Source organism: Stigmatopora nigra, chromosome 13 (genome assembly GCF_051989575.1).
Source record: "Stigmatopora nigra isolate UIUO_SnigA chromosome 13, RoL_Snig_1.1, whole genome shotgun sequence".
NCBI classification, from domain to species: domain Eukaryota; kingdom Metazoa; phylum Chordata; class Actinopteri; order Syngnathiformes; family Syngnathidae; genus Stigmatopora; species Stigmatopora nigra.
Genome location: NC_135520.1, coordinates 4,341,104 through 4,572,213, shown reverse-complemented (window position 1 = coordinate 4,572,213; position 231,110 = coordinate 4,341,104). Strand labels below are relative to the sequence as shown.

The 231,110-nt window shown below is 40.2% G+C and overlaps 11 protein-coding genes and 4 long non-coding RNA genes across 24 annotated transcripts; 8 read left to right on the top strand and 7 right to left on the bottom strand.

Moving 5' to 3' along the window:
* Positions 1-10,594: 10,594 nt before the first annotated feature.
* On the bottom strand, positions 10,595-65,456 carry kif26ab (kinesin family member 26Ab). Of its 6 annotated transcripts, none has more exons than XM_077731476.1 (16): positions 65,287-65,456; positions 63,771-63,989; positions 41,881-42,357; positions 38,417-38,604; positions 23,171-23,354; positions 21,532-21,747; positions 20,461-20,554; positions 20,049-20,311; positions 19,150-19,333; positions 18,631-18,790; positions 18,206-18,368; positions 14,187-17,421; positions 13,492-13,676; positions 12,827-12,850; positions 12,574-12,724; positions 10,595-12,490 (listed from the first exon to the last, which is right to left on the bottom strand). In XM_077731476.1, the coding sequence occupies exons 1-16, from the start codon at positions 65,419-65,421 to the stop codon at positions 12,309-12,311; spliced, it is 6,060 nt and encodes a 2,019-aa protein (XP_077587602.1). In that variant the 5' UTR covers positions 65,422-65,456; the 3' UTR covers positions 10,595-12,308. The 6 variants fall into 6 exon arrangements, with proteins under 6 accessions (XP_077587602.1, XP_077587604.1, XP_077587603.1 ...); XM_077731478.1 differs by lacking the exon at positions 65,287-65,456 and adding an exon at positions 64,119-64,265; XM_077731477.1 differs by lacking the exon at positions 12,827-12,850.
* A 4,041-nt stretch (positions 65,457-69,497) lies between these two features.
* On the bottom strand, positions 69,498-82,435 carry aspg (asparaginase homolog (S. cerevisiae)). 2 transcript variants are annotated; one of them, XM_077730826.1, is made up of 19 exons: positions 82,298-82,435; positions 82,024-82,172; positions 81,617-81,936; positions 79,881-80,007; positions 77,260-77,371; positions 76,842-76,967; positions 76,677-76,760; positions 76,125-76,251; positions 75,928-76,040; positions 74,374-74,559; positions 74,182-74,295; positions 73,970-74,089; positions 73,146-73,241; positions 72,837-73,000; positions 71,929-72,015; positions 71,497-71,596; positions 71,355-71,420; positions 71,224-71,268; positions 69,498-70,454 (listed from the first exon to the last, which is right to left on the bottom strand). In XM_077730826.1, exons 3-19 carry the CDS (start codon positions 81,864-81,866, stop codon positions 70,410-70,412), a joined length of 1,962 nt encoding a protein of 653 aa, XP_077586952.1. In that variant the 5' UTR covers positions 81,867-81,936; positions 82,024-82,172; positions 82,298-82,435; the 3' UTR covers positions 69,498-70,409. The 2 variants fall into 2 exon arrangements, with proteins under 2 accessions (XP_077586952.1, XP_077586953.1); XM_077730827.1 differs by lacking the exon at positions 71,224-71,268 and having other exon boundaries at positions 82,298-82,433.
* An 812-nt stretch (positions 82,436-83,247) lies between these two features.
* Positions 83,248-85,723, top strand: arf6b (ADP-ribosylation factor 6b). Its single transcript, XM_077730828.1, has 3 exons — positions 83,248-83,447; positions 83,656-83,899; positions 83,972-85,723. Exon 3 carries the CDS (start codon positions 84,262-84,264, stop codon positions 84,787-84,789), a length of 528 nt encoding a protein of 175 aa, XP_077586954.1. The 5' UTR covers positions 83,248-83,447; positions 83,656-83,899; positions 83,972-84,261; the 3' UTR covers positions 84,790-85,723.
* A 5,587-nt stretch (positions 85,724-91,310) lies between these two features.
* On the bottom strand, positions 91,311-92,714 carry vcpkmt (valosin containing protein lysine (K) methyltransferase). The gene is made up of 5 exons (XM_077731173.1): positions 92,414-92,714; positions 92,202-92,312; positions 91,982-92,054; positions 91,788-91,907; positions 91,311-91,684 (listed from the first exon to the last, which is right to left on the bottom strand). Exons 1-5 carry the CDS (start codon positions 92,668-92,670, stop codon positions 91,580-91,582), a joined length of 666 nt encoding a protein of 221 aa, XP_077587299.1. The 5' UTR covers positions 92,671-92,714; the 3' UTR covers positions 91,311-91,579.
* Positions 92,715-92,728: 14 nt separating this feature from the next.
* msh4 (mutS homolog 4) lies at positions 92,729-98,585 on the top strand. The gene is made up of 20 exons (XM_077731172.1): positions 92,729-93,272; positions 93,435-93,587; positions 93,662-93,828; positions 93,913-94,023; positions 94,113-94,228; positions 94,307-94,480; positions 94,565-94,737; positions 94,822-94,889; positions 95,050-95,124; positions 95,209-95,273; positions 95,337-95,506; positions 95,815-95,951; positions 96,155-96,258; positions 96,691-96,815; positions 97,042-97,242; positions 97,329-97,447; positions 97,517-97,645; positions 97,735-97,909; positions 97,988-98,076; positions 98,220-98,585. The coding sequence occupies exons 1-20, from the start codon at positions 93,065-93,067 to the stop codon at positions 98,406-98,408; spliced, it is 2,748 nt and encodes a 915-aa protein (XP_077587298.1). The 5' UTR covers positions 92,729-93,064; the 3' UTR covers positions 98,409-98,585.
* Positions 98,586-99,201: 616 nt separating this feature from the next.
* On the top strand, positions 99,202-112,677 carry ktn1 (kinectin 1). The gene is made up of 36 exons (XM_077731306.1): positions 99,202-99,433; positions 101,458-102,140; positions 102,354-102,509; positions 102,594-102,713; positions 103,046-103,176; positions 103,275-103,379; positions 103,469-103,600; positions 103,732-103,838; positions 103,935-104,079; positions 104,508-104,604; positions 104,692-104,876; positions 105,079-105,168; positions 105,263-105,300; positions 105,397-105,487; positions 105,566-105,634; positions 105,715-105,752; positions 105,922-106,012; positions 106,121-106,189; positions 106,413-106,450; positions 106,611-106,701; positions 106,860-106,972; positions 107,059-107,134; positions 107,202-107,242; positions 107,330-107,420; positions 108,033-108,119; positions 108,765-108,854; positions 108,925-109,011; positions 109,089-109,178; positions 109,252-109,344; positions 109,581-109,649; positions 109,728-109,811; positions 110,144-110,227; positions 111,168-111,251; positions 111,331-111,426; positions 111,762-111,866; positions 111,957-112,677. Exons 2-36 carry the CDS (start codon positions 101,459-101,461, stop codon positions 111,984-111,986), a joined length of 3,795 nt encoding a protein of 1,264 aa, XP_077587432.1. The 5' UTR covers positions 99,202-99,433; position 101,458; the 3' UTR covers positions 111,987-112,677.
* Positions 112,678-115,132: 2,455 nt separating this feature from the next.
* Positions 115,133-124,706, top strand: peli2 (pellino E3 ubiquitin protein ligase family member 2). Its single transcript, XM_077731342.1, has 6 exons — positions 115,133-115,466; positions 118,643-118,772; positions 121,695-121,796; positions 122,044-122,241; positions 122,426-122,614; positions 122,779-124,706. The coding sequence occupies exons 1-6, from the start codon at positions 115,390-115,392 to the stop codon at positions 123,355-123,357; spliced, it is 1,275 nt and encodes a 424-aa protein (XP_077587468.1). The 5' UTR covers positions 115,133-115,389; the 3' UTR covers positions 123,358-124,706.
* Positions 124,707-132,216: 7,510 nt separating this feature from the next.
* tmem260 (transmembrane protein 260) lies at positions 132,217-154,534 on the top strand. The gene is made up of 16 exons (XM_077731353.1): positions 132,217-132,521; positions 135,462-135,493; positions 136,947-137,098; positions 144,833-145,010; positions 145,092-145,205; positions 145,282-145,461; positions 145,532-145,572; positions 146,647-146,733; positions 147,246-147,354; positions 147,455-147,627; positions 148,480-148,651; positions 148,966-149,105; positions 151,608-151,784; positions 152,756-152,809; positions 153,036-153,120; positions 153,261-154,534. Exons 1-16 carry the CDS (start codon positions 132,413-132,415, stop codon positions 153,519-153,521), a joined length of 2,064 nt encoding a protein of 687 aa, XP_077587479.1. The 5' UTR covers positions 132,217-132,412; the 3' UTR covers positions 153,522-154,534.
* A 97-nt stretch (positions 154,535-154,631) lies between these two features.
* LOC144206388 (uncharacterized) lies at positions 154,632-169,670 on the bottom strand. Its single transcript, XR_013328348.1, has 3 exons — positions 169,532-169,670; positions 156,220-156,326; positions 154,632-155,016 (listed from the first exon to the last, which is right to left on the bottom strand). It is a non-coding gene; the product is annotated as an uncharacterized LOC144206388 (long non-coding RNA).
* Positions 155,129-165,092, top strand: LOC144206389 (uncharacterized). Its single transcript, XR_013328349.1, has 3 exons — positions 155,129-157,250; positions 161,080-161,253; positions 164,768-165,092. It is a non-coding gene; the product is annotated as an uncharacterized LOC144206389 (long non-coding RNA).
* A 1,543-nt stretch (positions 169,671-171,213) lies between the features above and the next one.
* On the bottom strand, positions 171,214-176,554 carry LOC144206604 (homeobox protein OTX2). 2 transcript variants are annotated; one of them, XM_077731667.1, is made up of 4 exons: positions 176,202-176,554; positions 174,662-174,869; positions 174,208-174,359; positions 171,214-173,355 (listed from the first exon to the last, which is right to left on the bottom strand). In XM_077731667.1, the coding sequence occupies exons 2-4, from the start codon at positions 174,756-174,758 to the stop codon at positions 172,690-172,692; spliced, it is 915 nt and encodes a 304-aa protein (XP_077587793.1). In that variant the 5' UTR covers positions 174,759-174,869; positions 176,202-176,554; the 3' UTR covers positions 171,214-172,689. The 2 variants fall into 2 exon arrangements, with proteins under 2 accessions (XP_077587793.1, XP_077587792.1); XM_077731666.1 differs by lacking the exon at positions 176,202-176,554 and adding an exon at positions 175,072-175,364.
* A 101-nt stretch (positions 176,555-176,655) lies between these two features.
* LOC144206187 (uncharacterized) lies at positions 176,656-180,536 on the top strand. The gene is made up of 3 exons (XR_013328314.1): positions 176,656-177,119; positions 177,337-177,463; positions 180,071-180,536. It is a non-coding gene; the product is annotated as an uncharacterized LOC144206187 (long non-coding RNA).
* Positions 178,888-212,979, bottom strand: LOC144206188 (uncharacterized). Its single transcript, XR_013328315.1, has 6 exons — positions 212,706-212,979; positions 206,384-206,421; positions 200,877-201,008; positions 194,303-194,410; positions 184,820-184,854; positions 178,888-179,209 (listed from the first exon to the last, which is right to left on the bottom strand). It is a non-coding gene; the product is annotated as an uncharacterized LOC144206188 (long non-coding RNA).
* A 6,326-nt stretch (positions 212,980-219,305) lies between these two features.
* On the bottom strand, positions 219,306-227,086 carry exoc5 (exocyst complex component 5). 2 transcript variants are annotated; one of them, XR_013328312.1, is made up of 19 exons: positions 226,875-227,086; positions 226,549-226,643; positions 225,574-225,721; positions 225,248-225,442; positions 224,006-224,070; positions 223,496-223,524; positions 223,301-223,410; positions 223,145-223,189; positions 222,922-223,062; positions 222,766-222,848; positions 222,479-222,688; positions 222,237-222,384; positions 222,045-222,153; positions 221,732-221,852; positions 221,203-221,289; positions 221,018-221,126; positions 220,717-220,932; positions 219,657-220,389; positions 219,306-219,564 (listed from the first exon to the last, which is right to left on the bottom strand). XR_013328312.1 is itself a non-coding variant. In XM_077730985.1 (18 exons), exons 1-18 carry the CDS (start codon positions 226,899-226,901, stop codon positions 220,201-220,203), a joined length of 2,127 nt encoding a protein of 708 aa, XP_077587111.1. In that variant the 5' UTR covers positions 226,902-227,086; the 3' UTR covers positions 219,306-220,200. The 2 variants fall into 2 exon arrangements, 1 of the variants encoding a protein (XP_077587111.1); XM_077730985.1 differs by having other exon boundaries at positions 219,306-220,389.
* ap5m1 (adaptor related protein complex 5 subunit mu 1) lies at positions 226,598-230,364 on the top strand. 2 transcript variants are annotated; one of them, XR_013328313.1, is made up of 9 exons: positions 226,598-227,364; positions 227,459-228,116; positions 228,274-228,501; positions 228,583-228,722; positions 228,892-228,977; positions 229,048-229,160; positions 229,239-229,335; positions 229,598-229,735; positions 229,850-230,364. XR_013328313.1 is itself a non-coding variant. In XM_077730986.1 (8 exons), the coding sequence occupies exons 1-8, from the start codon at positions 227,297-227,299 to the stop codon at positions 229,672-229,674; spliced, it is 1,467 nt and encodes a 488-aa protein (XP_077587112.1). In that variant the 5' UTR covers positions 226,598-227,296; the 3' UTR covers positions 229,675-229,829. The 2 variants fall into 2 exon arrangements, 1 of the variants encoding a protein (XP_077587112.1); XM_077730986.1 differs by lacking the exon at positions 229,850-230,364 and having other exon boundaries at positions 229,598-229,829.
* The last annotated feature ends 746 nt before the right edge of the window (positions 230,365-231,110 follow it).

Genomic DNA, 231,110 nt, shown 5'->3' with positions numbered 1-231,110 from the left:
CTAACATTTTTTCCCTTTGCAAGTCAGGAAGCTTCACAATTCAACAAATTCTGACATGTTATTATCCAACATAATAATTTGCCTGCAAAACATGTAGATGATGTTTAATAATTAAATTTGGCCGAGCTGAACTTTGATTTAATTTAATTGATCAGGGCAAGCCAGAAGGAGAGAAAACTGATGGTCCACAATGTTTGGATTTGCTTCAAGACATTCAAGAGAATCAGTGCATGCTAAGGATTTATCGAACACATTACAGCAGCAGGCATTACCAATCGTCTTCCACCAGCATGACTAATACCATCACAAAACAAAAAACCCTGTTTGTGTTTGGCCAATTACTGCTCAGACACAGTGATGAACAGGGTAAACACTACTCATTCTCCATCATGTGCGGAGCACACACAGCACCAATTCAAGCAAGTCCTTCCTCTGCCATCCAAGCCCCATAAGCAAATAAAACATGTTCTATCTGGTTCTTTTTAAGGTGTGACCACAGATTGCAGGTCAAAAAGGAATTTTCGGAAAATATGTTACACTATATGACTCTCGCCCAGGATTTTTGTAAAAATTTAAAACATGGTGTGGCAGCCTGGTGGACGAGTGGGTAGTGTGTGAGTCTCAGTGATCAAGGGTCGACGGTTCAATTGCAGGTTGCTCGACCATTGTGTAGAGTTTGCATGTTCTCCCTGGGCTTGCATGGGCTTTCTTCGGGTACTCCGGTTTCTTCCCACATCTATAAAACATGTAGATCAGAAAATGAATGAATGAATTAAAGATGGATATGAAGCAGGATAGACAATTCATGACATTTAAGGTATACATGCCAGGTGTTTCCATCTTTATATACAATCGCTTTATTCCCAAAATGCAATGCACAACGAAAAATAAATATATGGGTACGGAAAAAACAGTATGATGACCGAGAGTGTCGGTAAAAGCAAGGAAAGCAACAGGGAGTGGTACGGCACAAAAAGAAGGGGGAATAGTATTGTGTAAATTGGTTGAGGCTGCCTCCTCTTTGCCAGATTAACTCCAGAGGGCAAGGACGCAAAGAGAGTAGGAGAGTGTGTGTGGGGGTCTGGCTGCAGTTCTTTCATCAAAGGACTTTTTTTTCCTCTTTTCTTTCCTTTCTCTGTGTGCTAACCACAGCAGTCAATCCATTCCATAATTGTGCGATTGAAAGTAAAAAGAACTATCATGTGCTGTGTGTCCGAATCAGAATTCTTTTTATTGACCTCCTTTTTATTGATTGAAATGTGTAAAAAAAAAAAAAATACACCAGGGATTTTTGTCTGACAGGTCAGTCCACATTTGTTTTTCTCCTTATATTTTCAGCACTGACCTTAGAACAGTTGGAAAATTGAAAGACATCGAACCGGAATACCAATGAATTATATGCATGACAGTCTTTTGCTATTATTCTAATGCAAGTCTCTGGGTCTTGGGTTTGGCTAAGAGTTTTCCAGGGCCGGTGGGCAAAATGTTTTAATCTTTGGTACCTACCCTGAGGGCATGAGTCCAACCCTCAATCCAGAGACATCGGTCTTTTGACATTCTCTTGCTTGCCATTGTCACGCTGTCACATCCCTCATGGCCGACTTCTGTCTCCTTCTCTCCCCTGAGTGAGTATAATTACATTAAGGAGTCAATCCAAGCTCTTCCAGTAGCAGACCTCCAACCCAGTGTATGTTTTGGTATCAGCACATCCATAATCCTGTCCTCAAGGCAAGAAAAAAAACTATAGCCAAGAGAACAGGGATTAAAAAGCAGAAGTTGGCTTGAATGCTTCGATCAATTATTGTCTTTTTCTTAACATTGAATTTAATACTCAACGTTCAATATTCCATCTGTTAATATTGTCAAATTAAATTTTAATTATTTTAGATTTTAAATTGTATAGGTAGATATTCCCTTGAATAAATGTAAATGGAAAATACTCTCAATATTAAAGTCCTTCTCAATGTTAAGAGGTTAAAGTTCACTGTTGTGATGTGATTTGGGAATATATCATTCCTCTTGGTAATTGCTTTAACACCCAAACTGCACTTGTAATTGCATCACTTTAATATCCGTATTCGGCAACTGTTAATTTGGTTAGATGTGGTGGCACATTGCTCCGTGTACTCTAAATTCAGTTATAGGCTTTCATTTATAGCAAATTCACCGAAATTCTGTAGCTTGGATGATTTTCCCTAAGGAAATCTGATCAGTTATAAAACATAAGAAACAAAAAAAGAAAGAAAGCCAAAGTCAATATTTTCTTATATTTAAAACAGAGCCACGTAAAGTTTTGAGTAAACCAGTAAAATTGCAGCTTTGTTGCATTTTCACTTTTTTTAGGATATGGTTATCAATAGATTATTCATCAATCATCAATGATGAAATATATTTTCAAATGGTTCATTAGATTAAGAAAAAGCAAGTTTTCCAACAGCTATCCTGAAATATCTCTTCAGATACGTTTATAGTTATCCATTTGTTTTATTTGGGATTTTTTTATTGGAGGGGCGGTCTATTCAACTATAAATTTTGCAGCGCAGCTCTCCAGACAAAAGTGACACATTTGTGTTGGAAGTGAAGGCATTGTGCTGCCCCCAGAATGCACTGCGGACCCCCTGCAAAGAAGCTCATCTGAAGCAGTTCTGAAGAAGAGAGGAGATGCCTGCCCACCGCATCGAGGCCTGGCTCCTCCATATTCATGCGTCGATTTCAGGGAAGCTGTGCTCAGACACTAAAGAAATATAAAAGGGAAAAAGTTAACACTCAGCATCTCTTTTTGAGGGACACAGCAGATATTTTTTTCCAATTTTTCGCAGTAACATCATATTGCATACTTTTTTCTCTTCAGTGTTCCTAATTTCAAATTGTGTTATATGACAGTCAGATAATTTGATCGATTATTGAATCTTTTTATTTTTAGTGAGTTTCTATGCAACCTAATAGTGTAGTAGTTTACTCGCCTGACTTGATGTGCAGGCTAGCGTGGGATCTATTCCCATTTGGTGGTGGTTTGATTGCTTGTCTGTCACTCTGTGTGCCCTACGGCTAACTGGCGACCAGTCTAGGGTGGAGTAAGCGTTTGACAAATGTAAACTATAGCAATGGAATGTTGTTAAACCCACAAGGTTACGAAAATGATGAAGGCAAAGATTAAACATCTAAAATGGCAATGGAGTTGAAAAGGTTTGAATAATCCTTAACATTTTAAAAGTGATGTGAGTGAAGTGAATGATTACCATAATGTTACAAATGCCCTAGCCTTGTGTGTCAATGCTTAATTGAACTGGCAATTTTAATGTGCGGCCAGCTGATGCTGCATTGCAAGTTGACCGTGGCCAAACTCATTTCCCTTTAGCAGAGATCTCGCTTAAATAGAAGCGTTTACGACTCAGTGCTATCATGTTCAATATGTGGCTTGAGAATACACAGGATGTTCACGTGTATCATAAAAGCCAAGCCGTAAAGATTCCCATTCAACAACATTACAGATGGTCTTTTGGAGGAAACAATGCACATGTGTATTTCAATACTATTTAACAGCTCCGCAATTAAAAAACAAAAAAAGATCCTGGAAAAAAAGTTTTTTTTTATCATTTCACAACAAGTGCAACTATGAGCCAGTGCCTCTATATCAAAACCATATTTGCCAGTAAGTACGTACATAATAATTGTCATGTGCCTCATTCTGAGTTATGACCGACTGCATTAAAGACAGACTATGCAACAAATCAACAATGTAGGATGTGTATGTCAAGTAGTATTTGTCTTCTTGACTTGTGCCAGTTGTTATCGTGTTACTTTCTTTATCAGAACATTTGGAGGTTTTATGGTGATGTGATTTATACTGGCTTGTGGCACGTTAATGATGCCAGGGAGCATTGCCTGCAATCCATATTCATGAACAACTGTGTTTGTGGAGCCGTGGTGATGGAGGGAAGTGGGGGTGGGTAGGCTGCGTGTCCGCCAAAAGTCTCCCGAGTGCAAAGTCTGGATAGTGGAGCTGCTGAGGCCTTGGGTTCAAATGCCTGCAGGCATGGGCCCACCTGTTCATCTATGCTTGTCACATTCCCAGAGAGAAAATCAACATGATACAAACAAGATTTATTTTCATTTTTTTTAGAATGCAAATGGAAAATAAAAATGTTATCGTTATCATCGCCAGTAGTTGCAAGTACGCATAGCCAAAAGAACATTGTCGTGGGTACAGCATAAAGAAAATGTTACATTTGTGTGTGTCACTAACGTATTGCTGGTTAATGTAATCAAGCATAAAATTAGAAAGATATGAAAGTGGATGTTGTCAGACAGTACATTTTGTCTTCTTGTTGGAAGAGTGAGATGGTGATGATAAGCTGTTCAGAGCGGAGGTTGAAGAGGCAAGGCCATTGGCATTCTGCTTTTCAACACAGTGATGGATCGGAACATTACTCCAGAAAAAGGAGACATGGCATTGAGCTCTCAAAGGAGGATTACTTTTTTGAGAGTCAAGGTTGAGTGTGGAGTGCGGTATAAAAGTTCATGCATGGTATTTTTTCTATCCTCATAGGCAGAAGAGTTGAGGCATGGCAGCTGATGATAATAGAGGAGTTATTCTTGGCAAGTTGTAACTTCAAGTAGTCATTCACTGATCCCAAGTCAAAATCTGACATTTTGCACAAGCAATGTTTAAAGAGGCAGATTCCACCATGAAATGTGTTGGCCTCAAGGGGGATACTATTTCCGGTAGAATGGCGAGTCTCCTCTTATGTCAGTGTCTCGGTCTTCTCTTGCTAGACGTGTCTCACTTAGAGACAATGTCGAATTTGTCAGTCTGCAAAAGCTTTCCAGCATCAGATATGCGTCCGAATTGTCCTTAAAAATCTTTTTTTTATTGAAGAGGCACTAATGCAAGCAGGATTGTAAGGGTGTGTAGTTTCAAATTGGCATGCCAGCGACCCTCACCCATGCATTGTCTACCTCCATATTGGGGGATTCCAAAATCATCTTGTGTCTGCCCCTGTCCCCTATCCCCTGTTGCCAGAGGGCTTGGAGAAGAAGAGACAAAGGTGTTGGACGGATTCCAGCTCCGCACACTTCGACAACCTGAAGCTTATTTCAATGCCAGGGACAAGAAATGCGGCTACATTCCACTAATGAGTACTGTCCTTTTAAGCTTGCCAGAGCTTTTCTTTCAGGAGCCTTCTACCTATAGCCTGTACTTCAAAAAGGGTTTCTGAATGTTTTTAGGGCACATCAACTTTCCCGCAGACAGAATCAAATTACTACATAGACTTTTTCAAACAAAATTTGTTCCTGCTTAAAACTGGTGTCACTGGTGTAAAGGGAACTCTGTGATAATTATTCATATTAGTTCCCAAAATGACTACTCTCTATTCTGCTTCTAGTCTAGTTAATTGATTTTTTATTGGGTTTTTTTCAACCTGCCCAGGGGATTAAAGATGGAAATTAGCCTTTGGGCAATAATCTTAGATATTTCCATGTATATTGTCATTAATATGTATTGTGTCTTCATTATATAAATCAAACTCAAATTTTCCATCACACATTTCTGACTCACTGATAAAAATGTACATGTTTGACTAAAAACAGCAGTTAAAATGAGTCTAAAAATTAACAGCGTCATTACAAGTTGGCATATTCAAGTACTGAAACAGCACACCATTTAAATTCATCATTCATTTCAGTCTATAGAGAAGGGAGCCACCTTTCACGTCCTATTAGCAATCGTGATCTAATCAATGAGTTGTGGCTTAAAAGAGCTGACAGCTAATTACGAGGGCAGCTCACCGTGTGCCATTCAGGTGGTGGACCGGAATCAAAAGAGGACAAAGAAATATCTCCTTCCTAATGCTTGTTCTTACCACAATGAAGGCTGAACAGGCATGGATTGCACGGACACTGTCAGGCAGGGCCTAATTTGTTCCCAAACCAATAAATAAATGATCTTCATCTGTGTTGCCATGGCATAAGATACACTTAAACACAATGAACCTTACCTTGGGGAAATTGCCGAGAAGAATAATCTTGCCTCTGCTATTTTGAACGCTAATTTGTTGCTGCTTTCGGGGGCAAGGGGGTGTCATCAAGGACGTGTGTTTCTCTATATCCTCAAAGGTGTCGCCATTTAATTTGATTTCTAAAATTAGAAAGCCAAAGGTAAATGAATGTATTTTCCAGTATGGTGGTGGAGGGAGTCCACAAATATTGAGATTATTTTTGTTTCCTCTTATTTGAAATTACAACTAAGCAAACTAGAACTACACCAGTAATGAAAAGTGTGCTTTCCATCTTTTCTGTATGGGGCTCCATAGAGCAATATTGTCATGAAAGGAAATAATTACTAGCGACTTCCTGTTGTATCTGTACCATCACATATATTTATGCCTTTTCTTTATTGCTTTCTAAATTGCATTCTGCATATGCAGAAAAACAACAAATTACGTTCAAAGACATAATCAAATATGTCATTTCGTATTCAATATTAGCTTTTGGACTGCATGCCTTAAAAATGGATTTGCTATTGGGAAGCTGCATCGAATGTCATCATAAAATACAAATGTTTTAGTACTTTTGTCAGCAGAAATGAGGCATAAAACCAACAGGAGTAAAAATGATAAAGGTCATAGCAAATTCACAGGAAAAAAAATCCTCCCCCCTTTCAGGCTTAGAAATTGAGAGGCTGATGGTACCTGCCTATGCCAACCAATTCAACTTGTCAAACAGCAAGACACAAGCTTGCTGCCAGAAGAGCCACCATCAAGTAACTGTTGCCACAGCACAAAGCTGCAAGCCTACATTTGATTAGACGGTTATCCGAATTTGACTGGCACCAGCGTGGCGGGCAAGGCAAAGGAGGGAACGAAACATTGTGTAATTAACCTCTGTGCTTGTATGTATTCCACTTAAGTCATGCCTAACACTGACAGCTTCCTGCCAGCAGCTTGCACCAATCAAGTACCAAGCTAGGAGATAGGGAGAATACAAGCATTAGATTTGCTCTGTCAGCACTGCAGTGTGCATGAAATGCTCTGATGAGACAATGCACTGCATATCTCACTGTGCTCTAACAATGAAGAGGCGCTTTCAATGCTGCAGTGGATGACTGAAATCATGAATACAAAAGCAAGACATTTCATGCCAAAATGTGAGAAAGAGAAATGACTTTGGCAGAGCAAACCAATCTATGAGGGTTTATCCAAAACAAGTGGTTTGAAAACAGAAAATAAAAAACTTCACAGATATTTGATGTGTGCAGATACAGAAATTCCCTGTAGTAAGCACAATTCTGATTTTGTATTCCGTTATTTGTGCTATAGAAGCACAATGAAGCTCACCGAACTGCTAAATATACATATACGCAAGGTAAATGAGCTACTAGTCAGTGAACCCTAACACAAACATAACTCAAGTGTATAATCTTAAAGGCATATATTAAATCGGATGTTGTTAGTTTGACTGACCCATGACCTAAACTTCCTGGTGTCCTTGAGTAAAGTATATCTGGGACCATTCAAGTACCACCCCAACAACAGATGGCTTCTACTATAACTACTGGGGGTCAGTAAAGAATTTGCCTAGTGGCCAGTGAAACGTAAATATTCAGCGGGGGCTGATAAAGAAAACCTCTTCAGACAAAACTCATTAAAAAGGTCTTCTCCCTGATGCATGACCATCTGTTGGAATTGCTTTCCTGTTCATTTTCACTACTCAATTAATAGTTAAATCTCATCAACTACCCCCCCCCCCCCAAACCGGCAACATATTTGGGAGTTATAAGATTTTCACAGAAAGACATCTCCTGAGTGCAATTTGCTAATCTTTAAAAAAAAAAGAAAAGAACAGAACAGACGAGAAGTCTCATTAACCCGACTGCAGCTTATTCTAACCTAGTCTAACCTAATATAATCAAGGACTTTGTGCAATTATGCTAAACCTTTAAAAATCAAAATATTCATAAATTGTGTACATAATTACTTTGAATCCATTCCAACTGCCCTTTATGGGCTTGACAGCGATGTGCATCTGCCTTCCACAATGTCACGCACACAAACAAGGTCGTACTCATCACTCTTAGACAAGGTCAGTGAATCGTGTACTGACTGCAATCATAAACAACTTGTGTGCTTGATTTGCACATTGAAGTGAAGTCTCAAATTTACAGTACATGAACAATAATGAATCAATTGAAGGTCTACAGTCAAAACGCCATCCCTCTTATTATTAAACGCACATCAGAAAGGTTAAAAAGTATTCAGTGCTGATCACAGATTCAGATCTCATGCATACTAAATACACGATACATTAAATCCTCACCGATCACCGCCTTCTTAAAAGGCTGTTTCATTTACTTTATGGATTGCTTTGGACTGATTGATGGCCTGTGACATTATGCAGGCCTAGTGGCATGTTGTCTGCACTTGCATTGCCACCCAGCCTGAATGTACATAACATATTATGCTCTGTGGCTTGAGGAGTTTTGGAGGTTTTCCGTGCGGGTGCAAAATCCGACTCACATGCAATCTGCTTTAGGGGTTAAGGGCGTCAATAGTTACGACCTCCCTGAAGCATAACCACATCGCACATCTTTTGCCTGGCCGTTGATAATTTAGGGACTTTACTCCACGCCAGCTTGCTTTAATTACTGAGCATAAGTGGCAGCATTTGGTCAGGTTTATGGGTCTTCTTCAAAGAGCAAGCTTGCTTCACAGAGACCAATCTGTGGGACTGCAAAGCTGTAAATCCCAAGCTGAGCAACCAGCACCACTAACAATGCCCGAGGCTGATGCGGGGAGGAAAACAGGACTGAGATGGTTCATAAAGGTTATTTTTCCTTTCATGTACCTGGAACAGCAATGAATATAGTGCCTGTTTGAAGTTTATGTATGAAGCCGAATTACAAACCACAAACGATCAAACCAAAAGGAGAGAAAAAATGAGATTTCCTCACTATTACAGTAACATTAAACTTTGCACTACTGTTTTTAAACATATATTATTTTCCCTTTTATTGTTTTAATCGTTTAATAAGAAAAGTTAATGTTACTGTCACAATAGCTGAGCTACTACCAAATGTCTCATGATATGAATTTTTTCCCGAAAGAAATGTGTGTATTTCTGTCATTGCGAGTACTATATTGTCAATTTTAAACATAAAAATTGATTTGTCTTCTGAAAATAAGGCCATACTTTGAAAATTTCTGCCGCATATTAAATAAGTTTTAAAAGCAATGTATTATCTTGTGTATTAAGCTTATCCTTTTGTTTTTTGTCAGTATGACACTCATAACCCTTTCATATATATCAAATTATGCACAATAATAAGAAGGCCAAAAACTAAGGAAAGTATGATTTTCATCTTTGAGTAAAATCTTGCAAGTCAAATTGAAACGTTCTATCTGTGAAGGGACATAGGAAACTCAATTATACTACATTGAACCCAGTTTGGAAGAAGGATGTTTGGACCTTTGAAGTATAATAATAGTGAAAGCAAAGACATAAGGTGCTAGCTGCGGAGGAGCAATGAAATGGCCAGAAAATTGAACCAGATTGCTGAAGAATGAAAAAAATCAGGCGCCCAGGGTCAAAACTAGGTTGAGCTAAAGGAGCTTTTAAATTGGGAAGGAACTCCTGACTTTTGGGTGAACTCATTTCTGTTCCTAAACAACAGCAAGCCCTGTGCAAATGATTCAAGCCCTAAGGCGAAGCAGGCAAGACTACAAAGTCTGCAACAGCCCCTCGTAACTGTTTGCACTGATACAACAACTTCCCCAAGAGCAGAACTATGCCGTCATAGTTAACATGTTTATCAGAGTGGCTGTTAGGCCTCTCTGATCTGAAAATGGCATTTAAAAAGAATGAAACTCAGTTATGAGACATATTTGAAAGATTTAGGTGGAAGCAGATTGATTGTCTGCCACATTGTTGTGATCAGAGCATTTGTTATGTTGAGGCATGATATGTTCCAGTCACATCTCAAGTGAAATATAACTGACAATTCTTCTGTTTGTCACTCTGTGGTTTAAAAATGTTATGTTGCCGCTTGTTCATGCATGTGGTGGAACACCAGGATACTTTGTAGTGTGTAATGTAAAATAAAAGGGAGTGGCCTGCATACACAATACATGTAAATGACAGGAAAAATTAAATATCACTCTCGGCTATGGGCTTTTCTAGCATTCCCATGTTGAACTCCCTGTCATTTTAATCTTAAAAGTTTATCCAAAGGAAATGTGTGAATTTGATAATGTTATCCAGATCGATTTAGGCGAAACTTGAAAGCAAGGCCATGTCTATTCTATATGCAGGTAGTTAAAATTCATCCTATGATGGGAGTGGAAGCTACCCATAGTTTAAGTTTTGGTGCTTCTTCAATTTAAGCAGGAAAGCCTGGCTAGCCACATTCTTTGTCTGTGTTGACGCTATTGTATATGACACACATTAATGAGAATGATCACTTCTGATATTTATATTAAAGAAATTATCTGTGAATGTTGGAAAAGGAATGCAGACCCAAACAACAGGAAAAAGGTTAACCCCTCCCACCAAAAGAAAGAAAACCTAACAAACAAAAAAACAACAACTGAAACTGAAATAATCAGTAAGAAGTATTTTATTCACAGATACTGTAAAAGTAAAACACAAGCTGCCATATCATACACATTTATACACAGGGTTTGAAAATCCTATACAAAAACAAAGATATTCGAAAATATGGGTTTTGATATGAAATATGACCTTACATAAAATAATTTCTTGAAAAAAGGTCTTGGTTTGGTACTACAGGTATTTCGTTCATAAGCCTAAACCCACGTTGGTGAAATGTGAAGTTATTGTAAAAAAGTTGAATGATAAAAATGGAGTAAAAATCATTGTTTAAAAAAATGATTAAAAAATCTCATGCAGCATCTTCAGAGAGGGCCTGAGAGAGAAATTCAGTTTTAAATAAAGCAAACAAATTCCTATTGTCATAGCTATAAAATAAAAACGCACAAAAATACAAAAAAAGTTGCTTACCACAATAATCTTCTGATATCCCCAAAATGGCATACAAATTGCTAAATTATATCAGCACCTGTTGTTTGTATCTGCTGCATAATTTAATGCAAAACCAAAATGTCAAAGCTGAAAGATTTCATACAATATTTTAAACTTTCCTCAATAAAAAGAAACATGAAATGAAATAGTCCAATACTGAAAGTCAGCATGTGCGACTACGCGTACACTTGGTCACGATAGTCAGAAAATCGTTTCAGTAAAAAGTGGAATGCATCGAGCTAAGGCTCATCTATGACAAGTGAATGGCAAAATATAAACAAGGTACATTTGTGCTTTCTCCTCTGTTCCTCTCTCATTTTGTTTTGTTTTTACATTGTATAGATAGATCCCCATTTGCTGTCAGCGTAACTATTCATCATGCTTTTCTTATTTTAGGCTTGTATAGAAAACCATAACATGAGCACATGTGGAGGCACCAAAGAGAACACTAACATTATCCATCCATTACACTGGCTCTCTGATTGATATGTTTTGGCTTAACATCTTGTTTTGGGCACCCATGAATACTGCTCTACCTTAGTGCATCCACTGAGACTCATTGTGATCAAGGCAACTGGAGGGACAAAAGAAGGGGAAAAAAACATTCACTCCACCTTGCAGTATTCTACAGACAAGATGGCAGGTGATGGCAAATGTATCGTTCATGAAAAATGCAGTCCAGTTTGAAGAGCTAGAAAACTACAAAAGGGAACATAAGGCTCAAGAGGCTGAATGATGAAAATGCTGACTGAGGTTTAAAACAATACAAAAGGCAAAGTCCGGGAGCGCAATAACATTAGCTTATTGCTTTTTCTTTTCCCTCCCACTTAAATTCTACCTTTTGAATGAGATTTTTTTTCACACATCACGTAATCATAAATACACTTTACAATGTAATATAAAATATTTGTTCAGGTTTTTGCTTGTTTTGAGCAAAGCGGGCACCAAATGAAAATCAATGACATGAAACAATTTTTAATAAAGGCACTTCCTGGTGTTCACTTACTCTTGGGTAAGAGTATGTGATGGCCACTGCTATGCATTTGTGCTCACGTTTCGTTTATTCACCTTCAAACACGTCCTGGACAACGAGGCACTGTAGCAAAGTGGTTACGATTTTTTTTTGTGTCGTTTTGTTTTCGTACAAAAACATGCCCTCTTGTAATCTAGGCATTCTTCTTTGCAGTAGTATCCTTGTAGTTGCTGCTACATTTCCCCAATTGTTTAACTTATCCACTTACTCATTTCACCACATCGACTTCCATCTTTCCTCAGACTTCAACTTCCCGCGGTTCGTCAAGAACGGAGCCCGCTTGCGTGCTAATGTCGAAACAGGTCACCATCATGACACGAGACTTGCACAAGTTCACACAAAACTCCAGCTCTTCTGTGACCCTTTCCAAGACATCTAGGTACTCTGGTGACTCCTTATCCAAACTTGGGTCCAAGTCAACTTTTCACAACAACAAAAAAAAGGTAATTAAAGAGATTCAGGGAAAAAAAAACAGTGACCATTGGGGGGAAAAAAACACTTACATTCTCCTGTCCATTTTCTAGGATCCATCATCAGTCGGCCCTTAGTTTCCTCTAACTCCTCCATCAAGACATCATGCTTTACTTTCAATTCTCTTACTTGTTGTTGCCTTCTCTCCAAAATCTTCAACTTATTGTTAAAATACAACAGCCCCTGAGAAAGTATGATTTGTTTTAAAACCAATATTCATGTAAAGTGCAATTAAATGGATGTGTATATTTTATGTTTTTTATACAGCCAAACATTTTTTCTCACCTTGTCAACGTCATGAAACGATTGCTGAAAATGATGACAAAAAGGAGTTACACTGTTGAACATGATTGCTGCTAATACATTTTACTGAAGTGAGGTAATAATTTTTTACTATTGAAATGTGTCCACTAATTAAAAGACCATCAAACGTGAGAAGATAACACATCTCTGAATGGCTGTGCTAAACCTATGGGAGCAGTCAATGAACCACAGAAGAGGAGCTATAAAAGGCAATCAGCAATGAGTGGTGAGCTGATCAAGCCTCATCTTCATTGTACATTCATTCGCCATTCCCCACAACTTCATTATCCCCATGAAGAGTCCACATATCATTCAAAGCCTGTTATTAATTGCCTCCAGAACTCTTGAGATTCCAGAGGTGTCAAAATTCTGAGGTTGTAGGGATCTGCACTGACATTGCTCCAAGGGGGATTTTCAACTCAGCTGACTGAAGGTCAAACATCTGATATATGATATTCTTGTCTCTGCCTTTTAAAAGAAAGTGGGAAGAAAAGAGCCACGACATTCCCAACACTTTTTGTAGCTGCAGAATACTACTAACGTTTAACAAGTGAGCGTCATTTGATTCATACCCTATATGAGCAATAGCATTTCACCACATCGACTCAATGACATGTTGAACATGTTGGGAATAACTCGGCACACACCTCATCAGTTTGTTCCAGTCGTCCTCTGTGAAGGCGTTCCACATCGTCGATCTCGTAGACCTTGATTTCAAAAGGCTCTTTCAGTGTTGGGGGCAAGTCAACCCATTGGCCTGCTGTGCCAACTTTCTTCCCCAAAGATGCTGATTCAGGCAAGGGAGCTGGAATTAGGCGTCTTCTCTGGAAACCTACAAACGCATGGGTCAATGGGTTAGTCTGTAAACAAATCAAAATAATGCCAAAGTTGGTCTAGCAATGGTTGTTGCATAGGTGTTTAATAAATTACTACGTTGCAGGTTCACAGAGAGAAAATTATTAATGGACTATGTTTAAGAGCTTTTGAGGCTCCAGATACTTATGATCGTATGCAGCCGTCTAAAAAAGAAAGGCTCATGTTCAATTCATCAAACAGTTTGAATCATCTTTTCTGAAAGATTCATCACTGGGTTTCCATATATAGATGAATAATTTATGTGTCTGAATCAGAAGGAAAGAAAATACAATGAAATACCAATTTGCAACTGAGTAAGAAAGGATAATGGAAAGGATGGGATAAAGGGCTTTTTTGGATAATGGAGCATGAGAGCATGAACGCTCGGCTACATACAGAGTTACGTATAGTACCGTCAAACTCCATGTGGGAAGTTTACTGTTAGTTTTTTCAGTAAAACGTGCTATTCATTGAATTAGTTTCTCACCAGTTGCTCTCTTTTTAGGATATTTGGAGGTCCTTAGTCGGCCTGAAGATGATATTCCGCTCTCACTCATTGAGTCATGTGCAGAGGAAGCACTCCCCGTGGCTTCACTGTCACGGATCATACTCTCATATCCGCTACTGCCACCACTGTGGTAGAAGAGAGCTGTGCGACCCATGGCTGGAGGCAATTCCCCACTCAAGACACTACTATTGTCACTTCCATGACCACTGCTGTAGCGCTGGGGCCGTCTGGGAGCAGTAATTTTGCTGTATGGGGAGGGTATCATAGCTATTGATGATTTGTCATCACCAACATTCACGCCACTGTCGTTGCCACTGTCCGAGTCCGCGGAAACTGACACATGCTTGCCCGATATGCCACTTGTTGCCAGTTCGCTCACACGGCTGTTGGCGGCTCGTACTGCCTGCTTTGTACCCATGATAGTGCCTCTCCCGGTTTTACTACTGACAGCAGCAGCAGTAGTCCGGGGACCTGGCATTCTGCCTGATGGAGGAAGGTTGGCATTGGTGCTTCTAGTCACAGCACTAGCCAACGATTTAGTGGAGGAACTTAGGCCTTTGGAATTGTTGGCGGACAGTGAGCGGGCTTTACTGCTATTGAGAGCTCCTAATGCACGAGGGTTTCCTGCCGATTTCCCCTGTCCCAATTTACTCATAGTTCCACCACATGGCGATGACGGGCAGGTAGCAATAGGGGAACTTGATGAATTAGGAATACCAAATCTAGGAATAGATTTTCCACCCTTGCTACTGCTGCTCCCTAGACTTGCTCCACTATTTTCCCGACTCAGCATGGGTCGTGGGCTGGACAGCGGCAAGCTATCCGACCTTTCCAATGACATCTGGCTGCCATAGTGATGTCCAACTTCAGCTCTCGCCCCCCTGGCCTTCAAACTTGATGTAACTTTGACATTGCTATGGTCAACTCTCAGGCTGGAGGATTTGGAACTAATGGAGTCTAATCTGCGGCGAACCTCATGTTCATCTTCAGATACCGCTACTCTTGCTCCAGAGTTCCTTCCGGCTTCCCCGTATGCTAACTTTAAGGCACTTTGGGGTAGAAGGATCTTGGTCTTTTGATCAAGACTGGACTTTCTTACTGGTGGAAGAGGAGGTGATATACAACCAGGTCTAGGTAGATTGCTTGCTTTCTGTGAGTTAGCCTTGTTGCTTTTCCCTAGAGAGGAGAATTTAAGGCCTGTTGTTGGTGCAACATCTTGTGTCCCCTTGTATTCTGTAGAAGAATGGATGACGGGCACTGTTCCTAAGGTGGTGGCACCTCTTCTTAACTGAGGCATTCGGCTGGGAGGATCCGATTTTTTACAGGCAGTCTTTTCACACCCATCAACCACCCTTTGGGAAGAGGTAGCCCCATGTAGCTTGGAAGGCCTAGGTACACTGTTACAGTTGTTGGATACTTTGCTAGAGGAGATTCCACTTTGAGGTGTTCTAACAAACCTACTGGTCGTGACCATCGCTTGCGCTTGTGAAAGGTCTGTGCGCTGCCATGGATTCTCTTGTTTCGTCTCTTGCCTCGGTATATCTCTGCTGTTGCTGCTATTGCTACTACTGGGGATGGATGAGGTAGGTTTCACCTTCCGAGGAAGACTAGAATGAACCAGGGAAGGACACTGTGAAAGCGTGGAGCTAAGTGAATGAGCCTTAGTTATTTTAGAAGGTAATCTCAAGGATGCTTTGGTTGAATCTGGAGATGGTGGGCACTTTGTCAAGGACAGTTTACTTGAAGCAGTACTGTCACTGTCCTGTTCAGAAAAGCTAAATCCACTGTCGTTCAGTGAATTCTTGGTATCTCTTGTCGATGTCACGCTATGAACCATTTCAAGAGAATCAAAATGAAAGGTGGATTCTGGTCCAATGTCCTTTTCTGGTGGCAGAAATACATCAGAAGATTGAGTTCCTTCGCTCTCCAAGGTGCTGACACTAACTTCACTAAGCCAAGAGCTGACAGAAGAACCTCTACTATGTACACACTCCACTGTTCCTTCTTGTAACTGTGTGACCAATTCAATGTTTAGACCTCTCTCTAAAGATGAGGTATAGGCATCAAATTCATCATTGATGCTGCTGATGATGCTGACAGGTCTGGAGCCAGAGGCAATGGCTTGCAAAGAACAGTCACTGTTAAAGCTGACAATGCTGGATGGCCGGCCCTTATCAATTATACTACCTATAGACAGCTCCTCTACTACAGTGAACACCAGTTCGTCTTCTCCGTTCAGCTCCACAGGTTGCTGCAAGGTGACAGTAGCTCTCAAAATGTCCCGATCAAAACACCTTTCCTGTAAGGTGGAGCTCACCCGGCAAACCTCCATTGGAGCCCGGAGCATTGGGGATGTACAAGGATCCTTCCTTTTCACAGCCTGGTGGCTCATGCCTACCGGGGGCATCCTAGTGTTAGATCGTTGTGCCTTTTCTGAAGTTTCCTTGCGAGAAGCTTTCTTGTTGAAGTATATCTTCTCCCTTACAACCGGCTCAGGATGAGTTGCTGCCGCAATTTGTAATTTATCAGAATCAACAGTGTTTTCTGGAACCAAAATCCTTTCACCATCAGCACTGGTTCTGCATACATTTGGAACACATTTTAGTTGTTCAATTTCTGGTATGCCTTGCTTTTCTGAAATGTCTACTTCAGATTTATGGCCGGGACTGGAAAAAGGTTGTACAGCAACAGCTTTAGCAGATTGTTTGGGTGAAATGCCATCCTTGTTACAAGTCAGACTTGCAACAGTCTTTGGTGAAACAGAGCTTTCGCTCTCCTTAGGTTTGTCCAGCTTGGGGTTTGCTTGGTTTTGCTTGCCCTCGCCAACAAATGCTGTAGGTTCTTCACTACCATCAATACATTCCAGCCGCTCTTGAAGCTCAGCAAATGTGTTGCATTTAAAGAATTGATCTCTGTCAAAAGGACCCTCTTTTGTTGTCCTCTTCTTGTTTAAGGAAGGGATGATGGGAACAAAGGAAGGTGGGCCTTCATTGTCACTGAGCTCTCTGTCTGAGATTGCAGTTCCGCCAGGGCCCACATAAATGACTGTATCGCATGACTGTTCACTACTGGAGGAGTAGTCTGGGTCACTGAGCAGAGAGGGTAGATCTGGATCCAAGGCTACAGTACGAGGATGGAAAGGTCTGAGGTGAGGTGGTCGACGAATCCTCCCTTCTTCACAAGAACTTTCCCCTCCAGAGGAACTGGATGCATACTGGAAGGGAAAGAAAATTATAATTAAAGGATGGGTGGAATACTGTGTCCAGGTACTACTTAAAATACCTGCTGATTCTCTGGAAAGACTTGACAACTACTGTATATGAATTCCTAAAATTTAATCAATCTCTAACCACGATTAAGGTAAAATTAACTCCTGTGAAAATATCAATCAATGTTTATCGCAAGGTTAAAAGTGCACATCAATAGTCACACATAAATTAACGTCACTAAAATGAATTGCCTCGTGTGAATTACATTGTAATCATGCCGAGAACCGTAAAGGAATAAATATATGCTGTCATTGCGCCTAATTATCTGGAGCATATATTTCCATAATACAAAGGAATGCATCACACAATGCCGTAGGCAGTGGTATTGATTACACGATTATGTGTTGCAGGGTAGAGAAAAAAATACATCCGGAGTTGGTCCACTGATAATCTTTCATTGGGGAGACATTTACACATTCATTTGTGTAATAGGTTCAGAATTACAGGTGGAAGGCCCATTTTTAAAAAATGGAGTTAGGGCACATAGGGAACATGGACAATAAAATGTCACTTGCATTATACAGAATGACAGCAACACTCAATGTTTAATAATATTTCTCTATGATAATTAGTCATCAGACAACAGGAATAGTGAATTGTTGAATAATGTGAATGGCTTGCAAAATCATATTTCAAAAGTGCAATATTACTACATGGAATCTCATTACAAGCATCAGTTCATTGCTGCCACTATTAATATTTAACATGGAAATGAAGTGATCTTAGTACCTTTGATTTCTTTTTCCTCATACGGTGAACGCGCGATGCTAGTTGGATCGTGTTGAGTGAGTCGGCGTAGTTAGCCGGCGAATCGGAGATGTGGGCAATCATGGTGGTTCGACAGTTGATGTTGCCAAGGGACTCTTGCAGCAACATAGTCAGTTTGCTGTCTCTGCAGGGTGCACATTGTTATTAGCAAATAATACTGCAATGAATTGTAATGATTACAAAGTTATCTGACATCAAATTTGAATTATTACCAGGACATGTTTGTTTTTTACATTGTAAAGTGACATATTACTTGATTTTAAAGTGGTGGTTGGCATAATGAATAAAAGCTCAATATTAAATCCAAGCGTAATGGAAGAAGAAAACACTTGCCTGGTGTATATACAGAATGACTATTTCATGGCAGTGTAATTGAGTATTCTCACCTGTAAGGTACGTGTTTTGCTCCATTTGCCAAAGCCATGATGACGTTTCCCAATGCATTCAGAGAAAGACAAGCACCACCTCCAACTTCTCGACTTTTACTAAGAATCTTTTCACAGCTCCCCAGGTCAATGAGGTGCAGCCTGCTACGTCCACCTGACACTGAAAGCAGGTAAACAACAGAGAGCCGAAAGAGTAAGTAAAGCACATGCTTTATACATGTACACAAACTTACTTACACACCATATTCCAGATTGGACCGGTCGACTATCATTGTGTAGGAGTTTAGTTATGACATCCATTTAAAAAGTCTAACTTAAACAAGGGGCCTTTACATCCATTAATGGAATGTGGGAGGAAACCGGAGTAGTCCAGGGCAAACATTCAAACTCAACATCATGACCCTGAGGACCCGGATCTATGAGGCCGACGCGCTAACCATTTGGCCAATGGACTGCTGTGTTTAAATTTAATAAGGTAAAAAAAGGAAACACAGAATAGCTACAATAAATGGCACTAACTTCCTCCCTTTGCACTCTTCTCCATGCGGTACTGGTAGACGTGCAACGTGAACAGCATGTGGGAGTTGCGGCGCTCCTCCTTCTCTGCATTGGGCTGGCTGGTGCTGCGGGCCGATATGGCAGCATCCAGGAAGAAAGCCGCCTTATCAGCTGTTGGGGCATGAAGCTCGCTCTGATTCTGAAGCTGTAAGGGGGTTGGGTGGGTATGGGTGTTTCATAAAAGAAACTACAGTGAGCAAAAGAAGCCACATGATGCTTGACAATAGGAACAGGACAGGAGCAAAGAAGGGAGTTGGTTAATTGGACACAGACACACATTTTGCCCATTAGATTGGGTTTCAGGGGAAATTAAAATGGCAGATATGTGCACCGGGACAGGAAGATTAGCAGAGGTAATGATGCAGCAGGAAGCAGAGGTAAGCCCTTCACCGTGGATGGGATGATGATAATGAAGTTGGATGAGAAGGAGAAAGAAAGGAAATATGAAAGGAAACTCCATGTGGCTGCTAAGCGGAAGGAGAGTCGTCTTTGAAGTAAGGGCACACACACATCCACCCTCACATCTGACAGCAACACCTGTGAGTGGCTCTTCAAACCCACACCATCCCCCAATAATACTTCCATTGTGCTTGGAAGGGTAGTGCTCACACACACACATGTAACAGAGGCTGGTTGATGCTGACAAGAGTCAATGCAATGTTAGTTTGAAAGGCATCATTAAGGCACTGATGGCATTGGTGGAAATCTACAGCGAAAGGAATAGTACATGCCAGCAAGGAGAGAAATAATTTGATAAGCCAAATATTATTGGAGGGAGACTATAAAAACAGAGCATTGTCAATATTTGCCCAAGAAGAAGCGACACACTAAAGAGAAACACATGTTGGAATGCTTCTTACTTGTGTGCCACAAATAGGATCCTCTCTGAGATGAATGCCTGGGGATGGGCCTTCCTGCTGGCTCCCTGTTGAAACTTCAGACAGCAGGTCCTTCAGCTCCTCTTCTTTCCCAAAGATTTCTACCGCAGACACCCGCACGGAAAAGCGTGCACCCGTCTTCTCCTTGCGTTCATTGATGAGCTTGAATAGCCAGGAGATGGCACAAGGTACAACACCTATAGTCTGAGTGGAGATGTCTTTGCCAATCATAGTGTACGTCTTGCCTGTAAAAAGAAAAAAAGAAAATCAATGCCTTGCGATTAACTAGTTATCACAGAGGTCAGAAAACTGCATAAGGACTTGAAATTCATTAGAGGAGTTGAGGTTAAAATCAGTTTAGTGTATGTAATTTCTTGTAGGTGGTAAGTCTTACCAAGCTTTGCTTGTCCAAAGCAGAAGATGCACCCATCTGCACCATTCGCTACGGACTGAACGACCTCTGCAACTGTACCTGAGCACACTTCTGCCTGTTGAAAAACATCCACCGTTCAAATCAAATTACAGTCACAAATAAGACAGCAATACACCCGCAGTCAAGGGTTTTGAGGCTTTTCTGTGTCCAAAAACTTTCAAACAAGGGTCCACATCAACAGGTAGCCTTTGAAATTATCATTTTTGCCTCAGATAAGTCATGGGAACGCATTCAGAACGTTTCATTCCCTGGTTTATGAATGCATGCTTCAACATGTAGTTCATTTTTGCAATCCGTTTCACTATAGCCCCTTTGGGGAAGTGCGTGTGCAGCAGACCCCCCTTCCCATTCATCATACAGCAAACGAGGCCTCTAACAGCACAGCAGCTTGCTGATCCAGTTAGCCACCAGCAGTGCGGTCCCAGCGGCACCATCTAGAATGTTGGCTCCAGCTCTGCAGTGAAAACGTTTTAGGCTTAAACTATCAGCAGCTTACTTATGCAAACACTTTCAGCAAGTAGAGGAAATGATGGAGCACCTCTTTCCATTACAGAGATGATGCGTATCTTGACCGATGGCGAAAAAAAATCCTCTCTTATTTGCACTTGCGTTTATTAAAAGTTCCCTTCAACATGGGGAACTTTCGGAGCGGTAATTGCTTGACAACTGGAGTCGTTTTAACCGCAGCCTGTGTAAAACAGGCCGACCACATAGTAAACATGTATCTGACCTTTCGTCTTTCATGTCAGCGTGCATGCTTTCCGGGGGATAAGATTCAATATACATAGCAGCGAGGTTAGGTATAACCGGAGTGGCTTCAAACCATTCCCAAAGAGGGCTTAAAACACCCAGCTGTTAGTTCCACACTGGTAAGAGTGCCCTCTGACCCAAGAGCAGCATTTTTCCATGAGCCTGTGGCCACTCCCTGTCAGCATTAAGACATTCCTTTATCCTTGAGAGAGTAACGCCCCACACGACACCTTCGTAAACACTTCGGACATGCTCACAATAACATACACAGTGTGTACTTACTTGTGAGGCATCCTGGGTAAAAACAGCATCAAAGGCAAATATCTTTGGCACAGCAACAGTGGCGGAGCGTCTGTGTGCTGAACTTGAGTGCGGCGGGCTGGATGCAGGATCGTAGAGGGTTACCTGCTTTTTTCTGCCGTCCACTTTCAGGAAAGACTGAGACTCTGATGAGTCTGTCGTCTCCAAGGATGGGCAAATGCGCATCATCACTTTGACCTGGAGCCAAGACAGAAAGGAAAATCAAATGTGACAAAAGGGCAGATTAAATTATAAAATCAATAAATCATGAAAAAAATGACTACACAAACAGATGTAGGAAATTATATTAAAATTACTGGCTGCATTTGGCCATTCTGTTTGTCGCTGAGACAAAAAAAATAGATTACAATGCATTTAATTGCAGGCGTTCTGAAAATAGCTCAGCCTACAAAAAGAAAGCCTACCACATTGCACATTAACATCAAGACATCTGTATCACAGTTGATGGACAAGGAAGGTTTCCATGGAAACACTCAATCCAACAATGGCTGGCAAACCCAGCAGGTCAAGTAAATGCCTAATGGTGTCAGTGCAAGGCGGCAAGGTGTGCATTGAAAGTCAAGGCATGGAGTGGTGCAGATGGATGTGTGCGAAGCAAGTGCCATGCGGGAGGATTAACGCCCCAGTGGTGTGTTTTTCTGGACGGGGAAAAGCTCACCACCAAGAATAATCCCCCTTCTACCACCTACTCAATGTTCCTACTTTCTCACCTCCCTCCCTCTGCTTCCATCTGTGACTGTAAAGTGGAAAGCAGGTTCCATACAAGAATTTCAGGGTTCACATTAGCACATGCCATAGGTCACCATTATGCCTGACAATATGCTACAGTATCATGAGGTACATTGTACACCTAATCACCATGGTTACTGATGGGCAGCGTATGCGAGTTTAGTATACCATACAGGGATTCTACATCTATCATGCAAAATTGAAGCGTGTACTATTTTGTGTTAGTAGATGTCTTTCTTCTCATCTATGCAAAACCTTGCTAATCACTTCCGTCTAAATACTAATTCAGATCACCACTCAAATGTATTGGTACAAAGATTTAAAATTGTATGAGAATTGTTCAATAGTGTAAATGTAAAGCAAAGTCATTCTTGTTTTTTATGATTCCGAATAATAAAATAATAGTTCATTAATAATTGATTGAAATTACGAAAAAAAAGTAAAAAATTACACAATCTAATATGACTTATCTTCCTCTGCAGACTTAGTGTGTCTCATTGGGAAACTTATAATAAATGGCCCGACTGTTGGGATACCTGGCACAAAGTTCTTCCTATCGAGGTGGGACCAAATCTTGTTCAGGGACTTCTGTTTTATAAATACAGGATGCTCGCTCAGACAAACAATAGCCAATAAAACACAAAGGAAGAATGATGTGTTCACACAGCTTTTTTTTTTAATGACCGGTGCGCTAACCACTCGGTCGCCGGGCCGTCGCATTTTATTTTTATTCACCAAAATTCTAACTGCTTAATTAGAAGTGTTATTTTTATGCTCATCTGTGATCTGTTGTAAAATACCGTTTGAGTTTTGAAGTGAGACCTGGATGTTCTTGATTGAAATGATTCACGTAGTGTTGCTGGCATCTCACCTTTCCTATCCCTGGGTTCTCTTTCACTTTGGAAACGGCACGGAGGAGACATGGTGGGGCAGGAGGGGGTGACGCCTGCAGGACGCCGCTAAAGTTGGTGGGGTAGATGGAGGGCTCTTGTGGATGGAACAGCGAAGGTTGCTGCTTCTTTCGTTTGGAGGACAGGTTAAGTTTCTGAGCAGCCCTGTAAGGAAAAAAGAACAAGTAGGCAACAATACTCAAATGAGATTATTGATGAAATATTTTCTGCTATATGAGATAAGACATATTGTGTAACAATCAGAAAGCCAACAAGTCCTTCTCGTTTACCCCCGGGAACAAATTCACCATTACTGAGAAATATGATGCAGTCATGCGTCTTTTTTTTAGAGCCTATTCTTATACTTTCCCTATCCCAAAGGACTATTGACATAGCTGTGAAGAGCATTGAATTGATCTGGATCAAACAAACAAAGATGACTGTCACAGTCATGGAACAATAGCAATTGCCTTTGGGACAATTCCAACACAGAGTATCATCCCTTCTTATAATTCAAAGCCAACATGAGGTGTTGCTATTTTCCTACATTCCAAAGAAGGTACAGTTTGGTGAGAAAAATATTGGCTGGCTTGTCTCCAAAAATGAATGAACATGCTGAAATGTTGTTTTAAAAAGATTCCATTTATTAGAGGGTGGTGGGGGGGGACTAAATTAGCTGACACTGTGTGGAAAATGTAATGCTGCTTGTTAAATCATGGAAATAACTATCAAACTATCATTATCACTGACCACACTGAGCAATGATTACAAACAGATCTGTCAATCAAAATATCACTTACAAAGCAAAACATTTTAAAATTCTGATCTTTTTACTTGATTTTGAAACTGAAATTGACTTGATTTGGCCCCATTTCCGATAAACTTCGATCTAAGTTCTGATCAGCGATATCTCTACTGAAAACTATATCTGTCATAACTGCTATTTTGAAAATTGTTGTTATGTAAGTCAGATTTTGGAAAGTCTTCAAATTGTCTAGCATACAGAGAGAGTCAGACAAAGGCAATTGAGTTTTCCAGTCCAGCTACTTTATACAGTGCATGGTCGGTAGGGAATATAGCCAAATATAGGCATGCTATCTTAATATTAACTAATAGCCGATTTGGATATGCAAGGTCAAAGAGAGTGCAGTTCTTCCCCTATTTCACTGAAACTGTGCTGGAGTTGTTGGGATGCCACAAGAGTGCCACAACACAATTGCCTATTAACACAAGCAAGGAACACCCATTAGGCTTTCTCAGGGTTCCACTGGGCAGGAGTGGTCCTCTGCCAAAAGACCCCGCCCAACCCTGTGTCCTAGAGTGAAAACGAACAGCACCTCCCCTCCCTTTCAACACTCCTTCATCCTTTGCCACTCCACTGTACTGCAGCGACAACCCTTGAACACAATCAGGGAACATGCTGTCGGTTGATGGAATAATTATTGCTTCCAAAAGGACTACAAGAGAAGGTTTTCCCCAGGGGGTTTCTGATGTGTGATGTGATGGAAAAAATACAGGAGATGAATGTAAGGCGAAATAGAAGACAGGTTGAAACTACAATAGAGCACATTGCTGCAATCCACGTGTATGTGGACTTAGAGGGACTGTATGTCTAGCACATTCAATCAAGATAAATGCAGCCCATTTGGCAGTCATGCATCAGCAAAAGCATGATATCCATCTTTTAAAAAAACAATAGGAAATTATTTAGTTGATTCATAACTATTTCCCTGGGGTTATTTTTTACATTCAAAGGCAAGCAAACCTTAATTTTTTATTTATACTACACATCAAAACTGCACACGTTATTATGAGCAAAGATAGATTTAAAAAATTATGTTATTTAACTATCTTTTTTATCAAAACAAGAAAGCACAGAAATAGGAAATAAATGGCTCGCTACGTTTTCTGTTTTTACCGCTCCACTCATCCATCGTTTTTGGCCATGATCAGTCAATGGAAAATAAACTGTGAGGACACCCTCAGGCAACATGCCCACCTTTTCACTACCAACATTGTGGCAATGAAACTGATTCATGCAATTTAGAGGAAAAAAATGATCAAAGCAAGTAAGGATTAAGTATCAGATTGACATGCACTCACAACAACTGCAAATAGCATAAAGTTAGAGAGAATACTGTTATGTATACTTACAGCTCTTTCCAATCCATTATCTAACGTGTGCTCATAGTCAGCAAACCAACAACTGAGAGAGTTCGACTTTGCAGTCCATGTCTGTCTTGTCAGCGTTCTCCATTACTTGAGCCTTTGATATGTCGCCACAGTCTTGCAAGAATGAAGCAATGTGAGGCACCGGGCTCAAATTTTCCCCGATCGCAATCATAGATGGTCCAACTGATTTCACAGAAGAAAGACGATGCCCAGAGAGAGGAGGAGTGGGGAACCTTGTAACTGAATTCGGGGTATTGCAGGACAGGAAGGGCAAACAGGAAGAGTACACAATATGTGTGGGGGGTGGGGGGGCTTCAGGTAGTCCGGAGAGATTTTTGTAAGTAGGATTTGAGGGGGTCAGGACGAGACTGAGCAGCCCCTCATTTCACGCACCAAGGAAGCACTTCTAGGGCTTTCCATCCCTGTGCTCCCCAAAAAGTTCAGCCTCCATCCAAAGATTCCAAAATCCAGCAACTGTTTCCATACAGTTCTACTCTTCGCCCCTTCAATCAATCCACTCTGCATTCACACCAGTGGCTGGATGCTTAATCCCCTGTGGTAGTGTGGCTGCTGATTCTGAAGACCACGTCCTTCCCAGACCCTGCTGCTCACATGCAGGAATCGGCATGCCTGACTGGGCTGAAAGATTTCCTCTAGTAGGCTGAGAAAGAGGAGAATTCCTAGTCTTCCTCTTGCTCCTTGTAATACCAGAGAAATTCTGGCAGCTGCCCTGCTATGTGTGTGTGTGTCGCTCTCACTCTCTGGTTTGCTCTCTCTCCCTCACTCTCCCCAGCCCATCCCCTTTTCCCTTCAACAGCCAGACAGAGTGTCAGCTTGCTCGATTGCTGGCTGCTTGCGGCGCAATTTGGGAGTACTGTTTTTTCTCGACATGCACATTCGCACGCACACGCACCCACATACACACATGCACAGAGGCTCCTCTAACCCCAACATGCGCACCCACATGGACTGCACCCCACTGCACATCAGATGAATACTTAATGCACACAGGAGCCCTCTCTTCTTTTAGGGTCCCACACTTCAAACAGATTCAGTTAGCATGCCTACAGTACATGCATGAACTAAGTATGTTGGTGTGGCTGGTCATTACATTAGAAACATTTTTTTCTCACATCTTGAAAGGTGTAATCAGCCAGGTGTTGTTCATCATTAGTTATACTGTGAATAAATACAGTCAAATACTTAAATAACCACAGCATGATAGATAACCAGGATGAGTAATGTTGTGACAAAACGAGAGCGAGGTGGCAAAGACATTGAACAAATGATATCATTGAGGGGCAGATTGATGTAGGGCTGTGAGAATGAGTGCAGTCAGTCAACGGTCAAGGGTAGAAAAAGAAGAATGAAAGCCTGCGCGTGGGCGAGCATCAGGGTGAGAGCGTCCTGTATTCCCTGGGCTGCCAATTTAGCTTGGAACTCTCTGGGATGCCAACCAAACAGTCTTGTTGGAGAGCGCCCGACAGAGTGGCTATGAGTGCTGCCAGATGAAAGAACATTGAACACAAGTATACACTTTCTCTCTCTGTCTCTTTCTCTCCCTCTCTTTCTCTCTCTTTCTGTCCCTCATTCTGTCTATCTGGTGTCTCACCCCTTCTGACACAGTGCCCCTTTTATGAACTTGGATGGATTGACTATGGGAGTATAGAAGGCAAATAAAATCCTGACCCTTGCCTACCTATTTGCCAAGTACAGAATTGTAATGAAGCAATTTGAAATATCACATAACCTTTACTTTCCTCCAAGCCGCCACAGTCTGTATTGCAGCATGTCCAACTTAATTTGCCTCCGGGGCTTATTGTAGAGTTCAGGAGTTGTCCCTCAAGCTTTGCCACATGCCTCCAGTTCCACTGTATCTTATCGGATCCTAATTAGGCACGTGCTGGCACAGATTTTTGACTTCTGATCTTAATGTCTTCATGATATATTGATTTATTGTTAGAGAATTGAAAATACTGACAAAAATATATGGTAAATGAAAATAATGCAGCCAGTAAGTATATCCTAAAACAACCTGTAATGCTGTAAACTTTCTCTCCCAACCAGGTCATAAAAATCATTTCAAGAATAAATGAATACATTCCAAATAGTTCAACTACAAAAGTTTTAATACAACTAAGTTTTCCAAGAGAAAAACACTGAATGATTTCAACTATGTGAACAAATCAGGTACTCTAAAAATACCTCTATTGGATAGGAAATACAGCAGTCCTGATTACCAAGCATCCAAATGAAAGACAATACTAATGTGAACACTGGTCACACTGACAGGCTAACCATTCATTATTAGACTAATGCTTCTCTCTCATGAGGTTTGACATGTTATATGTCAAGATGACGTCATAATTGGAAGTGGTCACAGTTGAAATTGCACTGATAGCGTTTCGTATACATCACTGTCTCCCACTGAACAGAGCTCGGGGACAGATAATGATTGCTGCATATCGAAAAGAAAGACGGATGAAAATAAAAAGAAACTGATTGTTTAAGGAATGGCAACAGGAGAGTAGCCAGAAAGAAAGGCGTAAAGAAAACAAGCAGAGTGGTAGTGTTTGGCCTGCCCTCTTTCAATTCCGCCCTTTTGCCTGCTCTCATTAATGGCACCAGGCTTTCATTTCAGCCATTGTCAAATCAACAAGAGAAATTCCTCAGCCCCTGAGAATCATTAGCTGCTTGCACCTATTACCTTGTTTGTGCAATGTTGTCTGTGTTGCCCTTGAAACTCCCTCACACATTTGTTCAGCATTTCCTGTAACTAGTTACTGTGTTGCCTATGTGTCAATTCAGTGATTCTCTTTTTCCCCCCTATGCAGGGATCAGGTCAGTAAAAAGGATGTCAGACTGTGCACAACACGTGCTCACAGTACAGCTGATTAGCTGTACGGCATGGTTCTTTATGAATAGGAAAAGTAATGTTGAGCTTCAGCCAGTCTCACATCTCAGTAATAATGAGTTGCAACACAGTGATTCAGACTTCCTCACATCTGGCGAGACAGTCAATTTGTCCTGGATTTATTAAAGGGAGGTTCTACTGCATCACAAAAACATGTCAGCTCGCGAAGATGCCAAAATGCCAACCAAGCAGATGCTCTAGATTGATTGTGGAGGGTGCATGCTTGTCTTTTAGGTGAGGTGCTGTGTTTTGGAAAATCAATAAGAGGAAACCTCCCCTGAGCTAAAATCACTACACACTGTCTTATTGATGGCCTGCCCTTGACATGATCAAACAACCTTTTGGCCAAAAGACATGCAGGGGAAAAATAAAAATGTAGAGAAAAATGATGGAGTGCTCAAACAAAGCACGGCATTCAAACAATGCAGATCAAATGGGCACTTTTCCAAATATGTGAAAATCTGCATGTCTTTGCTGGCCTATAAACGGCCATTATACCACATCGGCCAGTAAAAACCCACTTGGAATAATTGGGGTTAATCACACAGGGTGGTTATGGCTATGAACAATTATATATGCAGTCACATGAAAAATAGAAGAGTTATACACACCGAGAATTTGGAAATAAAGCAAGGAAAGGAATGGCTTTGCGTTGGCCAATAAAAAATACCATGATGCGCATTGGGAAATAAAGAGACTATAAAGAAAACACAGTTTTTGTATGATATGCATAAATGTATGATGCTCCTAATGAGACCACCTGTACACGTGTATTTTATTTTCATTTCCTTCCTTCCTTAATTCAATAAAAACAACATCTAAGACCTTAATAACATTAAAAAAAACAGCAATTCATACTTGGAATGTTAAAAAAATGTATCAAAAATCCATAATTTCACTTTCACAAGCCGCATGAAAAGGAACCACAAGTGTCCATTCACTTTGAAATAATGGCAGACTGAGACATGCTCAAATGGAGGAGAATTAACATTCCTATCTATTGCTCAGTGAATCTCATCTCTCCCTAAACTTGGAAGTGTTGAACTGTCTGCTTGTGTTATTCCACTTTGTGCAAAGTCTGTCATCCGTCCACTTTAAGTTTTAAACGGAGAAAGACAAAGGTTTAGTAGAAACAGATAAATGAACGCCTGTGAAAGTAGACAGTGAGGGATGGTATTTCCAGTTACCTAGTCAATATCATGCAGTATCGTACCAAACATGTTGAACCAAGGCCTTTGAAATGTCCTCTTTGTTTCCACAAGACTTTCATCACGTCATTTGTTTTTGTCTGGCCTTGGACACCAAATACCAGATGGGGTCTTATTTGTAGCTTAATTAGTACCCATTAATATTATCTTATATTCTTTTTGAACATTAATAAGAAATAGGGTTCATCTAAGAGCCAGCAATAAGCAGACTTATGCTGCTGTTCTAACTACCTATTAATAATAATGTTTCCGTTGACAGTTGTTGCTATTGATAGGTCATTGACTAGCTCTTTGTTTTGTTTTTACTGTCGACACGTGTTGATCATGCAAGAAAAGATTATATTTGTTGATGATATAAGACGGGAGAAAATGCTAGATAGAAATGTGCATGACATCAAACTGATGAATATAAGAGATTATGATGAGTGAAGATGAAAAACAGTTTAAACACAGAGTTCCATTTACAATAGAATGAAGAATAAAAGCCACAAGAAAGTGCAGCTCAGTCATCAGTGAGACTCCATTAAAAAACTAAATAATTTGATGCTGGAGAAGGAAATAATGGCCAATGTGCCTTTGACACAGCCACCTTAGAATCGTTTTCCCTTCAAAAATCATATTCACCAGTTGGCTAAGAAAAAAATGGAACAGTTGGTGCAAAAACTCATTAATATTCAGGTAAACCTGGTTTGGTGTAAAATCATATTAAAATAAGTGTTATCGGACAGTTAAACGCCAACTTACATTCACATAGACATAGGACATCGCTGTTGCATTGAGATTTCAATAACTAGGTGACAACAAAATGACACTTAATTGCTAAAACTGTCCAAAGGAGTCAATTGTTTCCAAGGAGAATTAATTGGGGTCTACATGGATGCACAACCCCCCTTCCTGTAACTTTGTGGCTTTTTGGGTGTTTCCTGTTCTACTCGTAAAGTCTCTTGCATCCACATCAAGCCACAATGCTTTCTTGACCTCTAAACAATCTTAATGAGGGCTTAACACTATTAAATGAGGGGCATTTTGTGGCAAACGTCGGGGCTATAGTTCCATTTACACGTAATGTTATTGTTTTCACTAATATAGTAGCCTTAAAGAGGGTGAACATTAGGTCTTGGAAAGTAGACAAAGAAAAGGCAACTAATTCTGTAGGACCCAATTGTCAGTCAATGAGATAAAGGCGCCAATACAAAGCTCTAAAGTCTAGACGAAAGAATTGGGAATACCTGCAATGAGGGTCAACGATAAATTCTTAACTTTCTGACCTCTCTTTTGTGTGCAAGCCACTACGGTTTAGCTCTGTGAGCTATATGTTCAGTGCTCGGTCGGCTATTATGTCAAACCCGATTCAACATGCAAGGGCCGGGGGACCTCGGCACAAAAATTCACTTTTCATCTGTTGGTTGACAGATGATAATGAAGACATATACTCTATGGTTTGCTCAGACTGCAGTTTATCCCACCCACCACCTCACCTTCACCCCCAGCCACTGAGGCACTGCTGACAAAGATTAACAGCTCCTTTCATCCTTTCCTCTGCATTTACACCCTGCGCCTCCGCATTCTACACCAAGCATTTTGGCTGTGCCGATCTTTGCCACTGTAGGGAATCATCTGGAATGACTTTACACACTCAGTGCATTTGTTGAACTCGGGTTCAACTGCCATTCCCACCCACACCTTTCCTTAAAAAACGTCAGGATGTGTTGCAAACGTCAACAATGAGCGATTAATATTTACGGTCAAGGAAATGTGGGCGTCACACTGAGGGCTATAAAATAAAAACACAAAAAGGTAATATTTTGGATATGATATGCTTGCCTGTATACAATGTATAACTTGTAAATCTGCTACTCATGTAAAGTGTCCGAATGAGACATGATAATTGTGGACAAGGCAGCTTCTGCACCACTTTGTTTTTTTATTAATCACTTGTAGCCAAGGAGAGACACCCAGTGGTTATTTATTTCAATGTCCACTTAAATGCTATTACAACAAAGTGGCCTCTAGGCTTCTAAAATCATTTCAGTGATTAATAACTGTGACCCAAGGGCAACAAGGCAGTGAGGAAAGGGGAGCATTTACATGTGCTCATTCATCTTTCATGTTTACATGACATGATATGCAACTTTTCTAATAGATTTAGCAGGTGTTCTGCTATTAGGAAACATGCGGACAGATAGTGTGCCAAAGTTGCAGGTTTGGAAAGGTGAAAAGAAGCAAGAGGATCAGAGCAGATGAAAATAAAAAATGGAATATTTAACTATTGACAAAGAGTGACACTACAAGCGCATTATTCAAGTCAGGAAGTTGATCTTGTATCACACTCACACAGTAACATGGGCCATGCACCATAATATGGAAGGGGATAATGGGATTTTTTGCATCTGCAGTCAGTTCTCACACAGTGGGTCGTGAACAGATTACAAAAAAAAATCCTTGCCATCCAAAGCAATATATTCAGAAAAGGAGAGAGGCTTTTGCCACGGTCTGGGTTTTGTTTAGTGTGTTTGGATTTCTTATAATTCTTGGTTGTTCCCAAATTGTGTTTTGTCATTTTGTTTTGATCATATTCTGTTTGTCATGTCCTTGTAATTACCAATTAATGTTGCTTGCTCATCTCCATCAAATTATCAGTAAATACTGCAAGGATACAAGCTTTACTGCAAAATTTTAGTTTGATATTACAAAAGAGAGCTGGATGAAGCGACAGGGTAGAGGGAAGTCTGGGCTGAGATGAGATGAGATTACAAAAATCTAATCTAACTTTATGCATTTTCAAAAGTACTGTTACAATCAAACTTTGTTTTCTTAAAAGGTATATATATCCACAAATATTTCTTTCGTTATTGAACTTTAGAAAGATCGAGGTATGCTCCTCAAACATAAATTTAAAAATCTGTGTTGATGATGATAATACTGAAGAGATTCTCTTTAGAAGCTTTAGTTGATGAGTTGAGTGCTGAGAGGCCTACCCTGACAAAGGTTTTATCCTCAATGGTAATCTAAACTGGGACTTTGCCATTGATAAGCATGCGTCTTCCTGAGAGAAGCATTTATGGAAATCAATCTACAAGCTCTGATTAGGCAGCTATTAGTAATTCATAGCGAACAGGAGGCTGTGATGACCTGCATACTGAGCAATGAGGTGTGAAGTCTGTCATGAGACATGGTTGTTTCTGTGAGTGTACCATATTAAAGCCTGGGAGTACTCCAGAGATCAGAGGCCAATGGGATGTATTTTGCATGTGTACATAATGGGTCAGACAATTCCACAGATGTATGTCTATCTACTTTCATCAGCTAAAGCAATTTGAACAACCTTATCTTGAAACACTAACGGTATGATAACTGTGAATTTGCATAGCACCTGTTACTAACAATAAAAAGACTTTACAGGGGATGGTAAACCGAAACCCTCAGAGGTGCGAGATCTGATATCCATTCAAAGTAACAACTGATGATATCTACAGTATACATAAACAAATATAAATACAACAGGCTTCAGTAGATTCAATGCTTCAACGGCCGAGTTTTTGTGAAACTGTATTAGGGCACATTCATTATCTCATGGATATTTTTCCAACTGAGTTTTTTTAATGCCTTCATGGATTGGAAATGGAGTGGTCAGAGTGGTTTGACCTTTTCTTCCCACATATGGGGCCACACTTGTTGCATTTTTTTATTAACCCAACAAATATTTGGAGACAAACTCAGCTCTATTACACGATGAGTACAAAAGTCCTCTCATCACTATGTGTGAGGGGGGAAAAAACTATCAGCAGTGCCATGCTTCTTTCGCTTTCCCCTCAGGGTTTGGTCTACATGGACCGGGGTTGAGCACATAGCCTCACGTCAGCACTTCAGCTCTTTTGTTTGTCAGACATCCACCCTCTGCAGGCTATGTGAGCAGGCCAGACAGACTTACTGACTCAGAGGTTTATCTAGTGCAACAAGGGAGAGGGTCTTCATGCAAGTCGCACCAAGCTCTCCACTTTTTGTTCTCACGTTCAGGTTGATGATGACAGCCAGCAGTGATGCCCGTCTAGCTGTCACAATTGCTGCAGGGCATAACACTACCAAACAAAGTTTCCAAAGGAATGACAGTCTAACAGAAACCACATGCACCAACATACAATCTAAATCTGAATTACCTATGCCAAAACTAGTCTGTTCTCCCACGACTTTTGGGCAAGAAATGGGAAGAGCTGCATTTAGATTTTAAGCAATATATGGGTAGTTAGTTTGAGGAGTCGTCATTGAGACAAGGCGAAAGTGAATGGATTCCTTCGTATTTAGTGGAGCAGCTGCTTCATAGCCTTCATCGGTGCCACAATATCAGAATGTAGCAATCAGTGTTTTATCCGATGGTAAATAAAGATAAATACAACAGAGCAAACAACCATGTCAAATTCCACCCACGCCATACTTCTGATTGCACCATTTGCTGCCCCAGGCATGTGTGTTTGCCTTCAACAAATTGATGTGAATCATTTCTCATTCGTCAGGTGGTCTGGAAGTAACTGGGTTAACATCACAGTACCAATTCAAGAGAGCCAGCATTTCAGCAGTGTGTTTTCTGCTATGCTATACATTCTGCTCACACTCGTGCCCCACCGGAGGAATCCATCTTATGGTGGCTTGACAAGACAACCATTACCCTCTACCCTCCAGGGAGCAGCCAGTCCAGCCCTAACTACGCAAAACTGCAAAGTAGAGCGAGAGGAACACGGCTGATAAAAAAATACTACTTTTAAAAAGGACAAAAGTATAGTGTGTGGAAACAAGAATCTAGGGTTAATTGGACTACAAAAATAACAAACATAACACAGCTAAGAAAATGGAATGTTCTGTGACCACAACTTACTACATGAAGCCCAGAGGGCTAAATGAAATATTCTATATTACAGTTGCTTATTTCCATTTCCGGGTGCTTACAATCAAGCCCAGCCTAGCTGTCAGGTTATTCTTCCCATGTGCATACACACTCACTCGCTGGTCATTTGTGCTCCACATTATCAGCCCCATCTAGGTTTCAGGAGTCATGATCCCTACTGCCAATCACAGGGAACCCAACCGAACAACACGTTCCACATTTATACATTTTCTTTACATGCAATACATCCAGAAGACTACCACCATGAGATAAATCAAGGAGGATTTGCAGTTGTTAAGAAGCTGACACGAATGTAATTTCAACTCACTTTAATTATCCCTATTGTCTCCAAGGCCCAACCGCCCATCTTACAAAACAAAGTCTCGGCAGCGTTTAAAAAAAAAAAAAAACACACAATTGTTAAGTCGTAATCTAGCGTTACAAACATTTATGAAGGGGTTGGGGACGCTTGCATTTTTGGGATCTCTCAGGATCTTTACCCAGTCAGCACATTGGGGTTTCCACCTATAGACTAACACACACATGGGCCAAATACCCCAATCATGGGCTCCTGAACTCCCAAAGGACAACATGGGAATGCAGACCAGAAAAAAGTGATCTTAAAATCAGATGTAGTGAACACTAGGAATGACCTCATTCTCACTTCCCGGCTCTTCTTTACAGTCTAAAGATGTCTATGACTAAGTAGATGATATGAGCAGAAAAAAATGTTGGATAAGAAAACTAGTACGTCTACAGAATATCATTTGGTAATATATGATGATGATTTAAAACACATTTTAATTTAAGGCAAGAAAATTTCTATTATTTCTCTATTTTTTATACAGAAGTTCAGTCAATGAAAAGATGCTGATTCCTTCATCTGACTAAATTACAGTCTACTTCTCAAATGTCCTGATTTCCACAGGAAAATCAGTCATATTTCATTACTAAAAGCCAACTATGTGTTTCTATGGTTACTCAGACCAGCTCAGAGGGACGCTGCGCAAACACAAAAGCACAAATGTGAATGTGCACAAGAATGACGGCTGAATGCCCCGCTACCACAATCACGGGAAGATTCCATCGGTACAATCACAGTCATTAGCAAACAACACTCACCTGGTCAACAGCTGCAGGGCGGGGACAATAAAACCACTTCCTCCTGACACTCCCACAAGGTCACATTCCAGCAAACAGATGTCCCAGCCATGCCCCTGCAACATTGATGCCACCTCTGCAGTCTGCACAGCCTGCAAGATTTCCATATTGATCCTCTAAATTCACATTGGTTGTGATAAACCCACAGTTGAACATTAAGTGAAATATAGTAATTTGGTAGAAGGGAGACGATGACCAGTCAGGTCAGAAAGCACTAGAAAAAGCTGCATCGAAGTTGACGTATACTGGAAGTAAATGAATGCGATTACAAAGCCATTCGGAGCAACAAATAAAATATTCTCTCAGACCAGTGAGAGAAATTAGGCGTTGAAGAAAAGGAGCTGAAATTGCCGTGTATTAGTGTATGAAACGTGCTATTTAAAATAGGGCCCCTCCATCACATATTTTCGATGGATGGATGGGTCTGTAATGGTTTCCACATGATAAAATTGACTGATTCATTGGTGCGCTGTATAGCATCTCACATTAAAAGATTATTAGTGTAAAATCACCAAGAGTCCACATCAACTGCCCGCTAACTAAAGCAGACTATGCCTACGGGAGTTGTCTTGAGTAAAAACATGGAGACTTTACAAAATATATTGAAAACTGAGCAGTCCGCTCCTCCCTGTGTCCCTCCCGCAGAGAAATATCATGGGGCTTATGGTTAATAAACACACCTTTACAATCAGCAGGTGTTAATGGAACGGGAATATGGGAATAGAAGCAAGAGTTATCTTCACAGTCTCACTCCTGCTGTGAATTCCACCTGGTTTCATTACACCACGTTGTGTCAATATACTAATCATATGCTCTGTCACAAGGCAATCAGAGCTTCCCGTGCTAGTCATAGCAATACAAGGCTCTAAATTCATTAGCCCCACAATCCACCTAAACACACATGCACACACACACAAACCTACAATGATATGCATAACAGCCAGTCAGTGTTTGACCCTTGACCCCTCCCGTCTCCATGCAACTGTAGAGTCAGTTTAATTGGTCATTACTGACCCTGTGTTTTCTTGGCTTTTAAGCTTCTTTACAAAATTATTAGGGAATGGATGGACCTTGAAAGAAAGACTTGATTTCTAACAAATATAATTCAGCCAACAAAAGCATAGTGAGGAAAGGAGGGCAGAAATTGTGATAGTTGAGGTTGATGTTTATCACATTCGAAGTAAAGAATTATATTTTTCTTTTGAGGAGGTGAACTTGTATTTACAAAGAAAACACCAACAATGTTGATAGTTGCATTTCTCTAGAGTACAGAAGCAAGAACAGCCCAACAGGAGCTAATTGTATTCTGATTAAAAATTCATTGCTAATGAAATGTTGTAGGTGAATGTCAAACAAATGTCCAAGGAGCTGGCAACCATTTGGTTATTCATCTCCACCATCCCAGAGCAGAGGATTTGCACACAAATTCCACTAATTGTATCCTTCCAGAACAAAAAGGAATACTAATTAGATGTGGGTTTTCAATCAAGTCTCAAACCTTAAAGACAGTAATTTCTTTGTGTTCTTTTTTTTACTTCATCATCATGAACAAGACTATTTTTAATCAATTTTTATGAGGAGGTGGAGATAATGATTACAACAATATTTTGGCAGCTGGAGACAGCTGCAGTTGTTCAGGAAGCTTCAAATCAGCCACAATGCATCTCCAACACCCTTCTCTTTATGCATGGAATGTTGTTCACAGCATCATAACACCTCTTTGGGCCAAGTTAAACACCAGATTCCTGCCAAGCAGACTATCTTTGACATCAAATGAAAGGTGGAACCTTCCAATGTACTTCCATCTCCACCTCCTCTAACCCACCAGGACCTGCTGCAGCGGAAAAAACAGATTCACCTCACCCCCTTTTTTTCCCTGTGCTTATTCCAAACTGTCTGGCCAGAACTTGCTCTTGATTATAATCTTTCTGCTGTATGATCCAAAGAAAACATGACAAATTATAAATCAGTGTCAGCAATCATGCCTGTGTGATATCTCACTTTTGCCTAGCCCTTTGCTCAAACCGAAAAAAAGGGATATTCACTGCAAGTTGGTGTATCTGGAATTCCCCTGCAAATTAAAGGCCTTGGATAATCTCTTCTGAATTCTGCTGGAGAAAAAAACTAATCCCCCTAGCTGATGTCCCGCAGGCTTTTTGTCACAGTGCCTTCAGTGTATCCCTTTGGTTCTTGTGGTGTAAAACTTCAATACTCCCCATGCATGTTTCTCAGTAGGATTCGCTTCTATCAACAGTCATTTTGAGTAAAGCAAAACTCACAGGAGAAAAACAAGGAATGAATGTTTTAGACCAATCTGCTGAGGCATTGTATCAGTAACAACATTGCTTCACTGGAAGCAGGAGATATTCACCAGAATAGTTTTAACAAAAGATTAGTTTATTAGTATCACTACACAGCCTGACTTAGCAGCCAAAGATCCAAAAACAATAGGAAGCTAGCAAATCTTTGGAAGTTTTTGCTGTGAAAGAAAAAATTAAAAAATAAAGCAGCGGAAATTAAAGATGAAATACCTCCAGACAATGCACAGCTTAGCCTAAACCCCTTCATGAGACTCTCTCATTTCAAATTATGTAATTTTGCTTCTATTCGTGGGCACTGATGCCTGTAGACTGAAAATTCAATTTTTAATTGTGTGGAAGAGCAGGTTTCAATGCATGCTGTCATTCAACCATGGCCAAGACATTTCCATGGAAGCAGTGCCCCCACACCTCTTCAAGGACGCAGAGTCTGTGAATTTTCACTTCCTCCCACAGCACCTAAGATTTGCATCTATGCGTGTCCTCAATGCACATTTTCATCAAACAACAGACTGATCTAGTCTGTCAACATAAGAATATTAGCAAGCATTTGGCAGCCTGGAGGAGGTGCTCACCTGATGAAGAAAGAAGCTGCAGCGGAGGAGGATGTGGTAGAGTTGGTGATAGGGGTAGGGAGGCTCGTTGGCATGGAGCCTCTCGGGCGACTGTGTGTCAAGGTGCTGCTCTTGGTACTGCTGCTGGTCATGAGCGTAGCTGTGGAAGTTGTGACATCTTTGTCGGCGTCCCCCATCAAGCTCTGGGCCTGTTGGCACACTGACATTGAGCAAAGACCACAATCTGCACCTCCTTCCACTCCATTTATTGCCCCCTCTGCTCAGCTCTGCTACAGATGGACAGACAGATGCTGCAGCCAGTGTTGCTTAGCTGGAGTCAGCAGCCTTGACTGCTGAAGAGTGAACAGCAGAAGCGGTGGCACTCATTGATTCCAGCCTCCATATTTAAGTGGTTGTGACCAGTAAGTCTACTGTAATTAGTAATGACCCATGTTATATTTCCAGTTATGGTTGACAGCACATTTAATTAACTTGACTCAGCTCTACCTGGTATTGCACTCAGCAGGAATGATTGAAAATTTTAGAAAATTGCCAAATAAGCTGTGTCCCAGTGATGATGTTGAATTTGTTTGACTGGTTTAAATGTGATATGCTGTATGCATGCTGTCCACCTATTGTTTATCTTCAATGTTTTTCATGAATTGTGTGGCTGTAAACTGTCTGAAACTGTTAGCTTCCAGCTGTGATATTTTTGCTGAGACCCTGACAAGTGAAGGCCATATATCAGAATGTGAAGACAATTTTATTCATATGTATATTCACAAGTGACTTGGCTGCTCCCCTGCAAAGTGCTGCCGCTGCTGCTTTTACAAGCATATGGTATGATGTGAAAGCTTAGCTGAATGACCAATTTGGATTCAAAGTGAGGACCAGAAGTGACTGTTCACTGTGGGTTTTTCATTTCACATTCCTTCCTTTGGAACTTGTTAGCAGTGTGCTTTTGGAGGTTGAGTTTTGATATCTTGTGGCTTTGTCATGGACTTGAAGTTGATTATCAAGCTGACAAATGTAAACTTGAGACTACATAAAGAAGGTTTGTGAGCCGTCTACAGCTTATCAAAACCATGCTGGTTAGAATGTGGACATGTGCCAGGGAATAGGCCCATTACACTTTGGCATGAAAAGTTAAAGCACTTCACATTCATCTGTGCAGGAAGCGGACCTGTATGGCTCATCAAATCGTTCACAGATTGCCCCTTTTAGATATCAGTTTTAAAAATCATCAGGCCAAAATTCCATAAGCACTCAGGGACAGCTGGTTACAAGTGGAGTGCATCAGAATATTCCCTGTGGTCTTGAGAATGAGGACTTAAGCCCCTCAGCCAAGCTGCTCACTGCAGCCTTGGACCCTGAATGGCTCCTGATTCCTAGTGAAAATTCCAATCTATCCCCCCGTCAGGTAATTAGGCTGTGTCAGTGAAGCTTTTCGAACAGTCGGTAATGAGCTGGGTTTTCACCCTTTAACCCGTGTCCAATGTCACTTCTTTTGAGTTTTGCCAATGAATAGCAAGGACATTGCCCTAGGAGGGAGACAAATTTGGGGGGGGATTTGATATAATGGAAAAGGAAAGGCGTACCAAAGAGTGGCCAGAAGTAAGCGAAAAGCCAAAGACTTCTGGGGAGAAAAGTGTAAAGTAAGCAGGGCTGGCTCGTGTCCTTTCAGAATGCGCCAGTAGTCTTCTATGACCTTAGATCTCGCTGGTTAGCAGACGATCAGTGGCCAAGTGAAAGAGGTCCACTTAATCTGGACCGTCACGCTCCGTTGATTTCTGTGGCTAATGGAAACGAATGGAGTGCAGGTGAGACTCCGAAATACCGATGAGAAAAGTGGGGGAAAGGGGGAAAGCAGAACAGGCCTCCTATTCTCGAGTGACAGAAAATCATTCAGCGAAAAACAAAAAGGGTGAATGTAAAAATATTTCTTCAGTCATTATACATGGAAAAAAATCATTTTGAATCAATTATCTGTAGTTTGTGGTTCACTGGCAGGTAATCCAATATTTACTTTAATAGTAGTAGAAGCAGTCATAACTACTCTTAGAATTACAGATAGATTGCAGGGACACCGAGCAACCAGTAGGCCAACGACAGAATGAGCAAATAATCCTTTCTTGCTTCAGTGGTAAGGCCGGAATCATTAAAGGACTTATATTTATGAATCATTTTATCTATTTGTTAAAATTTGACGCCATTTTTGTTAGACTTTATATCAGATTTAATAGAATTTGATCTTGTTAGCTTGAAAATAACAATGCTGGATATGAATTGAAAGGAGCCCACTTCTTAGGAATCTGACAATTTAATGGGCACCCAGATAGTTTCAATTCCCAGGATCCCAGGATAAGAATTATTCCAAATATAAGAGGGCTCTTTCCCAAAAGGGAACGGCAACAGATCCAAGGAGCACTAAAAATGGGCTCAGTGTGGGACTGCTCTGGCCTCCCATGGCTCCCACACAAGGATTTCTTTGCACACACAGATAGACTATACTTCGTCGTCTGGACAACACTGCATGCTCTCCTCACCAAAGGAGCCAAATGGGAACTGTGAATTGAAGCTTTTGCCTTCAGGCAGAGTGGACCACGAGAACTGCTGTGGCTTTTTGTCATTCTGAAAGATCTGGTTTTAATGAACGCCAGACACTAGAGCAAAGAACAGCTATTTCTTCACTGTGTTCCAGTCGATACTTGAAAACCTTGTATCAAATCACTAGCTATGAGAAGCACATGATGGTGTAAAATGCAACATACATTTCCCACTTATTATTTGACACTACCTTTTAATTCATGTTAAAGAGATTAATAAAAGTTATTGTTTATGTTATTATCTGATTAAATAGTATACCGAGAGTGACTGAAACGTATTGGAAAGACACAATGAGTCACAACAGTTTGAACATTAAAAATAAACAGAGCAACTACCACCATAGTTAAGCAATACATTTTGTAGTGCAGCACAAGGGCCCCCTTGATACAAGAGAGCAAACCTCCCGACGTTGAATACACATCGGGAACTTAATCAGCATAATGGGAAAATTATGATAACACTGAGGGAAGCATTTAAAATGGCCTAAGGCTAAGCCATGAGACTAGCCTTGTAATAACTTTTGACTTGAAATTACGGAGATACTTTATTAAGTATTGTTTACACATCTCCACCCCCCCCCCGGACTTATTTGTGGTCCCATGAGGGAAAGACCCCTGTTAACTCAGTAGTTGATCTTTCTTTTTTTAACGTGAAAAATTGCTGAATTATTCCCATAATGATGCTTCACACTCTTCATGATGAGCTTATGGCCCAAAGCGCACAGGAACTCTTAAGTAGTAAGACATCATTAAGAGGTAATGATGTTAATGTTTTCGCCCACTCATCAATTAAAGCTTGCCTTATTATCACGCTACTTTCAGATGAAAGATCATGGTAGAATCAAAGGTGAGTGTTGTGTAATGAAAAAAATTACATACCGGTTTAAGATGGGGGAGAAGGTTGTTTACTCTGGAAATGCTCCAAACGCCTTCGAGGTATTGCTGTGTCTGGATGGTGACGGCGCTTAAAGATCCAGTGTGCTGCCCACCTGCCACTGTCACCTGGACACTGGTCTTGGAACTCGATGGAATTGGGGGGCTCTGGGACCAGCATAGTCCCCGAGGCTGCTCCCCAATGGGCAGGATTGATTGAGAGGCAGCTTGGCCCTTCGACAAATGCTTTGGATGGATGTTAGAGGGTGAACCAGAAAATTTGGAGGGGCGTGGTAAAAAGGAAGAGGCAGGCAAGGCAGGCATGTCGGGGGCGAGGGTGAGTGCAGGAGCATGGATTGTCTGCAGAGCCTCTTGCTTCAGCTGGTGGAGAGGCGTGAAGCACACCTGGCAGCAAGTGACAGCATTTTCGTTACTCCCAAATGTGTGGAGCTGCTCAAAGAGAAAGGCTGCATAGCCTGTGTCCTGTCAAATGAAGAAAACACAAAATAGCTGTAATTCCTTCAACAACATTTTCATGCATGAACATGTTGTTCATGTTGTCTGGGAATGTTAGTGGTTTGCTTGCATTCCATTACAATGTTTACCATGTTTGTTCGGAGTGGATTGTTTAGTCTGTATACAAGCAGAATGTTGATCAGGCATGGGCTCATTTCATTGTGCATTCTGGGGTGCCACTGAAGGCAAAAATATTCCAAACCATAAAAAAAACTACAAAATAAGAAGCAAGTGAATTAGTAGGAACTCCTGGAGAGGAATCTCATTAAAAGTGAGGTATCTTTATGTATTATGTTTGAAAGTTTGAGTGGCCCATCTTTCTGCAGAGTCCAGTCAAGTTGTGTCCTTTTATTTCAGCAGCAAAAGGGTTCCCTAGGGTGTTACACTCTGCATGGGAGGAATGCTGATGGAAAACAACAGCTGAACTAAATCTGGCACCTAAAGCTATATAATTTACATATGATAAGTGTCTCTGCATGAAAACAAATGAGAAGCCAGCAAATGTCAAAATAAGCACCTCCTGAAGCAACTATTCAAATTCTATGAGGAACGAGAACATACGTTTTAATACAAAGAGGCACAAATACTACAGCAGGCACGCACATAGACACTCACACTCAGTCTCTTAAGAGGCATAAAGGGCCACCGGACTCTGACCCAGTGGAGTCATGGCCTAAGACAGAAGAAGCCCACAGCACAAACATAAATGTTTATGAGGCCTTTGCTCTGTAGACCCTCAGAGGTGATGAGGAGTGAGGGGGAAACAATAATCCAGTGCCCTAATGCAATGACAGTTAATACATCTAAACCAGTAGACACCTAATACATAGGACCCAAAAGGCACAATAATGTGATTCACAAAATCCACCTGTTTTCGGTCACTCTCGGATAATCAATTCAATCAACTCAACGTACAGGCTATGTTCACAGCAGTGTTATTACTTTCACTATTTCATTTACAGTTTTGTTGTTCAAAATATGGCCTCTGGCTTGTTGAGGCTTCACAAAATATGCTCTTTAATTGGAAGGCGAAAGGTACAATAGGTACAATAAATTATATCTAACAAGTTGAGTGTGACCGTCCAGCGGACAAGATGAAAGTGTAGTATAATAGTAGTAGATTTGCACAGGAGAAACAAGGGGCATTACTGTTAATGCTAAAAGCTCGAGCAACACTAAAATACTAATGGTAGTTTCTGTTATTTGATTGTCAACAGATAAATACAGAGTTAATTCATCTGCTTGAATGGGTCTTGGAAAATTCAGTACTGGGAAATTTGGGACTAAAGAATACAAAGAAACACCACTTGACACACCCTCGCTGAATTATTAAACCTATCTTGGCTTACAATACCCGTCCAAATCTCCACTGGCGCAAAAACACATTTCGGTTGTGTTACACCGGAGTGCACGAGTCCACAAAAATGTTTCACAAAAGTTGGATCAGGTGAAGATACTCTCTTATATGTATATGCATTTTTTGAAAAAAGAAAAAACATCAGGACGATCTTTCCTTTCACTACTGAACATTACTTCCCAGGCAGGAAATTGAAGGTATGTCAAAACAGGTTACCTCTGTCCATCCATTCACACTCACCCTTTACCCTTCAGCAAACCCCTTACCCACCTCAGGGCACCAGTAGATGGAGCAAATCAATCCCCAGGCGCCCCGCATGCATTGTTAAGTGTTGATTTAGGAGCGCTAATAAAAAACACACAAAGCTAAGCCCATCTGCCATTCAGTGAAGGTTTTTTTTTGGGAAGGTTAGTGAGCGGGCTTCTCCTCTTTAAATGTCTGCAAGCTTTATGCTTAGCCGATTGCACAGAGGGTCATGGCCACAATGATGTGAGAATGATAAAACTGAAGGACACACTGTCTATGTGCATAACTATTACAGTCGATGAGGTACACAGTTTTTGCACATGAGGCTATAAAAAATGTGGTGGAAGCTCCACCGCAAAGCTGTCATCTATGAGATGTGTGTGTACAGCATGTACTGTCCGGTGTAAGTGGGTATAAAACACCGTTGGAGAGGAACGACCCACAACACACCAACAATATCCAAGCGTTCACTGCATTCCTGTTGGTGAGGAGAAAGGTCTCTAGTCAGGCTCAGTAGCACGGGTGTGGATACGAGGACAGATCAAGGAAATGCAGAGGAAGTAGGTAGGCCAGGGTTGTGGCTCTTTGCCAGGAGGCTTGTGGGTGGTTCTGTCGGTTTACCGCCTGTCAGCGCTGATCTTTATTAAACTCTAGGGACAAATGTAGTCTGATGCCGTGGCCTTATTATGGAAAAGAGGTTGGTTGAGCACTATGGGCCTGAGGCAGACCTTCCTATGTGAAATAAGGCCTGCATATCCCTTGGAGACTGAAGTTTGTGACTCTATATGATGAAAACCAGGACAATGCATCTAACTGGATGTGTCAATGCAGGGTTGATGGAGTGTCATTATACACATATCATTCCCTGTGGCTGATGGGAACAAGCGTAGCCCTTTGCAAATGATTTGATAATTCGGGCATACACCTTTTTCTAAAATCATTTATGACCAGCAATGTCTACAGCTTTTATAAAAGCAGAAAAACAAAATTCCTTTAAAATGTAGTGTTAAATGTTGGACTGGTGTGGTGTCGATTTAAATCACCAAAAGGTCAAGGCGATTTTGAATGCACGAGTTCCCTCGCTCAATAAAAGGCACGCTTCATTGAGGATAAAACCACTGTGTGAGAAAATGTTACAGCCATCAGTGCCCTCAGTGGGAGGAAATGAGATGAAAACCATTGTGAATCCATAATAACAAAAAAGTAACTAAAACATCACACCCTGCGGATATTTGTGCAGCCTTGCCCTGTGGGTGATTCATTTTGTGAGTACATTAAACACTTAAGAACGAATAAGTCCCCAACTTATTTGGCTTCTTTTTAAAACTAGTCTGATTCATTAAAACTCCAGCAAAGTACATTGAAACGGAGTCTAGTTTTAGTTATTTAAAAAAAATATTTCACATTTTATTGTTTAGTCCATTACATTTGATTTAAAACAAATATATTATGACCAAGACTGTCCTCATCAAAATTGATATTCACACCACTAATATGCAATACGAAATGGCTATATTTGTACCGCCAATGCCTGAATGAACAAATGAAAAATCAAGACCACACATTGCTCCGATCTCTGTTTTGGTCTTGTATGGCTGCCTAAAAGGTCAAGACTTAACCATCTTTGTTTACACGGCCAAAGACTTTGTTGACCCTTACCACACACAGTCCATAATACTCAAAAGGAAGTGATCCCAAATAACCTTGCATGAGCTGACGAGCTCAGTCTAGCTCCTTGGTTGATGGGGATTCCCACAGGTAGCTGGGCTCCCACTGGCAGCCAAGTCCCACCTGCTGGCCTTGCCCCAGGTGGGTGCAGAGCATTAGGGCAGATTACAACCCCAGGATAAAAGAAACATATCCAGCAGTGTAATCCCTCTCTACTCCCACCCCTTTGCCCTACGTCAACTCTAACCCCCTCTTAGACCTTCTCTCTCCAAAACACATGACTCTGTTCGGATCCCCTCAAGAAAATCACTGGTCTGGAAGCCCTGCAAGCACTGACTCTGATTAGATATCAGGTAAAGCTTTTAGTGGCACAGCAATTCTGCAGGATACACACCATTAAGTTTAACCACTGCCTGCTTGGAGGCATGCAACACAATGACTCAGGATGTCACACCAGTGTGCTACTCTGCCAAATGCAGCAACGCCTTCAATGGAACACAAAGCTGGACGGCTCTGCAAATCACTTCAAACACATGTTGACGTCTAAGTTATAACTTTAGAAGATTACACAATCATGTAATTAATCCTTTCTGGGTCATTGGTCACTACAGAGGATAGCGATTCAAGTAAATGAAATTTAAATGAATGAAAACAGAAATACACATTGTTTACGGCCACAGTCTCAGATGGTATTTAACCCATTGCCTGTCACGAATAGCAATGGAAGTCCAATTCGTTTAAATCGATAAGAATAGCTGTGGAGGTATTTCTTGCTCTCCTGTCGTCAGAATATGTCCATCACATATACCGATGAGATTTCATCTTAGCAGCAACATTAATCTTATACATACGGCTGTATTCATTCTTGATGGAAATAACTGCAGAAAAATGTCTGTATAACTTTCAAAAACAACTTAAAAAGTCACTCAAACAGAATCACCTCAACATAAAACAGACAGCTTACCACTTACAGCATAAACAGAAGATTACAGCAACCAAACCTTTATGAGACATGACAGGGAATCAGGTTGTTTGAAGAAGAGCACAAGATGTCTGCGTGAGTATTCCCTTAAATGAGCAGCCGCATCTGAGCGCTTCAGGCATCTGTTGCCTGATGAGGAGCTTACGGAGACAGATGTCAGACTGTCTCCCCTGCGTGATTTAGACCTCTCCAACCTTTGACCATCAAGGAACTGCTGATTTAAAATCTAAATTGGCCATACCCTTTGTTGACATTTTCAACAAATGACACAACCACCTGTCTACAATATCACAGGGGCACAATTTTTATGGACAAAATAATGGCCTTGTTCTGAAGTATCTGGAGTAATGAGGCCTTTTAGGAGCATGCATCAAATATAAGCCTCTCACTTGTGTTGGTAAACAATGATCGAGTTAGACTGCGACTATCAAGAATAATATGTCCATGTGGCTAGCACATCCATCAGCACAGCGGTACTTGGAGCTGCCCTTACAGTAAAACTGTTGTTACATAAAAATTTGACAGGACAAAGCTTTAGTGCATGTGAGTTTGTTGTCTCCCCGTGTGACTGTCTTTCGACGCCATCCATCACTCGAGGCTTTCGCCACTTGGCCAGTTAATTACGCTTTCCTGTTCACTCACGCACATAAAGAAAACAAGCCCCTTCCACACTGTTTGGACAGACTTCCATTCTCCCTCACTCCCCCTTGTCGACCTCTCACGCTGCCCTCGGCAGGGCTAAAGCAGGATTTACTGTCTCTTTCATCGACTTTATAAAGGGTAATGGTACTGGGAGGACTCGCCACTTCAATGACATCTGCTTAAGCGTGCAACTTAGTGATAAAGAACGAAATACCCCAACAAAAACAGACGGTTTTGCAATAGTAAAAAAGAAGGAAAACATTTCAATTGACTATGTCGTTCTCACACATTTGATTGTGTTCATGTCTTTTTCGGCAAAAAAACAAGCGCCTCTAATTGGAATGACTGCTTTTTTGCCTCTGAAGCCTCTCACTCTAAGTTATTTGGAGCGGTGGAAACCAATCAAAATGTGAAAGTAATGAAAGATTCAACAGGCAAGCTGTAGAGAGACAATGGGTGCTGCTGTAAAATTCAGGTGAAAGTGGGGACAGGCGGGAAGAAAGGAGGTCTGGAGAGGTGGGGGGCAATGCTCAAAAGCCTGCATTATCTTACAACTGGGGTTAATTATCTTTCTCGCGTTAATAATCAAATACACCTCATTTTCCATGCATTTGGAAAGTCTTTTGAGGCAGCTTTGAAAGAAAACATTCTGTGTTTTAAACCAATGCCCGGAGGTTGTTGAAAGGCCTATTTGAATTCAAGAGCCCTCTTTTAAACACTTACCGCAAAGTACAGAAACCAGACTCAAGACATTATTCCAAGCCAGTGCTTGAAACAACCCTCCAGTGACGACAGCCACCTGCCTCTTCTCTATCTTAACTGTCAAACAAGAGAGCTAGAGAGGGAGAGAAAATTTGTTTTGAAGGGGGGCTGTTCTGACTCGGAGAGCGAACACTCCCACTTTTCTACATCGTATTTAGAGAGAAAACAAACTGCTACTAACGCAATGAATCCCAGGTGAAGCTTACAGAGGCCAAACAGAGGAGTGACATGCAAAGCCAACCCACACATAAAGAACGTGTGCATGTGATTAATCAGTTCAGGATGATGCAAGGAGATTGACTCATGTTCATCCATTCATTTTCAACATAGCTTATCCCTGTCAGGTTTAAGGAACTTACTTTTGCTAGAGTATTTATTCATTCATTCCTATTTTTTTTTTACACTGCTTAACCTTGACAGGGTCGCGAGGTGCTAGAGGGAATCCCAGCAGATCTCAGGCGGAAAGCAAATTACACCCTAAACTGGTTGCCAGTCAGTCATAGGGCACACACAGAGACAGACAACCATTTGCATCCACAAACACACCACCACTGAGTGAGAATCAATCCCATACTCCCTGCAGCGAAGTCAGCCAAATGAACCACTACACCATATGGTGGCTCTCAAAGATTTATTGAAGTATTTTTAGACAGCAAGAAAGTATTAACAATCTGTCTGTTTTAGATAATTTTAGATTTAAAGCTGCTCAAAAACGTATGCAAATACACAATGCAGACCAGATCTGAAGTACAGAATTCCAACAAAGTCCCTACCATTCTAGTGGAAGCGCACCATATTTAGCCATGTAGGACAGTGATCTTTTTTTTGGTGTTGTTTTCAAACATGAGTTCACATGTTTCCTCCTAAAAATGGAAGAATATTTTATTCAAGTGTATTGAGAAGGAAGATATGCAAAACAGATTGGATAGGTGCCCTCAAAAACCAGAGTTGGTGACCCGTGATTGCCAGTATTTAACACATTGGCTGACATTTTGACTTGGAGACCTTGCTTCGATTCTCACATTATGTCTTGAATTAGCACCAAGAGTGTCTATGCCAGAAAATTTAATTAAGCCAAGAAGTTAAGAATAAACACACATTTCTGAAGTCCTTTGGTTCAAATCCATGTCAGTCCACCTGTGGGGAGTTTGCATGCTCTTCCCGGCCTGTGTGGGTTTTCTCTGTGTACTCTGATTTCCTCCCACATTCCAAAAACATGCATGTTAGGCTGATTGGACATTAAATTGCCCCTTGGTATGGGTGTGAGTGTGTATGGTTGTCCGTCTCCTTGTGCCCTGCGATCGGCTGATTCACCAATTCAGTGCGTCCCCCGCCTCTGGCCCGAAATCAGCTAGTATAGGCTGCAGCACCCCCTGCGACTCTAGTTAGGATAAAGTGTTTCATATAATGAGTGAGATGAGTGAGTTTAGAATAAAAGAAAAAAGAGGCAAGCAATTTGGTAAATTGAATGACATGATTTTGCAATGCAGACACTAAATAGCTAGGATAGAACAGAAAAAAGGGAGGTGTGTAGTAGGCATCCACTGGGCGTTATCTCATAATGTAAAATGTTTTGTGTCAAAGCTTCCGCCTGTATGGACAATAGAAAAGCACAATTCCGAATGGAAAATTCAATCTGGTGCAACAGACAACTACTGGGGGTAGAGCGACTATAAATTTAAATTGAAAGATGTGTAAATCTGAGATTACTATGTCATTGATTTTTCAGTGGGTGCATTTTTTACTAATAATAGAATCTAGCCTTTTTTCCAAGACTTTCAGCCAGGAGGCTAATCGGAAACTGTTGTCCGTTTATAAAAATGACACACCGGTGAGAATAGAAAAGATAGAAAAGAACACAAAAAGATAAGCGTTAACCAGCTCTTATTTCTTGCTAATTGAGATGTCTAGACACATTCAGTTGAAACTCGGGAGATAAGAAGGTGGGCGGGCAGAACTATGATGATGGAGAATAGTGTGCACTAATCCACTTAGCAAATCTAAATTTAAATTCAGCATCTGGGAAAATGCATGGCTTATCAATCATTTTCCAGATGCACATTTTCTACTTTTGTTTAATAACCAAAACAAAATAGCATTATGCCAACACATTTCTATTATAAATGTTTCACCAACGTTTCCCAATTAGTTATGATTTTTGAAACGCAGCAGATGCTGATAAATTAATACAAATTAACTGATGGAGTTACTGCCAGATGTGTATTTCTTATTTTAATAACATGAAAGAAACAATAATAGAAATGAATGTAATGTAAAGTAAATTGCACTTGGAAAAAGAGCAAAACGCTTAAAATCAACTCATACCAGAGGGTCAACATTTCTAAAGTACAGTAATTGTGAGGTCCTGATTAAGTGACATTTTTTATGAATGAATAATGAGTAACTTATCAAAAAGGGATTACATTTTGTGTACACCTCTGTAGGGTTGTGTATTTAAGAAGTAGCATTGCCTTTAGAAGACATTTGACCTAGCTATACACTCACACTACATTTTGGGTGTGTGCAGACACAAACACATTTTTATGTAAAGCAAGTTTAGAAATGCAGAGGCATGCTTCAGTCCGTGCTTTTTGCCTTATTGTTGAACCGAGAGGTCAAAGGGTAACTAATTGTGCAACTCATGGAGGTCAGCAGCAGATTGGCCTTCTGCCAGAACACTGGAGCACCACGTGAAGGTTTGCCAGGAAATGACAAATGAACAAGCTCCTTGCTGCTGATGACAACTCTATACGGCACACAGCATATCTTAAGTGTTTGTCCTGAAGTTGACATTTACATGTTTGAGATTTTTTTGTTTCACCTTGCCCTCGTATTGCTTTTAATAGTCCTGTGCATGCAGACACTGTTGCGAAAGCACAAACAATCTGGTCAATGGAACAATAGCATTCTTGTGAGAGCATATTTTTACAGACTTCATTAAAAAAAGTATTTCTTGGAGTTCCACCGCTCTAAAATTAACAGAGTAAATCTTGGCTCAAGGCAGAATAGGGGATGGTAATCATTTTTAACCAGTCAATAATTAGCCATCTCCCTAATGAGCTATTTGTGGAGCCTGTGCTTTTTCATCTAACCACATCACAGCTGACTGACATTTGGTCTCTTACCTGCTCTGCAATCAACAGTTCCAGCCTGCATTTGCAAAAAAAATAGCAGACTTCAAGTCTAGAATGTGAAGACAATTGTATAATTATAAAAAGCACATAAAAATATAATTCTGAAAGAGGACGATACGTGTTTTTTGTGTCTAAAGATCTCATAAAGAAAAGAAGTCTCACTTTAATGAAATTCTCATTTCTAAAAGAATTTGCTATACAAAATAAATAGACACCAGGTGGAACATCTCCCTCATTGTGCTGCCAGCAGCTGCTTTAATGTTTAGTGAGATAAAAATGACCTAGACCTTTTTCAACAGTTGTGAAAAGACCATCCTTCATGGTGCTTTTAGAAAGTGCTAAAAATAACACGGTGGTTGTAGGTTACACCCTGAACCTGCTCATTTTTTCCTGACCTGGAGGGTCATTGTCAGGCAGAACCTAAAGTCAAGCCAACAACTCATCAAGAGCAGCACCTTTCTAGCCTCCATTTTCGCTCCTGACTTTTCCTGTTTTGACAGGAAACAGACAATGATAATACCAGCGTACAAACAAGCAGCAATCGCCGGCAATCTGCTGCATATGAAATGTATTTTCTTTAAAAGGCCTGACGTCCAGACACATTGAAAATGACTTAGATGACCGAACAATCTTAATTTAGATCAGGAACAACAAAATTTTAATTTTAAATAATCTAAAATAGACACGTCATTTTAGTTTTTGAAAGTATAGTTGGACTGTAATGAGAAAGAAATGTTTTATTTTATTTGTTTCAATTTTTCATTTTGTCATCAGGTTGAGAAATGGTTAAGCAAAAAAAAAAAGATCTACAATTCAAATAATCTTGTATTACTTTCCCTCATTTTTAACCCATGATGAAAACACTCTTGACACAATACCTACTTAATTCAAATTTTTTTCATTATAGCGTTAAAATAAAATTTAAAATAACAGATCAAGAGACAAACAAAATCTCCTTGGTAGACTAAATTAACTAATACGGACGCAAAGCCACTATGACACACAGGGGACCAGCAATGGACTGTCAAACGATGCCAAGCTCAATGGCTTAATCTTGTGCCAGTCACACACACAGTGACGCACAAAGAACGGCAATAAAAACAGGCCACCAAAGTAACCGACACATGAAAGCTGGTGGCGTCGCCCCAAAAAGCCAAACATGCAGTGAGCGGTGCTGACATGAGCCGAGGAGCAATATCGCTGTCCTGTAGCAAGAGGAAGGGGCCCTGCCTTTGAAGGGCCAAGGGAGGTGGGGATGTTGACAGTCTTCTGTCCGAAGCACTTTTTTTGGAATTTGGCCCTTTTATCTAGGCAGGAAGCACACTGTAGTGAGACACAACAAGGATGGAGGAACAGGGCTATTAGAGATGCTTTGTTGATGGCCAGAGCACCTCAAACGAACAAACCACTTTGATTGGCCCCTCTTGCCCTCCCCTCAATTGCCTTTGTTTATGAGCTAATTAAGCATTGTGTAGGGACTGCGGGAGACTCCAGGCCTCTATCCACTATTGTAGCACCATGACTTTCAATGGTTACGGTAGGACTTTTACAGCACCATTTAATGGTTACCAAGATCTGGCATGGAATCACTGTCCAAATTGACTGTAGCTGGTTGAATGCCTGATTGTGTACGGGGAAATACTGTGGTCCAGAAGGTCAAATCCAGTTCAAACACAGTTTGTAGTGTCCATTTCTGGGGGAGTTCAAGTGTGCCCTTCATTCACCTCACCAATGGACTCACAAAGAGACCAAGACATAAATGCCCAGCGTGGGAGCAGATGAGCTGAGGGCAGCGGATGGTCAAAAGAAGGGGGCGAGGTTTCACTAGACATATGGCAATGACCGTGTGAAAGCAGTGGACACTGTGGAATGCTCACAAAGGAAGGACAATTTCAGACAAAAATGACTCTTTGTTCAATCGTGCATTTTTTTCCTAAACTCATGAGATTCAGGCCACGGCTTGGAGGTTTGTTGTGGGACTTTCCTTGGAGACTGACCCATGGATTCAAAGTCACACTGAAGTGCAACTCGTAAAATACTGCGTGCAAATAAAACTGAACATTCAACGATGTCCACATAATATACTTTTCCACCCTCCTGCTGTCTGAACTTAGAGTGAGAATATCCTTTTGCAACATTTACCTTTTAATCTGTCTTTTAGAGAAACGAGCCAATCAAAATTTGGCAAAATTTGGGTATTTACCAAGGACACATGCACTTTCCTCTGATTCCTGGATGGTTTTCTTGAAGGGACAATTTTCCTGTTGCCAAGACAAGATCCTAGGCATGGCTAGATACTACATTGTGTGAATTGGAGCAGTAAACAACTCACTTCATTTTGATGTTTCCCACTTGAGCATCTGTAATAAACCAGTGCCAAATATCTGAGAGCAAACTTCACTAAGGTAAAGGTTTGTGTTTTCATGCGGAAAATGACTTGGAGCCTTTCCCAAACTAACAGTCTGTCTTGTGGTTCTGATTTCTTTGACTCAAATGTGGGCTACAGACGTCCAATGTGTAGTTGGCATATTCTCCTCTCGCTTGTTGGGGTTTTCTCAGCTTTCCCACATTGCAAATTCAAGCATGGTGGCTTCATGGATGTGTACATTTTCTTCATCTGTCAATGTCAATGGATCCTTGACCATATTCTGATAATTTAAATAGTTAATAAACATGCACAAATCCAGAACGTTTTGCTGGTTCTCACGCTCATTGGACATCTCTCATTTTGGGGCCGGTGCTGTAAAATACAAGTTCCCACAACAAATGCTTTTATAGGCAAGGTTGTGGTAATGGTGTGCCACAAACGCCGAGGATGCAGCAGCAGATTGAGGCTCATAAACAGAGAGGTTTAAGTTTAAGTGCCTGACACACACGAAGGAGATAAAGTGGCCCGAAGCTCTCCGGTAGCGGAGAGTGACATCATAAAATAGAGCTGCTGCAACAAGATGGGAAACATAAAGGATAGATATATAAATGGGAGTCAGTTCATGGAAGGTTTATTGTGCGAGTTTCTGCTGGGAGTGACGACCATCCTAGGGTGGTATCAATTCTAAACTATCGTCAACCGTTTAATGTAAATACAAATATCATCGGTTTATCCACATTCACTCAAACAACCAAAGTGGGTAAAGTTTGCTCTTTTAGACACTCCCACCGAATTTGTTGTATAGATTCAGAACAACCACTAAAAAAATAATAATAAAGCCATACTTAAATGGTTTCTCAAGGTACAGTGCTAAATGCCCAAAATCCAGCTATTTTTTCTAACCCTTTGGTGGAAAATGGTTATGAAAATCTATACCGATGCAGGTGACCTTTTGTCAAATGTGCGTTTGGAGGAATTCCGTTTTTTGTTTGTTTGTTTTTTTACTGTTATTGTGTAGAAAGTACAGCTATGCTATTTCCTCTCAAATGTCAGCATGCAAATTGCAAAGCAATTGAAATCAAATCGCTCAAGTGGTGAAACATGAACAGTGGAGCAAATGTTCTCTCTGCGTTCTATCGAGAAGACACACAAGCTTATGTATATTTCCTTCTCCCAAAGAGGTTCAATATTCTTTGTGTTGATATACCTCCAATTTATTGTGATTTTTAAATGAGATCCATTAAGAAGTATCAATGGTAAACAATTTTAATTACCATTTTGAAACTCTTCTCCCTATATGATTAAAAAATACCTCCCTGGAACCCGACCAGACCTAAATCTCTATAATTCATTATGCCATTTGAAACCTTGTATGAAAGCTAACTCTTCTAGAATATATCTATACAAATAAGTCACTTTAAACAGTGCACACAATTTCTAATGTCAATTTCGACTTGAAGTTCAGACCACAACGGTATCACAGCACAAATGATTCACATTCTCCATTAAGCAGACCCCCATGAGCCCTGTGTGGTGGGATGAGGATATAACATTGACTGCAATAAGCAATCATAAATTGGTAGGCAGTTAAGTTGAGAAAGATAGATGGCATTTGAACCTGAATAGAAAGGATGATGAGTGAAGGCGCTTCGTCTCTTTCTCTTTCCTCTGGTATTTACACGCACGTTCGCACGCCATCAATACATACACTCATCTTTGCTCAGGAGATGGACGCTCAAGCATGAAATGAACATGGAGCGGCATTAACTTTGACTGGCATTTTTACACAGCGGCAAGATTTACAGAGGTCTATTTAGGTAGCTAAATGAACTCCTAAATGAGGAATATACTAATTTAGGTAGAAAATACAATAAACCTACTTAAGACAAAACACCTACTGTACATCATGACTTTAACACAAAGGCGCATTAGCCTTTCCTCAATTAACAGCACATGCTGTTGGAAATAATTAAAAACTGACAGCATTAGGTTGGAGATTAAGTTGAGTTTTGGAGCTCAGTCAACTCGAAGAAGGAGGCCCTTGGAACAGATATGCCAACTCATGCACCCTTAGAATACTGACTGACCAATAAGAGTGTGTTGTTGGCCAGATACATCCTGCTGTCAATATTGGGGGAAAAGTCACTATTGAAAATGTTTTGTTAAAATATCTGTGAGTGAGAAACTGATGAATAAATATATGTTATATATTTCTACACGGAGGGAAAATGCCATTTCTGTGTCTTTCTACTGAAAAAGCTTATTTTTCATTTCAATACAGTTTTTTTTTTTGTTGGCTGGGTAATTCAAGACCAATTTCCACAAACCTTGTATGCAGTATTGTTGAAAAATAGAGAAAAGCAGAGACATGTTTCTGTATATTCATAACTTTGACTTGTGTTTTTTATCCAGCTGAATATTTCTGTCTAGAGGAGTAAAGAGGCGTGGATTCACTTTTCCCCTTGATTGCTTCAACTCAAAATAAATCCTCATTTTGAAGAAATTGATACAATTAGTATTTAGCAATTCTTCATTTTTCCCGACTCATAGGTGTCAAAGTTATTACAAAGTATGAGTAAAGTCTGCCCTATCGTTTCCGTCTAGTCTATATTTATTGATTTAAAAAAATAAACATAAACTAGCTTATTTTCTTCAACTGTCTCCATTATATCCTCTGTGAGAAAATACGAGAGGAGTCCAAACAATGCATGGCAACACTCTGGAGTGATAGACGAGTATGCCATATAAATCTGCCAAAAAACAAAATAAACAGAGCAATTTTAAGGCTACATCCAGCATCGTACCCCCCTGATGGCGTGTTTGCCTTAAGCAAGGGAGCCACACCCTGAAAGCCCAGTTTACAGACTGCATATCCATCTTGGCAGGCAAAGCGAACACTGGTGCTCTCTTTCAACGCTTCACTATAATCCAAGGATTTGTTTGCTACCACGAGGCCTTCTGTCAATGTACTGCGTTTTATGGAGCCAGGAAAAGATTACCTCCAGCACATTGTACGTGAACCTATCGCAGTCCCCAGAAAATTTATCACATCGACTATGTTTCTTCAATTCTCCGAATCAAACTCAATGACAGACTGTCCTCCCTCATTGTGCACGTCTCACTTCACCTTGACTTATGGAGCTGAGCACAAGGAGCTCAATGACGAAAAAAAAAGCAAACAAATCAGCGTTTACGCACCATTGCACTAACACACATAGGGTTCAACCCCGTATCAACAAGTCACTGTGATTAATTCACTTCTAGTTGGACTTCTTGTTGTATTTTTGTACTTTGCTCGCTGACATTTCGGCTTTTGTTATGTTCACACACCGGCACTGTAACGTATCACCTTGTCAGCCCAGTCCGCAGCACCATTGTTTGGTGGCAGTCTGGCTCTTTGTTACGCATGATCCTACACCTAATACCAGCAAACACATGCGTTAATATGCAGGGCAGGCCTTTCTCAAGCACCTTTGCAATGAAAAAGAGGAAGAAGAATACACGTGCTGCCACAGTGTCAGTGTTAGACTCTGTTTAATGTAAAAACACTGTGGTTAAACAAAATACATGCAGATCACTTTGTCTATTTATTTTCATTTCTATCCGAAAAGATATCAAACAAAGTATTATTATTGCTATACACTATGACTATTAATGAGAAAAAAAATCATCTTCTTCCAACAAGCCTTAACTTTAAGGTCATGTCATGGCCCAAATTTCAATGTTATCAGTAGAATTAAAAAAAAAAACTATTAAACGTTTCAGTATGTACAAGAAATGCCTTCATATGGATAATGTTGTGATGTTACTAAAGGAAGTAAACTAAAGTTTGGTTGCATTGAGGCAAGAGGGGGGAAAACACCTGCTCCAGCAGATGGCACCACCCAAAAAATAAATAAATAAAACATATGCACGGTACTTTGTAATGCATACTATTACTGCTGACTAAGGGACTAAAGTAGTACAAAACTGTTGCTTGAGATGTTATGATTTTTCACCACTGGTGTTGTTCTGTGCTCTTATTTATTAGACTTTTCAATTTTAAAAAGATACTTTTTGCTTTGGCAGTGATTTCAAATCTCATACTCCCATGTCACATGGCCTGATGGTTGCTTGGCGCCTTCCCATCTCATTATACAGGTAATGATACAGTTTCTTGTTCCCAAGTGACCCACGTTGATTGAATGGTTGAGTGGATAGCTGTTATTAAGGCTTGACGTGTTTGTCCCAACAAATAAAAGACAAGACATATTTCAAAATGAGATGACAGTTGCAGAGAATATTGTATAAAATAGTTCAGCTAACCTGCACTGAGGTAACATCTGGAGCTTCTGAAGATGGCATATAGCAACATCAGTTAAAAGAATGATAGTGGGAAGTGATGCATTTAAGTGAAGTGTATTTTGTGTTACATTTTGTATGTGTTAGTGAGTGGGCGTGTGCTATGAAGCCTCGTTGAAATGTTTTTTTTTCTGCAGTAGCTTGTGAGCAGTCAGAAGAGCCCTCAACACAAGAAAAAGTGACTTTCATCCAGCTTCAAGTGACTAAAAATATATATATTACCCTCAAACCCCTGAATTTGTGCACATGCTACTTATCGTGGACTCTGCAAAAATAGTTCGAAATAGAATTTTCAGGTGTCAACTTAATTTTTGCTAAGCCGCTTAGAGTGGAAAAAATAGCTGAAGTTACTATAAAACTGTGTGGGTTTCCTTGTCACTTGACACTTTACAATTATACTTTCTAGTTTCCACTTTGTTTCTGCAGTCTGTTTTCTTGCTTTCCTCAGTCTTGAATAAACAGCTACATTGCGGTATTAAGAAATAGAAGTCATTGATTCATTGTTGTTTGTGCTTTTTATTCTTTTTAAGTTTACAACACTTAATATTGAAACCGTCGTGAATGGGAGAGAGACACACAGCCAGAAAACTAAAGAAAAATGTCATTATTTGGGTTGTCACCGCCCATGATTTATACCTTTTGTCAGAAGAACAAGATTAAAAAGGTGCAAATATTTGATGGTCAATCTATTGGTCCTATAAGTAAATTAATGTAGCATTTACCTTGAGGGACATACTGTATGTACATTAACTGTACACCATACTACCATTTAAATTTCAGTTGTATTGTGCAAATCCCAAATCAATGCTGAGTAATGATTATTATTTAATATTTTTCTCTTTAGAACCACACCCAACTGCTTTTCTCATTAAAGAGTGGTCACTCCACCGAACCTTTAATTTCATGCTACTCTTACCACCGTAGTGCACAGTTAGTGAAGCCTACAATTTGACATTTTTCACGCCACATTTCCTAAAGTTTGCTTCCATTACCAGAAAAAAACCTTTAACAAAAAACGTTTATGGAACAAAAAATTAAAAAAACTTGAATAAATATGCAACATACTCAACAAAACAGTATTCAATCATCTCTGACCAATATTCCCAACACTGAATAGCCATGCAAAAGCAGAAATAATTATGATGCACTGAAGCACCACAAAAAAAAGTGGACCACATTACAATGTGTCGGGCAGCTGCACAAAGAGTAAACAAAAGAAGTTGAGTGGAGAGGTAAATTGGTGGTGAGCAGCTGCGAGAGTTCACAAATACAACACCACAGAGTAGTGGAAAGCCATGACTGATGTGTGAGGTCTGTGCACCACTTGACACCACATTATCACTCTGTGCTGCTACGTACAGGCATGCCATAAAACACAATTCTCACAGCGACCATGTATGACGCAAACGGACTCGATTCATCTCTCATCTCCTCACACATGGAGACCCACAAGGGCAGAAGTTGCTAGAGTTTAATGGGATATTGCCTTCATCATTTATTTCAACCTTGCTCAAGTTTTGCCACTAGTGGCATTTCTAGGACTTTCTTTGTCATGTTCCCTTTCTCCTTCAGGCTGCCAGTCACTTGGCCCTATTATTTGCCAAGCTGCCACCAGACCATGAAAATCTAAGACAGAAAAATATGAAACAAAATACCTGATTTTTTCAAAAAGAGACTTATTAATCCCGTACACCCACCTGAGAAGTAGTGCTTGCCTTCATCATTACTCCTTTGTGAATACTCAATACAAAACAACAATGAGATGTCCTTGCTTGATTCTCAGTCATGGGGAAAAAAAAACATAGTTGATTGACAGGTATAGAAATCTGTGTACTGGAATAGAGAGCCTTTTTAGAGGCAATTTAAACTCCTACTTTCAGGGTCAAAAGTAAGATCTCACATATTATCCTAGGTTCATTAGTAGCATTTTCAGATGGCACATGACATAAAACAAAGACAAAAACATAAAAGCTAACATATGTGATTCATTTGTGTTTGAGTAGTTCATTAATTCAACATAGAAAAAGACAAACAGTCTTGTGGTTGAATCACTCCCAATTCATACGGTCTGTCAACAATGACTTTAGGCACAGCATGCATACGTAATGCTGCCCTTTCCAATTATTAGTTGTTTTTGCTTTTCCGCAAGTCAATTTCACAGTAAATTGAGGTTTCTATGTGTCCGCTCCAAATAATTCACATCCAAGACCAATAAGAGTCTTCTAGACTGGTCTCTGTTAATGAATCTATGCTGGTGAACCTTGCAAGATTCAGCACTGCATTTATATTCATGAAGCTGAGTTTATGAGAGGGCGTTAAACTGTGCTGACTCCATCATTGACCTGCAGTGCCTGCAACCAACGTCTTCTGTAGTTAAATCCCTTACGTTGGCACATTTTTACGTGAATGAAATCCCTTGTCATTGTGGAAAATAAACACTTGCGCTGATTGAAGCAATTAAGAGTAAGCTCTTAAATTTGAGGCTATACTATTGAAGGAAATCGGACAATAAAAAGTTAGCACAAGTATCGCAGGTAATTGATAAACTCTTGTAAGAAACTTTACAACTGCCTAAAATTGTACAATGATTACACTGTAAAAGAAAAAAATCAATACAACATAAAAAAAATATATATATTTATACATATATATATGTTTGCCCCCCAAAAATAAATGGCTTGCAGATTGCTAGGCTTTTATTGCCACAAATACCAACTATATCTTACCAGCACAGACAGATTAACCAATCAGGTTTCTGCTGAAAACAGAACGTTACTGCAATCCACTGATTACACCTGTTAGACACTAGATTGTTGAAAATGTGTCACCTTGTTTAGTTGTAATGAAATCCTGCTCCCACAGCGGCTCTTTGTTTAATAGTTTGGAAGCTCCTGCTCTAAATTCTTGGCTTTGAGTGTAAAAGGCTCATTGTCTTTATTTGCCTTGTGTTTAGTAAACACCATGTTCAGGGTAAACGTCACCTCCTCCCCATTAGATATAATAAATAGACTCAGCACATCAGCAACCCCCATAAGAATAAGATGTAAGATTTTAAGATGAACCACTCAGTCGCCATTACTGTATTGGCACCTCTAACCTGAAGTAAGTATGTTCAATCTGATGATGACCCTTTGTTCCGTTTTAAAAGAGGAAGTGACTGCCTCTATCAACCCTTTGACAATACAGGTTGGCCATAGGCAAAGAATTAGTCCATGCTGATTGCCATTGCTACAGGCAACGGCTGCACACGAACCAAATCGCCTTCTGCAATGACTGATACTTTATTGTGTGAGCTGGCTAAGGAAGCATGCACACAAAAACAAGTACCAAAGCAAGCGTTGGCATGTGAGGGTTTTAGTCAGCCAACCACATGGTCCTGTCTGTCAAGTCTGTGATTAATGCAAGGCGCAAATTTTCTACTTTGTAGTTTAGGTTTTATAGTACACGGCCTTCTTTTTTTCTGTATTTCCCGGCCACCATGTCTTGCCACAATAAGCTTAGTCCACAATTATTGAATTGGCTCCACTCTTTTGAAATCAAGCCTGTAAGGTTTAAATTATGCAAATAAAAGCGGATGAATTTCTGTTTGATTAAGTCTGGGGGGGTTTTCTCAAACCATTTCTACGTGTTTTCAATCATTCCTGTTTGCTTGAGTCTTTAAACAAAGATATTGAAAATAAAAAAGGAAAAAGAAAAAGAACTGCTTTTAAATTTAAATAATATTACAGGACTCAGAGGCGCCAATGTTTGTATTAAGTGGGTCACTCCCAAGCAGGTACCCATGAAGTGCTGGTAAATAAATAATTGGGGACACAGGCTTACAACAAAGAAGACATTATATAGTGTGGGTTTCCCTCTGGGTTAAACAGAATTGTTATTGCATTTAGAGAACCCACATCAGAACAGAGCTGTGTTCAAACAAAAAAAGAAAAGAAGGAAAAAAAACAAAAAGGAGTTGTATTCAATCCATGATAACCATATGGTGAAAAAATATATAAAAATTCTACAATGACTCAATTGATACAACACATTAATTTTTGATAAACATTCTTCCCCGAATATAAACTGCACAGCTACTATATTCAAACAATAAGCTACAATTAGGGTGGGGGGAAATTGGGATGTCTGGGCATGCAGACTTCCTCTTCACAATAACAGGTCAGCTAGCGGATGAAGACGGAGGGGGGGAGCAAAACTTAGGGTAAACAGTCTCAGTTCTCCTTTAGCCATGACTACCACATACAAAACATTAGCCAAACTCAGTTCCAAATACCAAGAGGTAGCGCAATTGCACATACAGCAAGATTTGGTCTTCAGTGACCTTATTCCCCACCATGAAGGAAGCAATTTTGAAGCAATCATCCAGAACTCTGTTCCCCCCCCCCCCCCCCCCCCTGTGAGAGCCAACAGGTGAGAAGCCCATTCTCACAAAGACAATGGCTTCATTATGCAGGAGGGATCTTTTAACCGTACTCAATTTAAAGCACCCTGCCATTATTTGTGCCACCCTGGAGTTAAGGTCCAATTTACCTATCAACAAATGCAAAATTGTGATCCTATGGCAGAATGAGCACCCAGTGAAGGCCACAAAGCACTGTTGAAAGGTCCTGCATTAAAGGTGCGGTCAGTTGGGGTGAAAGAAGAGCAGTCAAAGAGAGGGTTGGGGTGTTTTCTTACCTGATACCCAAATATAGATCTAACTCACAGGGCACAGACCACACAGGCAGATGTTTGAAACTGAGACATCAGGTGCCCCCTTTTGTATACCTGCTCCACTATGAGCATTAGCTGCTAAGGGATTTGTAGGGAGAACCTTGAAGAGTTGTAACCCAATCTGACTTTTGAGACTACTTCACTAAAATGGGACAACAAAAGGCAGACCATGCCACGGGGCAAGAACAGCCCGTCACAACAACAGCCTATATTTAACTGTGGTGGGAAATGTGCCATACAGGAACCCTTTCAATGCACCGTGGAGGTCGACTAGGACACAACTTCCTCCCCAGTCTGCAAAGTAAGTGGCTGGGGTTTAGTTCAAGCCACACTTGGTCCCTTGCATACACTCAACAGCAAAATAAAGAGATATGCATTGTTGGGCTAAACAATGGCAGAATTTTAAAGTCTGCAGATCATTCCAATTTGGCACCCAAGTTCATTGTTTTTAAGTTAAGTAAGCAAGGTTTTAAAAATGCATTCAGTTGATTTGAAAAAAAAAAAACACATTTGCAACCAAGTTTCCACTCGACAATGCTGATATTGATATATTACTTTACTTTAATGGGAGAGTTCAAAATGTATACAATGTACTATAACTATAAATCACATTTTTGATGCTACATATTAAAATCCATTTTATTGTGTTTTCAAGAAATCCATCATTGTGAAACAGTTTTACTGCAGCACACTCGCTTCTTCAAACATATTCAACAAGGCTATGTTTGTATATGCTGCTATAAGTAAGCTTAAGCTCTAAAATGGTATCTTACGCCAAAGGGTATGACTTTTGTACATTTTAGTAACATACTACACACAAAAACGTTGATCATATTTAAGTTTTGGATGAAATTTAAGGATATGTTTTTTTAAACTATTGTTTTTTGGAATAACATTAAAAAAAATAGGTATTTGATTTAATTATCAACCAACATGCCCATGCCTAGTCACTCTGCATCTACTCTGCAATCAGCTGACAATAAAAACTCAATTATTCTACTTTGCATTAGTCTAATTCCAAACTATGACCAGCATAATGACTAAAAATCTTTCTGACAATCAAGCAATTGTCAAGAAATAATTGAATGACAAAACATGAATGAAACATTAACATACTACAGCACACTCCAAAATCAAAACATTTAACCAAAGAGTAACAAAACCTACCTTTGATGAGTGTGGATCAGCCAGAGCCAAGGCAAGCTTCCTCAACTCGGACACTTTCTTCTGACAAGAGTGGCAAAAGGTGCCTTTTTCCTCCGTTTCTGCCATGCAAACAGAGCCAGCGCCCTCGGGGGCCGGCCGGCTGCTGCACCGCTCGTCCTCCGCCGAGAGAAGCCTCTTCCTGGGGGTGATCGCAGACTCCCCGGTCGGACATCCTTCCAACTTCAACGCGAAAAAAAAAAGATTGTTTTTTATTAGTTTCACCTGTCATAGCAAATAAAACAATTTAAGCCAGTGTTGACAACGTTTCGAGCAAATTTACGACCAAATTTGACGTTTTTTAACACTTACACTTGCATGCCAATCTTTGTCAGTAGCGAACTGCGCGTCCCTGATTGCATGCATTATAAGGCAATACACTTTTAAGACTTAAAATAAGTAGAGTTAATGTTTATATCTGTCAGTCATATCTGATGCGGAGATGAGTTGATGGTGACCTGTCATCTAGTGATGGGCACTTGTGGGGGAGTGGGGAGGCCACGAGCGTGTTTAGTGGGGCGAGAGAGGAGGGAGCATCATACTGGAATGGGAGGTCTACTGTTGAACAACTATCCGTGAAAGCACAGGGCCCTAAAATAAACATTAAAATGTTGTCGCCTCATTTGTTTTAACCACAGATTAAAATTAGCAGTGCTGATTGTTTTTTTTTTTTCCAATGTGCTCACAGACGTCTCCTCATTCATGGATTGAGACAACTTGTGGATGTAAAACAATAAAAACATGGGGGAAAGGACATGCATTGATTTAGATGTTTCGTATTTCAGTTTGTTAGAAGACAGTGTTATTATTTTGTAGTTATTTTAATGTATATTTTGTTTATTTGTTTGTTAAAGCTATCCTAAGCAAACTTTCCCCACTTGAAGGCTTAAAAAGTATCAGGCGACTGAACGCACCAATTAGACGTGACTCTGGCGCCACCATGTGGCAAATTTTGAGAATGTTTTGCACAGAATCAGTGATGTGAAGGGAACAGGTTAAATATTTCATTAGTAAACTTTGAATTTTTCATAATGTGAATGACGTAATGGACGGTGGCCTCATGAAACATCAAAAAAGACCCTAGTTCTCTTAAATGGCTTTCATAAAGTAGTGATATTTTATTTTATTATAGAATTTCAAACTATTGATTTTAAATAAATGATGGGAATTTTTAAAACACATTTTAGTTCATTTACTTAGTATTTTAAAGTTATCATTAGCTTTTCCATTTGTGTTTAAGTTGGTGTAAAGATGCAATTGCAATGAGTCGTTTCCACTCATTTCTACTCAAAACACTGTTTTCTTTTTCTAATATACTTTGACATCAAGTTTTTTTTTTCTAGAATGACACACTCAGCAAAGAAAATGTTTCTAAAATTATTTATTTAATGCTACAAGTTTGTAATTGTAAAGCCTTGAAGTACCACTTGCTTGGTACATTATTACCTAAATTACAGTCACCAACTCAAAGTATTCTTACCTTCTTTTTCCTCTTTAGTAGATGACTGGTGAATCCAAAGATAATGTCAGAGTCAACGAAGATGGTACCTAAGTCGATGATGCCCGGCTCGGGTTTACCCCCTCCGGCAGAACCCGGTAAATTTGGTGAAGCCATGCGGGGCTTCAAATGTCACCTACAGTTATATCCCACTCTTCTTATAGTATTCCTATAGCCATCTAAAGTCAAAGGTGCATGAGTCCTACCAAAAAGAAGAAAAATACTCCACATGCTATTTTTTAATCCGGGAATCCAGAGATCTCGCACATAATACTCTCTCAGGATTCCATGAAGTCAAGACATACAATCCTTGTGAGCTTCTCTCCATCCACTGGAATACTTCTAGGACATAAGTACCCTCTGCTCCTCTTTGCTCCCTTGCCTTCTCATCACCCTCCCCTTTAACTCTACCCGTCTCTCTCTATTTCTCTCTCTCTCTCTCGCCTTTCTCTCTACTCACTCCCTCGCTACTCACTACATTGAGTGCTCCCAACGCCAAGATGTATAACCATGACATTCCAGGCGATTATCACTAACGACATGTCCCTGTGATATTCCCCATAACATGCACAGCGAGAGCCACAATCTATCAGTATGTTCACAAATGACCTCATCTGGACTTTTTAAACGGTACTATATTTCCATTAATACTCCTACAGGATGCACTGTATTGCCTGCTGCATATATTATACTGATGTATTGCAAGGTGGTATCAATGATTTTACATCATGATGTGTTTAAAATGCAGTGATAAACTAGAGCTGATTGGATTTATGTTGATTTTAATATCCAGTCTTGCAGCTTGCAATCAACCTAATCAGCATTACTACCTTGGAATGTTCGCTTTCAACAATAAAACTTTAGTATGACCTCTGTTCGTTTTGAATATTGCAACTGAAAGTCAATAAGACCTGGTGATTGTGAATCAATATTCATTTTCCAGCCATCAAATTTGCCTGCAACTTATTATTTGCGGACAGTTGGAGCCTTCAAGGCTTTCATTCATTCATTCATTCATTCTCTGTCTGCTTATCCTCAGAGAGGGCAGTGGAAACCCTGAATTTGTTGCCAGCCAATTATTCGTAGCGCACAAGGAGATGCACAACATTTCATGATCACACCCACAATTTAGAGTGTTTAGTTAGACACTCAGGTACTTAATTTGACCATATTAATTAATTTGACATGATTAAAATATTATCCTTGACAGAATATTCTTTATTAGCTATTTTATGTACTCTTGTATAGTTTCCGCTGCAATTACTATGACTATTCAAACTACTACTACTCTTGTCTAAATTAAACTACTCATATTAGTACACTATCAACAAGGTTCCTTGTTCCCAAGATGTTAAAAGATGGCAGGCCGTATATAGTAGCCCAACAAAATCAAATCATAGATGTCTGTGATCTCATGCAATTACTAGGAAACTATGTCATCACATTTGGACCATTGCCTCTGTAGCTAAAAGATGATCATGTGAAGATTTGCATTTTCACTCAACATCAACAAGGGCGGTGAGTAATTGATGTCTTAGGGTGGAATCAATTATTGCCGCAACAACCGGCATGGTTGTGTGTGACAGGCAGGAGTACACACTTGTTTGCGAGGGAGTGGAGGCAAGGCATGTCACTAGGCCGATAATTGCAATCCATAGTAAAGATGATTTACCACGTCCGTCACTCCACTCTCAATGAGGAGGTCTGGGTGGGGTCTTGGCTGATGAAATTCCATGGAGGATATCCCTCGGGACTTGAGCTGCTACATCTGCTGCCTTGTGCACGTACGGGGAAATGGCTCGGGGCATCTCATTAAGGCCTCTCTTATGTCTTCGGCGTGCTTGTGAGACCTGCGACGGTACGTGCACGGACAAGGCTTTGTGAGAACGTTTAGCAAATATTGATAGTTCTGCCACATGGAGGGTATCAAAGAAAAAAAGGAGACATGGAGGATTATGGGCGCTCTGTGCATTCATGAATGATGCATGTAGTCTTCTTTGGTAAAAGGGCATTTGGATTTGGTCGCAAGATTGTCTGATTTAGGTTCCTCAGTAGACGGATCGGAATTTAAAGAACGGAAAACTGCTCTAAGTGTATTTTCATGACTATTATACGGCTTTCAGACAAAAATAATCTTTAACCCTATGATATCTCACCAATTGATATACGTTTTACTCAAGATGACAAGATATCAGGGCATAAAATATTACAAGAACTTAATTATTATTATTTTTTTATTGCTCGGGAAGGGATTCAGAAACATTCATGCAGGTTTTTGCCATGAAGAATAGGGTGATAAGCCAACTAGCGCTGGTGGATAATGATGTTCCCAAAAGATGGTGCTATTTCCCAAATTTGAAGAAGCACTTGTGCACCTGTAGAACTACATCTAAGGTGCGTGTAAGGATTTGATGTAAAAACCTCAATGTTATGAACTGTAGCTCAAAGAAATATTCTAGAATAAATAGAAATTGAAGTTATTATTTAATAATAATAAAAATAAATCCATTTAACATTTATCTGCTTAGGGAAAGGCTCTAACATCCTTGTGACTCTCATACCGATAAGCGTCAAAGATTTATGAATCTCATATGATGCTATTAAATGAACACATTTTACATACTTTTTGACATAAATAAATATTTTTCATAAGGACCAATTGCAAAAAAAGCAACAAAAATAAAGTCATTTTTTTCTGCTTAACCACCATTCCCATTAAATCCATTTGGAACAAGAATTATCCTAAAAACATAATATTTTGCTTAAACTTACCCATACTATAGTCTCACCACTCTTATAGAACAAACAATTTGATGTGATTGATGCCACCTAAAAGAATGAGCATAACTTTTTCATACTATTTGTAATCTAGCCACCATCCACAATGGTTTACCATCATCTTGGGCGTCAGTCACGTTTTATGTGTTTCCACAGCAATGAATGTCCCTTGTCGGCAACTGTCCATATAAGTTGTCTGTTCACCTCCACAGCAGTGACTCAACAGAGACAAATTGTGTTTATGAGTTGCTTTAATCAGGAGCGCTTTAATCACAGCAACAATAAACACAGAAAATACGAGCAGAGCAATAAAGCCAATAACCGCTGGCTGGATGCCAGCAGAGTAAACAGAATGAATCTGGCTGGCTTTTCCTTTTGTATTTAAAAGTCTCCTGTAGTTATTAAATATCTATTCATTTTCAAAGCATAAAGAGGCATAAATAAAGTAGAGCAAATAGCAGGCATAATTTAAAAAAAAAATCATCAAAAAATGAGCCTTGCGAAGAAGTCCATTGTTGCATCTCAGCAGCAAATGTCTGACTGGTCAAGTGGTCCTAAACATTTCACAATTTCTTCAAAGAACTGTTGAACTGTCGAGAACCACTCAATCAGGGAGACCACAGTCATGTTCAAAAACCTGAATTTTCTTGCTGGAAAAAAAAGGTCTTCTTACAAAAATAGATTTTAAAAGAGCAGCAATCCCTTGACTATGACAAGTGGCATTACCTTGTAGAGAGGATGAAGTCCCTCCATGCATTGCTCTTTCTTACCTTTCTGTCACAGCAGCTTACACTGTGTCAACTGAAGTGCCACCGTCTTTATATATGATGATTTGGGGCTTGTTTCAAACAAGTTTCATTCAGGTAGGAATGAGGCCCATGCTGGTCCGACCGGATGAGCTGGGTTTTAAGAAGTAGGCACGACGACATGGCAGCCGCCCATACTGAATAAGTCACAATCAAGATAAGACAAACTAATCTATATATTTAGTTGAATCTTTCTTTTTAGGAAGCGTATAAGGTTACTTAAATGGACACTTTCTGACTTACCCACAAAAAGAAGTACAATCATGGGATTTCTTTCGCTATTTCTTTTTAAGGAATCAGAGAAATGTTAGAAACAATTAAAGAAAATTGTGTTTCGATATGTACTAAGATTATGGAGAATTTTTATAGAAATGCCAATGCTAAAGAAAAAGAAGAGCTGGCAATGATTTTGTAGTGCTATTTTTTCCCTTTCAAGATGTTTTTTTTAAATAAATGTTTAGTGTTTGTTTTTGTATTGGTCCATTAATCCATTAAGAATCAACATGACTATTTATACATTTTAATGTTTAAGGTATGAAACCTTTAACTGATAAACCTTCAAATGAATTATTATAATGAAGTAGTTTAATTATTAAAAACAATTGAAAATGTTGTTCTAAATGTTTTTAATTCTTAAATAAACCAACAATCATACAACTAATCATATACATTAATATATCATCTCTGTCAAAATGGAAATTTAGTTTAACAAAGACCATATACCATTATAAAAATGATATTTGAGGGTGTTTGTAGCAATTATAAGATTGACTTTATACAATTTAATTTATTTCTCTTGCTTTTTCTACAAGGATCACAGACGGCATCACAAAAAAAATCAGCAGCAAAACATGAACATTTTAAAATGGCTAAAAGACATTTTCCCTTTCTCAAACAATTAATTGAATGGCATATTTTCAATGAATTCATTGCTTAAGTATAACACATAAAGGTGAACAAGAAAAAAAACGTTAAACAAGAATAAAATGCATTGCAGAGATCACAGAAACCAGAATGCAACTGAAATTGTTATTTCCGTTTCAGCAAGAGTGCAAGAAAGAGCTATGCCGCTCTTCCAGCTCGACGGTGGGCTGAGAAACAGGCTGGATCAGTCTATAGTCACAGTTTTCTAGCACGTGTTCTTCAAGCAGAACACTCTTGGAAGTATTCAACTACAGAAAATGCTCCCATTGCAAACATGTTCTTTATCAAACAAAAAAATTCAGTATCAAAAAATAAATGTACTTGATTACAATGTTGAAGTCACAGTAATCATACCATATCACACTGCCAGTTTTGACTATAACAGCATTTGGTTCATCCACCACAATCTTATCATGTACAGTCTATACCCTCATATTTCGATTTAAAGCAACAGCAAATATTTGTATGCAATTTGTGCTAACATTCCACTGTGATCACTGTGTTCAAATACACTTGGACGGTAGTCACTGTAATCAATGGTGGCTTCAAAAAAAAGCTTGTGCTTTAGTGTTGAAGGTGTTTGTGGATGGCTGGACCTCACGCTTCTGCAGGTGCGGCAGTGAAGTCGATCACGCCACCGTTCTGTTGCAAGAACAAAGAAAGATGAAATCAACCAAGCAGGAAATGGAAAGGAGATGTTGTACTGTGTGAAGTATCCGTGAGTCTTTACATGAAGCACAAATAATACCAGAAACGCCATTAAAACACAACACAGCAAACTTTCAAATGATCTGGTATACAAAACATGGAAACTGCAACTTAAGTCACTATCTAAAATAGTACTTTGCACATTCAATTAGAGTGAGGTGGTGTGGAAACCGTGCATCTGGGGAAAACATCTGCCCCACTTTTTGAAATCCATGATTCAAACATCAACTATGGCTTTTCTCTATGCAGCTTACATGATTTTGCAGTGCCTGTGTATTAACTCTTCTTCCCACAATCCAATACCATTAAAGACACTAAAATATCCCATGCAGTAAGCATACCAAGATGGTAGAAAATGTAGGAATCAGGTGTCCATCGCCTTTTAACAAAATGTGGGTTAAAATGTGTACTAAAATGACTTTAGTACACCATAAAATGCAACCAATCCATTTTAAAAGCACCCAAGATCATCATATGTCGAATAGCATAAAAGATGTTATTCAGGCATGCATAGATTAATTTTTGAATTTTGAATGTGTGTGTCATGCAGCATTAAGATTGCCAGTTTTTTCTCCTCTGATCAAGTGCTTCTGAAGACCAGAGGTAAATAGCTAACGCTGGTAAATCGGAAAACTCTAATGATCCAAACCCATACTTGATGGTTCTGCTAATCACACAGGTACACAAAGTACATTTAATTTACCTCCTCATCAAATGCCTCATATTCATTACATTCGGAAAATTCTGTCTGAAATCAAGCAGACAGGTGTAATTTGATAAGACAATTATTGGAGAGTAACTAGGAGATTTAATAAGTTTTAAAAAAGGATTTACCTTCATTTTTTTGCTTAGGATCTGCAGTATAAAGTTCATCACTTCTGGTTTCCCGACAGTGGTGGCCTGGACAAAACAAAACAAAAACATACATTTTAAAGAGAATTATTTGAGCAAAATACATAATACTAATTTCACCCACCAAGTCAATTGCTGTCTGCCCATCATAGCCTGGTTTATTCAGATCAGCTCCAGCAAGACTCCATATTTCCAGGCCTTCCAAGTCACCGCTGACTACCAGGCTAAAACATCAACACCAGAACAAGTGTCATTGCGGACATAACCAATATTGTTTTCAAAACATGGCAAAAAATGTAGGTGATAAATGAGTGCTGCCTTGCTCTGCAATGTTTTGGGTTTATTTTATAGGGGAAATCAACAATAATTTTATCATAAGGTAGGGGTTGGTAAAAATATGATATGTCTCCCGAGTCCCAATGCCACCCTGTCAGGGAGCATTCCTCAGGTATATGTCAGTACCGTAAAACAGGTTGGGTTTGTGTTAAATATGTAAAATGTGTTGTTGTGTGCGTGAGTGTGTGTGTGTGTTTGAGTATGAGAGCTAGACAGAAACCTGCACAGTTCTGTTCCTGCCTCCTCCAACTTATCCCGGGAGAAGTGGGCTCCTGTTTTCCTCAGGAGCTTGACAACATCTTTGTGCCTGTGTGAAAGGACATGACCATCCGTGTTATCGTCAAGAAGGCACTAATAAGTAAAGCAGTTCATAAAGAGTTCGTTTTAAGGTCTAAATACTGTAGTGAGAACAGTGTTAATGGTGACATGTAAGAACAGCTTTGTCGCCCGCATCTTCCCTAACCGCCCCTACAGGAATCACCAGAACTGCAACTGCACTGTACAGATAATGAACAACACTTACAAAGAGATTTCATCATTGGACTGTGCCGGCCAATTGTCTGTTCATCATTTCAAACTATGCAGATCTGCAGCCATTATGTTCTTAATGAACTTTAAAACCGACATCAGGCTGCGGGACTGGTTCTGAGGCCATGTTTTCAACTTCACACCTGCCTCTTTAAATGGTCTTGACATTTTAATACTATTTAGACTGAGTATAGACAAAAGAGCTGTCAGATTTAGTATCAGAAAGAGAAGACATGGAATGTAGAAAAGGAAGCCTCTCTTGATAATCAGAGGTAACATGTTGCTGCATGATGTGCCAACCGTTAAAATAGGACAACAGTCATTTGGCACACACACCTCCGATACATAGGTTTTCTCCCCGAGGCCAGTATAAATGAAAAAAAAGGAGTAAAACTAATAAACTAGATAAATATTTGGGGCAATGTCGGCAAATGACAAGGATATTAATAAACAGTCTGGACAGGCCATATAAGACAATTAACCTAAATTACTTGAATCATGTATTAACCTTTGCTACTCCCTTTGCTTCTCAGCTTCCACTCAGAGTATTTGATTGACAATGATAAGAACCATTCAGATGATAGTATGTCTTTTGGATACCTGAAGCGCACAGCATTGCACAGAGGTGTGTCGCCATAGCGATCCTTTGCATAAACCGTAGCGCCAACCGTCAGCAGGTATTGCACCATATTAAGGTTTCCCTCGCAAGCAGCGATGTGCAGAGGGGTCCGTCCATCATAGTCGCTCAGACACAAATTACTCCCCTAAACCATGGCAAGAAAAAAGGACATGGGCAAGTTCACTCAGTGCTTTAAGTTTATCGCCCGGCAATCAATTAACTGAAGAATGTTCAACGGGCAGCGGTGCTCGGTAATGTGAACGTGTGTTGCACATTATGTTATGACTTGCCATTTCTTTTAGGGTTTGTAGAGTCTCGATGTCACCAATCTTCGTGGCTGCACATGCCAGTGAGGGTGTCAGAGCATCACGTACGGCCTCCAGTTCCTATGGACACCATAAATTTGGATATTAAACTTCCTTATGGGGCTTTGTTATTAAATATTTATTTAAAACACTGCATCCTATGGAAAATGGATGTTGGTAAATGACGACAATGTATTCCAAAAGACATCCACAATTTATTTTTGTGTTAGTACAATAAAAGCAAATGAGTATTCAAGTTCTAGTAACTGAATTAACAATTCCCTAGTGTTTTTCTAAATTTCTAATGTTGTATTATTTTTATGTCTTTTTAAAATTCAGTATTGCAAACCCAATTTGCTTGGACTGAAAAAAAATTATCCTTATGTATATTTTAACAAAAGCACTTACTTTGAAGCATAACATACTTTAAACAATTTTAACAATACCAAAGAACGAGGAAGGAGGGTTAATAACATTTTTTTCCCTCCATTTTTGATTGTCACTCGAGTCAATTCTTAAGTAATTATAGCTAATCAAGGCTGTTGTCAGCTTGCCACCCAGTCTCAAGTTAATTGCTTTCCTTGGAGTCCTTTACTTTGAGATATGGTTAACTAAAAAAAAAAATAGACCTTCCTATACTGGAGTCCTGCCAATACTAAAGCTTTTTTTTTCCTCATTGAACGTGATTGGCTGTTTGAAAACTACTGTATCAGTGCTAAAGTAATTAAGTAAAGTAAGTAAAAGCAAGTTATATTATGAATGTATAGAGAACATGAAATGTACAGATTTTGCACTTGGGCATTTCTCACCTCTTTGCAACTAATGCTTAAAGACTTGGCGACAACCTGGATGAATCGACTGTCACTTAGAGTAAACTTGGCTCCGGCCAAGTCAGCAGTCATCTCACCTCGCAGGTTCTGGCTCATCATCTACATGCAAAATACATTAACATATGTATATTTCCTCTTTGGTTGTTATTTTAGTGTTAGTAATGTTGTTGCCTGTTGATGTAGCCACCAACCTTTTTCTTGGCTTCTATTCCTAGATCTCTCTTTGCCAACACATAAGACAGCTTAGAAAGGGCTGCCTCTGGAGTCATGTCACCTCCAGCTACCAAGCCAGCATCTGTTAATACCTAAATTGTGAATTAGTTTTATTTGAGGACCAAGATATGACATAATCCATAACTATTTGATGGTTATTAGAGGTCAACCTTGCCAGTAGCGTACGATGTAGACACTGTCCCCCTAAGACATTGCGTGCAGTTGATGATGATTACACCATAGTCGGTGGCCTTCTTAAACTCCTCTAACAGGTCAGGGCGGTTATCCGGGCCGTTTCCACTGCCATACGTTTCTAGAACCACTCCCTCCATGGGTGGCTGCAGGAATGCCCTCACCTAAACAGAGAAATGAGTGCATTAAAAAAAATGTCATAGACAAATGCAAGGGAAATCTCTTGAATGCAGATTATTCATCTCTAACGGCCTGACACATCCATGGCCCTAAAAGCCCATCTGCTGGAGACCCTGCAAATATTCCAGTCGGTGGGAGGCCATGTGCCACATCATTGGCTATGGCATATGATGAGAAGAGCAGATGATGGCGGTGTCCCCAAGGAGAGAGATTAATCTCAAGGCGTGCGCGAACGTAAAGTCACTTGCCAAGTGCAAGGCGGTTAGCACAAAATATGAGATGAAGGGGTCAGTAAAAGTGGTTACTTTTTGATGCCATAAGCACTTTGACAAGAAATTCTTGGTGCAGATTAGCAATGAAGCTCTAGTAGTGCCGACACGGCGACGCGCACAATAGTCTCGAAACGATGCCTCGTAAAAAAAGCTAAAAGGCTGCGAGAAAGCCTTGATGGTTGCACTGGGCTGGAGGAGCAGATTGAGATAGTAAAGTCGCCCTCCTGGAGGCCTCCGAAACGCAAGCTGCAACTAAACGCTTCACTATCAATGCCAAGCCTTCCTCTTTACTGGGTGATTGGTCATGGCTCATAACACCATCCTATATGTCTCTGGGCTGAGCTCTAAAGAAGTTTACACAAACAGGCAGGAAAGTACCAAGTGGGATAATTGCACAATTAAAGTAAAGTTAACGTAATTTTATTGCAGCTATTGCAAATAAGAGTGGCTAGATAGTTTGACAACTTTGTTCTGTATGAATCAATAATAGTTTATACATGAAGCAATGAGGCAGAATAGGATTTGGCCTTGGTGGGCAGAATATGACATTGGTTCATGTTTCTTCTCAACACAAGACCTGTTAAACTATATTCTCTAGATAAAACTAGTAAATGATCAACAGTTTTATTCCTAGAGGATAAAAAGTAACAAGGTATCCTTTTCAATATCTGTCAGTACATCTGTTTCTGTGTCTTGAGGCTCAGAGGCAAGACTACAGTACTTTTGTGGTGCTTGTGTTCACCCTCTTCCAGCCACATACTTGTTAGTTTTATTATAGATTAAAAATTGTCACTATGGGTACAGGAGAATATAAAAATGGATTAATTTAGAGATTTTTCAGTGTGAGTTTTGAATAATAAGAATAATTGTAGTGTTGCTGGGAATAATGAAGAAAAATAAGCACTACATTCAAATTGCAGATGACTATATCCTGGATTTATACTGTATGCGCTCATATATAAGGGTAACTGTGAGGGAAAATACTAATTAATAAAAATAAATGAAAAATAAACTGTAGATGAATGTAGCAGTTGGTTACCCTTTGTAGACCGCCCATTTAGGATTTACAGGTACACTTACAGTAGCAGCAGTTATTCCTGGGAAGAGCCTCAGCAGGCCGACATTCCTGTTGAGTTCAGTGGAGACTTGAAACTTTACTGTGGTATTTGCCCTCCAAACGGTGTCCCAGTTAACTACAGGAAATAGTGACAGCAAACATACATTTAATCTGATATTTTCTTCATACATGAGACAAGTCCATTGTGCGGTTTACATACTTGCAATATCAACCTCTGCAGTGGCAAGGGGAGCCAAATTAGGGGATGAAAATGCATTAAAACTCCCAGCATCCACTTTAGTCACACGGTTTCCTCTATAGAGCTTGTTGTAGAAATACAAGCACACCTGAAGAGATGCAAGTGATAAATTGTATTCAATACACTACATTGGATTTTGTATGGAAGCACATACCCTTAATGGGATATTAAAAATAGAGAGTATTAGATGAACAAAGGAAGAATATTTTGTCAAGATTATTGGTGGATAAAGAATGGAATTTGTTGCACTTGAACCATGCACTTCAAGATAACAAAGTGAACGATCATCCTGTCTTGGTAATTGTTCTTCAGTATTGCGAAACAAGTCACTAAGAAACATACTCACCAGCCTACACTTAATGAACAATCTTAATAACACTAAAGTATTTTACGCCTCCATGACAAGTGAGCTCATGGGATGATTTCTTATGTATATTTCATCATTTTATATCAGAACATCATGAAAGTTCTACATAAGCAAAATAAAGAAGTCAGTTGTCCCAAAAGGCTGACCTCTGGGATGACAAATTGGCCAGCAATCAACAGTGCCCCCAGCAGGTTGTCTCTGCCATCATTCCTCATCTCATAGATAGGCACCTGAGATGCAAAAATGGGTAAGGAAGGGACCATATTTGTTGTATGTTTATGTGTTCTATGTGTGGGTTTATTTCCTTTTACCTGTGACCCGGTGAGGACGATAGGCTTCCCCAAATGTTCACACATAAAAGACAATGCTGAAGCCGTGTAGGCCATTGTGTCTGTGCCGTGAAGGATCACGAAACCATCATAGCGTTCATAGTTTTTCTGGAAAATAAAATACATTATATATAAAATGAGATAAATACAATTCAGGCAAAAGCAAAACATACAAGTGTTGTTTTTTTTAATAATTAAAGTTATAAGGATTCTTTTTTTTTTCTTTCATTTATTAATTTCCGTACCGCTTATCCGCACAAGTGTTGGAGCCTACCCCAGCCAACTATGCGCAGCAGCCATGGGACACCCTGAATTGGTTGCCAGCCAATCGGAGAGCACCATGAGACGTACAACCAGTCATGCGCATACTCATACCTAGGCACAATTTTGAGGGTATTACCTCAATGTCCTTTCCAATTATCCCCCAGTCATCTGGAGTCATATTAGCAGAGTCCAGCAAAGGACTGTACTCAATAACAGTGTAGATTATCCTCTTCTTGTTTTTGCTTAACCTGAAACAGAAAGTATTTTATTAATGTACACTCATTCTAAGAAAACTGCCGTCCAATAAGAACCCAATGATAAATATTAATGTTAGTCACAACAGTTGCAGTTTACTCCAAACCTCTCAAAACACATGGATGAATAGAAGTTGATTGGTCTTACTGTGAACTTTGTCACACAAAAGGAATTAAGCACTTGTTACATTGTATTCAATATAGTGGCTTTATGAAGCGGTAGAAACTATTTAGTGGAGACCACGCAGCAGGGAACCAAAACTTGAATTAAAGGGTATAAAAAGTAAGACCCTATGATGAGGAAAGATCAGGAAATTAGCCCTTTTTCTTAACCGCAGGGAAAGCTTCACACTGTGAGGCTAGTATGGCATAAAGTAGATGATTGGCTATATTATTCATGGAGTCATTTTGGTTGCCGTGTTGGGGGTGAGGAATGCATATACAGTATGCATATTAATGTAACCTTTAAAAGTGGAATTAAATTCAAGCAGCGGGTGGTCCATACCTGCGATACCATATTCAAGAAAAACATGGCATACTCGTTTTCCTTTGACTCCCTTATTAGGAAAGCAAAGCCTACATAGGCCGGCCGATTATATGTTACATGAAGACTGGATGACTGGGACACCAGGTGGACAAATAGGCAAATAAAGTCTTCTAATTAGCCTCAAATGCATACAACCATTTATCATGAAAATAATTACACTTATGGTATGCTTCATCCATATTCTATATGACCTACAGTGTAACCTGAGATGCAGCCAACTAATGGTAGAATAATAATTCATTCATTTTCTTATGCTCACAAGGGTGGCAAAACAAGGGCGTTTCCAGGCATTTGCACTAGGATTCCCAGCAACACTCCCATTAGATTTACATTTGAGCAAACGGTTAGTGCAAACTCTGCCATCAATTCACACATAAGTTCATGCTCAACAGCTAGTGGCAAATTTACAGGAAATGTGAATAAAGCGTGCCTGTGAATTCATGTTAATGTAGTTTTTACATTAGACAATGTAAGTTAGTCCAAAACGGAGTGCATCTATTCAGAAAAACTGTGGCCAAATTATGTTTGTGAAGGTTTCCTTGGGTTTGATTTTTGAATTTCTTACTATTGTACTTCAATAAAACATGCAATCCCACTGGATTTTACTAAATAAAATGCGTCACTAAAAACTGAATAAAAGAATACATTTTTGTGCATAATATACCATTGATTGAAATTCACTTCATAAAGCAAACTGTGTATGCTTCTGTTGTAGTGGACTACATGGAATCCAGGGAAATCTATTCAAAATTAGGTTTAAAAATCTAGTTTAACATGTAAGCATGATTTAACTTAGTCTGTAGTGTAACTGACTGTTTCCAACTACCCATGCACATTCAATCAGACAAGCATTTTGTGTGGAAATGTACATAGGGTGCAGCCACCCTTCCACTTGCAAGGGCATTGCAGCCATATGCAACAAGATATACAGCACCTGTGGAACTGTGGGTCAGAATGAGGGGTGGGCATCCTGTCAGGGTAACAAAAGTCATGAATAAATCCCATTAAATCAATATCCATCTGGCAAAGGCAAAATAAACATTGCATATGCACATTTGATCGCAGTTCCCCACAGAAAACTTGTGTAAAAATGCTGGCAAGTGGTTTGATGGGCCATGAAAATCTAGAGTTCCTATACTCATCTTCCTGGGGCACTTATATTTTATCAGTGAACAAGTAAACATGATCACAACCCCAATGTCAAACTGTTTCAATACATACTGGAAGTGATATTGAGGGTATAATTTGTTATAATACAACTTTAATCTAGGTCAAGAGAATACTAATAGTTTTAGCAAAGACCTTATGTTACAAAAGATTGATCACAATGGACACTTACAATTAAACAACATTTGATGTTTACTGTAGGCGTCTGTAAAAAGGAACAAGAAGTGGTTAGTAAGTGAATTCATTTCCAATACCATGTATCCATTTTTGTCATAAATGTGCTGCTTTGATTTTTTAAAGGTGGGACTTGTGGCTCAAGTTACTCGTGAATTAAATACCACTGCAAGTGACACCAAGTGAACCCATGTCCAATATTATTTTTAGACATATTTTTCCCAACACATGAGAGCATAAATACACCAGAGAGTATAAAAGCATTATTTCATATGTTGGTTATTATTAGGGGTGTAACAATACATTTATTTTGATTGAAAAACATAACATTTATCATTATTGACATTATATGTTTTTGTTAAAACAAATGTTCTTCTATTCTAATGTCTGAAATATTTGTGTAAAAAAAATTGGGCCAAAAAATATATGAATTGCTTGCGATGAAATGTGTGCATAGTGTACTAATTAGTCAATCAAATGCGATTGAATACACACAAACAAATTGTGGTCTCGTTTTAGGTAAGGATTTGAAGTTATTGACTTTTCTATCATGCAATCCATAGTTTATTTACAATAAAAGTTGTAGTTCTTGGATCAGACGGTGGGTACACTTACGGTAGGACTAAGGTGGAGTCGGATCCATAGTATTCATACATGTTGGTCTGCTGTGCATACATTTCATCATGGAGGATGGGCAATTTTCGCAATATCTGCACAAAAGCGTTTTCTTTTGGTGCAAGAACTGTGGGGTAAAAGTATAAACAAAACTAATTACTGTATGCCATTTCTGAGTAGAGGTCTGGGTCTTTTCTGACATCTGGTTGTGTCATACTGCACTCTAGTGGATCATGTGAAATGAGAACAGGTTTAACGTGATGTTGAAATGAGAACACGGTTAATGTGATGTTGAAATGAGGGACAGCTGATAGGCACATGAGATTAGTTAGTTAGCCCTTTGAATGTCACAAACCACGTGGGTTTAAAACCTTTACAGCAAAACCACATGATAATTCACATGGACTTCAATGGACGATAGAATATCTTCATTCAATCTCTGGATCAAATAAGATAAATGATAACTATAAAGCCTCCAGTGAAAGTGTAAACACTGATAAACAACATTAATCATTGAAACACTGTCTCATAGCTCTCTCAACTTAAAACCATATATCACTTTAAATGGCAAAAATCAAAAACATTTGATCAATTTAACAAAGTATTCTGTTGGAATTGGATTGCATTTTTCATACTGAAATTCTCTTAAATTTCCTGATATAATATAAAGTCCCAACAAACAAAAAATTCTTTACAAAATTAACTTTAGTCAAGCTGACGACTAACTCAACCAAATGTAAACTGTTGTCTTACACAGTAGCCCTTGAGAAAAATAAAAGTTTCTTTGCCAGAGGACCACAGTGTGATATTTGCAAAGAGATTAATCATCTATATTGTCAACATTAAAATATTAATTGAAGCATTGCTGTGTATGTCAACTCTTACATTCATTTAGTGTTTATTGTCTTTATAAACAACTCCTATTTAATTGTATTATACCATCTACTCCTCCAAGTTGTTTGTCATTCAAGTAAATGGATGCAAATTAAAAAATAGTCAACCACAATTAATTACATTCTGTGTGAGCAATAAAGGGAAAAGGTGATGGTTGGAATATGTCAATGAATATAGTACCTGTGATTATATCACATAAGTCCTACGTGGATTTAACAGCAAATATGTGATGCCAAATAATGAATGGCTATTTTGTGTTATTTGAAACTTTGTATTTTGTGATTTCTACACAGCAACAAAGTAATGAAGAAAATTCCCAGTCTAGGAAAGTTCATTCCTTGATTCATTTTCTGAACCGCTTTATCCACACTAGGGTCTGGGGATGCCGGGGGTGCCGGAGCCTATCCCTCCTGACTACCATGCATGTTTTTGGAATAAGGGAGGATACCAGATTACCTGGAGAAACCCCACACAGGGTAGTACATGCAAACTCAACACAGGTGGACCGATCTGGATTTGAACCCAGAACCCCAGAACTGTGAGGCCAACCTATGTAAATTTAATATTGTCTTATTATGACTGTGTGTTTTGCATGTTTATTTCTTTTTTTATTTAGTATATATTTGATTTTATCTTTATTTCTATTTCAAAATGCCAGGAATAAAATATGAAATAGTGATTTATTTAGTGTAATCCAGCAAAAGTCCTTGGATCACTCACTGGACTGTGGGGCAGGACACAACAAAACCGGGCAGCTAAAAGAAGGCTACTAGATGTGCTAACAGCTTGACCTTGACACGTAAACATAGTATTATATCTAGTTATTCGTGACCCATAGCTACCATTGTCCAGGAGAGTCATCCCAATGGTGCCTCCAGTGTTGATGACCAAGACGCTCGCTTCATTCCCGCCCGGTGAGGTGGCCAACTCGGCAGCATCGAGTGACCCGCAACTCGTTAGCTGTCTCCTTCTGCATGGATGAACCTGGGAATTTCGAGGTGAGATCACCTCGTTGGATTCGATCCCGTCTAGTTTATGGTGGGACAGAGCCCGGGCAAGGGGCGATAAAGTGTTCGGAGGGGTATTCGCCATGACAAGTGGCACCAATGCTGTTGATACTGGATTTGAAACCCACGGTGCTTTTCAAACGTCAAAGGAAACCCTAAAGAAGAATCGCAATTGCGGACGCGAAGGTAAACAAACATGCATTTCATTTATGGTAGATAGTAAAGTGGATTAGAATACTCACTGCTTGTAGTTTAGATTTATAGATCTGCCTTATCTCCGCCAGTGCGTTAGTTTATCTGCGTGAGTTCATTTGTGGGGGATTTGCCGTAAGACGTCACTGCTAGGGGGCGTGGTTTCCTTGCGGGCTTTAGTGAGTCACAGGAACGTAACCTGTGGCAAATGTTTGGCAAGTTATGGATAGGAAAGACATTTTTAAGATATACTTGTCAGAATCGAAGTGTACATCCACATATATATGCAAATCAATGATGCATATCTGTAGTGACGATCCCCACTCTTAAAGACATGAATGGATGGACATGGCGTGACGTTATTTGTCATAGCTGAAATGATGTGGCACATATCCAAAATACAAGTTGTGCAAAGAGAAAAACTAAGTTTAAATCCCACACTTGCCCACGCCGAAGACAGGCGAGAAAACCACTACAGGTGGCTAGCAGTATAATACGCTCCGAAAAATTCTGCACCTAATCACTGTTTATCCCTCTTCCAGACTATTATCTTTCATATAACTGGATGCATCAGTTCCTTCATCAGTTTCTTAATGAGGCAATTAACTCGTAATGACAGTGGAAAGCAATTTCCGGAACACATGCAAAGTAAAATGTCAGAGCTTATTATTTGGGAGTTAGTGGTAACTCCTAAAAAGTGTTTAAAATAGTTCTGGTTGAAACAATATGCAAAGCAGGTGCCCATTATACATAGTCGAGTATTAGATTAATTGTGCAGTGATGAATTTAAGCAATGCACTTCTGCAGAGAAACTGGTCATCCCCAGCCTCCTGGTGGTGTGGAGGTTCAGGTAGGGAGTTAATTTTACACAAAATTGGACAATAGAGTTGAATGAAAGGGCCATGGGCCCGATTGTTTTTATAAAGCACTTAATACAACGTGGAATAGTAATATTTTTTAGGCTGATGTAGTTACATCTTTTCACCACAAGATGGTAGTAAAGCTCTTTTAAATGAGTTTTGAGTAGTCACATTGTAATATAAACAAATGGAACGTTTAAGTTTCCTCTGACGCTTTATCTACCACTATCCATGAACTTAAAAAATAAAATGACCAATAACAACAAAGACCTATAGCTTTGATGTCTTGGATCCATTGTCTTTTATTTCAAGTAGGTAGAGTTGTCGTTTTAAGAACCTTTGCGTGTTTTCTTTGATGACATTTTTCTTTCATTACTTTGAAGTGCAAAAGTCATATAGCGGATAAGCCATACTATTGTTGATATTATTCTTTTGTCATTAATAGGGTTAGTCATCTTATTTCGAGTGTTACGCGAGTTCGTGAAGTGGACGGCAGGAAGTGGCAACGAAGGGAGTTCCACACCTTTCCGGTGTATCACCGCCGCGACCAGTTCGGCTTAAAGGAGAAAGGCCACTACCGGGACACTTGATCTAAAGTATCGGAGAGAAAAAAGGTAATAAAAATGCATTGCAGTTTATCGTACAACAGAAATGCTCGCAGTGTTGTATTACGGTGCTTATTTTGGAACAGGATACGCCTGGTTTGTTGGCGCTAACCGTTAGCTCACTCCCCGGCTAGGCTAGTTAGCTTTCTAGCCGTCATTAGCGGACATGGGCTAATTTGGGATGCCTGCCTGACACTCCTCTTTAATCTCTTTCCAGGGGGTGAGACGTGGAGTTTTCCCGGTCGAGCGCTCGTGTTTGCCGAGTCACCTAGGACGCATATGTCGATGACCTCCGTAAACGGGAAGGTGAAGTTTACTGGTGCAAAGCTTTGGTTGGAATAGCCTTGGTTAGCCGCCGAAAGCTGCTTTTCTTACCCGGTAGTGCTGACAAGAGAGCCGGGTGTCAGTCGGACAGTTGGAGCGCCGCAGCACGTCGCCTGAAGGACTTGATCGCAGTTTCGGTGATACCATCTCCCATTTTTGTCCGTCCCAACCTGTTGTGGAAGTATTTCTTTTGATTGATCCACGCTTAGGAGTGTCCATCGTGCAACAGCTGCTGTCAAGTTTGCAGAGGAACGAGGCATGGTGTGAACAGGCCCCGGTCACCCACAGCACTACTCTGATTGTACATGTCCATGCACCACCTCACAGCATTGAAAGTTCCTGCTCAACGACTCATCATGAGAGTTTGTTTCTACCATCGTCAGGAGACATGCTTGCACAAATAGACCTGTAATTATACCCAAGCTCCTATTCGAATAAGCAGAGTGCTGCTGTTAGATTTTCTCTTTACCAGCAAGGTATTTATGCAAAAGAGTTGAAAATGGGGAAGATGCTTTCCAAGATATTTGGGAACAAAGAGATGAGAATATTAATGCTTGGACTCGATGCTGCCGGAAAGACAACAATCCTCTACAAACTGAAACTGGGACAGTCAGTCACCACCATCCCCACGGTGGGCTTTAATGTGGAAACTGTCACCTACAAAAATGTCAAGTTCAACGTGTGGGATGTCGGTGGCCAGGATAAGATTCGCCCCCTGTGGCGACACTACTACACAGGCACCCAAGGGCTCATTTTCGTGGTGGATTGCGCCGACAGAGATCGCATCGACGAGGCGCGGCAAGAACTCCATCGCATCATCAATGACAGGGAGATGAGGGATGCCATCATCTTGATATTTGCCAACAAGCAAGACCTTCCCGACGCCATGAAACCACACGAAATCCAAGAGAAGCTAGGATTGACGCGTATCCGAGATAGGAATTGGTACGTTCAACCCTCATGTGCCACCACAGGTGATGGACTCTATGAGGGCCTGACATGGCTAACTTCCAATTACAAATCTTAATGATTGAGTGCTGACTGTTTTAGGTCAAAACTATAATAAAGTTTCAAAGAACCTCTCCAATGAGTATGGTTAAGTACAAATTTGTTAGCCTCATTTATTTTTTAATACTTGCATCTACCCCATGACTAATTTATCTACAAATTGGATTGCTGGTTTAAAAAGAAATGCTCAACATGTGTAGCAGAATTGTATCACAACATTTTAGGGCTTGCTTCTTGAATATTTTAATCAATTCTACTGTGGAAGCCACAAACAGTTCACCACCTTTGCCTGTTGTTTTTCCTGTTTTATATCATTTTTCTAATGACGCTGAATTTCTCTGCATCTTAGGTTGGGGTTCTTTCAATTTTTTTGCTTATTTTCTGTTAAAGCGGATCTTAACTATTTTAACTTTTGACCCAGTACTATACTCAATAGTACTTGTGAGAAAAGTATTGATTGCTGCAAACGAGAGTGAATTGCCATTGCTGTCCGTCTTGACTCGAGAGAAGAAATATTTCACATTTCATCAGCCATTTCCCTCAATACCCCTATGTGGGCTATATAGTAAACTGATGTGTCATGTCTTAATGCCTAAATGTGTGGAGGATTCAACAACAGGGCCTCTAATATCTCTGAACATGCTTGTTGGGATGTATTTTATAGTTCTGATGGAGGAAAAAGACAGAGTGGCTCATGTCATTCCTTTTAAAGGAATGTCGTTCTGCTCCAAGTACTCTCGATCTGATATTGATTAGTCTCAGTCTTGGGACATGATATGATAGCCTGTATCTGTAGCATGAAGTACAGCAAACCTTCATCAGGGTCCATCTGTCATGTGGTCAAAAATATGGAAAACACCTTGTCTTGCAACTCCTGTTTTTGATCAGAATGGAGTTGAGATCCATGTACAGACCTTGTCATTGTAATGTCTTATTAAAAAAGTGATTTGAAATCTGTTTCTGTAATATTCATTTATAAAATGATGCTTTGCTTCTGTTGAATATTTATTTTTGGAGAGAACAAAATAGGATCCTTTAAATATTCTAAAGTTACTAACTTTCCAACAAAGGGAGACTTCAGAGAGACTAGAAGTTAAACGTTTCTGCCCACGTGCCCTTGCCTGTCAATGGGAGATTGTTCATTACAGGAAGTTAAACTGTTTGCCTCTATAGAGCCTGAACATAACCTCATAATTGTTTGCGTGTGAGTGGGCGTTAGTATATGTTGCATGGCGTATTGTGTATATGGGAAGTTGTCCGTGGGATGAAATCGGTTCAATGAAGTAAAGTTTTGTTTTGGGTCTTGTGCCAAACAAGTTTTAAAACAGTTAATGTATTAAGGACTATTAACTATTTAAAAACAAAGTATACATCTAATAAGGTGGAAGTTTTTTGTGAATTTAAAAAAAAACTTTCCATCTAAAAATTTGTATAGTAATTTTTGCAGTTGCTGTGGTGAATCATGCATTTTGTCATGTGGGGGGGAAACCGGATTTCCCGAGAAAACATGAAAACTTCACACAGGAAGGAAAGAAAGTCATCATGTTGCGAAAAAACATGGCACGATAGTGACATCGCACAGCCCGCCTCATTTAAATGTCAAAACATATGGTAATATTGTTTCCGAAATACCTATTAACATCAATTCTTAAATTAATCTGATTTACATGCTCCTAATGTGACGGTTTTCTCAAAATGCTGAAACTGGATAAACTGGCAATACCAGTTAATAGTCTTTGATTGTTAAAAAGTCAAACAATTTAAGAATAAGCAAGGAATGGTATTTTGAGGCCTGAAAATGATCTGCAGCCTCATACTGTGTTAACATTGTAACTATAACATGGGGTGTAAGTAGTGAGCATTCTTTAGGGGTTTCATTTCCCTCGTCACTGCTGACCTCATTAAATTCTTCCCACTTCTGTTGCAGCCGTTGCTGATTAATCAGTTCCTTCTTCTCATTATGACGACCTTGCATGAATGCATCATATATGAATGAATGCCTTTATTGTCTCTGCACCATTGTATTAGATTGAGTTGCTCTTGGGCTGATGGGTTTACAGAGGCACTGCCCACACTGATTAAGGCAGTATTGCCACTTCCTATATTTCTCCAGCTGCACATTTATTTTTGAAACCTGGAGCTCGCATACTGTTATTTTTGGCTTGATATATAACTGCAGAATTTGTAATGCACAAGCAAAGCAGCAAAGCATATTATTATAGTAGTCCATTTATCTCTCAAATGTCTGGTGGGGAACGCCCACCCTTCCACGATTTTATATAAGCATTGCTTATCCTCAAGGATGGTAAAAGCAGATCTTTAGTTTGGCTAGCAAACCAGTGGATGTCCGAAACTCACGAAAGTAATGAAATGTGGAAGCTTTGAAAGCAGCTGAAAGTTATTTCAGGTGTTTCGCTGTATTTCGTCATTCAATGTCAGTGTTAAAACATTGACATAAGTGTGAGAATGTGCACTTTGAGCATCAGGGTCCAATGCATCCCTTTTGTTTTTTTTCTAAGTAAAGGTCACTTACTATTTTGTATTACAAATTCACCCGAAAATACAATGTTCAATGCTGTTTGTATATTTGACATGACACATCTGTCTTATATTTTATTTAGATGCTGATATGAACATTTTTATACAAACTTTAATTACATTATATAAGACAGCAGTTAGAGTTGTAACAGTAGTATTTTGCACAGTTCATAATCAGTCAAATTCAATTCCTAAACATCACATATTATATTAATGTGAAAATCTGACATATTTCTCATGGTTTAACTGGTTGCTCTCTGAACTGTGTTTATGCAGCTGTAGAACACACACACACACTTACTCAAGGACATCACAGACAAGCATTATCTATTTTGCTTTGAAACATACGCTGAACTATAGTCAGCAGGGTCAAAAAGCATAACTCAAAACCAAGTAAAACCTTTGTTTGTTCAGTGTATTTGGACGTAAGGTTACATACACAGGACAAAGTACAACTAGTGTCTGTCTGTTTAAAGTATCCCATTTTGGTTTTACATACCTTCCTAAAGTATCTCATCACAAGTATTTAAATTTCAAAATAGCATTGGGTGGATCCACTCCATCACACGAAATGTCAAACAAAGAAAGGATTTCTCAAAGTTGGCCAACACGAACTACATTCTGAATGTTTGTCAAATTGGGTTGTAATTACAGAGTTTGTTGCCAAGAATTATCATGCTTCCATAAAAACTCATGGAAGAACTCCACCTTGAATTGCTGGCATCTGATTGCTGGCATCTCAGCCTGCAGAAAGAAAAAAATCTGTCATTCAATCATTCCAACATTCATTCATTTTCTCTACAACTTTGTGAAGGTCGCAATTTGCTGGAAATTCTCCCGGTTAACCATTAACTGGTTGCCAGCCAATCACAGGGCACAGTGAGACAAACAGTTATTTGCACTCACATCCATATCTAGGCCACAATTTTCTTAGCATTCAGTCAGCTTATTATGTATGTTTTTGGAATGTGGAAGGAAACGGGAGTACCCAGAGAAAAATCTACTCTGGCACAGGGGAGAACACGTAATGTCCACACAGGAAGGTGTGGTGGACGTACTTAACTACTTTTCCACTGTCCCGCCTCATTCCAACATTTTGAAAAATACTAATGTTAAAACATAGCTCAAATACTGACAAATATAGTAGGATTTAAAATAATGAGTATGATATCAAAATGGTACACTATATTAAATGTGAATTTCATGTTATTATTCGTAACAGTACAATCACTTGCTTGATACAAGATAAACCCAAAATAAACTTGCATTCCAATCCATACATTTTTAAATATAAAAGAAGTATCTGTCTTGAATTTATCTTGGAACAGAAAAAGGAATATTTGTGCAATATAGTAGTTGTGTAAAATGTCTTGCAAGAGAGATAAAATCATTTACTTTTTTTTTGTTATGAGGAACTAACAAGCACAAGTTCTGGTTGATCAAATTGTGTTGAGAAACAACAATGCAGATGTATTAAAATGAGTGCACACTGTGTGCTCATTTTACTGTGGTGTGTTTGTGTGTACTTATTCAACTGCAGCACAGCTGTCTTTGCAGCACACTCGCCCTCCTTTGTGTCTACTAAGCATGTGCATTTGTCTGTGTGTTTGGGGTATTATCTTTATACTATCAGCCATGCTAGAACCAAGCCATTAGAAATGATTTATGTAAGGCAAGAGAGAACAAATCAAATGGGTTACAGTGAAGCTCTGACTGCATCTATGGGGCATTCACAAGAGCATTCATTTGAGTTGAGTCATCTTTGGCAAGTAAAAAAGAGATGGAAGATCCATGAGGGTGCAGTATTACACATTTACTCAGCCTTTTCTATCTTTAACCGTCCCAGTTAGATATCTATTTTGAAGCGACACCTTAATAGTGAGAGAATGAGTCTTCATTTGGGGGACACTTCATCTCGTGACTCAAAGTGGAAAGATGATGATTATGGGATAATGACACAAAGGCTTTTCTGTACGACTTCACTGTGATGCGGTAAAGTGGTGCTGCTGAGCAAACTGTGTTGAACACTGCCTCACTCATGTTGTCTTTTTTTCTATGCAAAATTAGCATAGAGGAAGGGGTGTGTGTGTGTGTGTGTGAGTGTTTTGTATAAACTACATTTGGAAGTCAACCTGTTTCATTTGGCTGGAGATGGAAATCCTAATAACAAGAACAGACGGTCCTGAAAAAAAAGATCATGCATCAAAGAAAACTCAATTGTATCATAATTGACTGTGCGCATCCCGTGCTTATTTAGTGTAGTTATATCAATAATGGATTTGCAATGGGCTGTTAAGCACCACTTTTATTAAATTGTCAAATTGTCCACAAATGCCACCATCTGTGGACACACTTTGGTCCCATTCTGCTCTATGCTCAGCACATTAAAGCAATGTTTACAGTTGTACGGAGTATATAGTAAACAACTCCTATCATAACTTCATAGTAAGGTGCCTTTATTCCATAGCAGTCCTTGACTAAAACACAGTTTGAATTATTTTAGAAAAAATGATGGAGATGACACCATTGAGATTCTGTATTATAAATAATTTGCATGCTGCGGGAATGCTGCATTTCTCTCTATTTTTCAAGCCCCAGGGAACACCTTGTGTTCTAGAATTTCTTATTATACATCAGAGTTAGATTAATTACCTTACATTTTACACTCACGGAAGAAATTAATTGTCATCAAACTATTAGGGTGGGATCATTGAATTGACCACAACGGCTGTGTCGAAAATAACCTGATTTGACAATAATAAAAAAATAATAATTTCTATTGACACTGCCTGTAATGCACTCACTCATTTCTCGTGAGTCTTTATCGTTTTTTTAATTCTTTTAAATAAGACATGAGACCAATATAATATAAATTTAAATATGTTGTTCTATCGACTATTAAAAAAAACTTGTATCTTTGTATTTATTTTCTTTCTTTATTAAATTTCAATGTTATTTGGAGTTTTATAATGCCACCAAGTGCCATAGTGTTTACATTATGCGTTTAAATTTGCCATCCTTGGCTGTGATTTTGCTGTGTGATGTGAATACATAAAATATGTATATATTTTTAAATGAAACAAATGTAGCAGTTAAATGACCTTGCTTGACCATTGGATTCCGTCTTGAATATTGCATGAGAACAAAGAATGAGAATGAAAAGGCTTTCAAAGAAGCCCCTTGCATGCATGTGGGAGAGTGCACCGCGCCTCATGGTTTTTGCTAGTAAAAGAACCATAATCACTGCCTCTTCTGGGACTTGGGCTGGAAGTCCCCTTGCATTGGGAAAAAATAACTTTTGTTTGTAAGTGGCACGAGAGTTGGCATTCCTAGCACAGACTTCAAGCTTAGATCAACAATATGGAATATACATTTTAGTTAGTACAACAGTTGAGAAATTCACTGATAGTTGCTTGTACTTGATTTTGAAAAATTACTAATTAAAATATAAGAAAAGTTAACCAATTTCTGATTCAAAGTAAAATCTCAACTTTATTGATATAATTCAAATCCAATCCCACATTTATATTTTCCATGGCAGCTATTTCCCCTATGGACAATGCTTTGTATGTACTGTAATTAACCCATTTCTGATTCAAAGTAAAATTTCAATTTTATTGATAATTCAAATCCAATCCCAGATTTAGGTTTATTTTGTGGCAACTATTGCCCCCTAGTGTACAACGCTTTGAGTGTACGTACTGTAAATAATTCAGTTAGTATTCATTTTCACATAAGTAGTAGATTTTTGCCACAAAACAGGCAATTTTATGCATTAATAATTTGCTACTTTGTCCACCACAGCTCTTGGTCCTCCAATCTTTCCTGTTTGCACCTAAAATGTTCTCCCCATAAGGAAATCGATGAAGTACTGCAGCTTCCTTAACCATTCAAAAAATATGTTTGTTACATTCTTTTAAGCCACGTTCAATTGTCTGTATAGGACTGAATTGGAAAAGTGTGGATGGCTGTCACTTATTGATTCATAAATTACATTGCACATTATAGTAAAAATAGTGGTTTATTTTTCCACCTCAGTTTTCCAATAGAAACAATTCATTTACAGGACAAAACACTTTCAAACAAGTGACACTTCTGTGTCTAAGAATCAATACCATACATTACTTAACAACTTTACATACAGTACATGAGTCTCTCATTCAATGTAGAAATTACATTCTAAAAAATATAACCAGCAATAAGTGAAATCCACAAAGTAGTCTTAGCATGATTAAAATATTACAGAAATTCTACATTACAATATTACAAACTCAGACTTTTTTCCTAACAAGCAAAATGTGGATGTCTGGACTACTAAAATCACTGTCTTGTTTGCTTGAAGGGATTTCTTCCCAGTTGAAGCTTTGCTGCAGCAACTAAAGGGCAAAACAATAAAGTGACAATTAGTCATAACCTATTAAGTAGCAAGATATTTTATGTCCATATATAAAATAAATATTTGGAATACATGGCTCTTACCTCAAAAAACTGCTTCTCGACTTTGGGGTTAAAACCCTCTGTGCGTTGCTCATAGCAACAAATGATACAGGTCTCCGGTCCACTGAGTAGCTTCAAGGTCTCAACCAGTGGAGTAATGGACTACAGAGAAATAAATAAAAGCATTTGAATAGAAATATATTTTGATGCTGCAATTCTCAAATCTGTGAAAATACCTGCTCATAATAAATGCAATCTGCCATCAGGATATAGTTTGGAGGTGGAAGGAAACCAGATACATCTTCACCCCTGAGCAAAAAAGACTTTAAATATAAACTTTACTTATACAAATGTCGGAGGAGTGCAGGAGCTCATGCAGGCAAACAAGCAGTAAGCAGGGAGTTGGTTATCAGACAATTTCAATATTGCGTTTTAAATATAGAAAATAGTACAAACCATTTCAGTACCTTGGCAGTAATGGATCCACTGATGAGATTCTGATTGTCGAGAATGTTCACTCTCAGAAGGCTCTGTAGATCCTCCAAGTCTGTTACACTAACATGAGCACTATGAGAATTAAGAGAGTAAAATAGGGGTTAAGAAATAGTTGCTCTAGGGCTAAAGCTCAGACTTAACACAAGGACACTCGTGTAGAAATGTCAACTTACCCCAGGGTTGCTGCCATCAAACCAACAACCCCTGTCCCAGCTCCCAACTCCACCACTCTTCGCCCAGCCCATATATTAACTCCTGAGGACGGATTGTAAAACTGTTTGGTTTCTAAATATTTTGCAAGAACGATGGCCGCGTCCCACACAACACAGCCCACGTCCCCTAAGAAACATTGGCTGACTTTTAAGAGAGAACCGTCATTTTTCTCTATTTCTCTCACAAAATAGGTACTACAATCTCCCTGGGCCGCCATATTGGATGAGCAGTATCGGAAACGGAAATTCGGTTGTCGACGGTACCAAACATGATAATTCATATTATATTTGCCATCATATTATAAGTGTATTTACGGAAGGCGTGAGTAATAACATTATTAATAATAAAAATATTAACAATAATAATAAAAGTAAACACAAGTCAGTTATCATATTTCCCAACTAATGTGAAGTGACCATGTACAGCAGGAGCCAATGAGGGGGCCAGATTGGTATCTACTACAAACCATAGCGACTGCTAGCTTCTCAGCTGACAGCAGCTCTTTCTAAGTGTCATTATTGGTTATTTGTTTTTATATTCAATTAAATATTTAGGCTGTGCCAATAATTTGGGGAAATACTAATATTTGGAGGATTTTATGAAGTTTTGCAATGTTTTGTACCAGTACAGATGATACTTCAAGTGGTGATAATACAGAAAGTGGACATTCCTCTGATGTATCCTCTTCTGATAGAAGCCTTAAAAATACATTTATTTATGATAATCCGGTTTTAAATTTCCATAGTCTATCCTGTCAAAATTCAGATGAAGAAAGTACATACTCCAGCTCTGGCCCCTCACTTCCCCGTACAGTCACAGGTAACATGATTAGAATCAAAATTTAAATTAGAAATTAATTAAAAATGAAATACAGACAGTCTTTGAAAAGTGTGATAAGAGTGTTATATTGTGTTATATAATCTATAGCAGATGTTTGAGATTTGGTATTATCCTTCTACTCATATACTACTCAAAACCTAGGTCAGTTCCCCCAAAGCTTTCAGTTAGGAAGGAACAATTTGCCCCAACTTCTCTCTACCTCAAGCACCTCCTACCAAGGAAGAAACTTGAGGAAGACCCCTGCCTCTGCAAGGGCCTCACACCCTGCACGGACACCATTGACCATTTGTCCTGGTACTGTGCCCCAAAGCAGTATTTTGAGTTGCATTTTGATTCAAATTTTCTCATTCTCATTTGCCTTTTCTTAGCATCGACTGGTTGCCCTTCTTCTACCTCAGCTTCTGCGGCATCTGTTATTGTTGCCCTGGTTGAAGGGCGTGGTTTGGCCAGGGGAGAAATTGGAATGGCCAGTCTTAACCTGAAATTTCCAGAACTTGTACTCTCTCAGTTTGCAGATACTGGATGTTATACTAAGGTGACTGAGATGCATATAAAAGCTGTTAAGGATGTAATGTTTTGTTGTTCTATTCTGAAAATACAAATCTTTAAACTTCTTGAGGTCATAACCAAGGTCCATAACTTGTTGCCAATGGAAATATTGATGCCAGACACTGTTTGTGATAAAGGAAAAGGAACAAAGCTATTCAACCTTATCACAGAGAATTTCCAGGTGCCAATGCAAAAATATACTGTCTGTAGCCTAAAACTGTCAATATTGTATGTACTATTTGGTGTAAGTGTTTTTATTTTGTGTGGCAGGGTGTTACTTTGAATCCAATTCAAAGGAAGTATTTTAATGAGAAGAAAGGACTGGAATACATTCAACAGCTCTGTGCTCCAGAGTTTAGTATTGTTCTGATGGAAGTACAGGCTAAGTATGCATTAAAAAAATAATGTGAAAATTAAATAAACTGTGACAACTATTCTATTATCCACTGTCCCTATCCGTGCAGATATTATTGTCTAGCGACTGCAGCTGCTTTGCTCAAATACTTAGAGTTCATTCAAAACTCTGTGTATGCTGCCAAGTCGCTCAAAGTCAGTTTTAAAGGAAGTGAACAGACGGCTAAGATTGACTGGGTATCTACCCGTAACATGGAGCTTGTGGTCAACAATAGAGACCACAGGTACAGTAAGGGAAAGTCAACTTATTTCAAATGTTCTACCTCTTTTGGTCAGTGTGTTTATGTATTTACTGTGGATGCACACAGATCCGACCATACCCTTTTGGGTGTCCTTAACCACACAAAAACTCCTGGAGGTGCCAGAAGGCTCCGTTCCAATATTCTGGAACCTCTGATGGATGTGGATACCATTAACATGCGGCTGGACACAATTCAAGAGATGTTGCAAAGCGAAGAGTTCTTCTTTGACTTGAAGAATGGTACTGACAAAACCTTTGAAATCAAATTTGATTCCGGTACACACTGAAGAAATGATTTGAACATTTGCCACTGTCTTTTTTCAGCTATTGGCAATTTCCTTGACATTGATCAGCTGCTCTCCGTTCTTGTGCAGGTCCCAAAACAAGACACAGTATGTGAATAAAATTTATTATTTTTTATATGTATACTCATACTATATATACTATACATTTGATTTACCTTTTCATTAAATTAATTTAATTCTTAGATGTGTCCAATACAATTAGAAGTCTTTCAGGACCAATGAAAAAAAAACTTTGCATTTTTTTTAGATACAATTTGCAGAATCCAAAATTACACATGTCATTCAGCTGAAACACATTCTGGATCTGGTGCCACAGTTGAGGGTTGGTGTCTGCTCATATTTAATTCATAATGGCTCCAAAGTATGATTTTTTTTAAAAAGTTAAACAAAAACATTTTGTAAACAGGAAGTGTTGAAGAACTGCAACACAGCTCTTCTTAAAGCATACAGCACTTCACTTGAGGACAATAGGTACATGATGTTGCCATCTGTTTTTGTATTGTTGCTTTTACATTGGTTTTTGTACACCTTTAGATTTGACATGATTTCGAAGCAGATCCTCACTGTGATCAACGATAACACTGCCTACCTGAAGGGGAGCCTGAACATGCGAATGCAGAAGTGCTACGCCGTACGACCAAACATCAACGAGTTGCTTGATATTTCCCGAAGAGCTTATACCGAGATAGTGGATGACATTTCAGGTGGATTTGGTTGTCTGTCTCTGTCCAGTTTAGGGTGTAGAAATGTGCCAAGCTTGAGTCGACATCACTGTCGAGTATTAATTTATCATTGAAAAGAACAGTTATGTTGTAATTTACATATCTGTCTTATCTTTTCAGTTTTGGCATTTTGTGGGGTGTAAGATCTGACATGGTTTCATTTTATTGACCCATAAAAACATTTGGATATACATTTTACCTATCAACATCCTACATTACAGAGTTCATCAGCAGAAAATAATCAACCTTATTCTCGATATAGTTCCTAGTTTAACATTTATGTTTCTCAGCACTAGTAAAACAGATGGCGCAGAAATATGGCTTTCCCATGCGCACAAGTTACAGCACCACTCGAGGTTTCTTCATCCAAATGAAGCTTGGAGGAATATATTTGCCTGATGGGAAACTTCCTTCAGAGTTCATTAAGGTATTACAAATTGAACCGATAATGCGAAATCAAGTTTTATCTTTAATGAGTAATTGTTTTCTTCTGGAATGGAATGACCAAAAAAGTCATGTTTGTTTAAAAGCTCAAGTTTGCTGCCTTTAAAAATCTTATTGCCATAAGGCAAAGTCTATGTGATTTATTGTATGTGCATAATTCTTTTAATTTCACATCTGTCCTCCCAGGTCACCAAATACAAGGACAACTATGGGTTCACCACTGCAGATCTGATGAGAATGAATGACCGGTGTAATGAGGCCCAGAAAGAGATTGTTCACATGTCTTATGTGTGAGTAAAGCATCACACTTGAGTTAAGAACACAGGGTTTTTTTTTCCTATGGTTTTATATATACATATATAGAAGTAAACTGGGGTACCCAAAGAAAACCCATACAGGCATGGAGAGAGCATGCAAATTCCATACAGGAAGGCCAGAGCTCAGAAATGAACCATTCTTCTCAGAATACTTGGGCAGATGTGCTCACCACTTATCAAATGTGCTTTCAGATGAACAAATTTATCTCTAAACAGGTTAAGCTGTACAAAATGAATTCATTAGTCAGTTATTCTCAGTAGGTTGCTCTCAATATTCCACTGGTTTAATTAGATTGGATCCATAGTAGTTGCCCCTGACAACAATCATGCCCAACTGGAGATTTTTCATTGCCTCCAAGATAGCTATGTGAAAAATCACTGCTCTGGACTTGCCTATTTTTTAAGGGTGGTATCTCAACTGCTCAGCACTCTCCGTGAGCACATTCATTGCCTCTACAAACTGTCTGATGTTGTATCGATGCTGGATATGCTGTTGTCGCTGGCAATTTCATGCACCCTTTCGGACTATGGTGAGTGTGATGCACTTCTTGCTTTTGCAATCTGTTGATTTTAAGTCGTATAACAGTCTGCAATTGGTGCATAATATAAATGTGCTGGCACCTGTGTGTAAAATTACATTTTGAACTCACCATTAAATTTGATCATACATGGAATTCCAAATATTAGCTACCAATAAAATTGTCAAACAATAATGTCAATATTCAATGTATAATGTGTTTTTGTGTTTTTTGCCAGTACGTCCAGAGTTTTCAGACACTCTAGTCATCAAACAGGGTCGCCACCCCATCTTAGACAGAATGCCTGGACAGCAGCTCGTGTCCAACAACTGCAACATTTCTGAGGGTAGGAACTTTGTCATCATCACAGGGCCTAACATGAGTGGGAAGTCCACATATCTCAAGCATGTGGCACTGTGTCAAATCATGGCTCAAATAGGTCAGTATAATCTGGGTAACTACATTTCAGGCAACACATGACTGTGATGTGAAGTTTTAGAGCCTTCCCTATTTTTATAAACACAGGATCTTTTGTTCCTGCCGAGTATGCTTCTTTCCGTATAGCAGATCAGATTTTCACCAGAATTGGCATTGACGATGATTTTGAAACTAATTCCTCCACATTCATGTTGGAAATGAAAGAGGTAAAGTAGATTCTATTGACTTTCTTCAAAAAGAAACAACTGTGTAATCAGTCAATTTCATTTCTTAAGGTGTCATACATCATCCAGAATGCCAGTGAGCGCTCTCTCATCATCATTGATGAGCTGGGACGTGGCACCAGTGCCGAAGAAGGCATTGGACTTTGTCACTCAGTTTGTGAGTTTCTCCTCAACCTCAAGGTAAAGCGCAATGACACTCTTTTGTTTAATGATATATATATTTACTTATTTTCATAGATAAAACTCTTTGGTGTTTGTTGTGTTTTTAGGTCTTTACCTTATTTGCTACACATTACCTAGAGCTGTGCCAACTAGAATCTTTATATCCTAATGTGGACAACCAGCATATGCAGGTTAAGCACACATTCACTCGTGATACTGGCCTTGAGAGCATAGTGTATACACACCTACTAAGTCAAGGATTTTCCGAAGAAAGGAACTATGGTAAGCGTCTGTGGAATGATTCTGATTATATATTGATTAGAAGAATCCTAGTAAGACATAGTACTTTTGTTTTATGAGGCCTCAGAGTGGCAGAAATTACCTCACTTCCTTCAAGCATTCTCCAAGAGGCAAAGACAATTGCCTCCAAACTCAGCAAGCAGCTTGTGGTAGGTTTTATTTCAATTTCATCGAAATAGGAACATTTTAGTCCATTATGTCTGTTGTTTAAAAAAAAAAAAAAGAAATCCTGCAATATGTTCTGTTTTAGATGCTGTCAAAATATATATATATTTTTTAAATTGATCTTTAGGTCAAACGTAAAACTGATCCAGAAACGGAGAGGCAGCGTGCATCATACCACTTGGCAACTTGTCTCCTGCGAACTGCAAGAAACTCCAAACTTGATGCGGACAGCCTGCGCATTTATCTGAGGGGACTAAAGAATAAGTATGAAGAAGAGTTGGAAGCCACTCGGCTGCCAACTTCCACAGACACCTAAGAGGGATCCAATCTTAGATGAATGACTATAGTTAAAATGACACAGGCTGGGTTCTATAGTTTGAGAGTTGGAAGGAACCTTTTCTTTGGCTTGTGTTGACCACATGTATGTGAAATCCATTGCTCCAAGTTAAATATTTACTGTTACAACCCTTTCAAAACATTAAAAGAATACTAGTTGTGGAAATTTCACAAATTGTGCCAGTTACTCATGCCATCACCATAAAGATCCAGCAACTCATCTCAAATGTTTTTTATGGAACTTTTGAGTTCTGAATTTGGATAGACATTTTATTTGGCTCAAATATTATGATTTACTTCTATAATATTAATTTCAATGTTTGAATATATTTCTTCTTAGAAATATATATTCAACATATATACAGATAATATAACAGATATTAATATTTTATATAAACCTTTAATAAACTGTCATTGATGGCATTGGACATGAAAATGACATATGTATGTCCTATATTTTGTCCACAACTCCACGTATGTGGATGAGATTTTTATGGGGTACATTTTTGTAATTTTGTAGCGATCGATTGCAGCGATAAACAGCTGCATATTGGGAAAAAAAGATTACACTGACAAGAGTTGAAACTTTGCATTCCCTCACGTAGAAAAAGTCATAGATATTTAGAAGGAGACGTAGATATTGTTCCCCTCTCGCTCTCATTTTAATGCACTATGACAGATGTTATTTGACTTTGACGTACACTGTTGCTACATCATAATGATGACTCCATTCCCCTTTGACTTTGACGTCCGCACGAATGTAAGCCGATCTTGGCCGATCGACCTTGTCGCGTTTGAGCCATGTCGCCGCCCGCTTCGGTGTTTCTTGTGCTGTGAAATACGCGTCCCCCTAAAGAGATCGACCCGCCCAGCGAACGGAAGACAAGTTGTCTGGTAAGCCTAACCGAATCCAGGCGCAGCTTTGGGAAGTCAGGACGAGTCTGTTTGAGTCCACCGACAACAGCGCCGTGTAATTACTAAGAGATCAGTCCATTCAAACAACAGGTACGTTTTGCCCACCTAGTTTGCTTTAGTCAGTATATTTGGTTGCCGGTGAGACGCGTGGGTGGGTTGTGGAGAAGCGAATGTCTTAGGCCTGGGAACGGCCTTAGGACTGAAGCGGCAGAAGGGAGCAGAACACCGGGTCAGAGATTTCAACAGAGGAAGAGGAGGAGACTTGCTCATCGGCCGAGGCAGCCCTGACGCCCACGCCATCGGACCTGTGTTTGAGAATCAGCCCATCTAGGTCTACACCTTTTCGGTCGCTCCGATTGTAAAATATTTTGCTTTGACCCAATAATGAGTGAGCCGGCTATATGCGCGTTGCTAGTTCGTTAGCTTCATCCGCCATGGTGTGATGGGCTTTAAACGCCGCGTTGCTATCGTGAGGGCTTTAAAAAGTGCGAATGCAAAACCGCATTACGCTGTGATAGTCTAATTTGGGGCTTGGTGTAAGGACTTCTTTAAAAAAAACATTGCATTTGAGAAGTTGGGCTGATGAGATTGCATCAGGTCGTATCTAGAACTTGAGCGGCTATAGTTTGTGCTTGCAGGGAACAGCTGCGCTTCACTGTATTATTGCACACACGGACACCATTATTAGCTCTTTCCCACTGTCATGGCACACATGTCAGACGTCAAAACATGACGCGATGTTACATGCGATCGTGTAGAAATAGCTGTAAAAATATTTAGTATTAAAGGTGCAATTCCAAATGAGTCATTCTATAAGGGTACATGGGTCAATATTAGTTGACAAATCACCATGCACCCTTTGGTAGGATCATCAAAATTATTGAATAGTACAATTTATTTGGTTCCTTCAATTTGATCTTCATGTAAATTGATTAGATTGAATAGTTCTTTTTTTACAACTGAAAAATGTGAATCCCTGCATGTGTGTCTAAAAGTGTTACTAACCCACTACTAATTATTTTATGCAAACATCTAAATAAATCACTTTCAAAAAGCTAGACATTTTCACTTATTGAAAAAAAGTCATGAAATATGCATCAACAAGAATAATTGTGCCCAAATAAATATTTATGTTTATTAAATATTGTTCTCCACTAACAACACTGCTCGTAACAGATAGAGTAACACTGCAATACTGTCTTATTGCTGTGTTCATTAATGTGCATTTAAAAAAAATCAATGCACCAATCAATTGCCAGTTTTGATATCCACATGAACCACTTAGCACAACACACTAATCAAAAGCCCCTTTTTTTACATTTGGGACTTTTACACTAGACAACTCAACATTTTCCATAGGCTCAATTAACAAATCAACATTTAAACTATCTCATCCCTTTTAAACTCATCTTTCCGTCGTCAGGAAGTGTTGACACTGAGTTATTCTTAAATGTATTATCAAGGGTAATCGGCTTAATCCAAATCAGTAAAGAGGCACAGTCTGTGACAGACTCCTGTATTTTATTACTACCACAAATCTTGGTTACATTACTTTCATTAGCTTTTGACCAAAAACTTAGATGTAATAATTGCATATTAAATAAGACTGCAATCCGACTTATATTTAACTCCTATTTAAAAAATATATAGATACATCTACATCCATAATGAATTGGCTTTATTTAACACTACAGATGTTATACCTCAAATCTACCCAGAGTGAAAAAAAGTCATGCTAAATGTGCTTAAAGCGGGCAGCTGCAGTCAACGTCATTTGTTGTCACTGAATTGTGAGTCAACAGTAAGTGTGTTTACCTCTTTAAATTCATCCTAATATACAGTAACTCAAGAGTTCCTAAAGTTGAGTTGTTTAGTGGAAGGGACCTACTTTATGTTAACATTTTCTTCACAGTTCACCACCCTTACTGTTCAAATATGCATTGTTAATATTTGTTTTATTACTGATTCCTACATTTGTCCTTGCTTTATCTTAGATGTGAGAATTTTGAATAATTTGGTCACCTTTTAGAAGAACTTAATAAACTTTGTAATGAACAATTTTACAAAAGATCACTTAACTTTTTTAATGCAATTTTCCTTCTTTTTTTGTGCAGAATGGCGCTGGATATCTATGACTTTCAGTACCTGCTCATCCTGGTCCCAGTATTGGGTGTTGCCCTGCTCTTCGTCTTCTTCATGCTCTTTACAAAGGAAACATCTTATGATGAGGTGCTTGCCCGACAGAAACGTGACCTCAAGTTACCACCATCAAAGCCAGACACGCGCAAGAAGAATGAAAAGAAGAAGAGTAAGAAGAAGGAACCCATAAGCCCAGCTCCTGGAGTAGGTGGTGGAGGGGAGTCTGAAGAGGATCAAGCAGATATAGAAGGAGTTGGTGGTGTCCAAAGTTCCACCCCAGAGGTTGTTAAAGAACCAGTTAAGGTGGCTACTCCAGCTCCCGTTCCCCCACCACCGTCTACAAATGTGTCCGTTCCAGCACCGACTGAGGCTTCCACTGGTTTGAGGGAGAGAAAGAAGAAGGAGAAAAAAGCTGCAAAGGCTGCTGCCGCTGCACCAACATCTCCCTCACCTCCACCAGAGGAGCCAGAGGTAAACGGTTCCAAGATTGTGGGACACAAAGCAGAGGCACCAGTAGTTTCCAGCAAACAGCACAGACCACCATCCCCACAGGTTGAAATCCAGGTTCAAGTTACACAGGCAGCTGTTGTCGGTCAGACAGCCCCACTGGCTCAGGCTTCAAAAAAGGAGAAGAAAAAGAAGCAAAAGTTCGAAGCAGGTATGTTGCCACAAAAGCTATTTCAAACTGGAGGAAATACTGTCTTAAATGTGTGAGAATTAAATATTTTGGCCAAAATCAATTAATAGTGTTTTATCCTCAATACATTGATAAACGGAAGTCAGTAATTTTGAGCTGGGTTTCCGTTATGGGTACTTATGCAGTTTGCAGTGCTTTGTTTTAATATGATAAGTAAATTCTGTTTCTTTGCAGTGAATGACCAGCATCAGCCCGAGCTCATTAAAGTAGAGCAGCCACCAGTCAAGAAGGAAGCTCCTCAGATGGCTGAAACCAAAGTTCTCACCAATGCAGCTCCAAGTTCTACTTCCAGTGGGAAGAAAGGGGGCAAGAAACAGAAGAATGAGCCTGGTATTGCTAGTCCATATCCTACATTGAATTTTGCTATAGTTAAGCACTCAGACTAACTTCTAAATTCCATCATCAATGCGTCAGCCAATCAAGTTGATGAATCTCATGTTCTGACGGAGTCGGCAGCATCTACCAACCACCAGACTGCCCACAATAATGATGTTCCTTCTAAAGGAAAGAAAGCAAAGAATGAGACGGACAAAGGTAAAAGGCAAAGAAACTGCTCAACAGAATCCATGCAATGGCTCTAATGCAGTGGTTCTTAACCTTGTTGGACCTAGCGACCTGCACCAGTTTCACATGTGCATTCACCAAATCCTACTTTAGTGCAAAACAAAATGTGACTGTTCAAATTCAAGATATATAAATTTCTCGCAGCACTGATTGGCTAAGCAGGGCGGCATGCCATTGTGAATGGACATGATGAGTCGATGTGTCTTGACCTCAGTGGCAGAGGAACCCCTGAGACCAACTCACTGAACCCAGGTTAAGAACCACTGCTCTAATGTGTATTTTCTCATCTGATGCATTTCCAGAGAACAAAGAAGTGAAGCTGAAGGAACTCCTTGCAGGTTTGTCCTCTATCAGCCTGTCTGAAGCTGAGGCTGTCAGCTTGATTGCTGTCCTCCGAGAAAAGAGCCCAAACGCTGTCAATGCCTGGCATAAAGTGAGAGAATAAACAAGTGCTTGAAGTTAAAAGTATACAAAAATTTAAAGGAGAACTCAATAATAACTTTTCTTTTCATGCTGTCCTCAACAAACCAGTCTGCTGCTAAATCTGATCCGGCTGTTCAGGAACAAGCACGTCTCTTGACCACTCTTCAAGAGGAGGCTTCCATTGCCAAAGATAAAGTCAAACAACTCAGCCAGGTACCATAATCCTCCTCCAAAATCAAAATTTTCTGGCTTTATTGTTGGTTTGACTTTAAATAATTTGCAATCTTGCTACTGTGATTCAGGAGCTTCAGGCTTCAAAGCAGAAGACAGGACGGGTGGAAACCATGTTGCGTGAGCAGTGTTCAGCAATGGAAAAAGAACTGGGGTGCATGCAGGCCAAAGCACAGGGAAACTATCAGGAGCTACAGATCAAGGTAGCATCAAACATTTAAGAAACCTATGATGGGCTGAGAAGTCAGGGATGTCCTGATAGACTTTTTTTGGTGTCTCAATTTGATTTTTTTTCATGATTCTTTGCCGAAATTGATCCGATCCCTGTGTGCAGTTCCAGCAGGTTAGAGAGCAGCTAGAGAGTCAAATCGGTCGACTTCAGCAGGAGAATGGCATCCTGCGAGATGCAGTCAGCACAGCAACCACCCAGATGGAAAGCAAGTGAGTGCTGCACCACAGTAATTCAGCACTTCAATTAGAAAATCACTTATTTAAAAATGTACACATTTCCTCTTCTTGAATTGTATTGTTTGGCAGAAATACTGCTGAAATGAACAAACTTCGTTCTGATTACGCCGCGCTAATGATCGAGTTAGCGGACAACAATTCCAAACTGCAGCAGGAGGAACACCAGAGGAAGTCACTGGAGGTCGGCTACAAGCAGAACGTGTCTCAGCTGGAGGTACAATGAACCACCATCACTTGTTACTCCCCACCCCCATTCTTACTAAAGCACAAAGCCCTTCAGGCTACAATCAAGCCCTGAATTTCTATAGGGGTGTGGCAGTCTTACCAAAAGAATGAGCGGTGGTTGTTGTGGAAGTCCAAGGGTGGAGTCTGAGAACTTGGACATATTTAATGGGTCCAATGTTGTTACAGCATTTTGTCAAATTACTAATGGCAACTTCCTCTTTGAATAAGATTAGCCTTTTGTTTTATCCACTGCAATCAATGCTTGTGTTTCTTTACCCATAGCTAGATCTTGATTGATAATATGTCAAAAGACCTCAGACAATTGTAAGGTTATTGGAATATCAAGTCAGAGCATGATAAAAAAAATTTCCATTCACATTATTGAGCGTTTTTTTGTTTTTCTTTCCCTATACCTAGGCCCAATTGCAAGATGCTAAGCGACGCTGGGAGGAACTGCAAAGCTATCTTCACAGTGTCGATACTGAGCGAGAAAAAATTCAGGCATCTAAGCAAAGTAAGTCAACTCACTCAGATTGTTTACGCTCTAGAAAAGGTATGCATTACATAACCAATTTTTTTACTTCTATGTGGGCGGGTGCAGAGCTCCATAGTCAGCTGCTTACGTTGGAAAGTGAGATGAACAACAAAAATAAAGAACTTCAGACCCTTCACAATAGCCTGACTGAAGCCATGGTCTCCAAGGAGAGATTAGAGCAAAAGGTGATTGAGCTGCTGGAGGTGTCACAGCACAGTATTCCAGACGATTCCATGCAGACTCGTGCTCAGGTGAGGCAAACTTTTGAGCAATGGAAATCAGTTATGTGGAGAAGTAACTTTTTATTGGTTTTGTTGAATTAAAACTTGAAAGTTGTGCTTAAGGTACAGTAAGATTCATCTGTATTGGTGTAGTGTTATGGCCTGCCACAGTGTGAGTTTCACCTATGCAAAGCACAACCACTTTTTAACCATTTTCATAATGTTTTAACAGGAGCTCATGAATGAAAACAAAGGTCTTCAGGCTCAAAAGGAAACTCTCCAAGCACAAAATGAGACACTGCATGCACAGATTTCAACACAGGTATAGGGCAATGAGTCTACTTTAGGTTTCCATTAAATACTGACTCTTAGAGCTGACATTGTAATTAGGCTAATGAGATTTTTTTTTTATGTAGGCCAACCACGTCTCCCACATTGAAGAGCTACAGAAGCTGTGAGATCTTTTCCCTGTCTCTCTTAGTTGTAGTGTTTTTAGTTCAATATTTTTTCTTCAGTGCAGTCTCATTCTTTAATTCGTAATTCTATCCAGACTGGCTGATAAGGAGTTGCAAAGAAAGAGCGTAGAGGATTCCTTGAACGCTGAACGGAATAACGGCGCCAGTAGAGAAACTAACATGCAGGTCTAAAAGCACCAACAAAAATATTTTACTTTCGTCACCAGCCAACCTATGTCTTACTGTTTCATTGATATTCCACAGGCCTTGCACAACGATAACGTCTCCTTAAAGGCAGAAATCCAGAATCTGCAGGCACAGATTTCTGATCAGGTCCGTACTTGGTCATTATATTTGCAAATGGTCCTGTTAATGACACTAATCATGTTCTTTTCGATGTTCAACACATGCAGACTGCTTCCCAGCTAGCTTTGGACCAGATTCAACGGAGGTGTGTACAAATTATTAACTCCCTGTGGGACAACAGTATATTGGCAAATACTATATAAGTTATGGCATGCATCATAGGCTATTGATTATTTTAATGGATATATTTATGACTCACATTTTAAATGAGAGTTTATTACCATGAATTGACATACTTAAAACTCTACTTCCAGTGTCCAAGAAAAAGAGGAGAACTTGAAAACCGTAGAGAACCTACTGGAGAAGGGTTTAATTGAAGTAGCGAACAAGGAGGAAGAACTAAAGGTGACACTTGATACCCCTGTCACAGTGTCACATTTGAACAATATGAACATTCATTTACACTGTTTCAACTGCTGTGGCGTTCTAATTTTTCTGTTTTTTTCCACACAGACAGTGAGACAGGAATATGAGGCTCTAAAGCGAGAATTGGTGGGCCTTCAGGAAAAGCTAGCTCATCAGGTCAGTCTAAATTTGTAGCTGATAAAGATAATGACAGGAATCCAACGTACTTTACTAAAGTGGTGGTGATCAACTGTTATTATTCTTACAAGGATTGAAAGAAAAAGAAAAACAATTCAAGGACAAAGTTTTTTAATTCATGTATGAAAAAAACGTTTTATTTGCTTTGCTTATTTCACCCAGCTTATTCTAAACAGGTAATGCTCACCTTCTTTAATTGTAGATATCATCGGAATCACTTATACAAGAACTGCAAAGCAAGTAAGTTTTTGTGTGTGTCTTAAAAAAAGCATGGTATTTCATAATATTTTTACTTTGCAAAAACCCAGCATACAAAACAGCGCAGAATTTCCTATTTTGACTTATCCATAATATTTACAAGAAAAAAAAGTACAACTGGAGTGTTATTTGTGCTTTTTAGGATCCAATGGAGGGAGTCGGAGCTCAAGTCAATGGAGATCAGTCTGCAATCAACAGAAGACAACTATTCAACCAAGGCAAAGAGTTTTGAGGTGTGATTTTTTTCTTTTTTCTTTATAATTTCCTTAGTAGTATTAAGAAATATTTTGAGAGTTACAATGTCCCTTCAATCCCAGTTGCAATATAAGGGGTTAAAGGAATCACTGTATTCCAAGGTAGAGCGCTTTCTGAAGCCATGTTCATTTCATAGGCTCTCGAGCAGCAATTTACTGCCATGCAGGTCGAAATGGAGCAGTTGAAACAGAATGATCAATCAGAACAGCTCACCAGATTGAGTAGTGAACTCCAAATACTACAAGCTCAGTAAGTACACTTTTCCACATAGTTATCACATTGTAGAGCTCTTCTCAATCAGTAGTCTGTAAACATGATTGACATCTCATCCACAGGCTAACTGTAAAGGACAGTGAGATCCAGCAGCTAAATAGTGAACTGCGTGATAACCTGGAAAAGGCCCACCAACAGGTTAGTGAGTCAAAATATAATTCTGTATGATTAAATATAAGTGTACGAGCTTGTTCTTTCCTTTCAGCAAACTGTTAATGCAGAACCAAGCCCAGAGCTTCTAACAGCGTGAGTTGGGTTTCATGCTGAATCGTACAAATGCAACAGGTTTTTTTTAAGTGTTCATTATTAGATGGAATATATTTTGTCTCACAGGTTGTCTGAGAAGGACAAGCAAGTTGGAGAACTTCAGGGTGAACTCTGTGAGGTGAAGGAATCTCTGGAGCATCACAGAAAAAAGAACAATGTAGGTGTTTATGAAAACTACAACCAGAACTGTGAGAGTAGTCCCTTTTGTGCTTCCCTAAATTTCAGAATTCAACACTGCACACATTCATCACCCCCTCCTGTCAGCCACCCTTGGTGTCCCTTTGCTTCGCTGTTTTTTTTCACCTAAACTGCAGTCTTTTGTTTGTCTTTGCCAGTATAATTGCACGCATCAGTTATGATTGCTTAAGATGCGGATTGCATAACAGGGATCCCTGCATATTTTGCTACTTATGCACACATTGACCAGGACCTCTCCTATGAGCTGATTTAATGCATTCAAATTTTGGCCTATTTGGCTTGAAAAAGCACCCCCTGAGGGCAAACATGTTCAGACAATATATAATTTACTGAACACTTAGGTTGGAAGTACTCCCTAAACCAGCCCCTTACATTCAAATTGGTATAATGACTTATTTTACCTACACAAAGTGTGAGGTTGAGTGTTCTACTGTGGATGGAGCTCAGCTGATATAATAATAGTCACTATTTAAATCAGAAATGATTCCAGAAAGGCCACAGAGTTTGGGGTTCACTGGCTCTTACCCAAGGCTGACTGAATATAGTAATCTTTTGGAACTGACCAAAACAGGCACTCCGGGAGAAAAACTGGAGTGCAATGGAAGCTTTGTCAGCCACCGAGTCCATGCTTCAAGGAAAACTCAGCAAAGCTGTCAAGGTTCGACACCCGATCTCAGTCTACTTCATTCTATAGCTCCAATCTTATTATGCATCCCTCAAATTTGCTTTTCGCCCCTCATGGTTGATCCAATGAGATGTTTTCCACCAGCCATAACGAAGCTGCATGCTCATATAGCTTGCTTTTGTCCTCTCACTTCATATTTGCCCATGAATTACCCATTGATTCTTTGAATTAGTTAATGTTACCTTTTACACCAGCATCCATTGTTGCTTCTGGATAGACACATTTCAATATCATCTAAACCTACAAGCCAACTTTTGGCACAAAGCTCAGGCTAATGGGTGTGCAGAAATAACTGTGATTGTCATCTTTTTGCTTGCTACTATATTTGTCATGTATCATGTACAGCATGCTGTTTGCTTATTCAATGTAATTATTATGGTTTGATTGTGTTATTCATTAATCAATTCTAGTACAGAAATTTTCTTGCAGGAAGTCATGGAAATAGGCAACATAGGCGAAATTATATTGCATTGGTTTATATATGACCCGGAGCCTCAAAGTTGACCATCACTCTAAACATTGCTGCTTATATATGTGAATTACACATTCACAATGAAAATGCTTCTACTCAAAACAATTAATTGGTCTTTTTCTACGTCTTTTTTTTTTATCTTGTAGGAAAACCAGGCAACCTTGGCATTGTCTGAGTCTGAGTGTCGCAATTTTCTGCACAGAGTTATGCCCCATGTGCCTCTGCCCAAAGAACAGGTATAGACATGCAATGGCAGCATTTCAGTCTACTTCTTATTGTATGATAAATTGCTCTTTGGTGTTCTAGAATCATCAGGAGTGGCTCTGCAGGTTTGAGAAAAATGTCAATGAGATTTCAGCGGAACAATCCACCCCTGTATCAGGGAACTCCAAGGTAATGTCCAGCTGAATATTCTTAATGTGCTATTTGTAAAAAAAAACAAGTTTCACTATGTTTTCCCCCCCTGCCAGGAACTGTCTGAGAAGCTGAGAGAAGCCGAAGATGCTCAAAGGATTCTACAGGTTGACTGTGAAACGTACAAGAAAGTTTTGGCGGAAACGGTAAATTAACATTGTAGCCTTTTATTCAAAACAAGGATGCAGGATTCAACTGGTGCACATGCTATGTTCACAGGAGGGCATTTTGCAGCGCCTCCAGAACAGTGTGGAGCAGGAAGAGTCAAGATGGAAAGGGAAAGTGGAGAAATCACAGGTGGAACTAAGAGAGGTGTGTGCTGACTTGATTAGAGAGAGCCCTTCAATTATATGAAAACGTACATGTATGTGAGTTTAGTATATATTGTTGGTTTCAACAGTTTAAAAAGGCCATTTGTCAAATTAATTTTCAAACAAGCCTGTACAGAATAAAAGTGTTGATCATAAATTCTTTGACATCGTCGAAAGGCCCTGAAATATACTAGATTTTAACAGTTTTGTTAGTAATTATTATTTATTTCACATCAGATGAGTGAGAGAGTAACAACTCTGGAACAGGAGATTGAGAGACGAAGTGATGGAATGGAGTTGGAAAATGTGAGTTCTTTTGAAACACCACTTTAGACTTTGTGTTCTTGACGCCGAGCTATTTTCATTGTTTGTCAATTTTTGCAGTTAAGAAGAGAAAAGCAGCACTTGGAGTCGGAGTTGGAGAGGGCTGAGCGCGAGAGTGCCACATATGTGACAGAGGTCCGAGAGGTGAGCAAAAGAGCTGATTCCGGGCTTCAGCAATCGTTTGGTTTTGAAAGGATGAGCAGTGCTTTGGTTTCATGATGAAAGAAGGGCGGGTCATTTTTCCGGGCCTGTTATTTGAACCCTTCCACAAAGTCCTTATGTCTAAGTATTTTTGAACTGTAAGTCCAACCAGACTAAGTTTAGAGACCACCATGTCTGACAGTTTCACACTGAATGTGATCCCTTATGTCCCCATTAGACCACTGTTGTAGATCCTTTTCAGGCAGTCCACATGACACAACTGTCCAGACTGTTTTTAGGTCCCAGTAAACACATCCTCTCAAACTTAATTTCAGCTCAAAGATCTGTTGACTGAATTGCAGACCAGACTTGATGGCTCATATACAGAAGCCAACAGGCAGAATGAGGAGCTGAATTTGGTAAGAGTGATTTGCTCGCCTAGCTAGCAATCCTTTTTAAACCTTGCCCTGTCGCACTTTGGACGGCGGATTCTGTAGGTCCTCATTCAAAAACTCCCTACATTCCTTACGCTCCATGATCCTGTTTATATGAACGGCATCCTGTGTTCCATTAAAGCACTGAGTGATTGGAAAAAAAGGGAAGGCCATGAATGGTGACTGACAATTTTAAAACCTTACTAACCCCTACCTTGCAGAGTAGATGCAGTCAAGGTGTTTCATCTTCTTGTGGTCTGGTGCCTAATAACTAGTTCAGCGTAATTTCTCAAGTATGATCCCTCCTATTTTTACATTATATTCTAGGACATTTAGCTCATGAAAAAGGTGTACAAGTGTTACTGGCTTGGATTTCATAGAAATATTTGACCGTCCTGCTTTCGAGCACAATTGTCACATGCGGAATTTTTTTAAAATTATTAGCAAAAAGTATTTCTTTGAAGAAAAACTACCAAAGGAATGCAAAAATAGATAAAGTACCCATAATCTCATGACGAAGAGGGCATATGAGTAGAGAAAAAAAATAAATGAGTGTATTATACTCAAGAAATTACGGTACCTAATATCCTTTTGCTATTTTTATTGTGGCACTTGAAGCTGCAGACTCTAATTCCATCCTCATTTATCTCATCGACATTGTCCACCATGTCAATACTATGGGTTGCTGAGGGTGTCAGTTCAGCTGAGGCTAACCTATTCTTTTAAACTTGAACGAGCTCATAATTCATGAAAGCAAGTGCTGTAGTTGCTTGTAACAATTGCTTTTTCAGTGAAGGTGACAAGTGCTGTCTGCCTATCTCCTCGTTACTTTGAAATAAGATGGCCTAAGAAAAGTTATATTAAAAAGTACTCCCCTTGTGATTCAGTATAACAAATGTAATTTGTCTCTGTTTATCAATTTCAGCTGAAAACACAACTCACAGATACCCTTTCCAAGCTGGAGACAGAAGAGAACGAGCGACACCAGGTTGCAGATGATCTTTATAAGGTAGGACTCATCAAAATACTGATTTTTATTGCACAGTTTGCCTCTTCATGGTTGTTTTTGTTTTGTTTTTGTAATGCAGGCCCAACAATCACTGGACCTGATCCAAGGGGAGCTCTCCAAGGTAGCAGACAATGCTGATGGCCCAATAGAGAACAGCAGTTTGTCTTCACAGAAAGTGAGTTGGTTGCATACCTGGGAAAGCAAACATTGATGGGTCATGATGGTTTTGTAATGAGAATTATAAATCTAGGATTCACGTAACAGGCAATGTAAATTCATACTGTCGCATTTATCAGACATTGCTTAACTATACTAACATAATTGAATACTCGACCTTGAATAACTACACTGTCATATATGAATATTTGAGTTATGTTTTACATTTTTTGTATTAAGTATTTAGATAAATGTTATTAGGCTTCACATTTTCTGTCTATGACATAATTTAACAGTCCTGATTTAAACTCATTGAAGTTTTGGTTGATTTTATTTTTATTTTTTGTCCAACAGGAAGCACTTGATAGAAATGAAAAGATGACTGCAGGACTTCATCAAACAGTCCAGGAATTGCAGCAGCTGCTACAAGGTGTTAGTCGACAACTCTCCAAGGATGCGGTAAGGCCCCTTTCATTGCCTTTATAGATTTGCATTTACCATGGCACTTAGAGCACATCCAATTTGTATCTGTACATTTTTTTTATGCAGGAGCCTGAGAGAGATGTGTCGAAAGTATAGCACGCAGAAGATACATGCGGTCAATTGGATCGCGTTACAGACATCACTACCATGTCACATCTGCTATCAAACAAGGGAACGGGCAAAGGTTTATTGTTAATAGTACCAAGCACTCCACACTGTCACAACTTTACTTCCACCACATTCCTCTTAAACAGCAGCGTCACATGTTGATTTTCATCAAAATCTCGTTCTGTAGAGCATAATCACAGCAATCTGTACGGTTTCACTTCAGTCATTTTGAATATTGCTTTAGTTAGTTACCTGCCACACATATCAACAGGACACAGCTAAAAGACATGGCCAACTCTACTGAACATTTTTTCAATCTATTTTCTTAAATTAAAAAAAGTATTGTTTTAATGTACTGCGATAAGCCACATTGATCTTTGCGTCTCTCCACTAGCTGTCTATCATTAGATCTTCATGACTACGTAAATGCGCATATGGGAATCGTTACTGAATTGAATGGAAAGTTACTACAAGGGTGTTGTGACGATGCAGAGAACGTTTTAGTGTGGAAAGAGAAGACCAGATCAACAGTGCAGAGGTTTTAATCTACTGTACGGACTCTTAAGAGTGTCCCATATCATCTGTAATCAACACTTACTATATTGTTTCTAAGTTCATAACACTGAAGCGTTTGTTCTTTTGTAACAGGCTGTTAATAAAAGGGATGCTTGATAAATACGCTCAGTGTTCTGGGGCATCTCATTGCATTTCGTTTCGTCTGCCACAAGGGGTCACCGCATTTCCTTTTTGAGAATCCTATGCCTATAAGTATACTTATAATTGATTTTTTTTAGGCTAATGATTGGACAATTGAATTGGCCTCATCCCATTAAGGAAATCACCTGTACCAGCTGACTTCAAGTGGCAGAGGACACTTTGAAGGTAATATAAACCAATCATATGACAATCATAGATGACAGGTTGCGCTTTCTCTCTGAGTAATCAGCACTGGTTGAATCAAGGCCGTTGTGTATAATTTTTATATCAGTCCACACATTACCTTTTGCAGTACTACATTTTATTTAAATTATTTGTGTGACTCAGACTTTCAAAGTCTTCAGTCATCATGCTTCAGAGCAAGGCATTTTAAAGTGGTTGGTACTTCAGTGACTAATGTGAAAGGGTATTTGCAGGTCCTGGTCAGTAAGGTTCACTGAACAAACAAGTGAGTCACTGCAGTATCTGCTTTACATTGTGTTGTTTATGTACAATAGGACAAGGCATAAATCATTGTTCATCTTCAGTAATTCTATCTTTGAGCCATGTCTTTTATTCTTAAGAGTGGGGCATTTTTCCATTTCTCTTCTATACTTCCCTCCCCCCACCCAAAGAATCATTTTGTTGACTTGCCTGGGTGGGTGTACAGGGTGCATGCAGCATTGGATCAGCACATTCCTTACATTCTCAAACACTGTCATGCTGCAGTCAGCTGATTGCTGATCTTTCTTTCGCCTTGATGGAAAACTCTGGAAGTAACTAGCATCGATGGCTCTTCACTGACTATTTAAACAGCCTCTGTGGCCTACCAAATTAGTTGTTTTCATTTGCATGTTCTCACAAAAGTAGTCATGTTTGTGTTAACTGGCTTGAGGTGACACTGACTCAAGGCCTTCCAAAAAAACTGATGCATGGAGCCTTCCAAACACCATGTTAGAATGTCGTCATTGCTCATAATCAATTACGCAATGTGGTTGTTAGTTGTGCTATGTGAGTGAGTGCCTGGAAACATTTGGCCCCTCCTCCTGACAGCTCAGTCAAACTACATCAGTGCAGATTCAGCAAAGCGAGTCCCCTCCCTGCATCTGCTCTCCATCAGTGTGGTATGTGCGAGAGCTTTGATCACCACAGACACACAAGCAATGACTGTATGTGGGAGGCCAAGTAGGCAAGCAAAAAAAGACTCGAGTTCTTTCACAGACAATGCCCAGTGGATGAAAGAAAAGAGCTGCAAATACTCATTATAGCCACAGCTTTGTGGTCACCCTCAAGGCCTATCTTTTAAAAAAGCACATTCATCCTATGAGTTCCTTAAGCAACCTTCTTGCTACCTTGAATGAATAACTGGATCTAACAGGGTGGGATAATGCAATGTCATGCGATTGAACTTTAAACACAAAGAGATGGTGCCATTTGGGAACCCCTGAATCCCACATTGAAACTGAACACCAGTTCAAAGGAGAGGCCATAACTCACAATGAATGATTCTGAAGAAACTCCACCTCCTGCTATGTAGATTCTTGTGAAAACTAGGTGGGCCCATGAAGTTTCGATTAGACATCTAGACAAAAGTGCGACATTTATCAGAAAGGTGTGATAGCTATAAGATATACAAAGGGAAACTGGGTGGTCATTATGATGTGGTGTGGTTATCTTGAATTAATCATCTTAGTGATTGCATGTTTCAGAAGTTCTAGGGGCAAACATATGGGAAATTTCATCCACATCAACATTTCTCTGTCTCTAAACTCTGAAAAGTCATTGCAACAACACAATGCAACACATAATACAAGTTCAAAATCAATGCCTCCAGGCATACATATTTATAGAATATGCCCACCAAATTTTGTTCTGATCTATAAACGAGTAACAGAAGTGCAATTTTAGTGTCCTCTACAAGACAAAGAACCATAATAATTTGAGACTTCCCACCAGGCAATCTAGAAATAAATTACAGGTTGGCAAATTGGAAGGTGATTCTCAAATTCTTTATTTTCACTGATTGTCACTGGAATCAATCAAGAAGAATTAAAATGAAAATAGAAATTATAAAGAATACCGTATACTCTGTTTTTGAAAGGATGACACTTAATTGAAGTGAAAAAAATATATTTTATAAATACTAGACTAATTTGTAAATTAGATCTCCCAAGAATCCCCGGATTGTACTCTTTGTTTACATAACAAACTGGGAGCCACCGACTATGTTAGGGTGTGTGGACGTGCTTGATTTATATAGATATTATCACTTTACTCTATCATTTATTGTAATTTATTAATATGACATGTATTTGAGAACTCCAAAAGCAATTCCCCATTCACGCTTGTGCGAGCAATGCTTATTTTAAAAAAGAGAAAAAAAAGTCGGTGATCTTTTTCGCCCCCCCATGTAAAGTGAAGAACAAGTGAATGGTACATCCCGGCCCAGCTCGGAGTTGTTTTTGTATTCGTTTCAATTGGTGTCCAACCGCCAACTAAGTTAGGCGGAGAAGTTAGAGGCTGTGTTTATTTGATAAAAAGGCGAATCTTTGCCGTTATTTTAACATCTTCATATGGATAAATGATCTGAAATAAGTGCGTTTTTTTTTAGCTTTCCGCAGGTAGAGCTTAGCTGTACTCGCGCTGCTGTTTCTTTCGTGTACAGTCAACGCCACACAGCGAAGCTACCAGCCTCATGTTTTCGTCCAGCCAAGAGGAACACTGTGCCCCAACAAAAGATCCAGTAAAATACGGCGAGCTGGTCGTTCTGGGGTAAGTTTTTATTTTCAATTAAAACAAATTAAACACTTGATTTGATTTCGATCGATGGGCACCGCTATGGGAAGGCTAGATCGACCCCCTGTGAAGAGGAAGTTTCATAAGAGTACTCATGTTTTAGCTAATCCCTACGACTTTCCGATTACCTTATCTTTTAAAATTAGTAAATAAGATGTTATATACACCGAAGACGTCTATGCAAAGTGTAGCCACGCTTCGATCAACGTGTATATTTTACACGTGTAGACGTTTCTAATCGCGTTTATCTTTAAGGTCGTCATCCCTCCGTCTGTTTTATTGGTCTTGGGTTTTGAATGGAGAAATCCCAGGCGTTTTATCTGCGTGCGAGATGGAAACAACACGATATTTTGCCACCACCACCTCGATTAATGCTACGATTTCCACCTCAGAAGTTCGATTCATGAGGTTTTAGGAATTCGGAAGTGCCCCTCCCCCAAACTCTTCAGATCGGAACCGTTTTTTTAAAAACCCTCGGCTTATACTAGTGTTCTGTGTACATTGAAAATTAGAGGTGCACCCCAGGATTTTATGACAAATCGACAATAAATAATTATTTTGGATCATACCGTTTCGTTTTACCATACCAATGTAAATGGATTTGGGTGGTGGTTGTTTAAAAACACAATCATCTATCATTTGTCAGTCATTATTTTTGCAGTAATAACGTTCATTACTGTCAGTTTAACATGATCCAGCTGTACCTTTCTTTTCTAAGTCTTGCCACACATTTTACTTAAGTGTAACATGCATGTATCGTACAAGTTAGGTGGTGTCTTGAATTGAACACTAGGGGCAGAAAATATAAAGATGTCAAATAACATAATTGCATAATGAAATATGTCACGTGACTTTCCATTTTTCTGCTTTACAGTGCACTGTTTTCAGGATTTTGTGCCGAGCATAAGACTGAACGATATCAAAACAATTGTTTTATGCTGTCTGTCTTGTCTGCTGCTCCAATGCTGACTATACAAGAAAACAAAATAATTACAAGTGTGGTGCTTATTAGCTAACAGTGTTTTCCCAACCACTGTACCTTGAGCGATGGTCAGTTGTGCCACAGGAAATTACAAGAAGTCATACATTGTAATATTCCGAGAAAGATCTTTATATTTGGAGATTAAAATTAACATATGATGAGCATTAAATCATAAATTGTACTTGTACTTGTTTGATTGGTATAATGTCATTCTTGAGGTTCATGTGGACAATTTTCTGCACACAAAATAACTTGAACTCAGGCAGGCAGTCGGGGGATTTTACGGTATTTCACCTACAAAAAGAGTTATTGCACAACTCCTCATTTGTTCAGAATCTTGTCTAACATGACATGGGCATCTAAAGCTATGTGTACAAATTTGGTCCATTTGTTTATCTGATAACATTTTTATGAATTTGTCCAGTGATTCTTTTATGTAAGTACAAACAAGTTATTTTTCTATGGCGCTTAAGCTACATGGGATTGAAAATGTTGTATCATCACTTATTTGTATGACCAATGTTTCTTATTTTTTGTGCTCTGGGCTTTTATATGATTTTATACTGCTTCTGAAGCTGATACTACTTCATCTCTGCCACGAGTCTGCCATACAAAGACAAACATTTGACGGCTGTAGAATCACATCATTATTGTGACACCTTTTTCTATCTCATTGATAACCAAATGGGGCAAACAAGCAAGTGGACTAAGTTTAAGAACAGCGATTCCTTCAGTGTTTGGTTAGCATGAGCCCCAAGAAAAGGATTACTTTGCTTCATCTCGTTCCTGCAAGGCCTCGATTGGTGTTGGTCAGCGACAGTGTGTGGGTGGGGGTGCGCCGTGTGGGCGCCCTGAAAATGAAAGGATGGATTGATCAGGGTTAGCATTTGCTTCTTCTCGCCCTCCTCTGTCCATTGTGGCACAGTGACTGGGCCTATTGATTGAGCTTTGTATGTTTCTCCCATTATGCACTACCCAGTCAAGGAAATGTCCAAATAACTGGGGGCATTTCTGGCACATGCCAAGACTAATTGTTGAGATGAAAGAAGAAATTGCATTTTTCAAGAATGATAACATATGACATAATTTGTGAACTACTATTGACATGCAGAAAAATTTGTAAGATGCATGAGCGATGACAGGGGAACAGTGGAACTATTTCGATGTGTTTGGAGTCCAAAACTGGTCTAATGTTTCTCTTTTTTCAAAGTTTCAAGTCAAGTCCCTGTCAAATAGTGATTACTGTGATAACATTGTAATCTGAGTTAAACTTTCCAAACAACAATTGGTGGTTTGCACGTGAACTTACCCTTTGTAGTTAAGGCAGCCTGCATAGTGCAACTCTGTGTGCGTGACGGGCGACATACTAATGTATTCTCTAATCCGTACTGCTAAGTATTGAATAGTAAATCCTTTGTCTGGCAGAGGTTAAAAAAAATAGAAATGGTCTTGATGTAGGCACTGTGGGAAAAGGCAGTATTGAAATACTGTATACTGATCAGTATTGAAATGGAGCTTTAAAGCTTCAAAACAGTGTGTTAGTGTTCTGTTAGGTGAATTTATCCCAAAACATTAACATCAAAGCATTTTGGATATAAATATTTAGAATGAATTTTCTAACAGTACCGGAGCAGTTAAATACCTTATTTTGAATTTAGCTGGCTATAAACTAGAACTGCAAGAAACGCAATAAAAACAAACATGCCTCATTTCAGTAAGGTGGGTCAATGAAAAGCACAAATAGAAGTCCACTGTTTCCTCTATTTACATCATACATACATTATATTGCTGGTTAAATGGTTAAGGTGCACAATAAAGAAAAAATCTACATGCTCCTTGTAACACATTCTGCCTACAAAAAGCAGTGCTTGAAAGGCAACCCTTTTATTCACTGCTTTGGTCAATTAAAACATGCACGCTCTCCTGTTCACAAGAGAAAGAACAGACAACAATACGACAGACGCCTGTTGCTTCGTGATATTGTTCATTACATACATTGATCCTGTAAATGCATGTCTATTAGGTAATTGATTCCCATGCACTCATTAATCCTCTCACAAAATGTGTATATAGACTCTGGACTTCTCAGTGGGTGTTTTTTTTTTTTTTTTTGATGATGCTGATGCTGATAATTTCTCATGACCATATATTCCTTTCCTTCCCTTCACAGGTACAATGGCTCTCTGCCCAATGGGGATCGCGGTAGACGGAAAAGCAGATTTGCGCTCTACAAAAGGACCAAAGCCAATGGTGTTAAGCCGAGTGCCGTGCACATCCTCAACACACCCCAAGACAGCAAGGTAGACAATTAACAGTAGAACAGCACAAATGATCTGCTTGTCTTTTACGTTAGTCTTCCTAAGTAGTCCTAAATCCAGGCACTTGGTGTTTCCCTCAATGAGCTCATTGTTGAATTTGTATCAAACCTTATTGTTTGCACTCTGCAGACCTTGTTTGCATTACCAGTAGAATAACACCCGTGCTTTGTAAAGTCTAACAGTTTACTCATCTTTGCACGTAAGAGACTGCCAGTAACTGCCTGGTCCAGTAAAACACGTCGGCCCCTCCCACATTCCTTTCCTTGGTCTCTCAAGCAATACAGCAAAAAGTGCCAGAAGAGTTGCTTACCTCGGCACCCCCAAAGGCCCATTACTTTTGTTTGTAGCTCAGCTCCCTGGCCAAGGGCCATTGGGCTCATGTTACTCTCACCATGTGGAACTCGACTTTCAATGCTTATAGAGGTTTTATTGCAAGTCTCTAGCTGCTAAGAATCCACCTCTGCGAAACTTCAATAGTCTCTCTAATGTAGTTGCATGTGTAAGTTCTGCCAGTTATTGTAAAATGATAGAATTAAAATAACCAGGTTAAAATGTGTTTTTTCTAATCATTTCAAGTCACTATGTGTAACTGATTATGTTCCTAAATCCTCAAGGATTTAAAAAGACGCACAATATTGGGTGTTTCTAGAGCTCTTTGCAAAGTGCCTTGTTTTTTGAAGGTACTTCCTTAAGAAATAATTGATGCTCTGGTTTAACCAATCCTGTGATTAGTTTAGCATCAAATTTACAAAGGAAAGATTGACACCCCGCCGAACCAGTTGCGTTATGAGTTTGCCGTTAATAGAGCAATTCACCAACGTTCCCTTTAACTCTCTGAAAAGCTGCTTCCCACTCGTATAGTTGTACCAACATTTTTTGACCACATAGGTAAAGGCAGAAACACACTAAAGTAATTTTGGTCACACAAGGCACACTACTGAAGCCGACTCCCGACGGCTATAGACTGTTGTACGTCTCCGAGTTGTTGTGCGCATCCGCTCTGCCACCTTTGCATACTCGGAAGTAATTCATAAGTTGGAGGAGGTGATAATGGACCATTTGGTTGGTTTGACAACTACCAATGAAGAAATAAAAAGAGACGGTAATGAAGGTTCAAGAAAGCAACTGCAAAAATGTAACATGTCTGTGCAAGAGTATAGGTAGAGGGAGGAAAGGAGGGACCTTGAAATAGGTGGAATTTCAGGATTTATGACTTAGACACCTCTGGAAATCCGTAACCGCTTGTTGCATCTATTGGTTTTGAAGAGAACTAGACCTTGGCTTGTCTCTTTCTCTTTTGAGAATGTGAAAGTATAATAGTTGGGCTTTAAAGGACAATCCATTGAGTGAGACCAGTTGATCAGTCTTTGAAACATTTCTCCTATACGATCTAGTTATTACCAATATATAATGTTCATAAATTTTACAATGATTTTAGTAAAATTATAATGTATCCCTGTCTTGTAATTACAAAGTTATGAAATGAATTGTAGATCTTAATGACAAAGTATTGCTCATGGTGTTTAAATAACTAGACTCCATCTTGTGTTCAGTTCCATGGTTATCAGGCACATCTTTTGTGGAAAGATGACAAAAAATATATAAAGACATGCCATTTGTCCATTTTTTTGAATGCTCAACAGGCTGAATCCTCAGAAGATTTCATCTTGCGTGAACTGCATTACAGTTTGACCACATGGGTTGTTCAAACTTTGAAGGCATCGCTCCACTTCACACGCTTTTATAACTGAAAGAACAATGTCTGTGACATGCATTGTCTACTCCTCCCCCTTTTTGCCTCCATGCCACACACGCTGTTAACTGCCAGGCCCAGCCGGTATCAGTTGGATAAACTGAGGAAGGAGTTGTCACAGATGACTGACTCTCGACTCCCCACCGTGCACACTGAGGTCAAAAATAGGCGAACGAAAGAGGAAGTGTGTGTTAAACCAAATTTGAGGGTTAACTCCAACAGAAACGTTTCTTTTAAAGAGTAGGAACAAATTTAGGAAAGTTGGCCTTATTTTGCTTTAAATTTGTGTTAAATGTGACTGTATTCTTCCCAAGGCCAAAACCACGGGATCAGCAACAAGTCAACCTTACACTCTAAATGTTGAGTAGTGAGCTTTTCAAATCGATGTCTGTATAATCCCTAGTTTGGAATTATACGGGAGATTAAGAGGAGAGGGTAAGGAATACTCTAAGAAGTGATTCTTTTTTTTTATAATGATTAAATGATTGTGTCAACCCTCCGTTTATTTTAGAAATATGTATTGCTCTCATATTTTCTCCAATTACAATAATGCCCGTAGTAAAACCGAGCTTTGCTCTTGTGCTTATCTATGTTATCATTTTTCCTCAATTTGTTTATGAGGGAAGCCCACATTTGATGTCTCTTGTCTCTAACCTGAAAGCATCGGCAGCGTTGGCGCTGACCCACTTTCCTCTTCTTTTTCTCTCACACGTGACAAAAGGAGGAGGTTAGTGGTGGGGGTGGGTTTGTTTTGGGGGAGTGGAATTTGCAGATTAGAGAGAGGCATGTGGTAAAGTGTCTGAGGAAGCTGAGCGGATCTAACTTGGGTTGACCCAGTCCGGCGGGTCGCATGCTGATGCTAACTGAGGCCAGTGTACAGTTTATGGTCACTGCCATTGAAGTGTTAACTTGAACAAATTTCTCATTTCCTCTTCCATTTCTTTTAACACATTCCTTTAGATGTCATGAACCGAAATTAACGTTAAGACACATTGTATTAGTGGTGCTATTGTTCTATTAAATCTGCAATTGCATATTGGAGACAATGCAATGATTGCCAGAGGCTTTTGCTCAAGAGATTTCTTTGTGAACATCTCATATTTTGGCACACAACAATGCATTGTTATTTACTTATTTGCTTTACTTTTCAGGCTGTCAACTCCAAAGGCCGACACAGTATTTCTTACACACTCTCCCGCAACCAGACAGTGGTGGTGGAGTACAGCTATGATAAAGACATTGACATGTTTCAGGTAGAATACCTTTCTTTGGAACGTTTTCCATTCTAAGATCATGCATCTTATCTTTAACGGGACAAAATGAGGACTAGGCCTGTGCTTACTACAAAGTTACACTTGTATAATTATTTTGGAGTTGAGTTAAAAGGTTTAAGATTTTCGCACACTTGAAACTACTAAAGGAAATCATATAAAGGTATGATTTTAGATCAGGGATTTGTTGCATTTCTGAATAACGTTTCTCCCCCTCATCCGCAATTAGATTGGCCGTTCCACTGAGAGTCCAATTGACTTTGTGGTGACGGACACTATAGCAGGAGGCCAGGAGGGTGAGGAGACACCTATCACGCAGAGTACCATCTCACGTTTCGCCTGCCGGGTCATATGTGAGCGCAACCCTCCATACACAGCCCGTATCTTTGCAGCTGGGTTCGACTCGTCCAAGAATATCTTCCTCGGGGTAATTGTGACTTTCTGCATGTTTCTTTAAGGGAAATACGTGCAGCTGTTCTTATAGTATGTGCTTACCAATCATTGTGTTTTAGTCAGAATGTTGGGACTATTTTGTAAAATGTGTTCTTTTTTTTAAAGTAAGAGGTCAATATGTCAGTTCTCAACATGATTCGTGCCTCTTTTTCTCCCAGGAAAAAGCCGCAAAGTGGAAGAACCCAGACGGTCACATGGATGGTCTGACAACCAATGGAGTGTTAGTGATGCACCCCAAAGGAGGTTTCACTGAGGAGTCCAAACCTGGCATATGGCGGGAGATTTCTGTGTGTGGGGATGTTTACACCCTGAGAGAGACACGCTCTGCACAGACTCCGGGCAAACTGGTCAGTATACATACATACTAAGCTTACACACAGAATTGGTGACGGTCAAATCTGGCCCTATCTTAGGACTAGATATCGTAATTGATAGTTCTATGGAGGCACAACCTTGAGGAATGCAATCTTAATGAATATCTAATCATTTCCAATTGACTTGTTGTTTTCAGGTGGAGAATGAAAGTAATGTACTCCTGGATGGGTCCCTGGTGGACTTGTGTGGTGCGACCTTGCTGTGGCGCACCGCCGAGGGTCTCTTTCACACTCCCACCCAAAAGCATCTGGAGGCCCTTCGGCAGGAGATCAACGCAGGACGACCTCAGTGTCCTGTGGGTCTAAACACCCTGGCCTTCCCCAGCATGCAACGCAGCCGAGCTGTGTCCTGTCTGGAGGACAAGCAGCCTTGGGTATACTTGGCATGCGGCCACGTGCACGGTCACCACAATTGGGGTCATCGCTCGGAGCAGGAGCCCAACACCCAGCGAGAGTGCCCCATGTGCCGGGTGGTCGGCCCATATGTTCCGCTCTGGCTGGGTTGCGAGCCCGCCTTCTACGTGGACACGGGAGCCCCCACTCATGCCTTTGTGCCGTGCGGACACGTGTGCTCAGAGAAGTCTGTTAAGTACTGGTCGGAAATCCCTCTGCCCCACGGCACCCACGCCTTCCATGCCGCTTGCCCCTTCTGTGCCACCCAGCTCAGCCTTGCTCAAGGCTGCTCCAAGCTCATTTTCCAGGGCCCCGTGGACTGAGCTGAAGGTGGATTTTGCTCCTGGAAAAGAGTGACAACATGCTGTGAAACTGTTGAGATTAGTTTGTTGATGTTCCACATGCTAGACCCTCTGTGGAAAGCTCAGGTGGTAGTATAGTTTGGATTCTAAAGACTTTCTGGATGCTTTGTGAAGACTTGTCCTTCCAGAAACCAAATACTCTTTCACCTCTCCTGCCAAGCAGTCGCTTTAAAGACATGCTCCAGCACTGTTGGGCTACAAGTGATTTACAGTAGCTGGTCAATTTTATGCTTTAGGTAGAGAGAATTTATTGTTTATACACTCTTGAAACTTGATAACGATGGGTAGGTGGAGCTAGATCAGAGAGGTTTAGAAAAGCCAGACAGCGGGACTGTTGGCTTGGAGAACCCGGTGCGTCTATTGCACCTCACGTGTTTCTCATTTGGACCTTAAACCTTTATCGGGATCCCTTAACCCTGTGGAGGTGGCTTTCATTCGCGCCATTACCCACAGTCAGAATTTAGTGCCTCTAATCCAGCAGCGGGAAAGTACTGTAATTCACAGAAAAGAAACAGATATTTAGTTAAAGGTAAGAGAGGTAGTTATGCATACTGGTCAAAAGTGAATGACAGCCCACATTGATCCAGCTGTGCATTTGTATCCAACAGAAAGAGCTATTTTACTACACTGACGCCCTCGCACTGTTTTCTAATGCAAATGTTAATATATTTTCCTGCATAAATATCACGTGCGAGAATGTTTGGAGCGTGTGAATGCGTCCTGGACTCCGTGGGTGTCCTCAGGCTTTATTACGATAATTTAAAAGAAAGCACCCTGCACCATTTCACCCTGAAATCTTCCCTTTTGATCTCTCAGCCCACCAGCCAAATGCTCGACGAGAACCTTCCAGGGCTTGACAATGATTGTACTGGATTACTGCCTCTCGATAGAATAGATAAAACCTGAGACTAAAGCGAGCGTATGCATCAATAATAAGTCCGTCTCAGTCCCACACGTGCACTGTACACCGTCTGCACTGTTGTTGGCTTCATCCTGCGCTGGCTTCAATTCAGCAACTGGAGCGCCAAGAAACCTGGGTATCGCCTCAGCAGTGTGAAGAGATTATACCAAATATAAGGAGGAGCTATTTTCTCTCCACACAGAAGAAGCAAAAGTGTTTCTGTAAACAATCCCTAAACCCAGACCGCTGTTGCAGCGCAATGTTGACAGCTTTGGATTCCAGTGGCATGCACCAGCTCCATAGGGAATAATGATATTATCTCACATGATGCCAAATGTGTTCTTTTGTGTGCACGGATGACTCAAAAAAAAAAAAACTAGCGGATAAAGTGAAACTAAAAAAATTGGGGACAAATCTGTGCGTTCTTTTGTTTTTGTTCGCTTAACAGACTGTCCAGATGTGAAGAATATTGGCAACCGTCTTCATTCTGCCTTTTCCCAAACAATACGGAGTATGCAAACTGAGTTGCTTCCAGTTAGATGCATTCAAGTTGTCTTCCAAAACCATAGATGACTAGGAAGCGGAGCCACCTTGAATTCACCCAAGATGTTCTCTTCTCCCAAGTTAAACTTACTTTTTCAAATTTAAAGCAGCTCAAAAAGGAGCACCATCTTGTCATATTTGACTGAAACGGCGGTATGGGGTCCAGCTCCCCGCCACATAAAAGGCAGTAGCATTCTCAACTGCACTTTGCTTAAGGAAGAGCATGTTCTCCAACAGCTGCCTCAAACATTCCTCCTTGGTAAACATAGGTGGGGCCCTTGGTAAACCCAAGGGCAAGTTCACAACTTTGTCTCCCACAGGAAGTGTTTATGTACACAAGCCATAGGACGCACTGATATACTTCTCCCAATACAAAGACAAATAAAATATATTTTAAAAGTAAACTGCAGCCATGTCATTTTACCCTCACATTTACTCCAATTTAAAGCTTGACATGAATTCTATAGAGGAGTATTTGTTCTACATAGCAACATTGTTACGTACATTTGCATACTTGTTTCATCATCTTTCTCTTGTGTATTTCCTTTAGATCTGCATTGCCAAAATGAATTTCAGCGATAAAAGCCAGCATTTTCTTGAAGTCTGTTTAGTCACATTCCGTTTTATAGCTGTTCTTTTTCATCTCGTATCAAGCGCATCTCTTAATTCACCATGCAGAATGATTGGAAGAGCTGTATTCTTAGGCGTTCCAAATTAAAACCGCAAGGGGGCAATGTTTCCATAGGAATGGAGGACAAGGTCACTATAGTCATACTGTAAAGTGCCTGCAGCAATTAGAACTAACATTTTGGGTGTTTTCATTAACTAATAAGTTATGAGTTCAAATTATAACACCACCCAATTGGCTAAATTATAATGGTGTATAGCCATATCATTTTGCTCTTTGACATTGTACTGATCGACCTCCCTGTTTAAATGTATTGAACATCTATTCCCATCAATGGCAGCTAATGACTTCATGATGAATAGTATTCTTTGAGGTAATTATACATACTTATAGTAAAAAAAAAAAGTCTGGGCACACCAAAACTAAGATGACAGCAGTAGAGCCATTCTAAGCATATCAGGTTTTGGTTTGATTTTGCTCTCGCTTTGTGAAATTATTTTTTTTTCTGTGCGTATGTGGGTTTTCTTAGGGCCACACCATGCAATCTAAATACGTGTCTTAGTTTTGCTGAAGGCTTGAAGTTGCCTATATGTGTACATGTCAGTATTGTTAGACTAAACTATTTCACCTGACTCCAATTCCTTAACTCTGTAGTCTCCAGTCTAACAATGGAGCGTGTTCAGCATCGGAGGAGACAAACCAGGTTTGAGCGAGTATATCCACAGATGATTTATTCCATTCAAATTGATTCATACAGAGCTCCGGGTCTCCCTCCCATAGAATAAGCCCGCTGAGTGTTGATGTCCTAAAGCGGAGGATGGAAAAGACATTGTCCAAACCCGCGTTTGCCCAGTTATAGTCCAACAAAAATGCATATTCATTCGCTGATTAATAATGAGATGTGGGCTGGTCCAGGGCTGCTGTGAGGGGTGGGTTTCTCTGGACTCCACATCTTCCAGCCTTGAATCCACATCATCCAGACCTCTGTCTCCGCTGGTCCTATAAAGTCCCGACCCTCTGCCCTGCTCTTTGTTCCTCTGCCCTTTGAAGTCCTCCATCTGGTCTCTTATCAGTGTGAATCCTACCTTGAAACAAGAATCTCAGGAAGAGCCTTTTGTTAACATTGTAGTCGAGGAGTCTCGGACCCATCCTTCTGTTCATATTGTAATTGAGTTGGGAACCAGTGGCGACTCTAACACAAGACTGCCACAACAAAAGGAATGAGTAAAATGTGATATCAAAATGAAACAGCTATACTAAAAAGAATGAGTAAAATATGATATCAAAATGAAACAGCTATACTAAAAAGAATGAGTAAAATATGTCAGATTCTTCATTATGAATGGTTGTGATTGAGTCTAATCCAAGTACACTCTTTACTGACCCTGGCCAAACACAGCCATGGTTGTCCATATATCCTGCATAATAATGACTGGATGCATGCATGTGTTATAATGACGACATTCTATCATTGATCATGTGACTACATCTACCCTCTATAATAAGGGAATATGTCAAGGGATTTAAATGCACACCATGTAACTTCTGATGAGAAATGGAGCAGTGGGATGCCTGGTTTTCTAATTAAAGCTCCTGTCGTAAGAGGAGTTCATAAGTCTTCATTGCACCCCAGCCAGTTTCTTTTTTATTTTTTTTTAAATGACAGTTAGAAGGTGACAGAATGCTAATTTCCATCTCTCTGTCGGTGGCTTCCCTGCCTTAAGCAGGTCACTGTTATGCAAATATAAACTGAATTGATGCAACATTTCCTTCTTGATGACAGAAGCAAGGTTCACATGCTTTGGTGATGCTGCTTTAGATGAAAAGCACAAGCCGCGTCACCTTCACAATCCCAATTAACCTCTCAGGCTGCTTTACTTTTTTACCTCTCTTAATTTGCATCAGTTCTATCACGGTAATTCACAAAAGAGAGTACTCAGGTTTCAGGCCGTCAACCTCTTGAACCCTATCCTGAGGCATTGAAGTATGAGAGGGGGAAGTGAATGAGACATGTACAATGATCACAGTTTTTAAAAAGGGGGTGGCGGGGGTCCTTTCAAAGAGGAATGACATCATTAAATGCATTAGAACCACCCAATTTATTTATCAGCTTTTCACACGCGCTTTTACGAGGTCAATAAGTCACTCTAGTAACGACTAACAGGGCAAAACATGTTAAATATATTGCTAGAACTAAATTATAAATCGCATGATTGGAAAAACAACTTAATTTTGATTCTTATTTTGCAACATCATGTGTAAACTTGTCATGGTAGTTTCAATCTCCTATATAACACTTTTTCTCCATGTACAGTAATTCCCCCAAATGGTCAAAATTCCAAAATGACCCCCCCTTTTAGGAAAAAAAAAACCCCACTTAAGAGTTAAATGCTGATTTTTCCACACATGACATTTCTCTTCAAAGCATGTTCTACTCTGAATTACGGCAGAGGCCTAAGGCAGTTACAGCTGATTTGTGATTCTTAAAGTGCAAAGTGGGCACCCACTAGTGGTATATGCATGTTAATGATGCCTTGAGATGAGAGTTTACATTTGTTTCCTGATCACAATCATAAATCAAATCTTAAATCGTCCATTCCCATTGAATAAAACAAGTATAACATTAATTCATTGCAGCCACTCCAAATAAAAACAAGACCTTTTTGAATGTGTTTTGGCTTCAGCATGAAAATAGTAATTTTTTGTTCTATTTGGTTTGACAATAGCCAAAAAATAAATTAAAAAAAATAAACTACAACTGTACAACAACAATATTTAACTTTTATAACCAAACCATTTAAACTAAGCCAGTTGAGGGCCGTAATGAGAACAAGCTGTACAGAAAAGGAATAGATGAACAGTTTCAATGATGAAAAAAATCTTTTAACAAAGTGGAAAACAAAGTTAAACAATTGTGTGACATAATCACATTTAAAATATTCAGTGTGTGTGTTTTTTTTTGCATCTTGCATCATAAAGTGCAACAGGTGGCTGTGTGGCAATGTACCAAGCTAAAAACATCTGCTCTTCCCTGGAAATTTGATGGCTGTGATATTTACCTCAATTACCCAGCATGCAGCGGCAGCTGATTGTATGTTAATCTGAAAATAAGAGATAGCGCTCTTTGCCTCCTGCACATAGCGAGCACATGACATGGCGTGAACCAGCATTTGTCTTTGCTTTTAATAGAGTAAACTTAGTCCGACTCTATTATCTGTAGCCAAATTAGACTGATGACACATGTTGTATTATTAAATTCTGCCTTAAACTACTTTAACGCCCTCAGTTGATACATATTTTGCTCCACACTATTAGTGCCACTTATTGAAACAAGCATTTTCTTTGTTTTTTCTTTGTTATGGTTTTTTTTTCCTTCCATGCGTTTGGAAAACATTTTTTTTTGCCATTTGAGTTGATTGCAAAGTACTTCAGCTCATGCAATCATTAAATGCCATTGAATTGGCTTGATTGTGAAATGTGCTTCTAGATCTCGTAATCTGTCGCCAGAAAAGTATTCAATGAAGGTCAAGGACAATTGACAAAGAACCAAATGAGTCGCACAATTAAGCTTCTGGTGCCTGACACTTATAAAAGATACCATGTCTGGTCAGTATTAGAGATATTTTGTCATGGTTTAATGAGATGTTTCATACTTTTTTGTGCAATTCTTTGGCCAACTATGTGAAGATATCCATCATTTACATAAGATACAAGCTCTCTGATGATGTAGTGTTTCACTCGCCTGACTTTATTGCGGGCAGTTGCAGGCTTGATTCTCACAGTATCGGATTGGAAGTATTTGCATGTTTTTAGTACCTCTGTGCTTTTTGGCTGCTGTAAAATCAAAACATTTACCATTTGCATTCTGAAGCTAAAGAGTAAACCAAAAAACTGAGAGTTCCCGGAACTCTTGTGAGGATATGCGGTACAAAAAAAAAAAAATACAATGAGTACAATAACAATAATGATTAGAACAAACAAGTTAGAAATATTGTACAAGTTGTGTGGTGACTTATCCGAACACATTACATTAATTCAGTGTGTCTCAATGATTTTCTATTGCGCCTGCAAAATAATTAAATGTTTCACACTCACACACACTGTTAGTCACCCACTAAAATGATTGCAGATAATAATAATTGGGTGATTTTATTTTAACACCATGTATCAGTAGCCAGCTGGTTCTTCCAAGTAATGTCACAAATACTATGTTCAATATGAGGGTGTGTCCTCTGTTGGGAAACGAGATACTAGATGATTTCTCTGAGGTTCCTGTTGCTTGACAAAATTGAATCCTTTCATTTTAATTGCTCTCTAGTAGGTGTGCCGCTCGGGGCCATGAGAGCAATAGCGCTCTATGTTGTCCTTCTTTGGACCATTATGTTCTATTGTGCAAGGTGTCGATTATAGCTGGCTTTATCCTCATCATCTATCTAGCTCTGTATCATTTAGGTAGCCGCATGTTACAAAGGAACAGCAGTCTGGCCTGTTATTAGATGTGTTTGAGTCCCCTGCTTCTTGTAATGAGAAGCAGATCACAGAAACAAGCTAATCTCTCTGAAGACATGAACACCCATTCTAGACCTTGTGACACTTCATAGACCATGCAAGAAAATTTGATTTACATGTTTAATTTGATCAAAATTCAATTTTTAAAAGCAGAAGTGCTCAAATTAAAACTATACTCAGGTTCAAGAATTACTGTTTCCAACACTATTTCTTGGTTTACTGAAACTGATTGTATGTGCAGTAAACTTGAGAGTTGCAATGACTTTTTCTTGCATAACATAACTCCAACACATATGCCGCTCTATATTTCATCCCCACTGTGAATTGCTGAGATTTGTAGTTATGATTGTTCGTAGGGTTAAGAATGAGTTCGTTGTGGTTGCGAAGCACATTAAAAAAAAAAAGGTATATGGGCTCTCCTATAATCATAGTTAATCTGAAACCATAATGAATTTCATAGCTATTAGAGTCAACTTAATGTGTGTTAATAACTTAGTGCCATATGGAGTGAGGCACTTTAGGTAATTCCTCTTTTTAGGAGAGCTGCCAATAAATAAAAAAAAGGCCACATTAGGAGGAGAGTAGGTTTAATCCACCAGGAACTCTAATAATGTCCCTATACCATGCACTCATAGTTTTAGCTTCCATTTAGAGCTTAAATAATGTGTACATATCAACACTCAACTGAGCAATTCTGTTTTGTACTAAAATGTCATTTTCTGCCTGCGTGATGTATGGAAGTGTGCTCAAAGTATAGACTTTATGACGTGCCTGATTACACCCCCCCCTCATCCCCGTCACTCCCAAATTCCTCCCCGCATCTCTCTGCCAGCCAGAACTGCAGCCCAGCGGATAACCACGCATGGATTAGCTGTGACATCACACTGAAGAGATGGCTGAGTGCGAGGAAGGCCGAGCACTCGGGTGTGTGTCAGATGTGTGTGTTGGAGACTGATTAGACGGTGAGGGTGGCAGCGAGCGAGAAGCCAGGATTAGGCAGCCATTGGAGAGTTGGCTATAGGTGCTGACACCACTCCACCCCGCCAAGGGCTCAATTTACTGACGGATCAGACTCATTTATAGTGGGTAGGGATTATTATCAGTTCAATAGGGACATTTCTTTATTACAGACACCCTTCAACCTGTGAAATCTTTGCAATATGGGGACATTTAAGGGTGCTGAGCCAATATCAGTGGCAGAACTCACTTTTGCTGGGCCTTCAATGTGGATTTATCCAATAGGGGGGTGATTTTTCTTTTCAGAACTTGTCATTTTCATGGCTCGACACCTGTGATTATTGTGCTTGTGTGATGCAACAATGTGGTCCACTTTCTTTGCTGACCTTGTCACATTGATTTGACCTTCTATGGTTGCCACCCCAACTTCACACTATATTCATAACTCAAGACCATTCCCCAGAGATGGGTCCACAAACTCCTTAAGTTCTTGGGGCAACGTTGTATTTTCGTGCTTGCAGCTTAGGGTGGCCTCCCAAAAGCCCTGTCGTTAAATATGAGTGTGAGGGACATACTCATTTTCCAAAGTGTGAGTCGAGTACCCTGTCCTGTTCACTTAAGATGGGGGATTTTCACACATCATCATTGACCATATTACTCTGTTGAACTGTGAAGCTGTCACATGTAGAGAATCCCTTCAATATGACTTTATGACCACCTGCTGTGTCATGATATCCAGTCAAAAACTGAGCAAGAAACAGGTTTTTCTTACTGTAACACATTTCTTACAATGTTGTTGTTCTTTTCGTATCAGAGACGGCTAGAGGAGTCATGTTTTAGGTCCATGCAATCAACCATAAGTGTGAAAAGAAGACAATTTTAAAAAGCTGCCACAGTCTGAAATCAGATTGTTTATTATTGTACATATTTTAGATATAAAAATATATATTTTATTATTTTTTGTGCTTCAGGATTCGTGCAATATACATAGCCTATTTGTTTGCACATTTACAATTTATTGGGCCAAAATATTTATATTCATTTAAATGTTATGAAAAGGTTTATATTCAAATATGAATTAATAAACAAATAATATTATATACACTTGTGTTTGCAAATCATGAACATCTTACAAATTTGAAAGGGTATGTATGTTATCTCATCATGTTGATCCTTGTTTTGCATTGCAAAATTAATTGCTTAATAAAATAAGTCCACGAGACAAAAAATATATATATATATGCACGACAGTCTCGCGAGATTTATTCAATGGCGGTGGAGACGTACCAGGAAATGAATTTCAAATCAGTTCAACGACGAGGCGCGTTCTTTAAATGTTGCGTCTCTATTTTATGAAGATCGCATTATGGATTTAGGGCGGCTGATTTTAAGTTGTATTGTTTTACTTTTCCGCAGAACTAGCATGGCTCTGTAATTGTCTCACCATCTAAATCTGTCAGTTTGATCCTTTGTAAACAATGGCGACAGAACAGAAGACAAGCTGGATGTTGACCGGGGCTACAATCGCCTGTGTTCTCGCTCTTTATGTGCCGCGTGTGCAGAAGACAGTCCCCGGTGGAGATTCAGGTTGGTGTAAAAATGAGCGTAATCGGCGATCTAATCAAGTTCCCTTGCATCAAGTCAGCCACGTGGGTATGTTATGATATTGGGTCTTCACACCTGTAGTACAGTAAGCGCTGTATATATACAGCTGGTTAACATACACGTGGTGGAAACCCTAAATATATTAATAGTGATGTGTATAGTTATGACTTGTCATGTCCCGATCACATATTTTTTGAGTCCCCAGTTGATACCACGGACATCTATTGAAGAAAAAAAGCATCTCCAAACATTTTTTTAGCTCCAATTTTAATTAAGAAAATTCCAATCCTACTCTGGTTTCCTCCCACATTCCAAAGACACGCATAGTAGGCTGATTGGACACTCAAAATTGCCCCTAGGTGTGAGTGTGAATGGTTATCCATCTCCTTGTATCCTGTGATCGCCTGGTCACCAATTCATAGTGCCCCCAAGTCAGCTAGGATAGGCTCCAGCACCCCCGCAACCTTAGTGAGGATAAAGCGGATCAGAAAAAGAATGAATGATCATTTTTATTTGTTACTAACATAAATATATGCATAACTATAAGACATTCATCTATTTTTCTCATTTTTTTAATTATCTTGTTGCTTTTTTCTTCTTAACTCATTCACTGCCACTGACAGACATGCAATTAATTTTAACTGAAGAAGGCCGGCATAGAGTGAGTATGTAAACTGCTTCTCATTTCTTCCAACACTGGAGGCCAATGTGCCTGACAGCATTTTCTGTAATGGAGTTTGCGAGAGAGAATACCTTGCCACATTAGCAGAGAATGTTTGGTTGAGATAGTGAAGTTCCAGACTTGTAAAGTGGCCAAATGAAGTCTTTTCTGCTTGTTAGCTGAGCAGCGGTCTGGCGCACAAGTTGCGGAAAGAAACACACATTTGCACATGGCAAACGTATGAGGACCCGAGCCAGATGCGAATGTGGGACGAAGAGGAACGGGCACCGAGTAGCCTGCCTGCCTGCTCTCATGAATAAGGATGGTAAAAAAAGGGGGGCTGGGGGACGCTTTGAGAAAAAAATGGCCAGGCCGTTCTCCACAGTGTTTAGGGACGGTGCAGGATGCCCGCTCTGATAGTGCCAGCTGAATTCCCCAGGTCTCCGTTTCCATGTCCTAATCTCTTTAGGTGTGCTGTGCCCTGGAGAAGTTTGAGCACAGACCCACGGGCACACTGTTGTCTCGGAATGTGGAGTGTGGAAATGGTGCGGATTACGGGAAGACCGGTGTGGGATGCCCATGCGCCACTTTCACAAAGACGCTTGGCAACCACGTCGCTCCCCCGTTGAGTCGGCACCGTCCCTTGTTTGGCGTCGGGTGGCAGAACTGCCTCACTGTGAGAGATGCTTTTTCTCACTTAGCTTGATTTATGTTGAATTGTGGAAAAGTGTGCCACCGATCAGAGAAAATGAGAAGCTGACGAAGGACAGGAAAATGTGGAAGCTGTGGCAAGTGTTGGCTCCCATTCCGGTTGAAATGGAGCTGTGAAAGTGTTTAAGCCGTGCAGGTGGAGGAGTTCTGACTTCACGCTCTATTAGACTGATAAGAGTTTGGGATCCTCGTGTGGCAATAAATGTAGGCATTAAATCACTGTTAAAGCTTGCAAGGTGTGAGTGCTCTTTAGTGTGCCATCTACCTTTTCCCCCATGATTTTGTTTGATATTTTTATGTTCAAATTATTGTCTTTTCTTTTTTTAAAGAAAATGTCGTCCCCCAGATTTACATAGTTCTTCTGTCAAAAAATGCGAGGTCAATGGATCTTGGACTGCTTATCTCAATTGTTGTTGTTGTTGTTTTGTATGATACGTACACCCATACATGAATCCTCGCTGGAGCAGAATAAATGTGCATCATGACATCCATAGAACCATAGTTGTAGTGAGATATATAAGCCAAAATGAATTCCTTTGCATAGGCTACAGGTGTCAAAGTAGCGGCTCGGGGCCAAATTTAGTTGACGTAAATGCAGCCTGCGAACCAACCCTTTGCATAGGGTGAGTAGTTTTTTTTATTTTTTTCCTGTAACAATTTTTTGGTTTGGTTTTACATCAGTTTGTCTCTAGAAATGTTACTATGTGTAAGCACATTTGCTTGTCTTTCATTGGTTGGTCTTGCAGAACATGAGGACATAGTTTAATGGTGCAGAGGCAGGACTTTCTCCCTGGTGGCAGTAGAGGGCGTTGTCTTGAACCCAAACATTTATCAGTGTTTGCTAATCTGAACCAAATTTCAATTTTCATGAGTGGGAGATGTAAACATTGGGTGAAAAATCAGCATAATTTGAAACGCTGTGGGTGTATTCTGGCACAAATGGGTTTGTGCCCAGTTACATTAAAGCTTGCTCAAATAGCTTTTTAGAAGTAGGGGGGTGGCTCCTTTCATTCTGCGTTGTGCCTCACACAGAGCTTGTCATGAAATTGTGCAGCCGGTTCTTATTTTTGCAGCTTACCTCATTCTGTGACTGTCAGCGGTGTCGCCTTTTTTTTTTCCTGTTTGTGCCCAACGGACTGAAGGCGACACTGAGACACTGGCAGAGACGCATGGAGAGTGGCAGAAGAAATACCGTGATGCACGGGGAGGATAGGACTGGGAGCATTCTTCTCAGATCAGCATATGTGTGTCTTAGTGTGACAGTGCATTGGAGAGGGTGTCTCATATGAACGTGTGTGTGTGTGTGTGTGTGTGTGTGTGTGTGTGCTAGGGTAAGGGAGGGGAGGCATCAGGGGAGAGGCAAGCACTGAAGAGAATGAGCGTGCCGCTTAGGAAATGTCACACTGGGAAGATTTGCAGGTTTTGATCCCAGCAAATTAATGCAAAACCCCAGTGCAAGTATTTGATTTGGGAAAACTTTGGGAGCAGACTTGTCTCTTAATAATAATTATTGGGTTTACATTAATTTCCTCCCCCATTCTCTTCCACAGGAGAGCTGATCACCACTGCCTGTGAGCTGGGGGTGAGTATTAGCTCTATTGTTTAATCAATTCACTCATTAACTCTTAGAAGCATTAAGCAAGTTTAATTAAGCATGGACAGAAAGCAGATTAATTCAGTTTCAGTCCACAGGTTTCCCCCTTCTTTTCTTTACACTTATTTTACTAAGTTGTGAGTAGAGAATGCTATAATTTGCAACCCGTTTTTCAAATCCAATTAAAGTCAATAGTAAGGCGATGGCTTTTGTAGGCTTTGCCTTATGTACGGTATAAGGCTTATTATATCCACTCCTCTTTTTTTGTGTGTGTAAGCCGCAAAGAATGAACTAAATCGGGTTAACAGTTATAATAAGTTTTATTATTTAATAAAGTTTATTACGCCGCTGTGATCCTTTTAGGGAGGCTGTGTCGGTGTCACTATGCCAGTAATCCTGCCGTTAGGGCTGCAGTCCGTGTGGCCTGCCCGGCTGCCTGGCGGGCCTCCCAAAGGCCTCGCAGGCCACCCCCGTGTCCCAGACGGCCCATTTTTATCCCAAGAGCTCTTCCCTTTTCAACCTCAGATTTTTTTTGTGCCTCAGCACTTTAATCTACCCTCTCATGTCATTCTTTCATACTCAAGTTCACTCTTATAAAGTTCCTCTTTGTCTCTCGCTATTTTTCCTGACTACCGCATTTCAATTCCGAAGCCCACCCAAGTGTTGTGGTGTGGTTTTATAGTATTGTACGATGCTTTGTCATTGACTAGCAAAGTAATCAAATTCACCTTTCTGCGATGTCGTCATTTGAAGCAATGCCCTTTCTTTCTTTCTTTCGGTCTGTGTGACTCATGATATCAGCGGCAGGAAATGATTCTGTCTTTAATGACTGAGTCCTTATCTGGGCGAAAGAGACTTAGCGACTAATTGCTGTGATTGCCGAGATTCCCCCAGACGAGAATGACTGTGACTCCGAGGTGGTTTTGGGAGTTGGGGCGAGCCATGATCACGTGTTATGTTGCATGCTCTCGGGAGCTGCGCCGTCCTTGGGAAGATGTCAAAGAAGGACAAGTCAAAAGCACGGAAGAAAATGCCTTTGTCGTCATTAATTGTCAGTACCGCAATTGATCCCACTCCAACCACTCGCATACACAAAGGTCATTCGGCAACTGCTATTTAGCAACTCTCAGTCAGGTCGACTCGCTACTGGGTTGCATTCACTACCATACCAACAAAATTGCTTGACTTTCTTATTGACAGGGTGATTTAACAATATAAGCATGTCCCTGTCCAATCCGATTTTTTTTATGTTTATCAGTCTGATACCCATATTTTTTTACACTGGTAACAATAATGCAGCTGGTGATAATGGTAATGCATCAAAAATGTAAAAAATGTTTCACCAGTCAAAACATATTGTCACCCTTACTCCACTTAATCGTACTTAATAAGTCCTCACATGATTGAATGTCATTTCTAATGCTTATGGTTCTATCCCTAGGTTGCCCACCCTCCCGGATATCCACTTTTCACTCTTCTATCCCGTCTGGCTATGTGTCTTTTGCCCACACTCTCACCAGCCCACAGTATCAACCTAATGAGCAGCATTCTGGGGGCAGCGGCATGTGGCACCCTCTGCATGACTGTATGCAGGTAAGCTTTGTATAGATAGATAGCAGACAGAAAAATTGGCATATTAAAAACTTCTTAAATTTAATTTATATATTTGCATATATTTTAATTATCCTTTTAATTGGCTAGTCACCAGTTAAAGGTGGCCCTAGCCTGGTGCTCATAGTTGGTTAGGATAAGCTCCAGCACCCCCGCGACCCTTGTGAGGATCTGAAAATGAATGAAATAATTGTCATTATTTTTTTTAGAACTGGTATAATGTTTATGCTTGCAAACAGTTATTAGCACCATGAAGATTTAACAATGAAATATTTCAGTATGTGAAGTGACTGACTTTCTTTTTCAGTAGTCTGAAAAGCAATTTTTTGAACAAATATCCATACAGAAAATTGATTAGAGGAAACAAAAAAAATTGGAGGGAGGGCAGAAAGAATTGACATTCTTCAAGGGACATTTTGTATCTGGATGCTTTGTGAGGACTCGCATTTTTTGGGGTCCTGACAGCTTGGTGGTGGTGTCCCTAATCCTCTGTTCAGCATTCAGGAGCACAGCTCACACTGCCCTCCCCCTGCCCAGCCTGTTTACCCATCAGCCACCCGTCGTGACTTAGTGTGCATGTGTGTGTGTGTGTATGTATATGACAATTATCATGCCCTCCAACTCGCACACCACCACATCTCCGTATTTCTGCGCCCCCCGTGTTGCCCAGCACGCACCCAATCCTGACATGGCACGATTTCTAATCTAGCGCTTCTTGCCTCCTGGGTAAAAGGAACATGATCACAAACGCTGTCCTCTCCTCTCTTACGACCAGCATTTCACCTACAAATGATGACAGTTTTTGGTCCCAGAGTTCACCTAGGCAGGAATTCTCAAAGCAGGCTACGAATACTACTAGGGATACGTGAAAGTGGTATCGCTTCCCAAGTATTTGTATTGATTTTTTAAAATCCAAAACAATTTTATTTATTCATATTTCTCCTCTGAGTTGAGGTTAATTTTATAGATGTTTTTATTTATTTATTTATATTTTTCAATGTAAATTTTGATGTAATTTTGCCAAGACCAAAGTAGGAAACTGCTCCGTATATGTTGCCAAAATTTCTTAAGACAAACTGTCATTTACGCTGTTTAAAAACATTTAAAAGTATGAAGCAAATACTAAAAGCTTCTATCTACAATTCACTAAATTGTTAATTTGATGATTGATTGTACATCCAATTAGCAAGAAATATATATTTTAGTAGATTAATAAATGTACAAATATAGCATGACAATAAGTTAAACCAGTGTATGAATCACAACTTTGTCATGGATGGTTGCATAGTTGGATTTCTAATGTACAGAATTTGATTCCCATTTGATTTTAGGCTGGTACCATTTAATTTCAGTCTATCTTTTTACTTTTTAAACTTAGTATTTAGTATTGCAGCGTGGATTTGTGCTTTCCTCTTTTTGCTTTTGCTCACTTGCTAAACATTTCAAAAGCAACACAATAGGAATTGTGTCTTTTTCCTATGTATGTCTATTTAGCAATTGCTGCCTTCTTGTACTATGCAGCAGATCTGTATTTTTTTTTCTTTAGTTCTTTTGTTTTAATGAACTGAAGAGTCAAGGCCTTTAGACAAAAGTACAAAAGTTGACGAGGATGTGCTTCATAGGGGCCAGCATGCTTTTAGACTCCATTCTCCACATGAGCTGCTTAGGCTTGTGTTTTTCCATTGGCCCCCACAGCCTTAATGCCATTGATGAGTTACTATTCAGTTGGATGACTGGAAGTAGCTCTTGGCCAGACATTGAGTGGTGGTACTTCCAGGCCAGAAATACCCATGCTGTCTGGGAGCATTTTGGCTCACAGTGTGCATGTTAACTATAGCCCTGTTTGTAATCTCTGGGGATTTAGATTCAATTTAGGATTATGTCAAAGTAAAAAGTCATTATAAAAACATCCCACACCACTCTCCCTCAACTAGCGCTTGATGGGTAGCAAGGACTTCAGCCAAAGCAAACAGTCACATCACATAAGCTGTTAAGAGTGAACATAATGTAATCTATGGTTTAAAATAAAAAAAAGGGTTTTGTTATCTTTTCAGGGCCTAGTATGGGTTTATTTTCCAGAAAGCATAGCAACGTGATGGCCTATATTGGAAGGGGTTGTCTGATAAAATAACAAAACTAACCAGTGGATGGATATATGTTCACCCTTTTTCAATGATTGTTTTATTTGTGTAGAATTTAGGTTTTAGGTTTTAAAACCATCTGTATTCCTCAAGTTATACCTGCAAAACCACATTTAACAAAAATACCATCCCTCATTTTGTGCCCTCACATGAAAATTGTCTTTACATATCTATAACTGTATTTTGTCACAGAGTATTCTTGGACTGGCAAATTTTTCTGAAATATATCCAAACCTTTGAAGTATCAAATTAAATTATTCGGCTGAATTGTGGCGTTTAATATGGAGAATGTACGTTCATAGGTTTTTTGAAAGCAGTTTGCTCGGCCAAATGAAGAAATGTAACACTTCCCTTTGATTTGTCAATTCTACTTCCCTCTTTTGCCTTGATCATGCGTTTTGATGGCCAAACTGTATGTCTTGGTGTGTTTGCATCCCTCGGCCTGACAAGCCTTTGAGGATGGAATACATAATGATAGTTACTATCAATTGTATTCTTAGGTTCTCTGAGGAAAAACACTTGGTCTTTAAAATGTTACGGGCCTCAACTGTGAGACTCCAGAGAGGAATGCACCTTTTATAACGGGATAATCCAGACAGCTCTGTATTCTATGCTCGCTCTCGTTTCCCAGTTTATCTACTGAAGCTGCTCCGTATCGTTGCTACCTTTTAGAAGGATATCGCCCCATTTCCGAGCTTATCCTAAGAAACCAGGAGCAGACACGTTAGCATGCTGTCAACATTCTGAGTAAGAAAACAACCTGGAACACTCTGACATCAGCATTTTTAGTTTGAGGATGATTACATAAAAAAAGGCCATAAAAAATATATCATTCTCAATTCCTTGGATGAAATTATCTTTTTGCCACTATTTGGCTCCGCTTAGATAACGCTCTAGCCCTGCTCTCTCCAGTATGCAAAAGAAAAAATATTATGAGACACATTTTGACCATTTTTTGACCTTTTTTAAACCTCCCAGAGGGAGTGCACCAGATGGATTGAAATTTTTCTTGCTGGCTACACTAAATAACATGGCTACTCGTTTTAATATTATGAAATACAGCGGAAAATACAATTTATATAGGACAAGTACCCAAGAAAAGGTCCTACCAGCTATGTTAACCTTGGATTTTATCTTTATAAATCAGTTTTTTTCCTTGCTTCTAGTCGGTCTTCAAAGTAGGAAAGGTGAAAACGGAACTATAACATATATACCATTTTATAGTCTCTGACATGTTCTTGATATTTAGGACTTTTTCTTTGTGACTTAAAGCTTTTTATCTTAGCTTAATCCTCTGTGGCATTGTCTTGCTAAGAATGCTTTGTGTCTACTGTGATCGTTCAGATGTACATTTTCTGTCATTTAAAGGCATTGGAGAATTCACACTTAATAAGACATCATTTGTACCCAATGGGTGGTAATATTTCCATTTCCACTTTGTGTTACACTGTGGCCCAATAGCCCTCCTTTCAACTACCATCAGCATGACCAATGTTTCCCTCAGGACTCATTCTCTAATACAGTTAAACAGATGTCTAATGAAGATGTTATTTCCTCATTACGGGCTATGGGATGGGGATGAAGAGGAGGAGGAGGAGGAGGAGGAGGGCAGATAGACAGCAGAATGCAGCACCAGTTTAATATTCCTTTTCGCCTTTGGGCCTGAGATTGCGTCTGTCTCGGACGTCAATATTACATTCCTCAACCACAGGCAGTCTTAATATGGCACGCAGCATGCAGACGGATCAGACTCGGCAATTACAGTTCAGCCGGAATTAGTTAATGGAATCTACACAGCAACATTTATGTATCACTGCAATGTGCTTAATGACTCTAGTAGAAACACATCTCGAAAAATGCTTGTGAATTGCATAAACATGCATTCTTTTTTTTGTAAATTGCTTCCCCTTCCTCCTGTAATTTTGTGTGTTGGGCCGAGATTAAGATGGCATTGCGGGAGAAATTGTCATGTCAGGGGCTGCATTGTTTGGGTTGAATTGTGGTGATTAATTTTATACGCACTAGGAGCACTAGAAGCGGTTTCCTGGAGGAGAGGTGTCTGAGTGGCGGAGATGGAGACCCGTATTTATCTTCCTTGCTTGTGGAGAAGACTGCATCCTTGGTAAATACTAAAGATGCGGTTGCGAGGGTAGTGTTTTTCAGTAATTGCTCTTAAATTGGGTTATGGCGTCCATATTTAACTGCTCTTGACTATTTTTTTTTTTTAAAAGATCAGTGGAAAAAAGGCAACAATGAAAAGACTTGTTCAACATTGTTCTTTAATTGACTAATGAATATTAGTGATAAAGGTTAGTTCTTTCTGGCAGAGAAACAGTTTTCTTATGAAAGAGACTGACATTTTCTTGGCAAAAAGGATTATTTTGGATTATTTTTTTGTTTTTCTCAAATCATGCCTGATTATTTCTTTTCCATCATTTGTTAGTTTACAGTTTTTAGCCCTTTATAGACATTTTTACTGGTTTACGAGGTTGTTTCATTTACTCCAATTGATTTCAAATAGTCCGATATTTTTTATAGCAAAGTATGAAATTGCTAGATATATCTCTTTAGGGCAGTCAGTCTACTATAATAATGTAATTTAAATAGATATTGCTTTTTAAGAATCAGGTTGTACAATATCTTTCACATTTCAATGCAGAATTGGATATCAATTGTAGTTTGTCTTTACAGTTCAAAGCAATGCAATATGCTAGAACATAATAGCTACTAAGTACCCTGCTGGCCCGAGGAAAGCCTGAGGGTGCCATTGAAGGCCAACTGGAAGCATCCATTGCAGCCCTCTCTATGGGTTCTCTCCCCTCTTCAGGAATGTGTGATTCCTTTCCAGGACAGAGAACAGTGCTGCGCTGATCTGCCATGGCGCACTTGTGGTATTTTATTGTCTGCTCCCTGAGGTGGTGCGTGTTGTTGGCTGCCCCTACAAGCTCCTTTTGTGAATTGTCGTTCCGTTCACAGGGCTGCTGTATGCTTTTGTGTGCAGTTATTTCACAGAGTCTGCTGTACTGGCATATCTCGACTAGACACTGTATAGAAAGAGCTTGGTGGTAAATGAAGCAGGTCCTGTTTTGAGTCCTTGAAGAGGATATATTTACCTTTTATCTTTGTTTTTTTTTTTGGTCAATGCTTAGAATATTTGACGGATTTCAAATGTGACTCAGCATCTTGGAACCTAAACCAACAACTGATAATTAGTATAGTTTTATGTTTGGTTCGTTGTAGCTTCATGTCTTTTATTTTTAAAGAGATTGATTATCGTTTGATAAAGCAGATGTTTTGGCTTCTGGCTCTTATCATGTGCTGGATTGTTCTTCAGCCACATTCCAGTCAGGCCTTTGTCGCTGAGCCATAGAATTTCTACATAGCAGCATCCTCAAACTACACAGTGCAATGATAACCGCAAATACGGGCACTCTGGTTTAAGAGTGTGCCCTGTTTTATCAGTAACCCCTGGGAGTAGCTGGGCTAGAGAATAAGCTGTAAAAAGGCTGACATAGACCCAGGTGGTCCCATGCAGACAGATGGATCATTTACAACTGTACTGTACACATTTCTGTGGGCGTCAACGGACTGTCAAGTTCTAACAGTGAGATTTATCAACCACCCAGTGAGTATAAAGTAGTAGAAGATGAAAAAGGTCTGTGTCTGAATATGTGACAAGTGCTGTATGTCTATCAGGTGGGGCTTAAGGAGCCAGAACCGACTTGTTGTAATAACTGTGTCCAGGGACCCCCCTGACTGTTCTGCACCCACCAAAAATGTCCCCCCTGCTGCTAGGTGTGTGAGCTCTGGGTTAACTGTCAAGTGGTGAAGTAAACTTGTGCATGCAGTGCTTCCTATTTGCCCCCACCACCTTCTTCCCGGCTTCAAACTAATTCCTGGAGCAAGGCAGTGAGGGAAGACTCTTATGAAGACTTGTGCCTAGACGTCCCATCAAGACACCCTCTGCCCCAAACCCCCCTACCCTCAACTCCCTCCGATTTGCAGTGAACACAGTGGAAAAAAATAGTGAAGGAGAACAAAGCCCAAGAAAAAAAAGAGGAAGTAGTCAGCAAGCAAGTTTTTTCCCCCCTTTACCCCTTTCCCTCTCCCCTCCCTCACCCCCTGATTTAGCGCGCTTTCCTCAGAAAGCTCTATTGTTCCCCTCGCCTAAGTCTCATCAGGCCTTTTGTGGCTGACTATCACAGCGGCAGGCAGAGAGCTGGAAATGTATAAATGGTATCATGCCTTCTGATTAATGGCGGTGCTTATGAGTCAGGTCTGATAACGGGCCTGCTCTCTACTCAATTTCAGATACCGTTAATGGAATCTGTCTTCTGCGATTGTAATGTGAGAGCGCCTAATTTGCTATGGAGCTTGAAGCTGTCACCGGCAAGGGATTGTGGGGTCATAAGGGACCTGGCAGCCGTTTGGCCTGCAGCTTGTATCTGCCGCGCTGAATAGAGCAGCTCTCTGCCTGTCAGTTAGCTGATAGGCTGATGAGGACTCTAAGCCACTAACACACAATGGTGGAAAGGGCCATACTGCCTGACTTCCCTAATTGTCGAGCCCGCTCATATTTCCGAGCCAGCGTGCAGGGGACTGGGCTGCTGCCCCCCACCCGCTCCCCATATTTCTCTTTTACACACCCTCTCTCTCTGTTTGAACTTTTTTCCCCTGCTTTAGTTCCTCCTTCATTCGGCACACTGGCTCAACCCTTTAACACACATTTTACTGCAGTATTTTGCGACCCCTCCTCCTTCCCATCATTTGTCACCTCTCTCTCTCTCTTCCCCTCTGTCTCTCATTTTTTAGTAAGTGGTGGGTCTTAGCATATGACAGATTAGGCCAAGTTTGCTTCAATTACAGCAAAGGGGATGGAGACATTACCAAGAGAGGAGGAAGGGCGATACTTTTGTGCATAGATATTATTTAAGAAGCTGGGAATAATGTGCTATCACGGCCGGGTTTTTTTTTTCCTGTCGGTTTGTTCGAGATCAGCTAGTTTCTCTAAACTAGGAGGAGGTGGAGTTTTATAATTCTCACTTGGACCAATTCTCAAAACGTTTTGTAGGTTTTGCCTGTCTGGTTTGGAATGCAAAATTGTAATAAAGTGTGTTTTTGAGGATAGGATGAGGTGATTGAATGCGTCGTTGAAAAATGACACAAAAAGAAAGGTTTAAATAGGTATTTTGTATGTGTGTCAAAAACTTTGGAATATGCAATACAAGAATTAAAAGTTAAGTGTAATAAATATTTGACAAGTTAAGATAATTGTGTCATTAAGTATATATGTAGATCTTATTATTTTTCATATAATACCACTCTATTCTACCACATACAAAAACAAATTAGGCCAATAATTTCAAGTGTAGTTATATGTAAACCCAAATTATTTTTTTTCCCAAATAATATTGCTGCAAAGGTTAAATGCCACAAGGAAAGCAAAGTATGTTTTTAGTTCAAAAGACACATGACTTAAGCCATCACCAAAATTACAAAAAAAACCTGCCTTTATTGGTAGATAAATATAATGCACTCATATGCTAAATGCCTGCATTTGTTTTTTTTCTGCCAGGTTGACAGGTCCTGGTCCTGGGGCACTACTGACTGGGGGAGTATTTGCAGTTTCCAGGCTGACTTGGCAGTGGTCAATGGTTGCAGAGGTTTTCACCCTCAACAATCTTTTTACTGGGTTGCTCTTCCTCTCTGCTGCTAATTTTCACTTGGCTAAGAATACATTGGAGAGGCGAAAGGTATTTACAGTTTTTACATTTTTAAGAGTTTTTGCTCAGATGTCATTACAATGATCTTACTCCACTGCTTGTCCTTGTTAGTTTTCACAGTGGGGGGCGCTCTGCTGTGGGCTTGGACTGTGCAACCAGCATACTCTGGTTCTGTATGTAATTGTAGTCATCCCATGGGTCTTTCAAAGACTCTACTCCTACAAGGTGAGCCTGAGGTTCTTGGATTCTTATTCCCTTTCTATATCATATGTGATTGCAAATGTGTTTGCTGTCTTGACAGGAGCTTTCTCTGTGGAGACTCATGTCAATGGGACTGTGTTTTCTACTAGGCTTAACGCCCTACATCTTCCTGCCTTTATCCTCCTATGCAAACTCAGCCCGTTGGAGCTGGGGTGACCAGACCTCCATGTCAGGTCTTCTAACCCATCTTCTCAGGGTTGAATATGGGACCTTTAGTCTGGTAAGAGTTACTTGTTCCATTTTGCTTCTTTTGCAAACTAAACTAAACTTTGTTCTTTTTGTATTTCCAGGCAAAGACCGAGAGCTCTGTTAACATGACGTCATTACTTCGGTGAGTTTTTTTTCTTCATTTCTTTTTGTACCTAAATATGCAATTTCATAGTTTTTTTAAATAAAATTTATATGGATTTGTTTAGTTTTTTTTGCCGACGTAGCAAAGCAGCGGTCCAGTCAGAGAATTGGGAAACCTTACTACCTCCAAATCTGGTTTCCCTCTTGCACACTTGTTTAACAACACCAGTTTGCTGACATATCTCTAAAATTCCCACAACTCATCTATTTTTCATGAGTTTTTGTTCCTCTCCACACTCTCCCATCAAAGTAAATTTTAACCTTCTTAAAGGGCCAAATCACTGCATTTTGTTTCAACAGCAGTTTGAAATCAGCACTCAGCTCTGGTTGTTTAAAGCGTGACAAGCTGTGATGATAGGCGCTCCAACAGTGTTGTTGAAAAAAGTCATTTCTCCACTTTAGCCCCCAACTCCACCTGATTCCATCCCCCCCTTCTCTTCTCTACCATTCCTGCAGTCATTTCACCCGTATATTTTTCCTTCTGATAGAATGTGGGGGGTGTTCTCTGCGTCTTATGGCCCCCCACTTTCACTGCACCCCCCGCATCCTTCTGCCAAGCACCCAGCACCACTCATCACCCCTGCCGCTTGATGGACAAGAGCACCTTCAAAATGGGGAAGAGAGGCAAACATGACAGCCATGTCGCTCCAGAGACGTAAACCCACTGGAGAAGCTGACACAACTACTCGCAAGCACACACACTTGCGCGTATAGCGTACATTGGGAGATATAGAGACTCAATAAGCTGTCAAATAGAGATGGGTATTAAGAAGGAGGCAGGAAACTATCAGTGTGCTCTGAAAAAAAAAACACTCGCTGACTGACAAGCGCTGTGAAGAGAGGACGGAGCAGCGGGGGGTGCGTGACACTGTCATTTGAGTCTGTCAATCCATTTGAAAGGAAGAGCGCACAGTCCAGGGTGTTTGTTTTGATAGCGGACAGCAAGGATTTTATAATTACTGTCTTTTGCGCTCTGTCACGGGACGAGTAACTGAGTTTGTCTTTGGTGTTTGTCAGACTGTGTTCATAGGGTTTGCTTGTGTTTTTTTTGTAGGGCCCAGTTGGACCACTGCCTGGCAGATCTTTCTCTTCCTGTTGTATCTCTGGCAGGACTAGGCCTCCTCCTTTCTTCATCAGATAGGTAGGACGAAAAAGCAAGTCATACGACTTCTGCTTGTATAACAGCTGCATGAAATGAAAATTAAACCGCTCTCAGTTCAAGAAACAAAAGAATCGCCAGATTTGCTCACTCTCAAAATGTTGTGGTATAAGAATGTACTTTAAAAAGAGGTTTAATATTAAAGCTGGTAAATCAGCACCATGGACAGAGGTCACATCTGTTCAAACTAGACAAACTGCGACCTCTGTCCATGGTGCTGATCGACCAGTAAAACAATGATTTAAGGAAGCAATAATTCAGTCTATTTCCTATGTAATGCTGATTAAGCTGTTGACCAAGTGTTTGTCGACAAAACGTCCGGCCAGGATGGCCGGAAATTAGCCACTCATGGAATCTATTGGAAAATCCATGCACAGTTTTTACTGCTTTTGAAGGAAACTGAGCTGCTTCACAAACTGATTTGTGTGCACATTCTCATTTAACCAAAAAATGAGTTATTTTCTCATTCATCGACTCATCTATTCCTGTTCCAGAACACATTGCTCCATGGCCTGGCTATTATCTTCCATGCTGCTCATATACTCAATGTTTTTTGCCTGGAGGGCAAACTTGGACATCAGTAACCCTTTACTACTTGGAGTGGTTAGAACAATATGTTTTCTCAATGAAAATAATGGAACATTTCTGCAGTGACTATAATAATATTAGCAGAAGTCTAATTTCTGGAATCCATTTGCTACAGGTGGAGCGCTTTTGGATTCAGAGTGACGCTATAGTGTGTGTGCTGGCTGGCCTCGGCTCCAGTCTGACCTTCCGTGTGTTAGAGCGGAAGCTTGGCCATGGGGGGGTTTGGAAGACCACAGCCTGGATCCTTACCACGCCTCTACTTGCACACATGGTGCACATTAACCACAGGCAAGTACTGCATTCATACAAAATATTTGCTTTAGAATGTTATAATTGTGAGGAAAAGCCACCACATTCTATCTAAAAATACATTTGTTATGTGTGCTGAAATTCCATAGCAAATGGGCGGAAACCTCCTTTGTCAATATACTCCTTTTGTTTTTAGTTTTCACTAGCATGAAAAAGGCATCTCTCTCTGAGAGTGGCTCTAAATGCTTTCCAAGGATTAAGTAACTTTGAATTGTTTCAACTAACCCGTTTCCATTGTTGCAAGTTACTTGAGCAGAGAAAAGTTAAATCCAAAAGAAAAGGGGTAAAAAAAAAAAAAGGCCTCTCGCAATACCTCTTTGAAAATCCCTATGCATATTTTTTTCCCCTGAGTCAACTAGATTTAGTTCTACTCAGTGCTTCAGACCCTGGGTATGAACATGTCAGGTTTCGCTCCACTCACCTCGTGGTAAGGGCTAAGAGAGGCACGGTTAGCACATAGATTCCACTCGCTGAGCTCAGCCTGAGATGTTAGCTGTCCGAGAAGGCAGATTACACAAACGAGGTGCAGAGGAGTGCTAGACAGCCATTACTGAGCGGCTTTGATCAAGAGGCGAGCATGGCCTGCGCTGTCACACCCATCACACCTGTCTGCTCACGACCAGATAGGCAGCTAGAGTGCTCCATACAGGCGAAGGGGGCGGGGGTACTGACAACTTACCCTCAGAGCACCTTGTAAGCGCACTCACAAGCAAACACGCTGACTCTCTTTTATACAGTTGCACAGTGAGAATGAAGGTGAAGATGCACCCTTCACTCTCCTTTTAATGCCAGTAAATCGAGCTGCTCTTTCATATTTGTGGGTGATCTTAGGGAATGTGATCAGAGCAGCAACAGCGTGGTGGAGCGATTTGGCAGGGAGCTTTTAGCTTCCTTTCCAAAAGATTCCATCATTCTGACCAGAGGAGACCTGCCGGGAAATTCCCTACGCTATCTACACTACTGTCTTGATGTACGGCCTGATGTGCGCCTGGTCGACCAGGAGGTTAGAGCCTAATATTGAGATTTATTACTGTATATATCGCTGTTAAATGCCACTAGGAAAAAGGGTCACATAATCTAAAATATATATCTACTCACTATGAAATATGATTTGTGATGATAGGCAGCTCTGTTATAAAGTACACTATTTAATCTACTCCCTACTCCCATATCCAGAATACTAATAGTAACCAGAAAAATAAACGTTTTTGAATTATTTGGCAAACCAAATTGTGAATTCTAATTTGGAATTTCATCTTGGGATGTCTTTTTTATTTATTTAATTTTTTAAAAATTATTATCATTGTACTTGTACAGATGATGACTTACAGTTGGTATGTGGGAAAGCTGGGACCTCACCTAACTGGCGTGAACTTTCCAGGCCACCAGTGGGACCCAGCCCACTTAAACGAGAACAACACCTTCAATCTGGAGCAGTTTCTGATCCACAACTCCCAGTGAGTTCCAAACTGATGCTATAATTATCCATTGAAATGGTCCTACAGAACAGTGGGTGATCTCATTAGGCAATAGAATGGTTGACCAAGCGCCAAGCACAGGGTGAATCTAATAAGCACTAAGTTCACTTAGTTGTTCTGTGGACTTCTCAAGACACTCAAATGATGACAAAGGAACCTGTAGTCACTTGGTGGTGTAGTGGTTAACTCACCTGACTCTCGTCTGGGAGACCTGGGTTCAATTCCCGGGTCGGACACTTTTTCACTTAGTTGTTTCTGTGGACTTCTTGTCAAGACACTCAAATGATTACAAAGAAAAGTGTAGTCACTTGAATGGCGCAGGGGTTTGTTCACTGGACTCCCGTGTGGGAGACCTTGGTTCAAATCCCGGTTGTGACACCTTTTCACTTAGTTGTTTCTGTGGATTTCTTGTCATGACACTGAAATGATTACAGAGGAAAGTGTAAGCCACTTGGTGGCGCAGAGGTTAGAACACTGGACTCCCGTGTGGGAGACCTGGGTTCGATTCCCGCCGTCGTCATTTGGTTGGTCACCAAAACCATGTAGGTGAGTAAATGGAATAAGAAGAAAAAAAAAGAAAAAACTTTTAAATTTTTATTAAACACTTTGTCATACTTTTCAGCAAAAGGTTATATTCCGAACTGCCTTCGGCAGTTCGGAAGACACTTGATGGACCTGTATGTGCGAAAGGCGTTCTCGGGTCGGCCTTCGGCCGACCCTCGACCGCTTGCTTGGTCAGTGAACCGCCGACACCGGGAAGCGAACTCACGTTCTCTCCGTGCAAAGGCGAGTGTGCAACCCACTACACCAACTCGTGCCCCACTTATACATGGGTGTTGAAACGTTTTATCCAAGGAAATGGGGTGAAACACTTAGTCATTTTTTACTCAAAATGCTTCATCCACCACTGAACACTTATATACTTATACACTTAAACACTTAAACACTTAGGCATTAGAACTTATTCTTTTAACTGAATAATATTGTGAAAATCTTTGCCTGCACTGGGATTTGAACCCAGGACCTCATAGGCGACAGACTGATGACTTAGCCACTGGGCCACCACCCTGTGAGAGAAAGTAGGAATACTTATACTTTTGTCTCATTCATCTACCTGAATTAAATTGTGAAAATCTTTGCCTGCACTGGGATTTGAACCCAGGACCTCATAGGCGACAGACTGATGACTTAGCCACTGGGCCACCACCCTGTGAAAGAAAGTTGTAATACTTATACTTTTGTCTCATTCATTTACCTGAATAATATTGTGAAAATCTTTGCCCGCACTGGGATTTGAACCCAGGACCTCATAGGCGACAGACTGATGACTTAGCCACTGGGCCACCACCCTGTGAGAGAAAGTAGTAATACTTATACTTTTGTCTCATTCATCTACCTGAATAATATTGTGAAAATATTTGCCTGCACTGGGATTTGAACCCAGGACCTCATAGGCAACAGACTGATGACTTAGCCACTGGGCCACCACCCTGTGAAAGAAAGTTGTAATACTTATACTTTTGTCTCATTCATTTACCTGAATAATATTGTGAAAATCTTTGCCTACACTGGGATTTGAACCCAGGACCTTTTAGGCAACAGACTGATGACTTAGCCACTGGGCCACCACCCTATGAGAGAAAGTAGTAATACTTATACTTTTGTCTCATTCATCTACCTGCATAATATTGTGAAAATCTTTGCCTACACTGGGATTTGAACCCAGGACCTTTTAGGCAACAGACTGATGACTTAGCCACTGGGCCACCAGCCTGTGAGAGAAAGTAGTAATACTTATACTTTTGTCTCATTCATCTACCTGCATAATATTGTGAAAATCTTTGCCTACACTGGGATTTGAACCCAGGACCAAAGAAGTGGGAAACTGATGACTTAGCCACTGAGCTACCACCCTCAAGGATTGGGCAGTAGTATTTGTTCTTTTGTCTCTTTTCACACCCAGATCATACTTAGTCCTTTATTGTACCTTCAAGTGGGAAAAGTTAGGTCAAATTACAAAGCAGAGACAACATATTTTACTGTTTTTTTCTTATAACATGAATTTCACTGTCTCTACCCGTATTCTATATGATGTACTGTATACAGGGGGGTAAAAAAAAAATATATATATATATTTTTGATTAAATTCAAATTAAGAATTTTTGAAGGGGAATCCCTACTTTGCGGAAATTCACTTATCGCGGGTGGTCCCAGTCCCCATTAACCGCGATGACCGAGGGAACACTGTACCAATGCCACTAGGTGGCAGTGCTTGCTTGGCAAAAAAAAATGCTAATCACTGCAGGGAAACACCAAACTGGGATTTTAACCCCCAGGGCTTGATTTTTTTTTTTGTCAGATGTACACATTGTATAAGATGTGGGAGGATGCTTAGTAAGAAGAAACATATATGAATTAATTAGTGATTTGCATGATGTGGGAGTGAAAAAAGCTTATGTTTATGTCACTATTTTTCTGCAGGAGAGATGTGTTGGCCTGTATTGGACTGACCGATGGTGACCCAAGTTGGGCACGTCGCTTTTCCCGCTGGCCTTTTGGTGTGTGTGACACTTTGGTACCTGCAAGGAGGCAATTTCACCCTAAAGAGTGGGCGAGTCGCACTCAAAACCTTTATAACTGGAGTGAACCACACAACAGGTAAGCCACCAAATGAGGGGGTTATTCTAAACCATACATTCCATAAACTGACTCTAATATTGCATTTGCACAAACAATAAAATTGCAAAATATTCTATCTCAGCAATTCTGCCACTACATTACAGTCTAATCTTATTTAGAGGGCTGTAGTGATTAATAAACTTGGTGCATCCCCTTAGGGGAAATCATAATCAACATTTTCTTTTAAAATAAATGTTTTATTGTATATGATTGGACAAAAAGTATTTATCGTGACAGGAAAGACTTCCTGATGAATTTTTTAGGGGAATGAGAGTCATTTCCATGTATAGAGTTGTATTATGTTTTTTTTTTGGAGAGAGATTGAAGTAAACATTATGCATTCAATCAGAAGATGCAGATCTGTTTGCTACTTTGTCTCAGTACTCCTCACTATAGTTTGGCTGCGCTCTGTTCTCCAAGCTGCGATCTGCTTTCTTTGTGAATTGAAGCAGAGCATAGACATTAGGCTCTCAGCCATTTGAAATGAGAGCAAAGATGGGAAATAATGAGTTCCATATTCTGTTTTGTCAATAACTGTGTCAAAAGTGGAATTAGTCAGAGCTACATATTCTGTTGCGGTTGCCAGCAGCCCCGCATTCACTCAGATATCCACAGCTGAATACTGTGACATTATTTCCCGCACTTTCACGACAAGCGTGTCCGTTGATGCCCACCAGCCAAATATTAGCACCGGGGCACTGCTGAAATATTCTTTTGAAGAAGAGGTCAAGTGGTTACCATATTCAAGTGGAAAAAATACTGCGGCAAATATGGTTCTGCTCCATATCTAATGTTCAAACTGGCATTGTTGCACAGTCATTTCAAGTTTATGCAGCAAAACATACACTGGTCTACTGGAACAATATGCTCACATTAGTATTCGTTTTAAAGTTACTGGCTGAAGCTTTTTAGATAAATGTTTCTCCTCCCTTTCCTTCATTTTGGAACAGTTTCCACTCTGCATCCTGGGAGCGTGTGGCAAACGAGGAGATGTGGCAAGCCAGGTACAATCAAACATGTCTTATTTTTGATTCGGTTACACTTTGAAGAAACTCAAATGTGCTAACTAGAACATCTCCATAAACTAGTCTTGCGTGGTGACGCATTTCCAGTGTCTATGCATGCTCTTTTTTTTAACTGCATCTCCCAAAGTCATTCTCTTGAAGTGGCACGTTATCCATTCATCCATCCAGCCAGCACTTAGCCTAAAGCTTGAGCGCTTTGTTTCAGGATGAAGACAGCTTTCTTTCTATTTGACCTGGCAGAGATGATGCAGGGAGAGGGCAAATCTGACCTCTTTGAGCTGTCTTATACTGTGAGTCTGACGTCAACAAATAATACTTTTATTGTAAAAGCGGACAAGTTAAAGTGCTGCTTCCTGGAAATGTTTAAAATCTGTTTTTAACATTTTAAAAGCATCTGCTCGAATAATAATGTTCCTGTGTCTGCTTGCAGCTGTATAAGGAGCTTGTGGAGTCCCACTCTAGCTACCCCATAAACTGGGACAAGAATCTGGCACTGGCCTGCGAGCGTCTGCTCCGCTCAGGTCACCAAGGCCACGATCCAGACACCCTGCTGACTTGCAGCATACAACATTTTACCCTCTATTTAGACAGGGAACCTGCAGACCTGCAGGCGTCTGCCATACGCTCGGCTGTTGCCCACCTGTTGAAAGAAAAACTGAGGCACCGTCAAAAACTAGGGAAAGCTACCTGACATGTTTTTACCTGGCAACCAGGAGGTGTCAAACAGACCCAATATTGAAGAACACTTTCCAAATGAAAGTACAATAATGTTTTATGAAGATTTTGACTGAAGTGTCACGTTAGATTGACTAAATCAGAAAAACTGGTGAGAGAGAGAGAGAGAGAGCTCAACTCTGGGAAGCCTCATATGACCCCAATCAAGTATGCCCCCGTGGACCTTTCACTTGATTGCTTTATCATTCCATCATCTGCTCCCTTCGTCACTCTTCTCCTGCAGCTTTTAATGTACTGATTATTTTTGCTTCGTCCGATGCGCCACTTCTTTTTTTTTTCCCCTCCTCTCCACATTACGACTACGAGATTGAGGGAAACCCAATTTGGGGGCAGCCGTGTGGGGGATTAGAGCCACTGTCTAATCTAGGACAAACTTGCACTACTCCGCTCATTCCCGGCAGTTGCCACCCATCCCCCTGTCCGTCCATCCATCAGTCTATCTTAGATGGTCTTTTAAATGTTTGAAACTAATGGATTCGATTAGGTTTTTTTTCCCCCTCCCTCACTCTTCTGTCCTAACGGGAGGCCTGTAATCCCTCATGGATTTAAAGGAAATGTCCCAATGCCAGAAACCCTTTTAAAGTGTGTGCGTGCGCATACGTGTCAGTTTTTTTTTTTTTTAATAGGCATGCGTGTGAATATGCATAGAACTCAACCAGAGTTCTTTCTGTTACAAACCCATTCAGCAATACTATTGGTAACCAGGAATAGCGCCCCCTGATGTGAGGAGTTTCCTGTTCTAGCACCGGTGGAAGAGTGGTTAGCATGTTGGCCTTACAGTTCTGAATGCGAGGGTTTGATCCCACATCCAGACTTTACTGTGTGAAGTTTGCATGTTCTCCCCAGATTTTGCGATTGGTCGACCACTTCTAGTCAGGGTATCCCCACCTGGTCTGGTATAGGCTCCAGCACCCCTGCAACCCTTTTCAGGATAAGTAGTACAGAAAATAAACTAATGACTGATTCAGATGTTAAATGGTTACTTTGCTTTATATTTTGTCCTCTATACTTTGAACACTCTAGTAGTCAAAGCACGTTTGTTACCAAGACCATGATTGTTTTTATTGGTTGAATAAAAAAAGGGGAAACAAAAAGACATCCTGTCATAGTTGTTTGCACATTTTGGTGTTTAAGGCTCCATTTTCTGTTTTTACTTGTATCCTATCTGCCCTCATCCCTGTCCTCCGTGACCCTTTCCGGCATCCCTCTCTGAATTTCTCTCTTGAGTCAGTTACCCAACCCTAAATCAGAAAGCTGCCGAGGATTGTGGGAACCCGTGGAATCACCGTGACTGAGGATGCGGGCAGGGAGCCACGACAACGCTGGAATGTGGGACGTCTGAGGCAATAAGAGTTGTGTGAGCCCAGCCAGGAAGCATAGAGTGATGGGGCAAGGATGGGAGTGGGGGGTTAGGCAGTGAGGTTGAGGCAGGAACAAGGAGAGGAGCAGGTCTATGAATGGAGAGACAAAAAGACAACAGCATAAACAGTTTGAGGGTAAGGCAGTGTAAGAGAGGGGCGGGAGTCTTTTGGGATGGGGGGAGGGGGGGGGGAAACTCCGGAGATGGGAAGCCAGCCTTATTCCTCTTTGCATTTCATTTACATCCCTGGCCGTATCGACCAATCGGATTGGGAGCAAAGCCCAGGGCTTAGGAGGGGAATAAAAAGACAAAATGTCTTTGCTGCTCTCATCCCTCTCTGATAATACCCTCTCTGTTTTTTCTTTTCTCTTTCCCTCCCGTCTATAAGTAGATACTGTCCGAAATGCCAGCAGAAAAGCGACACCTCCGCTTGCTGTGTATCTCAGATAGACTGAGCGGGGAGCAGGGGCTGAAAAGACAGCTTTAGCAACTGGGCCTATCTCCTCTCCTCTCTGGCTGCACGGAAGCCGGGGTGGAGGGAGGCGGTGGCGGCTTGGGATGTGTCTGCGAGTGTTTGGGAAGAGAATAGAGGGTGTGAGAGACGTGATATACAGAGCTGGCCGCAGTTCTTGCAGAATCTTACACTCTGGAGAAACTTTCTGCGCAGATCCCATTTTTAAGCAGAAGAAACCTGTTTCAAGGGTGCTTACCAGGCACCACCCATTTCCATGCCGGTTGTGCCAACTTGTGCCTCCACGTTCTTTCTTTGTTGACATCACAAAATGGGGTTGAAACAAACTACTCGGGAAGACGACAATTTCAATAACCATGGGATAAAGTAAAGGGGACACCTACAATGTGGAAGGCAATTGAAAGTTGGATCGCCTCCACACGGCTCGGAGAACTTTTGTGGTTTACTACCTTTGATGAAGTCTCAATTTTTACCACACCAAACACTTCCAAACCATGACTAATAACCTTAAAAAAGCCTATCCCTATAAACAGTGAATTAAGGAAAGATGTCCTATTTTCTGTTCGCAAAGTTTGCTATGTGTATTGAGTGGAATTATCCCCATTGAGGTCTGTGTTGACATGCCATTATTGATTATCAGGAGTTTGTTTACTATCACCCTTATTGTGTGTACTTCTCAGTGTGTGGTAGTAACTGTCTGTCTACAGTACAGGTACAGTATGTTTGCTAGCCTAATGGGCTTGTTTGTAGAGGTGTTAGTAGTACTCTACATTTCGTTTGTGTTTGGGTGGAACCCATTGTGTAAAGTGTTTTTTGACCCACCTTAAATTCTTTGCCACCGCCTTGAGCTGCTGAGATGTTGTGTTAAATGGTTCTTGACTTACTGCCTGTTCATCCTTGGTGAAAGACACCATCTTCAGGGAAACACCCTGAAATTTAACAAAGGTAAAAAAAAAATAAGTGTTATTTCAGCAGGATTTGAAGTCAGGGAAATGTGACAGTTACTACTTTCAGGGTCATCTTCAATTGAATATTTAGCTGTTGTAAAATTGATGAAGTGGGGCTTTAATGTCAACAGAGGATGCGTATACTTGTTTTTCATATCCAAACCTGACTGTAATCCTTAGCAATAGACCCGTGAATGTTTTTATTTGCGCGTGTGATAGAACTTCGCATGCAATGTTTGTCCATCGACTTTGCGCACATTTTCATAGAGTTCTAATCTGTCCATATGGGATAAGTTTTCAGTTCTTGCGTGAATATTATCCCCAAGTTGCTCGTTTTATCTTGTGTACACACATTTGTTTATTTGATGTGGTGCCTCTTCACCACACCGCATGTGGATATCAAAGACAGCAGTGCCGAGCGTAATTGAAAATGGTTACCGTGGCGAAAGGTCTCTTTTATGCTTGACTGCGAAGAGGCAGAAAAATAGCCCTATTCTCTGCTACCGTCTTGGATCTATTTAAATAATTGAGGAGTAAACTGACAAATTAGGCACCTTTATAGATACCCTTGGGCTCTCTCTGGGGTCCTTTACTTCGCACCAATTCAAGACACAGCCACTAGGCACAGGATAATATCACTACGTTGCGAGAGACTGTGTTTAGGCGCGTGAAGAGGAGGACTGGAGTGGGCCAGGAGGTGTTTCGCCAATCAAACAGGCCACACTTCCTCCCCCAGGTTCTAATTTTGTGCCACATTAAAGAGCTCGGCCTCCATTTAGGACATAGAGAACCATTTTCATAATTTGCCGGGTCTCTCCACTTGCTTGGGGTGTCTTATTCCCCCCCTTCAACCCCCTCTTACGCGCTCACTCTACGTCTGAATGGAAGGCCTGAGGAGAAAGAAGGGTAAATGATTCCCCTCCTTTTAACCAACTCTTCTGCATAATTTTTCTCTTAGGTGTGTAAAGTAGCAAATATTTATCTCTATAATGGTGCCATATTAGGCCTGAATATTCTATTCTGTATAATAGCTAACATTGGTCTATTTTACGTGTGAATAAGCAGCATTCTTTTGCATTAGGCCACTGCATTATTATACTTTCTGATCTTATATTCGCTCTGCATCCTTATTTCACTGCAATCGTTTTTCTCACATGGATAAAATCAAAGATGCAGTATAGATTTAGCGACATGAACTCAGTTAAATCTCCATCTGAACCATCCATTCATGCTCTCTAGTACACAGTGGCAATGATTCCTATGTGATTGGTCGCATAATTCACAGTCTCAGGGGGCATTTCTTTGCTGACAGACAAGCTAATCTAAAATCCCCCAATTTACAAATGAAAATCCCACCATCCAATTGAGCTAATAGAGGGACTTGAATGGGATAATAAGATGTGCTGTAATACTGTGTAAAAAGCCTTTAACGTTGTGTTGGTGTAAGAGCCCAAGTGGCTGCATGTTTGACTGTTTGCTGTGATTACACTGGGAGGCTAAGGGGGTTCCTCTATTCTTCCCTGGGCAAGGAGATGGAGACCCTACTACTGGAGCTTCGGGGAGAAATCACAAAATAGGGGCCAGATTATTGATGTCCTGGTCTTTTTGGCCATCCCTCCATGTTTACACTCTTTGTCTTAATGCCCCGTTTGTTCTTCTTTCCTTTTCTATCTTGCTTGTCTAACACTTTTTGACTCAAAAATATTTTTAAAAAGTCCCTCTAATCTTCCATCTTTCTCTCACACATTTCCCTTTCTGTCACATTTTCCCAATCGTTCTATTTTTTTACTCTATCACTCTCCTTTTCACTCTCTCTTTCGACTTCTCTTCCTTCGCCTCTCCCACCCCGACGCCGGCCGTGCGACGGATGCGGCGAGGTGTTGCTTGCAGATGTGCACAAACAAGCCAGGATTAAAGCAAAACGAATCTAAACAGACAAATGGAATTAGAGTGATGGGTGTCACTGGGCTGGTTCACGGTGATAAACAATATGATGCCCTGCGTGAGTGTGTGTCTGGGGGATTACTAGCGGTTAGGTGTGTGTGTGTGTGTATGTGTGTGGGGCATAAACGGCGGCTTCTACTTGTTTGCCTAGCCATCTATATTTTTGTAATTATGCGTGTGTATATTTATTTGCTTGGTAATGTGTTATTCCTTATGAATGCTGCATGATTTTGCTGTGCTTTTCTACTCATTTTCTTCTTGTATTTACATTTTGTCTCCACTGAGAATGTAATTTTTATTGCCATTTGTTTGCCAGCAGGATTAAACCAAAACTACCTCACTGATTTCTACCATTCACAGTGAAGTAGGTCACAGACCAAGGCAGACTGTATAAGATTTGTCAAGGATACAAAAGACGATTTCCTCTGATAATTTCAACGGTACGGTATAAGGCACTAACCACTTGCCCACCGGGCCGCCTTACTTTTTTTGTTTACAATTAATAATATTTGTATTCAGGTTTTAAAGTAATGCTATGCATAGTTTTCAAAATGTTATATTTTCAGTTTATCTTTGCCAAAACTTAATAAACCTAACATGGTTGATGATTGTATTCCGTCGCCAGAGCTGTTTACGCAAAATAGCTGTACATCTAGGTAAAAAAAACAGTTGGCAACCACCACTACCTGTGAATGTCAGGGTACAAGTCAGAAGCTCAAACAGATTTTCTTGTTGCTGGCATTTGTGTATTTATATACTGAAGAGGTCAAGTAATTGGAGGTGCCAGCAGGGGGGCTAGTGATCAACAGTCTGTGGGACCCCTGCTGAGGGTCTCTGAGCTTAGTGATAAGCCCTCACCCGCCAGATGGGCACACCACATCCCCAACATCAGCTCCAGCATCCTTTGGAGCGACAACGCTCACCCGCTGCCCCTAACGCCCTCTGATGAAATGAGGTGACTGTAATCCCAATTCCTGAACTGATGCAAAGGCCATACAAGTTGCACTGAAATCCCATGTGAGGTCAAACTAGAGTCATTTAGTTCAATTCTACAGTACATTTTTAACGTTTTACCGAGACGGGTCTACATGGGAAGGACAGTGTCTGTAGAGGATGCGAACCTTGTTTAAGTATTAGTTAGAAGACAGTGGGCATGTGGGCATATATACTAAATATTTCACCATATAGTTAGGCAAATAACACAGTTATCAGTTCTAACATTCGGTAAAGAACCGGAATACTCTGAGAAAACCAACTCTAGCCTTGGGAGAACATGCAAACTCGACACAGGAAGGTCTGAACCTCAGATTGAACCCTTGATCTCAGAACTGTGAGGCCGACATGCTTACCACCACCTGATGCAGTCTAATTAAAAGTACTAATCTTGTGAACAAGATATATGATTTTTCTACAACTACTCCACTACCTTAGATTGTTTTGAAAAAGTACGTATGCCTCCTGTTGATACAAGTATACCCTAAGAACTGCTTTTGAATGTAACTAGAGTGTCATCTGAACCCTATCCATCCCATATTTACCATAGCAACCTGTCACATATCCATGTACGCACAGTCCTACCTGGATGAGCTTTTCTGGAGCTTTTCTTCTACTTGACTTGGGGAAATTGTCTCAAAATTGCAAGCTCACAGATTACACGCGACAAGTGCACAAACAAATAAAAGATTACTACATGTCTCAATGTAATGCCCTTTCAACAAGCCGTGCTTCACAATGCTCCTCTCTCCCCAAGCTCTGCCGTGATGTGAAGGCCTGTTGGCTAGTTCCAATAGTATGTCATCACACTATAGCCCCATTCCTCTCTTGCTATTAGGTAGACTTTGGAGTTCAAGTGACTACAGGCCTTTTTTTAAGGGGGAGAAAGACTCTGCTGTTGTTCTTGAAAAGCTGTGTTTATCCAGGATTAGAGACACCAGCATGTTAATAATTGTTTCTCACAGAACTGCAAAGAAGCACTTTCCTGTAATCCCCTAATCAGGCATTACACCTCTGAGCGAAGCCACAACGCCGGCGCACGGTGCGTGTGACGCTGCACGCCCACGGAGTGTAATGTGCCCGCATTTCCCCTACCACGTCACCATGCGGCTCGCCAAAAGCGGCTCGCTTCATCGCTGCCATCCTCCCGGTGACCAAGACTAACACCCATCAAAAGAGCCACATGTGGCTCCCGAGCCATATGTTCCCTACCCCAGTCCTAGGACCTGACGTCCACATGTATGGACATCAAAATTTTGATTTATGAAAGGCCACAATGCTAAATTTTGGACTACAAGGGCCTGGCGTCCCTTTATGATGCAGACACCATTTTTCTCAGAAACTACATCATGTAAAAAGATAATTCTTTGTTTTTACACTCATCAGGTCCCAACTTGCCTAATTATCAAAAAAAAAAAATATTGCATGCCTTAAAATAGTCTAGATTTTAGGAGGTTAAATCTCTAGATTACAGCACACTTGTTGAACAGAATGCTACTCGGAATTGTATTTAAGGCCCCCAAAAGTACTTTTATGTATTAAAAAATGAATGCTTATACCTTTCGTATTTCTGATTGTCATTTCACAAGGTGAGAAAATCATTATTGTGTCCCTGTTGCCCATGCACCAACCAAAATGACTTTGTACACCCGACGTTTTAATCCACAACCCCACAACACTTCCACTCGCCATTTTCACGCCAGGGTCTCCTTTTTTTCAGGAAATTGTTTTTCTGTGTCTTGTTAGTGCAGAGTGTTTGTTTATAGTGTCTGACCCCCACCTCTCTTTCTCCTTACAGGGCCCGCTTGGAGAGTGCAATGAGGAGATCGGCAGGGATTAAGCTAAGGAATTTAATTAGTGCTCCTTTTCCATAACATTTCAATCTTTCCCGGGTTTTGGCCGTGCCCAAAGCAGACCTGTTATAGCCAGCAGCTGGGGGAGCGAAGGGCCAGAGAGGCTGGAGTGTGCAGAGGTAAGACACGCGTTTGACAAACGGATTAGTCTGACGCCCTGCGGAGGTGAGGAGTTGGAGACAGACCGCACTTTAGTTGGGTCATAATTAGGTCTGTTTTAATGACACCACAACCCCCCATGGACAATGACCACATTATGTTCTTTTTTTTTTGCCCCCCTGTCAAAATATTTGAGAGGTTATTCCCAGGTTCCAGTTGTACATTGCAGAAAATATGCTAAATATTACTGCAAACAGTCAGGCATATTATATTGAGCTTCTATTACGACTTAAATTGTGTATAGCGTAAAGTGAAAGCTTTAGTTGTAGTTATTATACAGTTTATCTTTGGTATTAATACAATTTTAAATCGTGTAATTATGTATATTTTGCAACATTTAAAAATTGCAGTAGATAGGGTACAAAAAAACACCAAGCACCTGTTAATATCAAGAAAGAAAATTAATATCTGTCCAATCATTAAAGAACCTGAATCATTTTTTTTTCAATCAAAACACAATCAGGATAAAGATATTAATAAATAGGCCATTAAAAGTAACATTGCTTTAGTCCTGAAACCCAGCAATTTGTGCATCATTATTATTATTAATAGTATTTTGATTGTAATATTTAAGCATCTTCAGCTAAATTGACTTGTATTGATAACTTGGTATGGTTTCACATTCCACATAAAATGTATATTTAATATTTATTATGGGTGACTTTAAAAAAAAAGTTAAAAATTGAGTTTTTCTTCTTGAATGACAGAAAGTTAACCCAATAATGATGCAGGACTTTGATTTTGGGAAAAAAAGTTAAAGTTACAACCCTCCTGTGCATACTTTATATTCTTCATACTAAAACTTTGTAAAAGCTTGCCTTTAAATGGACTCAAAACTCAAAAGTTGACAGTTTAACCAATGAGTGTTCTGCAAAAACAAGAGGCACCTTACATTAATCCACTGATTGTAGGACACAATTCTGGTGTCCTATTACTTTTGAAGCTGGAAAACGTGCTCCCTAATAAATAGTGTTTCACAATTGCATACAATTTTATCTGAGATCCAACAGGCATTTATGCATACACATACAACAAAAAGCTCTTATAAAATGTCATTTTACTTTATAATTGCATTTATAGTTGATGCTATTCATGTCATTGTGTCAAGAGGTAGTTTTTCGTTGTGTTCAGCCAGGCGTACAGTGTGCTGTGGGCCCAATGCTGGTGTTGCTAAATGAGCGAATGAGGGGTGGCAGGAGGTTGCCAGTGTGCTTGGGGTAATCACAACTAAATCTGAGGCCACACTGTTGCATTGTAATCCTGATGCTAAACTCCCCATTAACCCATCTGGGACCCTAAACAGACGACAAGCCCCCCTTCCTTCCCCGCACCAAATATACACCACCTGCCACACAAACACACACACACTTAAAGCCTCTCTGGCTGCATGTTAGAAGTACTGTCTGTCCCGTTAGTCCCTGCCAGAGCTCTTAAGGGGGACGCGGGCGGGCGGGCGTGAGGGAAGCTGGTGGTGGGGGCGGGCGAGGGGGTCGGTTCATGTCCAGCAAATTAAAAACGCTGACATAGGAATGTGGCATTTTAGTCCCACGGGGGCAACTGGCACCCACGTGCTGACCCAGTGGTCATTGGTGAATCTTGTGTTTGGATTCCGCACACACCCTCAGCTCTGGGGTTTGGGGGGGCTGACGTTGAGGGGGTGGGCAGCCACAGACACCTCCTGTGGGACTGCTGATAATTTAAGTCAAACATGATGTCCACACTTGTTTGACACCCATTAAACGTGTTTCAATCACGTGCTTGATACAGTCCAGCCTTAAGGGTCTGTTCTTTTCACCCCCCCCCCCCCCCCGCCCCCGCCTCACCACAAATCTAACAAAGAAACAAATCAATTTAGTTTGATCGCATTCATGTCAAAGCAATGCATCTACCACTCCATCAGACGTATTCTATTTGACCTTTCTATGATTACAATTTAAAAACATAAAAGCCAACCAATGGGGGTTTTGAAATGCTCTTTTTCCTCCAAATTCCAACCAGTAACCCATTACTCATTCAGAGCAGTGAGCCATTAATTAAGGACTGTTAAAGTGCCATGGAAGGGACTCATTATAGAACGGCGGCATCTCTACTGTCTTTGGGTGAGAGAATAGGAAGGGAGGGGGGTGTACTGTCCTATGTGCTTGACCACAAACTCAGGAAATTTAATGGAAACATTAATTGAATTGTCTTTTCTTTTGTCTTTTTCACTTGATGGATAATGGATTTTTGTTGACTTTTTCCAGAAGTATTGTCCTCGGGTTAAAGATTTGGTCTAATCAAACAACACAACAAAACAGACTTGAAGAATTGTTTACATATAGCGACCAACCTTGATAGACAACCCCCATCGGAGCTCCTCTACTCTATTCCATTTGTTTATTCTTTTTTTTTTAATGGAAATGCATAACAAAACAATTGGTGGTGTTTGTCTAATGAAAGTAGGCCAAACAAGCACTGACAAACAAGTGGGGGGTTGGTGGGGGGGCTGTTGTAGGTCAGGGCGCTATAAACCGTGCATAACGGTGCCGGTTGAAGAGCATAACATGTTGCCGTTGTCGACAATAGACACGATAACGTACAAGCCAAAATGATGTAACGTTGTCTAGACTCGACCACAACAGCAAAGTAAACAAAAATAACAGAAAGATTAAATGAGAGAAACAAGACAAAAACTCAACAGCTCACAATCAACACATGCCTTCAAATCTCTTTTTTAATGTGTATGGAACCACACAATGACTGCAAAAGATGAGGTAAATATGTATAAAAATAAAAGAAAATGTAGTAGCACAAACTTAAGAACTGTTAACTGCCGTAATACATGTAATGAAATAAATGTATTGTATAGTACTCATGTATGTGTTCTACTGTAGTTTTTTATTGCTGACTATTTACAAACTATATACATTCTTATCTTATAAGAAGGGCACCATCTGGTGAAACTTGTGCACATTCTTGTCAAATTTAATTCTTGCCGGAGGGAAAATGATGAAATATGGCTTCGCTTAAGAGTAGATTTAATGTAAATATGTTTTTTTTTTTCAGGGGATGTGTATAGTGACTTATTTAAACAGCAGCTGGTAAATATATGCACATCTAAAATTCTGGGTCTATTTCTGCTTAAATAAGAATTGCCTGTAGTGTTAATGAATTTTATCATAAAAAACAGCTTTATGCTAGATTGTGTTATTTTTGCCATCATTATACAGTTGCATGAAGAATAATTAAAACCCATTACAATTGATTGCTGCATAGCTTGTGACCAGATTAAAGTCACAACAACTGATAAATCAATGTCTGCTCACACAACCACACAAGAAAATATATATTTTGTGTGTCTTACTATACTGTCGTTTTTAAGAATAAAAGCCTTATCATGCTATGTCATTTTTTTTAAGAATAAAAGCCTTACTACACTTTCATGTTTTCAGTCTAGTGTTAGTTCCATTTGCTCATAGGTCATCTTCCTTACAGACTGCTCAGGCTCAACTTGACCCGACCTTGGTAACCTCGGCGACCTGAGCTCGAGGCCCCCCACTGTGTCAATGCTCCGCTCGCTGCTGGAGTTCATAAATCACTCAGCAGCACAGCCAGAGTGTGTGATGAGAGCAGCTAATCAGCAGCTTATATGAACTGCAAGATTGTATAGAATTGTGAAGGTGTACTAGCAAGGCAAAAATGTATCATAATTGCTTGGAAACAGTGATTGTTGAACATGAATATAATATAATATGTGGTTTTTAACACACCTATCAGAAACAAAAAATATAATATGTAAAAATAACAATAGTAAAATGTAGAACAACGGGCAAAATAAACACTAATAAATAAAATATATTGAGAGTTTTTGGATAGCTTTAGCCTAAAAATAACACAGCATGGCAAGCTGTTGGCGGTCAGAATGACAAAAAAAATATCAAAACATACTATATGTAAGTCATAGGCCCAGCCAAACTACAATAAAATGTGACTTATAGACTGTAAAATACAGTAAAAGTCATCAGAAAATGCAAAAATTGTCAATCAGTTAAGAACATAAAAGTGAATGACTTAAATCAAACATTGATTTCATCAGCAGCTTTGCACCTCTTCAAGTGAGGCCAGTTCATATTCCAACTTCCTCTTAATATTAATACATAGCAATAGTTTTTAAATACCCCCCCCCCCTTTCCCCTCTGCCACCTTGCACAAACAAGCGCCTGTACTGTATCAATACCAGTCCTTGTTTGCTATGATATGGTTATTAACATGCACCAGATGCCCCCTGACGCCAATTTAGATCAAGTGGGCACAAGATAGACTGTCCCGAGGCGTTGCCAGCCTCACGGCATTGTATTCCGCCCCCAGGCCAGGCGGCCAGCCTCCCTAATAAAACCTCTTTTGTCTTGGGTGGGCTAACAAAGAGCTGGCCCAAGCGCCTGGTGTGGCACGTGCACCACCACTCGTCCCACTGGTGTGTGACCCAAAACAGGTGGATAGGATGGATGTAGCGTGTGGGCGCCAGTGTGGGGTTGGGGGAAGGGGTGAGCGAGTGGGACAAGTGCATCTGTCCCCGGACTCAACGACTCGCTGGGTCAGCCACAGCTCCATATGCTCGCAATAGAGAGGCAGGCATGCAGGCACAGCCAAACTTGATGGAGGTTATTTAGCAGAATTGGTATTGATCAGGTAAAAAAGTGATTAGTTATGACCAGTGATTGGATTGATTAAAAAACAACAGCATTATGCATCTATATAAGACTACGAAGAGCAGTATATCTTAAAAAACGGTTTCAAATTTAATGCTTAGGGAGATGGGTGAGGTTTGACAAAAAGCAAAAGTACTATAATTTAATTCCCAATATTTGCAATGTAATTTGCTATGGTAATATTAAAACACTTACTTTATTTTCTATTTGTGTCAAAGCAAGTTACCAAACACACAACTTGTATTTGTATCAAAATACAATACATTATTGTCTATTCCCAAATACCTATTTTATTTAGTACTACATGTATTGGAAAAACTGCGCATCTATTTTTGATTGTTATTCTAGACAAGCCATATAAACACGTCACTAGAAATAATCATCTTTTCTAAATTGGGGAACAAAAAAAGAGGAATATTTGGATAGCATGAGAGATTTTATGAAGTGTCCAAACCGGTCCTCAAGGGCCGCAGTGGGTGCAAGTTTTCATCAATTTTCTACTCTAAAGAATACTTTATATGTTTTCTTATATATTTTAATTATGTCTTCCATTTTCTTTATACTACAGAAGTATGAGGGTGTTTGAATTTGCCTTTCAAGTATGAAGATTGCCCCAGTTTTTTTTCGAAAATTACCCTTTGATAAACTGGCAATTTCCAAATCTTGATTGTGTTAATGAAAAGTGAGATCCCAAATGACCAATATTATAATTACAAATGGAATAGTCCTCCTGCTGTAATAGCAATCACTCCAGGGAATGTAAAGATTAATCAAAATGTTGTCTTGGGAAATATTTGTGGAATTGGAAAGAATGGCTGTAGCTCATACTATTTGATGATTGGTGAATAAAATATATTTAGTTCATGACATTAAACTCATGATGTTATTTTTACCTGGAAATTGCTATTGCAGAGGTTAAATTAGGTCAAAAGACAAGAGTTCTCTGTTCTTCCTCATGACTACCCTCATCAAGAAATTATGTATGTGAATAACTCTAAAACCAGCTAAGGTTAGTGCTCAGTATGCATTGCGTCTCGGATGAAATAAGCATCATTTATAATCAAATATCTAAGCACACTTTGAATATATTGTGATGACGATTGCGGGGAATTGCTTTTATGATAGTTAGTTTGCCTTTTCTGGTTTATTTTTCCCCCCAAATGAATGTGGCTGTAAGGATTATTTCCATAGGACGGCATTCCATTATGGCAAAGTACTCTCTCTCTCTCCTCTTTTTAGACACGCTGCCAGCTGGTTGTGACATTTTGCGCAGCCCTTGCTGAGAAGGGAGGCGAGTTGGCGATGTTCACCATGAACTCATTACATTTGTCAGCTATTTGTGATCAAAGTGCGTTGGAGGCCGTTAAGTGTGGAGTTTGATCATTGCGCGCATACCAAATGTCAAATGTCAGCTGTTTCACTTGAAAGTCGACAGCAAGCCAGAAGTGGAATTGTTAAGCATTGCTTTTACATTAAATCAGGGTCACTAACTAACACAAATGGTCTCATGAGTAGCCAGCAGGTTGCTTCTGAAAATAAAATAAAAAAATGCTCACCATGGACTGGGCATTCTGATTTCCTAGGAATGTTATGCAAATGATTATCTGAATAAGTAAACACTGGCTGTGCCTTTTGGTAGAAATGATGGGGTCTGTTGATATTTATGGTTCCTTCATTGTACAGTCAGTTAATAATTATTCTAAGGAATCATTAACACGTGATTAGTGTCTTTTGAGTACATTCATTGATTTTTTTTTTCTCACAGAAGGGTGTATAAGACTGATATCCAGTAATATGTAAGTGGTTGGCGACCTCTATTTGAAATGTCAAGTGCTAGTAGTCGTTACTTTTTGCACAATTTAATACATTGCACAATAGTATTTTTTAAATTTTTACTCATAAAATATTATGTTTCTTTATTCTCAAATTGCAACTTTAGACCCTGCAAATAAATGAGAAAAATATGTTCATAATAATGTTTGCTTGGAAGCCAAATGAGGCTTCAATGCTATGAAAAGTTGAATAAACTTAGTGTTCATAATCATTTTTATATAATGGTGACATGTAATTTTGATAGACATGTTTTTTATTCATGGATAATAATTTTATTTTACTGTGTTGTTTAAATCAAACAGCAATGTTTACATAAGCCGTCATATTATTAATTATATGTCAAAATATGGCATCACTTTGTATAGGTGTGCTTGAGCAAACTATTTTTGACTTGACCTATGAGCATAAATAATAATGTGTGTTTTAACATATGCCTATATCTTATAATCTTCTTAAGTGTTTCAGAGAACCCCCTCCCCTCCATCTCTCTGAATAGCTTAACAAAATACGCCTTAATAAATGGAAGGTCGCATGCACAACTTCAATAGGCCATCAAATGGCTAATGAACTGATAAGCTTATGAAAGCTTATGAATGCATTTTGTGGCATATTTCAGCTGAAGACAAACTATTAAGTAACACATTACCTAAAATGAATTTAAAGGACAAGAAAAAAAGGCAAGTGCACATTTTTGTGTGGCCCTGTTGTGTATACTTGATCAGACCTGCGGCTAAAGCTCTGGGTATCATTATCACATGAGTATCTGTTTAAATCCATGGATTTGTATGAGCAGTCTGATAAATTAAAATAACATGCTTTTTACAGCGCTTACTTTAAATCTCTTTAGACCTCATCTTTATATATATATAAATATATATATAAAACATCTAAATCTGTTATTATGTAGACCCTACAAACCCTATTTAATTCAATCTTTTTGACAAGATTATCAAATTCATTGATGATGTCACCAACTTAAATAAATAATTTGAGAAAATGTGTACTAAGCCTGGATAAGCACTTTTAAGGGGGATACCACTGGATTATCTTCTCTTTTTTTAAATTTTTGCTTATTTTTTTGTTGCCTTAGTATTGTCTTATTCTTATCGCTTCAATGAATAACAATTACCATTTATTTTATGTATTATGTTCAGACAAATATGTATACATTAGGATATAATACTCAAGGTTACTATAATTTTACAAATGAATCCCCCTCTGCGACTAGTGAGTTTGGATCAATGGTGAACCTTCAGGGCCTCAAAGGCCTTCTCCCCTAGTGAATGTGGGAGGAAACTGGAGTACCTGGAGGAAACCAACACAGGCCCAGGGAACACATGCAAACTTCAGACACACTACAAGTAGCATTCAATGATTATTTACAACTAAAGTCCAGCAAAACCTGGATTACGGGACAACATAGGGGAAGCAAAAGAAACTAAAGTGGCATCCTCAAATAAAAAAGGTAAATAAACACCCTCCCAGACAGATGTTTGAATAAACACCCACAAAAATACAAGAAATAAGGCCTAGGGGTGTCACTGTCAGAACTGATGTAATAAAAGTCTAGAGAGGATTAAGCTACATGTATAAGTGCAACAGACTGACTATATGTATACACCGGGGGGTCTAAACTTACCTCAAGTCCCCCTTATGCAGCCCAAAATAATGAACTATCAACATAAATACTCAACACAACAATGATTAGCGTACTTACAATATCAGGTGAAGCTGATGCAAACAAAACTTCCTTAAATCCAGACAATTGGCGCCTTCTAAAGAAAAGTAAGGACTCCACTGTCTAGCAAACGCAGTTGCTAAGACAGTCAAACCTCCAACTGAAAAATTTGAGGGTTTAAATAAGGACAGGAAGTGGATCTTGATTGGAGGAGGGGTGATTGGGAAGTAGTCTCAGCCGTGTTGGCCTGGGCAGGCCTTTGCCACATGTGCCTGTGTAGAAGAAAAAGAAATCACCACAAACAACACATCCTACTACATAGTGTGTTCCCAGGCTGACAGCCATAGCACTGTGATTCAGATATATTTTTTAGGCCTGCAGAGGAGGCCTTGTAGGCCCTGAAGGTCCACCACTGCACTGTATACTACAATGAAATTCTAATGCACCTTTAAACTCAAAGAGGGATGCTATAGTTCATTCATTAATTCATTTTCTGAACCATTTTATCTTCAGTAGGGTCATGGGGAGGGGTGCTGGAGCTTGTCCCAGCTGAATTCGGGCCAGAGACGGGGGGCACCCTGAATTGGTGGCCGATCAATCGCAGGGCACAAGGAGAGACACAACTATTCACGCTCACACTCATACCTAGGAGCAATTTAGAGTGTCCAATCAGTCTACAATGCATATATTTGGAATGTGGGAGGACACCGGAGCACCCAGAGAAAACCCATGCAGGCTTCGGGAGAACATACAAACTCCACACATTTGGAACGATCTGGATTTGAACCCAGGTGACCCACTATAAAGCTGACGCACTAACCACTCACCCGCCGGGTCTTCTTATAAGCCTGTTTGTATCTACAAAACATAACAATTAAATAAAAACAATTTTCTTCTGACATCAATGAATGAATGCAGCAGTTCGAGGCAGCAGCACCCAGGGCAAGGGCCGGGGGTCCGAGGGGCGCCGCAGTCCGCCATTCCCTCCAATGCAGTGGGGGATTACTGCAGCGTCTGTTGGGCCCATATGCTGCTCAAATCTTGATTAAAACTCTTTGTACGTATATGACGCTTTGTGGAGGCCATCTCTAATCTCTCCTATGATTTGTCCACTTGCAGGCTCTGAGGTTACAATAACAAGACTGGGTACACTTTATTGCAGTGTGCATTAAAACAGGTTAATTTCCGGCTTTTAGACACTCTCTACATCTCTTTAGAAGTGATGAATTTAAGGCTTTACAAAGATGATATCTATAATATTTTCTTTTTTTTTGTCAGAGCAGAAGGTCAAAGTTCAGTTGTTCCAACAGTGCAGACTGCTCTCATGAATATGCGCGCATCTCTCCAACCTATAGTTATTGTCTCCTTGTTCAATTGTTTTATTGTTCCTCTCCTAAAATGGCGCATGCGGACGCACACATTTACCCTTGAATAAATGTTCTGCATTGCTAGACCATCAGAATATAATCCACCCTCTTTCTTTTTTAAATTTTTTGAAATAAACAACGCGCAGGCGCACTAACAAGCATCCAGGAGTGGAATCAAAGTGGCTCTTGTCTTTTAACGCTTCGATTATTTCAAGCAAGCTTTTAATTAGTGCGCTCCTCCAGTGGAGGCTGCAATGAAAGAGAGATTATTGGCAATGTCAAGGATACTAATTGAATGTTGGACTTCTAACAATTAGCTTGCTGCAGAGCCACGTCAACTCATTACACATCCCATAATAGTGTGTGACTTTATTGCTGAGTTTGAAATTGCAGGTGTGGAAACACAAATATCCACCATAGAGTGTCTTGACTCTTGACGTGTGCATAAAATGAGAGAATAAAGGTCATTGTTATTGTAATGTTAATAACTGCAGTCTCAATTCCATGATGGCGTGAAACAAGAAGATATACATTTTTAAAGCACAGTCCATAATTTATAGAATTTTAAATATTGTGTTTGTTTCAACACGTTTATGGAGCAAGGCATATTGAGGCCTTGAATGGGTCCCACTGTTGCTAGGTGAAAACATTGGGATTAACATCTCTTGTGGGATTAAACCTTCTCTATTTGTGAGGACTATTTGAATTGGACTTCCGGAAATGTGTGTGTCAATGTGGGGGATTTAATATGTTCTACATGTTTTATAATGTTTAAAAATGTTTTAAACCAAATAAATAAAATGTTTCAACAGTTTATATATATACACAAATTACCAATTCGATTTATGTTTCTCTTCCCATTTGCCATCTTTTATAGTATTGTTTTAAGTTTAAAAAAAGAAAAAATATATTGTTTTTTTCTACATTGGAATGTCATACTTTTATCGTAATACAACCCAAATTGTATTTGAATGCACACACATAATCACACACACTCAACCAAAGATCATCTATATATATGAATTACACATGATCTTATGCGGTTTATTGTTATTTTCCAGTTATTTCTTTTTAGCAAGGAGGTCACAGCATCTTTGGAGCCAGTACCGGACTCACATCATGATGAGATCCGGTGGAGAGGAGCCTTATGTATGAATGTGACTGTGTGTGTGTGTGTGTGTGTGTGTGTGTGTGTGTGTGTGTGTGTGTGTGTGTGTATGTGTGTGTGTCTAACCCTTCACTACCACTTGAAAAGTCTCATTTAATCATTAGCGTGCTCTCCCCCTCAAGAAAGAAAGAAGAAAAGAAAAAAAACAGATTCGAAGAGAGTAATGCGAGGAGGGGCTCACAAATTGCATACAATACAACAGATCACAGTTTTGAAGGCTAGCACAGATGAAAATAAAATAATAATAAAAAAGCACATACCATTTATAAGACACACACTGATTGTCTCTTAGAAACTACATATTGATTCTTTATAAACACTTTTTTTTCTTAAATAAAGTAGTGCATCCATGTCCACGCGGCATCCTCATCGTTGCGGAACAAAGAAACTTAATTAAAGGAGGTTCGGAGTCCAGGGTTCTACTTCCATGGAACTGCGGTCAACCTGTCCTCAACAGGTGAGCGGTGCATTGATAAACATGGATGGTTGGGGCCAGGTTTGGAGGGGCTACAGGTGAGTGGAAAAAGTCAAGAAATCTCGTTGCCAGTGCTAAAATAAATTAAACCTCTCCTCTAAGAGGGAGGGTGTCGGCCCCCAAAAACGTCCCATAGAGGGCCTCTTTCAAGTTTTATTGAGGACCCCAGTGTCCGTCGCGGTGGTGTTCACAGGACCTGGAATTTCCACGACGAGGTCTGATCCTTATAATCCAAGCAATCGGCATTGAAATTCAGCTTCCACGACGCCGCTTGGTCTTTATAATCCAGGCAATCCGCCGCGGAGTTGAAGCCCAGGCCGGACGTGCCGTAGCCTTGCGTGGACAGAGACGCCGGGGACTGATTGAGGTGGCCCGCCACCGCGTTCGTGCTCATGGGACTCAGCGTGGAAGCCGGGCCGGACAGCTGATGGTGCATGGGGGCGAGGTAAGAGCCGCAGTCCATGCCCCCGAAATAAGACGTGGAGCCGGCGTAGCCTTGGCCGTAGCCCGAGGCTTGCGTGTAGGTCATCGGGTACGATCGCTGCATGCACGACGACGAGGTAGACAGCGGGTCCGAGAGCGGCGAGATCGAGGCCGGGCTCCAGATGGACACCGGCGCCGTGCTGCTGGAGATTGCCGGGACCGTGGTGTTGCCTCCACCGCCTCCTCCGCCACCGCTACCGCCGCCGCTGCTACTGCTGGGCGGGGTGAATTGGCCGCTAGCGCCGCTCTCCGAGCTCACTTCCCGACTCGGGGAGCTTTTCTTTTTGGCCGGTCGTGCCTTGTTTTGACCGCCGTTCTGCTGCTGCTGTTGCTGCTGGCGACATTTGGCCCGTCGATTCTTGAACCAAACCTGCGAAAACGCAAAAGTTACGCTTTTGGTCATTTCGCGAAATGGAAAAGTGGACATAAACGGACGCGCAGTGGAACTTTCTCAGTTCAAACGGGGTTTATGGACGAAATAAAGCTATTTGGATGGAACTCTAACAGGATCAAGGATTTTTTTTACTTTTAAATAAAACTGCATAACACAAATGTGTGCAAACATGATTCACTGATTTTTCTATGCAACGAGGTGTTGGTGAAAATGTTAAATATTTACATAGGCAATGGGATACTTATTATTACTCATTTTAGTCCGTTTAAAATACTTTAGTTGAAAGACAAACATTTTGTCAACATCGTTCAATGGATTGACTGCTATTAGGAGTCATTATTTCAATTCAATTCATTAGGAAATATTACACGGGTTAATTAATGAGAACAATGAAGGACATGACATGAGCGACCAAACAAAACGTAATTATCTAAGAACTCATCAAAAGTGCGAAAAAACAGACACATTTAATGTGTGCGAAAGGAACTAAGGTGAGCCGAAAAAGTGTTTCTCCCCTTCGCGAAACAATTTTATTTGTAACACAAAAATATTGACCCAAAATTCCAGCCTTGATTTCCAAATCCTTGCAGTTGTCTTTTGTTTAATTGTGTCGTAGTTATTTTAATCGAAACAAGTTTGTGCGTTTATTTTTTCATTAAATCATTCCAATTTCCTGCACCAATAAAATGAAAGATCCTGTTTTATATCTCCTCTTACACACGCACACATCCACAGATATATATTTTTAAATATAAATATATCCTCGAGCAATCATCAATATTTACACAGTTTTTATTTCAACATTTTGATGTTTCTAGCTGCGCTCACCTGTACACGGGATTCCGGTAGGTTTATTTTGAGGGCTACTTCTTCGCGCATGAAGATGTCCGGATATCTCGTTTTGGCGAATAACGCCTCCAAAACGTCCAGCTGCGCGCGTGTAAAAGTAGTCCTCTCTCGTCTCTGCTTTCTTGGCGTCGCTGCAACAGCAAGAAAACGACACATTAAAAGAAATAATAATAATAACAAATATAATGTTTAAGAAAATTTGCAGCACTTTTTATTTGAAGAAAGTTCCTTTTAAGACGAAATGTTCTTCAATAAACCAAATTAGTTTGCAAATCTATTTATTTAACTTCCTGGAAGAACTGAGCATAATTCTTTTTTCATGGGATATTTTAGTTAAGCTCCTGGAAGAAATTTGCATTTTTTTTCATGGGATATTTTCATTAAGTTTGAAGGAAAGGAGCATTTTCCCACCATTTGAACAGGTGATGCTTACCTGGATAGCCCACTGATGGGTGTAAGAGGTCCATTCCAGAAGTGGTTAAGCTGAGTCCATTGACTGTGTAAGGTGGTTGCTTTAGATACGACATCATGCTAATATTTGTCTGTTGGCTCAAGTTGGAAAAAATGTTGAAAACGGACGAGAAGCTCCTAATAGGAACCTGACGTGATACTCTTGTTGTGTCCTCACACCCTGGAGAAACCTGCACATAAAAGTCAACTCGGTGAACTTGATATTAATCAATAAACACACTGCCCCATCATATAGAACCATATAAGCTCTTTCTTTAAAAAAATGAATTCAAAATTGATTTCTATAAGATTTGTTGCACAATTTCATGAGTTAATTTGAAGCAAAAAAATAATATTTACTATGGATGAATATATTTATTAAAGTGGGCATACCATAAGGTTTAAAGTGTAATGTAAAAATGACAATGGCAAAATGCATCATGTCAACATGGCTGTCCTTCATCCGTTGCTGATCGTTGCTTTTCTTTGCTTTGTAACGGTTTTTCTTTTTAACCCCCTCGTCCCAATCTGTCACGCTTAAACACACACACAGACACACACACACACACACACACACACACACACACACACACACACACACACACACACACACACACACACACACACACACACACACACACACACACACACACACACACACACACACACACACACACACACACAGACCAGTTGCACATTCCCGCTCAATAATCATCATCATCATTATTATCATCCTCGTCATCAAGCCCTGCTGAGTTGAATTATCATATAATTTAGATAGATTTTCTTTCCCCTTATTTTTCTGATTAATTAAGCAGATAATGCAAGTGGCAACTTAGTGATTGCAGTCCAATGTCTTCATAAATATTCAGAGTATTTTTCATTGAATGCTTTTGTAAGTTAGTGTTTTAAAATCATGTTTATGTTATTTATTGCATATATTGAGATCATTAGGCGAGATATAACTCAAAGTATATTCGGTTTTTTGTTCATTTTTCCTGCTTGTTGTTTATTAAAATGAACGATATGTTGGATTATTGTCCATTGAATACATTGGCCAATGATTTGGGATCTTAATTTGAAATACTGGAGGCCTAAAATGGAAACTGGATGGTCAATATCTAAATCATATTTTGATTTACATTTGTTCAAATTTGTTTTTTTTCCAAACAGTGTATGAGTATTCCTAAAAAGTTGACTAACTTTCCTTTTAAGAAACATTTATTCTTTAATATTAGGCTGCGCAAGTCTCCATGTTACCTTCTTTTCATTTAATCCAACAAGTATCTTTAGTTCTTTTTTTATGGCAGGATTTTCTAAACTTATTTTGAATTTTATCAACTAAATAATCCTCTAATTGTTCTTTAATATTTTCCTCTGGTTTTTTTCACTCTTTCAATTGAAGAACCAACCGAATACGGTCCAAGATTTGAAATTCCATAATCGATCGTGCTATAAACGAACTCTCAGTGAGACAAAGGTCTAAAAAAAATAACTAATAATAATAATATAACTCAACCCACCTTGCTCCCAGAGAATAAAAACGTCTTCAGAGTCCACAGTGCGCGAGTGATGGAAGTCAAATTGCATCAACGTCCTTCGCAATATCGCCCCAAAAATGCCACAGCATATATAAAGAAGGCAAAATTACAAAAAAAGAATCCGCAGCCCCAGAGCCTGAAGTTTGACGTGGAGTGTGTGCGTTAGGTTTTGAAGCAGAGCTGTAGCAGCAAAATGATGAGGAGGAGGAGGATGATGATGATGCTGGTGGTGGAGGAGGAAGAGGAGGAAGAGGAGGAGGAGGCAACATAGGATTTGTTGGTGTGTTGGGACTGAAGTGCTTGGAGTTGGAATTTGTACAAGGAGGCAGCCAATAGGAGTGCAGCTCCCTCATACACTGGTGGAGAAGACCCCCCCCCCCCCCCCCCCCCACCCCACTCCTAACTCAACCCAGTCCCCCCACCAGATACTTTTTTTTGGACGCCCTATCCTCATCCAATGGCCCTCCGAGAGAAGTGGAGTTTAAAACTAGAAATCTAATTTCTTCACCAAACTCAAGGATGAAAATATGCCATTTAGAAAATGCTCGTCTATACCAAATGTTAATTAGATGATGGGAAATGTCTTTTTAAAAAAGTGTTTTCTGAATTTAACTTCAACAATATTTTAGTCATTCCTGATAAATCAAAGATAAAAAAATAAACAATCCAAGTGATATGCAGAGAAAGAGTTAAAAAATAGGAGAGAGACGTCTCTTACTCACGTTTGTGCGATGTGTTGCATGCAGGGGGTTAAAAAAAAAGAGGATTTAGAGATTTATTTCTTTAAAAAAGTGTCCTCTCATCCGCAGAGCAGATGTGTGTCACTATACAGACTGCAGGCCTGCACCCACATGCAGCTCCGTAAAGAAGAGAAGTGTATGAAGATGTTCCAACAGCAAGGTAAATAATTGAAGAATGATTCAAAGTTGCAAATGTGACATTTATTGCCATGCATCTAATGACATGACATTTTTATCTTAGCTCTACACTAACAATAATGTTAATAGAGGTGAACACACACATATTCCAATCATGATTATTGATAGCATTCACCTCACATTGGATGTTTTGCAATAGCAATGTAGGCCTAACCACATTCTGTCTCTTTTTTTTGCAGATTTAAAGGCGGAGGAAGATACGTATTTTTTTCAGTGGTCCCCACAAAGTTGGATTTTTTTCCAGCTTTCATTTCAAATGCAGGGGATTCTTTTATGTCATTCTTGGGAATCGCAGCAGGAGCACAGGTAGCCTTTTTGTTATTATTATTATTTCAGTATTTTAGTATATGTTAGGCAAAAATTTCAGACAAATTGACATTATATTTTCAAACGTATGGTAAAAATGTTGATTATTCTAGTTGGTTGTTATTTTTCTAATATCTAAATGTGTACAATTTTTATTTTCAGGCTGTTTTAAACCCCAGACATTAAAATCAAAAGAAATCCATGATCCATTTGAATCATTTCCAATTTTCTCCCACTATATGAAAATATCTATGCACGAGCTTTTTTGCTATTTAATCCGTTTCAAAACAACACGACATTAAAAAAAAGATTCACTTTGCACATTTTAGTAACAAAATACGCCTTAGGAGTAAAAAAAAATGTACTCGGACATTTAACAATAAAACACATTTTCACGTTTTTGAAATAAAATGCGCACTCGCCGACCTTTTTTTCTTTTGCATCCGAAATCCTATCCGTTCATTTTTCCTGTGCGCGCAAAATGAGCGCGTGCGGCAGTGATGTGGCTGTCCAAGTACTATATAGCTCAATAATTGATGAGCTGGTAAAAGCGGGGCGTCCACGGGGAGTGTGCGTGTTAAAAGGACGTTTAAAGGCACAAGGAGTTAAGCGCCCCTGGCGGGCTCCCACCGCCTTTTTATCTCCGCCTCTGCTGCACCCCACCTGAGGCTGCGCATTAAAAGCAGGGGTCTCCTCCAACCTGTGATTCCCACTTTGTCTCACTGCACCCACTTTGATAGCCACGAGGGGCGAGCGAGGGGCTCAGGGGTGGAGGTTTGAAGATTTGGGCTAATTAATAAGACATTGGCAGCATCTTTGTACATTATAGGCAATGTGAAAAGAAGACATGATGGAATAAATATAAGGATCATAAATAATTGAGGAGAGCAAATAGAAGACAAGCTGTTGAGAAATTTAAATATGGACACACACACACACACACACACACACACACACACACACACACACACACACACACACACATCTGTCACATATATTATACTCCTTGTTTCATATTTGCATGGCTGAAGAGGAGGAATGTGTTGGAGGAATTTATTTTGAACTGAAAAGAAGGGAGAAAAATGAATAGCCTGCAGTTTTCTTTTATGATTTTATAGATTTACTATTTTAGTGGCACTTTTTCTTACAAGTATTTTATAAATATAACAGCAGTGGGAAATGGTAGCAGAGTCTGTTGGCTTTGGCAGCGACACTTTCAAAAAAAAAAAAAATTCACTCTTGTGTGACCTGCAGCTAAGTCAAGCCTTTATGATACATATTACTTCTGTGAGCTATGTTTGTGTGTGAGTGTGTGTGGAGGAAGGGGATTTAAACCAAATGAGAATCATCTCGAGCTGTGTTTTAATGAGCTCAATAGGCTCAATAGGCACTATGGCTTTTTTTTTATAAATAAGGTGCACTAAATCAGGAGTGTCCAAACTTTTTTTTTCTCTCTGAGGGCCGCTTTCAGAAAAATAATAGGATGTTTTGGGGGCCAACTTGAAATTCTTATATACTTTCATTTGAGAGGATGGAATCAGGTACCAAAAAAAATCTATAAAATAAAGGGTTCTATAAAATGTGGTAGGAAAGGAGAGAGAATCATGGATGGAAATTGAAAAGCTATGTCTTGTTGATTATGAATGAGTTCACAAAGTATAGTTCACCTGCATCATCAGGATGTTTGGAGACACGATCAGGTAACTTGTTGCTCATATTCCCACGCCAAATCGTGAATGGTAAGTGCTGTAATGAAAAAAAGACACTATAAGACACTATAAGACACTCACACCCTGTAAAAAGACTAGTTTAATTTTTCTACCTTTGACTATGCAATACTCTGCTTTTTATATCTTTTTGTTGTGAAAGTGATGATGAAGATTTGGGTGCAAATGCAGCTATGGATTTTGACTGTGATACTTTTTAAAAATGTTTTTATTGCACATTTAACTGTGTGGATGATGTGTCAAAAATATTTTATATTGTGTCCAATGAATGATACATTGCAAATAACAAGCTTGGAAGTGAAAATTGTGAATGTATAGTCTGGTATTTTGTTAACATAGTTTGACTAGTGTTTTATGTGGAGTGGAGACTTTAAGAAATGCATTTGAGTAATTGTAAACAATTGCAATAACAAAGTATAAGTGTACAGGTGCAAAAACATCAAAACACAAGAGGAAATTGAAGTATAGGTAGCCAGCCACATTGTCAAAGTTCAAGTGAGAAAACCTTTGTTGGAGAATTTCTTTGTGCATGTGAGTCTGAAACTACATTCATTCATACAGTGCTTGAGGCCCAATTCCATTTTTAATTGTTTATTTTGGTGACTTACCGTATGAACAGAATTCAGCTGCGAAATGAGAATGGTTTGTTCACAATGCATAAAAATATCACATACTATATGTCAAATAAGGGTAAAGAAAATGCAATTGACCTACATACAGTGTGAACCTATAGCCCAAATACTTTTATGTTGCTAAGAACAATCATAAACCTTTCTTTATCAATGCTGAGCAAATTTGGTCCCACAAGGCCATGACAGTGTTTGCCAAGTTCATGCCTTTTAATTAGAGCTGTAATTGTTGTGATGTTGTGTTTACGCAGGAGTTCGCCTACAAACAAACGGATGCAATTAAATTCCCTGTCATCATCACGATAGAGATGAGGGGGTTGAAAGGACTAACACAAGGTCAAGTCAAGGTTGACGGAGGATAAAGAAGACCGCATGCAAAGACACTGAAGTGAACTCAAACTTTCAAGTCTTATTTATTGCATTAAGTCAGGTGTGTGTTAAAGATGCACCAATACAATTCTTCCGCACCTAGTACAAGTAATTGCATCGAGTACATGCCAATATATTGTCTTCATAGAGATGAATTCATTCCTATTGAGTATTGTTTTTAATGTGTAAATATCTGTTAAATATTTATTTGTATATTTATGCCAGTGCTTTTTTTTGTCTAGGTTATTCAGCACTATAGCTATATCTTGTCAGTCGTAATGAACCTCAAGAAGTATTTGTTTGACTAAATACATTCAAAATTGTAAATAAAAAATGAAACGTAAAGTATCACTTGTAAATATGGATTTCAACCTGTTTTAATGAGTTATTTCCATGATTTTCATACATATTTATCGCTCGGTTAATTACTTATCGACATCATATTTTGTGTCATTCTAAATAAATAATATGTTCGAGTTTTAAGCTACCTTATTAACTAGAGGCCCAAATATGTACCCTCTAAACCGCCATGTTTTAAAAGCACCTGACTATTTAACCCATGTGACCACAATACAGAAAAAACACAGACTGCCATCCATCTGACCCATGTGGAAGACACGGACGGAACTTCCTACTTCAATTCCTGAATTAAACACACTTTAGCACCAATGGTATGATCAGGAACTTGGACTGGAATGTCAATAAACTGCTTGGAACAATTAAATGTTGACTCCTAATGTTCTCTGTCTACTCAGTAGAACACAGTATCCTAAGTAAAAATGTAACAGTACAGTGGTAGTCATAGTATTTGAGTTTTTATAAGTTTTAGTACTGACGTAAATATAGGATGGCATGTTGTAGTATGGGTGAAACCCTGTGCAGTGTGAGTGAAATTGTTATTTGCAAATCCAGGATGCCTCTGTAGGCGTCCTGAGTGCACGTGCAGGTGTGTGCACGGCGTGCAAAAAGCTGCCCCGCAGACCGGACCTGCGGAGTCTTCAAAGGAGACGCAAGTCAAAGTGGGGGGATTTGTTCAGGCTTATTTGGCAACCCAGGATTTGAATAGGATTCGGGGAGGCATCCATAACACATTTGAGAACGTTACATTGTGTAATTTCATGTTTAATCCCCATAATAATGTATTTTGGGGGAAATGGTCACAGCACTTGTGCAAGTGTGACTATTCATGATTTATCAAATGCGTATTTTGGAATGTGTGTGTGTATGGAGGGGGTCTGTAAGGTGTGTGGCTGTCTTGTTGGAGAGCTCCTGAAGAGGAGACTCTTTCCATTTTAACCTTCCTCTCCACTGTGTTTTGTTGATCTGACCTGAATATGTGATAGGGTCAGTGTGTGGGCTTCCACTGGGATTCTTTTGACCCCCCTCAATTACAACCCCCACTGGATTAGACCTCCCTGGAAGGATGGTTAGTGTATGTGCACACTTTATTTGCCTGTAAAGATCAATAAAAGACATCCTTTTGGGGGGGATATATCCCCTTATAATTTATGCAAAATGAATATATTTATCCACCCTGCCTCATGCATGTCATTGCTTATTTTTTAAGAAGTTAAAAAATACTTTGTTCTTTAGGCTTTTTGTTGACATTAAAGATTCCAAGGTGTTACTAGGTAGAAGTTATCCATGCACATTATGCATGCCCAAATACAGAATTGCTTAATATTTGAAAAAATATGCCTTTACTTAGATCATTAAGATTATTTTATGTTGGTTTAAGACTATATTAACATACATTTTTATATTTGTGTCTTTCGATAACGAAAATGTGTGGTAATTATGTATAAGATTATTTTTTTGTGACGCTGTGAAATGTTTTTTTTATTTTTATGAAATATTTTGTTTTTGTGAGGCAAAATTTAAGAAAGAAATTTACATCATTGTATGCGTTTTTATGTTTCGGTCATCATTTATTTGATTATTCTTGAACTGCCAATATATCAATATAACAAATTGATTGACAGTGAGCCTGTTTTGGAACTACTATTTTTGCTCTTTTCCCAATTTCCAAATAGGCAATTTTTTTAAACTATAAAATGAAAATGTGTTGTTGATACAATTTGCCTAATAATTCTGAATCTCATTCAATGTTTTGAACAGATAAATGATAGATTTAAACTATCTTTTATACAATTTGTGTCAGTTTGGAGAGGAATTGTATTGTAAACTATACTCTGTAAAATATGCTCACCAGATGCTAGTTAAAGGAGAGTCAAATTCCTTTTAGTCCATAAACCACATTGAGCCATATTTAATCTCGAGCGGGTTGGACTAGTATTTGGCCATTTCAGTTTTCTAACTCAGTCAAGCCTCAAATATTAGAAACAGCTCTTTTGCAGCTAAAGCAGCTAAATTGCAAATTATAGACACATAAATATAGTATATTCCCATCAGCCAATATGTGGCCAGTGAGTGTAGTAGATGCTTTAAAGCCTGGCACAGCGTGCATGTGTGTGTGTGTTGTGTCTAAAGCCCACTTTATTTTGAATGACATCTTGGCGATACCCCCAGCTTCTCACTTGGACTTCTCAAGTGTGCCCCCTGTTAGTGCCAACAGTGCCAATTCCTCCTCACTCTTTAATATCTATCTTTGGGGTCTTTCTGGCTTTCACCAGTGGAGACTCCTTCATGACAGTTGGACATCGCCGTCGCTTTAGGGAGACAGTGGCAAGTGCGTTCCCAGACTCAGGCCTGTGGGGAATCAGTGATGGCTCGCCTGTCAACCGGCCCCTCCCCTGCAATTAAGAGAGTAAACACAGCGCCCAGCTCAGCTTGGGGAACAAGAGAGAAGGTAGGGAGGGGGCCTTACGGCTCCTGTAATACCACTGCTTGAGTTGTCCACCAACACCACTGTATTGAAGAAAATATTCATCAGATGATCAGGAATAATTATAATCAGGAGAAGATGTTTAACTTTGTCTCTGAGAAGCTACTGAAACTACTTTGATAATAATTACTATGGGAAGTACATTGAAGGCACAGGAGGTATTACGTACTTTTTGTGCAAATACCCATCTTGTGGGACCTCATGCAATAATTCCCAAAAAGGGAGCAAAATGAGAACTGTCGTATTTACACAAGCATGTTTTTTTTTTTTTTTTTTAGCAGAGCATCACAACACAAAGCAGCCCACCTCTAATCCACCCTCCTCCCTTTTCACCTCTCTCCTGGTTGCTGGGGGTACTGGTCTGTGCCTGCTGGAATTTGTGGTGGGCCGGACTTGTAAAGCAAGCGCTCGAGACCAGCTTAGCAGTGATGGTGGTGGGTCACCCCAACAGTCCTAAAGCCCCTCCAATCTCACCATGCAGGCAGAGAGGCTGGCTGCGGGAACGTCAAGACTAGGAGACAAGGAATGTCTGCGGAGGACCTGCCAGAAAAGTGCCATGCGGCGAGCGACGAGGCACCTCGACATAGAAACAGAGCTCTCGGCCAATGGAAGCTCATCCTGTCCGTGTCATTGGACTTGTGCTGGATGCTAAGTGAGCTGACATGCAGACACTGTGGCACCACATCTGACTGCTGGGACCTTTGTGACTTTGAGTCACCCTCTCTTGAACAGAATGCACCAAATATTGTGCATGGTATGTTTCAATTGAAATCACTCGGGTGTACATCAACCACCATCTGTCTCCATTACATGAGCATGATCACCATGCCTTAGTTTCTGTGTAAGTACATTTTAAATCAGATGGTGTGCATCCGCGTGTACATGTGGTGGACAGAGAGAGCGCAAATGGAGGGGTCCTGATGCCATTGCCAAAGTTTTTTTTTTTTGCCAAGTCAAGAGAGCCATGCTGCAACATCATGGACCACAGCATGCAAAGACGTGAGGCAGATGGGTGCAGTGTAGCAGCCTAACCTCCCCTTCGCATCCCAAATGGAAGGCGGCAGTGGTGGGAATGGCACCGAATGAATGAGATTGTAGTAGCTTGGAGTGATTTTTGAGGGGGGGCGGGCGAGAGCGTGTTTCGGGAAGCAGAGGGAAAGTCATGTCGCCTCGAAGTCCAAGCACAGGGCCACGAGCCCAGGGAAGCGAGGCAGCATGGCCCAGCGCCTGCTTAGACAGGCAGTCACTGCATTGGGCCCTGCTCCAGCTCAGGCCCCCTCCCAACCCAGAGAAGCCCGTCTGGCCTGCGCTTAAGGGAGTCAGCCGGCCGACCCCCAGTGGACCGGCCGGAGCCCTACATTACCGGGCCCTCTCGCAGAGAGTGCTGATTTCCAAACAGCAGCATCCCCCCCATTGGAGGTCGGGGGGGATTTGTTAGCTACCTCCTCCAGCACCCTCTGGATGGGCGCCCAGCCTAGTCTGTCACTGATGATAACCCCCACCTTGCTACCAGGCCATTGAGCCTTCAGGGCCTGTGCAGGTCCACACATCGCCATGGCAACAGTCGTATTGCCATGCACACAATGTGAGTGGGCAGCAAGCCAGGTGCTGCCAAATTGGGACGGAGAAGGACATCTTGGGGGACTTCTCAATCGCTTTACCTTCATTACAATATGCCTTTTCTCTTGATAATTGTCATTAAAGGGTACTTACGGGAAAAGAAAATACTACAGAGAGTACAAATTACTATTACTATATCAATATTAAACTGCAGTAATCACAATACCTTGATCATGTCCATCCCGGTGGAAAGAATTTTGTCTAAAAAAAGAAAAAAAAGAAGAATTACATTTTTGTGGGGTCTCATAGTGGAGAAAAAAAACTACACTATCAAGTACTTTTAGAAACTGGCTGACAATGTATATCTAGTATATTTGAGACAATCAAATGTAAGTATACCAAATTTCCCAACCAACTGTGCTCAAGTCTATTACTTTATTGCCGGGCCACTTAATTTTATTCAATTCTTTATTTTTTAAATGTACTTAGTTCTTATTATACGCATGATAACCTTAATTTAACCTTGAGTTGATAGCAAATGTGGAGTGAACCTATTTTATCAGACTAAACACAGGCTTCATTATTTAATCTTTCTAATCGTCAGTGACACAGATTTTTCAATTTACGCTCCTGCGTTGCATAATTCTTCCTTAGTCCCGCTATCAATCTCTTTTTCAGGCCCATCACTGACAGAAAAATAGCAAGCCAAAGAAAAAGCAACCTTGGCCCAGCTTGCGTGACGTCATGCTTGACATTTTAACCTGAGTATTTCTCTGCTCCTTTAAAACACAATTTCCCCCAAGCGTTATAGTGAAATTCCCGGCGCGCCATCATATTTTGCAAGACTTTGCATTACTTTGTATCCTCCCACTACTTTTTAAATGCACTAAAAAACATCCTACAGTTTGTTTTGCATGCTTCAAATTAAAGCTTGAGGGAAGAATTGACCTGATACATTGCTTCTGTGTTTAAAGAGACCTTGTCACTGCAGCATTAAGCTTGCGTAAACACAAGTAGTTCAACGACATTCACAGCAGCCACCTAAAGTTGACTCCACGCCCACTCTAAGCCACTGGGAAGACTCTATAAGTGGCTGGCTGCTGTTTACTGAAAGTGGATATCTGCTGTTTGTTTTCTTGTTCTGCCTCCCGACTGTAAACACTGCCTGGATTTCCTTGAGTGCTGTTTTAAAAGGCGCATGTTGGTGCCTGTGCGCCATGTGTTATATTTGCTGATAACAGGATTTACTCCAATTGCGACTCACCAGTTAAGAAAGGTTAATTGTCAGCGCAAACGGTAGAATGGCGACATGCAATAATTATTAGCCTGAGTTGCTTTATTATTTTTGGGATGCTAATTAGGCATTAAGCGTGCTTTCCTTTTTGGATCACCACTTCAATGGAGTGTTGAATTGAATGAAGTTCACTTTGACATCCATTTATCTAACTAAAGGAATGGTGTTTTGTAGATGTCCTTACCGTGTTGGTGACTTAAGAAACCCGAGAGATGTTTGATCCTAAACATTTGCAAAAGGATATTAAGAGATTGCAACATGGAGTGCTTCTCCATTGTAGTCAACTGGAGGACGTACTGTTTACGTCAGTTTTAGTGGTTCGGTAATTTCAGTATACACATCAAAAAGGAGCATTTAATACATACAAATATGTGTGTGTGTGTGTTTAAATGTTTGAAGTGTCTTCTCTGTTCTATATTTTGGGTGCCACCCATGTGGATGAGTGTGGCAGTAAGACGAGGTGGAAAGTGACATGGAACGAAAGCAAGAGATCAAGGCACGGCTGCCAGTGCATGTCATTGGCCTACACTCTCATCGAATAGCCCCGTGCTGCTTGTGTTGCTGCCCAGACGCAAATTAATTTGGACGCATGGAAAGACTGCGGTGCTGGAGACTGGTCTCCGCCCTTTAAAAAGAAAAGACACCAGTGGAGTGCACTCCTCTAGCAAAGGGGTGTGTGAGGATGGCTTTCAGTGGACTGTCTGGAATAAGATGGGTGGGAACGCAGGACATGCTTGAATGTGCTTGTCCTGCTACGATGACAAGATGGCTCAGCCACCGCTGTGCCACCGGCCAACCAGGCCCTCCCTCCTTGTTCCCCCCCTCAGGACAGCAGTGAGGTGGGAGCAAAGGGAGGGAGTGGACAATTTATGGTTGGCCGGTGTTTAATCTCCTCTTTGGCTGGCAGCACATTCTTTTACTACATACCATGTTCACTTTTTACCCCAAATCTGGAGCTACTCCGCTCTAGGTGGGCTTCAAATGATAGCAAGGTAGTTGGGGAGGAGAGAGGATTCTGTTGACCAACTCTGAGATGGAACATGACTCGTTTTACGCAGGCCAAATTAGATCCGATTGCCTCAAGAGGTAAAGGCGGATTGAGTGAAGACCTGTATTTGCTGTACAACTAAAGTCAATGGGCTTTATTTTGAATGGTGGAGCAGCAATGTAGTGAGTGTAAAAATCATCTCATTTTGATTTTATTACCTGCACAAGGCTGCTGTATCAGTTTGAGAATTTTTATGACCATCTTGAGGAAAACTAGCATGAGTTTGTCCTTGAGGATAAAGGTCAGATTGGCGATTTGGTGCACATATTAATTCTTTTGAATTTTCTTATTGTCCTACAAGCTTGCTCAAACTGGTGTTTTGGATTTTCTTCCTACTATTCAAAACATTCAACCAATGTCCAGTGCTCATGCTTTTGGTTAAGAATGGCATATATTAACTGTTACTTTTTTAAACACTGTGTTTTTAGAGCTACCTTCAGAGCAGAGTGTTGATTTGTCACATCATGTATTTATACCACAATTGTTTGACACTACTATATAATATTAGAAGCTAAAGGCACACCGTTCTACTTTGGCTTTCAAACGTGCAACACCGGCACAGAAAATGAATACATAAATTGGATACAAAAGTTATAAGTTTGGCAACCAATGACCAAACATAAATTTGCCACCAACCCCATCATTAGAAATGAATCAGACATCTCCTAGAGAGAAACTTAGTTAAATTCACAGCAGAAGGATGAAAAGAGCTGCATGATTGTCAATGGCAGCCAAAGAGTTAAATGGAGTTGCTAATTTACAGTGGTAGTTCAACTAATGCCTACACGTTTGTGTGTGAAGGGATCGGACAAGGCAGGGGGGCATCTTGCGCTTCAGCGGACCCTCGTCAGCATGTCGTTAACCTCCCAGGGTTGAGGGGAAAGGAATCAGTCCCGTGTGTATGCTTAAAAGTCAGGGTTTGTTTGTAAGGATCCTGGGGAGGGCCTGACCTCCTGCTGGTGTACAAGGTAACAAAACAGCAGCATGCTAACTGAAAGGGTGGAACTCCTGCATGCATTCTTAAGTCGCTTCAATACAGTCTTGCACAATTGTTGTGAAAATCTTAAACCCCTGCAAAATAGTCTTGGAAAGTACAGGCTGAGTTTTGAATGTGTGAGCTCAGGAATTTGTGAAAGGAAAATAGATTTGTAAACTGACATTAACTGAAAAAATACAATTTAACTTCAAATAAAAGACAAGAGTAATAAAATGTAATGTGGTGTGTTTTCAGTGAGAGTAATAATTTGTTTAGTATCCCAAAAAAATCACATTTTCTTTCCATTTGCATGCGTGTTTGATAACTAAATTCTTGTTAACTCCATTTGATTTGGGAAGTAAAATGATGAAGAATGCTGACTTTTAATTTCAAAAATATTGAAACAAAATAGTTGTTTCTGTTTTCCAGCTCGCCAGTGAGTGGCACTCAGTTAGTTAATGAGAAGGGGGTTGTTTTGGGGTGCGGCAGGACCAGAACAAGAGCTTGCTAACTTTTGTAGTCTTGTGATCAAACAGCAGTGGTGACTCTGCAAACTTCTAGACCCCCTCTTTTCACCATTTCTTCTTTCCCGGCTCCCCCTCTTTTTCTCTACAGTAGTCATGCCCCTCACCATTTTTTTCCCTACATCTTATCCCTTTTAATTAGAAAGCAAATTCTGCAGCCTGCAGAGACCTAATCCCCTACAAGGCAACAATGCACAGAGTGGCTTTGAACAGCCCGACCTGCAACCCTCAACCCCCCCACATTGCTGGACTTTCATGGGGAGATGGCAAAGCGGGGCGGGGGATGTTTTCATCCCAGAACATTATTACTTAAAGATATACATGGTGCTGCTGCTCTATTTGAGAGATCACACATTTGCATTTGCAGAACGTAAGAGTAATTAACAACTAAGTGACACGACATGTCTGTGTATGTGTGCCAACTGAGTCAATCTCGCTTGGGCTTATTTGCATATATATTAATGTGTCTTATTGTATAGATTAGATCCCATTAGTTGTGGTGAGCGGGCTAGAAGGTGCAGCAAGGATGGCAAAAGTCTTGTTATTATGTTTAAAATCATGTTTAGATTGTTAGCGGGTAAAGAAAAAGACGGGATGGGAGGTGGAGGTTATGACTCTGGAGCAAGGTTAAGGGTGATTAGAAACTTGGACTAAACTGACAAAAGGCCCAGATTAGATTCTTTAAGCCCAAGAAGGAAAGTCTTTTTAAAAATAGAACTCCATTAAGTCTGCCTGTATCAGCCATTACCAGCATTCAGTTCTTAATAAATGTCTATCTGGATGGAGCATAGTGTCCTGAAATTAAACTCATGCAGTTGATTCTGGAGTCAATTTTACCAGTAAGATAAATGCCAGGAATAAATGTGAAGGCACCAAAATATTTGATATTGTTTTGCAATTTGTTCTCTTTTTATTTCCAATGTTGCTAGGCTATTTCTTTTCTATCTTTACATTTTTTGGTGTGACAATAGTCAATCAAGAGGTGCCATAAAAATAAAGGTTATTCACAGGCCTATAGTATCATATAAACTGCTTGTACTCAAAAGAAAATTACTTCTATCAAAGGTAAAGCTTAAATGCTGGAAACAATTTTGTCACAAGGTACAAAATACTCAAGTTCCAAATATGTCGGCAATAGAGGATGTGCATGAACTTCGAGCTGGTAAGATTATTCATACTTTTCATAAGCATTGTCATACAGTTCTACAATTGTATTGCTGTTTGGGTGAATCAGATATGGAGAATGTAAATTGCATTGATTTAATCAAGGCTCTAATTCTGGCAGACAATGCCATTGTCTACTATTGCCAAGTAGTACACACATATTGTCATAAGAGAGTTAAGTGTTTAATTTATGCATAGGTGACGATTAGAGTAATGAAAATCCATTGTGTTACTTCGATGTGAATCATTGTGTTCAATGAATGCATGGAAACTCGTTTGCAGTAAAATTCGATCTTTCAACGCGGTCACCTTTCTCGCTGTACCAATGTTGTCTTAAAGGGCCTCGAACGCCCTCTTATTGACACACTGAATGATCTTCCACAAGAAACCAAAGCCATTACGTGAAATAACTTCATTTAGCTCCCACATTAATCATTGCTTGCCTAATTAGCATTGATAGAGATGCCCTGAGCTGGGATTCATTTACTCAAGGCCCAATTAGTTCCCCACACTGTCACTCTGTCTGTCACATGTTGGTGTGTATGTGTAGCAATGAGACAACTGTGGAGTGGGCTGCCTGGATGAGAAGACAACTTCAGCGTGGGTCACACTCTTCGCCTTAGGCCATTTTGCTCCACTTCTATTTGATGGTTCATTTTAGCAAAAAGCTTATTTAGCTATTAGTCTAATCCCAACCCATCAATTATTTTAAAGTTCCGATTTCCCAAGCACATAAGCAAAGCACTGAACTCCAACTTGGCTTATCTTTCAAGCACTTTTTGGTTGGAAAAATCACCAATACACGGTAGCCGTCCAATCAATGGCCTGCAAACTACTGCTCCAGAGCTGCATGCGGCTCTTGTAATTAATTTTTGTCCTGTGAATTTAAATTAGTGTATCACTTAATCGACATCCAATTCATTGGACGTCTATCACCCTCAAAAGTAGTAAAAAAAGGCACCCCCTCATTAATAAAACATTCTTAATTTGCTTTGACAACAAATTAGCATGACAAAATGAACGACTTTGTATTTCTACAAGAATTGTTGTTATTCTCTGGAGTCTGCTCCGGCTTTGAGCCGAACGCATCCTTCCACAGATGGGATGTGGAGGGCAATGGAGGTCATGGTAAGGACGGCTGGGACTTGCAGGGACGACCGCCTGAATGGGATGTTTTTTCCCCTTCTTGTACAGTTTTGTTGTCTAAATGTTTTACAAACTTAATTGGCATTCCCTGAGGAGTGCCGACAGCTGTCGGGCCGATGGCGGGGGTTCCTAATTTGGTGCACGGTGAAGGCTCGCTGCTAGGGTATAGCTAGCAGAGCGTGCAACACCTCGCTCACTGCTCGCGCCCCAATCGAGCCTGGGGTTTGTTTGTTTTCACCTCGTTTGTTCGGCAACTGGAAGACTTGAACAGCTGCCATCTAACAAGCAGAATGCAGATGAAATCAAATGCACTGCGATGCTCCATTGAGGCTTTGGAGAGATGGTCTCACTTTTGGAGAAGCTGGTGTTAGAATTTCTGCACTTCCTGAGACCGTACATTATCACAGATAGAACCAATGTGTTTTTTCCATCGAAAATTCCAAAGTTACCTACAGAATCTTTGAAGGTTCACTTTCTTGCAACTTCTTACACTTCTTATGAATTGAAGCTCAAACAATTAAAATTTCAAGTGACCCTTTCATTTAGACTATCTGATGCTACTGGGGGATTTCAGTGGTGATGGGAATGATTCTTTTTTTTTTAAAGTTCAGCTTGTCTTCATTTTTGTATGAAGAGCTCTTTCAGATAACAGACGGGGGGAGTAAAGCACTTGAGAGCATTAACGCGATACTTAAGAAATGATTGTGGATATGAAAGTGATGACTCTCGGGCTGACCTGGCAAAGTATGGCTCATATGCACAAGTAAATGCTTGTATAAATAAACTTAAAATATACATATTAAATGGATGTGGAAAATATGGCTGGTAATATGGGTGGAGGCAATTTAGGTTTCAAAATCATTGGGGATATACTCCATTTATCATTAAGTATTCTGCAAGCATATATTTATATTATATACTACATTTCATGAGTGGGAATGAAGCTATGAATGCAAAAAAATGTCGTTCAAAACAAGCATATTGGCTAAAGTTAACCATTAACATTGCTGTATATAACATGCAGGTTTCTCTGAGGTCAACCCATGCCAACGTGTTCCGTCTGAAAGGCGTGTTGACTCTGTGCTCCTGATCACCATGGCGTGTCGCTGCATAGTCACACAGGATAATTGCACTACCGTCACGGTGCCACAGCATGGAATGCAAAACTTGCTGGTTTTTCAAGGGTAAACAGGACTCATCTTGTGCTGACGCCCCCGTGCTTTGAGATCATCCATTGGTACATTTGAATCTGTTTGATATCTTGAATAATGGAGTTTTATAATAGTTTTATATATGTATGTCAAATGTGTATTTTATGTAGAATTCATATTGTACTACTCTACGTGCACTTAGCTTTAAAAGTTCCATAGTACAATAGGAGTACTGTATAAGTGCTCTGTAAGCCAATATCAAGTAGCTACAGAACTACCGCACAGTTCCTGGCAAAGCAAATCTCTTTCTTCTTCCTCTTTTTCACAGTCTTTTTTTTTCAAACACAAGGATGTAGTGGGGATCAAGGGATCTTAGGCTTAGTAGAAGCGTTGTATTCATTCTGCATGTGGCCAGTGAACATATGCTTGGGGTCTTTATTGGCATTCTAGAGGAGATCCAATCAATTAGAGCGGTGTTACCCTTGGGGCCCTTAGGGATATTCCAAATGACTTGTGGTAGTACACACACTCACTAACCTGTTGACTGACTGAACTTGACTTCATTGGCCCTAGGGCGACTCTCACTTATTAGGGTCGTTGGTTGTTTCAGGAGATGCAGGTGAGTGGTACTTTCAGGTTAGGCGTCCTATGATCGTGTCGTCACAGGACTAGGAAAAGAGGTGACGTTTTGTCCGACAAGCGGACTGTGGCAAGGAGCACGCGGGGGTACTGCTGATTATTCAACACGTTTCTCTAATCCAGCCCTTGTGGTAGGAACCTGTGAAAGAGTCTGGTCTTTGTGCCGCAGAGGCTAATCGCGTTTTGGAAACGCCGATCGAGGCTAATCTCCTGGCCTGCCTCTAATGTGGAGCCGCTGATATCCTCTACTGCAATAAATTAAGCTACTTATTAATCTAATTATGGTACGTTCATCCCCGCAAACTTTCATGTGACTTGGAAAGCCCCCTTCGCCACAAAATTCCCGGCCCACTCTGTCCCCCCTTCCACCCTTCTTCCATACCCAAATCTTGACAGTGACTCCCCACGCATTGATTGACTGGGTCCTGGCCGGTCCAATTAGGGGCCCTCAGGATCTGGATCTTAACCAGGTTTTAGGCTCCATACAGGGTGGAGATCAGCGGCACCGGAGCCTCAGCCCCTCAACTCCACATGCTTTAATTATTTTATTCCTCACTCTGTTTAAAATCATCTTAATGACCCAATCCTTTCTGTGACATCCATCATCTGGCCATTACATTTTCTATCAGTATTCTCACTGTTGTGAATCTCTAACCTGACTTACCTTCAAATGAACTCCTTAACGATCTGACTCCCTCTAAGTTGAATGAAAGCCTTTCTTTGTGATTGCCTGATGCTTGAACTCCCTGTAGCCTATTGTGTTCTCCTTAGCTTTGAGCTGATGTTGCTCCTGCTGTGTTATTTCAACTCTCCTTGGTCTCCTTGAGGTGAAGAGCTTGGAAGTGAGAGCAGGATGACAGGACCCTTGCATCAGTGGACAGTGACCCCGAAGAGAGATGAAAGGAGTTCTCGTTTGCACTTTCGCAGCTCAAACTGGGCTGCAGTCAACCGTGAAGGCTCGCTTATGGATCCACCTTTCTTCTGCCCCTCTCCCCTTCCCCGTGTTCTTTCATTCCAGTCAGAGGGGAATGTCAGTGAACCCTCGTGTTTGGACCTTCTTCTGCCCCTTCTTAAGTCTTTCCAAGGCTCTCATGCCTTTCCATAAGGCCTCAGAGGAATGTAAGCTAGAACGGCCACCTACACATACTATTTCTGATCAACGACGGACAATAACGAACTCTGGCAAAAATTATGCAAACTTCACACAAGAAGATTCGATCCTTGGATTTAACCCTCGATTTCAGAACTGTGAAGCCGAAGCTCTAGTCCCCTTGGGTGCTAAAACAAATATATATTACATCATTTTTTTTAAACTGTGTGTTGTATGTTGAATAAATTAACTTATCTATATCCAGGTACAATCCATTTTTTCATGCTTCCAGTATTTAGGTGCCTTTTGATGTTTTTTCTTCATTCACATTATATCGAGCGAATGGGGAGGTGCCTGTTGTCCATTTGTTGTTGCAAATAAAGTGCACGCCACTATCAAACTCCCATTCGTTATGGAGAATTGAGCGAGCGGATGGCACCGCGTTCCAAAACGGCGAGTTGATAACACACCGCTGAGGCGGGCCTGGACGCTAATTGCATGCCGAATATTTATAGTCCAGACAATTAGCTGTTGCCTTTTATATGCTAAATAACAGCAGCAGAGTGGGGTATTCATGTGTGTGTGCGTGTGCGGTGAAGTAATTAAGATGCTCGAAACAGGACAGGGACATGCAGTCTGTTGTGTTGTGATTTGTTGCTAACAAACACAATAATTACCCTGTTATTGTGGGATAATGAAGTTGCCAGTGTCCTTTTCTCTTCCTGCCAAGTGGCGCCTTAAACAATGACACTCCCACCAGCCGCTGCTGCTTCCAAAAATGCGTCCTAAGGGAAGATGTGTTGACAAGTTCAAAGTTCACTAAGAAAAGCGGACATGTGTGATGCCTAATAGAGTAAATGAGTCAAATGATGCAGTAGCATTATTTCATTTGAGATTTTTTGCAACTATAAATCTGGAATGTATCAGCCATGAGAAATAGCTCACTTGAGCATTTTTAGGTGGCAAATTTGGGTGCGTTTCTCCATCAAAACATGGCCATGCTCATGTGACCGCAGGTTCATAGCGCCAACAATGCTGTCTAGTAGGATTAGGTGCAGCCAGAGCTGATTTGATATTTGTAGCAGATAGTCCTTGTAAGTACGCCTTTGTTGTTGCTTTCTATTGTAGCCCAGATTAAGGCGGACCTTCTCTTCATCATGCCGCTTCAGCGTGGTAATAACCTCGATAAGGCTGCTCTTTGATAGAAGCATTGCCGGACATTCACTCTTTGCTTCTCTTTCTTCCAGTTGTCATGTTGTTTGTCTCCTTTATGTGGCTACAACAACTAATACATGTCTGTCATATTCGAAGACGCTAATGATAATGTTTGTGCATTCCTAAAGATCTTTAAAAAATTTTTTTTGCCAGTTATCTATCCTACAGCGTGAAGACTTACCTGGGATCGAACACTCAAGGACTGAAGTAGAGTTATGATTGATTTCAAATTGACATGGTTTATTACCTTAGTTTACTTCAGTGATGAGTTAAGTCTGGTTAAAATGGGCAAGTGTTTGTTTGTTTCAATCTTATTCATTTATTCATTTTTATTCATCATTTTTTTGTTTTGTTTTTGTAAATTGGTGGGATGAGCATTTCCTCACCTGACTGAGTGATTTGTGGATTTAGAGTTGTGTCAAAAATACTCGCTCATCACAATGTCGAAACTTACTGTACTTTAGAAACTCTTTTTGCAACATATTATGTAATTCAAGGCCCAATCTTTCCCTCTTTTACATTTTAATATCATATTCAATATATAATGTTCATCAAGTATATTTTATATCTCTAAAACAATTATTTGGGCTATTAATAAAAAAAAATGTACACACTATTGATTAGAGTACTAAAAGTGTCACAGCTAACATTACTGAGTTGTTTTATATGAGTGGTTGAAACTCTTTTTTAGTGGCAAACATACCCTTCCTGTTAAGTGGTGTCCAAAGTTATGTATACAATTAAATAGTATACGTACATCTCTGTGTCTGTCTATATGTCTCTCTTTCTCCAATACACATACACACACGTTAATCTCTACAGGTATTTCTCCTCAGCTGCTGTTATTAAAATGCAGCCAATGCTCTCTATTGATGCATGTCAGAAGCTCATTCTTTCATCTCCAACATTTAATTTACCGTCCTGTTGTGCCACTAATCCTGTGTCGTGCCATTTCCTCCGCTCCTCAGATTGCACTCTCAAAGCCGCCTCTCCGCCAGATAAAGAGAAAGGTAATCGCCATTGTCTGGGCTACAGATACACCAAAGAGTGAGTGAAAATACACCCCCCGACCCTCTCACACACTTTTTTTTCTTCACTGCAACCACAAATTAAAGGGCCGTCCTGCCCTCACGCCCCCTTAATCACTGGCCTCGTCCCTCTGTGCGAGCGGACCCTGGGGCGGCTGCACTTTCATCCACAAATAAGCTTTTTCCACAGAGAAACACCCCAGGCCGGTCTCGTCGCAGGAGATCCTTGCAGGCTCTGCTGCTCTGTCTCTCCCTCACTTCTCACCTCCTTCCTCTGCTTCTCTTTCGGCCTCCCTTCTCTTATTGGACACAAGAGTTTTCTCTTTCACTTTGTGTCGCACCCTGATAATTTTACTCTCCCTCCTCAGGAGGTCTGACCCACAAGTCTGCTGAGGAACTTCAAAGTGGGAGCCAGTGCGAGTCATTTCGGATGATTCCACTGCGAGTGGAGCCAATTTCAGTGTTCCATGAGATAGAAGCTATAATGCGGTAATATAGAAAATGTTGGTGTTCTAATAGCTATGCCTCCATTTATCGTTCTCAATTTCAAACAGACTTAAAGTAATGGAGTCATTGTACTAAAAAATACAAAATCTTCAAAAAGATCAATACGTGTGTTAGTGCGCACTAATAGTAAGTCAGTTCTTTCCCTTCTTGGGCATACTTTTGTGAGTGGTCTTTTTAGCACTCTAGTATTATACACTTCAATGTTTCAGCCCAGTGCTGGGTTTGGGCACATGAGCATCCATCTTCATTGTCTACTATTGCGGTTCCTGCCCATCAGATATTAATGCCAATTGCCACTAAACCTGAGTAAATATCCTTTCACATTCTACTCTCTTGTACGAGTGAGATGAAACCTATCCCAGCTGACAATGTATCTTTTTACATTGATACATTTTCTATATGTACTGCTGTTTTAAAATGGCTCTCTTTACAGACAATCCCCATCCTGAATGTTTCAAATAGGTTTTCAAGAAGCTTTAAATGTTGTCTTCTAGTAGATGCCCTTGGCATCTAATAGTGGGCACCTTGGCCATATTAAAACTTAAAAATAAAGAAAATAGCTGCAGTTATACAGTGTCGTGATAAAAAGTCCTTTTTCTTTAAATCAGAAAAAGCATCCTGGCAGAAAGTTTGATTGACTTGAACACAAATCATTAAGTCGGCCTGCAAGTGTAATTGATTGTCCACATAAGAGCAGGTCGCCACACTGTTCTCAAACACTAAGTGCCGCTCAATAGCATTTGGTTAATTTCTACTAATTGTGGCTCTGACTCCCCTCGGCAGAATTGACATAACGACGGAGGGCTCAGCCAAATCATCACCATTATGACATTAGCAAGAGCTTATCCAGCACTAAGAGCTTGAGCTGATACTAACACTAAGGAGTTTAGGATGCAAAAATGCGACCAAGCAGTGGCTTCTCTAAGGCTGATGGACAACAATGAAAGTTTACAATACGGATCAAAGGGTTAAGGGAAGTATCCAATTAAGAGAGCATGCCTTTCAGCCCATTCACACCCAGTTGGCTTCATATATTAGTGCTCTTCCCCGTCAACTAATAACATTGGCATAAAAGAACAAGCTCTCTTTGCAACATGGTTAGCCTCACTTCCTGGGTCTTATTCGGGCTTGTGGAAGTATTCTCCTCTTCAACTTGGCTGAAGAGGCTTTTAAATACACACGCCGCAAATTAGTGCGGAATCGCATTGCGCCTTTCATGGAACAGAAATGTGGGGGCAGTGGCCAAGGCTTTTGGGGGGCTGTGGGGAAAGATGATTGCCTGTGATGTATCCCAGGTTGTAATCCTTGGACATGAGATTGAGGGTTTCCTTTCAGTCAGCAAAGGGGCCGAGGCTGTGGGAAGGCGCTGGGCTTAATTAGACTTGTCTGGGGAAGAGATGGGCTTTAGGTGTAGCTAATTAAGATCATAGCCGTGGCTCAAATGGCTTAAAGTGCGCCGCAAACACAGACAGGTCCCAGAGGAGGCTAACAATGCCAGCGAGTCACCGGCTTTCTCCATCCAGTATGCACTCATTGGCCATTAGGGCATGGGCTGTCCTTTTCATCAGGGAAGGGAGGGGGAAATTTTGATAACATACATTTTCATTACATTTATCCAAGTTAATGAAGTATGAAGGAGAACTGTTCCCCCAGTATACTGGTGCAGCAATCTGTCATCAATTGGTATGAGAATGAATAATGGATCTGAATTAAAACCCCATTGCCCTTTTGTTTTTGCTTTTCAGAAGGCCAAATTACAGTTGGGCAAAAAGTAAGTCAATGGGCAATTTTAAATCAGTCCACTGCAGCTTGTTAGTGCCAAAAACACTCAAGAGTGAAAGCATAACTGAATCAAAATGGAGCCCTCTTGTGTCTTGTGACGAGCAAAATGGTTGCAGGCCAAACAGCCGCTGGTATAATCCTCGCTATTGACACGCTCGCCTCTGTTCTCTGCTTGTGTCAAGTAAAGGGAGCCCCTCTGGTGCTTGTGGGAACCCAATCTATAAACAAACCCTCAAATGATCTCAACTGAGCCTTCCGATGCATTGTTCATGTTGAGTCATTGTGACTGCTCCTTTCATTTAGAAACATTATTCAGTTCCAGCCAACAACAAAATATTACTTTTTTTTCTGCTCTTCCTTCTTTGTAGCTTTATTCATCAAAAAGCTCTCCATATGCGTACAATATGTCACATAGCTGCGATAACCTCTATCCTTTCCCCTCTGACCAGCCGTCACCTTTAAATCTGCCTTTTCATATTCGTTGCCAAGCGTCTGCTCCAAAGAAAAGGTGATTCCAGGGACATTGGATCTCTTTGGACAAACAAGAGCAGCGCGGAAAGTAAAGAAAGGAAGCATATTGATGGAATTGCTTTTGTTGTGTGTAAATCTCACGTCTTTGTAAAGTGTAAGTTATATTTCATTTGATTTTTTTTCATCACAAAATTGAATGAAATGTCTTCACCTTAAACATTTCTCTAACAATCTTTTGAATCAGTGTTTTGCTGGTGTTGTAATACAAATGTAAATGATCAGCTTGTTTTTGGTAAACGATTGTCTTCTTTTTGGTTACTCTTTATCATTTGATTTTTTAGTTATGTTTATGGAAATTTTGTGATGCCTTTTTACTGAAATCTTCCTAATTTTACAATGCTTTACCATAAAGCATCAATAAAAATATACGTAAAATTCAAAAGAAATAAGTGTTTGTTTACTATGCATTTGAAGATAAGACTTAATAAATAATCAGGTACATTTACTAAAGAAAAAAAAACAGACACAAATTAAAAACAACTCTAGTTTGACCTGCATGGATTTCTACTTACAGAACGTAAGAAAAAAAGGTCCCGAGACAACAAGACTGGAACAGAGGCCCGACACAACGCCTCCTGATCCTGATCATTCAGCAGCTTGAGGCCCGGCAGTGCTACATCTGCCATGGTTTGTCCAAGAAGGAAACATTCAAATGGTAATCGGAAGGCCGTGAATCATAAGCCCAAGGTAAGCTATGTAATGCTGCTAAGACAGTGAATCGTGCTTTATTGGTGTAGAAGGAAATCCCTTTTCACCATTCAGAAGAAGGGTAATACCATTAACTTGCACTTGGGATCAGCAAATGCCATTTAATTGCCAATAGCAGCCCATTGTTTGGAGTGGTTGAATTTGGGTTTTGCTGCGCTGTTATCTAAAAGAGGGGGTAGAAATGGAAGAGTTTATGTTGCAGGGGGTCATAGCCAAAGAGGTGTAAAGAATGATGGCCCCCTCACACATGCCCAATCGCACACAAGCAAGCGACGCCTAAGTAAAGCTCCGCAGTAACTAGCTTAACTAAAGTCTTTAGGGAAAGTAAATTCGGACAAACTGCTCTCTCTCTAATACCTGATTTGTTCAACAACATGATTTGGGGGCGCGTCTATTCAAGGCCTTTTTGGGCCAAGCTGAGGTCTTAAGGCTCAAGGCTTGTTGTACCCTTGTGGTTATTATGGGCTGTTTAGGGTTTGTCTCAAATCTCCTTGTGCGGATGTGTGGACGCTCCTAATGCTGGCTAATGGGCTTCGGCGGAGTAACAGTCTTCTCTAGCTCCCTTTGAGGACCCCATGGAAAGCAGCATAAGCTTTTTGGGGGAATAAAGCCTCCAGCCAGACCTTTCTTTCAAACTTTTTTTTTATTGTTAGGAAAAGGCCACCCTCCATCACACCCATTTTCACCCCGAATCCGCTGTCCGTTTTCCTTGGATCTTCTATCCAGGCCGACCTCCCTCCAACCTGAGCCAACATCATCGACCCTATTTGGACGACAAGCTGAAACCCATCAGCATTGTCATTATACCCCCTCCTCCCCTCGGAACCTGCCATAGTCCAAGACTTTGGCCACCACCCCCAACTCTGTCTCATACCGCTGATGCTGACCCTGACAGCCATGTCCCGGGGAGGGCTAAATTGAATGTGAAATGCATGGTGGGTCCTCACAGACTCCATTGTGCAGAGGGGGAGTCTGGGAGGCGAGCAACGTCACTGTTCCTCACTGCTGATCGAGTTTGACAGCACAACGGGAGGAGGCGAGAAAAAGGTTCCCTTGCTCTCATACAAAACCCAAAGTGGGCCTTTTTCAGTCACCCCCTTCGACTCACTCCTCCTTCCAACACCCTACAGATGATTTCTCAGTACCATAAGTCTTCCTCATCATCCTCTCCTCTTTTTTTAAATTGACAGTCAGTGTGTTTGCCATCCAATCTTATTGTGATATTTTACATCTATTCAATACATTGCTTGTTAAGTCCTCCAGTTGATGCAGTTGGATTGTCAGTACTTCAGAGAGATTGTGATGAAGTAGATATGAATAGTCATTATACATTAATTTTTAAGTTTCTGACTGCCTGGGTTTTTTTTACAGGTACTCTGGTTTCCTCCCACAACACAAGAAATACTTTGTAGGCCACTTGAATGCTCTAATTTGATAATATGAATGAGTGTTTACAGTAATGGTTTGTTCTTGACCATACCTTTGTGGGTTTTCTTCGGGTACTTCGGGTTCCTCCCACATCCCAAAAACATGCATCAAAGGCTGGTTGAAAATGCTTAATTGTCTGTGGGTGTGAGCATGCCAACTCCCCTTCAACCTTTGTGAGGGTAAACTGTAAAAAAAAAAAAAGGTGAATAAATGAATATTGTTTATAGAAATTATACATGGTTATCATCAAATTTTACATTTCTATAATAACACAAATGCACCAAACTGAAATTTAACAGACATTTCAAGGTGTGGATTTTTAAATGAATGTCGAGATCATAAGAGTGCTGAAGTATTTAGTGATTTTTTTCATTGCACATTATTGGAGGATTCAAAAAGAAACTTTCAGTTAAAAGTTGACCCTAAAGGAAATTCTGAATTAATATCCACAGTCAAACTGTTTACAGTTAAAAATAATGATTTTAATGTAACAAAATAACTAGTGAACACACACAGAAATACGTCATATCACTAGTAAGAAGATAGTCTGGTGAAATCATGCAAAATAGAGAACAAACGGTGCCCCAAAATAGACAAGCATCTTCAATGAAATTATTGATTTGAATTTATAACATACAATCGCACATGCTGGCTCATGTGTTCCTCACAACATGACATTTGACACAGCTCGAACTGTTTTTCCTGGTGTCAGGCAACACCTCTCCCTTGGATGCAGCGAACCCCTCATTTCATGCAAATGGTTGGTCTGGAATCCAATACATGTCTCATCACTGCACATTGGCTAATCAATGTGAAGTGCCGTGTAAAAAAGAAATGCATTTCCTCGCTGTAATAGTGGTTTTGACCGAGTCAAGTGCAGCTCCTAGAATTAATCTCAACCTGAGATTCAATTATGGGCGCCTGGCTAAGCAGAAGAGGGATAAGACTGGGGGTGAGGGGACTGTGATCACGGCAGAGCTTTGTGCACATGTGGGAAGAGTGTACTGGCGTGAACATGCTTGATCTCTGACTCTCTTCGATCTTGACTTTCACGGGGGTCCCTACGTTCTCTTTTCCTCTGGGAGCCTCGGCATCATTCCGAGGCGGTTCACGTTCTGACCTACCCCAGGGTAGTGGAGTGATGGGAGATGTGTAAAAATTGGTGCCAAACCTCATTGTCACCTTTTTCTAATGAGCTCCCTAATCATCAGATGTATTCTCAGTTCTGACATTGCTTCGTGAGCAATTTCTCAATTGTAACAAATGAATGGAGGCAACACAGTGACTTCATCAATGTGCACGAAAGTCAGGCTTCCGGAAATTCATTTTTCGCTGCCTGTGCTGGATAAGCATGTTTCGGGTCGGGCTTTCTGGTGTGTGTTGATTTCAAGATGCAGTTTTCATTATGAGGTGTCAGAGTGCCTCTTCCAGTTTTGTTTTTAGATCTATCAACACTTCAGTTGTATATGAGGAGCACTTTGAAGATATTAGATGAGTGTGTGCCTTCACACAACAGTTAGGTGGGAATTTAATTCAACTTTCTTTATGACAAGAAGTGCATGTGTTATTTTAGGATTGCAGAAATACAAATTGACATGGCACTTGCATCACTTCACACACTTTCCAAGGACATTGTTGCTGTCTTCCATACACCCACTCCTCTACCCTTCCTAACAGAGGGCCAATGACAACATAAACACAGAAAAGGCAATTTAGCTCCCTCTTTTAGGGCTACTTTGAAAATAAAGGATTTTTAATTATGGACACAATGAAAAAAAGGGGGGGGTCTAAAAGGAGAGAAAACATTCACGCACAGTAAACAAAGCTGAAACAATTATCTTCTGGTGACCAGTCGGTGTTTTTAGAACATTCATTTTAATCTTTATTTACAGCAAAGAGAGAGAGAGAGAGAGAGAGAGAGAGAGAGAGAGAGAGAGGAGGAGCAAGAGAGAGAAGGGGGAGTGTGAGGAGGAATAGTGTGAGATAGGCTGGGGTGAAAGAGGGAAAGATAATATGCATATATTTAAAATAAACCCAACCTCATCCGCACACTATCAAAAAATGTTTATTTATTAATATCAGAGGTATATTTTACTATGAAGGAGGGGGATGTCTGTCATTTGTTGTGTTGTCCCCAATACAAAACAGCACTTTTTTCAGTCTAAATCTACACCAGAATTATTCTTTCTAATGCCTTTTTCTAATGCCTTTGCCTTTTGTCACACATTACCATGTCACTGTCCCTCCTATTATCCCACCATCAACCCTGTTACCAATCTGAAGCCTGTTAAGATCATTTCAGCAGGTGACCTCCCCCTGGGTGCAAAGAATTGGACTTGAAATGGATGTGACTATTTGTTATGTTTTTTACAAAGAATCTGTGCTGGATGAAATAAAGTATAATTAACGTGTCATGTGCACTGTGTTTCAAAGCAGGGACTTATGCCTTGTCTTGTGTAGTGCAGCTGTGTGGATGCACCAGCTGGGTTCCTCACATCCAAACATTCCCTCCACCGGAAGCTCCTTTCCTCTATTGACGCTTCATGTGGGCTTGACCAATATATCAAGGCAAAAGGCACAAATCTCCATTTGCAATGAAGAGAAAATTCCATAGGATTAATTTTCTGTATAAGACCCCTGACCAGCTAAAGAACCCCACCCCACCCACCGCAGCCCCCGCCACGGCCCAAAACCTCAGCTTTGCAGCCTGGTGTTAAAAGACCCAGAGGAATACTGTCTTTGTCGTCCTGTCGTTTGGGGCTGAAGAATAAGAAAAGTTTTAATCCCCATTGTCCGCTAGTCGTGGGGTGGGGGGCTCGGTGGCTGTAAAATGATCCAACCGACCACACTAATCCCTCCATAGCACTTTCGCCTTCACATCAAAAACAGCCCCCACCCTCCCACAAAGCAGTAGTCTTGTGTGTTGGACCCCTATGTGCACATTCTAAAGAGCAAAATAGAGCAGAGGGGGGAGAAAAAAGTTGCAACAACAGAACAGAATAGACCTAAAGACACTCGCACACAAGATAGGGCGAGCTCTGGAGTTGAGGCGGGTGGGCTTTTTCGTCGGGAGAACACATGCTCGCTCTCCTCTGACGCGACAGCAGTTGCTCTTTTGAACATCTCCCCGGCAACTGAAATACTCTTTGCTTTGCCTTTTATGGTAGGCAGGGAAAAGGGGGCAGGTGCCACTAACCTAGGCCTGGGTGATAAATTGATTTAACGAATTTATTCGATGTTCTTGCGGGTGAAATAAAAATTTCTGATCCGAGGTCAGTCCATTGAACATTGTATACTGGCCAGCTTTAATGTGCATGACAGAAAAATCTGCCTAATTGTCCAAATGTAAGAAATGTTATTTGTGAGTGTCACTTCATCAACTTAATGAAATAGTACTAATTACTTTTTCATCAATTCTTCAAATGAGGTAGGGAATTAACCCAAAAGATAATTTAATTTTTGACATCAATTCCTCTCAATTCTTAATAATTATTTATTTTTATGTTGGATTCATTAGCAGTAGCCTTTTTTATATATTTATTTTACCAAATCAACTTTTTGAAATTGAATAAAGCATTTTATAAGAGGATTTGGTAGTTTTAATTTGGCCACTTGTAATTCATCATATCCATTTCTGGTTATAATTCTAGAATTCTGCCGATTTTTTTTAGGTTTAGCACATTTTCTGATGTTTTCATTGATGAATAAACCGAGACAAGTTTCACCCTTTATACTGATGCACCCACCAAAGCGAAAAAGCCGTGGGGGGGCAAAAATCATGGAAGCTATCTAGGGCTCTGGGACTAACCAGGAAAAAAAAGAAAGAAAAAAAAACACTATAAAGCTGATGAAGTTGACTGTAGTAGAGAGTGTGTGAGGAGTCAAGGTGGAGGCAGGGAGACAACACACTGGGGGGTGGTGTGTGTCTGTTTGAGGGAGGCAGGAGACAGCCGTTTAAAATTCTGTTTCCTGCAAGTGAGGAGGCTAATCCTGCCCCCATAATTCCCTGCAGCCAACGCAGCCCTCCCTCCTCAACATTACCACTCCCATTCCCCTCTATCTTGCTCTGCCCCCCCAATATCCCACCCCTCTCTCTCTCTCAGTGCACACTCGGTGAGTGACAGCACAATGCCCGGGCCCTCGCACGCTTATCTAACAGTAGCAGATGGTCGACTTGGATCAATGCGCACACGCCATGATCAATAGCGGCGATAAAGAGCGGCAGGGATGGTACCTTGTCCCTCGCCCGCTCTATATCTGCCTCTCCTCATGGTCTGCCACACTGCCCCCCTGCCCAATTGTTTCTCCCGATGCTCTTCATCTGCACGCGCAATGGCATCCACTCGGCGGCAGGCACTCAGCTGGTGTCGTTGATGGCACAGGAGGCCCAATGTGTTGTGTGCTGCATTCAAGCAACTCCGACTCTGAGCCGCTCTTTTCTGTCAGGCTTATCATGAGATCACTGCTTGGGCTCCCCCGTTTGCACACTTATCTCACTCTCTTTCTTTTTCACACTGGCTCGGGATGTATCACGCGTGTTATCTGTCATGGTTGCACTCATTATTTTCAGATGTAACGCCGTTGTCCACCTCTGACCTTCTATATTGCCTATGAAAACACCGTTTACACTTAGCATTTTCTGATGATGCAACATTCCCACTCTTGGTTGATACAATCTGATAACATTATCAAAGTGGGTCAATGGAAATGGAGCAGGCATCTGACTGAGTGTATCAGTAGCTGTGGGATAAGTGAGCCAAGGTGCTGCACACTGCTAAACAAATTTACGCACCATATGCAATGAAAGCATTCACAATCACAACTGATACGATTTTTTAAACAAGATTTCAAATACTACTGTATCTGTGTCTCCATTTGTTGTACTACTTACCTATTCCATACAGGAATACATGTGTGTGGCGCCTCTCATACAATAATGTCAGGGTTTATTTTATGCCAGATCCTGCTTTTTAAAAATCTGGTATGTCTTGATTTTCACTCCACTTTGTTACCTGACTAGTTTGAACAAATATGGTGACCGATTCTGTTGTAATCGACATCTACATTTGACCAAAGTTGTGGAGTATTACATTCAACAGCAATTACTTTTAGCCGGGGCCACTGGGTAATGATGTTGTATGATGGACTTTTTATGCAGTCATAATTGCACATATTTGTGTCACTTTGTAACAAATATAAATGCAAATGCAACCAAAATAGTACGCATGCGGTGGTGTAGCGGCAGCAGTCGACACTGGCTAGTTGTATCTATAGTCGCATTAAAAAAGCCAGGTGAATGAACATTGCGACTATTTTTCTAAACCCAATCGTTATTTCTTTTGGCATGTTATGATTTACAAATAAAGCACCCTACTGTACTAATTATTATAACATAAAAAATAACTGTTACAGAACTGGCACATTCAGCGGGGCCAGAAAAAAGTAGATTAACACTTGACTTTTTCATTTTGGGAACATAAAGTACTAGATTATTTTAATCCTGGCAAAGAAACACTTGATTTGGACTGATTAGCAATATAAAACAGAATGCAAACTCACCCATTCAAAAAGTATCTTCAATCATTCTGTCTGGCTAGCTGAAACACACAGAAAGAAAATAAATTTTGTAATTCAAGAATTTAAGACATGAAATATAATATGCAGGTAATGCAACAATTCATCCATAACACATACAAATAAACCATCATAATAATGCAATAATTGCAATGCAATATTTAGTCCTCTTTGAGGAGCAAAAGAGATTGAATTTTGTCTACAAACACTAAGCATTGTCGATGAGTAAAAAGAATCAAGAAGTGGACTAGCTTCACTAAAGACCCATATTTAAAATACTTTATTATCATGCACTTTGTTTCATCAAAGTTTATTTTGTAGCTCTCCTAGTATTGTATTGTCAATGCCAATCATTGCCTTTAAAGGAGCTATCAGTTCATTTCATTGGCACCTCCAGTGAGGTAAACAAACTGGTCAAAAGAATAAAAAAAAATAGAACTGACAAGTCCAAAGCTTATGAAAGAGAAAGCGCTCCCTTTTCCTGCTCCTTGTGGAGTTTGTAATTGGCCGTTGGTGATGTAATACGCTTCATAATAAGCCCATTAAAGCCCCTCTCTGTGCGGATGCAAGAGGCAGTGGCAATATGGACACCTCCGCTATTTATACCCCTCAAATCCTCATGCATATTCACAGAGTGCAGAGCAGGCAGGCAGGCAGACACTCTGACAAATAAGTGCCTGGATCTCATTTCTTTTGGAGCTATTTCAGCACACTGGGGCCTCTCCTCCCCTGCTTGCACTATGGACATGGCTTCATCCATTCTTTGCTCTGGATGCTTTCGTTTGCTCTTGGTCAACATTAACCAATATGTCTCAGATTCAGATAGAGGAGAAAAATCACTGATAAAGCATTTCAAATGTAAAATTGTGTCTGATACTGCCCATCATTAAGGCCAACTGCAATATTCATTTATTGTATATACTATTGGATAAATCTATCATCAACTCCTTCAAAGATATTTAAAAGCACATCAAGTCATTTTTTTCCCTTTTTATCTGAATTTACCTACTTCTGCCCCCCCCCCCCCCCCCCCCCCCCCCCACTTCTATTCTGGTTGGACACAGAGTGAGTGACCACGCTCACCAAATTGTCACATGAGTCTAATGAAGCCCTCTTGTCATTCTCTTTGGACCACCGTCAAAAGACTTAATCCTTGTTAATTAGTGACCCAAGAAACTCCCATGTGCCAAGAAAAACATTTGAAGAATTTTCAGCTTAGGTACTTTTGAGATGAGTTTGATATCTCCAATTTTAGACTCTGAGTGTGTCACAGTGAATTCTCTTATTTGTTTTTTTGTTACTTTTTAAACACTGCATATGCATTTTGTATCGCCACTATGAACTATGTTTGTGTTTTTTTATTTCTTTGCAAGAATTGCCTATTGAAAATGGGAAAATAATTGAAAAGCATAAGGAAATTAGATATTATTAAGCTTTATTTTTCTATGCATCCCTGGTAAATGTCACTAGGATAAAGGGAAAAAAAATGATCTAAAAAATTCCATTTAGCCACTACGGAATATGATTTTTGATGTTTGTCAGGTTTATATTTTCAATAAATAGTAGTTTGTCTGTATATGGCCTACAACTGACACACAACCAATCCAGTGTTACAAACTTTTGCCCCAATCACATTCATTTTGATTGGTATGATTGGGAAAAACGATCCCCCAGGGGTTCAAAGGATAGGTCGTTCTCTTGACATGATAATATGAGCAACAACCTGTGTACATAACTGTCTAATATTTCTAATAGAACCAGTAGGAGGGAAGTTTGATGTTAGAGCCTGTGTTGAAGACAAAAAGAGACACAAAGGGAGACAGACAGCTTCTCCATATGAGGTGACGGCAAAGCAAGCAAAATGATGAAATGAAAGGCTAGCAGCTTTGATCACCAAATCAACGGCAGAACACGTTTTCCTTGCCACTATTTCCGCTAAATGACAGTCAAATGTATTTTTTCTTCCTCCCATGTGAACATCAAAGCAGTTTAACCGGAGGAAGACGGCGTCTTCCCACAAAGAGCTAAAATACCTTTCACTGTGTGTCACTTTGGAACTTTTTTTTTTATATTACATGTCCTGACAAATCACACAAAGGTTAAAAAAAAGCTTCAGAAAAGAGGATGGCAAAACTGTACCCTATTTTGGAAGATTGTATACAAATTAAGATAATAGGTAAGGTAAAGATAAGTGGAAGAAACCTAGATTGACAATGGCACTATCTCATTGTTTGTAATGCTGAATGTAATGTCTCAGATCTCATTGGCATCTTCCTCTGGCAGCTTCGCTCTCTTCTCGTTCCGTTTTGTATTTTCATTGTGGATTGTTGTTTACTGGCTTTGCTGCGCTGTATCAGTGCCGCTTTTTCCTCAAAACACCTACTCATTTGAGCACTGATTCATTCCAGGCTAATTCATATTCCAGAGGGATTAGAAACATCTAATTTGGTGATATTTCTGTCACGCGCACTTTGGATGGAGTCTTCAAGCACTCTTTCCCTCCCCCCATTGCCACCAACACAAACAACAAATAGACAAATGAACCCGCCATGGGGTTTAAGTATCCTCTCAAGCCTTTGAAACTATTTGGTCTGTCCATCTTGTAATCTAATTTAATGCCATTTTTGTTTCCAAAAAAAAACAAGTTTTCCCTTTTAATTAATTCAACGAAACATAATAAAACCACCTGCAGCCTTCAAGTTATGGAAAAACTGAGTGAAAGTGCACTCTATGCCAAATGTCCTAACATAATATGAACCCCCCGATAGCGGTCACAGTGGGTAATAAAGGATAACAAGGGCCCAGGTAGTGAACAGTGTATTGTTCGGCTACAAGGTGCATGCTGATGTTGACATTTATAAGAAGCACTATTAATTTGTTGAGTGATGTGAGTCCCCTGTTGTTTAACCATAAGGGTTAAAAAATAATTCATTTGGCAGCTAAAACCTGGCATCCAGCAATGTACTATAAGGTAGTTTAGGGTGAGTAGACACTTTAAATTGCTACTAAGTATGAGAGTGAGTGAGAGTGGTTGTCCATCTCCTTGTACCCTTCAATCGGCTGGCCACCAATACAGAGTGTCCACTTCGTGCCCAAAGGTCAGCTGGGATAGGCTCCAGCACCCCCCGTGATTCTTGTAAGGATACGCGGTTCAAAAAATGAATGAATGAATGTATGCAGAGATTCATAGACTGTTAGGTTAACATGCTAACCACTGATGCACACTATAACCACATATACACATTGTTAAATGTATGTCATATGTATGTATTATATGTACTCCCTACTGAGCATTGTTTTTATTTTTATGGTGACTATATTTTTGCTTGTATAGAGTATTTACTAAAAAAAATTCAATTGCACTCAGTATGAGTCCCTGCATGCATGTGTACGTTCTCTAATCCCATTCACACATTACCCCAGTTTAACTGGTCACATGATCCATCAAGCGTTTACTCGTTCCCAAAAAACATTTCTGCACCCAAAGAAGCACTGTTCAACAAGCTCAGCCAATGTCATTCTCTAAAAGGAAATGTCCTCGTGAGCTGTGGCTACTGATAATTATTTGACACTGAAAATCTTATAAATGATTCATGGACAACTTGGGGCGTGGTCGGTAGATGTCTCTGTGGTTTGTCAAGGAAAGTGAAAGACGGTTAAGCCCATGTGATGTCGGGTCAGACAACTAAGGCAGATATTTGCCCAGCAAATATTTTAATCCTCAACTAATCACTTGGTGAGTCCAGTTGCTGGGTGGAGGTCCAGGCTTGGAGGGGCCTGAGTGGTGGCTTGGCACATTCTTTCTGTCACTGATGTGCCCCATTTTTTCCCATAAGAATTGTTGGAAAGTTTACAACAGTTTTACACCATGTAGAATGATTCAGTTCAGTCAATTATCAATATTATTAGGGTATTCTATATTTAGAGTTGTGGAGTCTATCCCAGCGGAATGCATCTCTGATGTCAATTTGGCGTGTCCTCACATGCAGGTGAAACAAAAAGGTACTTTTATGTTGATTTTTTTCGGGACCATTTAAAGCTACATTGTCACATTTTTTACACAATATTTCAATAATTCAATCTTGCCAAATAGTATTCAAAATGGATTATCACTCAGATTTCACCATACCTATTAAAAATCTCTAATAAAAATGAATTTGTAATGGTTTGCTTCTGCAAGTCATGTCTTAATGAAGTCAATCGATGACAGCAGGACTTTAATGATAATTTCAATATTAAAATTAAAAGAGTTTATTCAAGAATCCACTATTTGGTGTCATATTTGTGCAATAAAAGCACATTGTGTAGTGTGCATCTCTTTCATGTTGAGTATAAAGCACATGTCCCCTTGAACCTTCTCCATCTGCACTTTAGATTACATTTCTTTAGAGTGGAATTGCTGTGCACGCTCTAAACACTTTATTTCCTTCACTGATACAGAGCAGCTGACTCACATGCTATGGAAGACCACATCCCTCAACCATGCAGGCAAGCACTCTTGGCGTTTGCTTAATATTAGAGTATTCTTAATCATAGACAGCGCCAATGGAGAAAAGTCAACCGAGAGAGACGCGTCAAAACATCTCCAACCGTAAAGGAGCCGACAGCGAGTGCGATGGGCAAATTAGTCAAAGGCCCTGCCTAAACAGATGCGACGAGGGCACAGGAAGAGAGATAGGCACTGCCTGTGTTTGTGTATGCACATGCAAATCAGCACAAGACAGAAGAGAACCTTCTGTAGTTCACTTGGCCAGATCACACGCCATTAACTGATGGAGAAGTAAATGAAGCAAAGGCTGCTCCAATAGATACGATTCTGACAGAGATTTAAGGAGTGGAACTGATTGTGCATGTCTGATTCCCGCGCTTCAGAGTCCTTAGCCGGAGGGTGCTTGGCTTTCAAAGCTAAGTGACTTGTGCAGAGAAACACTCCATTAACAAAGTTCAGCTCTCTACTGGCCCTCCTCCTCCTTGTCTGTTTTTTTTTTGCACGTCTGTATGGCATCATGAAAACATTTCATAGTCCTAATGATGTCCTAATATCAAAGTCTAATGTACATAAGAGAGTGAAGACGTGAAAGACCTTTAGATTTCGATCATGTAGGATAGTATCATTCATACTTTATCATCTGTTTTCATTGCTTTGGCAATCGATTGTTCATAACACAAACCTGAAGTGATGATGTATTTAACAAAGTACACTTAAAATATATATTTAGTATTATAAAGCTCAATTTGCTGTTAAATATTTTTCTCAGAATGATGTTATATTCCAAATACCAGTCACGGTGGAGCGGAAGTAGAAGGCTGATGTGAAGTTCCAGGATTAAAGTCATAGGACTGGCTAGAGGCAGAACCATTAACTCTGAGTGAAAAGGCTCAAACCCAGTGACTCCTGAAAGCCAGAAAAAGTGGTAGAAAGACTGCGTGCAAAGAAAAAAGAGATTTGCTCAAAGCAATAAGGGGCGTGATGAAGATTTCTTTCCTTTAAAAGAATAATCTCTGCAGCATAGTTACTATACTCTGGATCCTTGTGGTAATGGAGGTCACTTCCTAACAGAAAAGTCTCAATGGGCTATTTCTACTAAACTTTATTTAACTTGGTGCCCTAGAAATCACCTGATCCGCAACCCCTTGAAAAGCTGCGTATAATCCTTTCTTTTTCTTTTTCTTTTTTAAATTCCAGTAGTGGCTATTACCACCTGTGAATGTATGCAACTTCATCAGAGTCATAATCTCTTAATTGTTGAATAGTCTGAAAAGTTAACAGAGAAGAGATGGAAGCCCCCCGATTGGGTCTGAGAACGAGTGTTCAATTCCCAGTAATTCCTGACTTTTCTGTGTGACGTTTCCATGGTTTTTCTCTTTCATCTTTGCTTTGGTACAATTGGAAGCAGGCATAGGTAAGTGTGGATACTTCACCAGTGTGCAGGCGTAAAGCCCAGAGATAAGCGAAAGAGTGCGAGAGAAGAGGAAAAAGTGTGCGAGTGTCCTTTTCGAAAGAGGAAAAGATGTCTTTGAGGAAGAGAGAGAGATGGCAACCGCGAGCAAGCGAATGAGTCCAAGGCGGAGGACGGGAAGAGATACGGTTGGCGTGCGGCAATTACTGAGTCTTAGACTGCATGTGAACACAGCCAAGTGTGAGTGTGACAGTATTTGAGGAGGCAGTGCAGGAGGGGGTGAGGATTGAGATCTCTGGCTGGCTGGGCCCCTGCTGACTCTCATACAGGCAGATCACAGGCTCATCATGTCAGCTCTGTTTGTGGAAACTCGCGCCCATCAAACGACAAATTTGATACACATTTACCTTTATCAGATCGGGGGAAGAGAGGCACAACGGATGAGAGGCGCGTGCATGTCTTTCTATCAATCCACGTGTCTCTCTGTCGCCTCTGCCGTCGAGGGGCCAATTACTTGCTCCTCAGAGAGCCTTTTTATTCAGTGGCCTTCCATCGTATTCTTCCTGGCCTGGACGGTGGTAACATCTGTGTGTAAATATGCAATGAGTGTGTCAAAGAGAATACATCCACATCTAGCTCAAGCTAATATTTGTTAACATCAAATCTGTCTGTTGTGCTTGTAGTGTCAGCGCAGGATGCCTCCGACGTCTCCCCCGCCCACTGAAAGATTAGCGGCCTTGTCACTGACACCCTGCTTTTGTGCCCTCCTTTTTCCACTCCCCCATCCTCAACCCCTTGGCCAGCTCCCTGTCATCATCCACCCCTCGGCCCTTTTCTCTCTGTAACTTGCTTCCGTAAAGACCCTAATTGAAGCAATATCAGTCTTCTGCAGACTGCTTGAGTAAGCGTCCGTAATGACCAGGTTTTTGATGTCAGATTAGCACAGTCAAGCTTGAATATTAATAATAGCATCCCATGACAGCTTATTGCTCTGGTGAAACTAAATACAGTACTAATAGAGAACACCAAGTGACTTGACCAATTGTAACAAGCATTTTTTTTGGAAGGCCAATGGGAAATGCAGTAAACATTTTGGGGAGAAATCTACTAATTTGAAAGAGCTAGCATTTATTAAGTCAAAGAAATCTTCACTTACCTTTATAAGAAAAATTGGAATTAGGAGTTGGAACTTGAAATGATTTCTAAGATAACGAAAAGCCAACAAGTTCTCCAACGTTGTTATCTTCATGTTTTGATAATGTAGGTCTCCTGTTAGAAGAAAGTTAAGATGATTAAAATAAAGTATTTTCCTTTCCTATCTTTTTTGCAGGGATACAAATTAATTTGTTATTGGCAGCCAATGATATACTATGTCCAATCAATACATCTTGACTGGGAGGGATCATTTGCTGCCTGAATAGAATAGAATGGTCTTTTTTTTTTAATACCTCATTGGGGAAATTCGGTGTTATTTTTGTTATATTTCTACTTCTCTCTTTTTCGTTTGTTAATTAAATAATGGGGGAGAGTTAATAAAGATAACCTTGGACAGGGATAGATATGCAAAATATATAATTATGAGATGTCTTTTTGACAAAAAACAACAGCGATGACTAAAGGCTAGGGCATTTCCCCCCATCTGTATAATAATAATGATAATAATAATAATAATACTAATACTAGTAATATAATAATAATATCAATAATAATAATAGCACATTTTATCAATGTACCTTTAAACCCTCCAAAGGACACTTTACATCCAGAAATGCCAAAGATACAAGTAAAATAGAATAAACAAAGCACAGATTAAAATCAGAAAAAAAGTAAATCAAAATAAAAACAAATTTAAACGGCACAGATTAATGTGAAATTAAAGAATAGGGAGAGACAATGGTTAAAGCATATTTTTAGCTTCTGGACATTGTGAAAAAGTCACGGAGAGCCATTTTGAGAAAAGTAAGCTGTAGCAAACAGGAGAAACTGTCTCTTCTGCTGACAGATGAAGATTAAGGAGAGACACTGAGAGTGGAAGATTATAAAAGAGCAGAGATTGACTGTATGAGTGTGTGTATGAGTGAGAGAGAGTATGAGAGAGAGAGAGAAAGAAAGAGGGAGAGAGAGATAGAGACAGAGAGAGGGAGAGAGAGATAGAGAACATTTGCATAATGTCCTCCACCACAGTAAGTCCCTGAGGCATCCATGCTGGATAACAGAGGGCCAATACTCTTAATTCAATCTCTTTATTTTTCTAATACTTCCCCAAATTAATAATTTGTCTCCATTCCGCCCCCAGAAACCCCCGTCGTTGTCCACAAACCACCGTGAGCGTGGATCTGAGCTGCCTTAAGTTTGTAACTTTAACCCAAGAAATTGATGTGAGCGGGCCTTCAGGCAGACCTGCTAATGAACGCATCGAGAAAGTTAAAAGATGGTCTTTTATAAAGTAATTTAAGAAAATCCTGTTAGCTGGATCAAGTACAAGAGTATAATTTCTCAATATGCGAGAAAGGGAGCCGCTTTGCGCCTCTGCTGCACTAATAACAAAATTAAGGAGGTAGAAAAAATTTAAAAAAATACAAAAAAAAGATAAAGAAAAGCAATCAATTAGACCAGGCTTGGTAAACTAATTCTAGAGTGGGTTGGATGGACATTGGAGATGGGATGATGGTGAGGAGGAGGTTAATGAAGTTGGATTTCTCGAACCCTCGGGTGTCGTTTTGTGTCACCTCCCACATTTTTATCCTACACAGAAGTGAGGGCAGTGGGGAACTTTTTTATTTTTTAACTTGCTCAGTGCTATTCACGATGATAGACATCCAATAATTTGGTTCCTTTCACTAGTAGATGTCCCCTCCATGTGAATTGGGATAAGTGGTAAATAAAAAAATACTTGTTCATTTTGCTACCAACCCACCAAGTTTAAATGGAGTCAATTGGTTAGTTCAAATCTTCATATGGGATTAATCAAATATGTCTGTTTAACCTAATGAATCCTATACAGGGTGGCCTGGGGTCCAAGTGATTAGTGTATCCATCTCACACTTCTGGAGTTGACTTCTTTGTCATTTATTTTTATTCAAGGATTGTACACAGAGGACTGTAAATAAAGTTTGCATACAGACTATCATTTGTGATTTGCCATCTTGATAATTGAGGAGTTATAGGTTCAGAGTTGTGTTTTTGTTGTTGTTTTTTAATTAAATGTGTATCAGACATCCAGGTTCATGTAAAATTTAAATTACATTTTTTTTAAATAGCAAACGCAATCTCATTCAATTCATTGGAAAATTAAATTGACCAATGCATCATTTGTCAATGATGTTTAAAATGATATTTTTAGGTTATTTTTAGTTCCATAATAATAAATAATAATAAATGTTCAGTTATAAATGAGTGCCCACTGTTATTTTAAAATGTACAAGAGTATTATATAGCTCCAGTACAAGGTATCAAATAGATTTTTGATTTGTTGTCACCTGTTTGCTTATTTTCAACATATAACTTGTTGTCGGCAATGTATTTTGATCTGAGGATAAAATAATTATATTTGAATACTCGTTTGGCCTTTTATGAGGATGAATGGTCTCTGTGGACATTCTACACACAGAGCATTATTTGATTCCCCTCCCATGGGCCACATGCCTGAGAAATAATTGGAAGTATTTGTATTTGTTTCTTTTCTTCCTTCTTTTTTTTTACTCTGGTATACACTGGGTAATTCTTAATACCTTCCAGAGATTATATGGTAACTCCCAAACTCCCATGATTATAATTAAGCTTGACTTGGTTATAGAATGAGCAAATAGCAATTTAGTTTTGCATCGTGTGAGGGAGCATTTCTGTGTGTTCCTTCATCTCTGCCTCTTCTCTGAATGTAAGCATTTACTTGAAACTGCATTGTCTGAAAGGTAAAAATAAATAAAAAAAGTGTTCAAGAGGAACATGTGACGGTTTGGCGAGAAAGTGGAGACTGCTTTCATCCTGCTCCTGGCAAAAAAGAAAAGGGGGGAAACACAAACATTCCTCATCCATTCTCTTTCTCCTCCTTAGTCTCTATCTTGCTCTCACTATTACTCTCAGCTTTCTGCCTCTCCCTTTCTGTATCACTTACAAAGGCAGACGTTTTTCCTCCAAAACGAGGCCACGTACGCAAGGTATGCAAATGAAATCATTGCTCGTGGATTAGAATGGGACACCATATACCCTAAATCATGATTGTCAATCATGGCCGGGGATTAAGGGATATGGGCTCACTGCAGACCTAAAAAAGCAAGATTTCCTCCCTCAGGCACATCCTCCATTGTGGAACTGAGAGGAAGAGAAGGCCTCACTAGGGGAGGAGAGCAAAGCTGGAGCACTAGTGCCCCCTCCTGTATACTGTCAGACTCACAATTTCATCATCAAGAAGGCACAGTGAACAGAAAAAAAGCGGTTGGCACCTTCTTGCCATGTTAGATGCCATTGTTAGATGACAATAGATGCCAAATTATTACAACTGAAGGCTGGGTGAAATTCTTCTTTGACTAACCATTATAACACTATGTGAATCTATATAAACCTAGGCTGCCAATGAATTAGCAAATATGTCTAAAAGCGCATAGGCAATGCACTAGGTGGAAATGTATAGACAAACATACTACTCAGACCAAGATACGTAATTCTAACTGACGGAAAGTAAAGCATTGATGATAAGCAGAAACTTCTTGACAGACAATGTGTCACGACTTCATTAGGGTATAAAGTAATTGCAAATTCACAATATAAAATGTTGCCCTATAATGTAAATAAAGTATAAGAATGACATAGTAAAATGTTTCCCGACAAAAAAAAGAGGGTTGAGAAAGGCTTAAGATGAAACGAGCAATGAAGCTCCTCACACAGAGACGTGTTTAGTGGATTGTGTGTGTGAACCCCGGAGCCCTCAGCTAGAGTGCCAGTCTGTTCCTGTGGAGCAGTCAAGCACAGAAACCCAGCCAAGAGAGAGCAAGGCACAGGCAACGGGCCAACAAATCACACAGGGAAAATACTCTACTCCGCCAGAGAATTAGTAATAGTATAATTTTATTGCGGGAACGAACGAAGGTACAGCACAGTAGTCTCCCCCACAATGTGTCGATGCGTGAAATGAGAGCTTCCTTCGATCGAGCCTCGTCCGATTTTTAAAAAGTGATAAAAGAGGAGAATTGGCATCATTCTTACCAGAGCGCCGACTGGTCGTCTGAGTGAAGGTGGTGCAGCACCTGTGCCATTTTGGCCCTGACATCTTTTGGGCATGAGGTCAAGAGGCGGGCATCATCTGTAGCACATCAGAGAACCTGGCATTGTGCCCCTGACCTGTCAAGGAGAAGGTTTCAAAATTGGAATTTTTAGTTTGCAATGCATGAGTGAAGGAAGTGTCCATTTGACTACTTTTCTTTGACAAGGTGATTGTGATTTCATGCAAAAAAAAGCAAAAAAGCAAAATAAAGCATGTGAATGGAGGCAGGCTGCAGGCGCGCTAAAGAGCAGTCATTATGCATCATTAGGTGAAGATTTAGTTGAAACGTGTTTAGTAGGAATTAAGCAAAGCTGTTGTTGACATGGATTGACTGCTGTAATGCTTTATTGTCACTGCTCCAGGAGAACGAGGGAGGGCCGGCCTAGTTGAGGCGGCGGAAATGTCCTGAAAGCGAGGATTTATGGGATGTTGTTGGGAGGACTAGCTGGAGGGGTGCACAAAGAGTGGACTAACACGGAAAAGTGTGGTCAGAGAAGTGGAAAGGGGAGGATTGTGAGGGAAATAAGTAAATGAGGGTAGGAGGTGTGGATTTGGAAATGTGGAGCCTTTACCACCTCCAGTGGTTTTCATCATGTCATTCATTTCTTTAACCTAACCCTGGATGCTGGAGCCTACAGTCGAATCACATGAGCCTAACTACCTTGAACTGCTCATCAGACAATTACAGAGCACATATAGACAAGCAAACATTCTCCACTAAATGTTTAATTAACTGCAAAGCAAGATGTTACCTTTACCCCCGTCCAATCAGTGTAACCATTGTAAAAATCACCTTTTATTGTACTCTTAAGAGTTACAGGTTCAAACCTTTGACTTTATTGTTATGACTGATCCTCCTTGTTTTTTTGTCCACCAGGTAAAGGTTGTATTCGGAGTTACTTGGCCATACAGATTCATAATAAATTAAGCGGTTAAACCACTGGCTTTTCCCTCCGTCCCAGTCAGTACGTTCTGGTGTCTTTATGTATCCAAAATTGAATGCAAGAGCTGCTGCAATTGACAAGTAACAGAGGACAGTCTTATCCAGCTCTCCAGTGTTGACACTACTACTAATCCCCTCCACCTGCTCAAACAGCCACCTCCCCAAAAAAACACATCCCTCCCTCTTTTCCACAAGCCCGTGCTGGGGACCCCTAGGGACAGGCTGCACCTCTGCCTTGCTTGGTCTCCACACCGGTTATCATCACAGACCTGGCATCTCTCCCCAGCCCCATCCTGCATCACGCACACTAATCACACCCCAAATACAAATAGTTCTCCAATGTTTGGAAGAGACTCTTTGTTTGCATCCGGGCCTAACAAAATAATTTTTACAACCTAACCAGTTGTGATTAGGGCAGAGAGAATTGAATTTATGTGGCATTGATAATATTAATATTAGCCTAATTAATTATGTTGTTTGAACATGCTCGGCTGTGTGTACCTTCTACACAACGCCAACCAGCCGGAGCTGGAACCGAGCTCTCAGGCGTCTCTATCTCACCGCCGTCCATGACTACTGCACACAATTCATCAAGCCAGAGATATCTAATCCCCTCCGGCGCTGCTCACTTCCCCAAGTAGAAGAAAGAACTTTGCTCTGGTGGCAAGAATTCCCATGAATACTTGATGACTTCTATAGAAATGGAATGGGTTTCATTTCACTTTGAAAGTGACATTCACACATATTAAAGCGCCGGGACAACTTGCCGTCGTCGCTCTTCTCCTTTGAGGATAAAGGCAAAGATAAAATCCATCCATTTTGTTTAATGAGTCTCTGGTTAAGGTAAACAGCACTACATTGGGAGCAGCTTTGCAGAGAAAAACATTTCCAGCATCATCCATACCTCCTCTTTTAGTGCAAAAAGACAGCAACCGCGGCACAAGTGCTGAGTGAAGAGCTTCTCCCTAGTGTATTTCTCTAATCAGTAAAAGTCAGTATTTCATCTCCGCTGACCCGGATTGTGCACTTCTAGCCGGGAACGTCTTTGAGCAAGTGTTGATCTCTGCAATTACAGTGACACATGCTCAGTGACCCATCGTAGCAGTCATCTGAACCAACAAAGGACCACCCAAACCTCTGAAGAGGTTCTCAGACCTGCTTCAGGCTTGGATCTCACTTCATTTCAGTGGCCTCTTGACATTTGCTTTGTGCTCTGGGGTCAATGGTCAGCAAGGTGGTCATGTGTCTCTCTTATCCTGACAGAGCTCCGTCCACTGCTTCTCGTGCTGATCAAGACATTATTTGTTTCCCTTTACAGCAGTGTGAGGGTTTATTCTGGGTGCCCGATGGCAGCCAGAGAATTGATAGAGTTGGCACAATCAAAAATAATGTTTTTTGTTGCTGTTGTACATAAATCAATGTCCATTTAAGGGGAAATCTAAACATGAGTGGCAGATTAGTATTTAAAAAACAAATATTACATTGATACACATTTTAAGCAAGAGGTAAAATGCACATAACCCCAAGGAACATTTACCATCAGGCGTTTTGATGACAACGCTAGGAAAGTCTATCCTAGACACGGTGGCATCCTCTTAAGCGGAGGTGTCTCTATCCAAAGTGCATCAATTCATTGAAGCATGGCAGCGGACTCTGGTATTGGACGGAGGGTGTTTGCCAAGTGGTGGCTCAGTCTAAATTAGCTGAAGTGGCGAGCCAATCGTGCTGAACGGTAGTCCACTCGGAGCTGGACAAAGGCGTGCAGGAGGTTGCGGTCTAGATTGGTCAGCTGCTCACCTGAACACACCTGCTTTAGGTTGTCAGGGGCAACGACCAGAAGGTTACACAGGGCATGTAAAGTGTCAAAGAGCTGCAGGACCAGAGGCACCTGCAGGGTGGATACAGAAAAAAGCAGGTGAACAAAAACAGTAATCCTGAACGCATTATCTGATGTAATTATTAGTATTAAGTTATTTCAGGTTGAGTAATGAAGATCTTTTTTTTTACATGAAAGATCATTCTTAATATCATTTGTAAGGTTTTTTCATGGGGGACTTTTACAGTGTTGACAGCAGCATACATCTGAATAGAATTTTGGAGATGTCTTTTTAATCCTACATGAAAAGTTAAGTTATATTTCAAGAGCAGGATGCACAGGCTATTTTTGTAAGGGAGGGTGGTCATGTTTTGCCATGGAACTCTGCTCCACACTCACCCTGAAGTCCTTGGCGCATCGTCGGTATTCAGCCACATCACAGATGGCCAGCATGCCTCCCATAGAGCTGTAGCTGTACTGTTGGAGATGCTCATGAATGAGTCTGTGGAAGCGAACTCCCAACTCTGTCAGCACCGTGTCCACATTCTTGCCATCCATAGATTTCCGCACATGTTCTACCTGCCCTCTCACGTAGACACAGACCTTGGCACAGGCCTACCCAAACATAATTAGGGAGACATTTAAAACATGGAAGAAAAAAATTATTTCCGTTTTTTTTTATAGCTTATGTCATATTTACTGTGGTGTACTGCATCAGGACGTTGTTTTCATCCTCTGGCTTGAAATCAGTCTTTTTTTGTTCTGTTGCCAAGATGTGCTTCATTTGTCCCACCATGCAGTTTAGCGTTCTATAGCATTAAATACAGGCAGCATTTACAATCCATACAAAACCCAATGTGTTTTTTTCTGTTGGAACTCACTAACCTGTCTATTCCTGTGTCCAGTTTGACCTCCATTTGTTCGATGACTTCTTTCTTTTTGTGCAAACATTCAGCCAGCTTTGGGGATGAACTGTAAACACAAATTTGAATAATAACGTAAGCCTAAAGGTAGGTCATCTGACAACCCAAATGACTCAATAAATTAAATTGGTGAGTTGGCAATTGTGTGATGAACACAACAGATTTTATTGTGCTTGAGTCAGCATAACAGCTGAATGAAACTGTATTTTACAAATATATGCTCACTTTTATTGATATTATCATGAGTCACAATTGTCATATGTTTATTGTTCTGTTTGTATAAGCCTAATACCAATGAACTTGGGAGTCATATTAAATATAAATAAAAACAGAATATAATGATTTGCAAATCGTGATTTTGAACGTCCAAACTGATAAAATTTGATTTTGGAAGATAATCATGAACTTCAAAAATGTACTTTGCCATTTTTTAATTAGGATTGTTTTTTTCCAGTATGTGTGCACATTTTGTAAACAATAAAGCGTTTTACCTTATTAGAGGCATAAGATGGTCGTTGAACTGCTTGTCAAACAAGTGAAATATGGAGTTTGCCTGTTGGACGACATCAAGGAAGTACAAATTGGCATTCTTGGCATCTGAGGAGGGAATTGCTGTATGGAAGTAAAAGAGCGAGAATATAATCAAATGATACACTTGAGTGTCGGCACAATGCAGTCAAATCTTTATTTCTGTCCTATGAATTCTCCTCAATAAAAACACTTTAGTGGCAGCAAAAGTTAAACTAAGCTAACATTTTACATGATTCACTTGTTCTCTGCCATAATCCTAAAATATGACTGTACCTGAAAGGCCGATCTCCAGAGCATAGTCAATGTGGTCCACACAAAGATGCTCGACCAGCAGCAAGAAGATTAAAAAGGCGTTCTTTGGCAAGTCTGCTGGATCTGAAAGCTGTGATTGTGATCAAAAAGCCAAGCATTAGGTTTGCATTACCAACCATAGCCGAAGTTAAAACGTAACCCATGTAGGCTTACCCTGTTGCATCTCTCAAAGGCGTGACGAGTTTCTTGCAGAAGGTTGACCACCAATTCCGGAGAGAGAAACGTTTCCCCATGGGTGTCAATACTAGGGCCCAAGGGTAGATTGGTGCGCTGTCTTATTCGCTCCTTTAGTTCTTGGATACTGAATTGACAACACTTCAACATTAGTACATGATTGTGAAATGAGCACTGTTTAAAAAATAATAATAATAAAAAAAAAAAAAAGAAAATCTGACCTTCCAGTGCCAATTGGACGTTTCTGGTGATTCTTGGAGTCGTAGTAACGTTGAAGAATCATGGCCCCGCGATTGCGAAGGTAGTCCTTTTCCATATCAATGTAGCTTTCCAGGTAGGAGGAGAAAATGCTCTTAATGAGCTTGGACAGGAAAGTGTGTTTGTCGGAGCCCAGGTTGAACTCACTGAGCTGGGTGGCCAACAACGTGGTTCTGGTGTATTTGGAAACAAAGCATAAGGATGAAAATGTGGTATATACATAAAAGAAATGAAAGGAAGCATGGCTTACCTGGTGTAAAGGTCATAGAGGTTCTTGAGGTACTGTTCCACATCAGAGTGTCGCGTGTCATCCAGTTTTTCCCTTACGTGGGCCTAAATACACAGAAACTTGTTAATAAAAGGCCCATTGAGAAAAGTTACTTTCAAAAGTGTACAAAAGAAGTACCTGTAATTTGTTCTCAAAGATATTCTGGATGAGTTTGGCCATGACGGTCTCTGGGCTGCTGAAGACCTCGCCTACCTGCTTGTTGACCCTTTGGCAGAGGGCTGCTGTGTCTTCAAACACATTATTCTTCATGTAAGCACCCTAAATCCAAGGCAAGGATTACATTTAATGACTAAACATCCCATTTTTAGTAAAAAAATAAATTAAAAAAAACCTCACTTACATCCTGACACTGTTTGATGTAGACATCGACACAGTGAGCGTAGCCCTTCAGAAAAAAAACACAATGGTTAAAATGTTTTAGTAATAACAGGAAATTAAAAACAGGAACAAAAGATATACAGTAGCTGCCCCCAAAAATGTGTCTATTTTCAGTCACCTTGAAATGTAGGAGAACTGCTGCCACTTCCCGCATACGCCCAATTTCTCCCCTGCGCTGGGCAGCAGTGAACTCCTGGATTAGCTGTCGCTCCAGGTCATGGTACTTGCCTGAAAGAAAGAATACAAAAAATACACATGTATAATAACCTTCCAATGAGGATAATTGTATATACGATAGACCTAAGAAACTTACTTGCAATTTTGGCTTTGACATCTGAAAATCTGCACACCAAAAAAATAAACAGAAAAAAGAGATCATCTTACAATCAGCAGTTTCTTGATTATACACCCACACCCACAAAATACATTTACTAAAGTATTTAAAGTGTTGCTTAAAATGTTGACATTTTAAGCACTGTAATTTGGACTAGAAATTGTGATGACTGACTGCACATTATATATACTATGAATAAAAAACATACCTGCTTTTGTGGATAATAATTGGGCAAAAAAAGCAGAGCGGCAAAAACATATCGTATTTTCCGCACAATAATTCGCAACTAAGACTTCATTTTTTTCAAAAGCTGACAGTGTGCCTTATAAATGGGTAACCATTCCCTTTAGTTCGCTCCATCTATAATTGATGATGCTTACATATAACAGGTGGATTAAGTGTGATGGATATTTAACATGCTAAATACCGCACCTTGCCCATGTTTGCCAGTGGCCTTGCTTAAAGCTGTCTCTAGGATGTCTGACTCACCTGTCAAATGGCAGCTCCTGGGCAATGAGATGTAGTTTCTGAATTATATCAGCAGCCTCTTTAATCTAAAAAAAAAGGGTAAGGAAATTAACATGTGGAAGAAATGAGCTAGAGCGAGCCATCATGACCATAAGAAGCGGACATCTCTGGGAAAAAAAGAGCCGCCGGCAGTGTTTTCACTAGGGGGATCATCTTAAAACAGCCCTCCCCGCCTTTCTGTGTTGAACAGCTGGCTGATAACAGACAGGCGGAGCTCACCTGGGCATCAGCACCCGCCGTGCTAACTTAGCAACACATGCAGCTCTATTGGCTTGACTTTTCTCAATGGCCTGTAATCCTGAAGGATTCAAAATCGCTTTCTATAATCTGTCCGGCCAGGGATATCTGCCTGAAAAAAAATGTTATTTATTTTTTTAAATGGAGATGCCCCTCCCACCCCCACTCCTGACATAGACGCTGACTGTAAAAAAGCCCCGGCCCCGCGAAAGGCCCACTGTATGCAACTCCTCTGTTCCCGCATATGCCTGCCTCAGCTAACATCATTACTCTGCTCCCGTGAGGAGGATCCAGCCTTTCTGCTCAGCGAAGGTTTTCTAAGTATCTGTCCCCCAGCTAAGATTAGCTAAATCCCATGTAAGTAATGTAGCCGTCTCCCTGCAGTCAGGGTTTAGCAGCACTTGTCTCCACGCTGGCGGGCCATCCCTCCCTTTCAGGAGGATTAGCAAAGCCATTCCCCTCCAGCTATTCTCTTGCAACTTTTCAACCCCTTCCATCTGGAGGTATGCTCTGGAAAAAGGAATCTGGACAGATATGTCCGTGCACCCCTTTCTGGGAACAACGATCTTGACCCTGACACACCCTCACTGTTTCAGACCTCCCACCATAAAAAAAGCTTACTGAAGCTCAAGTACAGTCAGCCCAAACAATACAATCTAATATGAACATGGGCCTCCTGCAAGTCTGCATTTTATCTCAACTTCTATAGATGTGACATACAGTAATATTCTATATAAATACAACTATGCTTAGCATGAACATGGCTAGTCCATCGTAAAACTGTCAAAAAGCAGTGCATTTATTCAATCTAGTTAGCTGTGGGATGCAATTTTTGTGATAACTTGACAAGTTATTAAGGGAGTTTTACATCTTAATCCTCCACCGTTTTGCCTGCAGCTGAAAAGCAGCATATTACTCTTCAGTGGTCTCACAATCTCACCAAGCGGGGGAAATCATCCTACCCACCTTGTCTGGGTTATTGAATACATCGCTACGCAGTTCCCCATCCAAGAACTCGTTGAAGTAGGTCATCAGACGCTGAGCTTCTACGGCACGTTGTCGTGGAGTGTTCACACCTTCAAGTTGATCGCCCAGGTGACATACTTTGGTTGCCACATAACTGATATGTTCATCCAGCTCCTGAAAATGCTGGAAGGCCACCTGACAAGGGAGGAAAATTCAAGTCATATCATGAAATGATTCAAAGTAAATAACGGCCATTATACTTATATAATGATAATAAAAAGCATCCAATTCAATTCAATACAATTGGTCCAAAAAAAAAAGCAAACCTGGTTGCTTCTTTGCAGGTCTTGCACTTTGTGGGCAAATTCCTTAGCTTCACGGTGACATTGATGCTCCAACTTCTCAACCCTCCGCTGTATCTTCTCATCCAGTTGTTTCAACTCCTCTATGTGATTTTCAAACTCCTCCAACAACCTGCCGTGACGGGTAATATGGTGTCAAATTGCTAAATTCATCTGGGATTACGTATAGGCTGCCTAGAAAAGTAATCAAGTCCCACAAGGTTAAATTCGCCCCACTGACCTCCCAGTCATACGGCGGTTGTTAAACAGAACAGTGTCACATGCTTAATTCTTAGGTTCCCCGCTTTAAGAAGTTCGAGCAGCTTCGTCAGCTGCATTTTCCGATGCCATAAATACTACTGAGCAAATGTTCTAAGTCAGCAGCATATTTCACAGAGCAGGAAACATCCCAAAATGATGAGTGTATAATCTTCTGACTAATTCCCGAAGCAAAGGCTGCAGCTTAAAGACATCTTCCAGACTTTCTTTGCAGACACTCATTCCCTGGTTGGTGACTCAAATGTGGTGCCCTTCGAAGATACGTCGTCTCCGACTCTTCACTAAGAGCTTCCGACGAGGTAGTGGCAAGAGTTTTGTGGAGGAAGTAGATAAGGCAGGCAGGATAAACACATGCAGTTAAAGAGTTGTGGCAATTTTTGCTAATGAAAATAACTTCCACCCAAAGCATAAACAAGACTACAACAAACTTTTGTTGAATAAAAGAACTGGACCAATACAATATACAAGACATACTAGATTCTCTGTTAAAAAATACTTGGATGCTTACTGTTGACCAGAATTGGTATTAGGAATGCTTTTTTTTTTTTTTTTTACTCTCAACCAAACAAAATAAGTCAATTAATTTTTGAAAAATCAAAGAGAAATATGTGTTTAACACTCCGATTTTCAATATGTATAAACATTCCCAAGAAATGTAGTTCAAACAATTTTTTTTATTACCGCTTGGGGTCGAATGCTTCAACTCCTCCTTTGGATCCTCCTCCGGGTGTCCGCCAGGCCAATCTTTCAATGTACTCATCAGCATCGAAGGGCTCCTAATGTACACAAATCAACATTAGAGGGTATCACACAAAACTTCCCAACATAACCTCGTTACCTACTGGCGAGATCTTTCTCAGATCCCGTTTTGGGATGTTGATCCCCAACCCTAACCCCCAAACCTAACCCTAACCCTAAAGCAGAAAGGGCATGCAAATAAGAAGAAGCAGCGTTCAAGGAAGGCTAGACAGCTAGCTACTGATGGCTAACCAAAATCCGGATTTTACCTCGAAAAGCTGAGCAGTCGTCGCCATCGTGAAGGATCAGCTGGCGAGGCGAACAATCACAATTTCTACGAAGGAGCGTAAATTCAGCAATAACGCCAACGTCGACATGGATTTTAAAAATGTTGCCTTTTGTTGACAGCTAGCGGATCCTGCTTCCTGTGTGAGACGGGTGGAGACGTGGATATCATATATAGAGCGTTGGATTTGAAGCGTCCAAGTCGGCGGCGTTAGTAACCGACGGCCATCTTAAAGCACTAAACATCTCTGGTTGGTTCATCTAGTTCCTATGTATATAATATCTACGGATGGAGACAAAAACAAGAAGTACAGTCTACAAAGTAATCGGGAGTCAAAAATCGCTCAATTCGTTGTTGAACTAGCGAACATTTATCTTGACTTTGCGCCGCCAACCCAGTAAATAAATGAGTTTTCGGGCTTTGTGGATTATTACGCACGATAAAGGTGAAAATGCTTCAGTTCGCTTTTCAAGGTAGGTATATTGCTTGATTGTCAATTTTATTCACGCCTTTCTTATGTGATCATCCATGGAACGTATTTGTAACATTGCTAACGTTCACTTGTAGGAGGTTTGCCACAGTGGAGCACCGAGCAAAGAAATTTGGTGGATCGTCGTATGTGGCAGTTCCTGAGGACAGCGCCGTGCTCAGACTCCTGCTCACTGAGCTCGGCCTCTCAGACCCGCACAAACCGTTCGTCCTTCTCCGAGATGATTGTCGTCGCTGTCCAAAGACCCCTACTTATGAACTGCGCGTCGGGCCTGGCCAGGAAACGCTCTGGCCAGTGGTTGTCATCACTCAAGGACCTGTCATCCTTGCTTGTCTGGGTCTAGTGGAGGTTCCACTGGAGCCACGCCCACCTATGGTCAAACTGATGTGCGTCTCACAGGGCATCACGTTTCTCCTTGGATTACAGGATTTTCTCTTGGGACCAGGAGGGAAGTTTGATAATGAGGTGATAGATTCCCGCTTGGCAATGCTTCCCCCTGTGCTCCTGGAGGTCCTCCCTTTTGGTACACCTCTTGACGTGCCAACTGTCAAGGCACCCGTCACATCTTCTGTGGTTGCTCCTGCTGGCAGCCAGAAGCACCCAGTTTGGAAAACAGGCTTTCACCGCGGACGGGCTGTCGTTAATATAGCATTGACAGAAACTGTACGCTCTATGCAATTCGGTGACCCAAGTAAACAAGACACGTGGGATGTGTACGGCACTGTTATGTGCAAAGTAAGTGGACAGCAAAAGCAAATAAGAACATGTTTTCTTTTTTTTCGCCCATCCATAGAATGGTTGAACACTAAATTGTTCCTAGGTATGAATGAGCACAAATGGTTTTCTGATCCTTGATTTGACTTTTTGTTTTTTCATTTGACTATTATAACAGTGTGAAGTGGAAGGAGTTCTCCCAGATGTGACAGTGACCCTCACTCTGCCACCCAATGGATCACCCCTGCAGGATATCCTGGTTCATCATTGTGTCACCTCGCTGGATTCCAGTATCTTGACTGCCTGCAGCGTTGATAACTCCGATGGCTCGTCGTTCTCGGGACCGTACAAGTTTCCCTTCTCTCCTCCCCTGGAGCCTTTCCGACTATGTGGCTACACATCACAGGTTAGCGTCCACGGCCAATATGATTTAGTATACATTCAATATTCCTTTCATTTATCATTTCATTTTTCTAATCTCCTATAGGTACCTGTCCCCCCGATCCTTGGGTCATATCAATTAAAGGAAGAGGAAAAAATCCTGATTTTGTCTGCCAACCTGAAACTCCATGAGAGTGTGAAGAATACTTTTGAGTACTGTGAAGCACACCTATCTTTTTTTAACAGGTAATCAAAGGGATATATGCCTTTAAATCTCATGCAGTTTAATTTTCTCCTCATATCAATTTAAGATCGTCAAAAGGATATTTTGAAGCAGTATGGTCAAAACTATACTATATGACTATACAACTTAATCTATAGTCTTTCTCCTTATGAATATATTTTTTTTATACAGGTCTCAGATGGGCTTTGTGGATGTTAAAGTGAGCTCTGGACATGTTGACGTGTCCAAGGAGAAGAACCTACTGGTATGGGTCCTTGGTGAGTGTTGAGTGATGAGAGAGCTCTTGTCAAGAAGCTAACAAATTCTTTACCACTTTTGTACATTCAGGACCAAAGTTTCCGAAATCTCGTGAAGTTACAATGGAAGGCAAGATCAACTTTTCAGGGCCAGCAGCAGGACCTACTGACCCCATTTGTACAGAACTCACAGCTTATATGAAAGTAGGTTAATACATACACACTTTTGTGGAGAATATTCATTTGTTTTTTACCATGTATTTTGTTTTATTTGCCTTGCAGTTGTACTTTAAAGTCCCTGACATAACACTTTCTGGATGCTGCGTAGACCAAAACTCAGTACAGGTGTATTCGTCAGCCAAACCAAAAATAATAACTTGTAAGTTTACACTATACTTTTGATATGATTTACACTGATACCTCTACTTACGAAATGAATTGGTTCCAGAACTTGTTTCATAACTTGCATTTTTGGTAAAAAGAGCACTATTTTATATGTAATTCCATTTCAAAGTGTTTTAGAACCAAAAAATTTCAGACGTACGTACAAGCATTCGTAAATAGAGGTACCACTGCATATTATATTAATTAATATTCATCAACTATTTTGATATTTTATTTCTAATGCATCCTTCTTTCAGCTCGGGAACTTAAATCTAAAGACTATTACATTTGGAACTCGACAAGTCCTGCTCCCATATGCCAGATGTCTCTGTAATCCGGACACAAATCAAAGACGACACATTTCTCCAATATACTCAGTGATGATTAAATTAGAGGTATAAAGTTCAACTGGATTAAATATTGATTAAAGAAAAAAAAAGACTGAAAGTACTTCCGACTCCTTTCCAACCTTTCTTCACCCCCCCCCCCCCCCCCTCCCTTCCATTTAGCCCCTTGCAGGCATAAGGGCCACCCCTCGCTCTGACGGGCCCACTTCAGTGACTCTCCATCAGCCGGATAATTAGCATCTGGGGCCTTGTCATCAGCTGTTGTAGTCCTGCAGAGGCCGGAGCCAGCAGGGCAGTGAAAGGCTTGACTGCCTTGAACACAGCCTTGCTGACAAAAGGCAACTCTTTAGAGCTGGCAGGGGTCTTTGCACCAGCCCCCACTACTTTTGACCCCCGTACCCGCCCTGTCAACTAGTGAGTAGTTCAAACAAACAACCTCTCCAGCTAGGCTGTGATTGAGCGCTGACCCTTTGGCCCTCCGAGACATTAAAGCAGTGGGAAACATTCAGCTGGTAGACCTGACTAATTGGCCAAAGAGTCACAAGGATGGATGAGATTGGGCTTTCTGTTGATGTTATGTAGGTGAACTAACTTCATTGGAGTGCTTTGTTTGTTGGTTTTGTAGAACACAGTTGTCAATCTATCACAGCCACATTAAGGCAAACTTCCTAATATGTATGCTAGGAGCTTTTTTGGGGAAACTTAACAAGGTAGGAACTCACATCAAAGTAATACATAACTAATGTTAAAGGGTTAAATCAAAGGAGGTTGTGCCCCAGCCACTACTCCATCCAGACTCTTCTGAGTGCCCCATTGTCTGCGGTTGGCCTCTTGTGCCCCCTCACTGCTTCAAATGCCACATTCTCACGTGGATTTCAACTCACAAGGCTGACCATGACCAATCCTTTGTCAATTGGAACCAATTGCTCACACAACATCCTTCACCTTCTTGAGTGTCCACGCCGAGCGACGGATACCGAGACCTCTCGGGTCTTCTCCTTCGCCGTGATTTGGCTTTAAGGCCTAGTGTGTATGGGTAGCCAGCTGGAAAAGGCTTTTTTATCCTCAAGATGACGCCAGACTGGCTCCTCATGTCTACAGTCATTGACTTCTTGCTGGTGGATTTGCCTTGTTCAGGGACTGTTGTGTTAATGCTCCAGTGCTTTCGGCTGAGTAGCCTGAAGCTTTACATTCAGTTGTTCCACTTTAAATTCATCGTGACTAAAGGATTCTATTCTATTCGAAATATACTCCATGTGCACTGTAAAGTTGAAACCATTTTTACGCACAACGTTGCTGAGTAAATATGTTGAAAGGTATACCAATTTTTAAACTTACTCAAAACTAGTCAATTTAAATGTTGGAAAAGTTTTTGTTTTCTTTTAGTACTGTCCTCAAACCCATTTGTTTCCATTTTATTCCA

Bases quoted from the DNA above. Each gene is read 5' to 3' on its own strand.
- kif26ab (XM_077731476.1), bottom strand. From the start codon at position 65,421: ATGGCTTCACCAAATTTACCGGGTTCTGCCGGAGGGGGTAAACCCGAG. The intron at 38,605-41,880 runs GTATGTAATTTT...GTGTGCCAACAG, and splicing joins TTCTCCCCCATCTTAAACCG to GCCCAGAGCTTGATGGGGGA. The intron at 12,725-12,826 runs GTGAGAAAAAAT...ATACTTTCTCAG, and splicing joins CGTTTCATGACGTTGACAAG to GGGCTGTTGTATTTTAACAA.
- LOC144206604 (XM_077731666.1), bottom strand. The intron at 174,360-174,661 runs GTAAGCATCACC...TTGCTGTTGCAG, and splicing joins CCCATCAGTGGGCTATCCAG to CGACGCCAAGAAAGCAGAGA. The intron at 173,356-174,207 runs GTGAGCGCAGCT...GCGTTTTCGCAG, and splicing joins TACCGGAATCCCGTGTACAG to GTTTGGTTCAAGAATCGACG.
- ap5m1 (XM_077730986.1), top strand. From the start codon at position 227,297: ATGAGTTTTCGGGCTTTGTGGATTATTACGCACGATAAAGGTGAAAAT. The intron at 228,723-228,891 runs GTAATCAAAGGG...TTTTTTATACAG, and splicing joins CACCTATCTTTTTTTAACAG to GTCTCAGATGGGCTTTGTGG. The intron at 229,161-229,238 runs GTAGGTTAATAC...TTTGCCTTGCAG, and splicing joins AACTCACAGCTTATATGAAA to TTGTACTTTAAAGTCCCTGA.
- exoc5 (XM_077730985.1), bottom strand. From the start codon at position 226,901: ATGGCGACGACTGCTCAGCTTTTCGAG. The intron at 224,071-225,247 runs GTGGGTAGGATG...CTTTTTTTTTAG, and splicing joins TATTCAATAACCCAGACAAG to ATTAAAGAGGCTGCTGATAT. The intron at 220,390-220,716 runs GTGAGTGTGGAG...TCCACCCTGCAG, and splicing joins GATGCGCCAAGGACTTCAGG to GTGCCTCTGGTCCTGCAGCT.
- tmem260 (XM_077731353.1), top strand. From the start codon at position 132,413: ATGGCGACAGAACAGAAGACAAGCTGGATGTTGACCGGGGCTACAATC. The intron at 135,494-136,946 runs GTGAGTATTAGC...TTCTATCCCTAG, and splicing joins CCACTGCCTGTGAGCTGGGG to GTTGCCCACCCTCCCGGATA. The intron at 145,011-145,091 runs GTATTTACAGTT...TGTCCTTGTTAG, and splicing joins ATACATTGGAGAGGCGAAAG to TTTTCACAGTGGGGGGCGCT.
- aspg (XM_077730826.1), bottom strand. From the start codon at position 81,866: ATGGCGAATACCCCTCCGAACACTTTATCGCCCCTTGCCCGGGCTCTG. The intron at 76,041-76,124 runs GTATGTAAACCG...TATTTCCTGTAG, and splicing joins TGCAGAGGTTGATATTGCAA to TTAACTGGGACACCGTTTGG. The intron at 74,560-75,927 runs GTAAGTGTACCT...TTCTCTGTTTAG, and splicing joins CAGGAATAACTGCTGCTACT to GTGAGGGCATTCCTGCAGCC.
- arf6b (XM_077730828.1), top strand. From the start codon at position 84,262: ATGGGGAAGATGCTTTCCAAGATATTTGGGAACAAAGAGATGAGAATA.
- vcpkmt (XM_077731173.1), bottom strand. From the start codon at position 92,670: ATGGCGGCCCAGGGAGATTGTAGTACCTATTTTGTGAGAGAAATAGAG. The intron at 92,313-92,413 runs GTAAGTTGACAT...TAATTCTCATAG, and splicing joins TTGATGGCAGCAACCCTGGG to TGCTCATGTTAGTGTAACAG. The intron at 92,055-92,201 runs GTTTGTACTATT...TTTTTTGCTCAG, and splicing joins ACTGCCAAGGTACTGAAATG to GGGTGAAGATGTATCTGGTT.
- peli2 (XM_077731342.1), top strand. From the start codon at position 115,390: ATGTTTTCGTCCAGCCAAGAGGAACACTGTGCCCCAACAAAAGATCCA. The intron at 115,467-118,642 runs GTAAGTTTTTAT...TTCCCTTCACAG, and splicing joins GGCGAGCTGGTCGTTCTGGG to GTACAATGGCTCTCTGCCCA. The intron at 122,242-122,425 runs GTAATTGTGACT...TTTTTCTCCCAG, and splicing joins CCAAGAATATCTTCCTCGGG to GAAAAAGCCGCAAAGTGGAA.
- msh4 (XM_077731172.1), top strand. From the start codon at position 93,065: ATGTTTTGTACCAGTACAGATGATACTTCAAGTGGTGATAATACAGAA. The intron at 93,588-93,661 runs GTACTGTGCCCC...GCCTTTTCTTAG, and splicing joins ACCATTGACCATTTGTCCTG to CATCGACTGGTTGCCCTTCT. The intron at 94,229-94,306 runs GTATGCATTAAA...CTATCCGTGCAG, and splicing joins CTGATGGAAGTACAGGCTAA to ATATTATTGTCTAGCGACTG.
- ktn1 (XM_077731306.1), top strand. From the start codon at position 101,459: ATGGCGCTGGATATCTATGACTTTCAGTACCTGCTCATCCTGGTCCCA. The intron at 102,510-102,593 runs GTATTGCTAGTC...TCAATGCGTCAG, and splicing joins GAAACAGAAGAATGAGCCTG to CCAATCAAGTTGATGAATCT. The intron at 109,345-109,580 runs GTGTGTGCTGAC...ATTTCACATCAG, and splicing joins CACAGGTGGAACTAAGAGAG to ATGAGTGAGAGAGTAACAAC.